General features: G+C 44.7%; 11 protein-coding genes across 17 annotated transcripts in view; 6 read left to right on the top strand and 5 right to left on the bottom strand.

Moving 5' to 3' along the window:
* The first annotated feature begins 594 nt into the window (after nucleotides 1-594).
* LOC307076828 (uncharacterized protein) lies at nucleotides 595-23,451 on the top strand. 3 transcript variants are annotated; one of them, XM_079738005.1, is made up of 38 exons: nucleotides 595-868; nucleotides 2,388-2,467; nucleotides 3,225-3,317; nucleotides 4,026-4,139; nucleotides 4,282-4,355; nucleotides 4,548-4,645; nucleotides 5,012-5,045; nucleotides 5,144-5,181; nucleotides 5,488-5,618; nucleotides 6,154-6,244; nucleotides 7,020-7,084; nucleotides 7,443-7,513; nucleotides 7,617-7,684; nucleotides 8,271-8,304; nucleotides 8,499-8,536; nucleotides 11,045-11,175; nucleotides 11,502-11,598; nucleotides 12,106-12,173; nucleotides 12,296-12,349; nucleotides 12,460-12,527; nucleotides 12,905-12,948; nucleotides 13,034-13,070; nucleotides 13,674-13,708; nucleotides 14,141-14,268; nucleotides 14,652-14,772; nucleotides 14,901-15,628; nucleotides 16,114-16,324; nucleotides 16,888-17,044; nucleotides 17,484-17,642; nucleotides 18,302-18,424; nucleotides 18,675-18,720; nucleotides 18,822-18,925; nucleotides 19,424-19,548; nucleotides 20,213-20,584; nucleotides 21,177-21,460; nucleotides 21,782-21,883; nucleotides 22,078-22,209; nucleotides 23,090-23,451. In XM_079738005.1, exons 1-38 carry the CDS (start codon nucleotides 771-773, stop codon nucleotides 23,179-23,181), a joined length of 4,545 nt encoding a protein of 1,514 aa, XP_079594131.1. In that variant the 5' UTR covers nucleotides 595-770; the 3' UTR covers nucleotides 23,182-23,451. The 3 variants fall into 3 exon arrangements, with proteins under 3 accessions (XP_079594131.1, XP_079594130.1, XP_079594129.1); XM_079738004.1 differs by having other exon boundaries at nucleotides 3,966-4,139; nucleotides 12,299-12,349; XM_079738003.1 differs by having other exon boundaries at nucleotides 3,966-4,139.
* A 140-nt stretch (nucleotides 23,452-23,591) lies between these two features.
* On the bottom strand, nucleotides 23,592-42,891 carry sms (spermine synthase). The gene is made up of 11 exons (XM_079738020.1): nucleotides 42,721-42,891; nucleotides 32,339-32,459; nucleotides 30,028-30,115; nucleotides 29,815-29,879; nucleotides 28,281-28,456; nucleotides 27,228-27,382; nucleotides 26,201-26,290; nucleotides 25,782-25,896; nucleotides 25,332-25,411; nucleotides 24,963-25,078; nucleotides 23,592-24,528 (listed from the first exon to the last, which is right to left on the bottom strand). The coding sequence occupies exons 1-11, from the start codon at nucleotides 42,764-42,766 to the stop codon at nucleotides 24,498-24,500; spliced, it is 1,083 nt and encodes a 360-aa protein (XP_079594146.1). The 5' UTR covers nucleotides 42,767-42,891; the 3' UTR covers nucleotides 23,592-24,497.
* Nucleotides 42,892-49,741: 6,850 nt separating this feature from the next.
* Nucleotides 49,742-56,115, bottom strand: il13ra2 (interleukin 13 receptor, alpha 2). Its single transcript, XM_079738942.1, has 8 exons — nucleotides 55,968-56,115; nucleotides 55,537-55,688; nucleotides 54,890-55,037; nucleotides 53,723-53,834; nucleotides 52,933-53,117; nucleotides 52,759-52,799; nucleotides 52,306-52,425; nucleotides 49,742-51,905 (listed from the first exon to the last, which is right to left on the bottom strand). Exons 1-8 carry the CDS (start codon nucleotides 56,050-56,052, stop codon nucleotides 51,732-51,734), a joined length of 1,017 nt encoding a protein of 338 aa, XP_079595068.1. The 5' UTR covers nucleotides 56,053-56,115; the 3' UTR covers nucleotides 49,742-51,731.
* A 5,776-nt stretch (nucleotides 56,116-61,891) lies between these two features.
* On the bottom strand, nucleotides 61,892-94,928 carry lrch2 (leucine-rich repeats and calponin homology (CH) domain containing 2; the record flags this gene model as incomplete). Of its 2 annotated transcripts, XM_079738492.1 has the most annotated exons (21): nucleotides 61,892-62,722; nucleotides 64,949-65,026; nucleotides 65,422-65,559; nucleotides 70,140-70,252; nucleotides 73,524-73,587; nucleotides 73,747-73,800; nucleotides 74,012-74,146; nucleotides 74,357-74,405; nucleotides 76,282-76,344; nucleotides 77,217-77,285; nucleotides 77,634-77,738; nucleotides 77,873-77,940; nucleotides 78,884-78,972; nucleotides 79,546-79,642; nucleotides 81,008-81,095; nucleotides 81,493-81,623; nucleotides 81,949-82,085; nucleotides 82,197-82,302; nucleotides 83,525-83,651; nucleotides 84,163-84,307; nucleotides 94,691-94,928. In XM_079738492.1, the coding sequence occupies 21 exons, from the start codon at nucleotides 94,926-94,928 to the stop codon at nucleotides 62,600-62,602; spliced, it is 2,217 nt and encodes a 738-aa protein (XP_079594618.1). In that variant the 3' UTR covers nucleotides 61,892-62,599. The 2 variants fall into 2 exon arrangements, with proteins under 2 accessions (XP_079594618.1, XP_079594619.1); XM_079738493.1 differs by lacking the exon at nucleotides 77,217-77,285.
* A 1,639-nt stretch (nucleotides 94,929-96,567) lies between these two features.
* LOC307076443 (U2 snRNP-associated SURP motif-containing protein) lies at nucleotides 96,568-109,459 on the top strand. 2 transcript variants are annotated; one of them, XM_079737448.1, is made up of 25 exons: nucleotides 96,568-96,661; nucleotides 97,843-97,972; nucleotides 98,172-98,263; nucleotides 98,409-98,520; nucleotides 99,029-99,138; nucleotides 99,246-99,313; nucleotides 99,662-99,768; nucleotides 99,996-100,060; nucleotides 100,215-100,380; nucleotides 100,924-101,123; nucleotides 101,945-101,988; nucleotides 102,210-102,314; nucleotides 102,412-102,478; nucleotides 103,060-103,274; nucleotides 103,550-103,712; nucleotides 104,895-104,974; nucleotides 105,080-105,167; nucleotides 105,730-105,858; nucleotides 106,411-106,606; nucleotides 106,888-106,968; nucleotides 107,082-107,148; nucleotides 107,486-107,633; nucleotides 108,045-108,155; nucleotides 108,531-108,706; nucleotides 109,074-109,459. In XM_079737448.1, exons 3-25 carry the CDS (start codon nucleotides 98,186-98,188, stop codon nucleotides 109,192-109,194), a joined length of 2,697 nt encoding a protein of 898 aa, XP_079593574.1. In that variant the 5' UTR covers nucleotides 96,568-96,661; nucleotides 97,843-97,972; nucleotides 98,172-98,185; the 3' UTR covers nucleotides 109,195-109,459. The 2 variants fall into 2 exon arrangements, with proteins under 2 accessions (XP_079593574.1, XP_079593575.1); XM_079737449.1 differs by having other exon boundaries at nucleotides 96,628-96,661; nucleotides 97,878-97,972.
* Nucleotides 109,460-110,389: 930 nt separating this feature from the next.
* wdr44 (WD repeat domain 44) lies at nucleotides 110,390-125,974 on the bottom strand. Its single transcript, XM_079737440.1, has 20 exons — nucleotides 125,550-125,974; nucleotides 124,817-124,850; nucleotides 124,326-124,397; nucleotides 122,855-123,461; nucleotides 122,102-122,241; nucleotides 121,354-121,449; nucleotides 120,865-121,001; nucleotides 120,438-120,521; nucleotides 119,986-120,092; nucleotides 119,437-119,588; nucleotides 117,437-117,575; nucleotides 117,099-117,163; nucleotides 116,539-116,655; nucleotides 114,515-114,637; nucleotides 113,745-113,936; nucleotides 113,435-113,536; nucleotides 112,879-112,994; nucleotides 112,638-112,765; nucleotides 112,032-112,166; nucleotides 110,390-111,477 (listed from the first exon to the last, which is right to left on the bottom strand). The coding sequence occupies exons 1-20, from the start codon at nucleotides 125,624-125,626 to the stop codon at nucleotides 111,389-111,391; spliced, it is 2,712 nt and encodes a 903-aa protein (XP_079593566.1). The 5' UTR covers nucleotides 125,627-125,974; the 3' UTR covers nucleotides 110,390-111,388.
* A 3,527-nt stretch (nucleotides 125,975-129,501) lies between these two features.
* On the top strand, nucleotides 129,502-158,780 carry klhl13 (kelch-like family member 13). Its single transcript, XM_079737439.1, has 8 exons — nucleotides 129,502-129,534; nucleotides 130,871-130,942; nucleotides 142,216-142,357; nucleotides 145,210-145,342; nucleotides 145,948-146,144; nucleotides 147,762-148,557; nucleotides 152,606-152,719; nucleotides 157,716-158,780. The coding sequence occupies exons 2-8, from the start codon at nucleotides 130,890-130,892 to the stop codon at nucleotides 158,201-158,203; spliced, it is 1,923 nt and encodes a 640-aa protein (XP_079593565.1). The 5' UTR covers nucleotides 129,502-129,534; nucleotides 130,871-130,889; the 3' UTR covers nucleotides 158,204-158,780.
* A 3,615-nt stretch (nucleotides 158,781-162,395) lies between these two features.
* On the bottom strand, nucleotides 162,396-164,635 carry LOC307076611 (LRRN4 C-terminal-like protein). The gene is made up of 2 exons (XM_079737665.1): nucleotides 164,508-164,635; nucleotides 162,396-163,667 (listed from the first exon to the last, which is right to left on the bottom strand). The coding sequence occupies exon 2, from the start codon at nucleotides 163,658-163,660 to the stop codon at nucleotides 162,893-162,895; it is 768 nt and encodes a 255-aa protein (XP_079593791.1). The 5' UTR covers nucleotides 163,661-163,667; nucleotides 164,508-164,635; the 3' UTR covers nucleotides 162,396-162,892.
* A 3,810-nt stretch (nucleotides 164,636-168,445) lies between these two features.
* LOC307077393 (uncharacterized protein) lies at nucleotides 168,446-173,000 on the top strand. The gene is made up of 2 exons (XM_079738807.1): nucleotides 168,446-169,614; nucleotides 169,817-173,000. Exons 1-2 carry the CDS (start codon nucleotides 168,915-168,917, stop codon nucleotides 170,764-170,766), a joined length of 1,650 nt encoding a protein of 549 aa, XP_079594933.1. The 5' UTR covers nucleotides 168,446-168,914; the 3' UTR covers nucleotides 170,767-173,000.
* Nucleotides 173,001-177,372: 4,372 nt separating this feature from the next.
* Nucleotides 177,373-222,588, top strand: ltbp3 (latent transforming growth factor beta binding protein 3). 2 transcript variants are annotated; one of them, XM_079738699.1, is made up of 29 exons: nucleotides 177,373-177,985; nucleotides 199,265-199,537; nucleotides 199,734-199,897; nucleotides 201,268-201,373; nucleotides 204,076-204,162; nucleotides 204,391-204,537; nucleotides 204,880-205,026; nucleotides 205,560-205,676; nucleotides 206,105-206,115; nucleotides 207,092-207,161; nucleotides 207,714-207,791; nucleotides 208,184-208,309; nucleotides 209,164-209,295; nucleotides 209,777-209,899; nucleotides 210,075-210,194; nucleotides 210,407-210,529; nucleotides 211,187-211,309; nucleotides 212,176-212,295; nucleotides 212,549-212,677; nucleotides 213,050-213,220; nucleotides 213,961-214,044; nucleotides 214,668-214,796; nucleotides 215,508-215,645; nucleotides 216,476-216,616; nucleotides 218,198-218,326; nucleotides 219,647-219,808; nucleotides 220,526-220,630; nucleotides 220,884-221,012; nucleotides 221,767-222,588. In XM_079738699.1, the coding sequence occupies exons 1-29, from the start codon at nucleotides 177,745-177,747 to the stop codon at nucleotides 221,916-221,918; spliced, it is 3,777 nt and encodes a 1,258-aa protein (XP_079594825.1). In that variant the 5' UTR covers nucleotides 177,373-177,744; the 3' UTR covers nucleotides 221,919-222,588. The 2 variants fall into 2 exon arrangements, with proteins under 2 accessions (XP_079594825.1, XP_079594826.1); XM_079738700.1 differs by lacking the exon at nucleotides 218,198-218,326.
* Nucleotides 222,589-250,556: 27,968 nt separating this feature from the next.
* The window catches only part of sptbn2 (spectrin, beta, non-erythrocytic 2), a 48,548-nt gene continuing 10,746 nt past the window's right edge, over nucleotides 250,557-288,358 (top strand). For both annotated transcript variants that reach the window (XM_079738135.1, XM_079738136.1), the window contains exons 1-24: nucleotides 250,557-251,395; nucleotides 267,110-267,261; nucleotides 268,276-268,449; nucleotides 269,249-269,340; nucleotides 269,945-270,025; nucleotides 271,806-271,921; nucleotides 272,396-272,508; nucleotides 272,994-273,181; nucleotides 273,620-273,737; nucleotides 274,143-274,301; nucleotides 275,201-275,503; nucleotides 275,934-276,087; nucleotides 277,474-277,868; nucleotides 278,290-278,553; nucleotides 279,077-279,288; nucleotides 280,533-280,670; nucleotides 281,277-281,496; nucleotides 282,810-283,346; nucleotides 284,529-284,731; nucleotides 285,195-285,285; nucleotides 285,548-285,694; nucleotides 286,617-286,880; nucleotides 287,309-287,533; nucleotides 288,147-288,236. In XM_079738135.1, coding sequence (XP_079594261.1) covers nucleotides 251,287-251,395; nucleotides 267,110-267,261; nucleotides 268,276-268,449; nucleotides 269,249-269,340; nucleotides 269,945-270,025; nucleotides 271,806-271,921; nucleotides 272,396-272,508; nucleotides 272,994-273,181; nucleotides 273,620-273,737; nucleotides 274,143-274,301; nucleotides 275,201-275,503; nucleotides 275,934-276,087; nucleotides 277,474-277,868; nucleotides 278,290-278,553; nucleotides 279,077-279,288; nucleotides 280,533-280,670; nucleotides 281,277-281,496; nucleotides 282,810-283,346; nucleotides 284,529-284,731; nucleotides 285,195-285,285; nucleotides 285,548-285,694; nucleotides 286,617-286,880; nucleotides 287,309-287,533; nucleotides 288,147-288,236 — 4,545 coding nt within the window. In that variant the 5' untranslated portion in view covers nucleotides 250,557-251,286. The remainder of the gene's footprint in view (nucleotides 251,396-267,109; nucleotides 267,262-268,275; nucleotides 268,450-269,248; nucleotides 269,341-269,944; nucleotides 270,026-271,805; nucleotides 271,922-272,395; nucleotides 272,509-272,993; nucleotides 273,182-273,619; nucleotides 273,738-274,142; nucleotides 274,302-275,200; nucleotides 275,504-275,933; nucleotides 276,088-277,473; nucleotides 277,869-278,289; nucleotides 278,554-279,076; nucleotides 279,289-280,532; nucleotides 280,671-281,276; nucleotides 281,497-282,809; nucleotides 283,347-284,528; nucleotides 284,732-285,194; nucleotides 285,286-285,547; nucleotides 285,695-286,616; nucleotides 286,881-287,308; nucleotides 287,534-288,146; nucleotides 288,237-288,358) is intronic.

Here is a 288,358-nt window from a genome sequence, read left to right as displayed (position 1 = left end):
TTTATGGCAACAGCCAATATTGAAGCTACAACTCTGGTAATTGGTTGTTGAGAAAGCAGTACATTGGCCGACTACGTCGAACCGCGCTGCCCAGGTGTAGCGCTCTGTGTATGCTGTCCTTTCACATGCTAGGCATGCTGCACCTTAGGAATGACACCTATATTTTACATAATTAGAACAGGTGCATTGCATTCTTCGCTATGTTGTTCTCTGTTCTTGTTGTTTACCACTCTTTCACTAGCTTCAGCCTGTGGCCACACCTTTGACCCTTCAACGACTGACTACTGTCCAGACTCACAGCTGTCCAGAAACACATGTGCAACAAAAAATGCTGTGATCATTTGAAAACAGGACCCATATCAACCTTGTCTTCTTTGGAGTTATGTACTGTGAATCGCTTCTGTCCACCGCCAGTGCAGTGTGAACAATGGCTAAGTAATGTTTGTTTGACATGAAAGAATGAGTGTGTGTGTTTTGTCACTGGCCTGTGAAAGAATGAGTTTGACGCGGTAGGGGCGTGCCACCGACGCTGAGAGAAGTCTGTCAACTTCTCTTACGTAAGACGATTCAGGTTTCTGTCCCACGCTGCCAAAATCAGTTTTGTGCTTCGAAGCTTGGCTGCTGGAATTACACAGGTGTCAAACAAACCTTGATATCTAACACACGAAAAAGGTGGATAGTTTTTGGATTGGTTCACACGTCGGTTGGCTTCGGGACAAACGCTGCCTTTGAGACAAAGTCTGGATTTGTGCGTTGCTGGTGTGAAACTTATGTCCTGTGGCCCAGGGGATGCTGAGCAGGATGTGAGGGTTTCAGACATGAGCTGCAGCCGCCGAACATCCTGTCCCCAGGCTTCCAGCTTCACGAGGTAACCCTCCCTTCTGTTCCCTTAACACACGTCCTTCCAGCTTCACCAGGTAAACCTCCCTTCTGTTCCCTTAGCACACGTCCTTCCAGCTTCACCAGGTAACCCTCCCTTCTGTTCCCTTAACACACGTCCTTCCAGCTTCACCAGGTAACCCTCCCTTCCCATCCCTTAACACACGTCCTTCCAGCTTCACCAGGTAACCCTCCCTTCTGTTCCCTTAACACACATCCTTCCAGCTTCACCAGGTAACCCTCCCTTCTGTTCCCTTAACACACATCCTTCCAGCTTCACCAGGTAACCCTCCCTTCTGTTCCCTTAACACACGTCTTTCCAGCTTCACCAGGTAACCCTTCCTTCTGTTCCCTTAACACACGTCCTTCCAGCTTCACCAGGTAACCCTCCCTTCTGTTCCCTTAACACACGTCCTTCCAGCTTCACCAGGTAACCCTCCCTTCTGGTCCCTTAACACACGTCCTTCCAGCTTCACAAGGTAACCCTCCCTTCCCATCCCTTAACACACGTCCTTCCAGCCCCCAGTTTACTAATATTAACACTGAAGTCATTGAATGCGATGTTTTGGGTCATGAGTGGAAAAGATTAAAAGCTTCTGAGTTCTGGACAGACAGAGGGACAGATTGAATTATTAAATTTGTCAGGCAAAAAGCAACAAATAACTAAAGAAAAATAGACTATGTTTACAGAACAGATTTTTCACATGAATTTATGTTTGTGTTGTATGTGTGTGTGTGTGGGGGGGGGGGACGACTCTGGCACAACACACCTGTTTATATTTTTCCAAAGCTGTATGATAAAGATACTGTATTCATGACTAACTCATTGCCGTGAGAACTCGAATTTCTCTGTAAGGTGTGTCGTGATTGTGGTCCATTAGGGTGTTTGCGCAAGGATTTATTTAGCACGACAAGCCATGAGAGAGCTGCCATTATGCTTGTATTACATTTGTATGTATAAGATATTGAACATTGTAAGCAAAGTTCATAATAAAAATAAATAAATTATATATTTATTTTTATATAGCGCTCTCGTAGACCAATGGCTTTATATTACAAGTCAAAAAAATAGTAAAATATCACTAACAGTCACATTAAAACATTGAATTGCAGTTGAAGGGGTGATATTATGCTTTTTCGACTTTTCTCTTCACTTTAGTCTGTTTGTTTTATGCCGTATTAGATGGGTTGGATGGGTGAGGCAAGGGAGGGGGTCGGGAGCAATAGACTGAAGAAGGGGAGAGGAGATCGGGGACAGAACCTCGTTAGGAGAGAGTGGTGAAAAGGAGTGAGTAAAAGATGAAGAGGTGGATATAAGACCGGTGGTGTCAGCAGGAGGGTTTGGGAAAGGAGGAGTGTATGCCACAGAGAGCAATTATTATTATTATGCAATTATTAACCCCAAAATTATCACCCCTTTAAGGTGAGGAGGGTAATACATGCAGACATGCAGTCATGATGTGGTCAAAAGGTCAAGAGGTTTGCTTTGTGTGTTTTGCCTATTACAGGAGGGGGATCATCAATGCAGAACCATGTGCCAGGTTCCTGTTGTGGGTCCAGATACTGTTATTGGTCCTGTTTATGGCAGGTAAGGTGATATCATAAGCCTCAGCTTGCGTATAATGTAATGTCAACCCTTTGAAAATACCCTACGAAACACAGATTCATTCTCTGGCTTTGTTGTATAAAGGGTAGGGATTAACATAATTGTTGGTTCCATGAACATCCCTATTTTACCTACAGCGATATATTGTTCCTCTTCCTTCTGACAAATGTACTTATTGTAAGTCGCTTTGGATAAAAGCGTCTGCATTTTTTAAATGCCCTAAATGTAAATCTCTATGTTGATTCACATTGCATGAACTTGAGATTTATGAGTTGTGATGTATGCCAATTATGGAGATGACACATGTCAGACATACAGTCTGCTTCATGTAGACCCACACCATGAACACAATGCTAAATATAGACAACCTGCTTGTCTAGTTTGAGTCATGTTAGCTTTCAAACAAAATGAAAATAATAAAAAGCTTTACAAAGGTCTATGAAAACAGTAGTTGTAGGTTTGTTATGATCCTTAGTCCTTAGAAACGGAATCCTATTTTCAAACTATCATCAGAACCTGAATTCAGTACTTTCTTGTATTTTCACTTTTTTTTTACTAGCAGGTTATGAACATTATCACTCTATCAGGCTAAATAAGGACAAAAGCAACTCTCCATTTGTTCATGGTTAATGCTATATGTTAAAAGTATGTGAACAATTACATAAAACATCATGCCTATATGTAATTATAGGAACAGCTATGATTAACGCTATATTCTTTAATTTGTATCCTTATTCAGGAAATGCATCAAGTCAAACAACTATCCCGGAAATAAATTCGCTAATTCTCCTATCATCAGTAGACGCCACTAACACCATCACTCCCAAACCAGGTACCTAAGCATTGCATCTAAATATGAAATCAGGAATCAAGTCCACACTTTTTACGAAGTTTTAGGATTAAAATAAACCAGTGCTGGCTGTTCGCTGCCAGTCGCCATGGTTTTTCACGCAGTGCTATAGAACCAACAGCGGTTGTACCCAATATCAAGTTTGTTAAAGAACTCTTGGCAACCCAGAGAGCATGATCATATCAACTTTTTTCCGCTTTGTTATTTAGACCATAATAATTCCAAACAATTGACGCGTATGCCATGTATGGAATACATGGCAAGATATTTAGCATCAAAGTTGAATCTAATGTAATAATCCAATAAGAATCATATCGTTGGCCTGGTATATTCACACATACAATGAACTTGTCAGTACACAATGCAAAAACAGAAATGAGACCCACGAGACCACTGTATTCATGTGTACACATTACCGACAAGAATACCCTAGAAACCATCCAGAACATCCTAGCAACCGTCCAAAACACCCCAAAAGCGACAAGTAACACCCTGGCAAGCTGCCAACTACAAGTTCTTCTGAAATTATTATTTTAATTTAGTTATACTAATATACTTTATACTTTAGTTTTTTCTCCTGTGAATCTTACTGTTTGAATCAATCATTTATACATTTACTTCTCTCTTCAGGAAGTCTTACAAGTTCTATGTCTGCCGCTCCAACTGAATCGCCTCCGTCTCTGCCCATAGACTCCACAACCACCAACACCACCACCACCTCACCCACCAACACCACCACCACCTCACCCACCACCACCACCACCTTACCCACCACCACCACCACCTCAAAAGTAAACGATACAGGTGTGTGTAAAAATATATGTATGGTAGATGCAAAATATTCTGTTTTGCATTCGTGTTTTCTTGTTTGTAACAGCAATGAAACTGAATGCTAAATGGATGTATTCAAGACTATTGTTGACATCATGATGGTTACTTCTCACAGGAATATATTACTGTATGGAAGTCTCCGTGGACATATCTGGTCAGACAAAAAGTGTATCAGAGATCAGATCCTGGGTATGTACTGCAACACCACTGTCCTACTATTAGAGTAATGTGTAATCGGCGTGTGTGAGTGGGTGAATGACATCATCAGTGAGTGAGTGACAGTGTAATGGGTTTCTCCAGGAGAGCCTGTTGAGTTAAAAAATCTCTTTTGAACCTTGCCATCAACCCAATATTCAATGCGTCATGCTTTTTTTGACCTAGCTTTTTCAGCTGTTTAAAGATCACTTGGGCAGCTGTGTGCCCTCAGACAGCACACCCAGCAGTCCTTCCAATGACCCCACGAGAACAGAAATGCCCAGGTGCACTGTTAACACACAACTTCAACAACAGCTACATCACAAATACAGCTACAATGCTATATAATGTGGGAATGGTAACATTAAAACACAATAGAGCTTGAATGAATGAATGAACAAACAAACCCAATAGTTGAAGCATGCGATGTTACAAAAACACGCATGCCTCGGAATTAATAAATTAATAAATAAATTAATTGATTAATGACTAATTATGAGATCAATTTAGTTTCAATGCTTCAACAACCAACAATTTTCTATTCATTAAACTAAAAATCGAAATAAGTTAAATAAGCTAACAGTTTAAATACCATGCACTCCAAGACAGGACTTTTTCACTATTTTCATATTGGATATTTATTATTGCAGTGAAATGGGCCAAAGTGGTGTTCACCTTCTCCAGGTAAGCAGCATCTTGTGAATCTGTCAATGTCTGTAATAGTACAAAAGGGGAGAGCACAGGCAAATAGGTTCATCAATACTAACATTGTGTACTCCCAGGGCCTCCAGGTGACATGCCCAAATACAACTGGAATAAGGTGAGGAAGAACAACATCATGCCACAACATTGTTATATGCTTGATCCTGATTGGTCAGCAGTGTTCCAAGGCGGTGCATTCTATTTTTATAGCAGGGAAAAAAGCAAAAACGCAAAAGCATGTGCGAAAAGTTCTGAGGAAGAATATTCTAATGCCAGCTAAATACGTTGAAATGAATCGATAACATTCAATATGAAAATAACTTTTAATCATTGCTGGTAACTGTGGTACAATTCGAATAAAACACTCCAGCTTGTCCCGCTATTGAAAAACAACGGGACATTTTATTCCTTACCCACCCCCCAGGAGGGCCACATGCTTCGTCATAGTGGGGCTGAGCCCAACGGCCCCTCCCTGCTGCCTGCTCCGGACTCTGTGCCAGGCAGGGAACACCTCCCAAAGCATCAGGGCCACCGCACACACGGTGGAGAGGATGAGTGAGTAGGGCGGGGCAGGATAGTGGAACGGCTCCCAGTCCAGAGCTACCGGGTCGCACCCCTGATGTCCCAAGCTTATCCTTAGGCGTCATTACCAGTTGAAACACTGTCTAGCTGCCTCACCCCTACCTGCTCTTTACCCTCTCTGTATTCACTGTCTAACCCCTACCTGCTCCTTAATGACCTGTCTCTGTATTCACTGTCCAACCCCTACCTGCTCCTTAATGACCTGTCTCTGTATTCACTGTCTAACCCCTACCTGTTCCTTAATGACCTGTCTCTGTATTCACTGTCTATCCCCTACCTGCTCCTTAATGACCTGTCTCTGTATTCACTGTCTAACCCCTACCTGCTCCTTAATGACCTGTCTCTGTATTCACTGTCTATCCCCTACCTGTTCCTTAATGACCTGTCTCTGTATTCACTGTCTAACCCCTACCTTCACCTTAATAGCCTGTCTCTGTGTTCACTGTCTAACCCCTACCTGCTCCTTAATGACCTGTCTCTGTGTTCACTGTCTAACCCCCACCTGCAGAGAGACTGCCACAACCCAATAGCACCTCAGATTGCAGTGACGTCCCCGCAGTTAACGGCTGCAATGCCGTTTTGCCTCCAAGCAAAACCTGGTGAGTTCTGGCATTCGATTTCACAAACAACCTACATTACTGAATTGCAGATAGCCACATACATTAATATGTGTAAATTGAAGGTATTATCATTATTATTTGCATTCATATAGTTGTGGATGCGATACAGGCCGGAGGGCCTGCGCAGGGCAAAACCTCTACCAGCCCCAACTGGTTTCCCATCAAAGAATGGAACAGGATCAGCCCTGCTTACCCCCAAGAGGAGCCGTAGGGCTGGCTGCCACCCAAACAGATTTAAATGACTTTGGGTGAAATTAGGTTGAATAGGATTAGACGAGATGAGATGAGATTATATTGTATTATATAATATTAGGTTAGATTAGATTAAATACAATTTGAATAGATTTGATTATGCAAGATTCAATTGTTCAGTTTATGTGAGATTACTTTGTATGCAGTTAATTTATACTTGGCGGTGAATGAAGGTGTAACAGCAGCACACCTCTTACCAGAACATGAAACATTGGCATTGAGAGACGGCAGTGGTTCAGGAGATAGAGGGTTTTTTTTGGCAACCCGAAGGTTGCTGGTAAGATTCCCGGCCAAGTGTCAAGGCGACCCTGTGCAAGACTCCTCACCATAACTGTTCACGACGACCTTGCCGTTGCATTGCATGGTCGGTCGGTGATTGAATGTGTGTATGAATGGGTGAATGTGAGGCAATCATTGGGAAGCACTTTAAATGGCCACAGGTCTTCAAAGTACTTTATAAATGAAGTAAATTTACCAGTTACATTATATTCATTCCACACAGTGCGGACCCTTCGGCTAAATTCATTCCTGCTTGGAATTTGTCAAGCAACTGCAGAAAACCAACAGGTAAAATATATATATTAAATATATTTGTTTGTTTTAACAGAAACTGAGAGAAGATATACTAGAAATGCTAGCTAAATTAAGATAAGCTAGATTGCATTTTATAAGCTTGCATAACCTATATTTTTAAGATAAAATTTGAACTATTAATATGCTGCATTTATTATAACCATTTTGAGCTGTCATTTTTAAACCAATAATAATGATGATCTTAAAACCAATGTTACTTCATAGTCCATTGCATTGTTAACCCAGGGCTGATAAGGGTGCAGCTCTTCCCAGCCTTGTACTGATCGATTACATATACAGTACCTCCCTTTGTCTAAGCTGGATCCTCTGTTATTGTTAAACCTATCTACAGTTGATTACCTGATGCAGATCAATGTCAGCGTTTCTGGAGAAAATAACAACGAACATGACGTCCGTTTATGGGTATGAAAATGAATCCTCTGACTCAACACAGATTGTTGACTGATAATAATATAAATGATATGTGTGGTTGATGTTGTACTGAACATCACATGACCTCTTACAGCTTCAGGAGCTCTTTGATGATCACTCAGATGGCTGTTTGACAACAGCAATGGCAACAGCAATGACAAAGTATGACACAACTACAATACACTCATTTACAATGACGCCATGACAAACTTAAACCAGCACTATTTACATTTTCACATTAACTGCCTCTAGTGGCTTGAGTTGTAGATACGGTTATAGCTATATAATATTTGGATGACAGTTCCCGTTTTTATGCTTCTGAAAGACTTCAAGACTCATGTCATGTTACATAAATACAAGGACACTAAGGTGGTGTGCATAAGTGGACCAGAATAAAAAGAAAGAAAAAATGATTGATTTTAATGATTGTATTCTTGAGACACGTTCCGGGTTAGAGATTAGATCGATCTTTTTTTTTTTATGGAGTCAATTGTTGCAGTGGGAAAGTTACATAATGCAGGTTTAACCCATAGACATAACTACAATACAACTCACAAAGTTGCCATGACAACCATAACAGATCAAACACATTTGCAAAGCCATTAGTAAGCCATTTGCAAACAGCCGTGCTTTGTTCAAAGTCTGTTACGCCCAAGCATGGGACATGATACCATGCTCTGCTCCGATCATATGAATGACATAATTTTGTTAATAATTATGTTATTTGATTGTGTTTTGTTTATTGCAGTTTCACAAAAGCTATCCCAATCAACATATTCAGGGTAGGTAACACTTTAATATTTGTGTACGTGTGTGTGTGTGTGTGTGCGTGTGTGTGTGAATGTGTGTGTGTGTCAGTTTGTGTTTCTGTCTGTGTTTGTGTGTCTATGTGTATTTGTCTTTAACTTGTTTGTGAGAGTGTGTTTTACAAACTCTCCAGATCATCTAAAATAAACATTACGCATTTTTCCAACAGAGTTTGGACATTTCCTGCGTTGAGAAAACAGGAATAAGGTCAGTGAAGTGAATCTAATATTCTCAGAGAGCCCACCCCTAATAACCTTCACCCCTTCACAACCCCCCTCCTAGCTCGTCCCGTTCCCAGGCGCTCTTATCTTACAACACAACACCTGGAACGGGATGCTCCAAATTAGTGTTTTTGGCAAGAGAGAGGGAGGGCAGGACTTTCAGTAACAGGGGTTACGTGGTGAAAGGCCAGAGAGAGGGCGGGACCTTCAGTAACAGGGGTTAGTAGGGGAGAGGCCAGAGAGAGGGCGGGACTTTCAGTAACAGGGGTTACGTGGTGAAAGGCCAGAGAGAGGGCGGGACCTTCAGTAACAGGGGTTAGTAGGGGAGAGGCCAGAGAGAGGGCGGGACCTTCAGTAACAGGGGTTAGTAGGGGAGAGGCCAGAGAGAGGGCGGGACCTTCAGTAACAGGGGTTAGTAGGGGAGAGGCCAGAGAGAGGGCGGGACTTTCAGTAACGGGTTAGTAGGGGAGAGGCCAGAGAGAGGGCGGGACCTTCAGTAACAGGGGTTAGTAGGGGAGAGGCCAGAGAGAGGGCGGGACCTTCAGTAACAGGGGTTAGTAGGGGAGAGGCCAGAGAGAGGGCGGGACCTTCAGTAACAGGGGTTAGTAGGGGAGAGGCCAGAGAGAGGGCGGGACCTTCAGTAACAGGGGTTAGTAGGGGAGAGGCCAGAGAGAGGGCGGGACCTTCAGTAACAGGGGTTAGTAGGGGAGAGGCCAGAGAGAGGGCGGGACCTTCAGTAACAGGGGTTAGTAGGGGAGAGGCCAGAGAGAGGGCGGGACCTTCAGTAACAGGGGTTAGTAGGGGAGAGGCCAGAGAGAGGGCGGGACCTTCAGTAACAGGGGTTAGTAGGGGAGAGGCCAGAGAGAGGGCGGGACCTTCAGTAACAGGGGTTAGTAGGGGAGAGGCCAGAGAGAGGGCGGGACCTTCAGTAACAGGGGTTAGTAGGGGAGAGGCCAGAGAGAGGGCGGGACCTTCAGTAACAGGGGTTAGTAGGGGAGAGGCCAGAGAGAGGGCGGGACCTTCAGTAACAGGGGTTAGTAGGGGAGAGGCCAGAGAGAGGGCGGGACCTTCAGTAACAGGGGTTAGTAGGGGAGAGGCCAGAGAGAGGGCGGGACTTTCAGTAACGGGTTAGTAGGGGAGAGGCCAGAGAGAGGGCGGGACCTTCAGTAACAGGGGTTAGTAGGGGAGAGGCCAGAGAGAGGGCGGGACCTTCAGTAACAGGGGTTAGTAGGGGAGAGGCCAGAGAGAGGGCGGGACCTTCAGTAACAGGGGTTAGTAGGGGAGAGGCCAGAGAGAGGGCGGGACCTTCAGTAACAGGGGTTAGTAGGGGAGAGGCCAGAGAGAGGGCGGGACTTTCAGTAACAGGGGTTAGTAGGGGAGAGGCCAGAGAGAGGGCGGGACTTTCAGTAACGGGTTAGTAGGGGAGAGGCCAGAGAGAGGTCGGGACTTTCAGTAACAGGGGTTAGTAGGGGAGAGGCCAGAGAGAGGGCGGGACTTTCAGTAACGGGTTAGTAGGGGAGAGGCCAGAGAGAGGGCGGGACCTTCAGTAACAGGGGTTAGTAGGGGTGAGGCCAGAGAGAGGGCGGGACTTTCAGTAACAGGGGTTAGTAGGGGAGAGGCCAGAGAGAGGGCGGGACTTTCAGTAACAGGGGTTAGTAGGGGAGAGGCCAGAGAGAGGGCGGGACTTTCAGTAACAGGGGTTAGTAGGGGAGAGGCCAGAGAGAGGGCGGGACTTTCAGTAACAGGGGTTAGTAGGGGAGAGGCCAGAGAGAGGGCGGGACTTTCGAGGGCTATCCATTTCCATGACATGTTTTGGATATTGCTTGTTAGTTCTCTTTCAAATTTCATATCTATTCTCCTGGTCGGGGGGGGGGGGGGGCCAAAGCTTCCATTTCCTTTTCCATTTTTTTGTATTATTGTCAACATTTTAAATAATCATTTCATCTAATTTATGCATGTATAGAAGATGTTATAGGGTAGATTCTATCATTTGTTTTACTTTACATTTTTCAGAAGTTCTTGATGTCGGGAAGCCTGAATGTTCAAATTGTTGGGGGTCAACTTGAGATGCTTGGTTTCAATTTGAGAGAAAAGTTATGTAAGGAGATTAAGGAAGCTGAAAATCAGTCATGTTTTTTGTTCAACTCAACCCATCTTGCGGTCTAGGTGTGTGACATTCGTGCGGGCAGGTTCTTTCACAGAAATTTCTTCGGGCAAAATCGCCACAATGAAGGAATTTTTGCCCGTATGTTTTCGTAACCGACGCTTTAATGAAGCCGGGAGAGACAGTTGTGATGATTCGAACCCCCAGACGGTATTTCTTTTCAAATGATAAGGAAGATGGGTGAACCTAGGTAAACAGTATGAGCATTATCAACACAGGTGGAGACACATAATTGACTAAGGAGGAAATACACCATAAACAACAGGTAGTGTGTGGGATGCAGGCAGGACGGGGCGGGATCGTGGTGACAATGCCCCGTTTTTTCCCCAGGAAGACGTCATGTGCCGTCCGGTTGGAATTTGGGCAAGCGGTCCAACCGTGCTGCCTCCTCCAGACTCTCTGCCAGGCAGGGAGCAACTCCAACAACATCAGCGCAGCCGCACACACAGTGGACAGGATAGGTGACTACCTTCTACGTAAAGGATCTATGAAGCTCCTTTGAAGCAGTGGATCTGAATTCACTGTACATCGATATGAATATAAGGGACTTGAGTACCCATATATCCTGTAACTCATCCTGAGTCACTGGTATGCTAAGCAAGATGCTATTCTAACAGGTGTTTGTGTGTGTGTGTGTGTGTGTGTGTGTGTATGTATGTGTGTGTGTGTGTGTGTGTGTGTGCGCGTGTCTGTGTGTGTGTGTGTGTGTGTGTGTGCGCGTGTCTGTGTGTGTGTGTGTGTGTGTGTGTGTGTGTGTGTGTGTGTGTGTGTGTGTGTGTGTGTGCAGGGATACTGAAGCCAGCCAATAGCAGCTCAGAGTGTAGCAGAGTCTCCAAGCCTTACCCAGAATCCTGCATGGCTGCTCCTCCTCACAACACAACATGGTGTGTAGAACTCTCTCCTCTCAGACACTGAGAGGAGAATAGAATGAACTAGAATATGATGCAATAGAATATCTAAATAAAATGAATAATATAATACTTTAACATAGAACAGACCAGGTAAGCTTAAAATAGTTTAACCTATAATATAGTAGAATAATTGTAAATAGAGTGCAATAGTTTAACATAGCATATGATAATAACATTGGTATAGAATAGAATAAATAGGTAGTATAACATAGAACCGAACAACAAAGGTGGTATAGAGTAGAATAGTTAGTATAGCCTACAATAAAAGAGAAAGGCATATTTAAGTGGATCTAGAATTGAATGAGACTTTGGAGAATATAATAGATAGTATAAGAATAGGAAAGACAATTAAGAATATTAACAAAAGTATAAAAGTTTGGATAGATCAGGTAGGAAAATAACTATTGAATTGAACTGAAAGGTATATGTAATATTATGAAGTAAAGCCGAGTTTTGGTTCTTTGCTCTCTTGTTGAACAGTAGAGATCCCTCTACTGTGTTCAGCCCTTTGACTGACCTCAACACCACCTGTCCAACAGAGGAACAAGGTGAACTACCATCACACCAACTGTTACCACAACCTGTTATAATAACTCCTCTTATTAGCAGTGTTCACTCATATTCTGTACAGTTCCATTAGTTCCATCAACATTTCCCTTTCTCCTTGAAGTAGTTATAGGAACAGCCTGGAACTGCTCTGGGTTCTGCAATGGAAGAGAAATTGGTAAATAATTGGTTATTTAACAGCAACACCATTACCGGTTATAGAGCTGGTGTTTTGTGATTTGTTTTAACATGTGTTTTAACATATGTTTCCTTTTTCATGGTTTATAGATGCATACTATGCTTTTAGGATTTCAATCACGGACGCAACACTAAATATGTCCTACATCTCTAATCTGGTGAGTGTTTGTTTGTGTATGTGTGTGTGTGTGTGCGTGCATGTTGGTGTGTATGTGTGTGTGCATGTGTGTGTGTGTGTCTTTGTATGTGTGTGTCCTTGTGAGCATGTGTCAGCGTGTGTGTGTGTCCTTGTGAGCATGTGTCTGGGTGTGATTTGCCAATGTGTGTGTCTTGAATCTGTGCACGTGTATGTGTGTGTGTGTGTGTGTGTGTGTGTGTGTGTGTGTGTGTGTGTGTGTGTGTGTGTGTGTGTGTGGGTGTGTGTGGGTGTGTGTGTGTGTTATTGCATATATGTCCATGTTTATCCTCTGTTATGTTTCTAATGTGGTAAATGAATGGTTTTATAATGTGCACCATATCTCTTCATGTTCTCAAGATCTCTCAGCTGGGGACTCGTTCCCTTTGCACCCACGACTCTGGGTAGGTTCCGTAATACTTCATGGCATGCCTACGGGATCATATGTTCATAAAACAACACATAATCACTAACAATGTTCTCTTACAGCTCATCATGCCTGCCCGACATCAGATCCTCATACAAGGTAAATATGATCCAAAAGGACTTTCATATTCATGATTCATATTTGCAGCTGTTAGCTGAAATCATCAGTTTTCCTAAAGAATGCTTTGTTGAAGGCAGAGTTCCCAACTGGTTTTTAAATGGTTCAGAGACGGATGCAGCATTCTAAAGCTACGCAGTTCTTAATGGATGCAGAGTTCTAAGCAGTTTAAGAGTACTAAAATTATTCAGAGTTCTAAAGGGATGAAGACTACTGAGCTGATTCATAGTAATAAAATGATTCAGAGTTCTGAGCAGTTTCAGAGTTCTAAACTGTTTCAGAGTTCCAAACAAACGCAGCGTTCTAAAGAATTCCCAGGTCTAAACCTTCAACTTCCAACATATAACCAAGGCTTTTCTTTTAACTAAATGTTCAAGAATAATCTGTCTAAAATAGTTTATTTATCTCAATGAGAAACTGGAAAGGGAAAAAATCCTGGTTGTTTTACAGGGGGCATTTTCCAATCTAATCATTTTAACCATGCTCAGCCCACTGCCGTCAGCATCATCAACCTAATCAGTTTTAATCCATACTTTTGCATCATTGTTCAAGCTTATTAATGACTCTGTGATACATTTTCCCCAGGATAATCAAGTTGACTGTGGACAAACAATTAAGAGGTGAGATATTGTATGATAACACCTTTGTTTACCAAATTACCCTTAATGGTTTCATCGGCATGTCATTGTTCATTCACTGCACATCGGACACTTCCTTGTGTTCTAGAATAGTGTTGAAGAAGGGATCCGTTGTTCTTACTGTTCTTCCTGTTTCCATTGGGTTTAGGCCTTTTGAGGTTTTTCATTGGCTGATTGAGGGTTTCAACTTTACAGTTGGGGCGGAGCGGGAGGGAGAATACAACTTAAAGTATTTTAAAATCAAAAAATTCCCTTCATCACAGTAACGGTCCATTATCTGCCAACATCCCAACCCCTCCGGCCCTAAACCCTCTCAACAAATGAAGACACTGAACTGGCGATAATGCTTTTTCATAACACAATGCACTAAAATGTATTTGTGAAAGCTTGCTGTTTGCTTATGTTTTATCCTAGGCTTGAGCAGTGCAATGTGATCATCAGTTTCTCCCAAAAGCTTCCTACTTGTGCCATCTCCTCAGCCTTAGAGATGGCATTCAGTTCCGAGGAGGGCATCAGTTACAATGGACAGCTGAGCAGACTAGGTGAACAGCAAATCCACAACCGTATAAATATATTATGGCGTCAACTGTCTTTATTCACCTATTGTCTTGGAACGCTAGTCTACACGATAACCATGAAAAAAATATGCCTTTGCTGCACATCTTGCATACATTTTCACATAATGCATTTATTTATTTGTAATCTGTTATTTGCTTTTTTTATTATGTATTTATTTGTTATTATTTCATTGTATTTATTCTTTAATTTAAGATTAAAAAAAGGTAAAAAGGCAATCGAAGCATTTCTTGACACATTGCTATGTCACCTACACATAATGCTGTATGTAAATATAACATGCTGTATAAAATGAATTGTATTGAGGTCATATTTGTTTGTTGTTTGTTCGTGTGGCTGTATGACCCAGCACTATTTGGAAACACAAGGTACCAGGACAATCCAATGAACTCCAGCTGTATCTTGGTTCAATTACCCCCGATGAGTCCCACCATTTTCTGCCAGTTCTACGTACCTGAATTCCTCAAACGGTTCGTATAATTTTTGGTTTAATTGTATTCTCTTAAGTAATTCATTCAAATGGATTCAATTTGGATGATTCTGTTGAAGGTGTTTCCTTGAATTAATCTGCTACCTTTTTCCCCCGCTCCTTTTCTAGTCAACAAGGATCTAATTTGTGTATGCTCCTGGAGGAGCCATGTACATCCAGCCCCAACGCCACCACCACCACCATCCCTCCCATGAACACAACCTTGACCTCTAACCCTGCAAACACGACCTCTACCCCCCTGAACATGACCTCTAACCCAATGAACACGACCTCTAACCCTGTGAACACGACCTCTAACCCCGTGAACACGACCTCTAACCCTGTGAACATGACCTCTAACCCAGTGAACACGACCTCTAACCCCCTGAACATGACCTCTAACTCTGTGAGCACGACTTCTAACCCCGTGAACACGACCTCTTACCCCCTGAACACAACCTCTAACCCTGTGAACATGACCTCTAACCCCCTGAACATGACCTCTAACTCTGTGAGCACGACTTCTAACCCCGTGAACATGACCTCTTACCCCCTGAACACAACCTCTAACCCTGTGAACACGACCTCTAGACCCATGAACATGACCTCTAACCCCCTGAACACAACACTCCCTACCCACCTGAATACGACCTCTAGCCAAGCTAGCACGACCATCCTGCCCATCAGCACAACCTCGACCTCTAGCCCATCTAACCCGACCTCTAGCCCCCTGAACATGACCCCTAACCCCGGCCCCAACATCACAGTGACAGCACAGCCGAATTCGACCCTGACCTCTACCACAATGCTGAGCAGTACACCAACCACCAATGGGACACTAACCACCGCTACAGCAGGTACAGGTTCCCCGACAGAGCTTCCCACAACAAGTTTGTCTACATGTTTTCGACTATGAGTATCATGGCAATTATTGTTATTAACCCATTATGCCAAAACAGCTTGTGTCTGTCTATTCTATTGAGGGCTTTTCTCCTGTCCTCAATAGACCAAACAGACACACACCCAACCCACAAACTTTATTTTCCAGGGAAACATAATGGCATTTAATTACAGGAACTACAGGCACATGTATATTCAATTTGTATTCAGGAAAATGTTAATGTTAACTTAGCTGAATTCAATTTAACTGAAATTTTAATATAAAAAACACATGAAAGCTGTCAAAGATAAGTGTAACCTGAAGCCCTCCTCCTTCACACTGTTGCAGACAACAAGCCTACAAAAATAATAGATTCATGAAATTTAATTTAATTAGGGCAAAATGTAAATGATAGCTGTCAGAGTTAGCAATCTTAAGTGATCCCCGAGCCCATCTCCTCAGCCATGAGCAACGAGGCCGCGGCCGGACTCCTGCTTGAGCAGACCGGAGACGTGTCCCGCCTAAACTCCAGCCAGGTGGAGCAGCTGGTGTCTGACCTGGAGGGCCTGGTGGCAGGGCCCCGGATCAGCGTGGCTCTGGGGAACATCTCTGTCCACATCGTGAGCAACCTGCTGGGCGCATCCGAGAGCACACTGGCCTCCTCCTCCAACCAGTACGCTGCTACACTAGCAGATGCCACGCTTACACATTTTTGTATTATTTATTTAAAAAATTGCCATGGGGAAGCAACAACTCACATTTGACAAAAAAGCACTACAAGGAGCCGACTCAAAGTTGTCACGTCTCTCCTGCTAGCACAGCCATGATTGGCTTAGGGCTTTATTCCATGCTTTACCATAGCAGCATTTTTCTTTACAGTGAAGTACCCGCCTTAATGTAGACCTGTGAAATCTACACAACTTATACATGTACCATCCTAGCTGGGAGTTGATTGATTTCCCTGACAAATGTGTGTACAATGACCACTCCACTGGGGAACATTCTAGAATAACCGTACATACATTACTTTACATTATTACATACAGTCATATAGCAGATGGAGAAATGTTTTATAGTTAGATCTTAGTGGTACATCTCAACTAAACATTTTCCATTAGATGGATGTTAAGGGATGACAATAGAACAGAAACAAAGCGTACAAATCAGTTTAAGAGATAACTGTAAAGTAAAATGAGCAATGATATGAATGGTAATGATAGGCGATGTTACTCTCAGGATCGTGAGGATTGTGGATGCAGTGGGGCTGAAGCTGGTGTTCAATACAGATGTGGAGGAGCTGCTGTCGGACTCCCTCGCTCTGTCCATCAAAGCCGTAGACGGAGCCAACTTCAGGGAGACAACCTTCTCAATCGCAGACCCACAAAACGTACTGGTAAGAAAAACATACAGGTATCAAGCATGTACAGTTATGGTTTGATACAGGCAGCAAGCATGTACAGGTATGGTTTAATACAGGTATCAAACAGAGTACAGGTGTGGTTTCATACTGATAGAATCAAAATGTTAGTTACCTGATAGGTTTGAACAGTGAACAGGTATACCATGTAATACAGGTTAACTATTAGTGTACAGCTATAATATTACTACAAATAACAGTGTACAGCAATAATATAACTACAGGTAATTAACAGTGTACAGGTATAATGTAATACAGGTAACTAACAGGTGTACAGGTGTGCTGTAAATACTAGATACGACTTTATTTAGTATAGTATGATGCTCCTAGTGTGCGTTCTTAAAGTATCTGTGTATGTTTGTCTGTGTTGTCCATATGTGTGTGGTTCTGTGCGTCTGCATTTTTCGCTCTGCAGGTGCGAGACGGCTCGCGGAGCCGAAGGAGTGTGAGGGCCGCGGTCCCCCAGGGGTCCATCCGACTGCCCCCAAGCCTGACCCAGGCCCTGACCTCAGAGCAGCAGAGCCAGGCCTCCAGGGTCCAGTTCAACTTCTACCAGAAAGGCACTGTGTTTCAGGTAGGATCTCACCCTGCTTCTGGGTTCAGTTAGCTCTGTTCCTCTTTCAGGTCAGTAACCTCTTTACCGGCTTCCTGTTTCAGACATGTCTCTTCCTGTTTCAGTAGTGTCCCTGTTTCAGACATGTCTCTTCCTGTTTCAGTAGTGTCCCTTTCTGTTTCAGTAGTGTCTCTTCCTGTTTCAGAAGTGTCCCTTCCTGTTTTAGAAGTGTCCCTTCCTGTTTCAGTAGTGTCCCTTCCTGTTTCAGTAGTGTCTCTTCCTGTTTCAGTAGTGTCCCTGTTTCAGACATGTCTCTTCCTGTTTCAGTAGTGTCTCTTCCTGTTTCAGTAGTGTCCCTTCCTGTTTCAGTAGTGTCCCTTCCTGTTTCAGAAGTGTCCCTTTCTGTTTCAGTAGTGTCTCTTCCTGTTTCAGAAGTGTCCCTTTCTGTTTCAATAGTGTCCCTTCCTGTTTCAGTAGTGTCCCTTCCTGTTTCAGTAGTGTCCCTTCCTGTTTCAGTAGTGTCCCTTCCTGTTTCAGTAGTGTCTCTTCCTGTTTCAGAAGTGTCTCTACCTGTTTCAGTAGTGTCCCTGTTTCAGACATGTCTCTTCCTGTTTCAGTAGTGTCCCTTTCTGTTTCAGTAGTGTCCCTTCCTTTTTCAGCAGTGTCCCTCTCTGTTTCAGGACCCTCACCTGGGGACCCGGAGGCTGATCAGTGGCATCCTGGGTGCCAGCGTGGCCAACCTGTCCATCCACGGTCTGGAAGAGAACGTCACGGTGAACCTCAGGAACACAGAGCCTGTTCCGGTGAGTCACATTCTCCAACATAGCTACTGGAGGTTGAGTTAGATTCTAGCGGGGTATACTGTGGCTGTGCGATTAAAAGGCACAAAAAACATTTCACAAAACTCAATGGATAAAGCACCGGATTATAAAAAAGCATGAATACACATATTTGTATGTAATACTTCAAATGTGTGGGAAGAAACTCGGATCACACACTTGATAAATGTTATGTATACCAACCTAATCTGTCGTTTGATATTCTTAACTCTAGGAGAACTACTCGGCAATCTGTGTTTACTGGGACTTTACCATGAACAGTGAGTTTCCATTCCTCTGTCCATCAGTACACACAGACACTCTCAGATAACTCCCATTGATGTAAAGGTTGAACCTGTCTGGTGTCATGTTCTGCTGCCAGATGGAACTGGAGGCTGGAACTCAGATGGATGTTTCCTTCAGAACAGCACAGACAGCGAGACCATCTGCAGCTGCAACCACCTTACCAGTTTTGCCATACTTCTGGTTAGTACCGCAAAGTCTCTTTCTAAGAGAGAGAAAGCAGAAGAGGTTTTTGAAACAAAATAACCAAAGAAATGTCTGTTCCATTCCTGCCCGCATTTCTCCGCCTTAAAGGGGTGATATTATGCCAACCGGTGTGAATGTGATTAGCCATTACAAGGGGTTGGAAAATCAGACTTTTCCTGGGCCTTAGTGATAAGCAGCATTTGCCACACTCCGCTGGGGATGCTGGTAGACTGTAATTGCTAAACAAACTCACCTGATGGCATGATATGACCCCTTTAATTATGAGGAATATTCATAGAGCAATGGGAAGGATCTAACTTTCCTTTCTGGTTACTGCACAAAGAATGCAGTGGGCCCTGGTCCGAAAGTACCTCTGCAAGGGGGTCACTTGGCCATTGAAATGCTATATTATGTCCCAGCATGAGGTGTGTGGTGAACCCCGGGTGCAGAAGACCCGGTGTGTTGATGTGTATGGGATTCTCTGTTGGTTTGTAGGATCTCGACAGGGAACCGATTATGGACCGCCTCCAGGCCAACATCCTGACCTTCATCACATACATTGGCTGTGGCCTGTCCGCAATCTTCCTCTCCCTTACCCTCCTCACCTACCTGGCATTCGAGTGAGTCACTCAACTCTACCACTCACCAGACCCACACCAAATGCAAATAAAAGCAGTTCAGTGCATGAGTATGTACATATGTATAGTGGATCATATAATAAATAAGCTATATGCAGTGAGAACAGTATTGCCAGTGGAACAGTGGTGATGTATAAGTTCAGACATATGCAGGAGAGGACTATGACCTATGAACATGACCAATTGCTGTAGGAAGTGATGATATGGTACAAGAATATATATAGTGCGGGGGGTATGTTGTAAAGGTATGTGTGTTGGTGGCGAGGGCGTTCAATCCTCCAATGTCTGCAGCCTCACCGGTAGGCACCCTTGAGCTCGAGGCATTTGAAATTGTCGTCTTTCCCCTGAAGATCTCTATTTTGAAACGCTCAGTAGGATTTGCAAACCGGGGTTAGGGGGCGCAGGGTAGCTTTTGGGGCGTGGCAGTGCAAAAACGTGCAAGATACGATGTTTGATCCCTAGTGTCTGTAATATAACCTGTTGTTTCCCAGAGTCCTTTTTAAAAAGGTTAAAAGAAAAGCTAGTTTCACAAAGTCCGGTTTCCTGCCAATCGTCCCTGAAGTCCTGTGTTTGGTAAATCTCATCTCGTCTCTCTTCATTCTCACCACTTCCTTCCCCGCCGCATGACTTCTCTGGCACACGACAGGAAGCTGCGTAAGGACATGCCATCCAAGATCCTGATCCAGCTGTGCCTGGCGCTGCTCCTGCTCAACCTGGTGTTCCTGGTGGACGCCTGGCTGTCGCTGTACCCCTCCGTCCCCGGCCTCTGCATCTCCACCGCCTGGTTCCTGCACTACTTCCTGCTGGCCTCCTTCACCTGGATGGGCCTGGAGGCGGTGCACATGTACCTGGCGCTGGTCAAGGTGTTCAACACCTACGTGTCGCGCTACATGCTCAAGTTCTCGCTGGTGGGCTGGGGCGTGCCCATGGTGGTGGTGGTCATCGTGATCGCTGTGGATTCGGAGAACTACGGTCTGGTGACTTACGCCAAGTTCAACGACGGCACGTCTGACGACTTGTGAGTGCTCGAAGCCCAACGTGTGTTATGATGACGGATGCAAGGATACCACCACTGAGGATTGTTTCGCCTGTGATGTCATCCTGTCGTTAACAGCAGGGCCGTAGCCAGGGTTTGACAAATAGTGAGTTCTGGGGCTGGGCTTTAGTTGCAAGGGTGCAGTTTTGATAGGGGTGGGTGGGGGAAATCCCACAAGGCGGACACAAAGTAACAAGTGTAAACTGAATCAGACATGCACTCATCTCGTAGAAGTTCTCAACGCAGATATTATTTTTTAGTTTTAGAATTTAGTTTCTGATTTTATTTTTAACTAAAGAATAGCTGGCTACGGGCATTATTAGCAGAAGGCGTTTTCAGTAGTCACACACACATCAGCATGGGACTATTATAAAGGTTTTTCCTATTTATTAGGGAATATCTAATTAGACCAATATGACGTCCGTTTTGGTCCATGTGTACAACTCCAATGATTATCAGTGGCGGATCCATCGTTGGATCCCTATTATTAACAACACTAGTATTCAATACACTAGCTTGCAGAGCTCTGGTCAACACCGAGGCGTACCGTCTGCTCCCCCTCCGCCCTCCACAGCTGCTGGCTGCGGAACGACATCGTGTTCTACGTGGCGGTGGTGGCCTACTTCTGCGTCATCTTCCTCTTCAACTCCATCATATTCGTGGTGGTCATGGTGCAGCTGGCCCGCATCCTGCGGCAGAACCCGCACAGCGAGCAGCATCTTAGCTCCCTGCAGGACGCGCGCCGCGTGGCGGGCGTCACCGTGCTCCTGGGCCTCACCTGGGGCTTCGCCTTCTTCTCCTGGGGGCCCGTCAACCTGGCCTTCATGTACCTCTTCACCATCTTCAACACACTCCAAGGTGGCTGACGCCATTGGTGCCACACGTAGGCTGGTCACTGTCAACAGGGTTTACTTCAGCCTTACCCTCCTTTGTTCAGGGGTTATGGGTTATGTAACCCTTTGTAGTTGCAGTCATTTATTTTCATTGGTGTTGGGGTTGATTTCGTTGTTCTTTAGACAACTCTTATTTGGACGTTATTTTCAAATAATCTTGAACAAAAAACTGATGAGTGAAAGCGTAGGCCCACATACAGTATACAGGGTTTGGATTAATAGATGGATTAAGATGACTAAATAAATTCACTTGATTATCAATGTCTGCATCCTCCGTCCTTCGCAGGCTTCTTCATCTTCCTGTTCCACTGTATGGTGAAGGAAAACGTGCGACGTCAGTGGAGGACCTCCCTCTGCTGCGGAAAACTAAGACTGGCCGAGAACTCGGGTGAGGCAATATTCATAAACTGCTACAGATTAAAGATTTCTTCTCACCGTCTACTGACATTACACATTTGGTCTGATAATTCAGCCGTTGGACCTCGGGCCCAATAGCCATAAACAACTGTTCAATAGGCGCTATCAGTAACCTGTATATTCGACTGCATTATTTATTCAAATTAATTAATTTCCTTTATTCAGATTGGAGTCGAACAGCCACGCAGAAGATGAAGAAGAAATCGTCTGTGAGCGGAGTGACATCTCTGAGCTCCTCGGAGTCCAACAATTCCTCCTTCCTGGCCAGAGACTCCCCCGAGCTAGCCAACGGCGTCGGTGAGCCCTGGCCCATCACCACTACCACCCACTCCACCAGCCATGGCCGGCCTGGACAGCCCATGCTGGGCTCCTGGCCCGGGGATCTTATAAACCACCATTTAGTCATTTATTATCATCCAGTCATAACTGTTATCCAAATCTTGCAGTGAATGCAGAAAAATGCCATAAAGAAGCAGGTCGGTGGGTAAAGGGCACCAAACAAAGTACCTTTATGCTGAGACCTATAACCCTCTTAGCAGTACCTGCCCTGCGATCCTAGGCCATTTTAGTATTTGGTCATTTAGCAGATGCTTTTATCCAACGCCACTCACTGTGGATTAAGAGACAGGTTATTAATGTAAGGTGAGGGTATTTTTTCTAAAGGATGCTTTACTGGTATAAGTGTAGGACATTGGGGATCAAACCCAGCACCTTTCTGCTGGATATTTTCCTTGTCCTTTAGAGAGCTTAGGGTAAGGAGAGGGCCATAAAATGTGGCTTGTGAAGCGCTTTGAGGCTGATTAAGAGTTCAATTAAGGAAATGTACTTGATTTTAACAGCAATGTCAATGGAATCCACTTACAACTCAAGTGTGCACATTTCTATATATATATATATATAGATATATGACATTTGGGCAAAGAGTAATCTTTTTTCAGCTGTGGGGGGGAACATCTCTTGGGGTGGCCTACTAGTGTTCGTGTGTAGACCTACTGCTACATTCAGCCATTTGAAGATCTAAATTGAAGCTCCAGGTCACATGGTTTTTAGCACAGTGCAACAGTAGCAACAGTGAAACAAAGCCATTTGGCCACTTAAAAGACAAGCCCATACATCTCTATTTAAAGAATAAAGGCCACTGTATTGTGAGGAACCTAAATTGTATTTTTGGTTGCAGAAAGTCGACTCACTGACCGGGAGATCACAGCAGACGAGGCATTCAATTCAGACCTGATCCTCAACGGGACGGACCACCCACACGACCTCTGAAGATGGCTGCTGTCCAGAGCCAGTCGTGATAACAGACTTTAGGACGTGACCTCCACCCTGTTTTTTGGTTACGGACGGTGGAGCTTGAAGCCTGTTGTATGGATGTAGAAAGAAACAGCATACCCTACATTTTAGATAAGGGGGGAATTTACACTGGAAAATATTTCACATGTCTCTGATTGCACGTCAAAGACCATCATCATTGAAACATTCGCGATCAAGGTGAACAATCTCAACTGGTATTTTTTCTTGGCTCGTGATTGTCGAAGAGCACATTGACATTTCTTTGCGTTAGTATTTGTGGTCATTCTAAAGACATATCTATATATTTTAAAAGATGCTATACATAATATTTAATCCATGGAGTACTGGTGTTGCGGTATGTGAATGTGATGACACTTCAGACACACTGGTACTGCAGGCATTTATTTTCATATTACTTTGGACAAAAGCAGTCAACACCCTTCTCTACTTCAGGTGCAGTCGGCCACTGTTCAACAAACTGTATAAAACCATATTTGTTGTTGAATAAATAAATATAACAATGGACCCCATGGTAAAAGCAAGCTAAATCCACCTCTTTCAAATTCAAAGAAAAAAAATTAAAAGATTTAAGCAGAAAACAAATGGAATCCAGCAGGAGGAACAAAAGGTGCCAAGTAACAAAAAAAACATTCAATAAAAACCAACACAAGCACAAAAGTATATTCTCCAACAACCATCCATTTCCCTTTAACAAAAATAACCAAACGCATCTGTCTCTTGGGCTGCGGTGGCGGCGGGACAGGGACATCCTGAGGACGAAGACTCGACTCAAGCCTCAGGTCACGAGGAACCTAACCCAACGGGGAACCCCCGCCCATACAGGCCACGCGCCGACGCCGGGCTGGGCGCGTGAGGCTGAAGGTGTCACAGTCTCACTGGGAGAACCCGAGGGACCGTCGCTGGGGCAGGTTGGGTCCGCTACTGGTACAGTGTACAGTGGGTCGTAGTAGTATTGGGAGGAACATAGTTTTGGTACCGTCACACCGATACCACTCTTATCGAGGTGCGCGTCGAGTTATGCTCATACGGCCGGAACACATGCAAATCAACGAAGGTAGAAGTGCAGGAAGCACACAAAGTAAATGAACCGTTAACATTAAATGGTAAAAACCAAACAATCACTGTTGTAGTTATTCTTGGGGTGGGACTAATATTTGAGGGGAGCTTGGTAAAACAGTGCCATCTCTCTCACTAGGGAGGAACTAAAGCAGCTTGGGGGCAGGGGGAGGGGGTTCTTCACATTCTGTTGGAGCTCCCGCTGAAGAAGTGACTCACTTCTTCCACACGGAGTAGAAAACCCAGCTGTTAGCCTTGTTAAGGAAAGAATACACAGAAAGGAGTGACAGCTTCAACATAACTACACACCCCACCGCCTTGGGGTTTATTATCAGGCTGAACATGTTTTTTCCCCCCCGACGTGTCTGCAAAGACGGCAACAGGAGAGGCTCATCGGCGAAGCACCTCACAACTTCTCGATGCCTTAATCCTCCGCGAAGATTTCTGCTTACCGATCAAAAGATTTCTGCTTACAAATCAACCATTTGTGCTTAAGAGTTGAATTTCTATGCATTTGTTTTTAACTACTCCATTGATTATCGGCCCATACTGTGGGACACATTGGCGGTGGCGACAGTAAGTTACAGTCTAGCGCATGTGTGTTTGTCCGCGTGTACAGCGTGTTTGTATATACAGCGAGTGATGAGCGTGTGCGTGTGTTCAGGGCGAGAGAAGGATACAGCTCCATGTAGGAGGGCACACACACCACCTCCTTGCTGAAGTCCACAGGACAGGACAGCTTCTGCAGCTGCTCTTCGTACAGATTCAACGCCTCCGTCAGGTTCGCACAGTTACCCTGGCAACCACACAGCGCCACGTCCTCATCAGCACCACCAAAGTAACCATGTCCCCATAGTCAAGTATCATCCCCATAATGTGATTAGAATGATTGTTGATTATCACCAGTCAAGTTTTATGGCTATAATAAGATTATACAGAACCCATTATGACAACACACACACACACACACACACACACACACACACACACACACACACACACACACACACACACACACACACACACACACACACACAAAGAGAGCTTACCTGTGTGAAATACTTTCCACTGGGGCGCAACACCTTGATGGACAGGTCTAAAATGAGACGCAGGAACTCCCACGTTGAATCTAGGATAAAGAGTAGCCCAAAGAAGCCCTTAACAAAACTTCAAATGTGATCAGACTAATTAAGTCAAATGTGGCCTCCCTTTGCCAAGGTCAGACTGTATAAAACGCCTGACATTACACTTTAAACTACTGTTTGTTTCGGTTATTAATATTATCAACATTTATTCTGACAAACAAACAGCTGTATCTTAGGAAATTTGCATAACAATCGTTGACTCACGTATTTGCCAGAGAAAGCCCTCTGGCATTTCTTCACAACATTCAACAAGCAGGCATATATTTGTTTCCTTGTGCTTTGAAGGGAGTTGTGGGTCTGGTTGAGCTGGAAAAAAGTAATGAAGAAAGATGCTGACACACACGCCACACACACCTTCTTCAGGCAATGTCGATATGGGGACCGCCGTGAGGTCATTGATGACATAGTCGAAGGTCCGCCCCTCCGCCACGTACTTCTTGAGCACAGGAACGCAGTCCTCCACCAGCACCTGGACGACACACACACACACACACACACACACACACACACACAGTGACATTTAAATAATATACACTGGAACAAAGCCATGGGTTAAACACACACACACGAGACGACACTTAAAGGAGACATATTATACCACCAGGAGTGTGATTAGCAGTTACAAGCAGTTTAGAAAATCTGCGTCTTATGTCACCTGTAAATCCAAACAGGCTAGCTGACTAACAAGTAACAGACATAGAACCAATGGGCTGAATTGCCAGTGAGGACGACCCAGAGTGCATGCAGCGCTACACGGTCATAGTTCAGCTCACCTGATAACAATCTCCGGTGAGGCTGTCCAAGATGTCTCCGCACGTCTTCCTCATGTGCTGTCGGCAGCCATCGATAACCGCCTCGTCAATGTGAAGGTGGTGTTAAGGTTCACTGGACCATGGAGGAATGTCAATAGCGACCACTAAGGGGGGAATGGCTCAACCACTAAGGCCTGAAGGGCTCGACAAAACCATTCTTGTTTTGTTTTGAATGTGTTAACACTAAATATTTGATTCTTGAGATAGTGGTCTCTGCCAAACAGCTCGTGAGCAGTACACTCTGCCCCGAGAGCAGCCGGCTATCTCTTCATGACCTCAAAGTGCCTTCTAATATACTCCTCGACGTCACGACCAAGGGACACCGGAGGCGAGGTGTGTCTGGATGTGTGGGGCTCCTTGGGGCAGGGTTAGATAAACAGTTGTGGTCAGTCTTAAAACCTTTAAGCCGTATTGTACTTGTACATTGCACTTATTCAAGGTACTTAATTTTGTAGCATCTACAGTAGCTGCTATCGCTGCTTTACACGGGGAATGGGTTAGCCTAGCGATTGTAATACTTGCACTTGGTTCTATGCACGTCTTTACTGTACCGACAGCGATATATTGTTTCACTTCTTATGACAAATGTACTTATTGTAACAAATGCACTTATTGTAAGTCGCTTTGGATAAAAGCTTCTGCTAAATGCCCTCAATGTAAATGTATTGTTTTGCTTGGAATCATTATTTTGTTTGCAATACAAAATGTTTCACTTTCGACAAAAATACGCAAATGGCACCCTCATAGGACGGGCCCAACGCCAACCAAATGGCACCAAGTGCAGACCATCAGACGGCCTGACCACAGGGGGGAAGCTGCCGCCATGGTCTTAGCTGCTGAGATTCTGGTTATGTTCTCATTCCACCTTCTCCGGGGATGGTAAAATGGATTACACAGCTCTTAAGTAAAAAAAAAAAAAAAAAGAACTGAACTTGTCCCCAGTGAGACTTCATCTCAAGATGTAACGCCCCACGGCACAGAAGGATATCTCCAACATGGTGATCATCTTTGGCTTCAGTTTGACCGTCTCGGCTAGGATCCCTCCATCTCCGCCGCCCAGGATCAGGACCTCCTTCCCCTCATAGCTCTCCCGCCCGCCCCCCATGATGGCCTGGGTGTAGGCCAGGTCGCTGTCGGCCATGTCTGGAACGGAAGAAAACACATGAGGTAAGGATTTGTGAATTTAGCACCTGTGCTCTGAGGACAGCAGACACAATTCTGTCTGACGACAGGGAGTAACTGCCGCCAGAGTCTCTGATTTGGTGATTCTGGTCAATTCTGAACAATTGTGTCTGCTGCAATCGATTAATATGTGCAAACACGCCGTCCTAATCTAGACACGTCGAACAGTGTACCCTGAAGGGCATTTCAAATGGAGCTAAAAGAGGATCACTCTCCATGTCAGAATTGAGCATCTTGGCCTTCAGCCTAGCACTGCGCTATACCCTTCCCCTTGGCACCGCTCCCACCGTTATCAATAAAGGCACATCGCCAGTTGGCATGCCAAAGACAATCCTAATTATAACATTATCATTATTTACCAGAATCCTTTAATAACCAAGTTTTATTGAAAAAAAAGATGTATGCTTTTGGTAAACAAGGACGATAATATTAATTCCAGAGAAAAAAAAAAGTGAATCAGGGGGAAGGCTGAAAACTAAGTGACAATACAAATATAACGTATTTGAGAAAGGAATGGAAAGAAAAACACCTTCACACCAAACAATCACCAGTTTTTTTATAACACCAAACTACGACACACACGCACACACCAAACAAACATCATCAAACCAACTTTCACACATGAAAGACACCAAATTCACCATAAAACCAAACCATCACCGTAACACCAAGCAAACTAACCAATCATCATAACACCCAATTAAAACCAAACACCAAACCAACACCTATCAACAGTACATCAAAATATCACATTTGACCAAAAAACCGCAATCACCTTCACACCAAACAAACAACATCCCATGAAGAAAACAAGTCACCAGACCAACACAGAACGGTCCCACGCTCTGACTGTACTTACTGACGTCCCCATTGAGGACCAACATGTTCCCAAACTGCTGCGAGTGTAGTATCTTGATGTTCTGATAGGCCGAGTCCTTGTCGTACAGCACATGGTCGATGTCGTACTCCACCAGCCGCCCATCCGCAGTGGGCCAGTAGCGGTCCACGGAGGCCCCGCGGCTGATAGCTGGGAGTCTGACCACACATAGGTAGGATTACCGTCTGTACAGAGCCCTCTATACTTCTTATCTGTCATTGTAGACATGTCATCTGGAAAACCTTAAATACCAATACACGGTCGCACATAACTCATCTATTGTCTACAGAACTGCCCAGAATACTGTGCTCAACCTGCTTGAGCACAGTACACCTGTTGTATTTAATGCTTCTTTTGCACTTCTGGTGGGATGTCAATTACATTTCATTTGCTCTGTACCTGTACTTTGCTAAATGACAATTAAGTTGAATCTCATCCTCTCTCGTCTCATGTACTATCCAGTCATTCAGCAGACACTTTAATCCAAAGCATTTTTATGAAAGGTCATCAACGCTAGAAATGTGGACTGCCAGTCAATTGTGAGTGAAAGTAAACAGTACAAAACCTGTGGGGAAAAGATCTTTCGAAGAGTCGTTTGGGATTCCCAAGGAGAACACCCTTGATTGGACTGAATTTGCAACGCTTAGACCGTTTTGATTGTCTTTGTGGTGCATTTCCTACAGGCATGTTGCTTACACCCATGGTGGTAGTCAACAGTTTAGCTTATTTTTTTATTGTCATTATATCATTGCTGGCACTGGCGCCGTGTGCTAGAATGGCGCAACCATTTTGCGTGACGCTACTTGCTTTCCCGTGCCCAGTTCCATTATATCTTTATATCTTTTAATTATATCTTTTCTGGATTGCTTCAACCGCACACAGACTGTGCAGAACATGTGCATTGACAGCAGCGTGTTGGAGCATGTCGGTAAACAGAGCTACAGGCCCAACTGCATGTTCCACCTCTAACCAAATCACCCTTGCCCATCTGCTTCGCAATGATAACACACACACACACACATTTGTTTTATTATAGGGAGGGAATCGTTTCAGGCAGTTTCCTCTCTATGGAGAAAGGAGATGTTTGCGTTTGCCAGGTACATTTTGAGTGTGGCATTTCCATACTTCAATACAGCGGTTGAAAAGCATTCAGTGCCAATCTGCGCCTGGGCATATCAGAGTTCAGCATGAACGCCGGCTGCCGGTATATTGGGCGTTTCCATAAGACGTGTTGTTCACAAGTCACTAAGACACTGGGCCCCCTTAGTTATTAATTCTGGTAACGCTTATAGCCCTTGAGGGGAACTGAGACAACCTCGGCTGACTCAACACGCAGCAATACCAGCTACTCCCTGAGATACCTGAAAGGGGTACTGGCATTCCTATCTCCAGCTGTGCCTCAAGGACGTTTCCCTGATTTGATACTCTCTTTACCCTTTATTATAATAAACTCTTTAATCAACACTTGAAAACGAAATACTTCAACATGTAACAAAATTTCTTTTACACCACCCACCTTTTGACTCTGGTAATAATGCCCCGTAGAAGGTTCTCTAACTTTGTTTCCAGTGCATTTAAAAGCTGTGGGACAAAAAAAAGAACCCCTTTAACATTTGAACACTTTGCACAATTACATTTTGTCTTGACAGGCAAGCAATAGGTCATCACGTCAAGTCAATTCAAATTATGATGAATACATAAAATGATCATCAAATATCTGAGCACCTACATTGTCTACTTGAGCGCTGTCGTCGCCTTCGTAACACTGGAGATCAACAGTGACCAGCCCGTGTGTGTGCACACGCAGAACGACAAATCTGGTGAGAAAGAAGATAATGACAAGTGAAACGATTTAGAGAGGCCATTTTGTTTGGTGTCTAGAACGTTGTGATCCAAACTGAAAAGTAGATGGCTCATTTTTTATTTTTTTTTTACATACAGTGGCGTCCAAAAGGGAAATGATATGGTAGAAACAAAAACGGCACTATGAAACCGCCTTTTCAGTTTGGTTTTATGCCACCATTATATGTCTCAATTATTGTACTATCTATCCCTGCAAGGAGGCATCCCTCTTATGTGTTTTACTTTAGAGGGGTTGGGGGGGGGGGGGGGGCTATGCAAATACAACTGTGGAATTTAAAACCTGAAATACAATATGCCCTTCAAAACGGCTCCTCCCAGGCTACAGGGTACAGGTTTGGCCAGGAGCCAACACGTACAGATTACAAAAGAGTGCCGAGAAGGCTTCATGGAATGTAGCCCAGTCGTCAGACCATCCAACAGCTTTGTGTTGAGAGGGAATCATGTTTGATCAAGGTCAGTTTGCACTGCCGACTACAGACAGTGACCAAACGACTAGCAAACATTAATTTTCAATGGAATCCCAGCAGCACAGATAGGGTGGAGTCTGGGCCAAGACCAACATCAGCGGACTTCAACTTGATGTCAACTTCCAATAAGGATTTTGGGTTAATGAAAAAAAAAAATCTGATTTCACGGACAGATAATACATAGGGTACAGAGATGTTGCTCCCTTACATCCATTGTGATCGCCTATGTTCTGAAACGCAAACCAGTAGCCTCTGGCTCAATATCAGCCCTAGGCAGTGGCGGCTGGTGAATTTTAAAGTGAGGGAGGAAGGACTGCGTGCTTGGTTGACATTGGCCTGCTAGCACTGTTAGTGGAGGGATAATTATGTGAATTGATACAAATCCACCAGTGCCAGCGTTATACTTTGAAAGCTCGTTGGCAGCATGTCTTGGACTACAAGGGCAGAAGGAAAGGATGCAAAGCCAATTAGTCAAATCAAGCCTACTCTTGATTTGTAAAACTAAATAAAAAACTCTGGGACTATCATTGGGCCTATTTTTGCCCTCAATGACTGAAGCTATTGGTTGTAATTTGGTTGTAATGTTTATTTTCAGCTACAATTGTTTTAAGAAAAATGAAGACACAAGACCGAAAGTGATGCCATTTAAAATGCATCATGCTCTGATTCATTCACTAACATCCTTTCCACAATATCAAACAGAGCGGTCAGAGTAACAAACAATTAAAAGAACAACAAGAACATTAATTGACAACTATTTACATGGGCTGTAAGCCTAACATTTTTTGAGGCAAATGTGGATGTTAATGGATGTTTCAGAATGTTGGTCATGGTGTTAAGCCAATTAAGATTGAGGGACTTCATTTATAGATCAAGTCAATCGTCCTCGTGGGCTCCGCAGCCCGGCCACGGGCAGCCCTGCCCGGCCACGGGCTCCGCGGCCAGCTCCACAGCCCTGCCCGGCCGCGGACTCCGCGGCCAGCTCCACAGCCCTGCCCGGCCGCGGCCGCGCTAGCAGCCCGGCCACGCGCTACGGAAATGCCAATATAAGCGAACAGAGCCGCACTGTACTGCAACGAACAGTAGCGCACCGCTCGGTGGAAACGAGGCATATGACTGAGCGGATTCGTTGGTTCTCGTAGTCTAGACTGGAGGGGATAACTCCTCCCTCCGGGCTGTTCCACAGCCAGGGCTCCTGCTTATTGGTTCATAGCGCAGTGAGGGCTCCTTCTTATTGGTTCATAGCGGAGCCAGGGCTCCAGCCTATTCGTGAATAGATGTAGGCAGGATCCAGATCCCTTAGCTAGTCACACCCACTCAGAGGAGGACTTTCCTCCTCTCTCCCATTGAACCCCATGTTATTCACCGGCCACCAACACTTTCGGGGAAATGAATGGGAGTTGTCAATAGGCGATAGGGGGTGCTAATGTCCCTTTACCCAGGGCAACAAACTATTTAAAGGGTATTAATTCATTACAGTAGTCTGGGCAAGCTACATTTTGTTGACAATAAAAAGCTACATTTTTTATTCTCAACAATTTTAAGGAGGATCTTCCTCCCTCTCCTCACTGGAGAAGCCTCCACTGGCCAGAGGTAACCCCCGGCCAAGGACTTGGCAGCCACCCTCTGATGTCGTCGTCTGAATGTAACTGCGGAAGTGTGTGTGCATGAGTTCACCAAAATGACTTTGATAGTCAAAATTCAACTGACCTTCCCTTTTTGCCTACGAAGGTAGCAAGGTGTCCGTGTCCCTCTGTGTCGTGGACAGTCTCTGTCATTTCCTGCTCCTGAAATATGGATTGTAGACCATGGACTGTCGAAGTACAGTCAGCTGGAGAGAAACCAAAGCACAGGGTCAAAAAGACGACAAGCAGCCGTTTATTATACTAAAATGACGTGCTTACCATTTGCAAAAGTAGATCAATGGAGGTATAGATTTATATAACTGGCTAAACCTAGTGTTTTAAAACTGCGATCCCAGCAGCAATTTTCAGTAATGTTGAAATTTATTTATTCCCACAAATGCTATACCTTCCTGGTACCATTATCCATAAAGAGCTTTCAAAGTTCGTAGATGATACAATTCTCAACTTTGTCTCCCAAAACCAATATTTGAGCATGTCGTTGAACACAGAACACAGATGTTCAATAAAGTCTAGTCAAACCGAAGCTTCACCTTGTTAGCATACATTATGCAGTAGGCCGGTAACCGCAAGGTTGCTAAATTAATCCCCGGCTCCTCCTAGCTGAGTGTCGAGGTGTCCCTGATCAAGGCACCTTACCCTAACTGCTTCTGACGAGCTGGCTGTCACCTTCGCCTTTGGTGTGTGAATGGGTGTATGAATGGGTGATTGCTATCAATCACAGTGATCTATACATTGTGTAAATAAACACAAGTTTTGAACTATTCATGATCCCAATGCGGATTTCAGGCATTCATATGTATCTAGACAAAAACAGCGAGTGGCGAAAGAAACAGGGTAACGTAACTTAATACAATGGTTTCATATGGTTACGTATTCTATCTTTGCAAATAGTTGGAAATAACATCAAAGACTGACTAAAGCCAATCTTTGATTAAGTGCTTTAGCGATCCACAACATTCATAAACCATGACTATATTCAGCTCAGGCTACGATTCCACAGAGGCATGTTCTGAAAGGTTGTCTGTCAAATCGTAAATATCCTGTGCCATTCACGTCAACTCCTAGCAAGAGACATCGAAAGCTTTTTCAAGTCCTATCCATCTATATCTACATATAACACACACACACACACACACACACACACACACACTACCCTCCATCATCCACTGATTCACCAACAGCTGGGTAAGGAATATTGAATCACCAGTTCTCCAGTTATCTGGAGCCTGGAATTTAGGACTTTTCCATGACAGTAATAGAATCACAGGTCCTTGATGGCAGATGCCCTTAAACTGTATCGAGTGTGTATTATTGACTGTAATAGCAGAAGTTTGATATGCTACTGTTCCGTCTGCACGAATAGTGGTTTGGATCTGGTCTATATTTTTCTGAGATGGTAAATAATGGTTATTCCTACACCTTTGAATGCAATCTCTTTGATCTCACAGGGACCAGCTCTACACTACAAGAGACGAGTGAAAAGGGCTGAACATAAACTACCATCCCGTTCCTTTCAAACCCCAGTGTTCCAAAATCAACGGTAAACTGAGCGAGCTGCGCTTTAATGTATTTTTTTTTAAGAAATGACTTGTGCCGTGTATTAAAAAACATTGATTCTTTATTTTAACAATTCCGACAATAATAAGAAAACGTACAAAACAATTACTGACAATTCCCTACTATAAAACTACTGTTTGATAACAACCCTGCCTTGGGGCTTACAGGAGGAATACCAGAATATACAAAAACTGGAAAAGCTGGAAAAAGGGGAAAGGGGAAAGGGGAAAATCATAGAGTCCCGTTGTTCATTCATTATTTTTTTTGTCTTGTAGGTCCTGTAACGTAATGTTGTGTCCCTCGAGTCGCGTCACGGCATTTGAATCAAATCAATCCAATCACTGCAGCGTGTCCACCAATGTTTTTGAATGGAATTGTAAGCAAACAGGTATTACAAGTAAAACAAGTGAAGTCTGGCAATTAACTTTGCTCGCGAGGATGGCTGAACTGGCGTATAGGGGGGAACACAACCTCAATGGCCAATGGTTTGATAACAACCCTGCCTTGGGGCTTACAGGAGGAATACCAGAATATACAAAACTGGAAAAGCTGGAAAAGGTGGTGTTCCGCAGACCATCTCTGCTTTTGTAGTACTTTGTTCTAAATAAAAGGCTTAAAGGGGACATATTGTGAAAACAACACTTTTCCTGGGATTTGGGGTGTTGTTTTGGGTCTCTGGTGTTCCCACACCAGGGCTCCAGAGTGTGACCAATTTGGTCGCACATGCGACCAAAATATTTAAGGGTGCGACTTATATTTTTTATAGGTCGCACTGGTGCACCTGACGCTGCCCGGGTGAAAAAATAAATTTCCTTCGCAATCCGTCATCTCTCTGTGTTATCCTGTAATCTAATTCACACTCATGGTTAGGGATGGGGATCGTAACCCGGTTCTATCAAGGACCCGGTTCCACTTTTTTCAAAACCCGAAAATCATAGAGTCCCGTCGTTCATTTTTTTTTTTGTCTTGTAGGTCCTGTAACGTAATGTTGTGTCCCTCGAGTCGCGTCCAGCATTTAAATCAAATCAATCCAATCACTGCAGCGTGTCCACCAATATTTTTGAATGGAATTGTAGGCAAACAGGTATTACAATTAAAACAAGTGAAGTCTGGCAGTTAACTTTGCTCGCGAGGATGGTTGAACGGGCGTATAGGGGGGAACACAACCTCAATGGCCAAGCACATTAGCATTGTGCATCAAATAAAGACCAAATGCTTTACCTTCGACTGTCTCCGAGTTGAAAAGACTGTCTCCTCCCTCTCCTGTCGCACCACAGACAGGCCAGTCTTAATCATCCACTCAAACTACGAGCGGTAATCGCACACACAGACATTGTCGCTAGTCCCGTCAGTTAAAAACAGTAATCCAATTGTGAAATCGGTGTTGTAATCAGCAGCATACAAGCTAGTTATCTTAAAAAGTAAATAAAGTTTCAGATGTGCTGCGTGATGATGTGTTGAGGTTGGCTCAGTAAAACGACTGTTATCATGATGCGTTCAAATGTAACAGAGAAACGGTAAATTGAGTTTTTGGTGAGAAATATGGTAATACTGTATTACTCATGTTTCTGTATTACTAATACAGTTGTATAGTGCTCTAATCATTTTATTTTATATAACTAAAACTACTGATGTCAATATTTATTAAGAATTACATATTTAATTTAAAATGCAATTATTTATTTCCTAAATATTTTCCTCATCACTAAAAACGCTTTGTATTTCCACCAATTAATAGAAAAGTATCGATAGTGGTATCGATAAAGAATTGGATCGTTAAGGAGTATCGAAAATGGTATCGATATCAATAAATATTAATGATCCCCATCCCTACTCATGGTAGGATCATATCGTGGTCCAAACCAACAAGAGAAAGAGCTCGGTCGGTTCTCTGCCTCTGATTGGTTCTGGTCCTGTTCACTGCTTGTGTTTTTTTTAAAAATTGCGAACGACCTGAGCACCAGAGTAACTGAAACGGATCAAGAAAATAAACGCGACAAAAGAGTGGGAAAATTAAGCAAGTTAAAAACATAGAATGTTTTTTCATTCAAAAAAACTAAGCCTACTGTTCCAACCTGCCCTACTACTGAGAGTAGTTATTCAGAGAGTCTGAATCACCTGCACAAGCCCTTTTATTTGGAAATGTTTTATTTTGCTTCATTTTTTAGTTTTAAATGTTCCATTTCAGCTCAGTGAAATATTTCAAACACTTTATTTTTATTTTTAGATATAATTGTGCTTCAAATAAAGACAAGCATTTCTCTACACCTCATGCTGCGTTCCAGGGACACTTTTTAGCCCCTAAGTTACGAGTTGGAACTGGGAGTGAGTCGGTCTGGTACGAGTTCACGGGTAGTGAGTTGCGGGTTTGTCTGCCGTTCCAGGGCATGTTAAAGGCGACGCAATAAAAAATTTGGTGCACCTAAATTTTGTGCTGGTGCACCTAAAAAAAACAGTTAGGCGCACCAGTGCCACCAACGCATAAAGTTAGTCTGGAGCCCTGTCCCACACGCATACAAACTTTGAAAAAAGTCTGTACATGATTTATGTGAGATATGCATTTTTGAAAGTACCCCGCCTAGTTACCAAACGAGCGAGTCCGTTTTGGTGCCCCCTACTACGTAGGAGGGCAGTTTAATATTATGGTGCGTTTTATTTTCCATCCGTCTCGGAGGTCCAAGGACGTTGCCTAGTGACACTCTTGATGAACACGCCTTTTCCGCGGACGGCAAACTTGCTTTCTCGGATGAGGTGCATTTTAGTATTCTCTGCGAACCGACTCGGACCTCGAATGTGACGTCAGGCCCACCCTTCAATCGTTTTATTATGTTTCGCTCGGTCGTTGGAGGAAAACATGGACGCCACCCGGAAAGCTGTTGTCGCGGTAGCATTGGCAGAGTACCAGGCGCTCCAAAATAGGCAATAGGCAGAGATACGGACGCAGTAAGGTATTGCAGTAATACGAGTGATTGAAATTGCCATTTAAACCACCAAAGCAGTCCAAGCACAATGAAAACAGTTCATACTTCAAGTCACACCGGGCGCAGCCATCTTGAATTCTGTCTCGGAATTTTGCTCGGCCTCCTCGGAGTTCATCCGAGCAAGCAAGTTCGCTGTCCGAGGAAAAGGGGCATGTTCATGCGTGTCGCTAGGCAACGTCCTTGGACCTCCGAGACGGATGGATAATAAAACGCACCATAGCAAGGATTCCGAGACAGAATTCAAGATGGCTGCGCCCAGTGTGACTTAAAGTATGAACTGTTTTCATTGTGTTTGGACCGCTTTGGTGGTTTAAATGGCAATTTCATTCACTCGTATTACTGCAATACCTTATTGCGTCCATATCTCTGCCTATGGCCTATAGCCTACTTATTTTGGAGTGTCCATGTTTTTCTCCAACGACAGAGCGAAACATAAAACGATTGAAGGGTGGGCGTGACGTCACATCCGAGGTCCGAGTCGGTTCGCAGAGAATACTAAAACGCACCATTACCTCCCACTTCTCCAACCCCCTCCAATCAAAGCATAGCTAAGATTTTGTGGACCAGCGGACAAGCAGCTCCGGCAGGGGGAACTCGGCGTCAGCCCGGCAGCTCAGCTCCGGGAGTACAATCCCTTTCTCTGCCGGACTGCCGCCGAGCTCCCCCCGCCGGAGCTTGGGCGGCAGTCCGGAGGAGAAGACAGAGGAGAAAGGAATTGTACTCCCCGAGCTTAGGTGCCGGACTGCCGTCGAGCTACCCTCGCCGGACTGCCGCCAGCTTTTCCGGCTACTCCATACTGAGAGTAGGGTCTGTCTGCGTCCTGCAAGACGGAGGCGTAACGTGTAGTAGGCGTAACTTGTAGTAGGAGGAGGCGTGTCTTGTACTTTTCTGAATCGCGGTCCACGGGAGCTCTTCCTCTTTTCGCGGTAAAAAAAGTCTTGTAAATCACGGGTCACACATTACGCGAGCTCTTCCTTGAAGTCGAACTCTGAAGTTAAGATCATGTCGGTTAGTAAAAAGAGGTGGATTACTAATCCCCCGTCTGTAGCCAGGAAGGCTTGCAGACACACCCTCAACATATTCCCAAATGTACCTTTTGCATATTTGAGCCTTTGTCTATCTAATAATTTGACTTTAAAGATGAAAGCTGCTTTCTAAGGTGCTAGCTATGTTTACATTACTTTACGACCTGCCACGTTTGAGATGCACACGTTTGAGATGCACACTGAACAGTCACAAAATACTATATACACTGTACAGGCTAGTAGATGTTGCTTGCTTCTTTCTGCCCTGAGTTTGCACAGTGCAACAGTGACGACGTAGCTGAGAAATCCATGTATTGAAGACCGACAAATGTACATAAAATGAAGGCTTGTAATGTGAACGCTATACTATGAAGGCTTTCTCATAAATATCCTCCTGTTAGTGACATTGCTCTTGTCTTGTTTCTATCAGTAATATTTATTTTAATTCATTGTTTTCTATCTCATGCAGGATCTTGAAAACATGCAGGAAGCGAGCAAGTGGCTAAAACAGATGAAGGAACAGAGCCTCTTCAAAAGGTGTAGTCCAGGTGCCGCGCTTCCTTGGCATGGAAGACAGCGAGGCTACAATCCCTAGAGAATTACATAGAAAATGGTGACTTTAATTGCTAAAGAAAAGCATGAAGTTATGGATCCTTTTCTATTTATGTTTGAGTATTATGAGGACATGCAATTGTTTTTTGGAAAACTTATAAAATAATACGACGATTTAACGATTTAAGTCCATTGTAGATTGTTTTAACCAAAATTTATTCAATAAAATTCTTTAAATTATTAATCTGTTGTCTTTTTGTTAATGGTATGAAGGGACAAAGTAGGCTTAACTTAAGCAGGTTCCCCACGTTAAACTGCTATATGCACTAGGCTACATTGTAAAATTGTAATAGGCTTCTTTTCTTAAATGCATATGATTCGGGAATGTCAGTTTTACGTAAGCCAGTAAGGCTATGATTAAGCTAATCATGAGCATATTTTTAAATGAGCGGGTCGGGTGCATTATTTTTATATAAGGCCTAATATTTGAGGTCCGAGTTACGGTCATTTATGTACCCGCGCACCACTGCTACATACAGATCACTTCCGCGATTTATAAAAGTACTAGACACGGCTCCTACTTCCATGATTTAGAAAAGTACAAAGCACGCCTCCTACTACAAGTTACGCCTACTACAAGTCACGCCTCCGTCTTGCAGGACGCAGACGGATACTATTGCATTCTGAAGGGACTGAAACAGAGGGGAATAGCGGTAGGGGAGATTTTTTTCTTAAAAGCTATTTCCAGCAAAAACATGTTTTCTGGAACTCAAATACTATGTTTACTTGTTGGGGAAAACACCATAATATGTCTCCTTTAAACTTTGGTCAGTGGTTCCTAGATCTCTTTCCTTGTTTAAGTTTAAGTGTTTCCACAACAACCCCTGCTATAGGAAGGAAGGAATCCAGGTCTTGGACGTAGACATTGACACATCCAATGAGGAGCAGTCAGTCTTCCTGCAACATACAGTATTCACATGTCAATTGAAGCAGTTACAAAAACGTTGAGATACAAAGAGGACATGATAAGCTGACAATATTTATGTGGCTACATTGAAAGAGCTGGCATATGTTTAACTTATTAATGTTTAGTGCATAAATCATTGAGCAATACATTTGTTCATTTAAACAGTCTTCCTCCTGTAAATACTAACTGTTGCATTCTTTTTAGGTCTCCCTATATATACTATGGTATGGTTATTAAAAGCTTTTGTGCTAATGCAATTACAACAAAGGTTTGGTTTAACCATGAATATGGCAATTACTTCCAATGCAGGATAGTTATACATAATTAGCAATTCATCCTGTTGCAACAGCTGTGTGTAATTCCAAACTTAGATTTCCACTCCAGTAATAACTGTTACAATACATACCCTATATACGGAAAACCGCGCTGGGCTGCCCTACAATTGAATTCTCCATATACCATTACGTACAGCTTTTTTTGGTAATCGACTCATCTAAACTAAGCAGGTTAAACGCTACTTTGACTAATGCTAGTCGCAGCTATTTCATTACTGAAAGGAATTTATGATTAAATGTAACGTGAATTAAACATTCATACATTACCTCGTTCATGAACATGATCGCTGCCGAGTGGCGTCAGATCGATTTTCAACCAAAATGGTTGGGAAGACAACTCCTCGCGCCGGTTTGCTCTGTTCGCCTATAGACACTAACACAGAGTCCCTCTGCTGCAGCGAATTTCAGCGATGCCAGCTTCTTCTAGAATAAATGGCTGAATCTGGCGAGGACGGGGCCATGTGTGTAACCTCTCACCCAGGCTTTACTCCTCATCTGAACAGTTGGGTATTGGACACATATTTCCGGACCCAGAAAGTGAACTGGAAACGCCAGACAAAGCCCGCCGGGAGAAACAGACGTCTGAGCATAGAGTAAGTGTTTGTTTTTTTACTAACACATTGGCTACAATAGTTTTGAGTCCCGGGGAACGTGACAATGTAGCTATCCGAAAGTATCCTTATTGGCAGAGCATAGGCTACGTTACGTTAGCTTGAAGTCTGTGTAAAGCTATATAGGCTACTCAAGGCATATTTTTTATTTTGCTTTGCTAATGTGGTTCTCTTTCTTTCTTAGACAGTATCGGCTACCTGTGCTGTCCAGGCCATCAGAGCTAATTACCCAGCACAAGATGTGCAGTACCGTGGCTACCAGGAGACAGTAGATGCTCAAGATGAGCTGTGACTATTTTGACTCTAGCAAACGCACCCTACACGTTTTATTTTTGTAAGTAGTTCACATTTTTTCGTGAATAAAACTTTAAATTCATGTTGGTTGTTGTGATTTGTTTACTAACCCAAGTGCTGTTACACTAAAGTAGGCCTACTGTATAAGATAAACACTTATTTCAACTAGGGAGAAAAGGTTGAGTACAAATACTTGATATGCTGAGCTACTGTAATTAGCAAAAAATTGTATGCTGTACAGTAATATAGAAATTATGCGTTTGAAAAAACGAGGGCAGAAGTAGTCAAACTAGTCAACGTATCACGGGGATATGTTTACACAAAGTTTGCTCGCGCTACCACTCGCGCTGGGACCATGGGTCCTTCCCCCTCAAAATGGAAACAGGCGGGCGGTGCAGCGAGCGCAATGCACTGTGGTAGTTTGAGGATTTCTTACTTTTGAGCCAGAGACACTTTCTGCCTTTTCTCAGGCTAGGATTAACCGATTTCAATTTTTTTTGCACATTTATAATACATAGAATTATTTACTTCATATAACCTTCATATCCCCACCGGTGAAGTATCCCTTTAAGAGAAAACTGATTCAATTCACACAAATCAATGAATCAGGAACTTACTTTCCAAACAACCATTGGAATCCTCGTTCAAACATGCGAATAAAGATACTTGATTTAACATTTATAAATATGGGGGCCTTATGGGATAGTTTATACTATAAACACCAGATGTATATTTTTGTTTTATTATATTATTTATTTTTTAAAAATCCCTCTTTCATGGTAGCATATTGCTCATTTAATCTCATCCAAATGGGAGAAACAGCATATAAAGTTTGTTTGGTTGTTTTAGTTGTGCTGAGACCATATAACAAAAGGTTAATGGATTTAACTTTTTATTTTTGCAGATTGGTTTTAAAACAGCATACCTTAATAGACACGTCTGCAACTATGTTATTGTTTAAATGCAAAATAATACACTTTTCATTCTAGCAGAGAACGCCTGCGAGCGAGGTTATATTCTAGGTCGGCCTGTGACCTAGAATGAGAGAGCACATCTGATTGGCTACAACGACATGGCTTCAACGACATCTGCCAAGTGCAGTGCAACACAGTATGAAATCCATAATTCTCCAACATAAAGCCGGGACCAAATTATTAGCGTTTAATTTTCAAATCCCCAATTATCATGGGTTGCAAAAGATTGGGAACTGTATTTGGCTCTTTTCTTTTCTTTTTTTAAACACAACCTAGTGGTTTACCGCACATCTGTGCGGTGCGCATAATGCCATGCTGCATGCAAAATAATGACCCAGTGCAACCCACATGCTTATTACACGTCCCAGCAATGCTGGGTCACCACCAACAATATGGTCCAGTAACCAATCAATCAACCAACCAATGATGCAGTCAATCGATCTTTACCCCTAAAAACACCACATTACATTACATTCCTTGTTAGGATGTACCCTTTTGTACCCAAACTTTAGGTTGAATAGACAGGTGTTCGTCTAGCACTAAGCAACAGCAGTAACGTTGCGAGTATTCCTGATAAAGTTTCTCCCTATATTGCGAGTCGTATCGAATTACCTTGAAAATACCAGGGGGAAATAAGTTTATACAGTGTGCAATTTATTTAAAAAGAATTTTAAAAAAAACACCAACAACTGCGTGCCAAACGTACTTTATGACACCTCCGCTGTTATTAATATAATTAGGAGAAGTAAAAATGTGCGTGATGATGCAGATGCGAACTCGTGTCGGCAGAAACGTGAATTTTAGCGGACAGCTAATAATGCTACATGCTAAGCACATTATTGACAGTCTGAAAGTAACCTAAAGACATCAGGGTTTGACTGTCATTATCGGCGCCGTTTCATATGAGCTGGATGTGTTTTCTGAAATAAACTATCGCGCTTACGATGAACCACAGTAGCGGGTTTGTCACAAAGTAAAGACGCCACATTGCAGGATTCGTTTCATCCCGAAGCCCGTGTTTCCATTACAATAATCTTTTAACATGCAACCTAGCACATTAATGCGGGCTAGCTAGCTAGCATAATGTGTTCTGCTGCAGTGCCCGTTACCGGCATGTCGCACAACAAATCCGGTACTCGTTGTTTCTTACCTGGGGCAGAGAGCTTGAAGTCAAGGGTATAATGTCGCAAAGCCATAATTGCCTACAACCATCAGCCATGCCTGGGTTAGCAGGCAGCCGGCGGTAAACGGGTAATCGCGGGGATTGAGAGCACAGAGCAAGGGTCCTATCAGTTGCGTGTGCGGTGTGCTGGAAGCTACATTCTGTAGGGCAGTAACCTCGTTCGCAGGCGTCCTCGTCTCTCGACAGAACGCCTAGGACGGGATACTCTAAATCAGCGTTATTGCCGAGAGAGAGGGCGGGACGTTCAGTTAAACTGTTTTTTAGCACAGAGAGGGCAAAGAGGGCGGGACTTTCCAAAGAGGGATATCCGCTTCCGTTACATGTTTCAGTTATTGCTTTGTCCAATTTTCGTGAGAATTCACATTTATTCTCATTGTCATTGTTGTTATTATTTTTTATCATGCTTTTACTGTTATCGCCCCGGAGTATGTTAAGAGGCGTACATGGCTCATAGGAAGTAAAACACCGGAAATTGCGTTGCGGCAGGCCGGTATAACACTGCAATACAGGCTCCACTCTCAGCCTAGTGCAGGTAGGTCTATGAGCTCTGTCCTGCCACCTCCGGACAGGAATATACTATTGGACGTAGGGGCTCTGCCATGTGGATGTGTCATGTAGTGGGAGTGTCCTGTAGTTTTGTGTATTATTAGCGGGTAAAATGCTTAAATGGAGCTGTTATGCTAGAGAGAGTTACGTTTAGTTGTTAGGTCAGAGATAGATAGATGTTTAGGTATAAGGTCAGAGATGGTTAAATTTAGGGTTTGGGTTCGGATTAGTTGAGGTATTTTTAGATAGGGTTTCGTTTAGGTATTTGTTTCGAGATTGTTCAATTTAGGATTTGGATTATGGTTGGTTTAGGTGTTTTAGATGTGGTTAAGTATTCTTGCAGTAATTCCGGCCAACAACACACGCCATCCCGTACTGGTTATTTTGGGGGGGTGTATCGCTTGGTGAAAGGGGTGTGTCATGTAATTATGTTGGTGTGTCCGCAGATACTCCCTTCTCGCCTAGGGGGTTATGCCGCCTTCAAAACAGCTCGGAGGTTCGTGAGATCTTACGTGTCTTTACGTACACGTTCTCTTCTGCCGAAATAAGAGCGTTCAGGAAACGCCCCTCAGAATTGCGTAGGCTATGACATAAAACCGGAAAAACAGATCGTTCGTGAGACTAGACTTCATAACAACTACAATTATGGATGCCCGCAGGCAGGGGCTTAGGAATGAGGGGTGGGAACATTGGGGTGGGACACATATCGGAAACCTGACAGATCCGGTATATTTTTAGGTGGGAAAAATGCGCCTGTCTCCGATATTGGACGGGACACGTCCCCCCGTCCCCCCCGGTTCCTACGCCCTTGCCCGCAGGGACCTCTTTGCGCTTCTTTGCTTAATCAGATTAATTGGGTATTAGAACTGCTTGCGATGGTTAAACATGAGCGAGAATTGATCAGGTGATGTTTATAATTGTAATCTATAACAATCATAATGCAAATGTTAGAATGGGTGTTAATGGTGTGTTCCTGAATCCTCGGACGCCAGCCTTCCGAGTCGGTAGTCGGAAAATCTCCCAGCTTCCTTGAGGCACTTCTCGGAGGCACGCCCCCTTTTTGTCTTCATCTCTGGGAATTCTGAGAGTAGTACGAGTGCAGTGATGACGCTCTAAACAAAAGAGTGAAGAGATTTATTTTCTTTGTTTTTGTACCACGTTGGTCATTTTAATGTTGATTTTAAATGCTCTTACACACTTGATCACATTGCTACTTTATTCTGGTCACCAATTTATGCATTGCACGGTCTTGCTGTGCGTGCAATACAAGGTAAAATTGTGTTGTTTGTTTTCGAGCTGGTTTGCTAAAGAGGCTAATGTAGCTAACAATAAACTACGACTAGCCAATTTCATGGCACAATCACAAAGTTTCACGGGAACGCTATAAATGCTCCGAGACCGGAAATGACGTCCGACATCCGACTCAGAAGGCTGGCATCCGAGGATTCAGGAACACACCATTTGTTCACCTCTTAGTGCTAGCTGCAAGTTCACTTTAGTCTATCAATGAAATGGGCAGCCATTGTTCTGACGTGAACTCGGAGGACTCAGGTAGCTCTATGGTGCCTTCAAAACAGTCTGAGTTTCCGGGAATTTCGGGAATGGGACCTTAAAGGGGACATATCATACCACCAGGTGTGAGTGTGATTAGCCATTACAAGCAGGTTTGAAAATGTGGAGCATTGTGACATCACAGGTTGCCGTGTCCATCTATCCGTCACACATCTAGATGGACACGCCCACCTGTGATGTCACAATGCTGCACATTTTGAAAACGGCTTGTAATGGCTAATCACACTCACACCTGTTGGTATGATATGTCCCCTTTAATGCCTCGTGCCCACTGCACCGTCCGTCAACGGACGTTGGAAGGCGTGGCTGACGGATGGGGGAGCTTTCCAGGGTCGTCAGAGCCCAAGTAGTGTCACAGTGCTTGGATTTGCATACGTCGCTGCCGAAAAAGTTGAACATTTTTCAACTTTTTGACGGAGCTGACGGATCCAACGGAACGGACGGATCCAAAATGCATTGCGTGTCCGTTCCCATTCAAAGTCAATGGGGATCCGTCAACGGACGGATGCAGTGGGCACGAGGCGTAAGATCGAAGGAAATAGCCTTGAACACTGTTAAGTCTGAGATTTCCCTCGGAACTTTGTGCGGAAGTAGAGCAACCCGAGCCTCAGAGTTGACGTCACAATAATGGCTGCCCAACATTGATGGACTAAAGTGAACTTGCTGCAAGCACTAAGAGGCGAACTTAACACCCATTCTAACATTTGCATTAGGATACATTATTGCTTAAATTATAAACATCAACTGATAAATTCTCCCTCATGTTCAACCATCGCAAGCAGTCCTAATAACTGATTCATCTGATTCAGCAAAGAATGCAAAGAGGTCCCTGCGGGCATCCATACATGTTGTTTTGAAGTCTAGTCTGAAGAACGATCTGTTTTTCCAGTTTTATGTCATATCCTACAAACGTTTCCTGAACACTCTTATTTCGGAAGAAGGGAAGGTTTACGTAAAGACGCGTGAAGACCTTCCGAACTTCCGAGCTGCTTTGAAGGTGGCAAATTGCTGCACGATCTCCGAGCGAAAACTCTGGCCGTTTTGAAGGCAGCAATAGTTACGCCAAAGAGTAGGAAGAGGACATGACCCCAGTCACTTCTTCCATAGATGCACCCACCCTACTGCGCATATAACATTTTAAAGCTTTTGCGATGTTCGCCGCTCATTCATCTTTTATTTGGAGCATATATATATAATCATGTTTGGACTAAAATTTTCAACTATTTAAGAATGCAAAGCTCCCTAAAAACGAGTTTAACTATAGTTCTCTGATAAGGAAAGAACATGTTTTTTCAGGGAAGAATAGAGCTCGTAAGTCCTCCCCTTCCGGAGACCCCCATGGACCTCTGGGCTAGGAAAATTAGAATGGATTTCAATGGAGAGAATGTAATACTTTTCTGGTCCCAGTCTTTATATGCCCTGGATTACACATACGTTGTTTGTGGATTTAAATTATAATTTTTCATGCAAAGAAAACAAAAAAAATTAGCGAAGAAGTTTGATAATGTTAGGTTTTGTGTGAGGCCGCTTTGTGAATTACAGCTCTTCGCTGCTCTTGACGCGAATGATATACGTCACCACCAACACTTCGAACTCCGGTACAGACATGGCGATCTCTCTGAACCACTTCACCGCTTTTTTCCAACATTTACATTTACATTTAGGGCATTTAGCAGACGCTTTTATCCAAAGCGACTTACAATAAGTGCATTTGTTACAATAAGTACATTTGTCATTAGAAGTGAAACAATATATCGCTGTCGGTACAGTAAAGATGTTCATAGAACCAAGTGCAAGTATTACAATCAGGAGGAGAATAAAAAAAAGTGCAAGTATTCCAAGGGGAGAATAAAAGCATCGAAAGAAGTGAAAACCATTATAAGTCGGGGCATGTTGAGAGTTTCAGTTATGCCAATTGGGAGATTGTCGGTCTTGTCCACGGCAGTCGCTGTGAGCGTGACGTCACATACGAGACGTGTAGTCTTTCTCATTTTGTTTTCTCTACAGCCTTTAACTGAACAATTGTACAATGAACGGTCAAACTCGTGACATGAAAAATTATCATTTAAATCAACAAACAGCATATGTGTAATCCGGGGCATATAAAGACTGGGACCAGAAGATAATTACTTTCTCTCCATTGAAACCCATTCAATTTTTTCGATCTCATAGGTCCCATGGGCTCTACCGGAAAGGGCGTGACTTTGCCACTCTATAGAGCTCGTACGTTTATTGTGCAATTGTTCAGTTAAAGGCTGTAGAGAAAACACAATAAGAAAGACTACACGTCTCGTATGTGAAGACCGACAATCTCCCCATCGGCATAACTGAAAATCTAAACATGCCCCGACTTACAATGGTTTTCACCTCTTTTGATGCTGTTATCCTCCCCTTGGAAAAAAGTGGTGAAGTGGAACAGAGAGATCGCCATGTCTGTACCAGAGTGGTGGTGACCTATATCATTCGCGTCCAGAGCAGCTAAGGGCTGTAGTTCACAAAGCGGCCTGACACAAAACCTAACATTATCAAACTTCCTCGAGGATCTTTTCTGTTTTCTTTGCATGAAAAATTATTATTTAAATCCACAAACAACATATGTGTATTCCAGGGCATATATATACTGGGACCAGAAAAAAATACTTTCTCTCCATTGAAATCCATTCATATTTTACGATCTCAGAGGTCCCATGGGGGTCTACCGGAAAGGGCGTACTTACGAACTCTGCAGCGTTGGTCGAAAAGGGGAATTTGTTCTCATGCAAATATCTTAATAAGGGTTGATTTGCATGCATGGTGACTTGAACCTATCACAGAAAATGTAGGCCTATAGGGGGGTTATTTGTTTATCAACACGGTGGATGCGCGTGCAGGAAGATGGCAAAAAGAATTTTTTTTTGACCGGTTGCCATTATCTCCGTGTGGTTAATTTGCAGTTGCGGTGTTAATTAGCGATTTTGTCAGCTTACTCTTACCTTAAACTGTAATCAGAAAATGCGGTTATATGCTATAGACCCTATAGTATCTGTGGTATAAAGGATGGGACGAATTTTGAATTATAAATATGTACAATTTATGTTGAAATTATAGACCGTTGCGTCCGACCGTCCATTGACAGAATGGCGCGGTGACTAGTCTTCACAACGAGAGCTGGTAGGTTGTGAAAAATGAATTAAACTGTAATCAGACAACGCGGTTATATGCTATAGACCCTAGAATATCTGTGGTATAAAGGCTGGGTCAATCCATAATGTTAGCTCTCTGGCTCATAGCTCAGCGAACTAGAATACCTCCCCGTTGCCAAGTCGTAGCTATACGGTCCGTCCTATTTATGTGCAAAACTTAATATTTGGATTGTAAAACGCATGAAAATATATCTTATTTTCTTTTCCTTGGCAAGTGACCATGGTATAAGCGGGATAATGCCCTTCGAGGTGTCAAAAACATGTTTGATCGATCGTAATTAAAGGGGACTCTCTTTGAGGGAGATGAACTCTAACAGACTTCCGTCAGGTTGGAAAGAAATTGGCAGATTCAGAGTTTGCTGTTCAATAGATCATCAGTGAAACATCGTTGCGACACAAATGACACCTCTAGCTAAATTTAGTAACCTAGAGAACCAGCTACAACCTTGTTTTCATCCAAACGAGCCGTCTTTAGAGAACAGTGAATTGCATTGGCTTCTATGAGCTGTCGGCTTTCAGCCACGAGTTTATGGACCATCTGCAAAGTGCAAAACAGAAAACGACCACAATTGTCAAATTTCAATAGAGTCGCCATTATTGACTCTAGAGCCCCAAAACTTCCTCCATATAGGCATGGCCTCTATATGGTCTTAGTTCAACCTTTAGTTTTGAAAAATATATCTCCTCTTATTTTTAAGGATTTTTTCTTTGCAATAATTTCAATAGCGTCGCCATTGTTGAATCTAGAGCTCCAAAACTTGTTCTATATAGGCAGGGCCTCTATATGTTCTTACTACAACCTTTAGTTTTGAAAAATATATCTCTTCTTATTTTTGAGGAATATTTATTTGGCATTTTTTATTATATAGAGGGCTAGGCATGGGAGACAGAGGTAGGATATGCAGCAAATGACCATGGTTAGGATTCAAACCCGGGTCACTTTGTTCAGGACTGTGCCTACATGGTACGTGCTTTAACCCAGTGCGCCACCGGGGCTCCCAGATCCTGTGCCTTTTAAGGGTCATCAGCAATTATTTAAAATGGAAGGAGCAGCATGCCAACCCAAAGATCTGATTGATTGGGGTCCAATTTGGGGCATGCTGCTTCTGTCGTATGACTTTATGATTTCAACTGGACTCATTGATGTCTGGACCAGAGGTCTTCCTGGGATGGTTGGATGAGAACAATATATTTGGTAAATCATAATGTAAACAAGATCTTTTTTAAAAAGTGGGCCTGATTACAAACAGCAGTGCTACTTACTGAATGTACCATACCAGCAATATTGGCACTCCCTAAATCACAGTTGTTACTGCAATTAAATACATCACACTTTACTCATTCTCTATTACACTATTAAATGTAAATGCGTACATTCGCCTAACATGTTTTGACATAGATTATCCCCCCCCCCCCCCCCCCAAGGAAAAGCATGTTAGAAAATATGTCACAAAAATTACTAAAACATGCATTTACACATACCTTCTATGTTCATATTCCTATAATACATTTACATGGAGTTGAACCTGCATAGTGTACATTATAAGGCCCACTAGTTTGACTCCTATCTTCCTTCATCACTCCATTGTGGGCTCTTTGTATTCAATGAACTATTCCCACCAGAATTTTTGGAAGACAACAGGCTGAAAGCAGTTAGGCGACACAACACTGCGTGATTGAAAGTTTATTGGCAAGTTCTTATTACAGTTGCTCTACAGCTCAGTCTGAGTAAATTGTTGAAAAAAATAGAAAATCCTTAAAAATAAGAGGAGATATATTTTTCAAAAGTAAAGGTTGTAGTAAGACCATATAGAGGCCGTGCCTATATGGAACAAGTTTTGGAGCTCTAGAGTCAACAATGGGAACGCTATTGAAATTGTTGCTGAATAAAAGTTCCTTTAAAATAAGAGGAGATATATTTTTCAAAAGCATAGGTTGTTAAAAGACCATATAGAGGCCTTGCCTATATGGAACAAGTTTTGGAGCTCTAGATTCAACAATGGCGACGCTATTGAATTTGTTGCAAACAAAAAATCCCTAAAAATAAGAGGAGATATATTTTTCCAAAGTAAAGGTTGTAGTAAGGCCATATAGAGGCCATGCGAATCTGCCAATTTCTTTCCAACTTGACGGAAGTCTCAAACTTCGTATACATTTAATAAGCATGCAATACGAATAAGAAAAAGCATAATTATTAAAGTATTTGAAATGTTTTATTATGTTGGTAAGCCAGAGATAGAATAAATGGGATAATCAGTCTTATTAAAAGGGTTTGTGCAACCAACCGCACAACAAGAAATGATTGCGGCTCTTGTCGCTCTCGTCTCTTTCTGCCAACAACATACGCGTAGAGCGGGGAGTGACGTAGAGTGACGTAGACTGATAATCCCTCTATAGCAGTGGTATTCACTATTTTTTTCAGGAGAGGCGCACTGACAGGACGACGTCAACAGGAGAGCCATTTTTACCGCAAAGTATCAAAAGCTATAAATCCAGTCATAAATAAGTATGCCTGCTTAATAATATGTCTTCCCTGAAGCAGTGTTTCCCACAGAACTTTGTGAAACTGTGGAGGGAACCCGGTCCTTAGCGGGGTCCGGGGGCATGCTCCCCCGGAAGAAAATTTGGTACCTTTTAACCTGGAATGCATCAATCTGGTGCACTTTGAGAGGAAAATTAAGACTTGTGTGACTGTGTGCTATTTTCTGGAATAATGTGGAGACACTGGGTCACATAACATGGAAGCTATTGAAGAATAAGTTAATAAGAATAAGTCCATCCAAAGAGCACATTCTCTCTTGTTATGCAGGAAAACCGCCAATCTGGCAACCCCGCTGTCAGCATAGAGCCGAGCAAGTTTAAAAATATTTTCTAGACAAGGCTATATTTCCACCTTTTAATGCCGCTGTTGATTTATTTTTTAAATAATTGTTTGTATTGTTTTTTTAAATATCTGTATTCACTGCATGATCATATCACTGTATATTTTTACCGCCATGCGAGCCGCAAATAGAGGCTTGGCGAGCCGCATGTGGCTTGCGAGCCGCGCAATGAGTAATGCTGCTCTATAGGCTACATAGATACAAATTACACGACACATAAATTAGGAATATTTGTATTCATAGGCCTGATTATATATTGATCGAAAATGTTTTAATCAATTGTACAAAAGTCTTCAATTTTTTTTTGTTTTATCTGTCTCAATTTTATCGTCAGCGGTATTGCCGGTACAGCGGTATCGTCAGCTGATTCCATTTCAAAGTCTCTCGCTCACTCCGTTTTGAATCAAGAATATTTGTTTGCAGGTTGAAATGCCCTGGAACAGAAAGCTTTCCCAAAACAACATTTAAATCTGTTTCTGTCCTAGGGCTACCGAAACCAGTAGGATAAATTGCCAAGATTAAAGATTAAATGTGTGCATTCGGCGCTCAATAGAGAGAGAGAGAGAGGCTTGTTGGCCTCTAACCATTAGATGGCGCCACAGCGCCGTTGTTTCAACGCAGGTGGTTAATTAAACGCTCACGCACACACACACACACACACACACACAAAAAAAAAAACATGCACACACAAGGATTTTCCTCCGCATGTGTGCATTTCAAAATGTCCAGCTATAAGAAAGTATTAAGTAAGTAAGTAATATATGAACAACGTATAAGATAGCCATTCCTGCATGAACTAATTATCTTCGGCAGGATTGTGTTTGTAACATTCCGAGTGACTCCAGTCACTCCAAACTCCATATTTGGCACAGCAGTCGGCAAGTTTCGAGCGAACTCTGTAGCAAGCCCTCTCTGTTTCACATGGGAGCGGCATCCTCACGCTTGTTTCCATGGTTACGATCCGATTCTCCTGCCAGGGACAAATGGAGTCAGTGTCATCCTCCTTCTGCGATCACATCTAACAGATTTTATGGCTCTCAACTTCCATAACAGTAACCTAAAACAGGGTTTAAACGTTTAGTAATACCTTTTTTATACTTTATTCATTTATTATTATTTATGAATAAAATACAAGCTATTACTGGGCTAGTGTACTGGCTCTAGGGTGTTTGTCTCACAGCCGAAAAGTTACTGGGTTTGACCCCCAGAGAGGTTAGCCTGCAGCCGAACCTGTGTGGTGATCCCAGAGAGCAAGATGCACCAACCCACCGCACATGCTTCTTACATGACATCTACCCACTCCTTCAGGGGTATCCATGACAACAGCGGAGTGGACCAGAGCTTGTGTTCGAGGGGAGAAGGTTGCCTACCCTCGGTTGGCTGCTGTTGGATCCATCTGGGCTATGCTCCACCTCCCATTGCAGACAGTGACCGGGTACCCTCCCAACTGGGTGTGTCCACTCAAGCTGCAACTGGGGCTCCACATCGGTCTGCAGAGCCACATATGTACACATACACACACATACACATACATGTATATTTGAACATATGATAGAAGTCAACAAGCAGGATTTGAGGGAGGCTACCTGCTCCTTAAAGGGTTAGCCGGTGAAAGGGGGTGAGTTGAAACAAATACTGCCTTTTTAAGTAGAACAACTTTTTAGAAACAGACACTTCTTGGGGATCTTTTGGGAACATGTTACTCATCAAACTGGTATTTTAACAATGTAGTCAGAAATTAGTTTGGGCTGTTTCTTGCATGGAAGAAGGGAAAAATATCACGAAGATTCAAGAATCTAGATGGATTTATCTATCACACGCACCACAACTTTGAGGCGCAGGTCTTCTGTGGCCGCAGGCTTCACTGCACATGAAAGGAAACATCCATGAGTCATATTAGGGTTAAGGAAATGTACTGGCTGCATAAACATGATGTGAGACGAATGTTTTATATGGTACAGCGAGTACCACAAGAATTGGGAGTATACCAAACCTACCATGGTTATGGATTTTGAGATATAGATACGCCGGTTTGGACGCCCTGGTGGGAGAAGAACTGTTGACGCAGATGCTGACAAGTGAAGAGACAGGGAGCTGTTCCCTAGTGAACCTGCATCCTCTGCGGGCGCCGTCATGGAGGATGTATTTGGGACATTCCCGGGTGGCCCCACAGTCAACGTACCTTGGGGATTGCAAATAGACAACAACCTTGATTATTACCGATAAGAAGTTAAGGAAATTATTTATGTATTAAGTTATTTTTCAAATATAGAAATAAATAGAATGGTGGAATTAACCTGTGAGAAGAGATAGGTATACTGCCAAGTTGTGTGAGGTGTAGTGTTGAATCACGTTAGTCGTAAAGCAAAGTGTACGTATAGTAGAGTATAGTAATGTAACGTAAAGTGTAGTAGATTACAGTTATGTATAGTAATGTACAGCAGAGTTTCTTAGCGTGCAGTATAGTTATGTATAGTAATGTACAGCAGAGTATCTTAGCGTACAGTATAGTTATGTATAGTAGAGTAGAGTATAGAGCAGTGATTCTCCCGTGGTGGGTTGCGGCTCATAAGTTGGTGGCGGCAGTCTTCTGAGTGAGTTACAAGTGGTATAAAGTATAGTACAGTATAGTTATGTTGTCGGAGAGTATATGCATATGTATATGTTATGTGTCAGAGTACTGTAGTAGTGGAGTAGAGTAAAGTAGAGAATAGTTATGTAGAATACAGCGAATAAGGATAAGTAGGATAAGTATGTGTATCTATCGATATGAGTATAAGGGCGTACCAGTAGTAGAGGCGGTGTAGTGAGGTGTGGTTGGCTTGTTCCCACATACACTCTGTGTACTCCATTCTATGGAACACACAGCCCAGCCGCTGCACAACAGGACTAACCCGAGCTGGAGCGGGAGACAAATAAACAATGAACATACAGCAGCCCAGTCACATACATCACCACTCATTATTACACGTAACCCTAGGTGGCAGGATGATGTGGTGGTTAGGGATTTAGAGTCCTAGCATAAAAGTTATTAATAACGTTTATTACACGGCTCTTCTCAATGCCGTGGAACGCTCCGTTCACTTGCATGGGCCCTTCACAACTTCTGGCGGTGAATAATATTTGATAATTCACCGTTGCTCAGAATAATTGACCGCCGTCTTTCGTATCACTCCGCAAGTAGTCCGGTAACTTATCAACCCAAGCGTACTCGGTTGCTAAGCGACGTCAACGTCTTTGACTGACTATTTCTCTGCAACACTACGAATGCTGGAAACAAATAAATTGTAAAAAGACACTGTGTGAAGTTATTTTTTTGTTTTGGCAAGTAGCCATGTAATAAGCGGGATAATGTATAGAACGTTGCCGGTCATTATCGAAAATATGCCGGTTCGCCCTATCGAGGCTTAAGTTCATTCATTTACATTATCCCTTACATATATGATGTATCTGAAATACCGCCACTTTGGATGATAGCATCTGCAAAACGAAATAACCACATAGCAACACTCCCATAAGATAAGGCTAGTGAAGGGTATTACAAGCCAATCTTTTGATGTTAAATAAGCTTCTACCTTTGACAATTCTTCTTCGAGGATACCCCCTTCCAGCGATAATTGGTGCAGAATGGGGCGGAAATGTAACAATACAAATTAACTATCTTATCAATTGTTATCTATGGGAACACCATATTTAATTGAAAACTGACGCATATACTGTTAACGGACCGGGATAAATGCTGACCTACTAATATGAACCATAATTCAGATGCACATGTTTGAATACTACCTTTCAACTCTATGAACAGCCTTTTTACATAAAGTTTCCTTAAAGCTGGGGTAGGCAACTTTAAGGAACCAGCAAAAGTTGTCTAGAATTTTAAACTATTTAATGGGAAAAAATGCCAACCCATCCCTTCAGGCCTCCCTCCGTGCTGGAAAAGGTCTACATTACCAGGTGATCTGACCACTTCTGCGTAACGCGTGCTCTTGACTTCCGTGTAGTTGGTGCACGGACCGTTCAACAAGGAGTGCACTCTGACTTTAACTTCTTTTGACAGGTCGACCTGGACACGATGACTGGTACTGGGGGTTCGGATAACCTTGCAAGGGACACAACAAAGACACAGTCAATAATGTCGATAATCGTTTACAGTAAAAGTAAAAAGTCATTAACGATTTTAAGACTTGAAATTACTTCATTGCTTTTAACTTAACCTTTCCAGAAAATAATGGTGAGGTAATAATGGGAGAGTAGGTCTACCTGGACTTTTTCAAAAACCACAGACTGATGAGTAATGATAATTAATTGATGACAGGCTGAGACTTCCATGTGTTCTTCTCCGTTTAAACCAAATTAATGTATGCACTTTAGGCCTGACGCATGCTTTCTAAAATTAACGAAGTCGATCAATTAATTCCAAACCGAATCCGCGAAATTACCACATTTGAAAAAATACTTACATACTTAGCCTACATTAAAAAGCTATTCAATCAGACATTTCAGTAGTTTAAATGAATTTATTTTCCATCTTGCTGATAACGATATGATTGTTGAACAATGGATTTGGGTGATGGGTTCGTAGAGAATAGCCCACTTACAGACCACCGGTTGAGGTAGGTGTTGTAGTAAGTGAGGTAGAAGCGGACTCTGCATGCAGGGCCCATGTGGGCTCCGTACGGAGCGCTCCAGTTGACGAGGAGGAGCCCCAGGTAACCCGGATCCGTTATCTGCAAGTCGTGGGGAGCTTCCACTGAGGATGGGGAAAGTCAAAACAACGTGGAACGAGGTTTCACACGTGTAAAAAAAGAAGCTACAAATAGAAATCGAAAAGTCGAAAATAAAGTCGAAAATAAAAATAATATTTTTATTTTCGACTTTTTTCCTTCCCCTATTCCACCCCACGTTACCTATACAATATTTAATATTTATATACAAAACAAAATATAATTAAAAGTTAAAGATTTAGACACACACATCAATATTCCCATCACATAGGCCTAAATAAACGACGAATATAAGGGTAACTTACAGGTGTGCGTGTTGTATACCAAACTGGAGTTGGACTGTAGTTGAAAGAAAAGCAGTAGCAGTGCCGACCACGTGTATCGCTCCATCACGTTGAGGTGGAAACAAACCAACTGAACACAATTCTAAATATTGTGCACAAATAAAACGGGAGAAAGATACTTCTGTAATGAGCGAGGGGTCGCTCCCTTCCTATTAAAGCAGCTTATAGAACACACCCATTGAGATCTCTCTCTCTGTCTCTGTCTCTCTCTCTCTCTCTCTCTCTCGCGCTCGCTCTCTCTCTCCCTCTCTCTCTCTCTCGCTCTCTCTCTCTCTCTCTCTCTCGCTCTCTCTCTCTCGCTCTCTCTCTCTCGCTCTCCCTCATGGATCCACTTTTGCATATTTTCAAATCTTATCAACCCTCCTGAGTAATACTTATTTTAAATAAAGGATGTTGGTAGCCTACTGTCTCTGTTAAAAAGCGATAGAGTTATCTTTTTAACTTTATAGTTGGTTGATGTACAATACAGTTAATAATTAAATAAACAACAATATCAGTGAATGTAAAAATAAAAGTGAATGAAGCAGAATACTGAACTGAAATTAAAATAGTAGATATGGATTGCAAAGACATTTCTTTTGTTGACCTTGTTTGTTTATTTTTTTAAGAAACCTTTCAAATTTATACAGATAGTATGTACAGAGGTGGACAGGTTTTTGTATTTTTTCCATGCATTTCAATTTGTCATTTAATGAAAAAATGCATACACATTCACTTTTTTCGGTTCTGTTGTCTTTTTTATTTACAAAAATAGGCACAGCCAGTGAAGCAGTATGGCAAAAGCACGGACAATTTTAAGTGGAAGTGACCGCCCTGTTTAAGCTTGAAATCGGGTCACTGAGAATTTCTAGAATATAGGCGGCACTAAAGCTTAAAATATCCGACATGCTTTACCCTGTCGGACACAGCCAACCACATTATCCGCACCCCACCGTACCGCAACATACGAATTCGCAGTGCACTTCTTTACTCCTCTCACACAATATACGACAACATCAACATGTTTCTTTTCGGATAAGTTTTATCCAGCGCTTCCTGGTCCTTTTATCGGACGGGAAGCTAAAGAGCTAGCGCTCTTGTGACGAACCACTTGCGTATCACGTTCACGTCACCCCAAGTGGCTAGGGGCTAGAATCTGGGTGTGTAGTCTTTTTAATTACATATGTTTGCATTGTCTTACGTGTAAGTTCCTTCGTGTAGTTTGTGGCACAAATCAAAGGGGATCATGAAAGACAATCCTTTGCCGTTGACTAACGTTACGTACATATTTTTTCCAAAATGAGGTCCCATGTTTGTCCACCGTAAAGATAGCGACACCAGGCTCTCTCTCTATGGTTCTCCCAGTGGTCAAATCTTTTGTTTTGTTGTACCATTCCATGTTTTGTTGATCCATACCGCCAACCTAAAGTGTCGTACCATTCCATGCAAGAAACAGTTCAAACTAATTTCTGACTACATTGTAAAAATACCAATTTGATGATTAACATGTTCCCAAAAGATTGCCAAAAGGTTGTAGCCTACCGAATAAAACATGACCTTTTATTTTTAAATAAACATTCGATTTGAAAGATTAAAAATACCCGTGTTCGACTCAACGTTAATTTCCCTTTGGATGGATATCTCTGAATAACAGCAGGCTTCCTACGACTGGTAAGGCTACAATCTGCAGTTTGATAATTTATCTTTGTCTCTCTTGTGCAGCATTTTTAGAACACATTATTTGCATTATCGTTATTATTGATGGAACAGATAAATGTTCAAGCTCACACAAGCTTTGACCAATTATCAATTCATGTTATCTTTTTTTGGCCCAGTAAATAACTAAGCCTATTATTTGAATAAATGGATGCTAGGCTGATAGTGAAACAAAATAACAGTAAATTAACAGTCATAGTCACAATTTTACATGTTTTTGATGCAGTGTAATGGTTTCACAAAGCTGAAGTTTGATAATAATCTCTTGACTCAGCAAAATATTGAGGTTTTTCTGCTGAGTCAAGAGAACAGAATGCGATTTCCCGGATTTTCAGTTAAAGATGGGGCAGGCAACTTTGGAGCAAACAGCCAGAGAACATTTTGTCCGTCAAATCCCACACCTCCCTACAGGCCACCCTCGAAAGCCACACCTGGATTTGTGTGTGGCTAGCTCAATAGCTTTAGCAATAGGTCTGCCTCCTTGTGGAGGACCCTGGTCCTGCGTAATGAGTGCACGGGCAGAGTGTGTTCAGGTAGGCAGGTAGCTATGTTAGTAGGTAGGTAGACAGGTAGGCTATTCAGTCATTTCATTCTAGCCAAATTGAATGATTAGATGTGCTCAGTACAGGCCTGCAACCGCCACAGATACTGGCTTATGTTCTGTTTTTTTGAGAGCATCGGATTTATTGATTGCTGTTGGGATGCAAAGAAAGTGTCAACATTTATAACAAAAAATGCTTCTAAAATAAATTGACCACACAAGCTTTAAGGTGATTGCATTTCAAAGTGGTAACAGGATAGTGCAATTGCTATTCAGTGTCCCGCTCCCAGTCAAAAGGGTCTGGGTTCGATCCCCAAATCCATTGCATCCTTAGGAAAGAGGCTCTGTAACCGCTATACCTGCTGATGAAACGCATCCAAATTTACTTTTTCACTTTGGGTCAAAAAGCTCTAAGAGTAAGCAAATAGAGTGCAAGATCGAGCAGGTCAGTCGGAGTAAAGTTACTACACACACATCCGTCATAAATAAAAAGAATACAATGCATAAAACAGGAATACATTAATTCCCCTGACACAGTGTTCTGTAAAATAACCAAATACAATCTGCCAGGTAAAGCCGAGCAGTGCTGACACACAAGTTGGCCTGGGGAGCTGTTTCCCGAGTGTCAACCCACAGAATAGAAAAAACAGTGATTCAACTGGGGGTAGCCTATCGGGAAGGCTACATGGGCAGGTTCGACGGGGCTGGCTTTGTTATACCCATTAAACTACAATGCAAAGATCGTACGATTAGCATAATTTTGGCAACATTTCGGTACAATATGAAGCGATGAAAGTGAGCATTTAAAATCGGTACTGCAGTCTAAATTTAAATATTGAATAGGGCCTTCCCTGCCCGCCCCCTCCTACCAAGGCTTGAAACATGAGACGGATGCCAGGTTGAGGTGGCATGGCAAGCAACGACGAGTCTGGCACTTTGTGGATCAGTTCATGTACACGTTTGCAATGTATGTATTGTTTGCAAATAATAAGCCATCTGATTTAGCATCCATCTTGAAATCCTAGTTCTCTAAGTTGTCTTCATCTTTCAAATGCTATTCTGTTTTAGCAGGACTTTATTCATGGAGTGGTCATAGAAGCCAAGGCTTTTAGGTTGGGTAGAATAAAGAAAAACCTGTTTATCCATCTGTTAATTAATTATTAGATAATTAGATAATTAAACTGTCATAATACATAGGCCAAAATAAAATGAAACATTATGGAAAATTCTGAGGAGAACGTGGCCTTGTTGTCGGAGACAACAAGGCCACGACATGTTGATTTTGGAGAGCAGACATCAACCTCAGCCTCTTCCTTCACTGTTTTCCATTCTTGCGCTTAGGTCACTACAATATAATATTCAATTTTAGGGAATCATTTCTGATTTGCATTGTTCTGACAGGAATGCTAGGGAACAAAACAACTAACAAACAAGGTATGGGGAAAGCCCAGTGCTGTCTGGACCTGCATCTCCATTACCACAGGGCTTGAAGGTGTGCCATAACTGATGAGGCGCTTGTTTTGAGTTGATGCCACAACACTAACTTATTGTATTCAGTTTTATATCATAGCCTGATTTCAATTGTGATTGATTTGTTATGAGACATTGACATTTAATTGGGGATTTAGGCCATTTATCATTGAATTGAATAGAATGTATATTAGGTTTGTTTCAGAGCGAAGCATCTCACACAATTCAATCGGCGATGAGAAATTTAGTTTGATGGATAGGTGGATATGGTCAAACAGAAATCACTGCTGTGTGCTAGTATCTTTATCATGAACCCCTTAAATTAGGCAGATACATTACATCTGTAGGCATCCTTGAACAAGATGCCCTAACCCCCCTGAATATGCATCCTGTTGCTAATTCATTTTGGAAGGAAATTGGAAGGCAAGAGTCGTGGGAAACATAATATGGAGTAAGATAAGGATTGGCAAATTCGAGCTACTCCTTTTTTGGGCAAACACACAAAATACCCAACTTATTATGGCTCCCTTTGCAACACAGGGTTATTAAATAAATAAACCTCAATGTAAAAACAATTACATGAAACGTCATTATGTGCATCAATTAGGCCGTCACAGTAATAGCAATGAAGAAATAACAACATATCAAGCAGTCCTGAACCTTGAGCCATACTCAGCTTATATGGCGACGCGTCTCAGACACAAGAACGCACTTTATTTTAGTTTAGTTTATTGTATTTAGTGTTTATTGTATTTTGCTTTATTCCTAAAATTTGAGAGACTACTTCTCTTTGGGAAAGGCTCGCAGAGCAGCTTAAAGGGGTAGTTCGTAATTTTGGACATTTGGCCTGATTCCCAAGTTAACCTTGGTGTTCTTTATCATCGGAGACAGTTTTCAACACATTTCATTCAGTCCTTCTAGTTGCAGAGTTCGCTCGTGCTAGGCTAGCGCACGGCAATACTAGCCTGCTAATAAAACAGTCTTACCCACTCCACAGTGCACCCGAGGTAAATCAATTATAACGCCAGACTATAGATGTAAATGTCTGTGTCGATAGAATAACGTTAGAAATAAAACTACCCTTGCATCGCATGAATCATCGCATTTTGAGGGACTAACTTCTCAGCAGCAGCGGAATTTAACCTAGGTATCAGTCCGTCGCTGCCGTAGCCTACTACCAGGAATATAACAGTGCTGAGACACAGCAAGTTCCTCAAAATGCAATGCAATGCAAGGTTGGTTTTATTTCTAACATTATTCTATCAACACAGACATTTACATCGACCGTCTGGCGTTATAGTTGATTTACCTCCGGTGTACTGTGGAGTTGGTAAGACTGTTTTATTAGCAGGCTAGTATTGCCCGTTGCTGTGCTCTAGCCTAGCACGAGCAAACTCTGCAACTAGAAGGACTGAATGAAATGTGTTGAAAACTGTCTCCAATGATAAAGAACACCAAGGCTAACAAACTACCCCTTTAATGTCACCACAACCGTAGGCAGGTCTTGTGCGCTTTGGCCCGACTTCGGAGAGGGTTCATATTGGGCCTGACTCAACGCTTTTTAAACTGGGAGGCCTAATGGAAATGAAAATCAACACATCATTGCTTGAATCACTGTTGCCAAAAGGGCCAATGGAAAAGGACTATCTGTGGCTCCTAAGGTGTTCAACTCGTTGCCAGCTTGGGCCAGGATTATTGAGGTTTGCGTTCTTCATTTTGATATTGTGAGATGGGCATGTTTTGCTTGCCAGGAAAACATTCAAATAACATTATTCAGATGAGGAGATTTTATCATAAACTATTATTATTATTATTTTTTTTACATATTTGAAAAAGACATGTGAAACTGAGTAAAAGTGACTTACAGGTGTGTAACAGGTAAGTGCTCTGTGATAACCTGAGCTAAACATGTCAATACCCTAAATAGCACTGTGCCCTGCACTGTTGAGAGTTTGGGAAATTACCTGAAGCTCAAGAGATGCTTGAAAGACAATCAAATAAAAAGAAACTCAACAACATTTTGAAACGCAAAAAAGCGGAATATATAGTTGTATTATCGTGTGACACAGTAGTTATTTTTTGTGGTTTATTTACTTTAACCCTGAATTTATTACTTATTGTAGGCATGATTTACAGACTACCAAGAAATAAGATAAGAGTTGACAAACTGAAGCTACTCCAGGTTTGTGTGTCTCCAGTAAACACACCCCATTTATTCTGTCTCCCTTGGCAACACAGGGTAAATAAATAAATACACAAAAATAAGAAGAAAAAGAAACATACAGTGAGCCTCATAATGTGCAATAAATTAAATGACGATAAAAAATAACAACAATTTCTTCTAATTCAAAGCTCTGATTGCACATCTGTACAACACTCTACTGCTGACGTCTCAGATAACAGCGAGTAGATATAACGCGCACACACACCCACTTATTATGGACTCATTGTCCACAGTTTAGGCCTTTGCGTCAACCTATGCAAGTGTCTATCCCACTTTAGCAAATTCACACACACACACACACACACACACACACACACACACACACACACACACACAGACACTATTGACAGGGAAATAAAAAATAAAAACAGGAGTTGGCTGCTGCCAGCTGTCTCACACGAGAAGACTGGAGGGTGTACTCTCCCCCTCCTGTCCTCCAACTCAGTCAGCTGGTAAGTCCCCCCAATCCCTCCCCCACCCGGCGTCCTCTCCATGACGACCACGTCCTCACCTCCTAAAGGAAGGTTCCCTGGACCCTCTGGCATCGCTCCACTGTCACCCCACCTCTCCCCTCCAGGGATGAGGGCTGGGGCTGGAGGCAGGGGGTCTGGGTGTGTGGCTAGAGCCGGACCACAGCCCTCTCCCCCTACCTGGTGTGGTGGGTCAATCATCACCCTCCAGCTGGGGGGTCTTTGAGGCGGGGAGGTCCAGGAGAGCCTGCACTGTCATACCCACCTTCACCAGGCCACGCTCCTCCAGGATGTGGTGGGGGAGGCACAGCTGGTCCTGGGGAACACACACACACACACACACACACACACAAGATGGAGCCGTTATAGTATGCTGCCTACTGCGGATGCCCGCTGCGCTACACAGAAAGCCCCCATTTTGCAACTCCAGTTACATGCTGAATTTGGGATAGGATAATAATGTTCGGTCAAATGGAAACATGGTGTGCATATTACAAACATCTCTTATTTGAATATAGATATTTTACTTTAAAAAGATCTAATTATTCCGTGTGCCCCGTGTAATTGATATATTTCTTACATTCCTGCATTCTTGGATTTATACAGATGAAGGGAATCGTTGAGTGGAAAATCATTGTTGGTTAGTATCTCTTAAACAACAATCAATCAAAGATGTACAAATAAATTGGCATGTTTGTAGTGCTTAATATGAGCAACCACATCCTCAAATACACTGACCCTCTAACCCCTCAGTGAGTCTTAAAGAGGCCCCCAGCCTCACACTACTGACCCTCTAACCCCTCAGTGAGTCTTAAAGAGGCCCCCAGCCTCACACTACTGACCCTCTAACCCCTCAGTGAGTCTTAAAGAGGCCCCCAGCCTCACACTACTGACCCTCTAACCCCTCAGTGAGTCTTAAAGAGGCCCACAGCCTCACACTACTGACCCTCTAACCCCTCAGTGAGTCTTAAAGAGGCCCCCAGCCTCACACTACTGACCCTCTAACCCCTCAGTGAGTCTTAAAGAGGCCCTCAGCCTCACACTACTGACCCTCTAACCCCTCAGTGAGTCTTAAAGAGGCCCTCAGCCTCACACTACTGACCCTCTAACCCCTCAGTGAGTCTTAAAGAGGCCCTCAGCCTCACACTACTGACCCTCTAACCCCTCAGTGAGTCTTAAAGAGGCCCCCAGCCTCACACTACTGACCCTCTAACCCCTCAGTGAGTCTTAAAGAGGCCCCCAGCCTCACACTACTGACCCTCTAACCCCTCAGTGAGTCTTAAAGAGGCCCCCAGCCTCACACTACTGACCCTCTAACCCCTCAGTGAGTCTTAAAGAGGCCCCCAGCCTCACACTACTGACCCTCTAACCCCTCAGTGAGTCTTAAAGAGGCCCCCAGCCTCACACTACTGACCCTCTAACCCCTCAGTGAGTCTTAAAGAGGCCCCCAGCCTCACACTACTGACCCTCTAACCCCTCAGTGAGTCTTAAAGAGGCCCCCAGCCTCACACTACTGACCCTCTAACCCCTCAGTGAGTCTTAAAGAGGCCCCCAGCCTCACACTACTGACCCTCTAACCCCTCAGTGAGTCTTAAAGAGGCCCTCAGCCTCACACTACTGACCCTCTAACCCCTCAGTGAGTCTTAAAGAGGCCCCCAGCCTCACACTACTGACCCTCTAACCCCTCAGTGAGTCTTAAAGAGGCCCCCAGCCTCACACTACTGACCCTCTAACCCCTCAGTGAGTCTTAAAGAGGCCCCCAGCCTCACACTACTGACCCTCTAACTCCTCAGTGAGTCTTAAAGAGGCCCCCAGCCTCACACTACTGACCCTCTAACCCCTCAGTGAGTCTTAAAGAGGCCCCCAGCCTCACACTACTGACCCTCTAACCCCTCAGTGAGTCTTAAAGAGGCCCCCAGCCTCACACTACTGACCCTCTAACCCCTCAGTGAGTCTTAAAGAGGCCCTCAGCCTCACACTACTGACCCTCTAACCCTGGGCCCTCAGAACTCAGGGTTAGGAAGTCTCCTAAACCACACAGGGAGGAAACCTTCCTAAGTTACCAAAAGGAGGGATCAGGTTTGGGCGAAACAGATGTGTTCAAAACAAAAGAAAAAAAAAGTATATTGAGCCAGAGGGTGCGACGCTCTATTTCTTCTTTTGAGTGTTGTCAACAAACATAAACATCAAACATCGCTGTCCCGCGAGTCCTCTTCCATCTGTGGTTTATTTATTAGTCTCTCAGGTCTGAATAATTACTGACATTTTTGACCTCAGGAAGAACAGCACTCGTCTGTGTACGAGAGATCAATAAACAATTAAATTCAATTATCTTATTACAAAGAACTGCACAATGCTCCACTGAACTCACGCATCTCTTCCCAGGTAATCAACCTGACCACATGGTTTCAACTTCCCTAATTTCGTCATCTCCTTGTTTGCTGATTTGCATGATTTTTGCATGATGAGTTCATGTTAAAGAGAATAACCGTGACAGACACCGGTGGACGTTTGGAAGGTGCTGAGAGCCTCCTGTTCTTACTTGTGTGACGCCAAGCTTCTTACACGCGTCCAGGAAGTTCTCCACGTTCCGGCGGCACTTGGCCATGCTGAGCTTGGGCTGAACAGCGAACACAGTGTCAGCACTCAGTACACATGGGAGACATTAACAACATTGCAGGCAACCGGGAAAGATCTGTTGTTCACATTCAAAATCAACATTTTGTTGGATAAAAATGACATTAGCAAACTATTAGCATTCTTTTGTCTTTGATTCTTGACACATTATTTATTCTTATATCCCAAAAAAAAAAACTTCTGACTTATAGAATCATTTTAAATAATCAAATCTGGACACAGAGAGCCCCTTAAATCACATTCTAGAGAAGCATTCTTAAACGTCTTCATATGATCACCTATACACATGTATACGTCATGCATTCTTGGCATTCAGCCATCCTAAGATAATGCTTGATTGATCCCGTGTGCGGGTGTATCGTGGTACTGTTGTCTCACCACGGCGGGGGAGGGCATGTGGATGCTGGGGACGGAGCGTGGGCTGATGTGATTGGCCAGGTGGCTGAGCACCACGCCGTCCATGAGAGCCGCGCCCACATCATCCGGGAGGAAGACCTTCAGTCTGGACTCGATGTTCTGCAAACACACGTCCACAGCCTCGTGGTCACCTTCCATAGCCACCCATTGAATTTTGGATGGTTTCTATGGTTGGATGGTTTCTTTTATTTCTATGGACTCGAGGAACTCTGGGACTAAACCAGAGTGACCGCCTGCTCTGTTCTTCAATTGAGATCGCAGTGAATGAGATGTCATATCCCTCCCACATGCACACACACTCACTATGGAAAGCACCTTGAGTGTCTTGAAAAGCACTATATGAATTTAATTAATACGGGGTCCTACGAAAACGGTAGGAACCATGTTGTATTGGTTAGTATTCTTATATGAGATCCTATGAAATCCATTAATTTGTATTATTCTTAATTTTTTCTTGATAGATCTCTCTAAAGCAGGGGTCCCCAACCTTTTCAGCACCAAGGACCGGTTTGATTCTCCAAAAAATTTCACGGACCGGCGGGGCGGGGCCTGGGGGGGGGGGTTGGATTATGTTGCGCAGGAGTTGCCAATTTGTTGATATTTTCATATAGTGTTGTGCATGCATTCATTTAAAATAACTAGTTCCAGTTATTTATGAACAGTGAAGGTAACAAACTCTTAAAAAAGAACGTGAACCTAAACAAGTGAAAAATGAACAACTATGAACATAAATATATTGAACTAAACTTGAAGTAACATCTATCAAGTGTAAACATGCACAACACAAAATGTCAGTAATGGAACTTAACACGCGTTTGTGAGGCCACAGAATAGGCTACAATTCATTTTAATCAGTGGGAGCCCTGTGCTTGTTTCCCTGCAACAAGAAGGTTCCATCTGGGGGTGATGGAAGACAGTGACACCCTTAGCGTGTTTGAAATGTCCAATCGACTGCGCAATTTTGTTTTAGTGGCAGTCATTGCCGAAAACCCGGCCTCGCATAGGTACGTGGTGGGAAATGGAAGCAACGTTTTCAGCGTTTTTACGGATATCTCGGGATACTCCGCTTTGGTTTTGATCCAAAAACCCGCCAGAGAGGTTTGCTCAAACACATTTTTAAGATCACCATCATTAGCTATTTCGATCAATTGATCTTCCTCCTGCACTGAGAAGTGATTCGGGACATTGACAAATGGGTTGCGGATCCACTCATTTGTTCGCCGTGGATCTTTGGAGGATGGGAAGTAACGTTCGAATTCATTTGAAAGCGCAACAAGGTGATCGCGCACCAGCTGCGAGAGAATGGGCCCTGCCTCAGTCTCTCCCAAAATCCCCACTAATGTTTGAAACATATCGAATACTCCCCTGTCCACTCGTCGTCCCCACAAATCAAGCTTGGCTTTAAATGCAGCAACTTTATCTGCCAGTTTAAAGACAGTCGTCATTCTCCCCTGGAGTGTCAGGTTGAGCTCATTAAGCAATCCGAATATGTCACACAGGTAAGCCAGTTTGGACACCCAGTGCTCATCACTAAAATGTGCTGCCAATGGTGACTTTTTTTCTGTAAGAAACCTCTGCAGCGGCTCTCACAACTCAAACACTCCAATGACCTGCCCCTTGACAGCCATCTGACATTTGCGTGCAAGAGAAGGCGTTTGTGCTCTGCGTCCATTTCTTCACAGAGCTGTTCAAATAAACAAGAGTTGAGTGCGTGTGCTTTTATGTGGTTGATTATTTTAACTACATCATTTAATACCCCATTTAACTCGGGCGACATTTTTCGGCTAGCCAGCATTTCCCTGTGAATAACACAGTGTGTGGGCTCACAGTCAGGTGCAACCTCTCTAACCCTTGCAGTGAAACCGGACAGCCGTCCAGTCATGGCTGCAGCCCCATCAGTGCAAACGCCAATACAGAAAGACCAGACTAATTTTCCTGACACATAACCATCCAAAGCCCGGAATAATTCTGCAGCTGTGGTGTTCGTTGGAAGTGACAGCACACACAACAAATCCTCCTGCACATCGTCCTCAAAACTGTACCGTACAAAAACAAGCAGAATTGCCCTGTTTTCCACATCAGTGGACTCATCGACCTGGATCGCATACCACGGTGAACCATTCACCCTCTCCAACAACTGTGCTTCAATATCCTCCGCTATATCATCAATTCGCCTATGGACGGTGCTGGCTGAAAGAGGTACCGAGCCTATCTTTTTTGCTGCAGCCTCCCCAAGGAGTTCATTGCACATGTCTTTTGCAGCAGGCAGAATTAGCTCTTCCCCAATAGTAAAGGGCTTCTTACACTTAGCAATGCGACTAGCCACTAAGTATGAGGCTTTTAGCGCAGTCACGTTCACAGATGTGGTTGTTTTAAGCACTATTTTTTGTGATTCTTGCTCACGTTTTTTACGCTCGAAGAAGTCAAGGGGTTTGTCTTTAAGTGTAGGATGCTTGGATTCTAAATGTCGAATAAGCTTTGACGGTTTCATAGCTTCATTCGACAACGTATCGCCACCTACCACACATAACGGACTTGGTGCATGTGACTCACCGGTCTCTATAAACCCATATTTTAGGTACGACTCGTCATACTTTCGATTGAAAGACCCTTTCTTTTTCTTTGCGGTTTCTTGCTCATTATCGTCAGTGGGTCTTTTTCCCCCGCTACCCCTTCCAAAGAAACTTTTTAAACACGTCTGTTTTGAGTTGCTCATTTTCGCAGTTTAGCTAACTTAGTGTGACACTACTAGTGTTGACTCGTTCGCGAACGAATCAGTTCGAATGAACGAATCGTTAAGACGAACGAACTGAACTGGTTCCCCCTCTCGCCTCGTTCGTGTCGTTCGCCTCGTTCATTCTCAGAGTCGACTCCTCCCAGACCCACTAGTCGCTGACTCGCTGACAGTTCGTTCACTCACTGTGTGAGTGGTGAGGAGGGACTGACTGAGAGACGTCACGACTCACGAGAGCCAGCCAATCGTATGTTGTTCTAGGACTGAGTCTAGGACGCTCTCGTTGAATTTTAGTCAATGAGAGACAGAAATCAACAGGTTAAATGGGGAAAAAACAAATGGGCTCAGTGAGCGAGCTATCTATTATTCACATTGGCCATCTGTTGCATGGACGTATTTAAAGGATGCATTGTACATATTTATAATTCGAAATTCGTCCCAGCCTTTATACCACATTTTTCACAACCTACCAGCTCTCGTTGTGAAGACTACTCACCGCGCAATTCGTTTCAATGGAAATCGCGACAGTATACTTTCAACATAAAGTGTACATATTTATCATTTGAAATTTGTCCCAGTCTTTATACCAGAAACTCTAGAGTCTATAGTGTAGCGACCCTGGGACATTTAAAGAGTTTGTGTGTTATGTGTTGCATTGTATTTCGTTGTCCGTTATGCCAGTTGTTCTCTGTGCATGCATTGCATGTTCTTCTTGTCAATCAGTGTGGGGGGTGAATCATCAGGTCAGCTGGGGCAGGGCCTTGGGAGAACAGGAGGGTGGGGGCTTGCACGTTGAAGGGACCGGGTTGGGGGGTTGCCCGGGTAACCGGTTGTTGTTAGTGTGGCTTTTTGCCTTTGGTTACGGGTTTTCAGTGACCTGGTTTGTCACCGGCGAGGTCATTACAATAGCGTATAACTGCGTTGTCTGATGACAGTTTAATGCATTTTTCACATTTAACCAGCTCTCGTTTTGACGGCAGTGTTAATTTTGGCAGCTAGATTTAGTCTTTGGCTGCACAGGGTTCTGTTTATGGGAGCCTAAAACACCCGGGACACCCACCATCATTGCTAAATCAAGTCTATTATTTTGCTGATATGTCAAACATCCAATAATCAACTACACCCCCCATCCCGCTGCGTTTGGTTAAAGTTGTAATGTTGACGTATGAGAATAAGAACGAGGGAGGCGCTGAGTCTGAGCCGTTCATTCCATGATTCTACCGGAAACTCGACTGAACCGGAAACTCGACTGAACGAACGAACGAACTAACGAACGAGGGGCTGAGTCTGACTGACTCAGAGAACCGTGTATGATTCGATTCACCGCTACCGGAAACTCGACTGAACGAACGAACGACGAACGATTCGCGAACGACTCCCCTTGGCGAACTGAATCACGCGAACTGGTTCGCGGAAACGAATCAATAAATCCATCTCTAGACACTACTGTTGAACTGAACACGTAAAGTTAGCTGCGCAGCTTAGGCTGCGCAGCCACTGAAGCCAATACGTGTTGGGGGCGGGACAGACAGACAGTTATGCCAAAGAAAAGAAGTTAAAACCTTGCCAAAAATGCAAACACGTTATATGCAATCAACTGCATATAGACTTATGGCATGTAAAAGAGTGACAGTATTGCGAAGTAAATTGAGTGTATTAAGTATGCATGCATTTTGCATGAATTTTTTTTTTATTTATTATTATTATTTTTTTACTCATGTCGTAGCCTACGAACCTACGGCCCGGTTAGGAATGTCCCGCGGCCCGGTATAGGGCCACGGCCCGGTGGTTGGGGACCGCTGCTCTAAAGCACACGGTCAAACTTTTTACACAAAAGGAGAAATACAAGGAGTAACTGAAGAAAGAACAGAACAACCCAAACACATAACTAGTTGTGTTTGTTTGTGCGTGCGTGCGTGTGTGTGTGTGCGGTGGTCACACTGACCTGACGGAGGAGGCCAATCTGCTCCAGCTCCTCCCTCAGGTGCTCCATCTTCCTCCTCATGGTGAAGCTGGGGTCGTTGGAGGTCACCTCCTGCCGGGAGCTGCGTGTGAATGCTGGAAAACAACGGTCGCTGTTGGTCGCCATGTCAGCATGACAACCATCCAAACATCTTGGCCAAGATGGAAATGCGAGCAATGGCGTGGAGAGCTTCACAGCTTGTGGTACATCTCAACCTCAAGACGACAAAACGTCCTACCGATTCACATGACATGTACGGCCCTTATGTCCAGTTGTACAGTCCCCTCCAAAAGTATTGGAACGGCAAGGCCAGCTTCTTTGTTTTTGTTGTTCACTAAAGACATTTCGGTTTAAGATCAAAAGATGTGTATGAGACATGAGTCCAGAATTTCAGCTTTTATTTGCTGGTATTTACATTTAGATGTATTAAACAACTAAGGATATATCACTGTTTGTATTAGACCACAGGGTTTTAAGGTGAGCAAAAGTAAAGGAACAAAAAATCTTAAGGTAAATAACATCAATATTTGGTGGGATAACCCTTGCTTGCAATAACTGCCTCAAGCCTGCGACCCATGGACATCACCAAACGGTCTCATTCTTCTTGTTGGCCGTGTGCTTTGGCTCATTGTCCTGTTGCATGATAAACCTCCTCCCGATGAGGTTGGATGCATTTCTACGTAAATTGGCAGACAAAATGTTTCTGTATACTTAAGAATTCATTCTGCTGCTACCATCATCAGTTACATTGTCAAGAAATATTAATGAGCCTGTTCCAGAAGCAGCCATGCACGCCCAAGCAATGACAATACCTCCTCCATGCTTCACAGAAGAGCTTGTATGCTTCGGCTCAAGTCTTAATTAAGCCGAAGCATTAATTGAGCCGAAGCAGTCTAATCTTGGTCTCATCAGTCCATAAGATTGTGTTCCAGAAGTGTTTTGGCTCATCTCTGTACTTCTTTGCAAATTCCAATCTGGCCTTCTGATTCTTGCTGCTGATGAGTGGTTTGCCTCTTGTGGTATGGCCTCTATATTGATTCTCTTGGAGTCTTCTTCTAATAGTGGATTGTGATACCTTTACCCCAGCACTCTAGAGGTCGTTTGTGATGTCACTTACTGATGTTTTTGGTGTTTTCTTCACAGCCCTCACAATTTTTCTGTTATCAACCACTGTTGTTTTCCTTGGCCGACCTGCTCAGGTCACCAGTAGTTTCTTTCTTTTTCAGGACATTCCAAATTGTTCTGGTTGCGATGCCTAATGCTTGTCCAATGGCTCTGATTGATTTTCCTTCTTTTCTCAGCTTCAAAATGGATTCCTTTTCTTCCATAGACAGCTCTCTGGTCTTCATGTTGGTTTACCGTCTTTAACAAGAAATTGACGCTTTACAGGTTTAAAAAAGGCTAAAAACTTACAGTAGTCATGCAGAGCTATTTAATCTTTGATGAATCAACCTCAAAGGCAACACCTGGGCAACAAGAAACACCTGTCAGTCACATGTTCCTTTACTTTTGCCCACCCAAAAATGCTGTGGTCTTATACAAACAGTGATATATCCTAAGTTGTTTAATACATCTAAATGTAAATACCAGCAAATAAAAGCAGAAATTCTGAACTCTTGTCTCATACTCATCTTTTGATCTTAAACCCAAATGTCTATACTGAACAAAGAAAAAAAAAGAAATTGGCCTTGCCGTTCCAATACTTTAGGAGGTGACTGTACTTAGAATGTGAACGCATGCTATAAATACAAACACCCATTATATAAACTGCCATAAATAGCCCTTCTTAGAAATGAGAACATTATCCTAAACAGACTGAAGCCAACCCTGACAGTTCAATGTCAACAACATGTGCAGAGAGTGGCTGTTGATCTTTCAATACACTCTAGACAAGAGCGCAATTCCAGGGAAACTTCAACAGAAACGCATGTGTCATTTGGCAAGTAGAATAAACTGGTAGAACAATGACATCCTTCTCCATCCCTTATTCCACAGAACTCGGAAGAAGGAGGGGCTTGAACACAGAAAACACTAACATGAACTCATGTGCAGGCTGATGTTGACTGCAGTGTGCTCAGTGCGCTTGCCAGGACACTGCTGGCCTTGGCAAGGAAACTTTCTCGTGCGCACGACATATTTTCTCGTGCGCACAAGATACTTTCTCGTGCTCACCAGATACTTTCTCGTGCGCACCAGATACTTTCTCGTGAGCATGAGAAAGTATCGAACGCATATCAGTGGCAGTGTGTGTGTGTTTGTGTGTGTGTGCCAGTGACACTGCCAGTGATATGCGTACGATACTTTCTCATGCTCACGTGATACTTTCTCGTGCGCACGACATATTTTCTCGTGCGCATGAGATACTTTCTCGTGCTCACGAGATACTTTCTCGTGCGCACCAGATGCTTTCTCGTGCGCACCAGATGCTTTCTCGTGCACACCAGATGCTTTCTCGTGCTCACAAGAAACGTTAAAAAAAAGATTCTTTAACCCCATGTCCCTTTATGGGTTCCATGGTCTTCCGTACCCGATAACTCAGACAAATAAAGTCGTATATGGTATTGCAGCGTCTTATATAACGTTCTTGTGGAATCTCTGAAATTCATGGAACAATCTAGTGACTGAACACTGCTACATGAGTGATTGCGTCGGTTTGTGACGCACACAACAGACACATTCATCTACTTGGTATGAAAAAAGTTATTTTCGATTTTATTGCAAAAGTTGCTCTGTACGACAACACCAGATTTTTTGAAGTTGGTTTTCAATGTGACCACGTTTATTTATTTTTTCATAAACAACCAAGATGGCTGCTTCTGATGTGTCACACTGCTTCGTTTTGTTGCTGTGATCGCTTGTAGTCCTATCCATTATCTCCCCTTGGAAATCTAAAACAAACTGAGCTTCCAGACCAATGCTTGTCTACCCTAATGTTTTCTATGATGTAGCCAGCCCAAAATGAGCCAGCCCCTTAATGAATATGGAATCGGTCCAAGCTATGATTCATGCTTAGCGAGGACACATCACAGCCTCAAATAGACACACAACTTATGATCAACTGTCTAGACATGTATATTCATTCGCAAACTAGACCCATTGCCATAACAAAAACAATTCATAAATCTTTGAAAATGCCATTTCTTTCAGACCCTCTCAAGCCAGGGTCAGGCCCCCGAAGACGGACACTGTCGCCCAAAGACGGGAACTGTCCCCAGGGCACTGTCCCCAGAATATGGACACTGACCCCCAGAGACGGGTAATGTCCCAAGAAGACAGGGATGTCTGGTACCCCTTCCTTTACCCCATCCTGTCCCACAGCGGCCCTAGCCTGCGCCACCGGCTGAAGACATGGTCACAGTGTTTTACCTGAACGAGGCTTCAGCCCAAACACTGTGAGCGCCGTGCTGAAATCTGCGTGTCTCAAGCCATCCTGTAACAACACGGACAGACAGACACACAGACAGACAGTCAGACAGACAGACAGACAGACAGAGAGAGTAAGGGACAGAGAGAGAGAGAGAGAGAGATTCCATGCTTGCGTGCCACGTAAGCGTGTCTGTGTGTTTGTCTAGGAGGGAACACCGCTTACCTCACAGTCGTCGCTGCCGCCAGAAGATGACTTGCGTGTGCTCTGACAAACATACTGGGGAAACATAAATTGGTGTCACGCACACACAGAAACAAACATGCACAAACCTCTGTACTTCTACTGTGGCACGCCTATACTTCCCGGGAATGATTAAGATGTGAGCATGATTATGTTCCCGACAATGCCTTTTTGTTCGCATTTCAGTCCCTTTAATCCTAATCCTGTTTCTCATCTATCCATCCCTCCATCTCGTTGCCACGGTTACCTTAAGGTAGTCCTTCCTCAGGTATTTGTTCCTCCTTCGCTCCTCATTCTGGTTGAGCAGCGGGGGAATCTCTGACCATTTTGCGTCACAGGGCTCAGACTTCAGGCCCCCGTCGAAGGAGGAGGAGGAGGAGGGCTGCGGGGGAGGAAATAGGAGGATCCTAAGCCTCTACACACGGATACGTTTGAGGACCTTTGCTTTGTCACTCGTCTCTAAAGACATGTATTAATGGATGTTTTTCTTGATGCAGCAGTGGAACTTGAATGGCCGGGGTGTGGTCAGGATGCCTTAGGGGACATTGGGAAGGGAGGCAGAAGGAGGGAGGCTGGTCTCCCAGCTAGGTACCTGTCCGCTGGGCTCTGACGCTCCGCTGGTGCCCTCGTCCAGGGAAGCACTGCCGGGGGGGGGGGGGGGGGGGAAAGGAGAGACTGTTATCACTGTGTACACAACTCACAACATGTTTACAACGCTGCTCTCAGTCCATATGCACAAGCTACTGACGTGGTCACGGTGGTATCAGGTACATTAGTCATCAGTTGCCGGTAACAGATACATTTACATTTACATTTAGGGCATTTAGCAGACGCTTTTATCCAAAGCGACTTACAATAAGTGCATTTGTTTCAATAAGTACATTTGTCATAAGAAGTGAAACAATATATCGCTGTCGGTACAGTAAAGATGTTCATAGAACCAAGTGCAAGTATTACAATCGCTAGGCTAACCCATTCCCCATGTAAAGCAAAGATAGCAGCTACTGTAGATGCTACACAATTAAGTACCTTGAATAAGTGCAATGTACAAGTGCCAGGACGTAGAACATTCAATGGTGGCTGTGCATTGGTTTCTATGCAGAGTCGAGGTAAACTCTGAACAGGTGAGTTTTGAGTCTTTTGCGGAAGCTGGTGAGCGACTCTGCGATCCTGACATCGGTAGGGAGCTCGTTCCACCACTGAGGTCCCAAAACAGAGAAAAGTTGTGACTTCGCTGATCGACCTTTGCTTGCTCTTAGCGATGGCGGTACCAGACGTCCAGCTGAGGTAGTTGAGCGGAGGGATCGAGCTGGGGTGTGTTGCTTTACTAATGCTTGGAGGTAGGCAGGGGCAGTTCCATCGACTGCCTTGTATGCCAGTACCATCATCTTGAATCTGATGCGAGCTATTACAGGGAGCCAGTGGAGGTCTCGGAAGAGGGGGGTTACATGTGAGAACTTTGGTAGGTTGAACACGAGGCGCGCTGCCGCATTCTGGATGCGCTGCAAGGGTTTAATCGCAGAGGCAGGGGGTCTAGCCAGGAGCGAGTTGCAGTAGTCGAGGCGGGAGATGACCAGCGATTGGACTAGAAGCTGAGTTGCTTCCCTTGTGAGGAAGGGCCGGATCCTGCGGATGTTGTAAAGTGAAAATCTGCAGGATCGGGCCACTGCAGTGATGTTTGCGGTGCAGCATAACTGATTGTTCAACACTACACCAAGGTTTTTGGCAGTTGGAGAAGGAGATACAGTGATGTTCTCAACAGTGACCAGTAAGTCCATGTGTGGGCAATCTTTCCCTGGTATTACATTAGTCATCAGGCACTGTTGTATTCTGTTTTTCAGACGACCCTTTACTCTACATCGTAATGCAATTTTATTCCAACCCATCAATTATCTGCCGGCAGTATGTCTCTGCTGGCGGATAATAGGCAGCCCTGTTAACCCCACATAGCCAACATTTCTCTGCATGGCTGACAAGGAGCTCCTGAGAGAGAGAGCTACTGGCCCTGGACTATTGGCTCCGGGGCCACGGAGAATTAGAAATTAATCCTAAATAATAAATAAATAACAGACATAAATATAAATTGGTTTATTCCATACAATTTGTATATGTTCCATTAAGATTTGTACAGTCTCTTTGCATCGTACCTAATAAAATTTAGCAGCAAAATTAGCAATGACTGTCATTGACGCAATAAGTTGCCTGAATAAAAACAAGTTTGCATTGGGCGCCGCTCTTAAGATGCCCAAAATGCATGCGTCTGTATGACGGTATTTCAGAGACTATCAAATGAGAGTCTATTAAAAGAGCACTTCTTCTTCTTTCTTTTTTGTTGTCAAGCCAAGCAAACACATGCAAGACGACTCTGGCAACTTGTTTTTTGACATTAGAAATAATGGCGAGTGGCAGCCTGTTAAAACTCAGTGATGCATCCAGCACTCTCCATGACTGCCAAGGGTGGCATGTTGTGATCTCACTAACGGTGCTAAACCTGTGGCTGGTGGGGGCTGTTCATACCTGCGCATGGCCTGGGGCGGAGGCCTTGGCTTACTGCTGCAGCTCCCAGAGTGACTTAAGAACCTGCAGAAGAGACAGATCACCCGTCATTGAAAACACAGTCAGCATCGACAACACTTTGTCACGGATAGTATCATACAGAGCACTGTGGATAAAGTTTCCATGCAACGTCAACAATATCACGATTATGTTGATGATATACATAGTGCAACGCCATATATAGAAGAACCTAACCTATATCCTGCCTTATTGATGTTAAAAAATGTGTGGTAAAAATATAAGGGCAATGCTGTCCACCTTAAAAAGAGTCCTCATTTAAAAACACACCTCGATGTGCCTAGACTAATTTGTGTTTTTGTCCTGACACGCCTGCGAGATAACATAGACGCTTATCCAGTGGAATGCTGGAGCTTGGACGCTTTGAGATGAAAGAAAGCCAGCGAGGACACAGCCTAAGACTACTGGCTGATGTTGTTTCCTGCCAGAGAGTCGTCACTCCAATGTGGGAGGCAGCCAGAGTGCGTGTGGGATGGCCACAATATGTTGTCTATTTTTGGCTTAGTTTACTGCAAAGAACATTTGTAGCCTGGGGTCCCCCCCACACACACACAAGCACACACAAAAACACATACACACACAACACACAGACACACACACACAAAAAGACACACACACACACACACAACACACAAAGACTCACACACACACACAACACACAAAGACACACACACACAAGCACACACAAAAAGACACACACAACACACAAAGACACACACACAAGCACACACAAAAAGACACACACACGCACATACACACACACAAACACACAAAGACACACACACACACACACACACACACAACTCAAACGCTCAGCCTCCCCGCTGCTATGGCAACGCATTTGTAACCATGGGAGACGCAGCGGCTGCTGGCTCTACCTGTGCGCCCGGCCCGTTACCCTCCGCCGGTGGATCAGGCTCTCCGCCCGACAGATGAGAGAGCGACGCCTAGCGGGGACCGCCCGCCCACGCAGCGGGTGCACCACCCATCGGGGAAGGGTGGAGAGAACGTGGCGGACAAGGAGAGGAGGAGAGAGCGAGAGCAAAGGCAGACAGAGCCAGAGACATTGGTTAGTGTAAAAGCAAAGGAGTGCAGGGTTGTGCTGAACATGTAGGAGACATTGGGGGGGGGAGGGGGTCCTGTGTTCCTGTTCAATACAGGAAAACAAATACTAATACTCTACTCTTGGTTCCTCCTCAGAGGAGATTGGGTGATCGCGGCAGACAAAGAAGTAAAAGTCAGAGAGAGAGAGAGAGAGAGAGAGAGAGAGATAGAGAGCTCCAACACACACACACCTGTTCTGCTGCTCCTGCTGGAGCAGCTGGACGGCGATCTTCCTCAGGTCCAGCACCTCCTTGAGCTCATCCTCGTCTTCCTCCGCCAACGGCTCCTTATCTGAGCTGAGGAAGGTCAAGGGTCACAGACATCTCCGTTACTAAACTGCTACTAAGGTGCTCACTATCAGGGCCTCAGAAATAAAGCTACATGCTATTGTTTGGAGGTCAAAGGTCGGTGGACGGTGGACGATACTGACCCCGACTCCTCCTTCAAGCTGTCCTTGTCTTTGCTCTGCTGGGACATGTTGAGGACCTTCTCCAGTTCCTGTTTCAACCAGAAAGAACTCTTCTGATTGGATCCATGTGATCATGTGATCTTCTTCTTCAACCCGGTGTCACAAAGTGTGTGGCGGACATACGCCCAGGGCCTCACACCCACCTCGACATGATACCTCTCTTAAAGGGACCCTATTTTACCAACATCACAGGTAGGAGTGTCCCCCCAGATGTACGCTAGACAGCCTACCAGTGTACTGTACAAACTGGTCAACTCATTGTGTGTGTGTGTGTGTGAGGCTGGTGGCTGGTCCGAACAGCCTCACCTGGCCCTAGTCCAGCTAATGACTACGGGGCTGAAAACCTGCGGTGCATTGGGCAATCAAGGCACACGGGATGAAACAGCCCACTATTGCCAGACCAAGCTCAATCGTAGATTGCACGTTGGTCTGGGGAAGCTGCCGTCATTTTCTTCAGCACAAGAGGCGTCATCAACGGGCCTAGTTCAAATGACTCTGTACGCAATTGGCTGCTTGCCGTCACTTCCCTGCCGTCATTGTGTTAAACTAGCCAATAGCGCGCCAAGGGGAAAAGCCAGCTTGGTGATTGGCTCCCGCAAAAACGGAACGTATTGCTCTTCTACAGACCCTTCCGCAGGGCGAACTCAACTCACCGGCAGAAAGGGCGCGGCTACCCAGTCTACCAGCCCACACCACACACACTGAAAGGGAGAGCTCTGACATGTCAGTGATTGAGCCCTTCTCACACACATGCGTGTGGAAGTCGACTGCCACACTGATATAGCTATCCCGCACCTGGTTAGACATTCCCACTCTTGATGTCTCTAGTGGGTACCATATAGAGGCACTTTGACCGTTACATCCTTTGGTGGGCGTCAATGTCGATCAGTGTGACGTGGGTCCAACCACGACCCCCCCCCCAAACCCCCCACCCTCTCGGACCGCCCACCCCCTCCCCCTCGGACCGCCCACCTTGATGCAGGACATGTGCTGGCCCTCCCCCTCGGACAGCGCCGACTCCTCCTCCTGGTTGGGCTCTACGAAGTCATAGAGGTCCTGATCTGACAGAGGAACGACATGTTCACCACAGGAAGACGCCAGGACATCACAGGGGAAACACCCAGAGGCAACAGCGCTTCAAACCTTCTGTTAAACGTCTACTCCCGAGTCAATAAGCCTGATGTGGAAATATACTCATGTGTCGCGAGATGAGGTACTTTGTGACTCGAAATGGTACACGCATAAACGTTGGCGTTATCAAATGACAAAAATCACATGACCCAAAATGATACGACAAACATGACGCACATTTCTCGGCTTTTAGGACATTCACCCAAAATTATCAAGGATGTGGTGGTGGTGCTGGTGTTGTTGGAGGTGGGAGTGATGGTGATCTTGATTGGGTTGTAGGGGTGATGGTGGTGGGAGTGATGGTGATCTTGATGGGGTTGTAGGGGTGATGGTGGTGGTAGTGATGGTGGTGGTTGTGATGGGGTTATAGGGGTGATGGTGGTGGTAGTGATGGTGATCTTGATGGGGTTATAGGGGTGATGGTGATCTTGATGGGGTTATAGGGGTGATGGTGGTGGTAGTGATGGTGGTGGTAGTGATGGTGGTGGTTGTTTTCGGGTAACCTTTGCAGGAGTCCATCTTGGAAAGCAGCAGGAGGGCGTCGGCCCGGGCCGTCTCCGAGACCTGAGAATGGAGACTCATCGTGTCGTCATCCGAGGGCTGGAGGAGGAAGAGGAGGAGGAGGATGAGGAGAGATGGGAGGATGAGTGGTGAGCAGAGCAGAGGCAGTAAACTCAGTTATCCCTGATAGTTGTCCTGAATGTCCATGTCGATTCGCTTCATAATTCAGGCTGAATTAAAACTCTGTATGGTTGCAAGTCAAATGTTTCTTGGCTGGTTCAGACTACACGATTTCAGCCCGATTTTGCCCCGATTCGTTAGTTTGCGAGTCATACACGATTTTGAAAAGTCGGCGACGAGACAAGGTCTTGTAATGTGACATGGTTTCGATCTGCGATTTTTTTCGTCAGCGACGTTCGAAAACGCCAATTCGAAAGTTTGGCATGCCAGAAATTTGGGGGAATCGCATGACGTATCCAGGCGGGTCGCGGTTGAAATAAATAAATATATAATAAGTAGGTTAACATATTGACTAGACAAACGGCAAACTGACAAATTTGACACATTTTTCCATAATCTCCCTGCCTCTGAAATCTCCGCCCAGCGCTTATCCGCTGGTTTGTCATAAGCATTCCAATGTGCGATCATCCCTGCTGCGTATGCCCACACAAATTGTTGATATCATATGCTGGATGCTTTATTCTTTCTATGTGGCTTTTAGTTAATGATCGGGCTATAATAAGACCACGTTGACTATGTTCGCTGAAAACAGGGGACATTTCATAGTGGTTGGACATTTTAGCGAGCCGACAGGCTTTTGTCGGGACGCGGAACACGCAACTTAAAATCGGGATGACATTACAGCTCATCCTTGAATCGCTACTAACTACTGCAATACGCAGAGGACCGCCATCATAATGCCTATTATAGGAACTCGGGATCAATTGTTATTTACACTTTGTTGATGCAGCGTGTATTGTGAACGATACAAAGGAAACTCGCCTTTGTACTTTTGTCTTGAGCCATATTTCTGCTTGTGAGTGAAAATGATTAGTCAGCTGATCAACTGAGGAGTCACGTAACCATGACAACAACTGTTTATCAAAATCATTTCAGTGTGGAACGTGGATGCAAAACATTCCGAAAACAATATGAAAACGATAGTCTGGACGGAGATCGTTTTCATTACGAATGTGCGTTCTAGAGCATCGTACCCTCGAATCTTGTAGTGTGGCCAGTCTTCCGACGTGACAAGGCCCGATTTCTTGGCTCTTTGATCGCATAGTGTGACATGTCAAATCGTGGAGGAATATCTGAGAATCGTGTAGTCTGAACCAAACAAGGAGCTGACCAGGGTGAGGCGTCTTGTTTAAAGAGGCAGATCACAAAAGTTGGCCAGCAGGCTTCATGGTTTTACGATGGCTATAGTATGAGGTGATTTGTGTTGGTGTGTTGGTGTGTCACCTCCGTCGTAGAAAGCCTCTTCTCCCCGTTGTCACTCCCGATGCCAGAGTCAGGCCCGTGGTTCTTATTGGGGTAGAAATCCTCCATGCTGGAAATTTAACCAAATTGAATACTAAAGGTAAACTAGGCTCATTAAAGCTGAAAACGATGGTGGATGGAAAGGAAGCTAGTTAATGTAAAATAAGCAATGTACAGTAAACTTGCCTATTCTAGATTATTTTAAACATATAACGGCTTATTTTAAACATATAACGGCTATTCCATTTTTATCCTTTCCTCTTTAATTTGCACTTGCAGTCACTATTTGCTGCCGTTTATCTAGTTGATGTAAAGTTAGCTAGTTTAAGCTTGTATATTCTGTAAATGTATTTATATGCAGTCAGTATTATGTAGAAGCATTGAGCGTACAGTAAGCTAGTTAATACCGTGTTACCTAGTCTATATTTTCAGTTGACGAGCGTACACTGAGCTAGTGTGAATGTTACCTGTCTGTCAGCGCCTGAGGAAGGCAGCGTTTCCCTAGAGACGGCAGTTCAAGGGAATCAGGCTTCTTGTCTGTCCGACATGCCTGGATGTTCAGGTATTTGAAGATGTGTACTTTGCCCTTCAGGCAGATCTGAAAAACACAAAAGCACGCACAGTGAACAGGTGTCAACTTCTAATATCAACGATATTCAACAATGCCATCATTCTCCACTAGATGGTGCAACTGCTCCAAAGTTTTAAACTGTGAAAGGCATTATGACCAGTGATGATATTGAAAGACTATTATTTGTTATAATGCAAACACACACACAAGCACAGTCATGTCATGCACACACGCACACACACACACACACACACACACACAGTGCATGTACACATTACACACATATGAACGAACACACACACACACACACACACACACACACACGCAAACAAATTAAATCATGGACAAACACCTGTGCAGGGGGGGACTGCATGGGGTTGTTGTCGAGGACGATGTGCTGTAGCTGTCGGAGCTTCCTATAGGCTGTCGGGATCTCTGTGATCTTGTTACAGGAGAAGTCTAGTCGGATCAGCGGCAAGTCGGACAACTCTGATACAGAGACACAGAGCACAACATGTTATAATGCAACCAAAGGCAGTCAATTCATGTGTGTGTGTGTGTGTGTGTGTGTGTGTGTGTGTGTATGTAGTGTGTGCTTACCCTCTGGCAGCATGTGTAGACAGTTCTTCCTGATGTTGAGCTCCCGTAGCGCGTGGAGCTGGCCGACCTGGGTGGGCAGCACCTGGATCTCATTACAGCTGATGTCCTGGGGGGCAGAGGGAGAGGGCTCATAAGGATGCTCTCAACACCAGCAATAATGTCGTCATTTGCAGCGTCGGCACATGATGCAGCCACATACACACCTCTGACCCATATGCACACATCCCTGACCAGCAGGGCCGGTGCTGACCGTTTCGGTGCCCTAGGCGACTCGACATTAAATTGTGCCCTGGACAGGGCGCAATTTAGCGCGGGGGGGGGGGGGGGGGGGGGGGAGTGCGCATTAACAATTAATCCTGCGCCCCCTCCCTTCTCCGTTCCGTTTGGGAACATGTTTGGTTTCATTTCGCTTGTTTCGTATATTTTTATTAATTAATTAAGGGCGCCACTAGAGGGCGCCCCCAACCCATTTCCCGCCCTAGGCGACCTAGGCGATCGCCTAGGGCGGGCGCCGGCCCTACACACCCCCCATCCCCCTCCCCCTGGCTCCTCTCCTTCCCTCCCTCGCGACACACACATACACATCCTGATGCCCTCATCACACACACAAGATCCTTGCACACGCACACGCACACGCACACACACACACACACACACACACACACACACACCTCTAGGGCTGTCTAGTTCTGCTCAGTTGGTTGAGTGGTTGGTCAAAATGACCTTGTTCCACTAAGTTCTCATTGGTCAGAACATCGCTGGTGTTACCCTCATAAGGAAATCTTCCTAATCTATTATTTTCGGGGTGGGAGGGACATATACAGTGCTATGTATTTTATTTATGAGCAATATATTGCGCTAAATTGCGTTGGAAATAACACTAATAATGAACAAAAATAATATATTCAATTGTGTGTAGTTTCTGTAATAATAATCCTATGGATTAATGAATATCTACCCTACAAACTCATTTATGGCACGACCATTGTTGTGAACAGTTTTACTGATGCTTTATTTATCTTTATTTTTTATACCTGATGGAAGTTTGTTTTCTTTCCCTACGAGACTTTTGTACACAAAAAAAAGATTGAAAAAAAAATCTTTTTTTCTCATACATTGGTAGTCAAGGCGGGGCCCTATTGTTGTATTGTTGAGGCCTTAACCATACAGTGCTGGGGGAAACACTGTATGGTGTCTGCGACGCTCCATCAACCTACATGTACCTACATAACACACACAGCTCTGACCCCCCCCCCCACACACTAACACACACACACACACACACACACACACACACACAAACTCCTGGCTACACCGGCGGCCCTCACCAGCTCCATCAGGCCCTTGGCGTTGCCGATGTGGTCGGGCAGGCAGGCCAGCTTGTTGTTGCTCACCAGCAGCACCTTGAGGGGCAGGCCGAACAGGTACTGGGGCAGCACCGACAGCAGGTTCCGACTGGCAGGGGAGACACACGAGAGGGTGACCCTGGGACCAGCGGAGAGCAGGGCCCGGCCGAGGGCTGCTGGGAGCGGCCGAGCCGGCTCAGTGGGAGAATGCTTGTAACGCTAGCGACCGTCAAAACATGCCCGTCCCCTAATACTGAAATGTATTCTCGAATTGGATTTATTTCGAACAAACATGTTTATATATTCACTGGTGCTATCACATTTTTTACCCTCGTTAAATGCTGTTCAGTCTTTCTGTCACTATATGCACTGTTGGAACACCCAAATATTATAGTGGATTAATTGTGATATGCGTTTTCTGATCTGAATGAATGCCAGAACGTGTGTGTTCGAACCATGCATGGAGTGTGAGTGAGCGAGTGAATGAGTGAGTGAGTGTGTGTTTGGGCACACACTCACTTGTGTGTATGTGTGTGTGTGTGTGTGTGTGTGTGTGTGTGTGTGTGTGTGTGTGTACCCTGCGTGTGTGTGTGTGTGTGCGTGTGTGTGTGGTAGCTCACCTGATGTCCAGGTAGGTGAGCATCTGCAGGTTGATGATGGCTTCGGGGACACACTTGATGCAGTTGTGGTAGAGGTGCAGCGACTCCAGCGGCGCAAACAGACACACTTCCGCCGGGACCTCCGTCAGACGGTTCTTGGAGAGGTCTGCAAGAAGGACCGCCAGCAACCAAAAGGATTAACATTTATGGGCAAGTGCACTGGTACACACAGTATGGCCAATACATAGACACTCTTCATTGGAAAGGAACCAAAATCTAAGTAAATACGTAAATAAAATGTTGCATAAATAGACATGAAAGTACCAGAACAGCCCTACAATATCCTGACAACCACCGGGTAGAAAGTTGCTCTTTGCCTCTGCATAGAGCACACATTACACAAATGCCTCAATACTATTATACTACTATAATACTTTATTACTAAGGCTACCATTTTAATTATTTGAACAGGAGACTCTTTTATCGTAAGCATGAATAAATTCAGACTGGTGTCATTAAGTGAAGGTAGAGGGGGGACGGCATCTTGCTCACTGCAGGTAGCCACAGGGCAATGGGGATCGGACCCAGTGCCTCTCAGCTGGGAATCATACACCCTTACCACTACACTACACTGCCCAACTTACACTAATAAATATTGAATCAGTACATACTATATAAGGCTACACTATATAACACTAACCGCTACACTATTCAACCCTTGGCTAGTAGCTATTTTATATCAGTACATACTATATAATGCTTCACAATATACGCCCCCCCCCCCCTTCCCCACCAAGGTGCTTTAGGTTGTGAAGAGGGAGGGTTGGGTAGTATGTCAATTATTTCTGAGTGCATCATGTGCATTGAGAATCAAGTCATGTGGCACTAGACTCGTGGCCACGAAGGACAGGCTGCAAGACCCCAGGGACGAACCCACACACGACATGAAGGGAAATGATGAATGAACGCTGAAGACGAACAGCACGCACGGATACATACTGTAGTCGTGAACCACAAACACATGAGTCAAGTATGTGATGAACCGGGGACACTTTGACGATCTGAAAGCAGAACAAACACCTCCACCCCGCGGTCTAATGGCACGCGTAGGTGATGATGATGTGTAAGTGCTCCAGTGCTTCCGTCCCCATGGCCTCTAATAGCCAAGGAGCTTAGAGCGCTGTCGTCCACGTTCATCAGCACTGCTTCCATTCATATTTAACCGGCTTCTGAAGGATCTGCTGAATCCTGGATTGCAACAAAGCTTTTAGGATTCCCTTTATTTTAAACATAAAAAATGGAATCGTAGTTTAGTTATTGTTTATTAAGCTATTCTTTTTAATCTCTTTCTACTCAGCGCTTAGTTGTTTAGTTTGTTTCAGTTTTGCCTTTTGGACAAAAGAAGTGGTTTGATTTTTGATTTCTGAACTCCAAGTCAGTACAAAAAATTGATTTTGATTTGTCTACCAAGCTAGACACTGTCGTAAACGTTCAGCCAAGACACGAAAGACTGTGTGGCATGTCTGAGTTGGGCATCTGAAGTGCTCTACGACGTATACCCATTACAATATTTATCCAACAGTACAAGGCAGGTCTGATAGGACCAGGAGTCTAAACAAGGAGTTCTGCAGCGGGCCCAGAAGGTCCTGTCCCATCGATCCGTCTGAGGAGCTCATCGACTGAAGGGGCGCAGTGCCTCTGTGGCTGCTCAGCCCCATCCCAGGGCTAACATTACACGCCTTCGCCAACGCATGACCTCAGCGCTTTCCCTCGTCTATTGATCCAACAGAGGAGCCGTGGCGTAATAATGACGGCTCTAGGCTTGAGGATTAGATGGAGGAGCGTGCATCCAGTGTCTCTTGTTGGGACACGTAATGTAAACCACAGCAGATAGACACCAGGGAAGAATGGTTCTATTGTCCGCGAGGAAGCCATGGCGTGAGACTGAGATACCTCCCGCCCACACCGGAGTCATGCATCAGGCGAGCTGATTCAAGATTTGCTGATTCTACATTCAGAGAGTCAAAGAGCTCTGAGGTAAGCTCTGCTATTTTACAAAGCGCCTGCTGCTGCGTCCGATGAAATATTCAGAAGAGAGCTGATTCAGTAGTGAGGAGTAAAGGACGTGCAGCGAGACAGAGGGAGAGATCCTGAGAGAGATAGTGAACAGTGCAGATGAATTGCTCAGGCCCACTGACAAGTGGCCTAGATCTGTGTGCATCCGAGGGAGCGAGTTGACTCCATTAACACAACACGCAGCGACACATAGAAACACAATGGAAAGAACTTTGATGGGATTCAAATGCAAGGTTCTCCTACAGTAAGTCACACCTCTCAGGATAATATGACTTCACTGAAAATAAATACACATATTCAAATGGATCAATAAAAAACCCTGTATTATTAATGATATTAAAAAAAATTGAGGGATTATAAAATAGAAGATTTGGGAATTGGTAGCTGTCATTGGTGATTGTTATTTAAAGCACCCCAAGTGTTAAATAATGCAATAAACTGAATATATGTAATTAATGACTTAAGCACTATTAAGCTTAGTGCTTAATGTTATCAAACCTTGAACTAAATGTCAATAAAATAACTCAATGGAATCAATGAGTGGATTAAACTATGGCTGGTCAACATAAACAAGTTAAGCTTGATTTAGAAAACAGACAGAAATAGGCTATAAAAAGTGTGAGTAAACATTGATTTGAAGCGCCGACTGCTATCGAGATAAATTATCAGTACACATAACGGATAGTTATTCGAGTACTGTAGTTTATCCCTCTGGATAAGAGGACAATGTGTTGAGAAACATAAACCACCATGTCCTACAACAATGAAGGTGAGCAGGATGACTGACAAAGATTCTCTTCAACCCATTGGTTAAACTGGTTTATTTGCAGGCTAAGGCAGTCCCAAATGGACCTTGATGTGATTGAAATTAATGTCTCTTTGTCAAATAACGGAAATCACTGCTATGTGTAAAGTCCATACGTTTAAAGATTATTTTATTTTACTGAGGTGGGAGAAAAATCCCAATCAACAATCGCAGTCATTGTAAAAAGACCTTTATTTGTAAACTATGTATATATTTACAGAGTAACCAACATATTTATACAATTTCTACATCGATCAAGGGACCTCTTCATCTGACGTGCTGACATAGACCAGACATAGGCTGACATCATTAGTGATTACCTACTGGCACCTTACACAATACAGGCCACGCAGTCTGGAAAGTGATGGGTCAGGGGGGGATATTCACCTTGTTAGCACCAATTTATTGGTGTTATGATACAATATGTACAATAGCTTGTATGTATATAAAAAGGAAATGCATCAAATGAATAACCCGTGAGATTGACCCATATAGCGTCTGTCATCTATGTCGTTTATAGGCCAGGGATTAGAAAAAAATATACACAGAGGATACACAGACAGACATCTGACAAAACATGCACTCAAGTCCATCTATATATACACTCATCGCTCTCACACATACACACGCACGCACGCACGCACACACACACACACACACACACACACACACACACACACACACACACACGCACGCACGCACGCACGCACGCACGCACGCACGCACGCACGCACGCACGCACGCACACACACACACACACACACACACAATGTTTTTATGTTCTCTAAATCAGGTCCCTTAAGGAGTGAACCCTCGCCGGTGACAGTTAATCCACTTGTAGAGAAATCATATTAGAGGCTGTCAGCCCCTACTTTACAGCCCATTATGTGGAGGACACACACACACACACACACACAGGGGCATGCACGTGCAAACACAGACATACACACACGCACTCACACACACACACATACTCACAAAGTGGCGTGCACGTGCAAACACACACATACACATACACACAGACACACACAAACACAAATATGCGCATACAGGAACACAAATAGGCCCACACACACATGCACGCACACACTGGAACACACACACACACACACAATCGATCTTTGTACCATGCACACACACACACATACACACACACACACACACACACACACACACGCACACACACTTTCTTTCTCATGCCCACACACACAAACATACAGACAAACACACGCACAGCATATTCTCGCCTCCTGCCAACAAGAAGGATAATCGTCCTCCCCCAACCCACTCCTCGACCCCTCCTCTGCCCAGGAAGCTGCACTCCTCCTGGGAAGATATCGCCCGTATGAGGGCTCATAGCCACGAGGAAGGGCAGCAGGACAGACCGGTTCTCTCTAGCAGGGTCTGCCTAGATACAGAAGGTTTTTTTCAGTCACCAGACAACCCATAGGGCCGTATATGATAACGCCAAACTCAAACCCTGTTTGTTAACATGAATAACATCGTGTTTAAAGTTTAAAAGGTGAAAATAGATAGCGTAAAGTTGGGTTCATTTTATTATATATAGAATCGACAAATCGTATTGCTTCACTCTAAAACCCTTACATATTGAAGTGACCCACTTTTTTTTTTCAACTACTGCTACTGCCAACGGTAGTAGTCTGCGTGCCTACGATTGGCCAGGGCCCCAGAGCTGTGACGCTGTGGAGCTGTGTGTCGTCTCCCGGCAGGAGGCCTTGATATGTGTTACTATGTCGGCTACCGTTTAACATATCACAAGCCCGCCCACCAGGTGCTGAGTCAATATTACTTATCTGTAATGGCAACAATAAAAAGGCTTTAAAAGAATGTTGCGTGTGTACATTTCTGATATGGTGATAACCAACGATATTAGTGTCTGTGTATGGAGCTTGGTTTACAGAGCATTAAGTTTCCAACGTGTTCTGTATAGTTGAACACTCATAGCACAAGGAAGTATTCACTTCCTCAAACTTGACATGCATCACTCGAGAAAAATCCCATGAATATCCTCTGAAATAGGAGGCAGTTGAACAGTTGACTCAGTCGAGAGACAGAGAGAGAGAGAGAGAGAGAGAGAGAGAGAGAGAGAGAGAGAGAGAGAGAGAGAGAGAGAGACTAGCTGTGCCACTGCTTTTACTCGCCCCATCTCCAAACTTTCCTCTAAAACATGGATCAACGATCAGCAGTAGCAGCAGACCACACAAGACATGCTCTATAAGATGGGATCAGACCAAGATCACCATCAGAATAACAAAGGAGAAGTGGACTACATTGTGATTTCCTTAGAGTGTGTGTGTGCGTGTGTGTGTTTGTGTGCGTGTGTGTGTGTGTGTGTGTGTGTGTGTGTGTGTGTGTGTGTGTGTAAACCACTTTCAAAGAGAAACACAAACACACACACACACACACACACACACACAAAGGCTTTCACAATATACTAGAGTAAACACACAAGGTCACAGGTTGAAGACATTTTCCATTAAGAGGCTGATCCAGGCCGTTCCCCCTGGGCTTGGCTCCGGATGGGGGCCTCAGCTGGGTCCGGGGAGGCCCCTGGCAAACCTCAACTACAACCCCGACCAGGGGCCCCGTCACCGGAGACCCTGCTGGGGCTGAGGAGGAATCATCTGGTCCTGGGGGGGGGCTCTGGGGGCCGCTGGGGAGGGGATTTGGCTGGACTTCATGGAGTCGGTCCATCTCTGTCTCCCTCTCTATCCCCCCATATGAAACACCATCTGTGACCCGCCCCCCCAAAACCAACACCACCCCAGTGGGTGTTTTCCTGCTGCTCACTCCTATAGGACACATTCACCCAGAAGGAACCTGCCAGCCAATCACAAAGCAATCACGCAGCTGCCTTCATTAATCACCACGGCAACGTCCCCGCGGTCAGATTCATGATACTTAAAAGAGATCCCCCGTCTAATTAAGAAACACTGAAAAGCCAATAAGGCGCGTCAGCAAAGCTTCACAAATATGAGTTTTGGAATGAGCTTCTCCTTGTTTACGACCACCACTGGTTTATTACTGCTTGCTGAATGTGGTGAAAAACATGGTCTCTTTATTATTAATTCCGTAGAGGAAGTCATCCGTCTGTAAGGTTGGGCAGAGGTTTGGAGTCACCTCGTTAATTACAATATTACTGGAAAACGGACTGGGTTTTAAATGACTACTGTCTTCTATGTTCAAACCTCAGTATTTCTTTGATGCATGCGATGGATACACACACATATTAGTCTGTCCATGGCACAAGTATTGGTGAACTAATGTGGCTAATGGCTAGCGAGGATGCTAAATGCAGCTCTAAGGGGATGCTAAATGCAGTCGGTTTCCTGACATCTGACAAAAATAGACGCAGTCTGTAAACTTCCCTTTGAATGAGCACTCTGTTCATTCTATTCGGGTTATATTCAAGCGAAAATACAAAAACAATAATTATATGATTAATAATAAAAAATAATTGTCTAATAATAACTGGGATTCTCCATTTGTGCAATGTAAAGACAAACTTTTCACTGCTTTCACTTTTTTAATCAACGCAACAGTAAGAAACATCCTGATGGTTCAGTGGATACTACTTGATAATAGGTTCGCTATAATCCGCATCAGTGACTAAATGTACAGACATTGCTTATTGGCCTTCTAAAGCGTAGCTTTTAACGCCCACACTTTTTCCGCTGACAGCAGGTATCATTTCCTGTCTGGACGCGTTGAAGCCCAGCAGAGGTATGAATGTGAGATTCTGTTTGTTTATACTCGGAAAGTACACAAACACACAAACTCACACCCACACAAACAGATATTGTGGATTATTCTGTTGTTGGAGGTTGATTTGCATCATTAGATCTGTTTTATTTTTAAATTGTCTGTGTGTGTGTGTGTGTGTGTGTGTGTGTGTGTGTGTGTGTGTGTGTGTGTGTGTGTGTGTGTGTGTGTGTGTGTGTGTGTGTGTGTGTGTGTGTGTGTGTGTGTGTGTTATGGCAACAGTATTTTGTTTATAAGACAGAAAACCTTCCGAAAACAACATGGTCTTTTTTCTTTTGGTGTTTACTTCAGCAGACAACTTTTACCCAAAGTGAGTTACTTAAAGTTTAGATACATGCACATAAGCGGGTTATGAGTAAGTCGTTTCAACCTTTTTGGCTGTGAGTCAAACATTCTATTCCTAACCAACACTCTCCAGCCCCTGACTGTCCATTATATTTAAACTCAATTCACCCCCGTTTCCGCATTAAGACCACTATAAAACAAACCTCTGACTAAAGACCAATGACAGAATTATAACCTCCAGAGGATCATCTGGTAGCCAGGGATGCTTTGGATGGATGGAGAGGGATAGGGGGTCTTTGGGGACAGGACCCATATATGCAAAACTATGGTTTCTATGGAGACGCCACTATAGGGGAAGTCTGGGGGATAAGTATGGTAGCCCCTCTCCTAATGGAGGTCACGGCAGATGCATTCTGGGACATGGTGGAGAACATAAGGCCAGGTTGATATTGTGGTCATTGAGCGGCTCTCCAAGGTCAGGTCGTCAGGCCGCGGCCACAGCACTTGTTCCCACGGGAACACAGTGATTGAAGACAAACAGGGAGCAGGGCACCGTGCACATGTAGGTGCACACGTGCACATATTTGGCACACATGTACATGCACACGTGCACATGTACGTGCACACATGTTCCTGCACACATGTACCTGCACACGTGCACATGTACGTGCACACATGCTCCTGTACACGTGCACATGTACGTTAACACATGTACCTTCACGCGTGCACATGTTTGGCACACATGTACCTTCACACGTGCACATGTCCGTGTACACATGCACGTGTGCACATGCACGTGCACACATGCACATGCACACAAGCAGGCCCTTGCTTTGGGAAGCTTGTTTCCCTGGTTTTGAACTGCCAAAGTTTCAACGTATACAAGCACGTGCTTGCAAATGCACAAAGCACACGCACTCACACATCCGTGCGCAAGTCTTGAGCCATTACATTTTTATTATTCATACAATACTTGACATTCAGACTTTGGTTGTGGAGGGTAACTGCCCTCTGGTTATCTATTTAACTAGATACGGGCTGAGGTCTCATTTTCTCACTGAAGTTAGAGCATGCAGTTGATCTATATGTCGATGCATTAGTGAATTTTTTTTCATTTTGGAGTTCTTATCAAAAATAATTTGTACCAATATTCAACGATTTCTGAAGAATACAATTGCTATTACTTTTAAAAGTAATCAGAGTTGGGACTATAGTCGGGACTATAATTTTTTTATTGTTTGCCTGATTTCAAAACACTTTCCACCAGGTACTTTTTCAACTACTACTCAAGTGTCGTGAGAAAGACCAATATATACGGCACGCAGCACATATTCAACAGAAAACCTAAACGGAGGGGAAGGCTTGTTGTGGCCACATCGTCCAGGCTGGTCAAAAGGGCTGAGCCATGGAGCTGCAAGAAAGAGCACACTTCCTGTTTCCGCTGGCTTTTAAAACCTCAGTTGCGTAAACTAGCAAGTGGGCCAGGCCTGATATCTTTTCAAAGCAATGTTTAATTGTAATTCTCAACAGCCATTTAGTTGATATTATACAGTGTGTATTTGTGTGTGCTTGTGTGTGTGTGTGTGTGTGTGTGTGTCTGTGTGTGTGTGTGTGTGTTTGTGTGTGTGTCTGTGAGATTGATAGGGTCCCCAGCCCCATGGGAATACAATAGGGTTGCTAACGCCAAACAATCCAATAATTATCAACAAGACTAGCAGTTGGTTCATTACTTTCATATCTATCTGCATATCATCAGATTGTTGTACATTATACTGCGTTGCAATGGAAACATCCTTTGTGTCTGTAATGAATTAAAGATTTGGTTTATGAAACAAAGTTTTGTAATATGATTAACTGTTCTAAGATATTTTAATAAAAGGGCAATTAAAAATTCAATGAAAAAAGGTATGCATGTGCGGTCGGATATACACAAAAGGGTCTTATCAAATATATCCATTTGGCAAATACTTTGATGTACAGAGTCACACAATACTGTGAATGCACATTCCTAGCATGGGTCGCCCCACTGGGAATGGATGTCTAACCCTTGCAGTGTTAATGCCTTGCTCTACCAGTTGAGCTAGACAGGAATCTGACCACTTAGAACCAGACAAGAACCGGTGTCGGATATCTTCTCGATGAGAGGACGACGTAAGCTAAGAATTGAGTCATAGAATTCCCTGACCACTACAATAACCAATACCCAAAACATAAAAATCTTTATTTCTGCCTTTCGGAAGACAAAGATATAGCATCAAGAAATAAAACATCATATTTCAATTGTACCATATAATACAGTCAATAAGAATTAGTATCCATAATGTTGATGTGTTGCAGCAGGTTAACCTGGTTTAGGGCTAGGGAAGTATAACCCAGTTTTACATTTCTGAATAAAACAGATACCTCTGATTAAGGAAAAGCAGAACATTACCAAACTGACTTGACATTGCAATACATTGCACTTGTTTTCTATTGACAACATCTGTCAATTCAGTGGAGGTTTAACCTTCATGTGGTTTTCCTGTCAAGGCAAAAACTGGCTAATTATGGTCCACAATATATATATATATATATATATCTGACCGTGTATTAACATCCTAAACAAACTTCACCAGAAACGTTATAATAGAAAGCCAAGGGCAATAAAGGCACTTCAGAAGATCCGTTTAGAGTACCAAGTGCAGGACCCATTAATGTGTCTTGATATAAAGCCTGATGTTGGCTACCCCATCAGTGCCTGCTTGCGAAAACGGGCCTGCAGAATACCTCAGAGGAGTGGAATCATTGTTGAGCATTGCAGACTCTGTAATCGTGCAACACCCCGCTGGGAACACGTAATGCAAGCGCGATATAAGTCCTCCATATCAATCAATTAATTTCGTCTTTCCCGTCCACCCGCTCATACCCAGGGCATGCCATGCGGACAAGCGCACGATAGAGCTGAAACTCGCACCAACACCCCAGCATCTTTTGTCTCTCCCTTTGCCAACGATAAAATAATCCGTCCACCGAATGCTTAATGAAACCTACTCCTCGATGTGTATCTCGTGGCTCAACTCTTTCACGCATTGATATTCTGCTCCAGCTACCCTCTTCCAAATCATGACAGGCTGACGGGCGGCCGCTCCTCTGCAGCGCGCCTTTCTTGGGGTGCGCCTACCGTCTTCATTCATGCTCAAAGCTACAAGTCCCAAGGTGGCAATCAGAAGCTATCGGGTGTCCACTAAAACCACCACACAACAGAACATGTGCACCAAACCAGTGCTGCAGCGATTAAATGCACACGCAGGCTATGAATATTAATACCTATCAGAAGAATGCAAGCAGAATGTTAACGGGCGGTACAAGACCATTTGTGTGATCAGGTCCTGAAAAAGGAAATTTCCCAAAAGTATTGGCGATTGTTAGCTATTAAGACCCACAATGCCGTGAATTGCACAATTAAAGACGTGCATTGACTGGGAATGCCCGATCCAGCTGTACATTCGTATTCAAAATACCTCCCACCACAACACGTGTTTAGATGGTTCTCGTAGTGTTAACAGCAGAACCGGTTCTGCTCCGTCCGAACAACCCGAAGCCGTAGTACAACGTGCTCACCTGCTTGTGTCGTATCCGTAAGATCATAGCTCACTCCTGGGTACTCTCTCAGCTTCCTGCCGCTGAGATTCAATATCCCGGAGCACACGGCATCGTCCAGAGCCCGGTCCAGGCTCCGGGCGGTGTGGTGCTGGTGCTGGTGCTGGCTGACTCCCATGTTGTTCCATTGAGCTCCGTTAGAGATGTGTTGGCTTTGTGGAGCCGTTCCGGCGCTCACACCTCCCTGACTAGACGCCATTTTTTGTAAGAGAAATGTACGCTTACAATAATAAGAGATCCCCGCCCATGCGCATTTAGGGCAGGATCCCACGGCGCTAGGGGGGGCGAGGGGGGGGGGGGGGGGGGGGGGGGGGGGGGGGGGGACTGGGAGAGCGTGGCTGGGGATGGGCTAGGTCTGATTTGGCTACGGTGGCCATTTTAGACTCAATTCTCAAACACCTGCAACATTTCTCATGCCTAGAGTACAATTGTTTGATTAACTGATTGATTGGTTGGTCTACTGCCTGGGCTAGCTGCAAAGCCAATAGGCCAGGATATCACCATTTAGGCAAGGCATGATGCCCTTGACTTACTACAGACTTAGGTCACTGACTAACAGAGACATAAAGGCATTGGCCTAGGTCTAATTCACAGACTTTAGTTACATGGTTTGTCTACTAAGGTGCAGGTTAGCACCTTAAGGTCCTTAGTTTATATATGTGCTATAGGTCTTTATAAGATACAGACAAGTCCACTGAGGTGCGTTTGGCATCTCATAGTGGAGGAAGAAAGGGTTGACAACTTCAATATCAACTGAAATCCAAGTAATTGTATTTACCTTAGAACAAAAACAGCTTACACACATTTTACTGATTCATGTATTGCACCAGAATCAAAAGGGATTGATGCTCATCAATTTCTCATCTTGATCTACCTTAAGTCATCAGCCAAAATGTCATCAGGGTATGGCATGGAACCCCAGGGCCAGTAAGATGTGGGAAGATCGTCTACCAACATGACATTGTCCCAGCAAATAACATGTTGTTGTGTTCCTTCAGAGCTCCACACTTTCTGCTCCTCAGACAGTGAGGTCAAATATTTTTGTGTAGTTCTACGTTTCAAGGATACATACCAAACTATCAGACTGTATGGCGGCATGGCGTTGGCTGGCTCGCCATGGCTTCTTTAATAAAAATGAATAGGATGGATGTTATTTGAGATATTTTTAATAAAGAATGAATGATGACAGACTCAGGATAAGATAAAGACATTATGTGTATTCTGATCCTCGGTTTGGGAGCAGACAATAAACTTGGACAGACACAAAGTTTACATGACAAGACAGCTCAACAAATGAAAGCTGAGATAATTGTTAAGTTGTTGACACATTTAAATGACTACTTATTTTATATTTAATATACAGCAAAAGGAAAAAGATTTGCATATGACAAAGTAACAAAATACATCCACCATACAACTGCATTTGTCTCACTATTCTCACACTATTTGTGAATAAGACGTAGCCTATTTCAGACACGTAGATTGGTCTTGTATTTGAATAAAGATGCAGATAAAACTGAAGTAATATTTTACACGGAAGTACAATATGAGTGTAAATAGTAGATTCAACCTTTTTGCTTACTAATGATGGCCTAACCTTGATCCAATGGCTGGAAAAAAAACACGTTACAAAATGGACTTTTTCAAAGATCCATGTAGAAAGTAGCCTTGAAGATGAAAGGGACATTAACACTTATGTAACACCCTATCCTACTGGTAATTATGCATCGTGTTTTGTAAAGATTGATCAACCTTTGTGTCAATTTAAATATGTATGATTTAACATGAATATTAATGAGCCAACGGATGACGTATGGTGTTCATTATAGTCCCGGGCCCCGCCCCCTCTGCTTCAGCAGGCTAGCTTGTTATGGTGGAGATCCATTTTCGGCGTACTGGCGAAAATGGAAATGCAACAACATGACAAACACTGTAAGTTTATGTCGGGACAGCTTCAACGAGTTGACTATCACAGGATTGATTTTTAATAGGAAAATAGGATGATATATCGTTAAAATGCCTGCTGTTTAGTAGCACAACAGGCAGGACAGCCAGGTTAGCAGATGCTAACATTAGGAGTCACCCCCCTTTGAACCCTGTTGGGATTTTACGTTATTTATTTACAATTTTATTAAAGCATTGCATCTATAACTTAGCATTAGCTTTATATCTGTCTATCAATTGCTTTAATACGGGACACACAGGGATGTTGGCTAACTATTATGAGGTGCAGGCCTTTAACCATCGTTTGTCTCGCTAGCTGTGGTAGTCTTTGAATGTCCCTCTGATTGAAGAGATCGTTGTCAAGATATATCGGTTACAATGGCTTGCACATCGGAGCTAAATGCATGTTCCATCTGCTTGACAACACTGGTTTATCCATCGTTCTGTGATCACGGATAGCTTTGTTGGATCAGTCTCATTTGGGTACGAGTGTGTTCGTGCTTGTGTATTACAGGGTGCCCTTTTTTGCAATGTTCAAGGTTTATAAAAAACCTTTTTCTGTCTAGAAGTCTACACCCGCGTTGCTCCCTGGCAACGTTTCTGCATATTTTGTCCATGTAAACACACGCGCGCGCGCGCGCACACACACACACACAGTTAATTTACAAAGATTGCTGCAGCGAGGGCCAGTGGGAGTGGATTTATCTCTGTGTGAATGAAGTAGCTCCTATTCATGCTTCCACTGAGTTATAATCCGATGCCTGCGCGAATTTGCATGCAGGTGTCTTGGCTCTCTTATGGACTCCAATGGGGTACCAGCAGAGGCGAGTGCTACTTAGGCCTAGTGATGCCAATCACTATTTGAATCAATACATTATTCTAAGTTATAAGTTGTCCTGTTGATCACGACTAGATATAGGCCATGATAAGGTGTTCATATCTATGTGATACAACAAAAGATGGAAACCTCCATCTGAAAAGCTCGTGTAGATGCATCTTTATTAACCATTTTAGTGCCAGGTAAGCTTCTTTCTGTTTTGAAGCATGCCCACATGTTTGTTAGAAGTCATAACAAATCCAAACACTCAAATAATGATCATGTCAGGAATAAGGCAGTGTTTTTACAAATACATAAAATATCCCTCATTATAAACTAAATTGATTTGCAGACTTCTCACATTGTGCTGTGAATATCTGGGTGGAGGGATGTTATAACTGAAGACCTTAATGCTTGTGGTGGTGCCTGCGATGGATTCTAGCTACAACTAGCAAGTCCAGCTTATTCATCAGCCTTAAGAGGTGAGTGGTTGATATTCAATATGATCTGGTGGTTTTAGATAACATGGAAACTGAGATAATTCCAAAATGTCTAGGCTATCACAACCAACTAGATTTTTTATGTTCAAGATCGGAACATCCCAGTTAACGAGAATGTTATTTATTTGGATCAATGTGATTGGCCGACATTTTCAGCGATTGACAGTTTGGCTGTTCTTAGTTTGCAGTGTAAACATGGCGGAAAGAAAGGGGAAACCTGCCAGTGCGGTAAAATCACTGACGAAGAGGGAACAGGAGGAGTTGAAGAAGAAGGTGAGAGTGCTTCTGTCATACGGACAGCCTTTAATGTGCTCTGGATGCAAAGCGTCTGCTAGCCGACTGGAATGGTTAAGTCATCATCCACAGTGAGCTTAATGGGATATGTGTATGTTGATCGGATGTGGATGCTATATTCCAGGAGCAAGAGAAGGCAGCGGAGGTGTTTGAGGAGTTCCTAGCGTCGTTCGAGGGCAGCACCAAGAGCGGGGTGAAGACGTTTGTGCGAGGAGGCATCGTGAATGTAACTAAAGGTGAGGACCCCGCGATGTCGTGGATTATGGATATCCCATCGCTAGCACGTGGGCCTTGGGATTAACACTGCCGGGGTTAGGGCATTGATCCCCACTGGGGATGCATGTGAATGTGTTAATGCGTGAATGTGACGCTCTACGCGTTGAGCTTCAAAGGGGAATGTTTGCATCTACCTGTGTTATTGTAAGACACTTTGGATAAAAACATACATTTATATCATTGACAGGACAGGTGGAAAAGGCTATCAGTATTGCATTTTTTGCTAGGTCATTTAAACTGTTCAATGCTATTGTTCACAACACCGTTGCCTTCAAATAATTGTACCACTGCACATTACACTCAAGCAAAAACTATATTTATATACACAAATTGATATGGTTACTTTTTTTCCAATCAATCCCAAATATTAAACATTTGTTTGTAAATACATTGCCTGGTACTGTTATTTTGAAAGTCATGGTGACTGTTATTTTTAAAGTCATTTTTTACTTCATGTTGTCTTTGAAGAAGAGGAAGCAGCAGACGTTTCCAGAAACAAGCTCTATCGACCAGCCGCCAAGTTCAACTCCACACCCCCCCCTGTATCGCTAGCACATTCTCCTGATGCCAAAAAGCCTGTGAGTTATCTCTCCTTCCTGTTGGATTTGGCTCCTTCCTGCCAAAAATAGGTTAGTCCAGCCCGGGATCACGTTTCACTCTAAATGGCTGCCTATTTGATTGGCAGATATTCAAGAAGAAGGTAGAAGGAAAGAAAAGGAGCAACCTCGAACTATTTAAAGAAGAGCTCAAACTGTGAGTCTGCTAAGAATAATTGTTCTGTCTTACACTTTTAATGTTTCAGTATGTGTCTTGGGGCATATAACTTTCAAGACAAAGAAGAAGTTTTTTCTACTTGGTGACTTTGAGTGTAGTCGTTTCTAGAGGACCAAGGCTTTACACTACATAGTCATGCATAGACACTAACGTCATAACGTCGTGGTAACTGAAAACCTGCAATGCCCATGGTAATTGATTACCTGTCATCGCCATGCTAACTGATAAGCTGTCGTTGCAGTAGTAACTGATGACCTGTCGTCACCTTGGTAACTGATGACCTGTCGTCACCTTGGTAACTGATGACCTGTCTTCGGTGGTCAACAGCATACAGGAAGAGCGGGAGGAGCGGCACAAGAGGAAGAAAAATGACCCCGGAGGAGGAGGAGGCGGATCCTATGGAGACCTGGACACACCGTTGTCAAGGCGATCAAGTAATAATTATCATCATGTTACATTAAAACTTATTCCTTCAATAGCTGAAATATTAAGCCCAACATTAGGTATGAGTATGACAGCTGCACAAATTCTAAAAAGGCTTGAAAATGCTACATCAAGTAAACACTAGCTCTCTATCAATGAATTACATCTGTTTGTCCTTAGAGTAAATCAGCCTTTCCTTCACTGCTTGACTGCTGTATTGCTTTCCTAAAACCTACAGGTTTCTATGACGACACTGTGTTGCCCATCACCACTAACCTCTACATCAGCTGCATCAGTCCAAAGGTAACTCCCACAGCAGTGCCGTCCTATGCTTTTGACATATCCTCTATCCAGAGCCCTATCAGGGTCGCTGGCTTCCATGTCATCCTCAGGTTAGGACCAGGGCACGAAAACGGACCCTTGTCGATAACGTTTTATTGATTGATTCGATTGACAGATGAATGAGGAGATGCTGTGCAAGGAGTTTGGGAAGTACGGGCCCCTGGCCAGCGTGAAGATCATGTGGCCCCGGACGGACGAGGAGCGCTGCAGGACCACCAACAGGGCCTTCGTGGCCTACATGACCCGCCGGGACGCCGAGAGAGCCCTGGCCTCTCTGGACGGTACGGTGGGCCTCTCTGTTAAGAGCCTGGCTCACCAGCTGGTCAGGGGAGCACTGCATCGACCCCATTATGCAATTTAGCTCACGGGCCAAGACAACTTAGAACTTGCTGTGTAATGCAGGATTTTAACAACGAAAAGGCTGCATTAATCAACCATTAATTACCATTAGTTAATGCAGTGATAAGCATTAATATGTAACGTTTGCGTAGGGGTCAGGGTTAACCCTAATACTATCAATTAGAACCTTGATATCAGCACGATTACCGTAGTTAACGCTATAACCATTAGTTAACAAGAACACCATTAGTAAATGATGACGGGACCAATAGTCCTTTAATGGTTGTTGCTGCACTAACGGATTTTAATGAATACTTCATCATGTACCCTTGGTGTTCATTGTTTCCCACCACCCCAACAGCTCCATTTGTGTCTCAAGTTTTCCAGGGCAAAGCAGCTCAGCCCCAAAGCGGAGCTTTAAAACGGTCAGTGCCCGGACAAGTAGACGACGATCCTGTGAATGATTTGGTATTGCCTGCCTCCAGGTAAAACAGTGATGGGCTTTGAGATGAAGCTGGGCTGGGGCAAGCCGGCCCGGATCCCTCCCCAGCCGCTTTACACGCCCACGGGGATGAGGTCGGCCCCGCCGCCGCCCTCCGGGCTGCCCTTCAACGCCCAGCCACGCGACCGCCTCCGCAACGACTTCACCAAGCCGCTGGGCCGCTCCAAGTCTGAGTTCGACAAGGTCTTCATCCCTACGTCTGTCTGTTTAGCTGTCTGTCTCCATGTCTGTCTCTCTGCTATCTGTTTGTCTTTCCGTCTGTTTGTTGGACAAGGTCTCTTTCTCTATGTCTGTCTGTTTAGCTGTCTGTCTCCATGTCTGTCTCTCTGCTATCTGTTTGTCTTTCCGTCTGTCTGTTGGACAAGGTCTCTTTCTCTATGTCTGTCTGTTTAGCTGTCTGTCTCCATGTCTGTCTCTCTGTTATCTGTTTGTCTTTCCGTCTCTCTGTTGGACAAGGTCTCTTTCTCTATGTCTGTCTGTTTAGCTGTCTGTCTCCATGTCTGTCTCTGTTATCTGTTTGTCTTTCCGTCTGTCTGTTGGACAAGGTCTTCATCTCTATTTCTGTCTGTTTAGCTGTCTGTCTCCATGTCTGTCTCTCTGTTATCTGTTTATCTTTCCGTCTGCCTGTTGGAGAAGGTCTCTTTCTCTATGTCTGTCCGTCTGTCTATCTCGCCGTGTCTGTTTTCCACAAGGTCTGCGTCTTTGTCTGTTTATCCCTCAATCTCTGTTCATCGCTCTCTCATTTTTTGTCCTTCCTGCTATCTTGTTCTCTATCTCTCCATCTTGCTTCCCCTCTCTCTACTCATTTGTAGGCAGGCTCTATGTCTCTGTACGTCTGCGTGTCTTTCTCTATGTGCAAATAAATAAACAAATAAATGACAGGATTTGGATGGCGTGATGTAATGATAACCCTTGTCTTGGTTGTTCCCTGTGTTCTGTGTATCCTGCAGTGTACTGCTGTTCTCACTCTGCTTCTCTTTACCGTATGATTTGACCACCAACAGACTCTGTCCGAAGCTGTTGTCAAGGTGGTCATCCCCACCGAAAGGTATGGATGTACAGACACCACCATTACTACCTCAATCACCACAAACCACATCACCAATACTACTATCAGCACTAGCGCCACCACCCTATACACAACGTCCTCCATCAGCACTCCAAACTTCCCCACCCTAACTTCCCCCCTCCCAACACAGCAACAAGTGTGTTCTTAATCTGACGAGACGCCTGGTCCGACCTCTGACCCCACTAACCTCCCCCCTACAGGATCCTGCTGGTGCTCATCCACAGGATGGTCGAGTTTGTTGTGAGGGAGGGGCCCATGTTTGAAGCCATCATCATGAGCAAGGAGAAAAACAACCCAGACTTCAGGTGAGGACGTCCCCTCCTCTCCACTTCAACTGACTTTGTGAAGGGGAAACGCACCTTCCTACCGTAATAGCTTCCTTGTTCCTCTGGCTGGTGACAGGTTCCTGTTTGACAACAAAAGCCAGGACCATGTGTACTACCGCTGGAGACTCTTCTGCATCCTCCAGGTGGAGCGCCCTCCTGTCACGCACACTCACTTTGGAATCTGGCACATATTGAACTTTTGGACCCATAATCCATTTCCAGAGTATCCTGAGATTTTGCTAAATCGTGGATGTTTTAAGATGTGCCTGACTGTTATTGCAAAGCATCAGTAACATTATATGAAATATTATTATTTTTGACGAAATAGTAAAAGCTAGGTTTTTCCCATGCATAAGCATCGACTAAATAGTAATGTTTTTGATGGATAGTTAACCACTCAACAATCTAGCGGGTTACTAGTTACACATTAGTTGGTTGGTTGCTTGGTTCGTTCTTTGGTGGAAATAGGTTGGTGAGTCCGTTGGTTTGTTGGGCTACTAACTAGTATTCCCTCGGTTATGGTGGGTGAACTAACTAGTATTCCCTCGGTTAAGGTGGGTAAACTAACTAGTATTCCCTCGGTTATGGTGGGTGAACTAACTAGTATTCCCTCGGTTATGGTGGGTGAACTAACTAGTATTCCCTCGGTTATGGTGGGTGAACTAACTAGTATTCCCTCGGTTATGGTGGGTGAACTAACTAGCTGTTCCCCGCGCTGCGGCAGGGGGAGTCGCTGAGCGAGTGGCGGACCAGAGAGTTCCGAATGTTCCAGGGCGGGTCGATATGGCGTCCGCCGGCCCTGAGCGCATACAGCAGCCGGGACGCGGCCCGGGACACGGCCCGGGACACGGCCCGGGACACGGCCCGGGCCGGCTACGCCGCCGGGGCCGCCCAGGAGGAGGAGGAGGAGGAGGGCAAGAAGGGGCAGCTGAAAGCCGAGTGGGTTTGCGGTTTGTTTTGTTTTCACGGGGAGGGGCCGAGGTTAATCCCTGTTTAAGCACGTGACCTTTGACCCCGTGAAGACGAAAGGTTTCCCAGGAGGGAAAGGGTTTTCACTTCCAGCCAGTGCATTGTCCTTCAGAATTCCTACAAATGCAAAAGAATTGAATGATTGCTGATAGAGAGTTTCAATGTCACCAAAAAGTCGAGGGGCAGGTTGTCAAAAAGCCAACCGCACCAAAACCAACCAAGGCTTCCTCGTCCTCCTGCCGCAGACACCGGCGCCGCCTGGAGGCGCTGCTGCGGGAGCTGGGCCCGCGGCGGGCGGAGGTGGCGGAGGCCATGGCCTTCTGTGTGGAGCGCGCCGAGGCGGCCGAGGAGGTGGTGCTGCTCATCAGCGAGTCGCTGTCCATGCTGCACACACCGCTGCAGAAGAAGGTACGCACGCACGCACGCACGCATAACACACACACACACACACACTCGTTTTAATGTTGTGGTTGCACGCTTGGGGAACTACTTTTGTATTTAGAAGCATTGAGGGGATTGAAATAATGGTGACAGGGGTTAAAAACATTAACATACAGCATGGACTGTATGCTAGGATAGTTAGCTTTGTTACATTAATATTTAAAAGATGCACAAACAACAGCATTTTGTGTATCATTAAATCATCAGGCTGAATCAGACCAAATGCAGTACAATGCTCTTAACCACAGTAGACCACGGTAGTTTATGGCAACAAAAAGGTTAATTGCAAGCTAAGCCAACCATGTTTAAAAATGGGAAGCCCGACTGTGACAATCATAAACTAATGTTATAAATAAACATTTGGATATATCCAGGCTTGGTCACTTCCTTCCTTTTTCCCTGGCAAAACCGACCTGTTCCAAATATAATAGAAATCACCCTACAGGCTGTGTACTAAAGAGTTGAGGAAGGTCTCATTTCTTTAAAGGGACAAATAAAAACAGTTATTACACGGCTCTTCTCAATGCCGTGGAACGCTCCGTTCACTTGCATGGGCCCTTCACAACTTCCGGCGCTGAATTTGTTTGATAATTCACCGTTGCTAAGTATAATTGCCCACTGTCAAGGAAAGTGGATATTTTGCCATCTACCGTATCACTCCGCAAGTAGTCCGGTAACTTATCAACCCCAGCGTACTCGGTTGCTTAGCGACGTCAACATCTTTTTCTGACAATTTCAACACTACGAATGCTGGTAACAAATAAACTTTAAAAAGGCACACCATGTGAAGTAATTTTTTCGTTTTGGCAAGTAGCCGTGTAATAAGCGGGATAATGTATAGAACGTCACTGGTCATTTTGAGGTCATTTAGTTGATGTGAAGTGTGTTATAAATCAAATTTCTTCTTCTTATTATTATTATTATCGAAAATAAGCCCCTTCAGGGAGAAGCAAGACACGTCCGCTTCGCGTCGGTGTCCTGTTCGCCTTATTTTCCCGATAACGACTGGCTTTCTATACATTATCTCTTACTTAATCTATTGGCAATTTAAAACAATGTATTTATGTACAGATTGTTTGATCCCAAGTGAAATCATTCATATTAGAATAAAGTTTGTCTGATCTTTTATTCTGTCTTTCTGCCCCAAAGATCTCAAGGCTATACCTTGTGTCGGACATCTTGTACAACTCGTGTGCCAAAGTGGCCGGTGCATCTTACTTCCGTAAATAGTAAGGAAGCCTTCCCTTCGCACCAGCCACTGAGCAGGATATTTACGGTACGATCATGTTCCTTTTGTCATCGTTATTGTTCTAAGAGTGTCTGTGTGTCTGCAGCTTTGAATCAAAGCTGCTCCAGATATTCGGAGACCTTAACGCTGCATACAAGAACATCCAAGGCCGACTGCAAGCCGAACAGTTCAAGGTAAGGTGCTGAACATAGGCAGGGTTAGGGGTTTGATTCCCACTGGGCCAACCCATGCTCAGATATGTAGACACTTGAGGGTATAGTGAGACAGTGTAAATGAGTGTTCCCCTGATGGCATATATTGATGGTGCAGGGCATTGCAGTCTCGGGTGTTTGACTCATAGCCAAAAGGTTCTGGGTTTGAATCCCAAAGTCAACAGTCATTACAGTTATATTTTAATGTAACTTTAAGTTGCTTCAGTTAAAAACAAAAAGTGGAATAGAAGTGTTATCTTCAGGCAGGATCTACACACTAATGCATCGCTATCGCCATCCAGGGGGTAGAGCTGGTTGACTGGTAACTGGAAGGTTGCTAGTTCAATCCCCTGCTCCTCCTAGGGGATCCGAGTGTTAAGGTGACCCCCGAGCAAGACCCCTAACCCTGACCGCTCCTGACGAGCTGGCTGTCGCCCTGCGTGGTTGACTCTGCCGTCGGTGTGCCAATGTTTGTCACTGGTTGTAAGTCGCTTCGGATAAAAGCGTCAGTGAAATCCCCAAAATGTAAATGCTGTCCCCTCAGCAAAAGGTGATGGGGTGTTTCCGAGCGTGGGAGGACTGGGCGATCTACCCTGAGTCCTACCTCCTCCACCTCCAGAACGTCTTCCTGGGCTTCACCAAGGCAGCGGAGGAGACGGCCGACAAGGCAGAGGTAAGCCCTGATGATCTATATGAGGGGTGACCGCCAATCTTCCATAGAAAGATATAAGGCTGCCCTCGTGTTTAGTACTGGACTCGTTCTGCAGGGAGCAATGTGTGTGAACTCTTTTTCTTCTTAAGAACACAAACTGTCTTCAGCAGCCATATCATAAAACTTGGTGGCATGGCTGGTGAACATTACTTTCAGTCCGTGCTCTGTGGTACATTGTCACTGTTCTGAATGCTGCCTCATTTGTTCTATACACTGAAATGCAATCATTCACATCCGTCTTTAAAGTTAGTAATCCGTTAAACACTTCTACATACTCTTTATCGATGGGGGCTTTGCCCTGGTAGGATGTGAGTCCCGTGCGTAATCAGACAAATAGGAGCTCTCCGTCGCCACATAGACCAGCAACGCTTTGATTTCATGGATATTATTATAGTACATTAGGCTATAGTAGCCTATAACTTCTGTCAAGTTGAAATCAGATTTTGGCATGTTATATTGTGAAAAGTTTATAACTTTTCAGGCCCACTCACATGGCCTGTCTGTGGTCCCCAGGGCTCTCCTCCAGACCTGGACGGGGCCCCTCTGGAGGGCCCGTTGTTGGACGGCGAGGTGCTGGACGAGCTGGACGGGGCCCCCCTGGTCTGGGACCCCCTGGACGGGGTCCCCGTGGACGACATCGACGGGGTCCCGCTTGGGGTCGTCCCCACCACCGCCGCCGCCGCCATGGACGACATCGACGGGATGCCGCGTAGGTACCCATTTCCAGGGATTAACACAATAAGAGCGTTCGTGGGACGAGTATGAACAGTTTAATCAACCGGACCGTTTCATTGATTTGTTATTCAGTGCTAATCGATAATAATTCAATTATAACAACCAGTTCCTCAATGACCTTAATGTTTTCAAGTCACTCCATGCTGCTTTTGGATACGTTTGTCTGCTGATTCAGAGTCAACAAATCTGCAGTGCTAAATGATGTAATAACAAAGCATCGAAGCCTGTTCTAACAAGTGACTTTTTATTCCATAGTGGACGATGGCAGTGGTCCTTTCCCTGGGGTTGCCAGGTCCAAATGGGAGCAGAGGAGTCTCTCAGAGGAGTTCCAGCCAGGTAGTGTGGACCACCTCCTCAGACACATCAGCGCCAACTGACCCCCACACAACCCTGGTCATGTCCGGTGTTGCCGTCTTTAACCAGATTAGATGTTGTGCTTTTCCTTTCAGTCAAGACAGAGTCTAAATGGGATGCAGTGGTGGGGCCCGCCGGGGACGAAGAGGACCTCTCTGTGAGGTGAGGCTCTAGTGAACCGCTCCCCTTCAGTGGCTGCCGAGAGACATCCATTATATCTCGAACATGACTTGAGCTAGAACTAGAGGGTGCAGTCTCTGAGGTTAGCCCGCTAATATTCAAAAAATCGGATTCAATAGTTAAAGCAGGTAATCGAGCTAACTGATGGCTCAGCAGACCCCCTGACACTTACATACGTGCTAGTCCGTGCTAGCATGGGTTAGCTTGCTAATGGGCTAGCATGCTAGCACATACTGTATGAGGAGACGGCGACAGGAAACAGTGCATGCTTCCCTGGCAGTCCCACCACCAACAGCTCTCTCTTTCTCCCGCGCTGCAGGTCAGGCCGCCTGGAGAAAGGCGGCCACTCGGAGAGCGACTCCAGCGACGGCTCGAGCCCGTCGAAATACGACAGCGCCGACTTCGAGAACTCCCTGAGAACCTTCCAGATGTCTGAGGGGAAGAGGAAAAGGCTGAGGGAAATCGAGGCAAGAAGTCGATTTAGCATTTTGTAGAGAGTAATGAATAGATAAGATGTTAAGCCGTTAATCTGACCTAAGCTGGTAGCTCAGTGTTCTCCAACCTGCGGGTCAGGAACCCACTTTGGGTTGTCTGTAATTCATATTGGGCGTGGGAGGTCACGCACTTGAAAGCTATAACGATTACATTATTGCATGTTTTTGATTGAAAAACGGACAAGACAAATATAAAAAAATGTTTTATTTATTTTTATTAAATGCTGCAAATACAATCAGAATCACAAAGATATAGTTGAAAGGTGAACTTAATCCAAAAAAGGAATTCATCCCACTGGAGGAAAGCTAAACGTAGCGAAGTGCATTAAGAGGGTCAGACGCGTGTGTCCATGGCCCTGACCCCGGCGGTGTGCTCCGGTGCAGGTGAAGGTGATGAGGGTGCAGGACGAGCTGGAGTCGGGCCAGCGCTCCCGGAGGTCTGGGATGAGCCTCCAGCAGCAGGTGGGACACTACAGGAGGAAGCTGCTGCAGAAGGTGAGACGCTGACATCACATCCTGTCAACGTCACAGGATCTTGCGTTCTAATTAGCATGTTTCACTTTTTTTGTGGTTTAGGAGACGCTTTTATCAAAGGTGTTAGGGTTAGTTTTTTTTATATAATTGAAATTTATGAACTATTGCTTTATTTCCGAATAATGACCTACTCACTGCAACACTAGCCTGCATAAAACATGACAGTTAACTAAAAAAATCAATAATGAGACAAAATATAGCAAACAAGGGTAGCAGCGGTCCACAATACAAAAATAAAAAAATACACTGAATGCCATGCTGGACCAGTCAGAAACAAGTGTTCAACCAATCCTTGTTACAAGGAACCCTATTGTAATCCTGCGGCTTTTGTTTCAGGAGTTTGACAACGAGGAGGAGCAGAGTGAGTCCTCGTCCTCCTCCAAGTCCAACCGGCCGCGGGAGGAGAGGAGAGACAAGGAGAAGAGCAAGAGGAACGACCACCGCGGAGGGAGGGGGAGGAGCTCAGACTCAGACGACGCAGCACAGACACACAGAAGTGTCTCTCCTTCCAGGCAAGCCTTTGAAATGATGTATATAGTCATTCTGTTACCTTGAGGTCTGTCTCATTTGCTATACTGTGGCACTGCTGATTTCATGCCTAAAGGGCACCTATCGTACCACCTTGTCTGATGGGGATTAGCAGTTGCAATTGGACTTTTGAGGACTCAGAAATCCAAACTTGTGGTACCGGTGTATCAGAGTGTGTAGGTCACAGTTAAAGAAAAGCCCCACGCTCAGCAGCTCACAACGCAGCGACGGCATTGGTGGTTACGTTTCTGTCCGAGAACCAATCAATAGAGGAGCTTCGATTTAGGATTGCAGGAGTTTTCTTCAACTTCTACCTTGATTATTCATTTCAAATGCGCCTGATGTCCACAGAGGGAGGTCTCCGCGGCGAGCCAAGCTGTCCAGATCTCCATCAGCAGACCGGAGGGCGAGGAGCTCCAAGTCCCGATCGCCCCACCGCTCTCACAAAAAGAGCAAGAAGAGCAAACGCTAATGTCTATCCCCGCCCCCCCCCCTCCTCGACCTTTGACCTGGTCCTTCCTCTATGGGCCGGTGTGACTGCCTGCCCCCCCCTCCTCCCCCACTTTCACCTTCTGCCCTTCAAGTTCTCAACGGAAGAGCACACTTTTGTAAGGAGGAGATCGAACACTGCGATGACGAGTTATAAATATTGTTTATTTGTTTTTGTTTTTTTTAAAGTGGATTCCGGAATGTCTCTGCCCGTCTGTGAGGTTTAAGAAAATAAAAATCACCATTGGCAATGAGTTTGCATGCTGCGTCCTGATTGGTTTACAAGTGGATGGTATTCATCGTCATGGACATGTATACATAGAAGCTCTTACGCCAACTTCGCCGCCATATTGGAGAGGTCAAGACTGGCCTGTTAACAAATTAAAGCATTTGTTGGAGATGCAGTGTTTCTGGATAGAAAGCACTGTGGTTTAGTCGTTTCTAGATTCGTTAAAATCCTTTGTTTGTACTCCACATAGATCATACACCTTTGAATAGAAATAACTCATTGGAATCAGTTAATAAATATCAACGTCATAGTGCTTTTAGAAAGAAACACTGCAGCTTCCCCAATATGGCGGCCAATATATATAATATTGACGGGTCGAAGCAATTGGCAAAAGCTGCTATTTCTCAATTTCCCAAGACGTATCGATTACTGGCAGGATCATTATCCTGAACCTAACCAAAACTGGATCAGTTCAATCTCTAACCAGCGTGCCTTTAGGCCCACCAACAATGTTTGATCGTCATTTAGCTCACATTCTACCCAGTGAGTTAGTGAATTCAGATGTCATCGAGGAGCAGGTAGGAGTTAGCGCCTCTTGCTCATGGATGGAAAGGTTAGTGGCCGAGTATGCATGCAATAATGAACATCCCAGTCAACCGCAGCACAATTTGTTACTGTGAGCAGTGTTACACGGGTTAACAGTCCCCGGTAAATAAGAACAGGACCAGAAAAACGACTTGAATAAATATGGACTTCTTGATGTATTTGACAGCAATAATGAAAATGTGACAGAATAAGGACATTCCTCCGGTAAATCCAGGACATGTAGTTGGCTGATAGTCCAACATCATCTCCATTTCACCATTACTCTGCTGTGGGGGAATATGAGAAATCAAAGCGCAGAAATAAGTGTTTTACAATAAAATCTTTATTTAATTTTTGATAGAGGAAAGGAGAGCAGGTCCTGATTTTCTATTTAAAAAAGCGGACAGTATGTGCAAATGTAAATAAATTACCATATAGTGAAATGTGCTTTAATTCAAAGAAAGGCATCAAAACACTTGAGATACCGAGCCCTAGTCATTAGTAACCGCAAAATACAAGTTTACCTTCTCTTCTCCCGCCAGTTAAACTGGCTCGGGGACCCAATAAACCAACCGACCAAAATCTTAAAACATTTGTTTTGCAGGCACAATACGATTCTTGTAAATAATAACAATAATACAGTTAAAGTGACCAACCGTTCCAGATAAGACAACTTAACACAATATCTCTTCCACAAAGACATTATCTTCCACAAAGACATTATAAGGACAAGATCTGTCCTTTAAATACTTAAGTGCCGGCCTGGGGCTGTGTGTGCGGTGGGGCAGGGGCGAGGGGTTCCTGGTGTCTACCGGTCAGAGTGCCCCCTGGTCTGCTGTACCCAGTTAGCCTCGCGGCGGGCTTAAAGCAATGCAACTAGAAGAAACACACTGAAAACCTATGGCTGTATGCACTTCCGTTCGTCACCAACTCGGGTACAGTGCACACTTTCGACGTTGAACATAGTTCACAGTTGTTTGGTACTGAAAAGAGAGAGTAGAGAGAGAGAGAGAGAGACAGAGGAGAGAAATAAAATATATATATAGAAACGTGAAAAGAGGGAATCACTCGTATCTTCTATGGTTTAGAGTCCACATCTCTCCACCTGGGCCAGACCTCTCCATCGGTGGGAGTCTGGGGGCTTTTTCTTCCAAGGGGCCGGTCTGGGCCAGTTGCCCACGTCAGAGCGTTGGCTGGGGGGGGGGGGGGGGGGCGCTAGGTGTGGGCCCCCTGCGGGCCGGTCTGCTCTTCATCTGTGGGACTGGACACCAGGAGCCGCCGTGGTGGTGGTGGTGGTGGTGGTGGTGGTGGTGGTGGTGGAGGGTGGGGGGTGGGCGTGAGGAGGACCGCCGAGCCCCGGAGCTCAGTACTTCTTCACGTTGACGAAGACCTTGATGGCGCCCGTGAAGTCGGCCGAGACCAGGACCTCGGTGTGGTCCGTCTTCAGAGCCCCTGGGGTGGAGGCACCCAGGGAGACACGGTTAGAGGGGGGGGGCTCTGTCTGTCTGAGGGAATAGTCTCAGTGTGTGTGTGTGTGTGTGTGTGTGTGTGTGTGTGTGTACTTGAGGCAATAGTTTCACTGTGTGTGTGTACACCTGAGGGAATAGTGTGTGTGTTTGTGTCTCTGTCTGAGGGAATAGTCTAAGAGAGTGTTAGTGTGTGTGTGTGTGTACTTCAGGGAATAGTCTCAGTGTGTGTGTACGTGCGTGTGTTTGTACGCAGGTGTGTGTGTGTGTGGCTGAGGGAATAGTCTCAGAGAGTGTGTGTGTGTGTACCTGAGGGAATAGTCTGAGAGAGTGTGTGTGTACCTGAGGGAATAGTCTCAGAGTGTGTGTGTGTACCTGAGGGAATAGTCTCAGAGTGTGTGTGTGTACCTGAGGGAATAGTCTCAGAGTGGGTGTGTGTACCTGAGGGAATAGTCTCAGAGTGTGTGTGTGTACCTGAGGGAATAGTCTCAGAGAGTGTGTGTGTACCTGAGGGAATAGTCTCAGAGTGTGTGTGTGTACCTGAGGGAATAGTCTCAGAGTGTGTGTCGTCCAGGTCCTGGCTCTCTGCCTCAGGCGTCTCCGTGGGGGTCTCCGGGGGGACGATGAGGGCGGGGTGGGGAGCGAACACGGCCGAGGTCACCACGGCGTTGTGCGCTGTGGGAACACGGTTCAGTCGGTTCAGTGAGGGGTGGGAGTCAAACCACAACTATGGAACTTGGTTCCTTTGAACCAGAGGCGTTTAGAAATAGAAAGTGAACCAAGAGGTTCCAGAATGATTGCAGTTTGCAACTCCACTGGCGATTCCAGGCTGGTTTTAGAATAGTTCCAGCTCCAGAATCAGCAAGCAAGACAGGAGATACTGTACCTATCGAGAAGTCAAGTTTCCGGGTCAGCACAATAAGAAGACTGAGTAAATCATCATCATAAGTCATCATAAGATCATAAGAACTCCAAGTTAAAGACCAAAGAACTTCAAGGACTCCCATTTGCACAATGCATAAGGTGGGCATTGCCAACAGGGGTAAACCAACTGTGCAATCAATACAATACTATATTCACACCAACAATGTGTCATCAATACATTTGTGATTGGAAGGTTGGCCATATTGCAATGCTACAGCCTACCTTTAATCCCTTCCCAGAAGTCATTGCGGTCGCGCCGTACGGGGGTGAACCTGCTCAGGTCGTGGTACGTGCTCCAGATATAAACGTACTTGTCCTCTGAGCCGCTGACAATGAAGGAGTAGTCGTGGCTGGAACACAACAACATGTCATTGAGCATTAAATGATGTTTCATATATATATATATATATATATATATATATATATATATATATATTATATAACTCGGGGTGAGAAGGCCAACCTGAAGCTGGCCTTGATCTGGCTGCTGCTGTTGACGTAGCCCTTGTACTTCATGGACAAGGATAGGTCCCGCAGGTCGTACAGGCGGATGCGCGAGTCGTTGGACGTCACCAGGATCTAGATGAACCAATCAGAGACAGAGAGCAGACGTGACTCGGTCAGTCGTACATCGGAGATACATGGAATATATACATTCAGTCACCAATAGCCATGGGGACGCCTTTCAGAGCAATCAAAGCAGAGGTGGAATTATTGATTTACAGTGTTCATTCATCTTGTCATTTAACATTAATGAGAATTTAAGATGTCAAATAATGTCAGATGTATTTATGAGTCCACATTTGAAATATTTGTTAACATTTGAAAAAAATAACAATAAATTTGATCAATAAATATAAACAATAAATCAATATGCAATTCTGCAAATAATGCGTGTCCTTTACACATGATATGTTTAAAATTACAATTCAATATACATTCACAAGTAATCCAGACTACACTCCACTTCCTATGGAGGGACTCCTAGCGTCGGCGTTTCCTGTGTGAACAGGGCTCACCTTGTTCTCTCCGGGCAGAGGCTCGATGCCGGTGATCTTGCGGCCCACCCTGTTCCTTCCCCTGGTGGAGCGGACGTGGATCTGGGTGTGGTACTTCAGACGCTAGTGAGTACAACAACAACAGCGCTCAGGGTCAACACGTTTTAAAACAGCACCGACCGGTGGTGGCCGACAAAGGTCTGTGTGCTCCATGAAACTCTGTTGAGTAGTAATGTCAGTAATATTATGTCCATAATAATATTGTGTAATATTATTATGATAATGGATGGATAAGTCAAGGGCTATGTACGTCTTAGGACAGAAGCGCTACCTCGGTGTCGTAGAAGATGCAGCGTCCGTCGTACGTTCCGATCACAGCGTACTTCCCGTTCTGGCAGAAGTTGGCGGCGGTGATGAGTCGCGTCTGCCCGTCCACCTCGTTCCACAGCGCCACCTTCTTGTCTGGAATGTTCCACAGCCTCAGCTTCCCGTCCAGCGAGCCGCTCAGGAAGTACCGGTCGTCCTGGGGAGAAACAGGAAGTCAGTCTCCCTCGCACTTCCTGTAGGGCTTGAAAAGGGTAAAGTGCCGGTTGGCGCCCACCAGAGAGACATGTGTGGGGAAAGTACGCAGCTTAATTGAAACTTTGTCTTTATGGACAGGAGGAAGATGGACCAGAGAGCGGCTTGAGAGCAAGGGAAGGGAGGGACATGTTGGAATCATTCCAGGGATGCTACAAGGGGTTTTACCGCTTTTTTCTACAGGGTGAGCCACCATGCTGCCAGAAAAATCGGTAACATCATTTTTTATGCATTGAATTACAGATGGACCTGTGTTTGCGATGCGACATGCAAACCAATAAACTAGGATTGCAATAACAGCGTCCAGCCAGGAGACCGAAGAGGTGCCAAAGCCTCCCCCCCAAGAGGGCCGGGGGGCGCCAGCCGGATAATTGCGCTATAAGGTTTTATGTCCAAGCGACCACAAACTATAGAGGACAAAGTGTGTCACGGAGAGAACTGATGAATATTTCATCGCTCTAAAGGGCTCCGCGCTCGGGAACATTGCGGTTGGGTCGAGTGGGGGGGGGGGTGACCACTCACTCTGGGGTGGAAGGCGATGGCCGTGACGAAGTCGATGTGCTGGAAGCAGCACAGACACTCTCTCCTGGAGATGTGCCACAAGCGGACTGTCTTGTCCATCGACGACGAGAGCAGGAAGAAGTTCTGCAGACACAGGGGAAAGAAACAGTGTTTGACATCATGGTGGATGTTTCTGTCGTCATTTAGCAGACGGCGTTATCCAAAGTGTCTCATTAAGATGCATGCCATTATCAGCAGGTATGTGTTGGGCCTCTTGCTATGAATACTCATAGAGCTACTTCACCTGTTTTCGATGAACTGTTCACTATTCACACCAATAACATTGTATCGTCCCTGTTTGATTGCATAATTCATCTTTATGCTGAGGGTAATATTTTTTACTATATTTCTTATTGTTTACCAAAAGCCAAACAGCCTTTCTGTTAATGCGCTGAAAGATGCTCATAATAATAACCTTAAATTGAAACTTAATTAAAATTAAACAAAATGTATGCTGTTCTCAAGATGGAGATCACAGTAACTCGCAAGATATTTCTACTGTGAAAGTTCAAGGTGACACAAGTTCCTTGAATTTGGTGACCTCTAGTGGAACGGAGGGGGTCAGATAGTGAACATAAGTGTGTTTCAATTAATGTACCATTGCATGAAGATAAGAAATATGGTGTCTTGGTACCCTTAAAATGAGCCCATAATATCTCTATATGGAGTGTGCATGTCCTATTTTTTCTACAGTAGCCCAGAGTGGACAAACGGCTCTAGAGGGAATGCCTTGAAAATAAAATGCGTCTTACGATGGAGGGGGCATGGTATCCCCATTGCGACGACCAATTTATGATCTTTTTTTCGTACCGTCGTTGTGTAGGACCAATACAATTCTGGTATAAAAATCTAAACTGTTGCAATAACTGTCATGTTAGAAAAAAAAAAAAAAATATATATATATATATATATATATATATATATATTGTACAATTAATTTACAACAGTGCAAGTAATCATTGGCTTGTAGCGCCTACTGCTATCGAGATGATTGATCTATATATTTTTATAACAGATAGCGATAATAAAAAAAAGGCCATTACCTACTGGCACCTTAAACATTACAGGCAATTACAGGATACTGTAGTCAGACGAGGGGGGGGGGGGGTGGATACAGTTGGTGGTTTAAAATATTGTTTAAAGTTCACATTGAAAACCTTATCACTAAAGTGGGACAAAAAAATGTATGTGTTTTAACAGAAAGAGAACCAGCCTTTCAGCCGTAGGAAGCAGTTTTCCTATCAGTTTTGGATTATGACGATGACATTTATAGACGCGCTGCTGCCTTTACACTCAAGCCCTGAGATTCTGTCGACCACTCCGCCCTTAGGCTCATCACTCCCGTTATTTAAAATACTCATCACTGTATCCTACATGGAAAGGTCAGTTGGAGGGACGCATTAATAATTGCTTTTTGTATATTTATGAAGCTGATGACGGAAAAAAGCCATCTTATATAACATCCATGTTGCATTGGACCTTTGGTGCACATTAAACTGGCTTGTGATGGCTGGCTTGTGATGGAAGGAAGGCTTTAGTGTTTATCGCAGGAGACTCACTCGAATGCTGTGTCACCTAACGATCAATACACTTTACCCTTTGGGACGATTTAGGAACGTATTTAATGACCGTCCTGTATCTGCCTGTAATTGTTTGAACCGTGTGTTACAATGTCTCTGTTTTGTTGTACTGTGTAATCTGGGCGTCATTTTAAGTGAGGCTCCCCTCAATGATACCCATGAGAATTTAAAATAAAAGGTGCAAGGAAGGAATTAATACATTTATGAGTGATCGTTCTAAAATTTGACCTGCATAGTTGAGTGTGCAAGAACTGAAAATATGTATTTATTACCACAATATGGGTTATTGTATACATTCTTTTAAATACATAAAAATGCGTTCTATATTTGGCATTGCCATAATGTACATTTGTGTTTATTTAAATATTTTTCTGAGTGCTGATAAGTGAACGTAGAAGGGCTTACTTTGGACCAGGAGAGGTCCAGCAGGTCAGCGGTGTGGCCCTTGTACTTGCAGAAGGGGATCTGGCGGAATGGGGCGTTACGGTCCTCCGAGTCGGGGTCTTCAGGACCCCCGTTGGCCTGGGGGAGGGAGGGAGATTTGTTGTTACCTATTGTAGTTATTTTTTTGTTTCATGCAATATATTTTTTGAAATGGAAAAGTAATGTTTACCCATGCCAATGAAGCCATTTTTATGTAATTGTGACGGAAAGAAAGAGAGAGAAAAACTGGGAATAAGAGAGAAGAGAGACACAGACAGACAGACAGAAAGACAGACAGACAGACAGAGACGGAGAGAAATACACAGACCGAGACGGAGAGAGAGAGAGCTTGTCTCCTTAAATATCACCTAAGTTCTCTCGATCCAACCTTTATGATCGACTTTCGGGAAACCAACAGTGCCTTGCTGATTAAATTAACGTGCTAAAACGAGACTTGAAGGCTGCTGTGCGTCAGCATCAATTCCAGTGTGCGCAGGAGACTTCCCAGACCAGTTCCTTAAAGGGCGTGTCTGGCGACTCACCCCAGGGTCCGTGTCCGATTTAGACGAGCACATGCTTTCCTGAGAAGGGGATGGCGACACGCGGCCTTTGGGAGACAAAATTATAGAATTGAATATATACACACACATATATAATACATGCATACAAACAATCCATCCATACGCACAAAATTCTTTCTATTTCCTACAGTTTCACTCTGTCCAGTTGTTGTCTTTAAACTTGGGTCATGCCAGACTACCCACATTCTTATTGGAATACTTATCGATTGTTCGCTTGTGTCACTTGCTAATAAATACCCAAATGTAACCTCCTCCTCTCCTCCTTCGTCTTACTGCGATGCGCTATAGAGCTCACGTACCTTCAGTGTTGTACTTGATCCTCATGTTGTTGAAGTAGTCAAAGGCGTTTTTCAAAACCCAGATGCGCACCACGTTGTCCTGGCCCGCGGTGGCCAGCAGCCGGCCGCAGTGGGAGAACTTCATGGTCCAGACCGCCCCCTGATGCCACAGCACACAGGAATCACTATACAGGTCTTTCTGTTAAAATCCATATTTTTTTTGAATGAAATGAGATTGATTTATTTTAATAAATATATAACATATTTAATACTAATTATCTGTAAAAAGTGCTTTTTTTTGCATTTATGGACAGTGATGAGAGACAGGGAAGTTTAAGAAGAGAGTGAATTACGTGTAGCAAAGGAACAAAGGTGGGAATTAGGGATGCACCGAATTTTCAGCCACCGAAAACTTTTATCACCCAAATACTTTTATCACTGAAACAACACGGCTGAAACAGAAATTTGTGATGACGCAAACAAAAGGCGCGGCAAGCACACGCTTGTCTGGATAAGCGCCAATATGTCTGCGGTGTGGACGTTTTTCAATGTTTCTGAGAAAGACCCACGTATAGCGATTTGCAAAAATTGTAATGCCGAAATTTCAAGAGGGGGTACATCTACAAAGAGTTTCTCCACGTCGGGTTTAATTTATCACTTGAAATCAAAACATCCTGATTGCCAGTCTCAATATGAGAAGAATGCGGCACAGAAAAAAAAAGAAAAAAAAATCTGAGCACGCCCACTCCGTCTGTGGCGGACATTTTTGATCTTTCAGCATGCCAGTCAGTTATATGCCTGTAAATTATTATTTGTTTGATGTGCACATGAGTGGGGTCAAGTTAAACATTTTATTTTATTTTATATTGTGCATTGTTGTAATGTCAGTGCTAAATAAATATTTTCATACTTTTGTAATTGATTTATTCTGCAATGGTACTAATAATTGGCATAATAATTTCTTTCAGTGTTTCGGTTTTCGGCCTTGGGTTCCTCGTTCCTCGGTTTTCGGTTTTAGCCAAGAAGTTTTCATTTCGGTGCATCCCTAGTGGGAATCAAACCTTGGTCTCTACACCAAACTGGTGGCCGAAACTATGTGAATTGGATCGAATCGATTCGGGATATCAGATGATACCCTTTCCTACGCGGTGGTCAGATAGATGGATGCAAACAAATACTAAATACTTATTTTAAAATGCATGATGGCTAGATCAGCCTACCGTGCCGTACACTTGGTGGGCTGGTAGGCTGATCCACCAACAGTCTTAACTCTAAAGCTACAAATGCACTACAACCATGCTTACTCTGCTATAGCCAGTTAGGGCCGCTACAGTCCACTATGCTATAGCTAGCTTATTTAATTTTCGCACCCTCATAGTCCCCGACTCCCCGCAAATCCTCAAGCGTAGAACGTAGAGCAAGCAAAAGGCACTACGCTTAGCAAGGACTGCCAAACAGAAAAACAACACTTCATCATTCCAACAACAATCTGCTAAATGGGTTGAAATTAGCTTTCTTACTGCAATTTGCTTTAAATTTAAATTTGCTTTAAAGCCCACCTGCAGTGAACTGATATGCATATGGGAAAACAGGAGATTGGCAACATAAACAATATTCATTTCATCAGAATCAGTGTTACTGTCGAGTAAGCGTACAAGGAATTGTAGTGTGGTGTATTAGCTCAGAAATGCTTCTGTATTTCCGAAACAAAAAATGGTAAAAGGGTTTGAAAGGTATCGTAAAGGCTCTGTGTATATATCTGACTGCCTAAGGATCTGTACCTATGGCCGTACTATCATTAACTTGTGTTGGTGCACTAAGCATCAGTCCACTGGGATATAACCGACACATGTGGGTCGCTGGTGCTTCCAACGCACAAATTGGGTCACACACACACACACACACACACACACACACACACACACACACACACACACACACACACACACACACACACACACACACACACACACACACACACACACACACACACACACACACACACGCGCGCGCGCGCCTACCGTGTGCTCCCCACTGAGGTCCTGGACGACCTTTATCTGATCGAAGTCGAAGGGTCCCTTGAAACTGTGCGCCGCCTTGAATTTGGCGGGCCGCGTGTAGGGCATGCCCTCGTCGTCGCTGGAGGAAGGGTCGTCCGGGTCCGTGTGGAATACTGTCACAATAAAAGCGTGTGAGGATTTTGTGGCGTTAGGGTTGAGCGTCAGACATATTGTACTGACAGATTGTGAAATGAATGTTAGAGGATGAAATAACTTCCCCACATCAGTTCAGTTTATTATTTGATAATATATCCACATTAAGGACACAAGAGAAACAGCAAATACTTTTTAGAATCCTCTTTAAATGTGGGCTGGTCTACGTATTTACCATTGGTTTGCAAACATTGCTTTAGATCTTTTTTAAGACAATGTCAAACCGTATTCTGAGTTCATCTTAATACTTGGGAGTCTAGGAGTCCAAGGAAAAGAACATTGAGCCCAAGGTCCACGTTTTGTCCTTGAGGCGGGGATGGCCTGCTTTAGATTCCCCCTCCTCTCCCACTGGCCTACCTTCGTCGCGGACGCTCTTCACTTTGTTCACCGCCTTCTCTCCGTACTCCTCCGCCAGATGCTTGGCTCTCTTCACAGACTTGCCCAGGAACTTCTTCAGCTGCGTCCTGGATGAGGGAAAAGGTCAGTTAGTCCATCAGATGAATAAAAGACGGCGTCCGTTTATTCAGATTCAAAGAAGTAAATTCCAGAACGCATCATTAATCCCAGAGTATTATATTAACTGTGACGGTCACAATTGGTCTGCTCAAGAGGAAAAGATGTGAACAAAAATAGATAGGTCAATAAAAAAATATAGACAACGAAATACATTAAGGCGATCGAATTAAGCATTTTGAAACACAGCAAATTACACGCATATAGAAAATTATGTAAATTATATACAGATAACTTAACAAGGTTTGAATGGGGACGAGGCAGGGGAGCAGAAGGAATAAGTGGGTGAATCTTACGTCTTCTGTTTGAGTTTCCCCCCGTCCGTGTCCGACATGGCGGCGGAAGCCTTGTCGTCGTCATCCGACTGCGCTGCGTCGTTACTGACAACGACAACAACAAGAAACCCAACAAACATCAATCCACATGACAAACATGATGAGCCACAGCTACACTCATTAAGAAACGGGTAAAGAGTTTAGGGGGATTGGTAGGAGCCACGGGCTCTAATTAGGCAAAGGCTTACGGGTTAAGAGCCCTAATTAAAGTGAAATTCCGGTGAAAATTGAACCCAGGGTCTTTGTTTTGGCATGTATACCCATCTAATAAGCCCTCCAGATACTTTTTTCATTGAAAATCAAGTACACTTTGCCCGGCGCAATTCTCGCCGGAATTACACTTTAAGTAAAGGGTTAGCGATTTGAGGGTGGGGTGCCGGCTCCTTACGTTATGTACTCCTTGGTCCTCCTCATGATGTGGAGGGTGAGGGGGTTGATGGCCGCTGGGAGCTTCTCCTCCGCCTGGATCAGAGGGATCTCCTCCCCCGTGTCCAGGTTCTTGATCATCACGCTGGCCAGGATCTCCTGTCACAGATCAGGGTCACATGGTCCAACACCAAGGAGTCAACTCAGGGCAGACCAGGAAGTATATTTTAGATATCCATGAAATTATACATTTTTGTAACTAATTTCTTTCTCTAATAAGTAAGGGAAGTAATCCAATGCGAGTTTCAAAACTGTGTTGAAGTTGATAACAGCATCTAGATATAACTGTTTTCCTCCTTCTTAGCCCTGCTGACAAAAGCTAGCCCACATCCCTTTTACTGACAACATATGATAGCAAACACAAATTACTTTTTACTTTATTATTGAACAGAGAACTAAAATTATCTGTTGAGAATGCAAAATAAAGTGAGAGTTAAGGAGCTCATCCTACGTCATCGGTCAGCTCTCGGCCAGAGTTGGAGCGTGGCCGCTGGGTGCCGGGGGTGTGTTCACCGCTGGGTGTTGAGGCCTGCTCCCCCTCGTTCTCCTGTTGAAAATGACACAACCACAAGGTTACATTCAAAACCCATAGCGGCACTGACACAGGACAACCTAAAAACCACTGTGTTACATTAATCACAGAGATACTGTGAAACTACGATAACTTAAACCACAACCACCTTGTTACATTAATCACAGAGATACTGTGAAACTACGATAACTTAAACCACAACCACCTTGTAACATTAATCACAGAGACCCTTACAAACTACGATAACGTAAACCACAACCACAATGTTACATTTATCACAGAGATACTTCTGATACACTAGCCTAGCTAGCTAATTTCTATAATTTCACAGTACCCAACAAACAAACGTCAAACAATTAAACATTTGACAGAAACCTCTATAACAAACGGATGTCTAATGTTTAATTTATTAAACATGAGACAGTAACATCGTCAACAAACGGGCGCGCCAACAACAATAAAACTGTGGGTTTTGTTGCCAACAACAACAAAACCTGGTGCTATTTCCAAATGGAAATAGCACCAGGGGTAGACGTTTAGAGAGCATGCGCTCAGCCTAGGGCTCAGAAAGCTCCAATTCAATAATTAAAAGGGTTAGGGTTAGGCTTACCCTGGCAGGGATCTGGAAGCTAAAGGTTAACGAGGGGGGTTGTGTCTCCAGTCTTACCCTGGCCGTCACCACCTTCTCCCCGCTGGTGGCGCTGGCGAGGTCCAAGGAGTGCTGCAGCTCCCGGGTGATGCCCCGCACCGTGCTGCTGGGAGACAGCAGGCCAGACGACTCCAGAGAGTCCACGGGGGGGGGGAGCCCTGCTGACACACACAGCGGACCGTCAGATACAGTGCTCAGGTTAACATGCGCAACCACATCAAAACACGCAGGGTAGACAACCAGACCATTATCCACAGGGCTTAGGTTAACATTGGCAACCAGACCATAATACACAGGGCTGATAATATAATAAATGACAATATATAAATACACGGTGAGGGTTAGTGTAGGAAACTACGTCATAACACACAGAGGCGGAGTTAACATGTAAAGATACCGTAAAACAAACATGGCTCAGGGCTAACAAGGGTAACAGTACCAAGAAACAATGCTTACGGTGGGGTTCAACAAAACACAAGGCAATCTTCATTATAACAACAATCAGAAAGATACATTTAAAACAATACTGAGTATATGACGTACAATTTTCGCCAGCACGGTGAGTCAACACGGTGAGAATAATTACATTAAATTATAATTATGTTTTCATGGATCAGGTCCCTTAACTTTGGTAAGCAGCCTAAAACCAGCCCAGCATTGACAGAAGCCCTTTAAACATATTATGGTGGGCAATTGGTAGAACTTGAGGTTGAACGTGATCAAGCATTTTGGTTAGGGTCGAGTACTGGGAGCACTCCAGATGTGGTTTACCTTCCAGTCCGCTGAGCCGGGCCTCCTGGCTGCGCTTGCCGAGCGTTAGGGTCTGCCAGGACGGGGGCGGGGGTCTGGGGGGCGGGAAGGAGCCGGGAGGAGGGGGTCTCGAGGGAGGGGGCTTCTTGGTGCTCGCCACAATGTCTGGCTCCGCGGCCAACTGCCGCGGCGGTTTGGAGGGAACTGAGGCGTCCGAATACGCCTGGTCAGAGAGAGGCACCTGATCCAAAATGTCTGCCGGTCGGTGCACCGGCTCGGCCCCTCCCACAGAGGCGGGGAGCGGGGGGAGAGGTGTGCGGCGCTCCAGGGTGCGCGTGACGTCCGGGCCCTGGCTGTGCTCCTGGGGGAGGAGGGGAATGTCTGGGAGGTCGGCGGGCAGGAGGGGGGAAGGGAAGCCAAACGCCACCCCGACCCCGTCAGACACCTGCGCTTCGTCCGCGAGTCCCCTGGGCTCGGGGTCTGCCACCGGCCCGACCAGCTCCACCGGTAAGACCCCCTCATCTGGGACCCCCGGCGGCGGCCTCACATCCACGTGCAGCCGCTCCAACAGCTGGTCCACCTCCCCTGCACTCCCTTTCTGGCTCTCCTCTATGATGCTGTCGATTATCTGGTGGGCGGTGGCAGATACACACGCATTATAATACATGTATGACTGAAACCCCGAGGACACACAGCGACTAACCTAGACTTTTAACACAATAGAGAATTGCCCCCAACTATTTACTGCGGTTCATTTATTTATTTTAGGAACAGGATAGTATATCGGTTAGGGCGTGTGACCCCCTACCGAAGGGTTCTGAGTTCCAACCCTACCAGCTTATTAGGGACATTGTGCGTCTTGAAAGATATACTTTGGATCAAAACATTGGCTCAATGAAATGGCATACAAATATGTTAGATATGTTACAAAAGAAGCAAGTGTTGGAGGAAAGCTTGGTTGTTAAATCAACGTCTCTAAGAAACATGAGCTGCTTCTCGAAATTTCGCAAGCTTTGGATGATGGCCAGAAGCCAAACCAGCTATATTCGTGTTCAGCATTAGCAACACAAGGCTGGAATGTCTCTTTTATGAGCCCTATCAAAGCCACAATTCACCTACATCACATAATTGGCTTAATATCCACTTAACCACCACAATTACATTGGACAAGAGACCCCCCTTGCCAAAGCTTTAGTTCCAAACTAAACATGATATATTGTTAGTTCCCTGGGTAAGTGGATATGATTTACCAAATATAGAAGATTTGTGAAACATTGCTTCAATAACGGACTAAAAGCATGACATTACACTATAACCCTATCTCAAAGACTCAATTCTATTTATTTATTTTTATCTATTTTTAATATTAAAACCATACAATTCCGCACATGAACGATAAAATTTTGTTAAAAACAGAATTAATAACAACAACAATTGTGGTAAAACACGTCATCCATAACGGAGAGCTTGTATTTTGAGAGAGTTCTTCTACCTGAAGGGAATCATCTTGGGGTTCTGACGGCGATGGACTGCAAGTCTCTTCCTGGGTGGGGACCACAGACTCCTGCAAGAGTGGTTCAGAACCGAACTGTTGTCCTTGACCTCGATACGAGTGTGTCATACTAGAAATAACGGCTCCGTTTGGATTCAACATGACGGAGGGTTGAAGATGAAAACGTAGCCCCCCAATAGATACATTCGATTTCCTGTAGAATAATCGCTTATTCAAGTTATTTTAATTGTTAGCTTGTTTCTGTCACCAAGAAACGTAATAAATGTTGTCTGTCTATACATGAAATCAGTAGAGTTATAAGAACTATTCTGATCTTATCTGATAACCTACAGCACAGAGTCTAGAAAGCTTGTCAAGGCAGCAATGGTTTGTTACAATCAAGCTAAGGGGAACAATTTCTGATGCTAGTGTATCACGCACAGTGCCAGTGGAAACCATTTAATCTAGACTATGTTTATTGTCAAACATACCTGAGGCAAAGGGCCGAAAAACTTGGCAGGTGACCTGAAAAAAGCAAGCAACATGTCAACACAATTTCGTATGACAGTGTAATGTGTTAGGTGTAATCTAAATATCTAATGATGTATATAAAAGAAACAACATAGGCTTGTGAAGTGGGGCCTAGTTTGTTTTTATGCAAGAACCAGACAAACGGCAAATGGATTTTAAGTAAACAACTGGGACATGTCGAAGTAGACAAACACTGCAATGGAGATAACTCGAACAGAAGGCCTAAACTTGAGTCATAATGCACTGGATTCTGAATTCACAGTATTGAAATCTGTACACTGCATTTGGTGTAAACTTGATTCCATCCTTCGATCCAAGCAGACCAAAGTGCAGGGTAGCCGTTCTTGCCAGGGTGTTACATGTCCCCTGATCACAGGGAGAACATGTGACTGAGGTGTAAGGTTGGACTTTCACTACAACAAAAACATCTGACCTGTCCACCCGACTCCTGTCTACCGGGTAAACACGTCCCCGCTCTCAGCGGAACAAGGAGAGTCAGTGCAGACGAGTGCTTACAACTCAAGTGTAGGCGTTACATTACAACCTGTTTCATCAAGTCTTTTCAACCTGTATTTCGTGGTAATAATCAGCCCTGGTCACACGCGTGACTGTTTGGTTAGGAGCTGGGGTAGTCCATCGTCCTCTCAAACAGCCCTAATAAAGCTAGCCACACATTAAAAGAGGTTTGCTTACACTTTGGGAGATGGGGAGAAATGGACGTCCTCCGGGGCATCGTAGAACTCCTCTGTGTCACTTGTGTCTGACGCCATGCTAAGTGTAATTAGCTTTGGCCGTGAGCTAACTGGCTAACTTTCTATTGCAAAAAAGTAAATTCATGCGATCGGTTCTTCGATAGAAGCACGCCAAATGCGAAACAGGGACGACCAAAAAGCCCTATTCACGGAGGCTAGGCGTCTCGGATCCACCTCTTCTTCCCCATAAACGTCAACACATAACGCTATGGATATGTTGTCACTTTAGCCAACACCTAGTGCTTTAGGAGTCGATCATCAATCCGACCCGGTTTCTTCAATGAATTAGACCTGCCAAACCGGGGAATATATATAAAGACATGGGGATAGCTATCTACGAGCTAATTTAGCTACCACCTAACTGACGATACACCTAAAAGCAATCCAATAACATAAATGGTGTCCGTTACGATGGGCGTCCAAAGGGCGGGGTAAACCTCTTCTTCTGGCCTGTACATGTTTAATATTTGTTGCATTACTGCCGTCCTCTGGCTCATTGAAGAAGTTTTAGATTTTTCGAAAACGATGGGAATTATAAAGATTTATAATTTATAATAATACAGTTTACTTCTTCATTATTCCCTTGTCAGATATAGCCTCTTTATTGAAATTGTAAAATACAAATTGTGGAAATATTTGTTGAAACTGAAAGTGACTCCCAGTATTGTATGTGTCTAAACAAGACTAAATAGGAAACATTGGATTTTGGATATATTCAGTGAGTTTTGTCCCAGCCATAAACAATAACAACAATCTATATTTGTGGATGTGTTAATTTAGTATGAAGGTCTTTATGCATAGCTATAACCTTCTACTGAACCATTTGACCTGCTTCGGGAACCACCAAATGCTGAATATACATTGTCAGATGAGAGCGTTCCCCATGAGGACAGGACACATTAATCAGAAAGTTTAGCAAAAAACTACAGCTGTGGAGAACGATAACGACAGCAGCATGAAACATCAAAACATATGAATGTGAGCAGTCAGTTAACCAAAAAGCTGACGACTTGATTGATAGATTGATAAACACTTAAGGCACGCAGCTAAAGATAGCTGACGATGCCCGGCTGATCTTCGCTGCAATGTTGTGACTAAACAAACACAATCCTCTGTTTCACTTCAGTCAAGCTGGCGGTCAGGTGGTTTCGTAGTTCACAACAGCTTGTTTGTTCCTCATAATACACTTACCAAATGATTAGTCTTGCACTAATATCCCTGGATAGTCACCATAGGACGCTCTGTTTCCTGTTCCAATTGTAATAACAGAGCTAAAAAAAAAACTCTTTGCTACCTTCTAGAATAATGTGCAAATAATTGTTTTATCTGTTTCTAATTTGAGCTGCAACCAGGCATCTCCTTTAAGCCATAGGACAGCAACATCTACATTCTTAGAGTATCTCTCTAAATTCTAAAATGGTTTACATAATTGACTTGAAAAGGATATTATTAAGCTTTCAATAATATTTTCATTGACAAATATATACTGTCCAGGAACTAATGGTTAATGGACTTCTACAACTGACTTGATGTGGGCGTTACTACGCCTGGTCTGTATCTATAAATAGTAAGAGTACAGGAAATGTGGGTTCAGATCATAGGTTCAGATCCTACTCTCAGTAGTATGTGAGATCAGTTTAGATAATCACACACAATTTAGATATAGATTCAGGTTGAAAGTGGCTTGATTCACATATCTGTAGGTTGAGAATTTAATAATTATCTCTCATAATTTGAGAATGCATAAGTCACATTATGTAAAAAATAAAACCTATTGAATACATAATCATTTATTATTATATGACCTTAGTCTATAGATGGAAGCAAATCACAGCTTTTACTTCCCATTCATCAAATGCATTTCAATTATTTTGTCTGATCACATACATCACCACCTACCATTTATTAGAGCAATGACAGCCTTGATAGCCAGACTTCTTTCATGTGTTTGATGATTTTGGCCCACTCTCTAAGAGCGTCCCCCTTGATGGAACAATCTCATATAGGTTAAATTATCCATAGAAGACTTGGACATTTGAGTTCTGTGTTGGCTGCTAGAAAAAACATAATGCTTCCCTAGGAGTTTGAGGCCTCTAGAACTTTATGCCATCAATAGGTGCTTCCGGCAACCCATTATATACAATAACGTTATACTTTTAATATTGGATGTATGCTGGCCTCCTGGAAGTAGTTTCACAAATCATACTTCTACATATTTATATTTAATACATATAACGTACTGTAGCGCCGGTCAGGGAGAGACGGAAGAATGAGACGGGAGACAGGTTTCAACCGCTAGTACCACTCTCGCGCCCCTTACACCACACGACTGCGACAGTTGGTTCTTTATTTTAACAACGAACATAACAGAAACACGGGACACCTGACCAACACACACAACACTCTCACTAATGGTCCCGATCACACAACAATGGAACAACACACAATTAATAAAGACCCCAAACCCGTTAACCCGACCAGCGACCAGGGGCGGAACGCGACCAGGGGCGGAACTTCGAGTCCCAGGTCTTTGGAGAGGTCTGCCGGCGGCTGGGGGTGCACAAGACGAGGACGACGCCGCTCCATCCCCAGAGTGACGGGTTGGTGGAGCGGTTTAACCGCACCCTGGCCACCCAGTTCGCCATCCTCACCAGCCAGCACCAGCGGGACTGGGACCGTCACCTGCCCCTGGTCCTTTGGTCCTATCGGACGGCGGTGCAGGAATCCAGTCACTGCACTCCGGCTGCCCTCATGTTCGGGCGGGAGCTCCGGACACCGGTGGACTTGGTGTTCGGGTCCCCGCCTGAGCCTGAGCTCGCCGGGGGTGCGGCTATGGACTATCTCCGCAGGCTGAGGGATCGCCTGCTGGTGGTCCACGACTACACCCGCCAGGATCTCGAAGTCGTACTCCTTCAGGCGCGTGGGGACCAAGCCCCGGCGACGCCCACCCGCACAGGCCCCGCCCACACCCCCATCTCGAAGAAGCCCGTCAGAGCCCCCCCCATCGCGCCGCCGAAGAAGGCAGGTCCGGCCGGGGACCAAGGCCCTCAGTGAGATAAGGAAGTACCAGAAAAGCACCTCACTGCTGATACCGAAAATCCCACTTCTGACACCAATGTAGCACCGGTCAGGGAGAGACGGAAGAATGAGACGGGAGACAGGTTTCAACCGCTAGTACCACTCTCGCGCCCCTTACACCGCACGACTGCGACAGTTGGTTCTTTATTTTAACAACGAACATAACAGAAACACGGGACACCTGACCAACACACACAACACTCTCACTAATGGTCCCGATCACACAACAATGGAACAACACACAATTAATAAAGACCCCAAACCCGTTAACCCCACTTAACCCCAACAACAGAACAAATCAACAAAACCCCTTTTGTCAACTGACAACCCCAACCCCAACTCCCAGAATCCCCCGCGGCTCCGGAACATGGCGCCCACACCCGTGGTCGCCACAGTACATTACTTGTCACTTTTTTATTTTTTCAGAATATGTATCAACATCCTTAACAGTTCAATGTTTTCTTTTCTAAATATTGAATAAAGCTTTCGGTGAAAGAAGCAAGAGCATAGACTTTCTGTGCTAGTTTTTACGATTTAATTTGAGTAACCCTGAAATGTATTCATAAACATTATGCATTCCTCAAACGTAGCCTGCTTTACACGGCATGGGCGTAGTACTACTTAAGAGCACTCGATACTTTTTTATTTGTAACACTTTATTTAGTAACGGAAGTTTTCAACCAATGAGAGGAGATTGCCATACTGCTAAACCATTTAAAAGTGCGGATGCTGCAGCAATTCCAATAAGCTCTCATTCTATTGGACACTGCGAGCAGGTCCTTCCTCGCGTCTAAGTGGATTTGGGGTTTGCGAGGAAAACAAGGACGCTGGTCATCTTGTGGTCGAAGGTACGATTTTCATTGTTTAAAAGTTGCCACATTTTATTTACGATGCGTTCAAACAGTCATCCAGACACATTTCAACTTGGTTAGCATACTGTTACCAGCTAGTCCGAATCATTCAGGTCAGATTGATAGCAAACCGACAACCCAGAATAGTAACTATCATGTTAACTATTTGTTCACGATAACATACTATTTTTAATGAAATGCAAAGACGATTTCTTTCGGGAAATGGGTAACAAACCCAATGGGAAGAGGTGTCCGTATGGAACGGGCTGTTGACAGTGTCCACTAGTGCTCACAGAGTTAATTTAAGTTGGCTAATGTCAGAAGAGAGCCATTCGCTAGCTATACCCAGTGGACCAGATGTCACCGGTGGCCCTACAGGGTGATCAACACGGCCAAATATGCACCATGTCATGCCCTAACAGCGCTACATCTTATTACACTCGTATGGTTTCGCTCACTAGCGGCATCATGTCACCGGCTGACTGGTTTGTTGTTAGCCGAGTTAGCTAGCAAATAAGCTAGTGGACTATTAGTCATGTTGATATTTTTACCCTTCTACTTTTTACTTGCACAATTAGTTCAAACGACGTGTTTGTTGAATTTGGAGGCGAATGCAGCAGCTGATTGTGTGGAGGCATGTGGGTGGTGTATTAGTTGTTTCATGACATAACTTATGCAGTGAATGGCGTGCATAATGGCAAACAACTCAAACTTTTGTGGTTGGCCACTGTGGATTCATGTGAGTTGCCTACAGGGATATGTCTTTTTAGGGGGGGTTTCAAAGTAGAATGAATTCATCCTTTAATAATAGGACTAAAACGTCTTGTTAGGACAAAGGCAGGGGGTGAAAATAAACATTTGTACTTTGTCCAATGCAACAGGTTACTCTTGGAAGACCTAATTTGATTCCTATACTTAATATAGATGAGGGATTTGATGTTACTGTAACGTAGTAATTTATTATTTTAAATATCTAAATTGCCTGTAGCTACTTTAGATGGCCAAAGGTAAGGAATTATTTCGCCAAAACGACCTGTTCCATTTATTTAGAAATTCTTTCACATTCATGCAATATTGATTGTTGACAAATCACATGCAGTATCTTCTCATAAGATGATAAATAGTTGCTGAGCCTCATTGCTTTGAGATATATTTAAGAATATAAACAAACCAATAATGACAGACACAATAAAGGCAGTTAGATCTTTATTTGTATGGAACAGCATACAAATAATTATTTGAAGTTTTGGTATTGGTATTCAGTTCTATTTGTTTTTGTGTGAAATGCTATGTCGGTCAGAAGTGGAAGTTTGTTCTGTGCCTTTTGTTTCAGGCGTGGTCTTGGAGAGGGTATGGAGAACCCTGGACAAAGAGGGGAGACGATGCCTATTGCAATGCATGACAGGTACCGTCTGTTTACATTACTCTGGCCCATGTACTTATTTCATTGATGTAATTTAAACAGTTTTTTGCTTTGTTTGATGACTATACTGATGGTAATAAACCAGATATAATGCATACAATAATAAATGGAAGCATAATCCTTAAATACCTTTGGGTTGGTGTTAGCCTAATGCTCTTCTGAATGACGGCGGAACTATTGGTACACTTTTGTTTAAATCCGTTATATTGCTCTGGACACGTGATGCAACTAAATCGTCTTTACTTTGTGTATGAACAAAGTAATGGTAGCAAACGGTAGCTTTTGAACAACCTTTAGTAACTGAAATAAATGTGTTTACCTCACATAATTTACATGACGTAATTTAGCTGAAACTTTATCCAAAGCATCAAGTAAGCATGGCAGAGCTGTGGTCTGCTACTTGAGACACCACTTCAGTTTCTAGAAGCTTGAAGGCATTTGTTTATTTGCTGCACTGTTGGAGGACCCACCACATTATCTCAAATGGCGTTTAGGCCTGGGATTTGACTGGCTCCATCCAAAAAATCCACGGTTCATTTAAATGTATTGAGTTGTAGATTTTGCGGGTGTGCTCGGCATCTCTGTCCGGCCCCTTGACCCATTTTCTGACGAGATTTGACTCCGAAACAGATGGCTTTAGAGTGGCCTCTAGAATATGCTGGTACACACTAACCCTCATCAGCTAGATCATTTTCCCTGACTAGAAGGTTTTGAAAGTACACAACACATGGCGTTGGTTCCTATCCCGCTCTCCAGTTTTTATCAGTATTCCTGTCCATGATTGGACGTTTGTTTGTGCAACGTCCAATCATGTCCCAGCGAAACATTGAGTCTTGAAGTTGGTTTACACATTTGTTAACGTGCATTTCCATGAATTAAGCTTCTTGAAATAAGAGGACAAGATGACTTGTACTTGAGAGTAGGGTAACGGTGCAATAACAAGCGAAGCAGTAATAGGGAAGGTATTTGCCGATACCAAACAAATATAGGCCATCAGCAATGTTTATTTCTGTTATAGTTGTGTTGTGAACTGCTGTTGAGAACAGTGTAATGGTCTAAACATCCCTATAAGTAGATGTGTTTTGAGTTTCCAAGGCTTGGCAGCGCTTGTTACTGGATGAAGTAGGAGCTGTCTTGAATGTTTTCCGTTATTATTGGAGATCGCCTTGAAGCCCTTCACAGGGTGATGAACGGCGGCACAAATTGCTTCCCTGTGATCCGCGAATAAAATCTATTGCAGATGTCTTTACTATTCCTAGTTGTGCTTTCAACACAAACCTGAATGCTGCTTTTGTAGAGGGCAGCATGTGGAGAGCAGCATTAAAAAAACGAAACCACAGTAATCATCTTTAATGCAGCCATGTGTGCCAGACCATAAGCATCTGGCTGATATTACATTCTCAATTAATATGTAGGTAATAAAGGTGGGCCATATTTGCACGCATGGGGTTTGCGTTTGTATATTTAATTAGGTCCACTACTAATGATGTTTCAGAATAATATTACAATGAAGACCCTGGTTAGGCTCCTAGTAGGAACGATTTCATTCATTATGTGAATGTTGATTGCATACAGTATTTCACACGCCTCATGTTCTTTTCTTATTTTATAACCTGAGGCTGAAATTACTAGATACTTATGTCTTGTGCAAACAAGGCATTTTATTATTTTGCAAAATTGTAATTTGTATTTGCTATTATTTCAATTATAGTCATGAATACAGACAACAAAACATGGCAACTGGCCTTATTTAAAAAATTGAAATGGGAATGTGATGGAAAGAATTCTCAGCTGTTTGAAATTTAGATTTGAAAGTAAGAATTCAGTATTCAATGGTAAACTGACAAAATGAAGCCTTTACTGTTAAACGGGTCGGACTTCCCAAAAAATAATGCTAAATTAGCAATGTTTAGGTGTTACTGTTGCTGTTTTTTTTTTATTGAACAGCAAAGGTCACGCATAAAGTAGGTTATTAAGAAAAAGGTTTTCAAGGCTTGAAAGGCTAGCGTTTTTTCTTGTGTGAGTATTTAAAATTATGTGCTTTCTTTAAACAAACCATAATTTTAGATGTATACCTTTTTTATATTGATACATGAATCATTGTAAGCAGTCAGACGGTATTGGTATGCATGCATTTAATGAAAGTCTTTGATTGGTGGGGATAGAGCTTGGGGGATTTTGGCTCCCGGTGTTTGAAATGTGCACGGATTGAGCACCAGAGGAGACCTTGTCCTGCCGAGAAGGTGTTGCTCTGACTGTGAGGAGGTTATGCAGTTCATGCCAAGGCTGTGGGTGTTAATTCACTGGGCACTGGAAGAAAGGGAAAGTATAGGATCGTTCCTCTGTTATATCAAGTCAAGGATGATTTGATGGGTTCTTATTGGATTAGCTGGAATTCTCAACTCAATACTTTCCCCAAATCGGTTTAATTGTTTTTTTATGTTATATTAATCAAATAAATATTATTATTATTATTATTAATCTAACTTGCAACAATCTTAATTTTTTTGTTATTGATATATAAGCATGGAAGAGATGGCTAAGCTATTGCTTTTCATGCAAAGCATTGAATTCTAGCTTCTGCACAGATTGGCATAACAAAGGCTGTCAGCAAAATTTTATGGTTCATTCTAACCCCAGTGTTGTAGGTCCCGTTTCTCCAACAAGATGGCGCCCTTTCTGAGCTTCCACTGGTCTCACCGAGAAGCTGATGGAAAGGGAGGGGTTTCTCACCTCCTCCCTCTCTCTCCTCCCCTCCCTCCTACCAACTGAAATGCAGCAGAGGAAATAGCCACTGTGGTGGATCCAACCCATTGGACTCCCAGCGCTGCTGCTAGTGCTGCTGCTAATGTCACTAGCCTAGTCTTTAGCCTGCGCTCCCTTCTACCAGGGTCTTTCTTCCTCTCCCCTCTTCCTCCTCCTCTCTCTCTCTCTCTGTCCCTTTTTTTTAATGGTGTTGGCCGTGTGGGATGGAATCGCGCGTCGTTGTCAGCAGGTTTTCCGTGGATGTGCTCTGTGGTGCGCGTGCGACCGTAGCACCGTTGTGGTGACAGCAGCAACATGCCACTGAAATGGAAAAGCGGGTCGCCGGTCAGCTGGAAATTCCCTGTGCCCGTGCTTAAGACGTCCAGGTCGTCGCCTCTGTCGCCTGCCTACATGTGAGTTGAGAGGGAGGGAGAGATGCTGGGCGGTGGGGGTGGCCGATCAGGTGGAGGTCCACCGCCTTGGTAAAGTTAACCAGGTTTCATGTTTGTTTTTTTTTTCACAATAATTTCAATGCGTTTTTTAAATTGAATTGGGTTTGGTTTGAATGGGTCTCCTTTGGGTGTGAGAGGAGGGGGGGGGGGGGCTCTGTGCGGCTGCAGCCTTGATCTAGCAGGAAAGGATTGTGTTCACTGTGCTGAGTCTGCGCTCTGCTTGGGTTGTACTCCTCCTCCCTGTGGCTGGGACATCTATTGTATTGGTGGCCAGTGGAAGGCTGCTCTCCGTGCACGCAGCGAGGCAAATCCCGCAGATTGGTTCAGTGCACCGTGAGCTTTTGCGTCTGTGCCATTGCACTCTGCCTTGGGGCAATGTTTGTTTGGTCCTCTTTTAGTGGCTTTGGGAGGAGCCTGTCTTTGTGAGGGTGCATGATGTGTCCTGATTTAGGAGCTATTGTCATCTGCTGGTGCTCAGGGGAGAGGGGGGGAGGGTAGACATCCTCTTCTTCTCTGTTTTCTGTCAGTTCCATGCTTAAACGCAATGGTTGACTAGTGCAGGGTGAACTAGCCTAGCATGAACAAGCGTAGCGTGAATAAGCGTAGCGTGAACAGGCAATGGATGGGTTTGAGTGTGTTCAGTAGGCTCTCCTGTCTTCTCAGGATGAAGGTATTCAGGGCTCTCCTTGATGCTTGCTAGCATTGAGATATTAATTACAGGGAGGAAGAATGTTAAGCACTTTGCCCCCCAACAGCTGTTCAGTGCCTTGTAAATAAAAATATTATTATTATTCATAAGGTTTTCTTTAATTATTTATTAAGACTCACACTGTGCTCTTATGCCTGACCTTTTAAGAGCTCACATTAGAATATTTCCTGAAATTCTAAATGATAACCATAGTTTCATAAATATTTATGTCATATTTTTGTGTCCCTTGAATAATAAGCACAAACCTTGCTATGAGTAGTAGAGCAGATCCTTTTTTAACACATAAGACTTTAATCCTCTTGGTCATGCTTGGGTTTTTAAGTATGTCTATTTGATTTGCTCTGAGATCCATAATCTATAATAACAATGACATGTAGTTGTGTAGTACCAGTACCAAATTCTCCTTCACAACAATAAAATATTAAATCTCCATTCAAATGATGCAATTCACCATTATATATCATATTCTAGAGATGCCTTCTTGGCATCACATTGTAAAAATTGTTCATGTGTTTTTAATGTCTATTAGAAACCACAGCTCTATTTAAAGACCCACTCCAGCACTGCCACAGTGTGTGTGGCTAATGTGTAGGGCCTCCGCCCTCCTCTGCCTGGGTCTGTCTCTGCCCTACAACCCGGAGCTATTTTGATACATGTATATTGTATGTTGTGTTTTTAGACACGCAGATATTGGGCCCCCAATTATAGGTTACTGTGGTCAGGGAAAATTGAGTCTGTCCTTGCGCCGTTGAGCACATAACCTCTGTCCCTTTCCAGTTCACTGGAGACGCCTTCCCTCCTCACATGTACATCTGGTAAATTCTGTGTGAGAGTGTCTGTATTGTGTAGCTTGGTGAAATGTGTGTGTTATGTGAACTGGTGTGTCTTTAATTGAGAACTGGATAGTAACAGTGTCCTTGCATATGTGTGGCTGCCTGCAGCGAGCCCACTCTCGTCTATATATAAACAGAGTAGCTGCCCTTGGTGCAGATTTCATGTTAGTAAAGAATGGCGATGGTTCAGTGCCTCTAACTGCCATGGCTTGATTCCAAGCTAGGTAAAACACGTTGTCGGGTTCATCCTTGGTTTTTTGTTTGAAACACTGGACGGGGCGGGTCATTTAACAAAATAAATGCATCAATCAGTATTGGGTATAATCAGCTCTGATTAAATAGTTTCCTTCTAGTTTTTCTTTCAACATGGATTTGAAGTGCTTGCGTCTGTCTGCTTGCATCATTGAGATAGCGCTGTCTGTCTGTTCTTTTTTTAGGAAGAAGATGCTTTGGTTTACCACATGGGCTTCCAGAATTAGAGGTGGTGTAGGTTGTTGCTATATGGATGCGGGAGAATCTCTAGGCAGTTCAGCACGAGCTTCAAATATACTAGTAGATCATGTTCTTTTTTTGTCTAGTTTGCACTACTAGGCAATGGCATAGAATAAACTATGAATTGCCAGTGTTGCTGTTTGTGACTCGATTTCATCTTGGATAATGGATACGTAGAAAAAAAAGCACACTTAAATGGAAATGAAAAAAAAAAAAAAGTCTGGCTTCTGTTGATTAATGGTTGCATCGTCATAACTGCTGTAACAGGGAATTACCATAATGATGATGATCTCTTTTTTTTTTAGCTTCTCTTGCATTGTACTACTTGAGTATTTAGTAAAATGTTGTATAATATAACGTGCAACTATAACAAAGAACAGTCACTGTCCAAAATTGGACTATCCATTATTGGATGGTTGAATGTACTGCCTTTGTTCGTACACTGGTTGTGAGGAGTATTCAAGCTTCAGAGAGTAGGAGACCTCTTGTGATGGTGCACCAAGCATGCATTGAGCCAGTTGTTTGTTTGTTTTTTTTACACCTCTGTTGGGCTAATTACCAATTCCAGATGGTTGGCTCAAAATAAGTGGGGAGTTTTACTCACTAAACATAGACGTTCCATTTCACTTATTGAAGTCACTTATAATCATTCACCAACCGAGAAATTCTGACCAGGTTGCCATTCGTGGGGTGGCTATCTTGGTCCACAGTGTGTCAGGACAGTTGTGTCTGTTTGTGTGTGTGTGGGAAGTTCTACCCATGTTAACTTAGGTGTCGCTCAGTTGCAGTTGGGTGATGCTGGCATACTACGCATTTTAAGGTACTTTCATTTTAGGGTGCTTGGAATGAATCAGGGTTTAGTATGTTGGCGTATTTGGCATCTGAAGGTACTTGGTGTGGTAAATTACTGTTAATAAAATGTTAACTTAGCATCAAGTACTTGATATGTTAGGGAATATGGCTTATTGGTCAGCATGGTATGTTACAGTGCTTGGTATGATAAAGTAATGTTGTTGTACTTGATATGTGGGTGTGTATGGCTAATTGGTGGGCATGCTATGTTACAGTGCTTGGTATGGTAAAGTAATGTTGGTGTACTTGATGTGGGTGTGCATAGCTTATTGGTTAAGTTGGTTTATATATATATATATATATATATATATATATATATATATATATATATATATATAGTAAAGAACTGTTTGCATAATGTTGGTGTACTTGATATATCTTTGGCTTATTGGTGTGCTTGGTATGATAAGGTGCTTTCTTCTCAAGAACCAGCCCAACATCAGATATTTCCCTGGGCAAATGAAGGTTAGACAACTGGACTGATGGTGCTCTTTGGTCCAGATAACAATGACGCACTAGCAAGGTATCCACAGAACAAACCTGTACAGAGACTTATGCATTAACCAATAGTACCTCAATGCCCAAGGCAACTTAATGATGAATGGCCAGCCATTAATTGTAGTCGCTCAAAGAGTCCTGAGAAACAGGAATGGGAAGGGAAGGCGGGGTGATTTGTCGTATCTGTCCAGTAGCCCCACCTCCACATCTCTGTACGTATACATGTATGTATCCTTTAGCCAACACTTGGCAAGCTTGACAGCGTTTATCTGGTGAAACAGCTGTTTCCAAGTTGGATGTATGTGCACTGTATACTATAATGAGAGCAAGACTTCAATACATTCGCCAGTAAATCATGTGGAGAAATCTCTTGAGTCGGGCTTAAATCAACTGGCATGGTTAATGTGCCAACATGACAGTTGCTTTAATTGGAGCATGGCTTTAACAAGCCAATTTATTTGGAGTGCATGTTAATGAAAGAAAATAGAAGTAGCCAACGGCGGTACAACCTAGAAACCAGAACCTGCCTTTGGCTTGGATGGTTCCGAGCTCAGTTTAACCATTGGCTAACTGCTTTACCCAGTAACACGTACCTGAGAGGGTGGCCTGAAAATAGGACAACCGACCGGCTTAATTATGCATGTACCATTTCCCGATGAAGGCTTTTCTTTATAGATTGGACGGCTGCCATTTCCCCTTGTTGAAGTTTATGTGCTTTGAATCTCTGGTTCTGCCATTGGCCGCCTTTGCTGACTGATGTGCCTATTCCAACCAATCCGATACGGCCATAGGTTAGTCTGTGAGGGAGGACCTGGCAACTCAGGGTTTAGTGGTGGAGGACACGGCAGTGTTTTTAATTTAACCAATAACGAAGACTGCTCCTTTTTATTGTGGCGGCTGCACTTTTCTTTGGCAGAAATTCTGCAGAATAAATGTTTATTTTAGTTGAATGAGCCTGCCTTTTGAGAAGTGCTGGCTACATTGCATCTGTGCGGGGTGGATATGATAGCAGCAGGACAACTTACTGTTCTCCCCCTGATTCTGTCTGGAGACACACGCATGCTCAAAGTATAAAGTCAGTTTGGGCTTTGCTTTCCAAGTTCATTGTAATTTTAAATGCAACCAAAGTAAGGGGTAATGGCTAAAAACACGGAATGTTTTTCGACGATCATTATTATAAGTTATATTCATCTCTCAAATGAAACCTGCCTATCACTTTAGTTGTAGGAAGGATCAAATTTACTGTCTAATATCTGATCTGAGAATATTGTTTAGCTAGGCTGAATTTACACACATCCCAACAGACAAGCATCAATACAAAAATAATAACAATACCAAACCCATGTTGATTCATAGCAATGGACATAGTCTCAGTCGGAAATACATGCACATGTTGTACGTTTCATAAGAGTTTAGCTCTGCCCTTGTTGTTCTTGACTCTCTGGATGCAGGCTAGCCTTAGAGCGGTGCAAGAGCGCAGGCTGTGACTCTAGTCTTTCTGATAGATGATTAGGATGCACTTGACTTATTTCCCTCCTTCATCCCTCCTTTCCTTTACTACTGACCTTTACCCTGCCTATGTGGGCTGTTTTTGTGAAGTCAATGAATGGTGTGTGAAGTGGATATTGGATAGCTAAACTAAAATACAAATTTGGACAAGATACAATACCATGTCCTCGAGGTGTGAGCTGTTCGTCTAATGACTTGTGTTGAGAGGAGACACTGCCCAGAGGAAAACAAACCGGTGCAATCATTTAAGTGGGTTTGTCTGCTAACTGCAGGTAGCGGTGCGTTGAGGGACGGGTTGTAACAGTTTGACTAGTTTAGCTGAGCACCCTGCAGCGATTCAAGCCCAATGGAACGCTTGTTATTCAACACAAATCTGCAATTTATTCTGTGCAAACACGCCACTATCAATCAGCAGGGTCTAAAATTTTTCATTTTGGTTCAAGAGTAACTTCATACTGGTCCATACACTGCATTGTTTCAATGTTTCTATCTGCCAACCTCTAATTTCAATGTTATGAACAGATGCCCATTAAAGAAACAACATTGAACCCAATTACTGACCTAACCATGAATCATGAAACTGTAAAAATAGTTTTCAGTGACCTCAACAGTAACCACTTAGTCTTATTTATTCACTGGCTTTTATATTTGTTATTACCATCCATCTTTTAAAATGGTGCTTTAATGAGTAATTGATGTAAAATTAATAAAATGTGCTTTACAGATACTGAAGTCTAGAACGGTCTGGATTTTATGCCACACTTTTACCAGCGTTTTACCACACGTTTCCCAAAAGCGACAGAAAGATACGACAGCGGGATACATCCTACTTTTTACTTACTCTACTACAGTACAATACCTTACATGAGCTATAGCTAGCTTGAAATAGCTGTAGCATTAGCAAGCGTTTAGCTTTGTAGCTCTGTTCGTGGCTCCGTGGTTCTATAGGAGCAGATCTTTGCACTTTTTTGAGTCTCACTGTGGTCTGCTGTCTTGTCTGTTTTCGTTTGCCAGCCACCAACACTCCTTTGTGGTGTGGACCTCACGCTCGCTCTTCGCAGCCTCTGCCACTTACCACCTGACGGGGTAAATGTCTGTTAGCACTGTAGTTGATTTTTGTCGTGCTCAGTGTCGCTGTGATCCTCCTCAGCATATCCTAGTTTAGAGTGTACTTCCTCCAGAAATGCTGTTCCCAGAAGCTGTCTGTCGCCATTTACCTGGTAGATGTAGCTTAAGCCTCCCCCCCACCCGTTGTCTTGTGTATGTTAAATATAATTAAATGCTGCTTTACGTGTCATGGTTTGTATGTGTATGTGCTACAATTGAAGCATGTATATCTAGCAGTTCACAGTTTGAATAGTTTGCCTTGCGTGTTGTGGTGATGGACTCTGTCCCGAAATTACTGTCAAGTTGGTTATCGTATTGTCCTTTTTAAGTGTTGACTTGATTTTTCTCGGCATGTTAATAGGAATTGCATTAACGATTTTATGACAATGTTATTGTATGTATCGATACAAATTTATGAAGAAAACAATGTGCACAGACTACAATTATCAGCACTCAGACATGACCTTAGCACAGGCTTACATCATTCAAGTATTGCATAATTACTATTCTGTGTTTCATTTATTTTATATTAGTCAAAAAAGGTCAGTGGCCCACTTGAACCAATTATCTCACTGTGAAACGCTTTCAACAGTCATGTTTTTCCCTGTCCATCAACCTCTATTTCAGGATCCAAGTGTCCGTTTAACCAATTTTAATAATTCCCTATGTGCCCATTTTGCAGACACTTTCATCCACAGCGACATAATGACTGCTCCAGCAACTTAATGCACTCTGAGTGCTCTAGGTTTATTAGTAGTGGGAACACGACAGTAAACCTTGACGTATCTGACAACCCTACAGCTGTCACAAGCACCCTTCACCCTCAAGTTACGTTGCTGTTGTTAATGAGCACAACAGACTGTTGACAGTTTTGTCTGTTTACTGTGATTTTGTGCTCTTCTGTTTTCAGAGGGCATGTTATACACAAGCCGTTAAAGGTTTGGGCCTCTTGGCTTGGCATAACTATATGTTAGGCTGCGGATATTGGGGCTCAAACGGAGGACCTCTCAATATTGACGTCAGAGAGGAGAGCTGTTATATGACTCAAAGCAACCCAAATGGAAGTCATGGTGGTCAGGTGCATCAGGGAGAAACCACTAATGCCACACAATCGTGCACACCTCTGCTGAATGGAACTTTATGTACAGTCCTTCACAACTTCAGCATTTCCAGAGACAATTTGTCACTATTAAAAGTTAACTTGATTTTGAATATGAAAGCCTTTTGCATAGTTCGCAGTAACACTATTATTATGTATTTACTTGCTAACTTAAAAATGGTATTGTACCCAAGCAAAACTTTTTGTTCCATGTAATAATGCACCCCATTTGATCTACTACATTGGAAAAGCATGTCTCGATCTATGGAATGATATCCTTGTGTTTTTACATATTTGGCACCACACTTCTGCTAGATAGTGTAGTTCTGTCTACTTTCCATCAGCCATAAAGTGCAGGGTTGCAGGGAGGGATTAAATTAGCATTGTTAATGTACGGTTCCTTAAGGTGGCACTCACACTGCTACTCTGTCCACTAAGCGGTTTGTGCTAGGCAGGTTCCTTCAGCAGAAGGCCAGTGTTCCTCCTGCACTACCCCAGTCCCCTCGCGCCTTTGTTGGGTTCTGCAGGAAGATATGTTTTTATATATCACTCCTTTCCCACTGGTCCTGATCCTTAATTTTGCTCTTCTTAACAATCTCTATCGTTGTCCCTACATACCTTATTTTTAAGGGGCATCGTTAAAAATGTGCTATTTACTCTTTAGTCATTTGGCCGATTCTTTCATTCACAAAAGCATCAGATACAGGTCTAGGATTAGGCTTCTTTCTCAGGGATGCCTACAGGTAGACTGCGGACATTTGGGATTTCGGTTGAGAGTCTACACCCTTACCCCTAGACTATCCTACCATACTAACTAATGCTCTTGCCGTTGCCTGACTATATTTCAATGTATTCCACCACTCTACTTCCCAAAACACTTAAATCAAATGCGTGAAACAGAGTGAAATGTGCCAGTTTTCTAACCAAGCTCCCTCCATGTTCCGCGTTTCTCCGGGCAGATCCCTGGTCGAGGACGACGACGCTCACATGAAGGTTGCGCTGGGCTACGGAGACGTGGGCGTCCCCTCCCACCTCCAGGCCTCCAAGACAGGGAACACTCGCTTCTTCACCAGCAACACACACAGCGCCGTGGTTCTGCAGGTACACAGCCCGAGTCAGGTTCAGAATCACAGAAATGGGACGAGCCCAATGTACGGTAGAAATGGACTAGGGACTAAAAAGATGAATTTTGAACCAGAACATGCATTTTCTGCACAAAATGTGATGATTGCTGTAGTAAAAAATGAGGTTGATAATGTTTTTAATAGAGGCACATAGTTTAAGTCTATTAGTTAAGCTTAAATGGTTACCGTTTTTCTTGTATCATTGGCGCTAAAATGATTAATCGATTGGAATTATGATTGTTATATATTGGGGCGTTTGTGTGAGGACCTCCATTTATTCTGATTAAAGCCAAGTGCTTCCTACATATCTGGTGTATTTCCGGTAGAATCTAAAGGCTAACAATAGGCGAGTTTCAGATGAGGCATGCAGCTTCGTTTGCCATGCGTCAGAATGCATTCTGGGATGAAAAACTGCAGAAATACCTGTGATGACTTCCGATGCGACTACCGCAAGGCTTTCAAAACTTGCGGTAGTTTCAGGAAAACAACTTCCGCCTGCTTTTCTGGGCATTTGCTCTCGAATAAGTGCAGACATAAGACACTCCCCTCAACATATCAAAACATTGCCCTGGTTGGTTGGAATTACCACATGGAATTTCCCACATGAGAAATGACATCTTCTTTCAAAGAGGCTTGCCCTCTCCCAAACTATGCTTGTTCAAACAACGAGATGGGCACCTGTGTCCGACTTGACGTTGTGGGAACTTGACGTATTTCTGACTAGTTCCGGCGGATGTTCTCAAGTCTCGTGCATGCATGCGCGCAAATGCAGATGATCTGAAACTCGCCTATTGCTTAAGACCGCAAACAACAGTCATCGTGACTTCATATTCTGTATATATGGTATCAAGCTATCTTAAAAACAATCTTTTTTACGTCATGCTATCTACACAAACGATTTGTCATATGAAAGCTGTGACTCCACGGATTACAACGGTATAAGCCTCATCATTTTGTGAGCTTATCTCGAATAACGTCAAAAGCACTTTTCCAAGACTCACTCACTCGCTCTCTCTTCAAACTTTATCAGTAGAGCTCAGCTATTCTATATTTGATCTCAAATGTGTTCAAACTTTATCACTTTAGCTAACTCATCACTTTATTTGCTTCCAACAATTTAAATTGTTTTAGAAGCTGTGCATGTTAACATTGTTTACTCCATTTAGACTTTTGAACTAAAGTGAAGTCTTTTCACTTGATTTAAGCCATTCCACATTTCCTTACATCTTAAACTATGTGGCTTTATAAAAGCATATTTCAACCTCACTTTGCATGACCGCACTCGCGGCATTTTCTGCTGGAAATGCATCTTCTAGTTGAAATTTTGCTTATCAGTATATTATAGAGTTTATATAATTAACTTAATTTTCTGTCATAAACATTGATCTTTCTGCGCTTAAAATATAAATAATTTTTTAATATATATTTTAAATATAGCAAAGCAGGAAGACTGCTGTGTAGGAGGACAGGAAAGCCAAAGTGAGGCACATAGTTGCTCGATGAAAAAAGCACTGGTACAGGCAAAGGCAAAAAAGCATTGTTATTGCATAGCAATGCTTCATACAGTAGGTGTGAACACCACCGACTGACTTTTATGTGTCACTCAAACAGAGTTTGTTTAGAAAAATTTAGCATGATTCATATTAGGGCTGGGCGATATGGGCCAAAATGAATATCTCGATATTTTTTTACTATATCTCGATACACGATATATATCTCGATATATTTTGAATCTCCTCTAGAGCACATCATAAATGCTCGAATCAACCATGTCTGGCATAATGTTACTACATGTTATAATAATTCGAGTATTCCTGAAACATAAGTCTGCATGTAGATTACATGAAACAACATATTGTTTAAACTCATTAGTGCTTTCTATTGGAAGAATTTAGAACTTGCACATAAGAAAAGGAAAATCACAGCAAGTTAGATTTACCAACACAGCATTTATTAAAACCGTTAATTATTTTCGAGCAAAAACAGAGCTCAAAGCCGTTTTTTGTTCCACATCTTCCTTTCGGTAGCCAAACCACTGCCAGACGACGGATCCTGTACTATTCTTTTTTTGAAACCAAATCCTCCGTTTCCATCATCTTTTCTCTCTCTCTCGCTGTTCTCACTCAACGGTAGGAGATGAGTGACCGGTCGCTGTACTCACTCACCGGTCGCGTGTGTGACGTCACACACGCGACCGTCACACACGCGCGTAGAATCCTAGAATCTCGCGGGGGGAGTGAGTGTGTTTAATGCATATGAGTCTGTGAGGCAGAGAGCCACAGGAAAGAGCGAGAGAAGGGAACACAACGACTATGCCGGCGGCGGCAAAAAGAAACATTACGTGCCAATTTGTATTCGATGTTCGCGACAGGGGCATTTTATACATCGCCTGGAGAACATCTCGCGATACATCGCATATATTCGATATATCGCCCAGCCCTAATTCATATAAAGGTGCATGCATTGCAAATGTTTCCTGGCATTTTTCTTTTTTTTTTATTGTTTTGGTAATCACCAGTTTGCACCCCTGACAATAATTAAGCTTCACAAATAACTATTTATATACAATGGGATGTCAATGTCTTATTATTTGCAATACAATTTATAGAATTAGGTCTGAAAGCCAACCATTGCATTAGCGCGTACATTACAACATCACAACACAGCCATTCCTGAGCCGTTTGTGTATGTTACTTTCTCTTTGCATCAACTTCCAACCAGAGCGCTCCCCGTAGCAGTGGGGCCTATGGGAGTGTAGTGTTCATTCCATCACTGCTCGTAGTCCTGTGCTCAGGCCAGTCTGTGACCCGTCTGCCTTCTGTCTCCCAGGGGTTTGACCAGCTGAGGATAGAGGGGCTACTGTGTGATGTGACGCTGGTCGCCGGCGATGGAGATGAAGCATTTCCTGTCCACCGGGCCATGATGGCCTCCTCCTCAGACTACTTCAAAGCCATGTTCACAGGTAGGTCCCTCGTGTGTCAGTTAGGCCCTGCACACACGCCCAATCTGCAGCAAGGGTGTGTGCCAATTACCATGGTACACGTATTACTATGGATGGCGATCCATAGTGAGGTCGCCGTCCTACTCAGGTGATATGCTGCGCGTCATTGTACGCATTGTTTCCTTTCTGTTGTCTGTATCCTAGGCTTAGCCTACACATTAGAATTGGGTTTGTGTTTCATTACAGCCAATCGTTAAAGAACAGCAATCATCGGACGTCGCCTCAATTCATAATGCTCTAAAGAAAACGATTGAGAGATTTTACTACACAATAATTGTGTTATTCTATTTTATTTGTTAAAGATAACCAAGTTACTCCCCTGGCCCCTGCATTATGTTCTGTTCCATATTTGATTTTGAATAACTGCGCTAGTGGGTGTAGATTAATGCTAATTGTTAATTATCAGCAGACACTTCTCCGTTGCAATGGAGCAGGACTTAACTCACACGCTTCATTATGTCACAAATCCCTCTCTGAACCAAGAGCCCCGTTCTCCTCTGTCCTCCTCCTGCTGGAGCAGCCAGCGATGTGGCCTGACGTCCCCTTTGTTGTCTTGTGTCCTACAGGTGGAATGAAGGAGCAGGATCTCATGTGCATCAAGCTCCACGGGGTAAACCGAATAGGCCTGAAGAAGATCATTGACTTCATTTACACGGCGAAGCTATCGCTCAACATGGAGAACCTGCAGGACACACTGGAGGCAGCTAGCTTCCTGCAGATCCTCCCTGTGCTTGACTTCTGCAAAGTGTTCCTCATCTCCGGGGTAAGGGATTTATTATGTTATTACACGGCTTTGTTGAATCCTCTATTCTGATTGGTCAATTGCGGCCTTCTGGGCCTGTTATTATGTTATTTCTGAATAGCGGACCCCTGCTATGAATAATCGACTGTTGCTATGGAGGACACACTTCTGATCATAGACTCTGGAGGTCCTGAAATTAAATTCAATAAATAAATCTAGACTATGGTCGTATATTTTCTGTGCGATTGATTGATTGAAATAGTTAGTAGCCTTGTGATAAGTGGCTGTGTAATAAGCCATATAAAAACCCTTGTCTGGGTTTATTTTGCAATGCTCACTGTAAGTGATCCATTAGATATTATTATTATTATTATTATTATTATTATTATTATTATTATTATTATTATTATTATTATAATAATTTATATATGCCATTTGCTGGCTGTTTTTTATCAAAAGTGTCAATACTGTGAGTGCATTCATTCTTAGCATGGGTGGTCCCAGTTGGAATCAAACCATCATCCCTGGCAGTGTCAAGGCCTTGCTCTCTCAGTGGAGCTAGATCTGGACGGCATACAGGAGTATTCCTTTTAATAGTCCTTAATGATCTTTCTAAAGTAAATAATAGATGGTGCATGACCGGCAAAGCCCCATCCCTGCACTGCTTAGTGTACTTTAGGGTTATCGCTAGAAGCTCAATGGCTGTGGTGGGACCAATGGCAAGAGAGCATATATCACATCCTAATCTGAGAGTCAAACTCCCTATAATAATAATAATAATAATAATAATAATAATAATAATAATAATAATAATAATAATAATAATAATAATAATAATAATAATAATAATAATAATCCAACCATAACTAGAATAGTCTTTGTATGTTTGTCCTTCAATTTCACAGCAACCGTTCATCCGATCGACTTCACACTCTGCGGGGGTATTTCTGAGGACCCAAGGGAGTGTTGAGTGTGAAGTTGTTTGGATGAGCCGCTCTCGAGAAAAGCTGCAAACAGCAATACCAGAGACTAGGCAATGGGCCCATTCCAAACAGCCATGTTTTGAACAGGCACTGCTTTAGTGGGAATAAACAGAGGAGGAGGACATTTCTACTTACTCCGTTTGCTCAGTGGGATTGGTACCACCATAGCTCGCCCGTTGGTGTTTTGGCTCGTCAAACTCGAAGGCGAAAGCAGTCACTCATCTTATACTTTGACAATAGCAGTCAGTCAACTAACCCTTTGACCAATTGGGGAGGTCTGCATCCCTCTTAAAGAAGGCAGAGAGGGACTGTTCGCCTCGGAGGCATGCACACAAGACCACATTAGAACTTCTAATAAGACATTTTAGCTGTGTAATGGCGCATTAAGGCTTTGACCTTTCCCTTGTTTCCCGGGAAACAATCTGTAAATGTAAGAGAACTGCAGTGGTTCAGTCTGTCCTTTGCCAAGCACACCACACAAAGAACCAACCTTTTCAGGTAAGCCTGCACTCGGATGTTGTCCACAGCTGATAAAACTAAGTGGGTCTACACGGCACGCGTCGCGTACGTCAGCAGTTGGCAGACATTAACATTTTACGAGATCCACTTCTCCCATGATGCAACTTGCCATTTACCCCCCCCCCCTCCCTCACAGGTCTCGCTGGACAACTGCGTGGAGGTGGGGCGCATCGCCAACGCCTACAACCTCACGGAGGTGGACAAGTACGTCAACAACTTTATCCTCAAGAACTTCCCCTCGCTACTGGGCACGGGGGAGTTCGTCAAGCTGCCCTTCGAGCGGCTGGCCTTCGTGCTGTCGAGCAACAGCTTAAAACACTGCAGCGAGCTGGACCTGTTCAAGGCAGCGTGCCGCTGGCTGCGCTACGAGGACGGCCGCATGGACCACGCCGCCAAGCTCATGAAGAATATCCGCTTCCCCCTCATGAACCCCCAGGAGCTCATCAACCACGTGCAGACGGTGGACTTCATGCGCACGGACAACACTTGCGTCAACCTGCTGCTGGAGGCCAGCAACTACCAGATGATGCCCTACATGCAGCCCGTCATGCAGTCGGAGCGCACGGCCATCCGCTCGGACAGCGGCCACCTGGTGACGCTGGGCGGCGTGCTGCGGCAGCAGCTGGTGGTCAGCAAGGAGCTGCGGCTGTTCGACGAGAAGGCGCACGAGTGGAAGGCGCTGGCGCCCATGGACGCGCCGCGCTACCAGCACGGCATCGCCGTCATCGGCAACTTCCTGTACGTGGTGGGCGGCCAGAGCAACTACGACACCAAGGGCAAGACGGCGGTGGACACGGTGTTCCGCTACGACCCGCGCTACAACAAGTGGATGCAGGTGGCGTGCCTCAACGAGAAGCGTACCTTCTTCCACCTGAGCGCGCTCAAGGGACACCTGTACGCCGTGGGCGGGCGCAACGCGGCCGGGGAGCTCGGTGAGGATCACTTTTGTTTGATTTGTTTGGTTTTTAATGGCCAATGTTCTTGGTTCAGAGGGGTAGCTGGGCTGGGGGAACTGAATGCGGAACTATAACTAACACTATACTGTATACTGTTTGCTTGGAAAGGAGCTTAGGGCAATTTGGCATTAGACGCGTCTTGCTATTGGAACGAATCCAGTTTGGTGGTGATGCCAGTGGCTTGCGTTAGGCGGAGATGTGTGCGCGCGTGTGTGTGCGCGCGCGCGTGCGTGCGTTCAGTTACGCGGCAAAAGGTTGCCGAGACAGCGGGAGGTGGAGGTCACCAAGGGGATGGTCGCCGGAGGTTTAGCGTTTGAAGATCAGTGGTTTTTAAGAACAAGTCTGAAGCATAGTAAGTGCTGATTAGTCAGCATTATGTTATCAGGTAATTAAGTGGATCTCATCTATTGCCGTTTGTAACAAAGCACAATACAAGGCTAGCTCACCATTCACTCTGAACGGCCACTACGAATATCCTAACATATATTTTGCATTTCGCGTTAAAACTTAACGCATCAGGATGGGAATTAAGTGTATCATGATTTGAATGGCGTTTATCAAGATCAATAATTAGTCTATCCGGATACTAACCATGTCCTGACACAAGCTTAGAATATCCTAATAAAAACCGAATGGCCAAACCAAACCATAAACAGTGGTCCATTTTAGAGTTCTTTGACACAAGTCAACAAAAAAGAGTCAATACAGGGCGAGGCGTTGTCATGCGACGAAGCATTACGCGGGGGGCAGTGATCAGTCTGGAAGCAAACAACCCCCACTGTGGACCACAGAATGGTACCACCCAGTACTTAACCGTACACTCGGAGCACTGCTGTGGCCAGAACCCGGGCCAATGACGTCAGCAGTCACTAGTCCCCAGCAGGGTTCAAATTAAACCAATGAGCACGGGGCTCACTTGACTGGCTGTCTGAGGGGGTTGAGGCTCGTTAGAACTGCATGTCTCCGGTTTTTAATAGCATGTCATTTCACCGGCCCTGCTTTCCCCTGTGGGTCTGCCATGCAGCGCCTGTGAGCTTTATGTGTTTACCTTGGGCTGGGCACGGAGGATGTGGTTTCAGCTCTCATACGTCTGTGCTGCCCAGCAGTCCTTTCTCTTCCCTCCTTTATAGAAAGTTGTTGAAGTGGATGAGTTATTTACAAAGGGAAGGTCTCTGTGGTGCTATTTGTCTCGCCGTCTGGCAAATACATATGGCAGGCAACATTTATAATTTCAAAGGCAAGAGAGATGCTCATGTCTTTACAGCAGTTAATGAAAAGGAAATAATATCCCTTGTGTGTTGCATGGGGAGTCTTGACACACTTCAATATATGATGAGACTCAATTATTCATAGGGGTACCAATGTTATCAGCCTTTTCACATCATTTGGAAGGCCCAATGAAGCTGGCCGCCTCTCATTGGTTACATTGTAATGGAACTGTGAAAGCACTGTAGGTGTCCTCCACCGTGGAACTGATTATATAAGGGAGACTGTTCCATGTTATTTACTAAATATCCCACTGTGGCCTCTCCTGTAATCAAATCACAGACCTGGTATCCAGAATGCCCAAACTTGACGCTTCTGAACACTTTGGCTGGAATTCTAATGAAAGATCTTAAATACATCTTATTGAAGTGGAATTGACTGCAAAAGGGCTTCAGGAAAAGCCAGCAAACCCATTTTAAACACGTTTAAAGTTAGTTAAATATTCAGCAGTATAGTGTGTTGGAAATGAGTGTAATATCCATACCGGGATCCTTGTGCCTGACTTATGGACATGGCCGTGATTTCAATTATATTAACAGATCAGGCATTAACATTTGGTAATTTAGCACTAATTTAAAATAAATCCCAAGCAACATGGTACCCGTATCGTGTCCAGGGTACTCTTGGATCACAACGCGGGTCAGAGCATGACCTGGCCCATAGGATCACTAATGTGATAACAAGATCCGACCTGTGAGCATCTACACCTGCCCGGGCGAAATCAGGATCACACAATTCTCATTGGAAGGACTTTTACAGTAGCTGAGGCCTTTTCAGAAGCTCCTATAAATAGGAAGCTGTCACCCAGTCTTCTCAGAGGCAAGGCTAGAGTCAAGAGTTAAATAATTAATTTTGCTCGATGAAGTCAAGTTTATTTATATAGCCGCTTTGTTACAGTCTCGAAGGGCCTCACAGCCGACATTCACATAAAATAGAGTCTTCTCTTTTATCTCCGTACAATGTACCCGGTGTATTGGTCGTATTGTGTACTTAACTAAAAAAACACACACTGCTGGTACGCTCGCAATGGGTTCCGTCTCTGTTCACAGAGACGGAACAGAGTACCCACTGTTTGGTTTCAAATCTAATCTAGATCCTTATGGCTCTCTTCTTTATTGTACTGTTTGGTTTTTATTCTAATCAGTGCTTATGGCTCCCTCTATTCATTTTATTGTAGTGTTTGCTTTGGAATCGAATTGCTCCCCTTTTTTTTTCTGCACTTTTGTTTTGGAATATAGTGAGTCGTTATCTCTCCCTATCTATATTTTAATATTCAAATCCGCTGTTTGATTTTGAATCGACCAAGTCTTGAGGGCTCTCTCTATTCAATTATACTGTTCTATTTTATTCCAACACACGGGGATGCCGCCTCTCTCTGCTTTATTAGCCAACCGCGTCTTCCTCCTACAGATGAACATTAAGTGCAGGTCAGCTGAGGAAGAGGACAATCACTATTTGCTCGTTTCACCTGTAGCCATGGTAACATGACCTTACGGGCTCCGGCGGCGAGGGGCGACTGCTCATTGGCACAAATGGATTTTCCTAGAAATAGAGGAAGTTCTCACAAACCGTTCAGCCGTTTGTTTGTGTCGTTTCAAAATAGTCCTGGCACACAACAGAAAACAACGTTTTCAGATGTGTCACTTAAAGCGTATTACCTAACTGTATTAGCCTAAACGGCTCTAGGAAATATCCTAATTAGTTCTAGCTTTCTAGTGCTTCAGATCCCTTTTATACCATTTATTCAGGAAATTGAGTAGTATGAAACCCATTTTAAGTATGGGTTCTAGGCTTGGATTAAAAAATATATGCTAATAGATATCTACTCTAATCCCTTTCTCTTTTTTTTTTATATCCAATTCATGTACTTCTTAGACTGTGCATACATAGTAAGTTAACTCTGTGTGCCAAGGTGACTTTGAAAATGGCGGTTGTGGTTGCTTTTCATGTTGGGATCTGTGCAACAAGTCTCAGCCAACACAGTTCTGTCTACAGTCTGCATTATCTGACTATCAATTGTGTTAATTTTGACTAAATCTCTGACCTTCTTGTAGTTTGAAGGAACAGCAATCTTCAGTGTCAAAAACTGAAATACTTTGCAAGTGTCTGTAGCGGTTTCACATCTGTGTACATGTATGCGTCGTGGCCTCTTGTTTTCCCAACCCTCAAGGGTCCTAGATCACAGGACAGTGTAGGTTCTGGACTTCAATGCGAAGCATTCTGTTGTTATAAACCAAATGTCTGCAGTCTACCTCTATGCTGCCTTAAGAATGATGCTCCTAAATATCATGTAAAAAAATTCTCTCTCTCTCTCTCTCTCTCTCTCTCTCTCTCTCTCTCTCTCTCTCTCTCTCTCTCTCTCTCTCTCTCTCTCTCTCTCTCTCTCTCTCTCTCTCTCTCTCTCTCTCTCTCTCTCTCTCTCTCTCTCTCTCTCTCTCTCTGAAAATAATTATCTTTAGATAAAAGCATCTACTAAATAGGATGTAATGCCTCAGAACACAGTGGGTTCCTGTCAACGACTCCTCCATCCGGCAGTCCTCCCCTTATCAGCCCCTTTGCAACGCCACCACCGAGGCGGGTGGCGTGGGCCGCATTTAAATCCTCGTTTCAACTCTGGCGCCGAAACCCTCGGAGGACTCATTTGTTCCAGTTTGTCCTCTTTAGTCTTCTTCTTGACCTACTTCCTGCTAACGCCGCCGCGTGTGTGTTTCCTCTCTCCCGTTCTGCCTTCTCATCGGCGCGTCTCCCCCCCCCTCAGCCACGGTGGAGTGCTACAACCCCCGGACCAACGAGTGGACCTACGTGGCCAAGATGAACGAGCCCCACTACGGCCACGCGGGCACCGTCTACGGGGGCTACATGTACATTTCAGGTGAGGGGTCTTTGGAGCTTCGCTGGTTCATGTTGAAGTGTCTGATTTTGTGGTTAACCTTTTAATTTATGGGGATGATGGGTTCTTGGCTGAAACCTTAGTTTGGATTCAGTTTGTTGTTGGTCGAAATACCTTTTGTGAGTAAATGTTTGAATGAGTCTTTGCTTACAGAATAGGAAACGATGACGTTGGAGTGGAATTTGTAGCGCAACTCAAACCGAGGGGATGTCATTTCATAAAATATTCAAAAAGAAAATCCTGCAGGGAGGTGACATAGATTTCTGGAAATATGGTATTTTTGTGTTCATTTTCTCGTAAGCGTCTTGGGTTGAACTTGGGTTGAAAGCCCTTCCCTTCATTAGCCAACACTACACCCACTGAGTCAGGGTGCTAGTAGTTGCTAGCAGAGGATGACGCAGTTGGGCCAGGCTCGTAGCCCCTTGTGCAGCAGGAAGCCTCGTCGTACACAGTGCACTGGCAAAGACCAGTTATTCATTTATTCATTCATAAGCAACCTTCTGACCATGAGCGTATTTATAGGCTGCATGTTTTACGTCACAAACCAAAGCTTCCTTCGCTCCTTCAGTAGCTCTTTCCTATATTGAGCAGAATGAGAAGGAATATAATTTTATTTCAATGTAAAAAAAAAAAGGTTTGATTGTTTTAACCGAATATGTTCCAAAAGAATAACTTAATTTATTTTAATTTAATAAATTAAGTTAATTTATTGAAGCATTTAGCTATTAACTAAAATAGAAATTGTGAGACGTTTCAAGAACTAGATTTTTGTCTTTCTGGTACTGAAGGGAGCAAGAGAAGGATCCAACCAAATTTGGTCAATCCCCTTCTCTTCTGGGTCATCCCAAGAAATGGTAAATCCTAATTTGACATTAAAATTGCCGGCTCTGTATAATGCCCCAGCTTAGTCAAAACAAGGAGGAAAAGTAGATATTGAGCATGTCGGAGGCTTGGTTTCCACTAATCCCCCCCCATGTCTCCGTATGAGTCACCATCACCACACTGCCTGTTCACCTCACAGGATCCTCAACAAATCCTCTATTGTGGAGATGAGCCTCCCCCATCTCTGGCCACTGACTAATCCAACGTGATATATATATATTTGGGAGGGTGACAGAGAGAGTTGGGGGGACAGATAGATAGATAGAGAGGGGGGGTTTTATGGCCCCTTGGACAAGCGGAGAACACATGCCGGAGCTAAACTGACAGGACGAGATGGGTTCGGGGGATCCACTGGTGTTCTGACTACATCCTGCTGCTGCTTCACTCTTCCCCCTGCTGTCTTGCAGTTTGGTTTCATCTTTAAAATTGTTGTTGTTCTCTGGTTAATTCACTATCCTGCGGTTACCTTATTCATCAAAATTCTGAATCGTTTTGCTACTCTGGTTGATGTATTATTATTTGGTTGAAAGTATGGTCTCAGCTTATCGTTAATCTTGTGCAGATGACAGGGATGATCCAAAAATAAACTTTTAAATGTATTATTTGGAGCAGCTGAGTTGTTTCAGTAAGTTGTCTGCCTAGCGCAGTCAAGGGTCCATTATATTAAAGCACATAGTGTGTGTATATATATATATTGAAATGTTACTGCTTATGTGACGTGCATTGGGTATATAATAGCCTGGTTGTTTTTCGTCTTGTTGTGCATTAAGCAGACCGCAAGCTAAAAACACCATCGCTACAATGAATCACAGGAGCAAACAAATGTGTCTGGGGGATTTTTGCGTGGTCTGGTGTAGAGCGGTTGGTGGAAGTCACTGATGATACAGAGAAGCCAATGTCTTCTTTCTTCTGTCGTGTCCGTGAAAGAATTAAGCCACTAAGCCATTCAGTCTAAAATGAACATCTATTACAGGGAATGAGAGTTAATGAATGGAGATCTCACTGGTTTTGGTGTTCCTGTAGGAAATCAAACGGCAGGATTGCTTCGGATGGTTCGTTACATCACAGAGGGTCTTGGCATGTGTGTGAGTGTGGGTGTGTTTCCTGAGTTCCCATTTCTTCCCTGGTCCTGCTTAGTCCTGTTATGTGTACAGCAGATTGTGAGCCTAAAAACCCCAGGGCCCACCAATTCCAGTGTGCATTACTGTAGCAGCTGCACCAACAGTCAGAGGATGTGTGTGATCTGAACTGAGTAATCTTCTGTGACAGCCCCGTAAGACATTAGAAAGCGCTCTTCTACGCAGTTTCACCAATTGGGGGGCGCCTACCCTAGTGGAGTACATGAGCAGGTTCCAGGGGGCATTATTCATATATTAAATCATCCTTTTTCTATTGGTCCAACAAAGCAAAATCTGTTAGGAATTGTTAAATATGATCCATGTTGATGATTGCTGATTTAAAAAGTTAAGAGCAGCAGTATGCCCAGCTTTTCCATTTTAAGCGGCTCTAGGCCAACCAAATATTTCTAAAGAAACTAAATTATATTTGGGTTGAGCTAGGTTGAGCTCTGACGCCCATCCCATAGGAATGAATGGCAACGGCAACACGTTTTACCGCCTAAGATCACATACACAGGGCTTTATGCTCTGGTTCAAGCGTCCAGTGCCGCAGGGCGCAGTCCTGTACCTACTGAAAGGTCAGCGCAGACCGGGCACTAGTGGCTAGCAGCGGGCTCTATGCAAGGTGACCCGGAGCCAGGGGTGCAGATCCATGTTGGCCTGTCACACTGGGTCAGCGCTGGATGTTTTAGCTCAGGTTTTTTTTTTTTCCTCCAGCGGCACCACAGAGCTGTCGGATGGGATCCTGTCAGCTCGGTGGAGCTGCCACTGCGAGTCACTCGGTAGCTCTGTCACGTCTTGTGGGCTGGGATGGCTGAGGTCACTTCCCCCCCCCCCCTCCCGACTGCCCTTCCTCCAAACTCTGCTCTCCCCTACTCGCCTCTCCCCACCTCTCCTAGCTTCTCCTCTCTCAGTTGGCTGCTCTCTGCTAACAAGTTTGGGAACATTTCACTCCACTCCGAATGCAGTATTTTTTCTTTTCCTGGCCGTTCAGTATACTAATCTTCAGTATACATCGTCACGACAAAGGGCAACCGGCCACAAGGTGTGTGTGGATGTGTGAGGCTTTGTCTGGGCAGCAGTTGATTTTGATGAAGGTTGTGTGGCACATTTCATTCAAAACATTGCTCGTTATAGCGCTCATACACAGCGACGGACATAAAAAAAGGATTCCTTGAACTCAACGTTCTAGGAAAGTTTATCTTTTGTTTTGAGTCCGGGCTGAAACATAATGTAACATTCTAAAATGGAACACTGCAACATAGAATAAAATCCATCATAGAGTGCAACATTCTAAAATAGAACGGGGTCACCTCATAATTCCATTTTGATCTTATTGTCATTATGATTTCCTGACCGTGTTGGATGTGGACAGTGTCTGTTCTCCTCCCTGCCCGGTGATCCAGGGTCGGTCTTTTGTCCTTGCGGATGGAGCCCACGTCTGCCCAACCTTTTCCGCAGGGTATGTGTGTGGGGTATTTTTGGAATGTGCTGAGCCACTTCTACTCCTTCCCGGGTCCCGGTGCGCCTGGGTCCGCCTGCCCCATTAGGCTCCTGTTCAGGGCCGAGCTGGGATTTCAAGTCGGCAGCTCATCAATTCTTGCTGTGAATCAGCGTCGCCGCACAATGTCTCTGTGTGATTGTCCATTGGAACTCGTGGGGGCAGCAACCCAGCCAATGTCTTGTTCTGTCCCTTGAAAGCATGAAGCCATGTAGACCTCTAGATACACTGCCCCAAATAAGTCTGATATATAGTGTCCGTCATTCAGGTCAGATATATACTGTACATCATTCAGTCAAAACGGGAAAGTTACCATACGGTCTGAGGTCTTATTTTGGTCTCTAATTTGTTTTTGGGTAGGATCCAAACAACGGGTTAGTCTGACGGCTTGGTTAAATGCTGGAGCAGCAGGTCCCACGCCCTTTGATTGGGTAACCTGCTGCCACACACAGAGCTCTCTGTGGTCTGATCCATCAGTCATGGAGGTTAATCATCACAGATCTGTTATTAGTCATGGCATCTGACAGACCAGCTGGGGGACGGATAGAATCACAGGCTGGAGCAGAAAGGGAAAGTGTATTTGCTTCCAGTCTGACTACAAGGAGATTGGGGCGGGGGAGATTGGGGTTGGCTGGCTGTGGCCCAGATGCATTCTGGGATTGTGTTGGTCTTTATTTTAAGCCTTCCCTGTAGACATGTCCTGTTTTGTGTGTGTGTGTGTGTGTGTGTGTGTGTGTGTGTGTCCGGTCCACACGCTCCGTTAGACCCTGGCTGTCTGCAGTGATATCAGTCTGAGCAGCGAGCCAGGGCTTCTTATAATAGTGGAAGCAGAAAGTGGAGCGTTAATCTTCATCGTGTGTTTGAATGTTTTTTAAAGACCTGTGTGAGGTGGGGGTGGCGTTGCCAAGCGGAGGTGCAACGTTAACAAGGAGCCAAGTCTTTTAAAGACTCATCAACCTGGGCTCCTGTTGGCAGGGCCTCTCGGCGGTGCTCAGTCATGTTGGGCGGGCTCTAACGTTCCACCAATGAGGGGCTACCATCACATCTTGAATGACTCGGTTGATTGGTCAACGAGTATGTCGGTCTCTGCTTTGATGGTTTCAAGTCCATTCAACCTTTCCTTTTATCTCTAGGATAATAAACGTGGAGGAGAAAATCGAATTAAAATCGTGTTGCAGATACTATCGCAATGAAAAAACATTTTAGAATCAAACAAATATATTTAAATAAATAAACGTCATATTGTGCAACGAAGAGTGGGTAATGGGTAAGGGATGGAGAGAAGGGTAGAGAGAGGTGGAGTTGAAGGGGAAAGGAGTTGAGAGGTGGAGGGAGAGAGAGAGAGGGGTGGAAAGGTGGAGGTAAAGACATGTAGGGAGGGAGGGAGATAGATTGGCAGATGATCCATCCTGGTTCCAGAGAGATCGGGCGTGTCTAACCTGTGTCGCTCTCTTCCTTCCTGCGGTGGCGGCTGCAGGCGGCATCACCCACGACACCTTCCAGAAGGAGCTGATGTGCTTCGACCCGGACGCCGACAAGTGGACGCAGAAGGCGCCGATGACCACGGTACGCGGCCTGCACTGCATGTGCACCGTGGCGGACCGCCTCTACGTCATCGGCGGCAACCACTTCCGGGGCACCAGCGACTACGACGACGTGCTGAGCTGCGAGTACTACTCGCCGGCACTGGACCTGTGGACGCCCATCTCACCCATGCTCCGCGGCCAGAGCGACGTGGGCGTGGCCGTGTTCGAGAGCAAGATCTACGTGGTGGGCGGCTACTCCTGGAACAACCGCTGCATGGTGGAGATAGTGCAGAAGTACGACCCCGAGAAGGACGAGTGGCACAAGGTCTTCGACCTGCCCGAGTCGCTGGGCGGCATCCGCGCCTGCACGCTCACCGTGTTCCCGCCGGAGGACCTCACGGGGTCGCCGTCGCGCGAGTCGCCGCTCTCGGCGCCATGACGCCACGACCCCGGGCCCCTCCCGCCCCTCTACTGAGCCCCCTCCCCTCCCCCCGTAACGAACACACAGATGCACACATAGAACTACGTCGACACGCAGACGAACAGTGTTTGCACTTCCTATCTGGACTACATCAGTAGTGCAGCGACCTGAGCCCCGCCCCTTGGAGGCCACGCCCCCGCCCCTTGAAGGCCACGCCCCCACCCCCCTCGTTCCCTTTGGTCACGAACGCTGCGATCTCACTACACTTTGGCAGGAAATACCTAAACTTGAAAAGTGAATTTGCAAATCAACTTTTCTACCTGATGTCTACTACGTTTTATGTCGCCGTTTTTTGCGTTTTTGCCACATCACCGCCCCCATGGCGGGCCGAACGGCACACAGTCTTTCTCCTAGTCTATGCCAGGTAAGGTGCAGTCGAACCCAGGGCGGTCGAGACCCAGACACAGATGGTTTATAACTCAGGGGGTATGGCCATGGCCCCATATCTCTCTCTTTCTCGCTCGCTAGCTCTTTCTCTTTTCTCTTTTTCTCTCACGTCTCTCTGGGTCTCTATCCCACAGTTTCAGTTCTTCTTTCCTGCTATTGATATGAAATAACAAAATGTTGTTTTCTAAATTTAATAAACAAGATTTTAAAATAATCCAGATGTCTTTGTTGCTGTGGTAACCGGTGGTTTTCTAGCACTGAGCTGTTTGATTTTTGTACGATACATTTAAAATGAGTCCACTCGTCCCAGCTGACCAGGTGCTGCTGTCCAACTTTTAGGTGACCAATTGGGATGTCACAAATTGACACGTTTTAAAATGGTTTGTAATGACTTGTCACTCTAGCACCCGGTGGTAAAATAGGGGGGTCTTAAACCCGGTTATGATTTATATAGAGAGAAGTTATTAAATACCTCCTCGCATTGTTTGAGAAACTAACAGACACAAGGATTTAAAGTCTGGTTTCAATATTTTTACCTCAAGGAATAACACAACATTATCTCCCATCTGCCCACCTGTTAACCTGCGGTACTAAAAAAATATATATATATATTTGCAGCATATGGTGTCCAAGGTGTTTTCCTCTAAATCCTGAAGGGTGGCCTGGTGTAATTGTGTGGTCATCTGTGTAAAGCTTGTTCCTGATGTACAGTATAATTAGAGAGCTGGGATATCGCGTCACCCAGCGACGCCGTGCTTTATGATATCCTCATTAAAAGCGATTAGTCAAGCGCTGGCTGGCAGTAACTGGTGTCACGTGAGCGCTCCTGAGGGGAGGAGTCCTGCCCGTCCTGCCCTTGCGCTTATGATGATGATTATAGCGGACATTTTGAACTCCACAAGTGTCCCCACATGGACATTTCTATAGCGTTGTGAAATATCTGTGTGTTTAATTCACTTTTAGCCCAGTTCTTCTGATAAACGTTTTCTAAATCCTATTTATTAAATGGGTCGGCAAGAGATTACCGGAACAGCTAAATATCAGTTATTTAGGAACTATGACTGGTGAAGTCCTATTAATAAACAGGATTACCATCAAGTAACGTTACCGGAGGAAATGTTGTAATATACATGTTGAACTATTGTCACATATAGTTTGTTGCACCAGAAAAAATATATTTCTTGGCTGAAACTCATGCATTGTATAAAAAAATATGTTTCTCATGCAAATGCACCCCATTCTGAACAAGTTGGGGAGTTGGCAGACCAATATATTAAGATAGAAGTAAATCACATTAATCACATTAGCATGTCAGCTGTGACTACAGATGCCTTCTTTGTCGGCAAGTGTCACAGACAGGACAGGCCTACCTGGTCTAAGTATAAAGCAATATTCAGAATGATTTATCAATTATTCCAGTACAGTGGTTAACGAACAATAGATGTCCATGCTACGACTTGTGGAGTTCATTCGACTGGCTATAGAGACAGAACCAGGCGAGCAGAGTTTCTTTGCCACAGTATGACAGCCAGACACGGCACATGGTCTCATTGTTTCCCGATGTTTTGAGTTAAGTAGATATTTAAATAATTAATTGATGCAGAAGCATACCCGTTCCCCGGGACGTGTTGTCTTTTATTTTTAATGAGCAAAGTGCACCAAATATACTAATGTGAGACGATGGGCAGTAAGGGAAGGGGGGCTAGATTACCTGCTCCACGGCCCCCCATGGGGGCCCCCACCAGCCCTTTGTTTGAGGCTTAGTTTAGCACGTGTGCACGCCACTGTCAGCGCGCTCATTTGATTCATTAAGTGGCGAGAGGTGGGCCGCGCGAGGGTTTACCGCCTGGCGTTTGACAGCAGCGCAGCGCACATGCGCAGCGGGGCGCGCGGTGGCTGGCTCCCAGCGTGCGCCGCCTGATCCCAAAGTGACGATGCTGACCCAGATACCGCTGGGTGCTGCCGTGTCTGTTTATGCACCACACCAAAAAAAATCAGCCTAAGCTCACACAGAGCACGTTAGCAACGAGAGGCTTTATAATGAGCTAACCGAATTTAGTAACTCATTACTCTATACTCTCGCATCCATTCTAATGTGAAGAATATTGAGGACAGAACAGGTGCAGTGACCACCGATAATTGGCCCGATCAAAAGTACATTTACTGTTTATAAATTGGTATTTGTAGGCCTATCATTTCTTTGTGTGTTCTGGAGAAACACATTTTTGTTTATTGACACTTTCGCATTTGGTGGATGGACGAATAGGCATTTGGCTTGCATGACATCTGGCTTTTGTGAAACACAGGTTGCTATTTATTTGTTGGTGTAGGCTCCTTTGATTATTATGTATAATGTTCTATGTCGGATAGGCCTATATATTAGGGCCTTGGTCTTTTATGAGGGCCTATAATGTTGTGTTTATGATGTAGGCATATATTACAGGTTGTTGTTTTGGACATTACTCCTGCACTGACGTCGTCAAATTTAAGAGGGCAATCAATAACAATGCATGCCCTCCTCCGACTTCATCTCTGGGTGGGCTGCAGGGAAAACCGTCTCCGGTGAACTTGACATCGGGCAAGGTAGGCCTACTCGGAAGGGGAAATGAGGTCGATGTATATGAATAATGATGATGAGGATGATGATGATGATTATATATGAATGATGCCTTGCATGCCACGTTACCAAAGTGAAAACGGTAGCAGCACAGTGACATAAATCTCAACTTATTAAAGCTATTTATTTAAATGTTTAGCACAAACATGCCAATCATGCACACAAATAACATCCAGTAAATTATTTATTAAAAAGGATGTAGACCATAATTCATTATAATGCCTACTTCAAGTAAATATTAGGTTATAGTTGTTGGCCGAGTAGCTCATTTGCAGCATGGCTTTTCTTTTTATTTTGCAATAGGGACATCTAGTGGAGGAATTAAAAACGACTCCACCGTCCAATGTGAATGGGCCGTGTGTTAACTGATTGAGGAGCAGATGATGGGCTCTCTTTCGTCTGCCCTTTCACAAAAAATGAATAAAGCATTTACAAGGGCCGGCTTGTCCTTCATTATGAATGGTGACGCTCAATAATATAGAGTTGTATCTGACTTTCATTATGATAGACACGCGCCAATCTCCGATAATATGTGTTTTTATTTACTCATCTGCGTCGAAGAATCAGATGTCCTGAGAACGAATGGTTAAGAGGCGGATACAGTTCCTAACCAAAGCCACCACACAACACGCCCAACCATTCCTGTTGAAATTCACAACAGACAACTTGATGGTCCACATATGGCTGGTGTGTCCCCAGCCTGCTCTCATTAATTCTTTCTTTCTTTATTGCTTCTTCTTTTCATGTTCCCTGGCGAAAAGTGCGTAACAATTGATTACTCACTATATAGCAAGCCTGCATAGAGCCGTTCCTTACCAAACAGTGGATGAGAGAAGAGAGGTTTATTAGAGACAGAAGAGACAGCGATAGAAGAGAAACAGAATAGAGGAGGCAGGAGAGAGAGAAAACAGACTAAATAGATTTAGGAAAGAGATAAGGAAGGCATAAGAGGGTCAGGAGAGAGACCTTTTCGAGGCAGGAGAGACAGGATAAAGGCAGAAGAGAGAGAATAGAAACTGGTAAGAGAGACAGGAGAGAGAGAAAAGAGACATAATAGAGGCAAGAAAGAATGAGGAGAGACAGAATCGAGACAGAATGACAAAGCATTTGATTTATTTCATAGGCAGAATAGCCAACTTTTCAGTCATCACGCAATTACAAAAAGAGAGGAAAGCGCCAAGCTAAATTCCTATGTATACACAAAACAATGGAAATGTTAAATAATCTGTTATGTTTAGAAAACAATATGAAAAATACCTTTTTATATACACTTAAGTGCTTCTTATTAAATATAAATGTAAAAAAAGGAAGATTATTAAATTATTTAAATAAGAGGCAAACACCTTAATGGTTGTAAAACTGCAAATTGGTAGAATGATAATACAATTATTTCATTTTGGATGTTCTGATGATCTTAAATGTTAAATCGTTGCGAAAACTCCCTCGCACCTGCGTTTTGTGAAGTTCTTGTCCGAATGGTTCAGCTGTGTGCCTCAAATGCCCCTCCACACTGTGACACAATCCATTGCTGTCACTTCAGTTGACATGGCAAAACCGACAAAGTCCACTCACCCTTTTGATTTGGACATAACTTTGTTTGAATCATAACCACACGGAAAAGCAGGAACCAGCATGTCCTCCCCTCAAAGAACATCCAGGTTCACTCTGTTGCTTTCTGGTAAACCTTGGTGTGAGTCATCCCTGCCCTGTGTTGAGGGCCGGGCCCCTGACTTCCGTCTCTGGGTGTATTTCCACAGCAGGACCGCCAGCGCCGCCAGCAGCACCAGCCCCAGAGCTCCGCCGATGAGCCCTGCCGTCAGAGAAGCGTTGTCCTCCTCCGCCTGGTACGTCATACAGGACTCTGGGCCCTCGCCCGCCGCGTTTTCCGCAAGGACGCAAACTTTGTCTCCGTTGTTCAGTCCCTTCAGTTTGCTGCTCCGAAGTTGGCTGCCGACCCTGACGTACTCCTTCTCCGCCCCCTTGATGGTGTAGGCGGTGACCAGGGAGTACGGCGCACACCAGCGGACCACCACCCCCTCGGAGCCCCCCGGGGTCAACGACGTCACGGTAGGGGCCTCTGGGACCACGTCCTCCAAGGTGATGCCCGGACATAGGCAGCCTTCGCGGGCCGCCAGCACCGAACACGGCTCCTTCTGGTCGAGGCAAACGTCATAGTCACAGGGCTGCTGGGCGCTTTCCTTCTTGGGACCGGGCTGGGGGGGCGGCTTGGCCTGTGGTGGGGGGTCATCTAAGACATTGTAGTAGTCGTCCGATTGCAGGGCCTCAGACAGCATGGTGTTTGTCCACGACTCCTGGGTTGGTATGGCGACACAAGGCCAGCTGCCAAGGAGGGCGAGGAAAGCGAGGAGAAGGAACCACACGGGACGCACCGAGTCCCTTACGGTTATCATCTTGGCTCTGGAAATCAAAAGCATCAGCGTTGTATTTTAATGCTTGTGGAAGCTTAGGGAGTCTGTTTGTCATTTCACATGGGATGTCGGTCCTCGGGGTCTCTTAATGTTTTCATATTGAGAAGCTGAGGGTTGTGTTGCCCTCATCAGCCAACTTTTATGGAATAAGGCTGACATTTCCCATATAACTGTTCAGATGGAAAAAGCTGACTCTTATACAGAGGGCCTCAGACCAAACCGAGTGCGGGTGTGGGAAATGTATCCGGTAGAAAATGTATAGACAGCCCGGTCAAAGCGCCTTAAAAACCCAAAACCTCAAAAACACATTACAAAGTACTCGGCATTTAGTCAGAATTGGCCTCACACAAAAGAAGAGCGTCATGTAAGTCCTTGTAAGCCTCCCTCCAGTAAACTGTTTAAAAGACCTTTACACAGCCCCGGGTTTAATTCAAACAAGCCAGTCGGACTCGCCTCCATCTGCCGTGGTAAAGCTGCATTCCTTGCGGGTGTTGCACAAGAGGCCCACATTGTACACCCAGAACACTCCAAGATTCTCCCCCAGATCCCCTTACAGGAAAGTGCTTTAGTGCTTTCCACATGTCTTACTCGCCCTGCATACAAACACTCCCAGAACCTCAAACACTCTGAGAACCCCAAGGAAACCCAGCTGAATGGAAAACAACTCAGAGACACACGGACAGACCAAATGTAGCGATTCAGGGAACATAGCGAAGAGGGTCACACTTAATGTACCTTTTCGTCAAGTTTTACTTTTGATTCGGTTTTTGAATAGTTATTGATCTCCAGGTTCGCTGAACCTTCGTGTTGGATATGAAGAGAGACTTACCTCTGGATGCTGTAGTGTGTAATCTCCCTGGGAATCTTAGCTCATTATCTTGTGGTCCTGGGTATTACAATTCCACTTGCTCCGTCTATCTTTCTCTTAGTCTCTCTTTCGGTTTTTAAGTGTTTTCTGTATCCTCAGAAATCTTAAGTCCCTATGCACCTCCCCCTATCCCTCTCTCTCCATCTCTCGCTCTCCCTCGCTCTCTCTCTCTCTCCCTAACTCTGTTGCTCTCTCTCACTCATTGTCCCTCACATCCAACTCCACCTCCCATTCAGTCCTATAGTTTTTCACTGTGAATTTGTTTGTGGGTTTGTGTGTGTGTGAGTGTGATAGAGGTGGGGGAGGGTGTGTGTGTGTGTGTGTGTGTGTGTGTGTGTGTGTGTGTGTGTGTGTGTGTGCATTCCATAGTGCATGTATGCTCATCACCATCCGCCCATGACACCAGCACATTCCTCAAGCATGTGGACCGCAACGTAGTCCCTGCTAATAAGAGTATTTGCGTAGGTGTGTGTATGTGTGTGTGTGTGTGTGTGTGTGTGTTTGTGTGTGTGTGTATTCCATAGTGCATGTATGCTCATCACCATCCGCCCATGACACCAGCACATTCCTCAAGCATGTGGACCGCAACGCAGTCCCTGCTAATAAGAGTGTTTGCGTAGGTGTGTGTGTGTGTGTGTGTGTGTGTGTGTGTGTGTGTGTGTGTGTGTGTGTGTGTGTGTGTGTGTGTGTGTGTGTGTGTGTGTGTGTGTGTGTGTGTGTTTGTGTGTGAGTGTGAGTGAGCGTGTGTCTAAGTCTACTCTAAGGTGTTGATTCATAATAAAAGTATCTCATTCAGAATGATATTGACTCCTGGCTGGCTGCTGGGCTAGATACATAATCCACAGCACACAGAACAGACGGTTTCAGGAAGGTTCAGGAAAGGGTAGAACCTCAGAGGAAAAGAACACAACTTGATTAAACTTGTCTTCGAAGTCATCTCCACAGGTGTGGAGATGACTTGGAGATGGTGTGTGTGTGTGTGTGGTGTGTGTGTGTGTGTGTGTGTGTGTGTGTGTGTGTGTGTGTGTGTGTGTGTGTGTGTGTGAAAAGACAGTATGCCTACACCTCCTTGAGTCATCTGTCTCTTATTCATGCTAATATGTTTTAGATACTGATGATTTTGAAGTTTCCATGAATCAAAATACGTTAGACATCATGTTGTAAAGCAGGAATACCTTCCTCAGCCAAGACAGTTGCTCATTAAGTATCATCCAATGATTAGCTCTATATTAGCCATATATAAGGCAGATGGCTAATTATAGCATGATATGGTATATATCATGATATGGTTACATTTGAATAGTATAATTAAAATGGATATCAAATATGATAACGTCAAAAACAAAAAAAAAATCAACTTTTAAATATGTGAATCAAATTAACAAACCAAAAATGATATCCCTGAAAATAAAGAGTATACCAACTTATTAAAAAATATTAAGGACTATTGACGATCATTTTCAATAGAAGTGGAACATCATTACAAAGAATTTGGAAAAGAAAACACTGATGTTAGTTCTGAATTTATGCTCAATTGTTTTACTGTTGTATACGTAGTTAATTAATCTACCGTATTGCTTCTTTGTATTTCTTCACAAGTCTTGCATAGTTGAAACTTAACAGTCTATAGAACATATATAAAAGTCCCAAGGTTGGTTCAATTTCCCAGAAACCAGCCACAGTCAAGAGATATGCATTTGAAACCCTTTAAATGATTACATCAGCAATGATTTAACCACAAATGATTCAGCCTTTCAGCTTGTGCACGTAGGTCTATTTATTTGTAACATTTTCAACATTCAAATGCCATCACCGGAACTTACGGGATTGATTCATGCAGATGACGTACCAGTGTGACCACTGATAACGTCCGCTTGAGGGCTACTGGACTTTGGAACCCGATAGTGTGCCTCAGGTATTCTGACCTAGCTTCTTGTTTGTCCATAGTCAAGACTCAAACATTTGATTACTTATCAATGCTTTCGTATATATGTTTACATTTATTTGTAGCAGATGTTTTTTTATCCAAACAAGATTTAACCTCTTAAGCTCCAGCCTATTTTTTAGGTCTCTGCTCGAGAGTGATCGAGAGTCCCCAAATATGGGGACCCTATAGTTGAAGAGGTTAAAGTGATAACAAATTAATTAACGATCCATTTTTATCAAGGTAGAGTGAGGTAGGATTTACTAGCTCAAGGATTCCTACAGATTAGGCTTCGGACATTGGGGATCGAAACCGGAACTTCACAGCTGGGAGTCAAACACCCAAGTCACCAGTCCACCCTGCTCCAAAGCAAACTTGAAACACACACACACACACACACACACACACACACACACACACACACACACACACACACACACACACACACACGCCGTTAAACAGATATGCACAGACACACACACACACACACACACACACACACACAAATCTGTCACACACACACACACACACATACACACACACACACACACACACATACACACACCATCTCCAAGTCATCTTCGAAGACTTCGAAGATGAACACACACACCTGTAACTATGTCTATCTATAAAAACATGCTATTTTTTATACTTTATTCTTATGTACGGACTTAGCAGTTTCAACTTCTTCCCCTCATCAACCAAACATTGATTATCCATAGCATGTAAAATCCTTGATACAATTTATTATATAAGCTAGCTTTCTTATATAAGGATATCTGAGCGTATAATTTTCTGTTATCTGTAAAAAAAAAAAAATACAATGATTTTACAACAGGCCCCTTTAGTGTCCTCTGGTGGCCCCTATATGGTACCGACCTACACTTTGAAAATCACCGTCCAGTAAACAGGAAGCGTCTGGAACGCAGTTATTGAGTCAATAACTGTAATGTGTCATTTAAGTGTAGCGCTTAGTAAGAATTACCTTTGTGAGTGGAAGGAGCGCAAGGCAGCATTGACTCAGCATGCAGGTCTTCAACTCCAGACACACTCCCATGATACCCGAGTCTTCAGTCTGGAGAAGATAAAACACATCGGTCCCGATTTTATCACAGCAGGGAAAGATAAGATCTGGGAAATATTTTGCGATAATGTGGACATCAATCTCGGTGAATAGGTTAATTGTATACACTATATATATATATATATATATATATATATATATATATATATATACAGGGTGCGATTTGCCGGTGGGGATGGTGGGGATTATCCCCCCCTCTGGTTTACACGTCCTACCCTCTGCTGAATTATTTTTATCCTCGGTGGGGATAAAAATTATCCCCCCCCACTCAAAGTATTTTCACCATTACTTCGTAATAATTAACAACCAAAATACACAGGGTCCGTCTTCATTTTGAAACATTTTAAAATGTTTCTCAAAATTATCCCCCCCTCTGGTTTTTTCACAAATCGCACCCTATATATATATATATATATATATATATATATATATATATATATTCATGTGATTTGATTAGGGCACCACTTTCATCAGTTATAAAGTTAATAGCCTAATTTCCTAAATATAATGATTTATTCCAGTAGGTCGTAAGGCATAAATTCAGAATAGGCCTATTTAAAGAGCATTGCAAGCACAACACAAATAATATTATTCCAAGTTTGTTCAAAAAGGTTGCATTGAGAAGATATTGACATAGCTTAAAATGGAGAAAAAACCTACATTCACAACCAATGAATAAACTAATGAATAAACTTTAAAAAATAAAAAAGGTAAACACGCCCCTTTTTAAATCATCGTCATTCTTGTGCGACAGAAACCGACCTGTCAGCAGTGTTGCCAGATTGGCCAGATTTCCCGCCTAATCTGGCAACCTTGGCTGAGGCGCTTTGCATCCAGCTAGCGTTGCAATCTGGCAACACTGCCTGTCAGCCAATCAAGAGATACGAACAGCCCAGATCCGCGAGAAGCACAAGAGTATCGATCACCCGCGGTAGGACGAGCGATATGCTTTCAAACACTTAACACGTTTCTACATATTATTACACATTACTGGGACCTTAATGATCACAGTGAAAGTGTGTATAAGTGAACTTAGTGTTAAAATTAGCCTCAGTTTTGGTGCGTGTTACCTAGTTGTTTACCAGAAGGCTAGTGTTTGCTAGCCAGGCCTAGCCAGGGCCCTGCGACGATTAACTCCCTGCATCGTAAAGTTGACCGACGTCGTTTTAAAATTGGATGTGACAACCCATGAATTAAATGCGGATAAAAATACGTGTTTTTCTCCCTCCCTGCACCCCCGCTGAAGCATTTCCACGGCCATAACGAGATCGTTTTAGAGTTGTAGTACGCTAGGAAACTATACGGCGTAAGCGCAAAAACCTGCTAACGTTAGCCTGCAAATAATAACCGAAATATCACCATGACTTCCAGAAGAGGAGGTTATGCCGGTGGAATGGAGTCATCTGCGTCTAGTAGTAGTGTGGTTAACAGTGGAAACCGAAAACAAAGCATCATCAACGTCCCCAATCGGACCGGTTCGGAGTCTTGCTACGATCGGAAAGTGGACAAGACTGGGTACGGTTCGCAGGGCAACATGACTGTCACATCCCTGAAATCCCGCCTGGCCCCCACTATTCAAAATGCTATGTCTGCCGCAGTGGACACTGTTCTTGGTGAGGTGGTCCTCGTTTTAAACGAGACACAACAAGAGTTGTACAACAAGGAGCAGGAAAACGAGAGACTAAAGGTTCGCCTAGAAGTGTCCGAGCGAGAACTGAAGACACTGCAGGAATGTTTGTGCAGTGCTCAGAAACTGATTGATCAACTTCAGATATCTTACCCGGGCTCTCAAACTCAGTCTGTTTTCGCACCGTCGCTGTCTTCCTTGACGTCTATGAATACGGGAATGGACCGAGATCACCAGAACTCTCGGAACGTGAACGGTTCCGGCGTGGACTTGGGTCTAGGTGGCTCCGTGGACGACTCACTCCACGGTTTCGAACCACGAGATGACTATAAGATGTGCCAGCTGTCAATCCAACCCGATGGATCGGTGACAAACCACTCGCTGGACGCCTACACCAACACGGCCCACATGATCAACGATTCAAATAGACAAGGTAAATGATATAATTCATTAATGAATTATACTATGACTCATGGCCTTTGTCTACATGCATCCACATACGATTAAAAATGATATATTTCTTAAGAAATACAGGCTTTGTATTGTATCAGATGTTATTATTGAGGAGCTTCTTTAGTTCTATTTACCAGCATGCCTGTTTAAGGCTCTGAAGTTGACCTGGTTTACACCCCCAGATGAACGGCAGTCCCAGCGAGGCAGCGGCTCCGGGTTTGAGATCAAAGAGGAGCAAGGTTTGACCCCAGGCAACGGCCAGTCTTCCAGGAAGGACCAGGGGTTGACCGGGGACGACGGAGAGGCATCTGGCCACAACGTTGGTGACCTTGGCTATGGCCAGGGAGAGGACGGGGGCTCCCAGCGGTCCTTCACCTACCCTCTTCGTCACCCGCGGCCTGTGAGACCCCGCACGGCCCCCCAGAATCAGGGCGCGCTGGACGTACAGAAGGCCGCCGTAAGGACTGTCCCCGGCAGGGTGGACGGTCTGTCCCCGGCCCGGGCGGAGGACACCGCCGGCCCCTCTGCGCCCGACCTGACGGTGGAGGTCTCTGCCGACCGCCCCCACCACTGCCTGGAGTGCGGCAAGACGTTCCGCCTGATCTCCAGCCTGAAGAAGCACATCCGCATCCACACGGGCGAGAAGCCGTACCCGTGTGGCGTGTGCGGCCGGCGCTTCCGCGAGTCGGGCGCGCTCAAGACCCACCTGCGCATCCACACGGGCGAAAAGCCCTACTCGTGCTCCGAGTGCGGCAACAGCTTCCGCCACCTGGACGGCCTGCGCAAGCACCGGCGCACGCACACGGGCGAGAAGCCGTACGTGTGCGCCATCTGTGGCAAGCGCCTGAGCCGCCTGCAGCACCTGAAGCACCACCAGCTGATCCACACCGGCGAGCGGCCGTGCTGCTGCCCCTTCTGCAACCGCACCTTCAAGGAGCCGGCCGCGCTGCGCAAGCACGTGCGCACCCACCGCGAGGAGGCGGGGCACCTGGCCATGGGCCCCGCCGAGGAGGCGGACCCCGACGCAATGGACGACATCAACAGCCTGCACCCCGCTGCCCCCTCCCCCCAGATGAGGTTTGGCGAGTGGGGCGGGGAGGAGGACGAGACCTCAGTGGTGGACTGTGTTTAGAGCCATGCTTCTCCCCCCCCCCCCCCCCCCCCCCCAAAAAAACGTATGCTCGATCTGGTGACAAAACTAAAATATTGTTCAAATTGTCTTCCTATTATTTTTACAAACCTGCCCATCATGGAAGAGTTTTGATTCTCTCCAGTCCCACATTCTGGCGCATCTAACCCCCAGCATTGGAGTGTTCTTTTATCAGGGTCGTCCGTTTGCGTTTGCCTTTTTCATTTTGTATTGTAGATGTGAACGTAGTTCAGAATATCCGCTTTGTGTTTTGTTCGAGAGCCAACAGTTTTAAGTAGCTGTTCTCATGGCCACGTTGTGTGTGTGTGTGTGGGAGCATTGAGAGCAGCTGCTGTTGGGTCAACATTTTAGTGGCAGAGCAGAGATATGCCATCCATGGTAGTAGCAGGTGCATAGACATGACCCGCAGCCTAGTGAGGGGAGCTGCACTGGGGGCAGCTGGTTGGACGTCTCTCCCTGGTTGGCCTGGGAGCCAAGGTGTGTTGGGGAGGTTTGACATACAGGATGGATGGATTGACGGATGTAATATGACCTTTTCAACTCTTAAGTTTCCACAAGCCTTGATAAAGAAGTGGCCCGAATATAGCCTGTTGGCGTGTTTGCGGGAAGCACAGCCTTTCTTCAGTGTTGATGCATCATGCCCTCATCTGTTAGTCTCATCCTTTATATTTTAAAGGTCTGCGCATTCAAAGGCTTCTGCTACAGAATGTGATGGAGACTGTTCATTGGTGTGGATAAGATGTGTGGCATCAACAGGCTGCATTCAGAGAAATAAAAACGACTTGTTGCCATTCATTGACACTAGTTCTTTTGACTGATGGATGGTGGTCCTTTTTGGTCAGCTCGGATTCGGTGTTGAGATGGACCTTGTGAAATTACGCTGAATTCACTGCCCCTGCTTGACTAGCAGCTTTATTCTGTCTGCCTCAAAATGTCAATCTGTCAAAGTGTCTGACACAACTGGTCTTAAATTCCATCTGTCAAAAATGTTGACGTTGATGGAAAGGTTTGTCGGTTATTTTGAGTCAAAATGACCGACCATCCTAGAAATTATTTGTGAAACTTTAGGTTGTGCCACAAGTTTGTAATCTGCTGCACTGTGGTGAGGTGAAGGACAAGTCCATTCTTCATCACAGGCCAACGCTACAAAACTCTGTTTTACCATTTTTCTGTATTTAATAACCATGTATTAACGAATGGCATTCCTTTCTTTTTTTTACATCCAGTATTCATATTCAAGACATTGAATGGCTCAATGTTTCTAAGATTTTAACCCTCCAAAGTTGCGGCCATTAGCCGGGCAGCATTGGTGCATGCACGTCTAATCATTCCCATGGCACCAACTCTAGGTGAGCTGACTCTGTACATAAGAATGTGACTTACAACACCCTGTCCCCCTCAGCCCAAGTATTGCCCATTGGTCTACGACCGTGTACTGTAAATATGTAATCTCCTGTATCTTCTTTCCAATGGCAAAGCTTTCGGGCATCAGAACAAGCAGCAAAGGAACATTATTCTCTGCCTCTCTGAGATATAGATCTACCATTATACACGCTACTTTAATGAGCTTAATGTAATTGTTTAAACAAGAACAATATGTACATACATTTACTAGTGTGTGCCCTTTTTTATATGGGTTCAACTATGAAACATGTCTCTATACTAGGAACTTTGCCACGGTTGTCCTTACCCCCTCTTAACTAACTTAACTTCTTTTTGGTTCAAGCACATTCTGGGGAGCTTTGCATGAATTTACTTTAAAGTGATCTATTTCAGTCCTGAATCTGGTGTTTACTGAATGAATTTTTCATGCCTCTGTGCTCCAAATATTTTCCCATATAAGTCAACCCTTTTGCCTAAATGTTGTATATTAAAGGGCATTTGTTTATACATTTCTGTGCCCTTTTTTTCTTCTTAATATGCATTTTATAAGTCAATGATATACTGTACTTTTGTTTAACATCTACAAGGGAAATACCTACTATATATATATATAACTGTCTAAAGGCTTAATGTATGATTATTTGTGAGCAAGGCTTTCCAAATCCAAAAGCTTTCAGTCTTGTTTCATTGGTTTATAACCTGGCTACGGCCTGTATGTCCACCCAGACTTTCTCAGTCATCTGTAAATTGGTAGTTTATGTGGGCATACCCATGAAAGAGCTCTGTAATCACACATCGGCCTCTTTAAATCCACATTAACCATTAATGACTGTTTGCCCTAACTACTATTTGTCCTTGTTAGTGCTGTTGATCTTGAAGGGATAAACTGGCCAGTTCAATGCCTTTTACTTAAGGTTTGTATGTGTTGGTTCTGGTAACCTTTCTTGGCTATCAGCAGCTAGATAATAACTGACACAAATGAAGATTGTGTTAATATTAAAGGTATATGTTTGTAAATTGTGGTAAAGTTAGAAATCTGCACAATTTGTGTCATACAAATAATATAAGACAAGACTACAGGGTGTTTACTTCAAAATAAGAACTGTTTAAAATGTTCAATTTGAATACTTAATTTAAGAACAAATTATGGTTTTGATCCATTACTCTTGAGTTTTGGACAATTGAATTGGGTGTGTGAGTTTTATAGAATTGAGCAATTATTTAATATCAGATTACCTTTCCTTTTAAATGAATGTTTTCACGCTGTAAAGGTTTGTATGTCCTCTGGGTTACGGGACATTTGATTGATGATTTGGGAGGACAATGCCTTATACTTTTGGCAACTGGGACTGCTTTGCGTAGTTCTGATGTTTATACATTTGTAACTTTAAAATTAAAAAAAACAGCGCCAAATCTATATTAAAGCTCTTATGGTAGAAGTAAAACTGACGTGTCAAAATAAAGCAAAAAAAAAGCAAAAGCCGACATATACCATGAATGCAAACTAACATAATATAGGCGCTCATACTACTGCAACATCTTCCATCTTTATTAGGTATAATTAAACTGAAAGACTTAGATCAAGTCTCAAGGATCAATGTGAACGTTTGTATTCAGTATTAAGTTAAATATTGCATGAAGCCGGACCAATGGCATTGCAATGCCTGCCTCCGGTATAAACCATGTCAATGAGACACAACGATAACGTAAGGTTGGTTTATAGTGTCAATCGACTATGAGTGCTGAAATGAATGTGCAAACTTAGTTAATTAATGATAACCAAAGTAGGATGAGAAAATGGAGGGTTTACTTTGAAGCATAGTTTCAACACATTAGGCCTGTAATAATATGAATGAGGGTTATTATCAGCTGTTGTACAGTATTTGATCAAGTTACATACCAAGTGTTAGCAGAGGATGGTTTTGCTCCATCGACCTCTGGGTTAAACCAGCACGCATCCACTGCTCCACTCTGCTCTGGAGCTCACAAGATATATATGCTGAATAACAATAATAGTACAGTAATTTGTGAAACTGCACAAAGCCACTGGATGTAGACATAGGACTATGACAACTAATTTGCCTTGTATGTTGATATTGGTACACTATCCACGTGGTTATTTAATTACAAAATGGATATGCACAGATACCTGGTAACACCTATATATGTTTATAAGGAGATGCAGAATTTTATGTAAATATCAAACTATCTGAGTATAGAGTCAGTTATGTGGCCTGCCAAGTCTAATGTTTTTTAATATTATCTTACAATCTTATATTGTAGAAGGCAAAAGAAGATGATATAGCAGAGGATGGTTTCGATCCATCGACCTCTGGGTTATGGGCCCAGCACGCTTCCGCTGCGCCACTCTGCTCCGGGACTTGAGGGAGACATATTTTGCTGAATCACATATTTTGCATAGTCAGTTCTGAGAGATGACGAATAGGGTATAGTTACATCTGTAATAACACCTAATTGGCCTCTGGGAAGGTCTTCTTTTAACGGTTTAAGGAAACGACGTGACAATTTTCTTTCCGAGATTAACTTTTCGGCTAAACAAAACAACAGGCTACCAGAGGAATACAAAGGTTTTACTTTAGCATCCAAACAAAGTTTCAGAACCTCGTTTTCTGTATTGTCGTTCCCCCAACAACGGACTGACTTCCTCTCAGACGACGGTGGCGGTGTTGAGCCGCAGAGAAGCCCTCGGTCTCCATTCCGTGCATGACTTTATACAAGGGGCCGTATACAATTAGAAAGACAATACTGAGGTTATCTTCCGTCTAGCAGAGTGGCGCAGCGGAAGCGTGCTGGGCCCATAACCCAGAGGTCGATGGATCGAAACCATCCTCTGCTAAAAATTGGAATTTTGCCATATACAGTATAAGCCAATACTTACATAAAATAATACTTGGCAGGCATACATAGTTAGCTATATATAGTTATACCTCTCCATTTCTTTATAAATATGTAGGTGTTCCTAGGTACCTGTGAATATTTATTTGATGTATGTGTTTATACATGCATTTCTATATAGGAGGAAAGTAGTACAAACACCGTTGTCTAATTATATCCGACGAGTAGAGTGGCGCAGCGGAAGCGTGCTGGGCCCATAACACAGAGGTTGATGGATCGAAACCATCCTCTGCTACCAACTGGAATTTTGCCATATACAGTATAAGACAATACTTACATAATATAATACTTGGCAGGCATACATAACTCACTCTATAGTTAGCTATATATAGTTATACCTCTCCATTTCTTTATAAATATGTAGGTGTTCCTAGGTACCTGTGAATATTTATTTGATGTATGTGTTTATACATGCATTTCTATATAGGAGGAAAGTAGTAGATACACCGTTGTCAATATATTTTCTACGAGCAGAGTGGCGCAGCGGAAGTGTGCTGGGCCCATAACCCAGAGGTCGATGGATCGAAACCATCCTCTGCTACAAATTGGAATTTTGCCATATACAGTATAAGACAATACTTACATAATATAATACTTGGCAGGCATACATAACTCACTCTATAGTTAGCTATATATAGTTATACCTCTCCATTTCTTTATAAATATGTAGGTGTTCCTAGGTACCTGTGAATATTTATTTGATATATGTGTTTATACATGCATTTCTATATAGGAGGAAACTAGTACAAACACCGTTGTCAAGGTATCTTCGACGAGCAGAGTGGCGCAGCGGAAGCGTGCTGGGCCCATAACCCAGAGGTCGATGGATCGAAACCATTCTCTGCTATAACTTCGTATTTTGCGATCTACAATATAACATTGTAAAACAATACTTAAACAATATAAGACTTGGCAGGCTCAAATTTCTAACACTATAGTCAGTTATAGATCCAGTTCTTTATCTCTTTATAACATATGTAAGTCTCCCCAGGTATCTGTGAATATTCATTTTGTAATAAAATAACAAAGTGGATAGTGAACCAATATTAACTAACAATACACAAATGTTTTCATAGTCCTATGTCTTCATCCAGTGGCTTTGTGCAGTTTTACAAATTATCCTTCAATGTTGGGCCTCAGGTTTTTATTAACGATTATCTATCCTAAAGTAGAAAATGCAGGAAATGGCCAATTTCCCTTTAACATATAGAATGTGTGTTTGTGTGTTTAAGTGTGTGTCTGTGTATGTGCTTATGTGTGTGTTGGTGGGTTAAAGTGTGTGTGTGTGTGTGTGTGTGTGTGTGTGTGTGTGTGTGTGTGTGTGTGCATGTGGTGGCAGATGGAAATGTTGTATGTGAACTCCATGCAGTCACCTCCTTAGTGACCTCAAGTAAACATTCTCCCTTTTTTTAAGAGGAAGTGACTCAACCACACTCAATCTTATCCCTTTCTCCCCACACCTTTCTCCCTCCCCCCCCCCCCCCCCCCCCTCTCTCTCTCTGTAAAAGAAGGGGAAGAGCTTTCTTGGCGTGTCAAGTAAAACCATGTTATTGCCAAAGCAGTCCAACAATTAGACAAATGAAGAACAACAAGGTACTATAAAGGGTGAAAATAGATAACCTCTTTTTCTCTCTGTTATTCTTTCTCATTGGGAAAACTCTGCCAAACACTAACCGTTGCATGGAGGATAGTATGGATGATATGATATATGCTTCCATAGGATATGTGTTGGTGATCAAAGTCCATTGGTAATCTACTTTTTATGAGGAGTTTGAGGTCCTTCTCTCATCACAACAGGTCACAATCGTGCTGCAGTGATCGTACATTACTGTTTGTTTTTGTTTGTTAGCATGTGGAGTGTGTAATCCATTGGGAAGTGTTCCTTATGTCTTGGTATCTCTCTCTCTCTCTCTATCTCTCTCTCTCTCTCTCTCTCTCTCTCTCTCTCTCTCTCTCTCTCTCTCTCTCTCTCTCTCTCTCTCTCTCTCTCTCCTATTATTTCCAAAGTAGCACATCTTGTTTTTCTCTCCCCAAAACATAGTCAGGTCACTTTGACAAGATTTGCCATTTATTTCAGATGCTGCAGTCCTGTCCTATTAACACCCACACGCTACCCCGGGCCGTTATCGTTTTCTAGACAGGGGGTTTGGGGTGAAAAAACAGCGGTTAGCTCCTGTACTGCCTGGCCTGCTGCCAGCTTTCTCCAGCGAGGATTGGCTCACCAAGAGTCCTCTCTCCTCCCTTCTTTCTTTAACCTCTCATACGCACACTCAAAGCTACCCCATGGAACAGAGGGCCAGCACGCAGGCTACCAGAAGAAGATCACTCACTTGAAATAACTTTTCAACCCCCTTGGTAACCGGGTAACCCAAAACTAACCAACCAAGATGTCGAACTTTTCGATGAGACCAAAGGGATTAACTAAGTACGCAAGAACAGCTATTTATTTTTCCTAAAAGGGATAAGAGTTTTTTTTCTTCCAGAAATTTTCGCTTTATGGGACGTATGTCACGGACCGCCGTCCCAGGAAAAACGGAATAAATCGAATCAAACACAGGCAAGCATAGCATAACGCTTCGCTGGGTCTCAACGTGCAGCTCGGTTTAACCCAGCGGACGGGCCGACTTCTCTGCGTGGACGGTGGCGGTGAAAGATGCCAGAATGCCCAATCTGATCCCCCGTCTGCTGCTCGTCTGGCTGATCGTCCACAAGCTGGTGTGGTGCACCGAGCGCTCCTCCACACGGGAGCGCTTCAAGGTGGTCATCGCACCGCTCATTTGCAAACGGATCTGTTACGCTAACGGCCACTGCCAGGATACCTGCGAGCAAGGCAGCAACACCACACTCATAGGAGAGAATGGACGGGCGGGAGACACGCTCACGGGGCCAGGGTTCACTGTCGGTGAGTCATTGAGTCATACTTAACAATAGTTTCATGAACAATTTAGGCCAAGGATTGAGGCTAATAGGATATTCAATATTGGTGAACCTGTCCTAGACCATGTGTTTCTAGTAGAGTATAGCCTTTAACTTCATCAGCGGGTCAATTGCCTTCTCTTCAATATAAACCATATGGAAGAGAAAGGCCTGTTTTGAATGGCTTGCTGATGATGCTTTTGGTGGCAATGGCTTCGTCTCACCCCCCCCCCCCCCCCACACACACACACACACACACACACACACTCCCCCCCCCCCCTCCCCTTATTAGCAGTATTAGACCCAGAAGTATGTGGAATAAATAGCAATCTCATGCTGAGATCAGTGATTTAAATAGCTGTACCCTTGGATATTACTGTAGCGCCTCCACAGAGTCTGCTTGGCCAGAGATTAGGCCGTGGTTCAGAACAACTCGCAAGACATTGACACCTTCTCACTCCCACAGTTTCTACGAAAACAATTGAATAATTAAACTTAACATACACTGCTGGAGGTATTGAAGCCCTTGTGTCTGGACTGGAGGCACATTGATATTATTCCGATTACATATTAGCATGGAGTTTATGAATCACGGATAGGGAATGTGGGTACGTAGGAAAACATTGGTGTTAATCTCCATGTTGGAATCACAACGGACATGCATTATGCTTAGTACTGATCACATAACTACAATACATATTTTCAATGATTTTAGAGCTCAGCACTATAGTGTTACATAACTATTTGATAGGTCATATTATTGAGTTACAGGCGTTATTGATGACTTCAGCTACAGCAGGCACAAACGTTAGTTAGCCACGGCACTTATTTTTGATCGTCCAATCAGATGCTTTTTGCTGTGCTGTGTGGTTTAAGTAGGCCTGGACAACACAAATGAAGAAGCCCACATCCAGTAACTGTAGTATCAAATCTGTTGGTGTATATTAGTGGAAGGAAGGTAGCTAGGAGCTACATACAGTTGACACCTGGAGCTGTCGATAGCCACCTGGCTCCTTCTCTGCTCTCTCCTTCTTCAGTGTACATTGTTTAACTCCTGTGCAAACATCTTCCAAAGACCAACTTCTAGTGAATTCTCAGAATACCTCACGTTTCTTCCCATTAATTCTGCAGATCAAACCCCTTTTTAGTTTTTTCATTTTTGTCAATCAACCTCTGAGATATCTAGGTGCGATGCAGGCAGTCTCAGAAAGGCCTTGAGTGGCTCAACTCTAAAAAGTGGGCACCAGGTTCGAGAGAGAGAGTGCGAGCGAGAGAAAGAGTCGTAGCAGGAGCGAGATGGGGTCTTTTTCCGTCTGCTTTGGAATGTTGCGTGGACTGGTGGAATTTTCTCACCCGTCTGTTAAAATGGCCGTGACCATTACCTTATTTGGGGATTGAGAGAAGACGACAGGAACGGTCAGAGGGAACTACTTGTCTGGTCATCGGGTCTATATTTATCTAATATGCAATCAAAAGGTTCACGACTGAGATGTTTAATTAGGTCTGTTGCGTCACAGCACCCATATGTGCAACAACTGGCACGGCGGGGCTATATTCAGACAGTTGGTAACCCACAGTCCGGTAGCTGTAGTTGTTAATGTCGCAGCATGCGGTTAGAAGCATCAGCCGTAGTAGCCGTGAGTCGTCTAAGCGAAAGAAAGAAAAGGTTCTCATTGTTAACGTTTTTGGATTAGTTTATAACCCAGTAATTCCCTAATCCTCCGGAATGGAAAGGGATTTTTAGAATAGCAGTGGGTGGAATTCCAGGCCACCTGGGCCAGGTGTATGCCAATTGTCCTTGTGACCTTGAACACAACACAACGCGCCTACCAGGCAAGAATCTGGATCGTTGTGGATCATACAATACATCACCATACATCATAGTTTCCCAAAGGAGAGGTTACCGATTGGTTACTTTCACCACAGGATCTGTTATGCTTCATTAAACAACTGTCCCGGGGGGAGACGATTAAAAGTTTTATGTATGTAACTCCATTAATACTGGGTTGTGTTGGTGTATTGCACTATTGCACTACATTGGAGATCCACTCTGCTTCCCTCAGATCAGCCAGGGAAGCCACAGAGATGCCAATTTCAATTTATTCATAACAGGATCCTTTGAGAAATTCCAAGTGAGTTTGTTCTCTGTGAGGCAGAACAGGTATGTTTAACTCAAGACTGGGTGGATTCTGTTTGGATGTGAGAGTCAAACATCATAATCAAACAGAACATTATGAAACGGAGCATTGTTCTCCAGCTACCAGATATCACAGTCTGCAACGGATTGTCAGATTGTACTACAGGATGTACTACGTAATACATAATGCACTTTAGATGGATACAACTTACATGTTGTACTGCAGTGCAGAATGCATGAAGACTACATTGTAGTTTATATAGAACACACTGTACTACAGCCTACTATTTTTACGTGTAAACAAAATATACAATACACTTCAAACTGTAATACTTACAGACTGATACTATACAGACTTCACTACACACTAAAGAGAGCAAAGAGCGTAAACGGAATGACTGCAGATACAACACTAAATACTGTAGCACAGACTGTAAACAAAATGGACTGTACTACAAACTGTAAACAGACTGCAGACATGTCAATACTACATACGGTGCGTCAAGCTGCCTTAGACAGTACTATATACTGTACCTCAGACTACAGTTTGGACTACCCACTGACCAGAGATCAAGCATGAATAACAGCAGGGCTTGAGGAATTGGCGCATGTTCTAGACCTGAATCAATACCACATTTGGCCTTCTCTTTCTCTCTCTTCCTTTCATTTCCCTCTCCTTTCCCATGGTTGAAGATAGATCAGAGACAGATTCAGGGGGAGAGAAACCAAAAGGTGAAAGCATGCATCACAGATTGGGCTGTATATTTCCTATTGTTGAGGAGACATAATCATTTACACGTGGAATAAGTATTCATTACAGTTCAAGAGTTGTGCAACTAGAAGCGATTAACCAAATGCTTTCTCTGGAGAATGGTATTCCCCTAGCTTTTCCCACAGAATTTAGCGTTTATGCCCGTTCAGGCAAGAGCACTCATCTCAGCTTTGGTGACATTAGCATCTCCTCCTTCTAAATACACATGCTAGTGGTCCTCTCACCTCGGCTGCTGAGCAACATCACAGCTCCACCTCTTACCATGTCTCCCTGGAGGACCCAGCTGGAACATGTGGGCTGGTCTCTCGATTTTTCTGTTTTGGAATCCCAACCCAAAGGTCCTGGGTTCAATCCCCACCAAACCAGGACTAGCTGTTAGGCCTCCTGAGCAAATTCCACAACCTCTAACATCTATTGTTCAATGATCACCTGTGTCTGTTTGAGGAAAGGTTATTGTTGACCAAATGTCCCCATTTATTAGAAGTAAGCCATTTAGGAGACTTGGAGACTTACCTTGAATCGGATCAAGGTCATTATAGAGTGCTGGCTGGTAGGGGTTGGGGCATCTTGCTGAAGTAGTCCTGGGGCCCTATTTTCACGGTCTGAAACGCAAGTAAGAAGCGCCAAGTGCAAGTAGCTTTGTGGGCGGTTTTATGGCGATGTCGCTATTTTACCTGCGCAAAAATGACTCTTTTGCCCGGCGCAAATCTTAAAAGGGTTGGTCTGAAGTAGCCTAATTACCCGTAGGTGTGGTTTGGGCGTAACATGCAATAAACCAATGAGAGTGCCATCTCCCATCCTCTTTAAGAGCCATGAGCGCATTTGATTCTGACGAGTTGATGTTTTGACAGCGTGTCTGCAGTCTCCGATGAGACAAATGCACATGAATTTCAAACTTCAAATGGCTCAGTTTATGGCAAAATAATATGGCCTAATTCACACATGGAATAAGGTTTTCTTACACAACGTCCTCGAGTCCTCAAATAAAATTTGGCAAAGAAAACTGAACACACATATGATGTGCGGTAACTGTGGTTCTATTTAATGATATACGCAATACATTATAAACATCATTTCTTATCAGTATTGTATGCATTATCATTAACTTGTGTTCCTAATATGCATGTGTCCCCCGTTAATATACATTGCCATCGACTGTATTATGCGTTACGTGTTTAGTTTGCGTGTGTTTAAACAGATGGACGCACACACGCGCGCCCGCATTCATTAATTCTTTTACACATACACACACGCGCGTCCGCATTCATTCGTTCTTTGTAACACTCATTTGCGGTTAAACAATGTTTTCTCACTATCAAATACTCATCAATCCTAATAGTTATGGGCATGTACACAATGTCTGTGTCGAGAAAAGATGTGTTTGCTGTACTGTGTTTGCAGATGCATTGATTTAAAAGTACAACTTATTACCGCTGTATCAGCCGTTCTTTCCCAAATAATTTACCAAGAATGTGTGGCTAGGTAGATGAGAGAAGCAAAGTGTATGCGCGAGGTGCACAAGCAACATTATGCATGCGCCCTTAAAATAGCATCTGAACAACGCGCCACTGACTTTAAACCAGGTATTTCCTGGTTTGTGGCGCAAGTGGTTTCTGAAACTGCAAAATAGCACCAGGGAACGTTTGCGCCAGAACACGCCCCCTCCTTTCGCCGAACCGCCCCTTGGGGCGCAAGATCATTCCCTGATTTACCGACGCTTGGCGCAGGAGGGAAAAGAACGCTCTGCGCCAGTTGCAACCTAGCAACGACACATGCGCCAGTGAGAATGTCAATTGCGCTGGATGCAAGATAGGGCCCCTGGAGTTAGGCTCCGGACACTGGAGGATCGAACACACAACCGTTTGGCTGGAAATTGTTGATCGCCATAGCCACACCACTATCCTTAACCTCACATATGCCCTTTCAGCAGGGGCGTAGGAATGAGTTTAACATTGGGGGGGGACACATATCGGAAACCTGACAGATCCGGTATAATTTTTAGGTGGGACAAATGCGCCTGTCTTTGATATTGGAGGGGACACGTCCCCTCCGTCCCCCCCGGTTCCTACGCCCTTGCCTTTCAGGACTGTACCATAGTCGGAAAATGCACTAAATTTAGGACTGAAGGTTAAGAAACGAATTGCCCATGCTCCCAAACATGGAAAAGCAAGAGGGCTTGGATATACCAGGTTTTCCTGCCCCAGCTGAGTGATGTGGCCACCCTTTGACCTGAGTAATTTGGTTTTGGTTTCCCCTCGGTAAGGATCACTCAGAGAGGAGCAGGGTTTGTTTTCCTACATTTAGGAAGAGGGTTTGCCTTAACTTTCCATGCCCCCTCCTCTCTCTCCGCCCCTAACTCTCTCTCCCCAACACACACATACTCACTTCTTTCCAACACAATCTCTCTATCACCCTACTCACTTCCTTCTCTGTGATATATGCAAGGGCGTAGGAACCGGGGGGGACGGAGGGGACGTGTCCCCTCCAATATTGGAGACAGGCGCATTTGTCCCACCTAAAAATTATACCGGGGGGAGAAAGATATTTTATTTTATTTTGAAAGCGCAACACAGCGTCTTGTCACCGCTTCTTATTCTAAAAAACTGGATGATTGAGCGTGCAATTAAAAAATTGATTTGATATTTATCAGTTCATTACTGCCATTCAAAATGTGTTTTCCTTTACATTTACAAATGTATATTTTTAGTAGAATAAAATATATTTGTGAATTATTTCAGTGTAGTTTATTTATGACATATTTCTGTTCAAACCATTAACGGATCTGTCAGATTTCCGATATGTGTCCCCCCCAATGTTAAACTCATTCCTACGCCTCTGGATATATGGTTTCATTTAGAGTACTCTCAATTAAGTTTCAATCGGACAAATAATTTATCATTTCACAACCTGCGTCGCTAAATTAATTCCGGCTATATTGATTGAGACACTTTTGAAAAGCCAGCACATCTAGATACAGATGGATGTAGTCCCGGAATTCACTTCTTTTGGTTTGGTCAACTAAACACAGCCCAACGCAAAGCACCAATTACAGGTCTTCCTGAGGTGACAATGAGGGAATACTATGTGTACGTGTGTGTGTGTGTGTGTGTGTGTGTGTGTGTGTGTGTGTGTGTGTGTGTGTGTGTGTGTGTGTGTGTGTGTGTGTGTGTTGCTGGCGGTTGAACGTTTTTGCAATCTATTTCAACCTTACACAAACAGTCCTCTCTCCTATCTTTAACCCAAAAACCATGGAGAAACTGAGTTATTTAAAGTTTTCACCGTGGAATGCAAGTGCTTACCGATTTGCAACGATGACGCGCAGGTCTGCAGCCTACTCACTGGTTAGGAGTCTGTTTGTGGAGGCCTAGGGTTTGAGGCCTGGCGGTCTATGGCTTAAAGGGGACATATTATGAAAACAACACTTTTCCTGTGATTTGGGGTGTTGTTTTGGGTCTCTGGTGCTCCCACACGCACACAAACTTTGAAAAAAGTCTGTACATGACTTTTTGAGTGAGATATTCATTTCTGAAAGTACCCCGCCTACAGTTACCAAACGAGCGAGTCACTTTCGGCGCCCCCTCCTACGTAGGAAGGGGTCACAGTTGAATATTACCTCCCACTTCCCCACTCCCCTCCAATCAGAGCATAGCTAAGAGTTTGTGGACCAGCGGACAAGCAGCTCCAGTGGGGGGAACTCGGCGGCAGCTCAGCTCCGGGAGTACAATCCCTTTCTCTGCCGGACTGCCGCCGAAGCTTCAGCGGCAGTCCGCCAGCTCGGCTCCCGGAGTACAATCCCTTTCTCCTCCATGTCGCGGTTCATGGACTTCAGAGAGTCAAGGCCGAGATATCCCCGACTACGAGTCTTTACTTGTTGTGGAAGTACCAGACGTATAAAGACTCAGTCTTTATGATTCATAATATCATCCGAGGTGCACATAGCTTTTGGCCATAATATTAGATATAATATTATATAAATACCCATATATAATATTATTATTATTATATTATATTATATTATATTATATTATATTATATTATATTATATTATATTATATTATATAGTTAATGAGCTCCAGGAGTCCGCAAACGGCAACAATCCCTTCTCCTCCATGCTGTGGTTCAGTCTGACAGCTCATTGGTCAATGGGCAGCAGCTCATTTGCATTAAAGCTACAGACACCAGAAACAGCGCATTCTGAAGGGACTGAAACAGAGGGGAATAGCGGTAGGGGAGATTTCTTTTCCTAAAAGCTATTTCCAGCAAACAGCTTCAAAAACATGTTTTCTGGAACTCAAATACTATGTTTACTTGTTGGGGAAACACCATAATATGTCTCCTTTAAGGCATGGAGGTCTATGGTATGAGGCATGAAGGTCTTTGGTTTGAGGCCTGGCGGACTATGGTTTGAGGCATGGAGGTCTATGGTTTGATACCTGGAGGTCTATGGTTTGAGGCCTAGAGGGCTATGGTTTGGGCCTGGAGGTCTGTGGTTATAGGCCTGGAGCTCTATGTTTATAGGCCTGGAGGTCTATGGTTTGAGGCCTGGAGGTCTATGGTTTGGGCCTGGAGGTCTAATGTTTGATTGTTTCTCTAGGGAATTCTCTACACTTAACACCATTATGGTTGAATGTACTTGAGTTTTTTGTATTTTTATGAAGTACCTTCAAATCTGTGATCAGGACCAAAGACTAGTTTATTGAGAATACATATTTTCTTTAATGTAAGTCCTCTTTTCACTGCGAACCATAAGGAACCAACTGCATTTCAAGCCATCCTGGAACACCATCATGGAGCAGGGGTCCTTTCCTTCTTACCGCTCTCCCTTCCCAAGGTTTTCTTATTTTCCCACTCATTCTAAACCCTGTCCCGGCTCATGGACTGGGGGTCACAGGGTTCTGTTGAGGCTCCATCCGACAACGGGCCAGGGATGGTGTTTATGGCCTGTATCCATAAACACAACTGGGTTGGAACAGAACCTCTGCTATGGGTGAGTTCAGGTTGAGTTTATTGGGCATGGGGATTCTAGCTTAAAGCTACACCTGCTCTCTGTAGTATAATCCTTCTTAACAAATTACCTTTATTAGCTATTAGTGACTTGTCTTCATGATGTCTATCTATGATGCGTGATAATTGTTACTAGTATATGCGAAACGTGAACCTCCTAAGATGGATCAGTTTGATTGGTTCGCTATCTCGGGATATTGGGCAATATCCCATGATTGAGATCTCAAACTCGGGATATTGTGGGGAGCACACGTGACGGCGTCTCGTCACGCTAATAAAAACAATAAAATCCCGGCAAAAGTGTTATCTTGTTTTTGGAGTGTTCACGTGTAGTATATACTAAAACAATTAACAGGCTCCTTGAATAGTGGGCTCTGTGAATAGTGGGGAATTGCCCCATCAAACTTCAAACTCAGGGGCTATTCCCCACTATTCACTTCGCCTTTGGCGAATAATTGTTAATTATTAGCACTCCCGATGGTTTATTATTGCAGGTCCGCTTTCTTATTTATTGACATTATCTCCTGTATTCTAATCCATGGCCGAGGAAGTTCTGGGGTTTGTGTGTGTGTGTGAATTTTACTGCTATAAGTCAATGTATCTTTAAAGCCAAAGACTAATTTCCATGAGTTAATAATAAAGAGCTATAATTAACAAAAGCTCGACATGACCAGAGCTAGAATCTTGGACTTCCTAAGATTGGGGGGGGGGGGTTGGAATAAGAAAGACTGGGAGGTATTGTCACATAACTCTTGGATAGCACAACTGTCAGCGCTCTCTTAACCCTAGGGGCCTCCGTTTGGTTCCTATAAACACCACTTGAACTTACCCAGAAGAGTCAAGGTTTGTCTTCTGGGCAAGTTCAAGTTGTGTGTATGGTTCAATGGGTGGTGGGGCGGGGCCAGGCCATACCCTGGTGAGGTGTCCGTCACAATCCTGCAAAATCACTGTCAGCTATCTCTATACCTGGTCTCCCTAGAGGTCTTCTCCTCCTTCCCTAAACCTCTCAGCTTCAGCAGACGGTCATTAGATGACATCATGCACATCTCTGCCAAGATTCTGACTTTCTCTCTCATGCTGATTCGCTCTCTCTCTCAACCTCTCTGTCTCACTCTCTTTCGCTCTCTTTTGCTCTGTCTTTCATTCTGTATCTCTATCTCTCTTTGGCTCTCTCTGTCCCTGTCTCGGTCTCTCTCTCTGTCTGTCTCTCTCGCTCGCTCCAAAAACAACCATGCCATTGCCAAAAGGGGGGGGTGGAGGTGGAATAACCCACGGCTATGAAAACCGCAATGCATTTTTCATTGACATGTCAAATAAAAAAGCTCACACGCAACAAGCACTTAACATTGGATCCCTTGGATTCAGTGACGGGTTTGTCGGTTATTTGAGTTATTGTTTCTATTTTTACACACTATCCATGCATTTTTGTATTTTGCTTTTATTTGATTTAAGTCAAAGAGCAGATGTTTTCATACAGAGCCATATGAGTTAACTTCAGGTAATTGAGGTACCAGTAGGGGATAGGAGGAGCTCAAAGCACAGGCATGAACAGAGAGATGCAAATACAAATATAAAAAAAAAAAGACACCAAGGTTGAGAGGCAGGTAGACACAGACAGAAAGGCAGAGATAAAGCAGTTTATATCATTTATTCATTTTAATTGGCTCAATTTATATTTTTTGCATGGAAATAGGAAAAGAAAACGACAACATTTCCAACCCAGTAACCTTCCAAAACAACAACCAGCCAAAGACATACTTTTTTGGTTTCCCGTAACACTTTCAATAACAAACCGACCTGAGCGTGAGGAATGCACCCGGTCAATGATGATATACAGGCTCACTCTCAGGGTTGGAAAATTCACATGATCACTATTTGATTTTCAGCAATGGCTGTGAAAACATTCAGTAAAGGATTACAGATGTTTGGCCTAATGGAGTTCTCGAAGGGAAAATGTGCATACATTGGGGATCAAACCCAGTACCTTTTGGTTGGGATTCAAAAACTAAAACGACTACACTATTCTGGCCTTGAACACATCCAATAACTTTTTTAGTATAGCAAATGCTTTCATCCAAATAAACAACACAGACAGAGTTCATTAAGAGGAGCAGGTAGGGGTCATTCATCTGGCTCAAGGCTCAGACATTCGGGATTTAATCACCCTCACCACGGCTCTCCGTGCGCACGTCCCGTACAGCACAAACACCGAGACGTCAGTGCTTGACGCTCCTGTAATCATGGGTGTTCTGGGAGCATTGTTAACTCTGGCTGGCGAAGCCATCGTTGTTTGGGCACCATTACTGCGGTCAATCGACTCAAACCCCTAAACTACTCCACCGTGTGTTGCTGAGGGGGAAGCCAGGCAGCACGAGGCCGTTTGGGGAGCATATTTCGGGAAAAGGGACCTGCAAGTTTGTAATACTTTTATTATTTTTTCTTTTTTACTTTTTCTTTGAGGGCCACCACTTGTTATGTCATTCAGTCCCAAACGCCTGGCAGCTCTGAAGGCCTCTGACCCACTTCATGGGCCCCGTATTCTCCCATGTGGTCCGCTCCCAGCCCACAGGCCTTAGCGGAACGTGGGCGTATTTGGGCCCGCGGTTTGCTTGCTGCGTTGGACCGTAAAATGGAAGCGCGTCACAAAATAATAGCACTTTCCACCCGCTGCCACTCCGCGCGTCACAGACGCCATTCTCTCCTCCGTCACCGAGGCGGGTCCCGCCCCTCCCTGCTCTCTGATTGGGGCCCTGAAGGGGGCCTGGCAGTCAGGGAGATGCAGGCAGTCAGGGAGACGACTTTATGATGGCGTTCGCTGGAGGTAGAACCCTTGTCTCACTGGAAGGACTAATTACTTATTGTTACATTATTTGTACATTCAGAGCTGCTTAAATCAACAAGGATACCAGGAACTGGGCCGCCTCGCCGTCAAACAAAATCCAAAAGGTCTTATGTCAACTGGATTTGGAAGATCTTTTCTTTTTTTTTGCCCTCCAGTATTTAGTGAAAGCAAACTTCCCAAACACTTCTCTCTCCACCCAGTGTGCTGTGAGGCGTTTGAACTTGAGCCCTAAGAGCTATAATTTGTTGTTTTTTGTTCAGGGGAATGTTTGAGCTGGGCGGGTGCAGCTGTGGCTGAGCGTGGAGTGGTGCGCTGCTGGGGGAGACGTGATAGACAGACAGGCTGTCAGACAGACCGACACACAGATAGAAATGCTACACAGATAGGACAGTATAGGACAGTAGGCTGACAGTCAGAGAGACAGAAAGACAGAGAGACAGATGCAGGCAGGTGGTCACGGCTCAGGCTACCAACAACCACTGTATTTCTCCTCTCCTTCATTCAGATAAATGGTATTTTTCCCCCCTGGAATAGGTTTTGTTTGTTTTCAGTGAGTTTCCGTCTCTGCTACAGTGTGTTTATGGACATATCATGGCTCAGTGCGCCCGCCAGGGAAACTGTGCTTCCTGCTGCTTTTACATTCTTGCTGTATCGTTGTCTTGTTCTCACTCTCCCCCCTTTTGTACTCACTTGACATCTGATATTTCAAAGCAACCTCTCTCTTGCACTCTACCCGTCTCTGTCTCCCTAACTCTCACTCACTCTCTGCCTCCCCTGTCTAGACTCTCTCGCTCTCTCTCTCTGCATACTGTCTCAGTGAACATTTATATGTTGTAATGTGTCCTCTTAACATTGTTGAGATGCCTTTCAACTTGGCCAGCACGGCAACAACTGCTCCTGCTCCGCGTCTCAGCCTACCGCAGGAGAGCTCGCCTTGGAGCGTTCCACCACGACCCACGCTCTCACCGCACATTTGACGCACAGATCAAATTTGATTTGAATTGAAACATGACGTTACCAGGCAGGAACTCTTTCCGTTTTTAGACGTTTGAAACTCTCTCCCTCTCCGTCTCCCACCCACGTCTCCCTGAGGTCCCGTCGGTCGGACCTCCTGATCCCAACCAGAACCCATCACTGCTGAATCATGACCAGGAGGGCTTCAGTGGATTGGTTAGAAATAGACAATGACACACGGTCTGATTGGCAGACAGACATGCAGGCACAAACAGAAAGACAAATAAGTAGACAGACAGACAGAGATAAGCATGCAGACAGACAGGTGCACAGACAGCAAGGGAGACAGGAAGGTACATGCAGACAGAAAGGCAGACAGACATGCAGTTACTGGCAGTTATGAATTCATTTGAATTAGCTTAGATTCAATAGACATTTTTTAGTATGGAAATTAAAGAAATACAAATAAACCTCAAGAACCACAACCAGCCAACGACGAGTCAACTTTGTTGGCTTCACATACCACCAGGCGAACCCAACCTGCCTAACACTTTTCATGACACACCGGCCCGAGTGTGAGGAATGCACCTGGTCAATAAAGATATACAGGCCCACTCTCATAGTTGTAAAATTCATATTATCACTATTTGATTTTCAGCCATGACTGTAAAAACTTTTGGGATTGGGCTAATGGAGTTGTGAAAGGGAAGATCAACCCTGAAAGTTAAAAAGCACTCATTTCAGGGAGGATTTTCCCAAGAGTTTTTGGCTACAATGAGCTCAACACTGCTTCTGTCCCCTTATCTCACCGCCGTCTGACTATAGTATCGTCATAGACATTGACAAACACACACACACACCAACACATGTATGGACCTGCACACACACGTACAAGCGCACGCCCACACACACACACACATAAGCACCATCTACTCATAGTTGCTAGCTAACACAACTATGTAAAATAATTACGGTTACAATTGTTTACTTGGCTTCTTATTTACACTCAAAGGAAGGATTTATTTTCAATGGGAAGATTGCAAAAACATGTAAGAACTGAAATAAATTTAAAAAATACAGTAAATTTCAAGATACAGTGTACAGTATAAATGACTCCTCGTGGGTGCATGTGTGGCCGGGATGGACTGGTGTCTGAAAATGTGACGGCCGCAGTGATGGGATGTCTAGCATGACACAGCAATTAAGAGCCTGTATAATTACGGGATTGTTTTTAGAAAAGCGCATGGTTTCAGAGAGAGAGCGTACGGTGGAGTGTCTGCTGTGACCTCTGGGTTCCCCAGCGTCTGCAAGCCAGATGGCGGTGGCGGTGGTGTCGTCGGAAGCTGTAGTTCACTTCCTCCGATGTGCCGGGGAAGCCCCTCTCAAACTGTGTTAGCTGTCACCATGACAACCGTATATCAACCGTCGCTATGACAACCGAGTATTAGCCAATCGCATCCCAATTCCCAGCTTGGCAACGGCGTAGTCTCCGAGACGGTGCATTAAGCAGTAACTGCTTAGTCTTTGAAACCACCCAGAATGTCTTATCAGTGCGTTTACATGTAGAGCGGAAACCATCATTCTAACCCCGTTCCAAACTGCCATGTAAGCCTGAGCCGGGTTTTGGAAACCTGGTCTCAAATTGGAAAGTATGGAAAGCATTCATCTTTTTGAAAACCTGTCTCTTCAGTAGAGACAATGAACCTTAAAAAAACAGCTTTCCACTAGCTTGGTATTTTTTCCTTTCTCACCCTCACTTTGTAACAAAGGAATTCCCAAACGCTGTAATCGTCACTTTACTGTCACTTTTATCAAATGGCCGCATATCGTGAGTTTCTGGAATAGACATCGGGGTTGGTTTTATTTTCTCTCCCTCTCTCTCTCTCCCTTTGTCCGAGGGTCTGATCTCACTCTGACTGTTTTCCTGCCAAACAGACACTTTCCTGGGCTCCAACCTCTCCTACGCGCTCTACCTCTCCCTCCTTGCTCTAGCCTCCATAATCCCCGTTTGGAAAGTAGTGGTTACCGCCCCTGTCTCTCTCTTGCGGTTCCACCCTTTATTTTTGCGTCTGCAATCCTAATTTTACACCGCCAACCCCCACCACCACCTACCACCCACTCCCTTACCCTGGCTGCTCCGTCCCTCCCCAAACGTTCCAAGTGGTACGCCCCGGACTGCGGTGGAGACGCGCGAGGCTGGAGTATTTGCTGGGTTGAGTCTCTCCTGTTTCCTAGCCCCTGGCCTCCACCATCACCACCACCACAACCCTGGCAGCCACCAACATGCTGCTACCTGCTTACCAGGGTAAGACCACGTGTATATAAAGCTCACGGAGGTGAACCTATGCCAAGGCTCAGCTCACAGTGGATACCAGTGAGATGGATATCCCCTCGCCGTGGATATGTGCGTTTCTGATGTCCTTTAATGCTGGAAGGTGTTCATTCTCTCGCCACTTGTGTTTTAGGCATTGTAGAGACACTAAGCTGTAGACCAATGGGAATCTGATGGAATCCTGGTTGTTACAGAATCTTCTCTCTGGAATCTTTTCTCTGGATGATTCCCTATATTCCCTATTATCTAGACAAAATCTTGAATACTCCACTCTCGTAGATTTGAAACTTTGGGACCTATCTCCTTCCTCAAATTTTCACCTAGAGACTCCATTCACATTTTAAAATATTCAGAATAGCTTGGAATCGCGCGCTTTTCAGATTTTTTTGATATTTTATACTTTTTAAGATATTCTACTTTTAAAATATCTTTTTTTAACATGGGAGTCTGGTACTTCAAACTGTTTAAGACATAACTAAATCAATTTTCAACCGTTTATCTTCGTTCAAACCATTTAACAAATCTACACACTTGTATCTTCAATAATATCCAAACGGAATCATTTAAACTTTCTTCAGAATCACAGTTTTAGTTTCAAACCGTCATATTCTACAGATGGTCCCATTGAAACCGTCTGCCCATTCTGACACTTAAATTACTGAAGACATCGTAACTCGGTCAAATTTCAACCGTTTACCATCATTCAAACTATTAAACAAAACTACACACTTGTATCTTCAATAATATCGAAACGGAATTTCGATATCATTTAAACTTCAGAATCACAGTTTTAGTTTCATACCGGCTTCGTTTTCAGTTGGTCTAATTGATTTACGTGACGCTGGAGCGTGAGAACGTTCACCAGTGTTGCCAGATTGTTTTTTTTCTTCTCGCCGGCTACTTTTGGAGGACGTTCAGGCAGCGTTGCCAGATTGGGCGGTTTTTCCCTACTCTATTGAGCTACTTATAATCACGCACCGGCTCGCTATTCTCTTAAAGAGACACATACACACACACACGCACGCACGCACGTACACACATTTCTTTATGTCTTAATCTGTGGCTTTATTCAAAAATATTTTCAACCTCACTTTGCACTACAGCACTCACCGCATTTTCTTCAGGAAATGCATTTTCTAGTTATTATAATTATTATTGTATTACGATTTAATCCAACAAATTCATATACAACTACACTGTTGATGTGTGTCTCTGGTGATTGGTGAATCTAATTGAATTGTTACAGCAAACATATTCAAGCATATAATAATGAGTAACAGTAAAATAGCAGAGCAGCATTTGGTCAGTTTAACATTCAGGGCAGTAACTAAGTCAGTAAATTTCAAAATAATAATACATTCTTCAATACTTTCCTCAAACAACTTTTATTTCTAAACCCTGTTTTGCCATGTTTGTTATTCAGTGTATGTCTTTATTGGGATACTTTTGTCGTGTGTGTGTGTGTGTGTGTGTGTGTGTGTGTGTGTGTGTGTGTGTGTGTGTGTGTGTGTGTGTGTGTGTGTGTGTGTGTGTGTGTGTGTGTGTGTGTGTGTGTGTGTGTGTGTGTGTGTGTGTGTGTGAAGATGTACCCGCTGTGATAAAAGTGATCTGGTCCCTCATTACGCTGTGGGCCAGACTGCCTGGCAGTTCACCCTGATCACTTCCATGTGTGCACGCTTGGCTCAGCCGTGAGCAGAGAGGCCTACCTCTCCTCTTTCGTCTCCTCAACTCTCCTGGCCCCTCCGCTCTCCACTCCTGGCCTCTCCTGGCCTCTATACTCTCTTCTCCTCTCTCATCTCTCCACTCAACTCCCCACCTCTATCCTCTCTTCTCCTCTCTCCTCTCCTCTCCTCTCTCAGCTCCACTCCTCACCTCTCCTCTCCTCAATCCTGGCCTGTCCTGTCCTCTCCCATCCTCTCCTCTCCTCTCCACCCCTGGCCTTTCCTCTCCTCTCCTCTCCTCTCCACTCATCTCCTCTCCTCTCCCCTCCACTCCTCCCCTCTCCTCTCCTCTCTCCATTCCCGGCCTCTCCTCTCTTCACTCCTCATCTTTCTTCTCCTCTCTCTTCTCTTTTATTATCCTCCCCCAACCTGTCCTCCACTCTTCTCATGTCTTCTCTTCTCCCCTGATCTTTCATATTTTCTCCTCAACTCTGCTGTTCTCTCCTCTCCTTTCTTCTCCGCTCCTTTCCGCAAAACTCCTCCATCTCCTCATTCTTGGTTGGCTGGGGCCCAAGTATCCATTGCTGCCGATAAATCAGTTGGAAACACGCTAGTGACCACAAGTTTCTTCCAAATTGATGGTAAAACCCTGTCAAAATGACCCCAGCCGACCTCTTCTCTCGAACTAAGCCGGTTAATTGGCCTGTTCGGCCCATTAATCCATCAACCCGACAGGCTTTCACAAGGATACGATCCAAAGTGAATTTTTTGGAGAAAAGCCATTGGTGGTTCTGCTAGTATGACTTTATGAATGAAGCTCTGGAAAGCATTGAGGTCTGCTGAGATATATTGCGCATCAGTACTGTACATTAGTGTTGCACGGTTGTGCGTGAGAGACATACGGACGTACGTCTACCACTTTTGTAAATGCCATATATACAGTACATTCGGATTTGCATGATAGGAATAGATCTATTCCGATTACAAATCTAATCGGATCAGAAGTTTCAGTAGCCGCGTTTACATGGACACTTCTGATCCATTATATACAATAACTCTATATTTCACTCCTCCCGTCTTTTTTCTCCACAAGCCGAGGACTGTCGGCAAGCGCTTCCGAACCTGTTACCATCTCGTTGCCTCTCAGGCCCTGTCCACACTAATCCGGGTAAATATACAAACGCATAAATATTTATCCATTTAGCCCTTCCATCCACACTAAAATGGCGAATTCCGACACTGAAAATGATGCTTTTCAAAAACGATCGCTGAGTTGGATAAATGTGAATACGCTGGGTTCGTATTGTAGTGTGGTCAAGGTAGACGGAGGCTTTCAGAGACAATGACGTTTGGTTGCCATGACACTACAATGACACTGCCACAAGCTTGCGCTTGAGACCGAGACGCTCATCCCCCAAAATTCCAGGAGCGTGAGGAGATGCATCCACCGGAGGGTCCCTGACCACTAGTACCCCACATCTTGGCAACGACCGGTCACAGAGCGTGACTTCAAGCTCCAAATAGCCAAGGTAGGGGATAGGCAAACCATTGGCTGCTCGAAGCTGCAGCCAATGGCAGGAGCGAAGCTTCGCTAAGCCTCAAAGTGCTGACGGAAGAAGCTCTCCGTGACAGTGGAAACCATAGACCCAGTATCCACTAAGCCAGGAACCGTTACTCCCCCCATAACTACGTCCACATGTGGACAAGCAGCAACTAACTCTGCATCATCACAGTCCCCTAAAATAACTGGTGAGCCAGTGGTTGCCCCCCCCGAACTTTGGCTCCGCAGTTCGGCGGCTACTAGTTTCCCGAATGCTGATCTGGCTCGCGTTGCGTGCCCGGCCGAAGGAAAGCAGAAGCTGAAGTTCGAGGACAGGGAGGGCCACACACCCCTTCACACTCCCTCGCAAAATGGTCAGGTTGCTGACACCGCCTGCAGATAATAGGACCACGGTAAGGGGGATGATTACGCTGCTGACTGGGCTTCAGCTGAGCAATGGTTTCAGTGAGTCTGTTCAGCTGTTCCTCTTGGAGCTTCAACATCTCTCTCGTCTCACACAGCTCAGAGGCCTGGGTTGGACTAGCCACCGGAGGGGTACTCTGAACACTGTACTGTAAGCCCATCACTGAAGGACACACACAGCTCCTGGCAAACCCTCCCGCTCCCACCTAATGGCTCCTGCCCTTATTTCAAGCAGAGAGATGACAGGCTGCCCGCGTTCAAGTTGTTTTAATTGTCGGCGGAGGGAACCATCGATAACTTCTTCGACAAACTGATCGCGCAACAGGACATCTACATCTCGCTCGGAGCACATTGTTTCACCAAGGCCATCAAACTCATCAGCGCATGGGAGAACTCTTGGAGTGACTCCCCTTCTTGTTGTCATCTCGAAAAAAAACGTTTCCTGTATGGCTACGTAGGAATCTGAAGAACCATACAGCTCCCGCAGAACAGCAATAATTTTAGCTGGATCACTTCTTTCCACGGTAGAGCGATATTTTATCTCTTTGAGCGCCTCTCCCTATAAATGGTCAAAAAGGAAGAACGCCTGATCGGAAGTGGACAGGTGGCGAGCCCTCATGCATGCCTGAACTTGTTCAATGCAATCTTCTAGCCCTAGGCCCGACCTACCCCTAACCACTGGACACTTCCTATCTCGGGGTACCAAGATCAACCTCTCCGTTAAAGGAGCGCTAGTAGTGGAAGGGGCTGGAAGAGGGTTGGCGGGACCCTGTGCCACTAAGTCCCTCAATTCTTGCAGCTCTCCCTCCATTACCTTACTGTTACCAATAAACTACAGACGCTAATGTTACCGCTAGAACAGGAAAACCCACTGCTGCTTCGCCTCAAAACTCAGTACACTCACCACATGCAGCTATTTGGCCAATCAAAAAAAAAGATAATCAAAAAAAAAGAAAAATCTAAAAGGGAAAATAGAAAAAGCCAGAGATGCTATATCAACAAATTAACAGTTTAATTAGCTCATGGCAATAAGAACTAATAAACAAATTCAAAAGAAAAAGGAACTCAACAAATTAACAGTTTAATTAGCTCATGGCAATAAGAACTAATAAACAAATTCAAAAGAAAAAGGAACTCAATAAGAGTGTGTGGGTGGGGGGTGAACCCCCCACCCACACACTCTCATACGCTCAACCTCACACCAGCACACACTGCCGATCCGACCGGGCGAATGCCAGTAACGCCGGTTCTTGAGAGAGAAACCGGTACCCGGCAACCAAGGGGCTAAGCAGTTACTGGCGGGAGGCAGTCAAACAAGCAGAGCGGTAGCAGCAGAGAGGCATGCAGCAGCACAGGGAGGCAGAAGCATCAAGCCAGCAATTGTCTGTTATAGTGCGGCCAAACCGCGGAGAGCCCTGAATAAAGCAGCTGCCGCACACAAAGGGGTCGGTGAAGCAGCAGTGTTCCTGTACCTATATTAAGCGTGGTTTCCGCTGGTCCCGACCAGCGGCGTCTACCCGAGGGGAAGAGCGAGGAGGGTCCGCTCGGAGCAGTGGCAAACGGAGCCTCCGCAATTTTACGGGTGATGCATTCTGGGTCTGCTAAGAAAAGAACAAAATAGCTATTTAGCACCTGGGCTAACAGGCTACGGCCAGAGCAGTACCTGCGGTGTGCATACCTGTGCAGCGTGATCATCCCTACCAAATGAAGCAGGACAGCAACCACCTCAACCCAAAGGGTCCACCGCCACGGGAGCAGAGAAGGAAGTGCGCGGCCAGGAAGTGGGCGGGCCTTCGAGCCAGGAAGTGAGAGTCCGAGGGAGGAGCCTCCTTTTATCCCTTCGTCTCGGGCACCGATTGGCCAACGAGCCGGATAGGGTGCAAGGCAGCAGGCTCACCTGCCTTCTAGGGCAGTGACATATCATACTGCTACATATGTTACAGGCCGAAAGACTAAATTAATATGTAACTTACCTGCTCCTTTTAAGTATAACATTGCTTGGGGAGTCCAATTCCGCTACTGAAATGGGTGGAAAGTGCTTACAACTCTGGTAATTAGCGATCTTTCTCTTCTCTACATGTAGTTGTGTTGCGCGAATGCTGCTGAGGGAGGTAGCCTATTTGATTGATTTGCTGAATTGTCCAATCATGTGGTGACAACAAAAAAGAAAAGCGATACCATTGGCCTTGGGCGCACACTGGTGTGACCCGAGGGCTAATTTTCTTCCGCCAATGAAAAGCTGTCTCTGCTTGATAGAGAGCAAAAGGTTAGCGAGCTTACATTGACTCCAACGTGGTCGGCGCCCCTTACTTGGAGGAGGGCTTTATTTCGAATGACCAATAACTAGCCTAGCCCAAATCATTGACGTCCAGACACATTTAAATGGTTGCTGGCATTGACAAGTATATCACACAATTAAACGAGGATAAACGCTTTGTATTTTTGTTGATTTATTTCGTATCGATAATAGTTGATTAATAGTTGGCAGATATATTCAAGTGAATATTTCACGGAGGGGCTGCGCCCTAGCTCCTCTATTGACCCACCGCCACTGACAACAACTGTTCAAAATCAAAATCATTTCAGTGTGGAACGTGGAGGCAAACCATTCCAAAAAGGATATGAAAACGAAAGTGTGGACGGAGATCGTTTTCATTGCGAATGTGCGTTTTTATATTTACCTGGGTAAGTGTGGACATGGCCTTACTCACTCGCTCAGTGAACTGCCTGCTGCTGCTGTGGCTGAGCGCGAGCTGAGGGGCACGCCCACTGACTAGCCTCTGCGTGCAAGGAGTATGACTGAGAGTTGATGTTGCTTGTGTGAAAGTCCTTCTGTTCAAAGTATTTTTTTCTTGCCGATTTTCTCCTTTTTTTAAATAAAAATATTATTTTTTTATAAAAGTATCGATACTCAAAGAATAAGCGTATCGTATAGTTTTTTGCATGAAGGTATCGTGATACCTTTCTAGCATCAGTATACCGTGCAACACTACTGTACATGCAACAGATGTGTTGGTTACATGTGGAAGATATTATCTAATATATTTCTCCATTATATATGTTAAAATATACTCTCCCACCATTTGTCCATTTAAACGGTGGACCCAATGAGCTTCTAGAATCCTCTCTTGGATTTCGTAATCTTGCAAAAAATAAAGAAATCTTCCTTCTAGAATGATTTCTCCATTGTAATCTCTAGAATTGTCTCCCTCAAACCCCTTTCCTGGTTATTCTCCGGAATGTTCTGTTTACAAGCTTCCTTTGAGGATATCATCTCTAGAATCATCACTTTGGATCCTCCTCCTGAAACATTATCTCTGTCATCTAACTTCAAGAATATTCTCTTGAAACGTGTCCACAAAATGGCTCATGGATGGAATCTTCTCCAGGATCCTTCTCTAGAATATTTAGAAAATCGATGTCCTCGCTTGATTGCCCATTCTGGAATCCTCGTTCTAGAATCCTCCTACTAGAATCGATCCACCACTTTCCATACATAATCCTCTCTAGAAACGTCTGTCAATTATTCTCTTCTAGAATCCCCCTCTTCTAGAATCTCCCCATTTCAACCCCGTCCCCCTCCCTGTCTTCCCCCTCCAGTGGTGTGCCCTCTGACCTGTCTGAATGGGGGCGTGTGCGGCTCCAGGACTCACTGCCAGTGTCCGGCCGGCTTCACGGGTCGGCTCTGCCAGTACACCAGCCAGCAGAGCCAGCAGGCCCAGGCGGCGTGGGGCAACAAGCAGCCCGTCTACCCCGTGTCGGTGAAGACGGACGGGCAGAAGCAGGGTGACCAGTCGGGCCTGGGGCGCGGCCAGCTGACCCACTCCGTCTTCACCCTCCCTCTGGCCCAGGGGGGGGCGCACTCCTCAGAAGGTACCTGCAGTTCATTGAGTCACTCTGTAGAGACTCCAGTCCAGTCAAATCAATTTCTCTCTCTCTCTCTCTCTCTCACTCTCTCGCTCTCGCTCTCTCTGACTTATTCGATGACTAGTTTGAGGTTATTGTCATTACAAGATCCCTCCCTTGGTGAAGCCTGGCGGTTTGGTTTGGTTGACATTGTGTTTTTCAGTGCAGATCAATGTGCGTGTTCACCACAACACCGACACCTCCGTGGTCATCCATCCTCTGGACCAATCAGACATCACGATCCCCAGCAATACCGTGACGCGGATGATGACGCCGAGACACAAGCCGAAGGGGCGGTGCTTCCAGGAGACCACGCCCAAACAAGCCGTGAGAACCAATCAGATGCATTAGTGATAAACAGGCCTTGAATTTGCATTTCTGTTACTTTTTCCCATGACTCGTCGCTGTCTGCAACTTTGCATGACTCTTCTTATTTCAAAGGATTTCCCCAGTTTGATCGTACCCTAGGTTTATCGTTTATTAAGATTGTGCCTGTGTTAGGCTGTGTTAGGCTAACAATTGCACGCTGTCAAAGTAATTCAGCAATTCCCTAATTTCACAATGTCTGACTCATACGCTGAAGAGTTTTATGAAAGAGGACCATTTGGTCGACACCAATCCACCAAACTTGTAGGAATCCGAGTACTATGCAGAAGAAACTGAAATCAGAAGGGTGGAGAGGGATAGATTGAGGAAGCATGCAGACGCAACAGAAATGTAATCCGGTACAGTCAATAAAATAAAATAAATATTCTGCACTCAGAATTTTGAATTATCATGGACGGATTTATGACATAGACAATGTCAACAATTGTTGACAATTGTTGACAATTGTTGACAACCTTTTGGGGTCTTCCTTTAACCTTAACCGCCTTAACCCTTAGTATGGAAGTACACAAAATCTCTAATATCTAACAACTACATTCAACTACTTCAAACGTTATACTTCAGTTCTAACAAGTCAGTCCATTTCTCCACTACACTAGCTATATCGACAATTATTTTCCATCCGTAGGGTTTCCATCAGTGTTTTTCAAAGTGCTGTTCATCCAAACTAATTTGGCTTTCATCCCTGGGCTGGGCTGCGACATGAGACCGGCCTTCTCAAATGCATACACTTGGGGGCGAGGAAATGATTACTGTTTTTACTGGACGAACATGATGCTTTAGTGTGGACTGAGGAAGAGGAAAAAGGAAGGTTTTCTCTCAAAGACCAACGCTAGTGTGGACGTTAATTATTGTGGACACGCCTCGATTCCTACATGTTTCCACTGGTATTATATCATGGGAAATAGGGTCCAGAAATATAAAATGTAGTTACTTTGAACTGTCAGTGGATCAGATCAGATGTGTGTATGTGCGAGCTCCTTGTGTGACCTGGGTCTCTGCCCGTCTCTCTGTGTCTCCCCCTGGCCCTCCCCCTGGCTCTCCCCCTCTCCCCCTGGCCCTCCCCCTGGCCCTCCCCCTGGCTCTCCCCCTCTCCCCCTGGCCCTCCCCCTGGCCCTCCCCCTGGCTCTCCCCCTGGCTCTCCCCCTCTCCCCCTCTCCCCCTGGCTCTCCCCCTCTCCCCCTGGCTCTCCCCCTGGCTCTCCCCCTCTCCCCCTGGCCCTCCCCCTGGCCCTCCCCCTGGCTCTCCCCCTGGCCCTCCCCCTGGCCCTCCCCCTGGCCCTCCCCCTGGCCCTCCCCCTGGGTGTGCAGTGTAACAGCACCCCCCTGCCGGTGCTCACCAACCAGGAGGACTGCTGCGGCAGCGTGGGCAACTCCTGGGGGCAAAACAAGTGCTACCAGTGCCCCAAACTACCAAGTGAGTCCCCCTCGCTATATATATAGATGTGTGTGTGTATGTCACAACTCTACACTCAACTCTACTCGACTTTTTCACTCACTTCATCTGTTTTCCTCTTATGTCTCTCTTTTCTTCCCTCACTTTCTCTAGCTTTCTCCCTTCCTCTCCAATTCACTCACCCTCTCTGTCTGTTTAGCAAAATGTCCTCCCTCTTTCTCTCTCTCTCTCTCTCTCTCTCTCTCTCTTTCTCTCTCCTTTTCCTCCCCCTCTGTCTCTCTCTCTCTCACTGTCTCTATTTCTCCCTGTCTCTCTATCTCCCCCTCTGTTTCACTTTCTATATTCCCCTCTCTCTTTTTCCCTCTCTCCCTTTGTCTCTCTCCTTGGCACTCTTTCTATCTCCCCCTCTGTCTGTTTCTCTTTCTATCTCCCCCTCTGTCTCTTTCTCTTTCGTACTCCTCTCTTCCAGTTCCCCCTGTTCTCTCCCCCTGTCTCGCTGCCCCCTCTCCCTGTTTAATGGAGAGGGGGAAACACAGTGTGTAGTGTTCTCTATCCTCTCTGCTCTCAGGTGTTTGTCTTGGTGTCTGTTGTAGGAAATAAATACGTTTTTCTGGAGCTACAAAGAAGTCAGGGGCTGGCACCAACCTCCCAACTCCAAGCCTGAGAGTTTATGACCTTGCACGCTGGCACATAAACACGCCAGTGTGTGTGTGGGGGGGCGCATCTGTATGTGTGTGTGTGTGTGTGTGTGTGTGTGTGTGTATGTGTGTGTTGTTGTGTAAATGTGTATGAGAGCGAGGAAGAGAGAGAGGGAGAGAGAGAGAGAGAGAGAGGATGGGCGACAGTTCAGACACTGAGGGAGATGGGGCAGGGGGAGAGAGAGCGAGGGAGACAAGGAAAGGGAGAGAGAGAGAGAGTACGATAAAAGACATACAGAAAGTTAGTGCGATAGACTTTCATTTTCCTGGAAAGAAAGAACGAGATAGACAGCTAGAGGGGGAGGGAAGGAGGGAGAGAGAGAGAGAGAGCTGAGAGAATGCGAGAGGGACGGCAGATGAGGTTAGAGATGCCAAGAGAGAGAGAGAGAGCGAGCACGAGACACAAAGGGAGAGAGAGAGGGAGAGAGAGAGTATGGAAAATACCATTTCAGCTCCTATGGCCCGGCTCAGTCATCACAGTGCGGAAGATTGAATTTCAAGAAAATATAATCTGCACGCTTTTTTCCACTCCGCCTTCCTCCCGGAGCTGAGTGACTCAGACCCGGCCTGATACGTCTGCTTCTACTCTGCACAGCCCCGCTCACCCCGGCCTTTCTGATGGGTTTTACTGCACCTACAAAATATCTATTTTAATTCTTATTGTGTTTAAAAAAAGACAGAGTGGAAACCCAAAAACTCCCTAAAATATATTATGATTCACCGACGGTAGACCTCATGAACGGACACAATGTTTGGTCGCATTTGTGAATATCATCATGATTGCGGATAAAATAACAATAAATATGACCTTTACTCTCAATCTTCTTTATTAATTACGTGCTGTCACAGCGCTTTGTAGAGTACAGAAAAGTAAAAGAGTAAAATATGTGTGTTTTCTAAAACTACGTTCACACTGCCATGCTGGTGGGTGATATACTTAACAGCCCAGGGAGTTTCTAGCGGCTACTGGCCACTACCCCGCCAGCCCCAGACTACCTCCCCCTCCCATCCAGTCCCCCCCCCCCCCCCGTTTCGGTTCTCCTGCGGAGACCCTTCTTTTTTTTCCCTTGCTCGATTTCAACATTCTCTGTTAGCTCATAGCAGGGTCTGTTCCAAGCTCTGGGATAAAGAGTGCAGGCTTCTCTGCAGAGCTTTGACGAATGTGTAACCACAATACCACGACACGCAATGTGTCGTACAACAGTGTAAAACTCTGCACAGCTATTTCATTCCTGTTACATTGTGTGACTGTGCCCTGGCCCAGGCATCGTTGCATAATGTATTGTTGTACTGTGTTGTAAAATGTTGGCTTGAGTTATTCCTTTGACATTGTTGTTTGATGAGGCCTTCATAGAAATTGTGAACACCATCGTGTGTTAGTTAACTCAATAACAACCATGGGTCTTCCTATTCTTTGTTTACTGTTTACAGATAAGACGTAAACAGTAATGTCATCTGTTTGGTTTTTCTATCAAAATGTATAAATGAAGAGAAGAGAATGTAGAAGAGATAGTTAATGTATGGAGAGAAACATTTAAAGATAGAATATCTATTCTCCGACTCGGTGCAGCATAATGGCAGCCTTAGTGACTAAGCTCATGTGAACACACCAGCAGATGTTTTGTTTATTACGATGAAAGACTGTGAAAACAATTATTTGTGATATCCAAGAGATCTCTAGACTATAGACTAGTACTAGCTGCCAACTCTCGAGATGGAAAGCAAATAAGGCTGACGTCATGGCCTAATAAGGCTGCTTTGGTTATAAGCTGATCGATTCTGCCAAACTGTAAGAGCTGAAGAGTAAATAAAGAACAGCTGGCCAAGCGTGCAGAGCAAGTGGAGAACAAGAGGTCAGCGCAGTCCAATCTGTTCTCAACACATAGTGTTGTCACAGTGAAGGACGCAGAGTCTGTCGGTGATTTAATAGAACCCCTCTTAGACTGACCGTGACGTTGTCTCTCCGCCTCCCTCTTCACTCTGCCCCTCTTCCTGTTCACCTCATCCTGTGTTCCTCCACCTCAGACGCGTCGGTGAAGCAGACCATCGTGGAGGACTACGGCTCCACCTGCCCTCAGGGATACAAACGGTTCAACAGCACCCACTGCCAAGGTAGGAGAACCTCAGCGCCGTGGAACACTGGGGACCCTTAAAAACCTCAGAACTCTGAACACTGGGGAGACTCGGAAACACTCTTAGGACCCCTTGAACCGACAGCTGTGGGTTCGAAACCCCCTCGCGTATGCAGTCCACCTGCACTTCAGCTCTGCGTTCCTGCTCGTAACCGGTGATGCCTGCGCCGGGTTTAAATGCTGTGTCCTCTGTGTGTGTCCCCTGAAGACATCAACGAGTGCACCATGCAGGGCGTGTGTCAGAACGGCCAGTGTAGGAACACACTGGGCAGCTTCCGGTGCTCCTGCAAACCCGGCCTGGTGCTCGACCGCAACCGCTGCGTGGGGGAGCAGCCCGGCTGGAACCAGTCCCCTGGTACCCTAATGTCTCTCTCTCTCCCTCTCTCTCTCTTTCTCTATTTTTCTCTCTTTCTCTCTTTCTTTCTCTCTTTCTCTCGAGCTTTATTTCTGTCTCTCTCTCTCTCTCTCTCTCTCTCTCTCTCTCTCTCGCTCTCTGGTCTGCTAAAATATAATTTAAATATATTTGAAATATATTTTAATATTGCATCAAAAGAAAGGATGAGAAGTATGATATGAAATAACATAAATAAGATGAAGATCCCAGTCTGCTTGTCCCTCCGGCTACCCACATCCCTCGGCCCACCTCTCCCTCTGTCTGTCCCCCCGTCTCCCTGTCTGTCCGTCCCTCCGGCCCCAGCTGAGTTTGCTCAGTGCTACTCCATAGCTCCGGCGGACGGCCGCTGCGGGGGCCGGGTCCTCGGGTACCTCACCCAGGAGCTGTGCTGTTGCACCGTGGGTAAATCCTGGGGGAAGAACTGCGAGCGCTGCCCCGAGGAGGACACTGGTGAGCGGACCGCCGGCCAAAGGGTTCTGGGTTTGATTATAATAAGCGCACAATAAGCGCAGCCTTGCCTGTAGGGCATGGGGCACCGGGAGGCCTGACTCCTAGCCGTCCCCTATGGGTCTTATACATGGCCACATCACTTCACAATGACTGCCGCCATTTTGGCAACTGAGGAGCGATGAATGTTAGTTGTTATGTAGGTAGTAGTGGCTTCTTTTTGTTCATTGTTTAGTAATTCATCGTGAAAATCATTTCCCATGCAAGGCATGACAGAACAATGTTTTCATTAGCCTTGGTTACGGATTACATATATTGGTTTCAGGATTTGATATTGCGACAAAAAATCCAGTTTTCATCCTGATGGAAAGGCCCTATGGAGACATTCAATCATGAATGGTGACATTCATTCATTTATCTACATCTCACTGTGTGTGTGTGTGATTGTGATTAATTGCATTAGTGCAGGGGGATTGGGGTCTGTACATGTGATTTGTAGTTTCTTCATCTTCTTATTGTTGCTGTGTCTGCCTCAGCTGCCTTCCAGAAGATCTGCCCCGGGGGAAAAGGCTACTTCTTCCAGAAAGTGAGGAATACCTTTGCCATCCCTCCCTTGGTGTTCCCCGGTCCGGAGAAAGGATACAACAAGCCAGGCAAGCTAGCCACCTAGCATATCATCTAGCATAACTCAACAGGAAGCTAGTTGATGTATCTCCATACCTGACAGCGACTGCACAAGTGGACTAAATTGGATGAGACATCTGATATTTATTTGCTAAGCAAACCCAAAAGCACAGTTCAAAGAAAATCTGGAGTCCTTTTGCATTCAAATTCAGGCCATATTAATGTGTCATTTCACTTTCATATTTCATATTTCATTATGAGTGGTTAGATCTGATGCATGGCTGATCTCTTGTAATTTGACTGAGATTGTCAAATAGACTGAGATCCAAGCCCCTAAAGAATGAATTTCGGATTAAAGCCTGTAGTGCATGTATATCCTGCCGGTGATTCACAGAGCACATCATTATTTCACATGCTTTTTTTTTTAACGACGTTCTCTATTTTGTTTTTCTTGCAGAAACCAAGCCGGTAAGACGACTTTGGGTGAGCTGTGTATCGATCTTAGGGGCTAATAATGATGTAGAGCAGGGGTCTTCAACGTTTTTCAGGCCAAGGACCCCCATTGTATTAAAATTGTGTTTGATATTAAACTGGTCCTATAGTGCCATGTATAAATGTACCTTTTTATTTTGCATTCAATACTAAGATATTCAAATAATACATAGGTTCATATATTCATGTTTTCATTATAAACATGTGCAAGGTACAGCGAGTAGGGTGGCCATGCCACTGCCATTCATAAACATAACATAACGTAATAAACTGATACCTGCCAAGATCAACAATGTCAATTGCATGTAATCATGCATAAAAGCAATTCAAATGGACATTTTTAAAACTAAAAATTAGTGATGTTTGTTAGTGTCTTTCTTATCACTCCGCGAGTAGTCCGGTAACTTAACAACCCCAGCGTGGTTGCTAAGCGACGTCAACGTCTTTGGCAGACTATTTCTCTGCTGATTGCTTATTTTCCCGATAATGACCGGCGTTCTGTACGTTATCCCTCACATAACAGCACTCTCTCTCTCCCAACAGTCTTTGCTGAGCACTCTCATCCAAATATGTATTGTTTGCGGAGGACGGGGTAGATATAAAGACCGGACAAAAAACTGACGTCGCTGTGCTGTCCTTCTTCTTAATTGAAGGAGCAGGCAGAGAAAAGCTCTCTCCTGCTGGGCTTTCATTAAAATAAAATACATAAAAATGTCGCAACCAGTCCAGATGTGTCAGGTGTGCGCGAGACCGTAAATGCCATATATATAGTACATTCGGTTGGCATGTACTATATGTTGGCGGTTGGAATGTAAAAAAATGTCTAATCAATCAAAACTTTTGCGACCCCCCTGCAGTAGCTCTGCGGACCCCGTAGGGGTCGCGGACCCCCTGTTGAAGACCTCTGATGTAGAGTATCTGTTGTTCTGATTGGTTGAGCTCTCTTCAACAGGTGTTGCCCCCTGAGACCACCACAGCTGGGCACCATGTAACAGCCAGTACACACAGTCCCCGCGTGCCTGGTAAACACGCACATGCACACTATTGTTTATTAATGTTCATGGGAACTAGGGACCAGTGTATGAAGAAATCAAGTGTGTGCTTTTTTATGAACTAACATTTGTAGCTCATGGCATAGCCATCCGTTATGAGTCACTAAGTGGAATGGGCTGTGAGAATATCTGTCTTTGAGGTGCTGCACCTGCCTCTGTAGGAGACAATGTCCATTTTAGACCATTTCTAACCAATCAGGTCGTCTCTTCTTTGTTTGGTTCTGTGGAATCAATTTTGCCGGTCAATCACAGGTGACTGGAATGCAACAATTCTCAATTAAAGAGAAATGTAGGGAGGGAGGAAAGGAGGGAGGGAGGGAGGGAGGGAGGGCAGGAAGGTTATTTAGTTTCAAAATCTTGCAAGCTTATGCTTTTGAGCTCTCTCTCTTTAAAACTCTCCAATCTTACCTACAGCTGCTTTACAGGAGCATACCAGTCTATTCTGTTTAAAAATGAAACATCTTCTAAGAAATGTATTCTTTAGTTAGTGTAATCATGACATACATTTTTCTTCTCTTTCAGTTGCCAAACCCACTCCTACACCGATTATTAGGGTCAACCCACCATACATCCCCTTGGAAACTCAGACCAAAGTATCAGGCAAGTACTTCTACTGCTACTCATATGGATTAGCCGAGATCACCAGTATATGTTGACTTGTTTACTATTCATAGATGACAAAATGTTTCAAGGTGAGATGTGGGTATTAAATACACCTATTTTAGGTGAAAAGCTGTTTGTGTATCATATATATTGTCAAGGATAGTAAGGTTCTCAACTAATCACAACAAGAAATATGATATAAATGTATTATTTGCGGAAAAAAATCATAATTGAAATGATAATGATGACAATGATAATTGTAATAATAATCAACCTTTTTCTATCTTCATCGTTTCTCTCCTCCTCGTCTTTGTCATCATCATTATCATCACCGCCATCCTCATTATGATGATGATGATCATCATGGTCGACATCCTTCTCCTCACCAGAGACGGACGTGTGTAAGACGAGCAGGTACATCTGTGGCCACGGGGAGTGCGAGAGCACGGCCAGTGGACACACCTGCCACTGTAACCACGGTTACCGGCTGCACGCCCACAGGAACATCTGCATAGGTAAGAGAGCCCCGTGAGGCCACGGGATGAGGTCAGGGGATGAGGTCACGGGATGAGGCCACGGGATGAGGTCACGGGATGAGGTCACGGGATGAGGTCACGGGATGAGGTCACGGGATGAGGTCACGGGATGAGGTCAGGGGATGAGGTCAGGATGAGATCAGGATGAGATCACAGAGACATCCGAGAGTCAGGTTGTGTTGTAGATAGTACTTAATAGCACTCATATAAAGCGCTTTCCTGAATACTGAAAGTATTCCTTCAAAGTGACTATCACATCATTTAAGTCACAGGACAAATATGAAACAAATGTCTGTGGTTCGTACAATACCATTAAAGCTACAGTAGTTAGCTTTAAAAAAAAGCAAGATATTGAAACGTATGTCTGTTCAATCCCCCTGACGTATAATAACGAATGGAATTATAATGGGTGCAGGACATGTTTTGGCCTGCCTTTTTTTGGTCTCCCTCTCTGCTCCCTCTCTCCCTCTGTTTCTACGCCATTGAGAAGTGTTGCATTTTACCTCCCCTGTGATTGACAGGCCAGATGGATTCTGCTTTGACAGTAAACTCAAACAGATATTCCTAGAGTGCATTTCACTCACTACTAGCTGACGGATAGCTATGGCATTTCTAGCAAATTACGCTCAAATAATAGCTCTTAAATCGAGCCCGCAGCCCCACCAAAAAGCAATACAATCTGAGCGTCAGGGAAGCAGTTTGGAGATGAAGGCCAACTAGTAACTACAGATCTATTTGACTATTGGACATCGTTGTACTGGTAAACTGTGCACCAGTACAACGTTGATGTTGTGAGGAGTGCCCCTGACTGGCCTGCTCCTTGTGTGTGTCAGACGAGGATGAGTGTGCGTCAGAGCCGTGCGGGGCTGGCAGGGGCACCTGCGTCAACACAGACGGGGCCTACCAGTGCCACTGTCACCATGGCTACAAGCCCATGGTGAACCATGGGAGGCTAAAGTGTGTAGGTGAGTTACACGTTGTTCATGCGTTAGCTGGTGAATGGAGTTCATGTTACTCAAATTGATGTGGCGGAAATGTGATGTCATCTATCTGATTGTGATGTGACGCTGTAATCCAATCTGAATCGAACAGTTGTTTTGAATCTAATTCGATCGAAATCAATGCGTTTTGATGTTACCTGAATATAATTGTTTCAGGATCTAATATGAATCAAATCTGCATCTAATGCAATATATTTGGTATCTGAATCTAATCTGAATCTAATTATAATCTAATTGAACCAGAAATGTACCTGAATCTGCCCTTTAACAAATATAATTTTAACATGACTCTCATACAAACTAATTTTTATCAAATTAGAATCATATCTGAATATCATATCATATAACGTAATCTGAATCCAATGGTTATCAAATGTGATCTAATCTGAACTGAATCTGAATCTAATGTGAATATGATCAGATCCACTTCGTCTGTGACCCCCAGATGTGAACGAGTGCTCTAAGCAGGACGTGTGTGGGCCGGGCGGGCGCTGCGTCAACCTCCCTGGCTCCTATAAATGTGAATGTCACAAAGGCTTCAAGGCCCACCGGACGCAGACATGTGAAGGTGAGGCCCATGAGGACCGCCGTCTCCCTCCCTCCCCGAGTGAAACCTGGTGGGCCGCAGGGTCCGGTGGGCGGTCAGGGTGGTAGACTTCACGCGCTGAGGTTCTGGGTTCGATTCCCGAGGACCATGGTCCGGTTCCCCTCGGGGGTTCTGATGCCGTGTGTGTCGGTTCCAGACGTGAACGAGTGTGCGGACCCCAACGCGTGTCCCGGGGAGCGGTGTGAGAACAGGCCGGGGTCCTACGAGTGTGTGCGCTGTCGGCCGGGCCACGAGGCGCGGGGGGGCACCTGCTACGGTGAGGACGGACCCCCTTACTGCCCCCGCATTTCACTGCCTTTCTTGTATGTGTGTGACCCATAAAACTCTTGAATCTTGAATCTTGAACCGTTTCTTCTTTCACCTTGTTCTTTGTTTTGTCATTTTCTCCATCTCTTCTTGAACTGCACCACTTTCATACCGCTCTAATCAAACCTCCGTACCGAATGTGCTGCGTCGTGTCTCCGCCAGACATTGACGAGTGCCAGAAGGCCGGCGTGTGTCTCAACGGCCGCTGTGAGAACTTCCCCGGGACCTTCCGCTGCTTGTGTGATGAGGGCTTCCTGCCCTCCGCCGACAGCAAGTTCTGCCGAGGTCAGACACAGTGCCGTCGGTCAGACACAGTGCCGTCGGTCAGACACAGTGCCGTCGGTCAGGCACAGTGCCGTCGGTCAGACACAGTGCCATCGGTCATAGACGGCTCATAGATGGGTCATAAGCTCCAGACGCCACACTCTGGTGACGGGACATTATAAGTCACCGTCCACTAAACTCTCTCCGCTGAGACAGCATAGTTTACCGCATAACGACACATTCTTTAATTGTGACCTGATGACTAGCGATCAAGCTGGCTGCCGTCATGACGTTAGGCGAGGCCAAACTCTTCCAGTGTGACGTCATAGTTAGGGGAGGCCAAACTCTTCCAGTGTGACGTCATAGCTAGGGGAGGCCAAACTCCACCACTGTGACGTCATAGTTAGGGGAGGCCAAACTCTTCCAGTGTGACGTCATAGCTAGGGGAGGCCAAACTCCACCACTGTGACGTCATAGTTAGGGGAGCCCAAACTCTTCCACTGTGACATCGTAAAGAGGGTATTAAAACTAATAGTATCACGATATTTGAATGCATTATTTCATGATCGTCCAGATATTGATGAGTTTGAGGATGTCCTGTTGTGTGCATATTATTATGAGTGGCAGTCGTATATATTTAGTGTGTATTAATTAATATATATTGAATGTTTTGTTCAGATATTGATGAGTGTGAGGACGACCGGCTGTGTGCTAACGGGCACTGTGTGAACACGGAGGGGTCCTTCCACTGTCGCTGTTATGAGGGCTACCAGCGCACACAGGAAGGGAGTCACTGCGAAGGTGAGCATAGTCTTCGTCATCATTGTAACCCCTGCATCATGTGGAGTTTTAACCTTGAAATTGTCTCTGTAGGAGGATGAACCTCTCCGGCACTCTCTGTCTCACTGTTTGTCTCTCTTTTCCTCTCACACTCACTCACTCTCTCTTTCTATCTCACTTACCCCCTCTCTGTTTCTCTTTTGATTCATGAAACCCGTAATTGTTCTTGTAGACAACCCCAAACAGCTAGCCTGGTGCTGTGTGTTTTGTGATTTATAATCGTATTTTTAATTTAAACATAATCCAATTTGACAATGTTCACTCATCATCTAATCAAAAAGGTCTAAGAAAATAATAACTTGTTGTTAATCGATAGCATCCGTTGGTCCGTTGATCCACAACAGTGAAAAAGAGTTTAAACTCTCCTTAAAACTGGATTTCATAACCATTTATGATTCAAATAAAACAAACATCAGTCAGACGGAGGAAATCATTTTGTCCACTGTGATGTGTTGACGCGTTCCGGCCACCCTGCAGACCGAGGAGAGGTTAAGAGCCCTGCCTGTGTTGACCTCTGGCAGGCCACAGCGAGGCTACTGCCACCTCCCTGTTAAGTCACTCACGGTGTGTTGAGATGTAGAGAGCACACAGCGGACCCGACCAATCAGAGCGCAGCACAGTAATGACAGGCCTAGGCCGATGGGAGGATGATGTCGCCTCCATGGGTTAGTTGTTTTGTTGTCTGTTGTTCTAGGTCTGCGTAATATGCTATCAGAGAGAGGATCTGGGCAGCTCTTTTCAAAGTTTGAACTGGTTTCCAGTCCTTCCGTGGTGCATTATTCCTACCCTTCCTCATTTTACAAATCCATTTCTTATCTTCCCTGCAGATGTGAACGAGTGTGAGAGGGCGTCTATCTGCCACCGGGGGCGCTGCATCAACAGCATGGGCTCGTTCCGCTGCGAGTGCCAGAAGGGCTACAGGCTGGACGGAGGCCGACGGTGTCTGGGTGAGTCCCCGCAATTCACCCATGTCCCCACAAACACACACCAATAGAAACACATGCTGGACGGAGGCAGATGGTGTGTGTGTGAGTCCCCACAAGGCACCCATGTCCCCACATACACACATCAATAGAAACACAATTTCAGTCATATATGCTGCGCCGATTTTCATGGATTCTCAATGGAAGCGCTAAGTTACATATTATGTTAAGCGAGTGGTTCCAGAGGAGTTTCGTAACTATGCCGTATCCTCCCCAGACATCGATGAGTGCTTGGAGGACCGAAGTCTGTGCAAGCCCTTCGGGTTGTGTAAGAACCGGCCGGGGTCGTACGTGTGCGAGTGCAACTACGGCTTCATCCTGTCTGAGGACAAGCACAGCTGCGAGAGTAAGCCTGGCTGTATGACGCAGTGTTTACTTTATTGTAACTACGATAGAGACATGTCGTGTTTTTCATCGGATGTGTTGTTGTGTTCCCCTAGATCCTCAAAACAAACTAATTCTAACATTCCCTGTAATAGAATCTGAACTAGAATCTGAATTTCTCTGAACCTAGTGCCAACCACATTCAATAGCAATGTTCCCTGCTCCGAAACCTAGACTTATCAATAAAGGACACCCTTTGTTCATGGTGTGATGATGAGCTGTTGGGTGGGGTCATGGTGTTTGATGGAGTTCATTGCATCTTTTTGGTGGGTTCATGGCTTGTCACTGGTGCGTTAACGGTCGCGATCATGGTGTTGTGTGTGTCTCCCCCTAGTGGTGGCGGTGGAGCAGGAGGATAAGAAGGAGTGCTACCTGAACCTGGACGACACGGTGTTCTGCGACAGCGTCCTCGCCACCAACGTCTCCAAGCAGGAGTGCTGCTGCTCCATCGGGGTGGGCTGGGGAGATCACTGTGAGATCTACCCCTGCCCCGTCTACCACTCCTGTAACTACACACACACACACACACACACACACACACACACACCACACACCACACACCAAACACCACACCACACACACACACAACCACACACACACACACACACACCACACCACACACACACACACACACACACACACACCACACACCACACACCACACCACACACACACACACACACACACACACACACACACACACACACACACACACACACACACCACACACCACCACACCACACCACACACACACACACACACACACACACACACACACACACACACACACCACACACAACCACACCACACCACACACCACACACACACACACACACACACACACACACCACACACCACACACCACACACCACACACACACACACACACACACACACACACACACACACCACACACCACACACCACACCACACACACCACACACACCACACCACACCACACCACACCACACCACACCACACTACACACACACACACACACACACACACACACACACACACCACACACTCCAATCAAATATAATCAAATCTATTATCCTTTATTTCACAATGACTATTTACTACCAATTACTACAACTATTGCTACCGTAGTTTTATAACTAAATAAACAGCTACTTTATATCCAAACTATACAATTGTAGTACTTTTTACCAAATCTATCATAATGATATAACCCAAACCTGATTGTTTGATGTGGTTGTGTGTCTGTCGTTGTCGTTCCCTCCCAGCTGAGTTCAGCTCCCTGTGTCCCGTCGGCCGAGGCTTCTACCACGAGGAGGGAACCACCGAATACGGCCTCTCCCTGCACCGGGGTAAATATCAGCCAGTATTTCTCTCTTGGTTCAATCTCGGTTCTCAACACTAGCTTCCCCCCCCCCCCAGCCCAGCCAGCTAGCGTTTAGATCCAAGATGGATGCTAGGTAAATACCATCCAATAATCCAGCATCCATGGCCGCTCTGTGGTAGCGCCTGCTTGCCCTAACCCTGCCCTTCCTGTTTGTTGACGATAAGCACTTCTTGTTTATGCCCAACGTGTCTTCTAACCAAAACAAGCAATTTCAAAGGTGGTTTGAGCTCAATATGAGTGTACTTCATTGTAGTGGAATCACAGAATTGGGTACAGTTATGCTCTTAGCTGTGTACTATCGCCTTATTGGACACGATAGTGCACATTATTTCTTTGCGCATTAACCACCAACCTTTCCCAATGTTGATAAGGTTAATGCATATTTTTGGGGATTTTTATATTGATACATTTGTATATATGTCAAATATGCAAACATAATATGCAGACCTATTTTGTATTTGTAATTTGCCTTGCTCACCCCTCGGTGATCCCCACTTGTCTTTACATTGGGGTCCTCCTGCGGCGGCCCGCTCTGGCTGGCGGGGAGTCCCCAGCCGGTGTATAAGGGGTCCTGTGTGCTATCCACAGACATCGACGAGTGCGTGCTGTTCTCCAACGAGATCTGTAAGGAGGGCCGCTGCGTCAACACCCAGCCCGGGTACGAGTGCTACTGCCAGCAGGGCTTCTACTACGACAGCAACCTGCTGGAGTGCATCGGTAACTATGGTGACAGCGGAGCCAGCAGCGCGACTCATCCGTCACAAACGTGGCATGTGTAGCAATATAGAAATATGCCCAAGCACATACACACTCACGCACACGCACAAGCACACACAGTCGTACACATACTTTTGTTATTTGAGTTGAAAAGATTGACAGAGTGCCTTGAAAAGCGCTTTAATGCTGCATTTGACTTAACTCTTGGCGTGTGATGATGACACTTTTATCCAGAGGGAGAGATCTTAATTATTTAAGAGATGCGTGTCTTAGTGAGCGGTTAGGGGTTAGACCTCTGCGGACGGCAGGGAGTCACATGACCACTGACCACTAGATTATCCTGCCCCTCCATTGGATGTGTGACTTTGCCCTCCACTTTGACCACGGCACTTAAGCAGAATTTAAGTCACTGTGATGAGGTTTGTGAGGTGCGCCGACTGTTCAACCGAGATCAAAGCGCTTACAGCCGCCTTTGGCCGCAACGAGGCCGTAGCAAATTCTGAATGTCATCGAGACTTCTGAGTTACACGACGCGCTTCAGATCGCAGTTTGAAGCGTGCACGGGTTGGGGGGGGGGGGGGGGGGGGCGGCGATGGCCTGATGTTTGGGTCACGCTGCCTCCCGCAGGTCACACACGGAGACTAGAAACCAGACGGTAGTATCTTTGTTCCCTGCTGGTCGCTCTGATGTGTGTGTGTGTGTGTCCCGCAGATGTGAACGAGTGTGACGATGCATCGCAATGTAATCACGGCCAGTGTGTGAACACCAGGGGGGCGTTCTACTGCAGCTGCCAAAGCCCCTGGAGCCCCGACGCCACCAAGAAGAAGTGTGTGATCGCCACCGTGTCAGGTGAGCCACTCCGTCCCCAACACAAACACAAGCTACGAAAGAGGGTGTGTGTAAGTGGGATGTTAAGCAAGGGTGTGCGTGTGTGGGTGTGTGTGTGTGTGTGTGTTTCGTAGGGCTCCTGTGGCTGTGGGTGTGTGATTAAGTGTGGGTCTGTGTGGGACACCTGCGACAGGTTTGATTATTAATTGTGTGTATGTTTGTTTGTAGTACACGATTTGCGCGTTATGCAGTTAACATCAGCTTTTCAATTTCTTGTTTTATTTATTTATTTAACGCCATCCTAATTATTTTGTTCAAGTTCAGTATTGCACATCCTTTGATGACTTCGTAGCCTGTCCGACCAAATCCTACGGGACTTTTATCCGATTATCTTGTTGTTATTTGTTGTCCTTGATGTTAATTACATTAATTGCACATTTTATTCCCATATATCTAAGGATAGGATATTGTACAAAGCAATTGTATTAAGAGCAGCACACACCATGCAGCATTGCAAAGCTTGGGCCATCTCAATTTATAATATAACAGCCTAATATTACCCCATTAAGCAAACATTTGACTCATTTCATGACGTCCTCTTCTTTGTGTCGCTCCTGATGTGGGATGTGTGTGTCGTGCAAGTCCTGTCCTTATTCTCATGTGTGTGTTATTCTTTGAAATGTTTATACATGGAGCTGAATATTTCCCCTGTTCGGAGAAATAAAATGCAATTTTAATTAAATTAAATACAATTCAATTCAATTTTATTTGTATAACACTACATTACAGTCTCAAAGGGCTGAACAGGCCATATATTTATGACACCCCCCTGACCCTATTCATCCCCTCAGGTGTGGACGAGTGCCAGGACCCGTCTAACTGTAAGAACGGCCACTGTGTGGACACCCCGGGGTCCTACTATTGCATCTGCTCCCCCCCCTGGACCCTGGCCACTGACCGCAACAGCTGCGTCACCCCTGAGGAGCAGGCCGGTGAGTGGAGCCACAACCCCAGGAAGTGATGTCAGTGAGGGACAGGAAGTGGAACTATCAGAGGGGAGGAGGGAGGGAATTGTTGATGAGTACTCATGTGTACTCAATCCGTGCTTTGTTGCATAAAATACATACAATGAAATAAAACATTATTAGCATAAGCTATTAAGGCTAATAGCTATTAATGCTGAAATAATGCTCAAATAACTAGTACGTAATACTAATACCAACAGTAGAACTGTGGAGTCTTACTATAATGTACAAAATCTTTATCTATGCATTGTGGGTAATCTTTAAATGTGTGTGTTCTGGTTTCGTCTCCATATCTGAGATACAGACACACAACTACAAACCAGCTCCTTTACTTACAAAATAAATCTCTTCCACTCGTCTGCTGGGGGCGTTTTAAACACAGAGTAAAAAAATAAAATTAGACAGGTTAATAGCAGGCTGTCAGTCCTTACAGTGAGTCTTGGTTATATTGTTCAGGGTCAGAGTTAGCTCTTTTCAGAAATTAGAGGTCTGTAGCTATAATTTCAGCCAGACTGTCTGAAAGGTATTTATAAGAAATATTTCACACCTTTTTCTTTTTAACCACAAAGGGGAGATTTTTAGTTTGGATGATAATAATTGTAACTACCTTTCAACAGGTATTTCTGGAATTGTCATGATCAACCCAAACCGCAAAACTTTTGTTTTGCACTTGACGATGTGGATTTCAAACAAATGTTTGACAAATGTAGAAGTCACAAACAGATAAATTGAATATATAAAGGTCACTTTTCTCTTAGTAGTCGGCATTCTAGTGAATATCATGTAATATGCTAGCCAAAAGTGCTGTGCTGGTGGAGGGTACACATTTGTAGGGATGTTACTCAGGAGACTGTGTTTGAATTCTTTGAAACGTCTTCAAGTGACTTTCCCTTCCACGGCATCTTAACCTCCACCTAAAAGCTTATGTTGATCTTGAGAAGCACCACATTTCCTGGTACAATACAGTTTCATCCTCCTTCGGGACATTTTTTGCAACCTTGGCACAAACCATCCGCTACTGCCGCCTTAACCCAGCTAGCTAGCGTCCATCTTGGGTAATGCTACAGAGTGTGAACAACCAACACTTCTTCATATGCAGCAGCAGCAACTAAACTACCCCACCCAGGGTCAACCAGCATGTGCCTGCCACACCACCCGGTATATCCACACATCTCGCTAGGTCACAGATCCTCACCCCCCCAGCTGATGTTCCCTAAGGGCCCCGCACACTGAACAAGTTATACTTCAATCACAAGGTCCCCGCAGTTTCTCCATCGTTGCAAAACTCTTTCTAAACTCAGCTGACCATCTGCCGACTCGGAATGGTCTAGTTGGCCGATGGCGGTATGAGAAAATTTCCATCCGATCCGCAGAGTCTACAACTCTGTGGATCGTTGTTGTAAGTTGTAAACAGTTTAGGAAACGTCAACCGTGATCGTGCTGTGCGGCTAGCCTCACGACGCTACAACATCCGTAGAAGACAATCACGACGGCCCAGCGTGTGGAGCAGCCCGTAACTTAACCCCTTGTATGCGGTGCCCTTTGCAGATGTGAATGAGTGCCAGGACCCTTCGTACTGTAGGAATGGGAGGTGTGTCAACACGCCCGGCTCCTTTCACTGTATTTGCAACCAGCCCCTCACCTTCAGCGCTGCGCTCAAACAGTGCGTCTATGACGGTGGGTAAATAATAAATAATCAGAATAAATCAACTGTACGGGACTCCGCTCAGGACCCATCACAATGAGTCTTGGCTTATCTCACCATCTGCCACTCATGGTACACACTTTACAACCACTTTGTCCCAAATTTGATGATGAATTTGGCCAGTGCTGGTTTTACATACAGACACCTGCCCCGGCTGCTTGCTCTATAGAGATTGATGCATGATGCTTGGTTACTGTTTTAAATGCATAACTTTTTTGCCGATTCCATTGCATGCTTGCCTCCCTCATATAGTCTCTGCTAGAAAAAGTTTGTATTGCTTTACAGCAGGGTGTCTAGAGCTCTGACCATCTATCATAAAGTTGTATTGGATGGTATTTAAGTTTGATATCAAATTAATATACAGAATTAAGCATGAAGAACTTATACTAACAATGTGGGAAAGTGTGGCAAGAAACGCATGTAGCACGTTTGATCAGTTAGCATGGTAATAGCAAGTTAGCTAGGTGTCATCATTTGTTGTTCATTTGTGTTGGTAACAAGGTTCTACGTTTTACATTTCTGTAAGTATCCTCTGTCAACTCTATGCTGCATATTCTTATTAGGTTCATGAATTCTATCGATTATTGTGCTCACATAATGAATAGCTTTGATTGAATGTTATGTGAGAATGTGCTATGTATTTGTTTATTCAAACCTCAATGGCATGTCAAGATGATGTCGTTGTAAATGTTTTAGTTTTTCATCTCAACATGATCTTTACTTTAAGTTCAATTTAAGATAAAATTAGCCTACCAGCTTTGCACAAGAAAAGATGGCGGAAATGGGAGAATGCACTTTTTCTGAAGCACAAACTCTTAAGTATACTGGTATAAATATATTTGTATAATTACATGTATTTACAGTATCATTTAAAGGACTCTATTTTACCCGCAGGTGTGAGTTTGATTTGTCATAACAAGCCATTTACAAGGTGCCCTGCCCAGTGAAATAGTGACATCAAAAGTGGGAGTGTCCCCCCAGATGTGGGCTGGATAGATCAGTACACCTAGCCTTCCCTGGGGACTGTACCAGCTTATCTATCTATCATACTGGTGTAAACTCCAACATTCATATACTCTATGTAATTTTATTTTATTTACACACTTGATTAAAATTGTTGCTCATTGTAGCTGAAATATCCAAAGGTTTTTTTTTAACACAATGTTGCAAACCATTAAGGGTTAAGTTGGTCAAAAAAATAAATAAACTATAACCCCCCCCTTCCCTCCTTTCCTTAGTAACACCACATGACCCCTTCTTCTTCTTCATCTTCTTCTTCCTGTGTGACCCAGACCGCACGGCGGCCCACAAGGATGTCTGTTTCCGGCAGCTGGACGAGGACCTGATCTGCAGCATGCCCCACAACGACCTGGTGGTCACCTACTCCGCCTGCTGCTGCCACTACGGCCGCGGCTGGGGGCCCGAGTGCCGCACCTGCCCCCCGAGGAACTCAGGTTAGCTGGGCGGGACCCTCTTGGCGCAGTGCAGGGGTAGTATGCAGCAGTGTTCGGTCTTTGAGCAGATATTTTAATCCAGTACAGTACAGACACTGGGGTTTGTTTGAATCCAGAACCTCTTAGCTGGTGGGTCAAACACCCTAACCACCACAGTAATGAGAGCCGCTCTCGCTCCTCTCCTCCCTCCTCTCCCACTTCATCATCTTTCTCCTCCCTCCATTTTCCCTTCTCTCCTCTCTGCCCTGCTCCCTTCTATCCTCTCCTTTCTCCTCTCTACTTTTCCCTCTCCTTCCTCCTATCCAACTCAACTCCTCCCCTCACTCCCCTCCACTCCACGCCTCTTTTCTCCTCCCCGCTCTCCTCTCCTCTCTCCTCCCCTCTCTCCTCCCCTCTCCTCCCCTCTCTCCTCTCTCCTCCCCGCTCTCCTCCCCTCTCTCCTCCCCGTTCTCCTCCCCTCTCTCCTCCCCTCTCTCCTCTCTCCTCCTCTCTCTCCTCTCTTCTCTCATCGTCTCTCTCCTCCCCTCTCTCCTCCCCTTTCTCCTCCCTTCTCTCATCGTCTCTCCTCTCCTCTCCTCTCTCCTCCCCTCTCTCCTCCCTTCTCTCATCGTCTCTCTCCTCTCCTCTCTCCTCCCCGCTCTCCTCTCCTATCTCCTCCTCTCTCTCCTCTCTGCTCTCATCGTCTCTCTCCTCTCCTCTCTCCTCCTCTCAATCCAGTTATTTTCACCCGCCTCTGTGAGATGCACCTGGAGACAGAGTCAGACGGCGAGTTGGACTTCCTGCCTGCCTTTGCTTACAACCCGGGTAGCTTCTACAACCCAGGTGAGGTCTCACCAAGCATTATGAAGCCATGTGACTAATGTGTTGCTCATCTAAGGGGCCTGAAGGTTGATCGCAAAAACACCATTCTTGTCAAGGAATTCTTACATTCATGCATTCTTCTCTTCATTCGCTGAGGATCTTAGTGACTAGTTCATCTCCATACAATTTATTATGAGAGGTCCCATTTTGCAGATTTATTTCATTAAAATGTATGAAGGATTGAATATGAATGACGCCCCCCCCCCCCCCCCAGGTGACAGCTCGGAGGAGGACTCAGACGAGTGCAGCTGTGCGAACGGCCGATGTGTGCGCTCCTACCTGGGCACCATGTGTGAATGCAACCCCGGCTTTAGACTGGACTCCTCTCGCACGCGCTGCATAGGTACACATGCACAACACACACACACACACACACCATTTTATTGTTGTCTCTGTTACCGTGGTTACTGTCTTCCTGTGGAAACTAAACACGTACTTGCAACTGCAGCTCCTAAGCAACACAACCGGGGCTCTGTGGGCTGCGTTGGTGCGTGGCGTGTGCGCACAGGATTCTGACAAACCTCACAGGAGCGTCTCGAGGCCTAGGTCACAACATGCTAGTTTCACGTGGTGACTTCAACAAATTAATTCACTTGACCTTTATTTCAGCATATCTAAGGCAGTGAATCTTGGTTATTTGACTTCATTGTGAATTTGGAGGATTATTAAACCGTTGGAGTAGAGTTTAGCTATTGCAGCTTGCTATAAGACACAAACTGCAAACTGTACACAGTCCACAGTGTACATGGTTCACTTGTGTCAAAAAGAATAGACCATACATATACATATGTACAATATGTACAGCTTATACTGCTTTGACCTAAACATAGATATCTAAATCATGTACTGTAAATACATTTAATACTATGTTTGAATGATGAACATGCACCCATACACACAAAGTATTAAATGTATATACTATATATACATTTAATACTATGTGTAAATGATGAACATGCACCCCAAAACACATAGTATTAAATGTATAGGCTATGCATACATTTGATGCTATGTTTGAATGATGAACACGCACCTATACACACACACGCCTGCAGATCACTCTGTTGATACATACTCTCCTTCTCGTGTGTTTCCAGACATCAACGAGTGTGCAGAGCCAGGGGTCCGCTCCAGCCCCTGTAAGAACGCCCGCTGCGTCAACACCAAAGGCTCCTTCTCCTGCATCTGTAAGCCCGGGTTCGGGCCCACGCGCCGACCCAACATGTGTATGCGCACCAAATTTCAGTAACAGCCGTCCGCGCATCGCTTCAGTCCTTTTATATACCGTGCATGCCAGCGTGCACGCCCATACTGCACTCCTGTTCCGTGGATGAGATGCGTCACTGTGCTCGGTTTGCACACAGTGGTGTCATGAAGCGCCCCTGTCTCACCACCAGCCGTCGATGAGCCGTGGCGACATGTGACATCAGAGCCGGGGGCAGGCTGGTCGATTGAGATCCGTACGTTGCGTTTGGGTGAGGTCCCCCCTTTTGAGGTCACTAAAGGGTGGACTTTGAATTCAACAGTTGTGGCTCATCAACGTCATGGCTGGCGGTAACATAGGGGCCTTTTAAAAATGTGTCTGGTCGATTTTTGTTTTGTGGAAATGTACAAATTCTATCTTTGGCTGCTCTTTCTTTACTCCCTATTTGCACATTGAGACAGAATAATTCAGCACAGACAACGCCTTAGGTTTGTTTAATTAAATGCATCCTGTAATTATTGTTTTGTCCAATATCTTTTTTTACATGTGCATATTTTTTGTATGTAATTGCGTCCATGTTGTCCCTTTTCAGTCTCAATATTTGAAAAGACTTTGAAAGTAAATGTTATTCCTACGACAGCCAAGTAAATAGTTCATTGTATAGGGGTAACTGCTGTTTGTTTTTAACTTTTTAAATAAACATGTTTTGACAATGGGTTAATTCATGATTTAAATTTATTACACTGGTGATGTTTGATTGATTGTACAGTCATTTTCCCTGCGTAGCTAGTAAGTCCTGCTACTAAGAGCTGTTTTTATGGTTTTTATGAAAAGTGAGTTAGCTGATCATAAATCAGCTTACTCACTTTCAATTTGCTTGATTTCTTTAGCTAAATGTAAATCAGTTATAAAATAGCGGGTACCGAACCAAGATACTTGATACACTTATTGTCCCATAAAACCTTACATTAAATCTCCTAATATTATAGTCTATGTTGACGTACCTGATGTTTCTACACGTAACCAGGAACAAATTAAACAATGGTGAGCTTCGAAACCCCTGCGGCATGGTCCATGGAAAAGTGGCAAAATAAAATGATTTAAAAAAATACGATGCTCGGTATCGGCCACAAGAGGAGGCTGTTCGTCTGGTGTATTAAAAACCGGCCCATGTACATTTATATTTCCACTAGCAGTGGACCACTGCGTTTTCATAAAAAAAAAGTTAATGTTACGAAACATGTAAAGCGTGTGTTTCAAGTTAATTGTCGGTACAAACTCAAATCAATTCAAACAGTGTCCTCTACTTCGTAATTCTTAAACTGAACCATGTTTTAATGAAGGAATAAAGCAGCGTGGCTGTAAACCAAAGCCCTTGTATTCGTATTACTGAATAATATTGTCATTCTTTGTTATTATTATCAATTAACAATTGAGGGAGACCTGGATGAATTTAAAATACGACATTGACTTCAAAGGAGAAGGAAAGAACTCTAAATGCATGTCTCAAAGTTGCTCTTGAAATGCTGATGATTGACAAAGCAATTGGCTAAGTGAAGTATGACAAGACAATGTCTGAGGACGTCTCAACCTCACAGAACGGCGTCCATCTTAGGAGCACAGCGAGTGACGTTGCTTTGGCACCATTGTTCTTCTCTGTCCTGGTTCCATTCTGTCGAATAATTATATCATTTTAAAATAGCCCAGCGAGGTGACCTCCAACGGAACATCTAGTTTAGGAAGAAAGAAGGCTGCAGAAGGGGTAAAGGAGAGATAGAGAATGTGCAAGAACTGCCACGGAAATAGACTGGCTGTCCTCCGGAGAGGGGTTGAAATGTGGTGGAGAAATATAAATATCTTTTAGTAGGTCGGGTTGACCGGAGGCACAAGAGCCCTGGCACTGAGCTCACACAGTTTGGAAAGTTTCTGGGGTCTTTGATAAATATAGCTTGGGTAGATGAGGGGACTAGGTAGGCCTAGGTAGTAGGCCCAATATAGCAGGGAATATTATACTTATGTTTGCAGCCGAGGCCTACATTCATTTTGTTTGGAGTAGTAGTCTACATTCATAAACTGTGCCTGCTGCTACAGGGTCTTCGTCTGTCTACGTCTATAACGGTTATCAATTATATGGCCTATTTCTCTCCTTCCTTCTTTTTTTTTGCATAATTTTTATTCAACACACATAATACAGAAAACATTCAACTTGGAGAATTACACTTGTTTGACTTAGATGGCCTCCATGTCTGTACTAAACATCGTTGTGAAATACTTCTTCACTGTGATAATACATATTTAAACATTAGCACCCCACATCAAATACATCTCATACATCCCTCACCACCAATGACTAACAATACAATAACTGTTGTATCAACCAAACATACTTTGTGGCTCATACCTGAGGACCTTCCCAAAGTGCAATAGGAATAAAAAAAGAACGGACAAGAATGCTCTGTTCTCAACAGTACTCTTGCTGTAATTTTGACCATGATAAATATATTTTTTCCATTGCTTTAGGCTGAGGGTTTGCAGTTTCAACCAGGAAACTCTTCATCTTTTTTTGCTATTAATAGAAGAATTCTCAATAAAGAAATCATATCTCTCTCTGTCATATTATCAGGAAGTATAGCCAGTTAAGTGCAGGATCTAAAGTAAAGCTAATACCCTCACCTTAATCTACTTTTGAACATTCTTCCAGATAACCAGGAGCTTTGGGTCCCCAACCAATACATATCTATGGAAGTATATCTGTCTCTTAAAAAATAGTAAATTGCCATAGTCCTACGTCATTGCAAAAGCAGCCAGATAATCCATTCCATCAAACTGAAAGACCCTGTAAAATGTCCAAACTAACCTTTTAAGAGTTAGCATTAGACATTAGTGTTGTCCTGATGAAGCATGAGAAGTTAATGAATTCTCTTCAAATACCTTAATTTCATTTGCATTCTACTGACTTTGGTATAGGATGCATCATACACAGCAAATTGATTGTACAATATTAAAACATACTTCATTTTTTTAAGAAAAAATAAGAACTGACTCAATGGACGTGACAGGATTTTAAAAGGGTCCTCCTTAACTGGCTTAGATCACATGATGTACAACTTCAAGGATGGGATTAGTTCACAAACATACACACACACACACACACACACACACACACACACACACACACACACACACACACACACACACACACACACTTGGTGGAGAACCTTTCCTGCTGGCAGGACAAGGACCTCAGCGAGCAGTGGCGGTTTTAGGCACGGGCAAACCAGGCAGCCGCCCGGGCCACCATATTTGTGGGGGGTGCCAAATCACATGGGGGGCGCCACAAGCAGTAAAAAATAAAAACGCGCCGCAAATTGGTTTTCAATGAAGTACGAATCCCCCCCCGCTTGGAGGAAGTCTTGCCCGGGGCGTAACTGGACGTAGAACCGCCACTGTCAGCGAGACAGGAGTTGATGGCAGACTTTGGGAGGAGCAGAGGAACAGCGCCCCCCCCAGGACGAGGGGGCCCCTGAGGAGAGGTTGTGCAGCTTTCAGTACTTTGGTGTCCCCATCGCACATAAATAAAACTTGAACTTGATCCTGAACTTGAACCTTATATCATGGAGTCAAACCCCCCCGTCCCACTAACAATGTTCCCTTTCCGCCTGACCAAGTCTCCTGACGATATCATCTGTCACCCTTGGGATAACCCCTGACCCCCAAAGATGTCCCCTGTCCTGATGTCCCTGGCCTCCTGATTGTGTCCCCTCCCCTCTATAGTGATCAGACAAGGGGTGGAGGTGGTGGTTTGTGGGGGGGGGGGGGGGGGGGGTTGGGGAGCTGGGGCGGTTTAATCCAAACTGCTGTTATCTGCAAAAAGCTTCCTTTCACCGGCGCGGAGCTGGCGGCCGCTAGCTGCCTCATACCCTCTACTCAGCTTTCTCTTTGTCTGCCAGGCTTGGGATGAGCTCCATGGGGGGGGGGGGGGGGACTAGTGTGGACGGGACGCAAACCCAGCAAACAGATATTGTCTCTGTGTGTGTGTGTGTGTGTGTGTGGGGGGGGGGGATCATGTGTGTTTCTGGTTGGATATTTAGTCTGTTTTTGCCTTAGTGTAATGTATGAGTGTGTCTCTTTGTGTCTTGGTGTTTTTGGTTTCTTCTTGTGTATTTGGTTGTGTGTTCAATGTGTTTGTCTCTGTCGGTTCAATTTTGTCTCTACGTTTTTGGTTCTGGTGAGTGGGCTGTGTCTGTTGTCGTCTGTTTTAGTCTGTGTGTGTGTGTGGTTGTGTACGTGTGAGTGTGTGTGTGTGTGTTCATGGATGTGTGGATGTCTATGTCAATTAATTTGTGAGTATGTCAATGCAATGTGACTGTGTGTGTGTGTGTGTGTGTGTGTGTGTGTGTGTGTGTATCTATGGATGTGTGCTACTCTGTGAGAGTGAGGGATTCTGTGTGTCTGGATCTGTGTCTGTGAGTGTGCCTGTGATGTAAATGGAGACAGACACACACGTAAACACACACCAATACACACACCATAAACAAACACATGTTTTTTTCCAGGCTAACCGTAAACAGACTCCTGCTGCTTCATGTTTTAACAGTTGAATTAAAAATGGCATACAGTATCTGTCCGAGCTCACGAGCGCCAATTCAATTAAAGTCTAGCACAGAACTGCCATCAATGACCGTTCATGTCCGTATTATGAGACCCAAAGAAACAAAAACAGAGTGCTATCTTCAAATCTTTGGTGGTCGATAAAAAAAGGTTCACAATAACTTGGCACCAAACATTTAGGTGTACTGTTCCTCACTCATCCCTCTATTTCTAAATATAGTCCCAATGTATTTCCCATTAGAGATTCATAAAATACCATCTTATCTTATCATATAGGTGGCCCATATAGTTGGCCATTAAAATTTGCAAGATATAAACAGCATGGGAACACTGTTTGGGGGTTTCTGATGACTCATCATCAGTTCTGAACAGGAATGGTATTTTATGAAAACGGTTAGGCCTAGCATTGAGAAAACGACTCCTTTATTCCTTTCTCACCTTCAATCATTTTCTTCTAGCCTTTAGGGTGTTTTTTAATACATTGTCAAGCTTTCAATCCATGTTCAAAATATGTAGAAAATTAGAGAATGTCCAGGCTATGCTGAAACGTGGAAAGAATGTGAGAAAGAGACCATTTGTCTGAAGAACATCAGATGAAAAGATCTGTGTTTTATGCCCAGCATTAGATAAGATAACCGCTTTCAAAACAATTTACAAATAACCTACTAATCAGCAATTTAGTGGGTGACAACAATAACCAATTCAATATTATTATTTATTTCTATATTTTCAGCAGATATTCACCACATTAACCAGGGTATGTATTATGAAAGATGAAAAATGTTGGTCTACATCCAATAATCCGTTCTACTAAAGAATATTACACAGCTGCACGAAACGTTACAGTCAAAAGACAATACCTATACCGGCCTATCCTTCTATGGTGCGCTCTCCTCACATCGTATGTTGATGAAGCACACCCAAAAGAGCTGATCGAAAAACAATGTGGTTAATGAACACTGTCTGTTCTGAATAAAAAAAAAACACAGGGGTGTATTAGTGGAGGTCTGTTTGGCTGTCTGCATGAGTCACACCAATTTTAGCACCAGGGACAGCACCAGCGGTAGGGAACAGGCCAGGGCATCCTCTCCTTATAGGAGCATGTGTCTCCGGGGTGCTCGTCCACCACCACTCTACTACACGTATGATGCAGTCTCCTCGACATATTCAACGTGATCGACTCGACGTATGACCAGCAGTCAGCCACCTCCTATCCCACATCATAACTACACTCATTCTTCCTCCTCCCACTTGAACGGGAGTAAAGGTACGGCCGTCGGATGCTCGGGGGGCACAGGGAGGCGTCGGATATCCCGTGTGATCATTAATTTTGATGGGTTTTCATGATTCGCTAGTACGGCTACCGTTCCCGAGCACCACCGCGTCTAGTGTGTGGGCATCCCTGAAAAAAAACACTCGTTTTGTAACATGCGGTGCTGCACTGCCAGCAGTTCCTCATGTTTTCAAGGATACGGATTTAACAGAAATATACTACTATTAGTGTCACCTGGGATTTTTGTTTACCCGTCAAAAGCCCAAGTAGCGTAGCCGAGTCCCGCTGTGCATCAGTTGTAAAGAAAACATTTTTTTTCCACTGTAACGTTATTTTAAACTGACGCGACGCTGATTTTTTTTTCCCTCGACCGCTTCGTAGCCCCAAGTGAAGAAATAACGGGTAAGAGTGATTTATGTTTATTTTAATCCACCACCAGTTACCCACCACACCGCTAACCACAAGCTAATGACCAACCTCTCCTCTCCCACGTCCAGGTGACTGGTGCTGTTAGCCCGCTAATGCTAGCCTTTTTAAATGTATTTATTTCATTTAGCATCCAAGCTAGATATCGCCTCTTCAGGTCTTGCGTTTGGGAAACGGTTGAAAGAGATAGTGAGGTTAAAGATGTCATTTATTTAACCACTGAATCAAAGAACCGGTTCATGTTGTGTGTATGTGGCTGCAATGGGATGGAGACCTGGGGTTGCATTGGCTGTCTGCTGCCTTTTGTCTGAGTCGGGAGTCACACCGCAGCCACATTTACATCTGCGTGTCTTTGTCCCTTCCGGTAATCCGGCTCTTTCGTTGCTCTTTTAAATCACTTTATAATAAATGCACACTGATGCACTGTGCATCAGACGAGTCGTCATTGGGTTTCGTGTTAAGATGAATCCTTTCCGTCTGCCTCGCATCTCTAGCGATGCAACATCAGTAGGCTGTCTTGAACACTGGTCTCTGTGTGTAGTAATGTTGTGATGTATAACTGCGATTAACTGCGTGACGTGACTCATACTCCCTTGCATGTACATCGACACGTAGAAGTAGCCTACACAGTGGGAGAAGTAAAGAATAGTCGTGTGTTGACAAAACTCAAACCCCGTTGGGATCCAACCGTATATTTGTTTGTTGACCAGTACAGTACTGTCTGATATCTGATTATCCATGTTCCAGTTGTTATTCCTTCATTTTCCGACCCCCAAGCCTTTAGACATTGTATTAGAAGGTAGTCTACATGCTATGATTACATTATAAATAGATTAATCAAATCATATTTTCTTGGTCTGCTGTGAATACATTACGAAGACTGAAGGAATGGAGTAATCGTCTCTGACTAGGAGATGCTAAATATATGGTTCACAGATTCAGCAAGCGCCTACAGCACCTTAATGTAAATATTTTTTATGAATGAGGAGAAACCAATTCTGTACACACTGTGGTGTTCTCCACTTTGAAAGACTATGATTTTGACATATATTTCAGTTTCAATTCTGTACCAATTGAGCACCTTTCCACATGAACAATCCTAACTATATGGTTTACCAGATGTATTTGTCCATCCAACTACTTTGACGAGGCCTAATACAAATAGGAGATGTTTCCTGCGGTGTCTCTGCCCTCTCTCGACTTGAATTCCCCCCATTCGTTGTCTTTCTAAAAATATTTTTCATTCAACAGTGGGAAGTCAGGGAACAGAATGAATTTGAAATATTCATTGTAAACAATGAATATTGTTTTCAATATTACAATAGGCTTTTGAAACTAATCAGACTTGAGATAAGAACAGTATTCAACACTGGTCCACATAGGTAAGACCAGCAATTCAAAGAATGTTCTGGTTTCCGCAAGGTAAAAACATCGACATTCAGAGGAAAGAAAACGTCTTTGTTGACCGCTTGTATTTCTAGTGAATTCACTTCGGAAAGTCAATGTTGGATTTTGGACTTTGAACTTTGGATAAAGCGTCTGCTAAATGACAAAATAGTGAATTTATTTTGGTTTTGAACTGAGCTGAGTTTAATCATACAATCCTCCAATGACAAATTATTTCAATACCCCCATATATAATATTCCTTATATATTATATATAAGTAAATACACTATAAAGGTTAAAAAATGGAGGTGATCTAAAACATCAACAACAGCAACATACCTATTGTGTTATTTTTGCCCTTGTTTCACAGGGGTTTAAAATTGAACGACGTAGGGATAAAACGTGACTATCAACAAAGCGGACGAGGTCCTTGTGTCAATGCAGGTTCCCCTAACATACTGCTGATGCCCGAAATCTCCCCACCGAAACAGCTTGTTGCAATTCCTCCCATTCACATCAGTCATTGAGCTGCACTCAACCATAGCATGATTCTAAAGCCCTGTTCAGCCACTGATGCTATCACATGTCCAGATCCTCCACATTCCTCCCTCAGGTCCACAACTACAAGGTACAGTGCTTTATTCCCTGACCTTTTTTATTCAATTTCCACCCCCCCACCCTTTCAAACTAACTTTGTTTCAAAAGGTTGTGCACCTTTTATATAAACCCACTCTAATGTCAAACCAACTGAACTAGGGACCAAATTGATCACCAGCCAATCATTGGATAGTTTGTCTATCTGGCAGGAAAAAAAAATTGGATTCCATAATGGCTTGGCAAGTAGATTTTAACAATCCAGAAGGCAAAAAGTCTGAATTCAAAAAGCAACCGACCTAACAATAGCCAAGCTTTCTTAGAGCTGAAAGCTTTCATATTACTACCAAAGAATGGACGTGTATTTAGTTTAAACAAACATCTCTAATATCTATAATAGAGTGCGCCATTTCCCAGGGGGCCGTTTAGTTTTATGATGCGGGACACATGTCCTCGCCTTCTTCTGCCAATCGGAGGGGAGTCACGGGATCAAAGTAATTTCGTATCAGGGTAACAGCCATTTTACAGCCCCTACGAGTTCACATAATTACTTAGTTCAGCCATGTCTATTTAAGTTCAAACTGCATCTGTATATAATCAACACATGCTTATTAGTCCATCTGCATGAAGATTAGCAATTTCTACATAATGATCCCAGTTGTTATGACGATATCCCTATGCTATAATTAAAGGCTGCGAAATTTACTGCATAGAGTTGTGAAGAAAAATGCAAATATTGCCAGCAACACTGATGTGTTCAAGTAATTCTATGAACGTCCTAGCACGCCTCTTCTCTTTATTCTGACACATCCTCTTTTCCATAAAGAAAAAAACTGTGGCTATATTTGGGAGTACTTGGAGTACTGTCCGTTTTCTGAAAGTGCTTTTCGGAGCACTGATTGACCATGTAAGATCTTCCTCCCATGTGAAGTGTCTCATGCTCTGCTATTTTGTAATAAAAGAGAGTGGTACTTCATATCACGATCTGCAGCACCTTTTCCAATTCTGCTGCAAATGTTTGAAAAAGTGGGACCATTGACCCTTGTCTAGGATTTAGGTTCAATATTGGTGAGTCCGCTCCACTACAATAGACAAGCATGAATTGCATATGTTTGTTATCGGTTCAGGCCTATATTTAGTTTGGTTAGCCATTCAAAGTGGCCTAACATGAGCTAATCTGGTATCTACAGGAACCACAATGACACAATGGCGCAATGATCATTAGTTTCTCAGTCTAATCTAATCACCTTTTAATCGAATTTGACCAATTAATACAAAACATATTGCCTACAGGCAGGGAAGAGGGTATTTTGAAAGGCTAATAATGTCTGTTGCAAATTAGGATTACTCCGTCATTTACCATATTGTACAATAATTACTCCCTTACCATACCAGCAGAACAACTTCAGGATGATTTGGATATTGGTCCAACAATGAAATAAATAAATGGACCATTGCATCTGTTGGGAGACAGGCCTTGTTGACAGCGCTTCCGGAAGAATTGACTCGAATGATTTAAAAGATGACTTGAGGCCAGCAGACAATAGATTAGCGAGATTTGAATGAAAACCCCTATTTGTTCTTTTTTTTCTAAATCGTCTCAAATTGGATTTCTTGGGTCCCCAGGGGAGGAAAGCTCCAGCTGGTCTTGAGCCTGGCTGCTGTCCCAGAGGGGCCGGTCCTGAATATTCCTGGTTTAAAACACAGACCTTAAGATCCGGACTCACTTAGCAACAGCAGCAAGCAGCAACCAGCCGGGTGTCTATTCTACTGCTGTCTTCTCCTACCATAGCCAAGTATTGCCAATGGGAATCTAAAAATGGCTCATCTGAGCAGGCTAATGCTACATGGGTCCAACGTTTGCTACAGCATTGGGAGGGATTCAGTATATTATGCAGATATTTTTACTTTAGCATCCGATAGTTAAAAAAATAATAGACCTATATACAGTGAGCTGTATTTTGAGGTCCCTATATCCAGTAGTTTGGCGTGTGTGTCTAGGTGCTGTATTTGGTTGGAAAATAAAAGTATTTTCTGAATCAAATTGGATTCACGTTTCAGATAAAGATTTTGAAGCAAAAGGTGACATAGGGTTAGGCTAACCCTATCATGATACAGTACCCAAACTGAATGCTCTAGATATTATGAACAGTAACTGATCAATGTTGGATCAGTTATTGCTGAGTGACCTCAACAGGCTGCTTAGTGTTGATTATGTATAATGTGGACAGTTAAGTATAGTATACTTAACAATTATTCGCCGAAGATAAACAACATAAGCGGTTTATTTGTTATTATTAGCATGACGAGATGACCGTCACGCACGAAAACAATATCCCGAGTTTGAGATCTCAATCATGAGATATTACCCAATATCCCGAGATAGCGAACCAATCAAATTGCGCCATCTTAGGAGGTTCATGTGTAGCATATACAGATACTGTATATACCTTCATGGGGGATATTAGCTTGGAAGTTAAGTTCTCTGTAGTCTTTATCTTGGAAGTGTTATGCTCCGTCCTTGGTGTAATTAGAGTGTGCTGCCCTGCTTTCCTTCAGATCCTGCTGCGATGAGAGAGATATGGACTGATCCATAATTAATGTTCTATTTGGTGGACCTTAGGATTTGCCTTGTGGGAAGCTGTGCCTGCCTGCTAGCTTATTTCACACACACACACACACACACACACACACACACACACACACACACACACACACACACACACACACACACACACACACACACACACACACACGTGTGTGGGCTTGCAGTATAAGCGCTTGACGAATGTGAGGCTACAGGTCCACAATGGAGTGCCACTGGTCTATTGAGCCAGGGATCAGAGGGCCCGGGCGGAGGCCCCCCAGTTCCATGTCCCCTCCACCGCTCGTTTTCAGAGACAGGAAGGGCCGGAGCTGCCGGTCCCCCCCACTCTCTGCTGACTCCTCTATTGTGCAGGGGTCCGCATCGCCGGGGAGGGCTTTGTGAACCGCGGCTGGGGGTCTGAGCTGTCACTGTCACATGCTCCTACCCCCAGCACCACCACTACTGCTACCCAAAGCAGCTCCAACACTACTGCCACCCCCAGCACCAACAATACTGCTTGCATTAGCACCACCACTACCGCCTGCCTTAGCAAAAGGAAAAAAAAAACTTCTACCCAACCGCATAACCACCACTACTAAAACCCACCCTCAGCACCACCATTAAAACCACCAACACTGGCACCCACCTCTACTACCACCAACCCAATACCACCCCAACCCCCACCACCCACTCTCTCTTCGTCCTCCTCGTTTCCCTGGCTCATCAGAGTAGCTGGCGGGCTGGAGCAGAGCTGGAGGGAGGGAGGGCTCCCCCCCCTGCTGAGAGGGCAGTGGTTTAGCTGGCAGTGTACTTTACAGGAAGGCTCTTAAACCAAAGCACTGTGAAATGGAACCACTGTCTAACATTACGAGCCAATGTCCTCAGGCAGATTGTTCTTTACTACTGTATAGGTTAAGGCATGATTTTAGATTTAATCCATTCTATAAATGATATGCCAACTGCTCGTTGTTAACAGAGCCGCACTTGGTTTGTCTTTGCAAACAGCTAACATTAAACAGAAATCAGTCGATATTGCGATAGCTGGAATTCACGTGTTTGGTTTGTTCCCTGTATAAATGACTATAATGATGCAATTAATTGTAAACAATTTGTATCAGTACAAATCGTCGGTATGGTTACACGACGGTGGATGTTGGTTTAACAATGCAACCACAACAGATGGTTTGAGGCATACGAGTTGAGTACCAAATCAATCACTGGACAAAACCATCGATCAATAACACAGCCGTCATGTTAGGACGTCAATGTCTCTTCCCTTTCCAAACGCATGAATGAACTATAAATGTGTTCCTGTGTATAAGCCCTTCATATATGTAAAAATGCTTACATGATTACTGCTGCTGCCAAACTATTGGCACGCGCCACACTACCTCACAGCCAGCACAGGCTGTACGTGAACGTGCTAAGAACCACATATCTCGTAGGAACCAAGTATAGAAACATAGTGTCTGATGATTTTCAGCAGAATTGCCCGTGTCGGATGTTGTTTGGTGTATTTACAAGGAAGTATTTAACGCCACAACAGACTCCTCTATTATCTGGCAATGCACAAACACAGGGAACATTTATCTAGGCGAAAGATGTAGGCATATGTCACTTGATCAAATGAAGGGGGAAGAAGGCGTGAGGGGGAGGAGTCAAACATTGGCTAGCCAGCTGGTGTATGTATAGCTCCAATCATGGGCACATGTGCCGCTTTGTTTTGGTGCCAATTATGCATTTTTTTTTACATCACCACCCTGGAACATGTATGAATGGCCACCCCTGAACATGTATTTTTGAGACTTGAATATGAAGCGACACTCTCGAGTGTGTGATGATGAATATGTATTCCTGCTGGATGCTGGATACCTAAGCCATATCTGAGCATCACCAAATTGAGTCTCTGTTCTCTCTCCTGAACAAATATAATCAGGCATTCACCACACCACACAAGCTCTGTTGTGTGTTTGCCTTTCCACACTTTATTATAGACATAGTATTTCAGGTAGGAAAATGTAAACATTTGTAATGGATTTGTAATGGCTTTTTATTAATATAAGTAGATGTTCTCTTGTAAACCCCATATCAAATCATATTTGAATCAATACAGCTATGTAAATAAATATGTGGGTAATGTACGTGAAAATCTATTTCTATGGATTTTGAGTGGGTAGGACGTGTGTCTGGGATTACATCCCCTTCTGTCGATAGGTGGTCAGATATGTGTGGATTGTGTGTGTGTCCGCGTGTATGTATGTTTCCACGTGTTTGTGTTTGTTTGTGTGTCTACGTGCACTGTTGGGCACATGTCGTGTGCCCTATTTGCCGTGTGTGTGTGTGTGTGTGTGTTCCCTGCAGGCAAATGGGTGTGCACGGCTCAATTTCTCTCTTCCTCTCCCTCTCTGATTTAACTAGTGCGATATAAAAAACCCACACCAGATGGGCAGTATGGGTGGGGGCGTGTGTGTCTGAAGGGCTGGTAGAGGTGTGTATGTGTGTGTGTGTGTATGTATAGGGTCTGAAGGGGGCTGGTAGAGCGGCGGTACTGCCTGGGGTGCAGTTGTGTCTGGCCTGCTTTCTGAGCTGCAGTCCCATGTGAGTGATGGCCTAATGTCTGTCTGGAATGGGATTTGGCTTTCAGGCATCCAGTCACCCCCTGTCACCCCCTCAGCCCCTCACCCCCTCAGCCCCTCAGCCCCAGTGGCCCACTTTCTCCTCCGTGGGCCTTTCTCTTCCCTTTTTCTATGACCCCACGTTCATTCCTTGTCTTCTCCTCCCGCTATGATTGAAGGCAGCACCTGGGGCCGTGTAGCGCGGCCGAGGGGTGAGCGTTCTCTTCCGCCAGGGCTTTTGTCATCCGCCCCAAAGACCGGGACTGAGACCCATCACCTTCAAACCCCGGTCGTACAGGTCCATGACTGTACGGCTGCTTCTTGGGGTGCAGTCCGAATCCCCTAACGCCCCACTTTGGTGGCTGGGGTTGTTGCTGCAGGGGCTTCTGGGTATTTTTCATAGTGGGGGATCTGGAAGTACACACACACACACACACACACACACACACACACACACACACACACACACACACACACACACACACACAGGATTTGGATAGTATAACGTTAATGTTATTCGCTGTCACAATTGGGGAGCTCAGTATGACCCCAGAATGGAGTAAAGCCCGTATTCCCCTCGTCTGATGAGTACTTTGCAATCCCCTTTTAGAGTGCTTATCAGATATACATTAAGGCCCAATCTAAATTTTCATTTTTATCCCTACCTTCGTTTTTGAGTGGCCCTCACTTGTGCGTGGCTTCGACTCGCCCCTCGAAACAGAGGGCCAAAGGGAATTCATCCCCTAGGAAATGGAAATACCCTTCAAGACCCAGTTAAGTCATTAGTAGTAGTCGACAACGTTTACGTAAATAGAGGTGACAAGTTTGTTGCTGCTTGGTTTGAGTTTCTCCGGCTTCAACTGTGGTGATTTTCCTTGCTTGGGTTTCAAACACATTTTTGTGGTCAGTGAATCTGTGAAATGTGGAAGAAAATAATGAGAAATCTCCCACAATGCCTTGGGTGGAAATAGAAAATCGAGAAAGATCATAGGCATGTTGAAGGCAAAATACGCGACAGGACCGGAAACCACAAATGTAAGTATTTTCTTTGTTAATAAACACCAAACAATTATGATAACCTTTGCATTATCCTAATGTCGTAACAAGCCTAACAACACAATCACTAGTATGCATGGCTCTAGCTAGCGAACTTGCTAGCTAGTGAACTTTACAACATTGATGATGGTGTTTTTTCATTTGATGGCATTTTGATTGATGGCTTGGAACTTGTAAGTTGTTGTCTTTGTAATCTGAACAATGTTACCAGGATATCCATATGTTCCATCATTCCAGGGACTCCACATTTGTTCTTGTTTTAAAAATGCTACGTAGCCTGGAATTTGACGACAATGGTGGATCAATGTGATGTTTTTTGACAAAGCAGTGTCTTATTTCGTTCATTTTGGTAGAAAGATATTGTTATAACAGTTATTATGTATTGTAGATAGATACCATGCGGCCACATCACCCAGTACTGCCATATAATTCCTTCTCATTTGTTATCTTTTCCTTCAGGAGATCGTTAAGGCCGCTGCCAACACAGAGCCTGTCCCTCTATCTCAGGCACCATCCCCTACACCTCAGCCCTAAGCCCCCAACCCCTAGGAAGAAAGAAAGATGAACTGTCCACTGATGGTTCAAAACAGACTGTTTTTGGGCCCCTTTTGAAGGAAATGTTGATAAAATGGGATTGTTACTGCCAGTTTATAATGCCATTATATCTCTGGTTCTTTTTTGTATGATATAATTGTTTTACATTGATTGCACACTACCTCAAGTTCAATGTTTATTCTGGTTTTATACATTATCTTTTGGTACAATGTTTGATGCAAAATAAAGTGCAATTTTTCAGTTTCTAACTGATTGTGTGTGCATGAATAACAAATTCTTATCTAATCATACTACGTTTTCAAGTAGGTAATAGTTACATTCCTGAGACATTCAAACTAAATGGAAAAATTCCAGGGACAGATATTGTAGTCACAAAGATTTTACTCTGAAATTAAAGTGAAATAAAAAAACAACTTGTACACATCCCAGAGACAAGCAACAATCAGCCTCTGCAGACCATGCATGGGTCTTCTGCTGAGGTGGAAGTCCTGCTCCAGCTCCAGCCCTACGTTAAACCAAACACGCAGGATCAGCACCTTTACATTTAGCTTGCAGGAAGACGGACCACTGGTCAGGAAAAGGAAATAAGTTTAAAGATAATTTAGTCTGAATTGGAAGGCCTTTTACTGCTTGAAACTAGTTCCATACAATACATGTGTGTAGTATTCTATTCTATTCTATCAGACCTGCACACTGATCAAAACACAAATCAAAGTAAACAGTTGTTTATTTGACATTACGTGTATCACAAAGGGTTTGATCCAAAAACATTAACCTTAGTTATACTAGCTAGCATGTTGTGTAACAGGCTAACATTTTTGCTGTATATTCTACATACCTCAAACTGATCCACCAGCAATCCCATGCGTCGAATACAGCCTTGATTACATCTTATTTTTTAACCACATTTCTCAGATTCGCTGACAACCGCAAAATGTTGTTTAAACCCACGCAAGAAAAATCACCACAGCTGACGCCGGTATTGTGAAACTCAAAACAACCGGCAAAACTTTGTTGCGTCTATTTATGTAAACGCCGTAGACGACTACTAATTACGTAACAGGGTATTGAAGGGTTGTCCATTTGGTAGGGGAGGAATTCGTTTTTGAGTGGCCCTCCTAGCGATTGCCACTCAAAAACGAGGGCTAGGGGTAAAAGAGAGAATTGAGACTGGGCCAAAGCCTTGGATCAGATGATACACAGGGACAGGGTTTATGCATCCTCTCGTCTATACAGTACCGTAGCATGATAGCTGTTAGGGCAAGCAGCTGGGGACAGCGTTTGTGTCTATATCTGTACAGGAGTGTTCACTGTGTGTATGTTTTCCAGGGGAACCACACTGATTGTCTGGGGAAAGGGTATGACGCAAGGCACCTGTTTTGAGGACGGTGTGCACAGTACACTATTCATATGAATGTGTCAACACTTTTCTTTTTTATTAAGCCGTCATTTTCAACCTCTGAAAACTGAGCTTTTGGAAAAGGATATATGATTGCAGGACATATGATACCTCTATATCGCTGAATTATATTGCTGTGATTATACCCCCATATTGCTGAAAATCATAAATATCATCCACAATCCATTCTCTGCATCCTTGGAGTTTAAGGACAACACCGTCATCCTTCTTCTTAGTAAATTGCAGTTGCACTGCTCCAATAACTAATAGCCCAGTGTGGACGCCAGAGCAATGGCGTCAATGATGGTGATATCGAGGAACGGTGAGAAGAAGCTCCATCTCTCTCCACGTGATGTGGGCACAAGATAAAGTGTGGGCAATAAGTGTGTGTGGGTGTGTCTGGTGTGTATGATTGTACGTATGTGCCTGTTGGAACTACCGGTACACAAACCATGATGGATGTGTAGGCGGACATGGCTGGTGTTACACAGTGCACGCGTGTGTTTCAGTGCGTGTGTTTCAGTGATTTGTGTGTAGGAGGCTCATGAATGTGGTTTATAGCAAGCCTCCCGCTTTGTTTAGAACAATCAACCAAATTGCGGTACTGAAGCATTTAAGATATCATTTTCTCTGAATTGTTGTTGAGCATGAGGCATGTTTCCGTAGAGAACAAGTCATTAAGGAGACGGTATGGGTGTTATTATACCTTGCTACGGATAGGCTGCAGATGTTAAGGATAGAACTCGGCACCTTTCGGCTGGGAATCGAACACCCACTACACTTTACACTTTAGTAGCATAGAAGTGTTGGTGGGATGGGGATGGCTGTTTGGGTGGGTGTGGTGTGTAGGTGGGGGTGAGGGATGGGGGGGGGTCTGTTGGTAGGGGTGATAGTTGGGGGGATGCCTTCTGGCTCCCTGCCCTAATCCAAGGATAATGTCTTTGTATTTAGTTGCTATTCCCAGCCAAGTCTTAATCTGCTCTTAATTGGATTTCCTTAGCCTTTGCTTCCTTTTTTTATCAGACTGGTCAATAATTCAGTATATTGCCACTTGTGTGTTTTGTATTGTTATTTAATTGTCATAAAATCAAAGGTATTGATTCTTGAGATTTTTTGGAATGTCAACAAATGATGGTGAGAAGATATATGATCGATAATCAAAATGAGCTTTTAACATCATCAGAGAACAGCAGAAACATCATATCTATGCAACCATATAAGGCTGATTTAAAGGCCTAATTTAAAGGCTCTACAATGTAAACTGTGCTCGTGTTTATTGCCCGTATTGGCGTTTACTCTTATTAGCCTAATGAAGGTGCCTCGTGGACAGGCTGTTGGTGTAAAGCCAAGCCCTTGGACCGAAGGCTGGGTCAGTCACCAGTAGATGTGGATGTAGCTGTATTCAAGTCGGAGGAAGAGGTTTGCTGATTGTATGAGGATGGTTGTCGTCGGTCTTACATTTCACCACAGCTCAGAAGCCAATTCACCCACAACCCTGCTGGTATGGCAGGGTTTTTCGATTGCATTTACATTTTGATTTATGATTGTTACACACCACATTCCTGTCCATCAGATTCAGATATAGAACTTTATTCACAAAAGCACAAATGTACAAGGAAACGGCCCAGGTGTCCGCGTACGTTGACAGCACTATTATTATATTAATATTCATATAATTCCTGTTATTTGTACTCATATTAGTATTCATACTCTTTATTTCCATCAATGTAGTAAAATGTAAGTGAATAATTTGAATAAAAGCATCCAAATGAATGCCGAGTCATTCAGACAAGGTCATTAAGACAAGAGGAGTCCTAAATGAGTAGAGTGCATCTTTTTCTCATCTGCATACCGCTCAACGGTTTTGTAGTGGAGTCTCATTGTGTGTATAATCATATTGTGTAGGTGATGATCTCATCTGACTCTGACTGTCATTTATTCTAGTTACATATTATTAAATTGAGCTCCCTTGGCTGAAGCATTAGAACAAACAATGATAATGTCCCGTCCTTCCCTACCAGACCTGAACTACCAGTTCAGGTCCTGTCATTATCTAGGCTATCTATTTCCGTAGCAGCTCTCCCTGACTCTCTGTATGTGGGCCACAGTTTCTGAGCAAATTCAAGAAAACCCTGAATTTGGCCACATTATATAAAAGTGATTGGTGCAAGTCGAAGCTGTAACATAAATCAAAAGCATTAATCAAAACAAATGGGCCATCTCCTTTTGGGACGATGAGAAACCAAGTGAGTGAAACCACAACTGGTGAGATATAGGCCTCTACCATTTACCACATTTACCATTTACGTGTTCATTTTAGATATGGAGTATTATCCACACTGCAGTGCCAGAAGTCCTGGGGCCACAGCTGCACTAAGAGTGACTGGTGGTGGGCGTTTGTGTGCGGAGGTGCTGCTGGATCTCTGCAGTCTCCTGCAGAGATCCAGGATCATTCAGCACCACGCTGGGAGACGCACTGCAAGCCCCTCTCCCAAGCCACCTCCTCCATCTGCCCGGGCCTTACCTTAATCACTAACCACACCCCAATCGACCATTCCTCTCTCTCTGTCTCTCTCTGTCTCTGTGTCTATCCCTCCCCTCTGTAATACTGCACATGGCTCTGTCCCTGTGGTCCCCTCTCTCCCTCCCATTACCCCCCCGTCCCCGTCTCGCTCTTTCCTTATTGCCCCCACCCACTGAGTCAGACTACCACAGTGATGTATCCCCAAACAGACAAGCAGACCCCCCGCTACTAAACCCACTGTCCCATTAATCTGCTCAATGCTCTTAAAGTAAACATAACCACTTCATTAATGCCCCTGTCCCTCTTGATCTGTCTGTGTGCGTGTGTGCGTGTGTGCGTGTTTGCGCTCACGTGTGTTTGTTCAACCTGCGTTCCTCCCGTGGATGGACTCTCAGTGGAGCTGTGTTGTCAACCCAGAGACCAGGATCTCCTGAGGTCGCTCTGTGTTCATAGTATGAGTGATAGTCTGTTATTTTCAACCCCCCAGGCCTTCATAGAGAACATTGGAGGAAGGGTTGAGTCGTACAGAGTTATGGACCATCCTTTTACTCTTCATGAATCATTTAGGCCTACAGAACGCAGTCTTTCATATCTTCTCCCCAGGGCACTAAAATGGCTTTTCCGAGCAGGATATCATCAGCTTTTGAATCAAAACAATGCCAAATGTGCTTACTGATATCTGCCAACGTCTATATTTATTTACTGTAGGCCCCATCCACACTTGTGTGTTGAGTTTTAAATAAAGTACTCTTTCGAGACTTGAAAATGCTGCTGACCTTGTTTTAGTTTGAAAACTGTGATTTAATGAGATTGCGTTTTAATCTGGACTGAAACTGAGACTTCTGAGAACGATTATGCAGACAGTGTATGTAAACAGTCAAGCGATATGCGTTGCCAGACATGCAGTATGGGCGGGGATTATTTCTGTAAAGGTCTTAGAACGCTTCGGACGGGGTCATTCTGCTTGTTTCAAACATCGTTTTAAAACAAAACACATTAGTGTTGCTTTAGCCTTATGGTGGTATTGATGTATATGTTAACAAGTCTCATGTCATTGTGAAAGATGTGTTATCCTAGGAGCTCTTAAAGTATATTGCAAGTAATAGAAGCTTATGTAAGTCTCAATTGGGCTCAAACGTCCTCTTGTCCAGCTGTGGGACTATCTTGATGACATCTCTTGATGACAGCGAGGTCAGCTGACCGCCACCTGATCATAACAATTGTCGATTTCAGTTGAAGGGAATTAAAATATATAGAAATGTAGAAACTACACACATAGATAATACAGTATGTAAGTTACCGTAATACATTTAAGTTGTACAGTAGGTTTCCAGGGGCACATTTTAAAATAAAATAGGGGATGGGGGACCAATCGGCTGTCTGTGACGTAATGGTGTGTTTGTGTTCGGACCCAGGGTAGGGGATGGCCAATGTCCATGATGAGCGCCAGGTGGTCCGAGATGGTGGGATCAGTGGAGCAGGCCAGGACCAGAATGGTAGTCTCTGGCCAGGTTCGACCCCCAGCCCAAAGGTACTTGGTTCAATGACACATGTCTGCACACCGCAGCCTTATAAGCCCCATAGATCAAGATGCCCTGCCCCAACCTGCTCCTGAAGAACATGAATCCCAATTAATTACAAATAAACTTATAGTACATATTCAATAGTGTAGTGAAGAAACATAACAATTGAACAAGAGCCCGGGAAATGAATGTAATGTAGGCAGGACGAGAGGAGTTATATGTATGCGTGCTGGAAGTTCAATGTTTGTTCTTGCAGTATATACTTACTTTCCTTGGTCATCTAACCAATCAGACAGTTTCATATTGCCGAGCTGTAATATCAGGAACTGTGTATTCAGTGTTTGCATTCCATCTTTGTGTGAGTCTGTGCTTTGTCATTGTGTGGCTCTGTTGCCCTTTTCACCTGGAAGTCCATTGGTATAATATGTGCAATACCTTTGTTATTGAGTCCTTCTGTTTACCTGGTGATGTGGCCTAGTTAGTTTGTCAACAGTGTGAACCAATTCGTGTCGATAGTCTGTAGCCACGATTGTATTAGAAGAACGTCCTTTCACACACATCAGAAAATAACTAACTCGGTGTGTGTGTATGTGTGTGCGCGCGCATGTGACAAAACCATTTGTTGTGAAGGTGTCCTTCAGATGACGTCAGTCATGCACAGTGTGCTTGTGTCATCGCTGTGCTCGTGGGTAGAATATTACCATTTTAAACGTGTGTGCAGTGAATCTAATCGACATGAAATACACCCGGGTTATATCTGTGCCTCCAAGCATCAAATGAGATTACACAACCTTTACCAGATGTCCATTAAATTACTATTGGCCGGCTGAGAAACAAACAGCCTTCTGGTAAACCTTATCTGCAATTGTGATAAAGGACTGTACAAATAACGTTGACCTGATCCAAATTTGACACAGCCTGTCAATTATATTCCCCAGAGCTCTATTTGCATTGGTCGTTGGCTCACTTGATTATATCAAACAAGAGACGACTGAGGGCAGGAGGTCGCTGGAGCGGCTAGCGCTGGCTGAAGCACGATTGAGATGCTCATGTATGGAAGGTGCCATCTCAATGAAGACTGACTCTGACTTCACTCGGAGGGAGACGGTTATACGATCGGTGAGGCAGATTGTATGAAGGCGTGATAGGCCCACGCTCGTTCCATTAACCCTCTGAAGGGCTGTCAGCCCTGTGCTATATTTAGACGGGAAGGAGAGCGTAGTGTAAGATATGGTGTTTGACTGCCGAGCGAAAGTTACCGCGTTCGTTCCCCAATGTCCCCCAAACATGCAGGCATCCTTGAGCGAGATACCCTAGCTGATTCGTAATGACCTGCTTTTGGATTCACTGTGAATCTCCTTGGATAAATAGTGTGAAATATACTTTTACACAGCTACACTCTTCTCAATGTTCACTGCTGCTTGGAAGCAGGATAGTGTAGGGTTGGGGGTTTGACTCCCAGCAAAATGTCCTGGGCCTGAACTCCACTGTCTTTAGCATAAGTTGTACCCTTGACATTGAGCAAGGCACCCTAACCTCCCCCTTAATGACCTATATCTAGAAATTCACAGTCAAGTTAAAAGCGTCTGCTAAGCTATCTAATGTCCTTCCAATGTTTTCTGCTGCCTAACCTCAAACCCTACTGTGTGTGTGCGTGTGTGTGTGTATTGTGTGTGTGTGTGTGTGTGTGTGTGTGTGTGTGTGTGTGTGTGTGTGTGTGTGTGTGTGTGTGTGTGTGTGTGTGTGTGTGTGTGTGTGTGTGTGTGTGTGTGTGTTTCAGGCTCTGGATGGTTCTTCCCCCAGCGCCGGCACCATGAGCACCATCTCTCCCACCGACTTCGACAGCCTGGAGATCCAGCAGCAGTACAACGACATCAACAACCGCTGGGACCTGGCCGCCGAGACCGACTGGGACAATGAGAACAGCTCGGCACGCCTCTTCGAGCGCTCGCGCATCAAGGCCCTGGCAGGTACGCCCCCCGCACTCCCCACACTGTTGTGTCGTTGTCCGTTAGCGTTGCATAGCCCTAGACTTTATGTAGGATGTCATGGGCGGGGGGGGGGGATTGGTAAGAATTGCAACAAACTTTCTGGGAAAGAGTTCCTGACTCGCAGTAAGTATGTCGTAATGATGCATATGTATGTCACAAAAATAAATTCTAAACCAAAAGACAATGTGAAAATAGATATTCACATTGCCTATGTGTTGATCCTTAGGTGGGAAGGTCTCACTACCTTGCTGCTATGGCAATTTTGATGCTGTAGCCATTAGTGGGCAGTGAATTATAAGATCTATACCTAACCATGATAACATACATTTTAGCTTGGAAGTAGAATATTGAGGAAATATTAACAGGGGACATTCTCTCTTACTACTTGTCTGCTGATATCTCAAGGGTGACCAAAGTGGCACTTGAATGATCCTCTGAGTGGACAACATAAGTGTCCTTCTGTGCCCACTACAAAGACTCTTCCTGTGGTTATTCCCATGACGGGTTGAAATGTTTATGTCCAGCCATAGCCGCAGGTGTATAATTGGAAAACGGTTCAATTATGGTATTAGGGGAATCATAGCATCATGGGATTAATTACGATAAAACCTGTGTAGTTCTCCCTTTCTCTCATTCACAGGCCATCTTTTGATGTGGTCTAATCTCACAGTTTGTGCTCTAAACCCAAATCGATATATTATTAGAATCCCCTCCTGCTGAAGAACCAAATTAATCCTTACACTCTGATCGAGTCCGGATCATTTTCCATGAACTCTGCTGTCAAATAAGCTTGACACATCGTAACTTAATGATTTCTTGTATTGATTAAATGTCTGGCCTTCGAATCCATAGCTGACCAACGGTATTAGCCACGACCATGTCCTAATGTAGTTCGAGTAATAAAGGGGTCACGGAGATACTGGCCTGGTTCCAACTGTGTTCAATGGGTAGGTTCAAGTACATTGCTATAAGCACTGTATGTGAAGCATGGGCAGCTAACCGGTTCAGGAGGTTAACAAAGGGGAAAAGCTGTTGTTAGAAAATAAGCAGACTTTGTTGGATTGGAGGGTAAATAGGCTCAGGAGTATAAGGATTTGAAGTATGCAAAAGTGATTTAAAGTAATTGATGTAATCTTTTAAGAATGGGGAATTGTTTTGTATAAGTATGATTCCGTGCTTTTTGTGTGTGTGAGTGACGTGTAATATATATTTACTTGTAGCATTGGTTTAATGTTCTGAATATATTTTGGTTTGGGAGACTTGAATATACTGAGAGGTTAATGTCCTTTCAATGTTAATAAGCAGTGATGGATCCATTGTGGTTCGCCTAGAAAGGATAATTTATTAACAGATGCAAGGTGACATTGCTTAACAAAATGATTGTTGGACATATTGTACCCTGAGCTTAAGGGAAGATTTCCTGTTAAATCAAATGTATGTATGTCAAATATTAACTACTAAACTAAACATTGCAATCATGGAATCTTTAGGGAGCGACATTGAGCTGTTTTCAATGCATGTGAACCTTAGAGAATGTGTTACATTAACCAGGGTAACCAGACCGGGCGCCATGCTGTTGTTGAAACATAGGTCAACCTTAGGACATTTGCTCTGATAAACCATAATATTTCTTCATCAAGCTTTTGAAATGTGAGTTCATTTCATTTGAGTTTACTTAAACTGTCTGGCCAATACTTGGGACAAATAGCTGAGATAAACTCCTGTTCAGTTGGTTAAATACTAATCAATGATTCATTTTTAATAACATTTCAGGAATGTTATCTGAACTGGTGAGGCAGTGAAGGTTGTCATTGTAATTTTACTAAAACACACACCTTGATTCTGCAGGTTGCAAATGTTTGGTAAGAATATCTGCTTGGACCTGTACTTGCCAAGAACATAAACTCTAAAATTAATTTGAAATAAGGTTGAGGACACATTGGTGTAGGCTGTTTCTGAATGAAGATGGATATCCTTACAAACAGGGTTCCAGGAACCTTTCTCTTAATCACTTTCTCATGACTTAATACTTTTAGGTGCACCCAGCTTTCCAGGAATCTTCCTGGTTCAGACAAGTTGCAATATCACAGGTGGCCCAGCAGGGGGAAGCAACAGGCTCTTACTCGTGCACTCACTCACACATAAACTCTTTCTCTTTCTCTCTCTCCCTCTCTCTCTATCTCTCTCTCTCTCTCTCTCGCTCTCTCTCTCTCTCTCTCTCTCTATTATCCTTTGACTGAATATATAGTCCTCACTTTAAAATTCCAACCAGGCTTATTTTGTTATGACTTATTCATTGGCTTGTGGGTCTTTCCTAGGAGGGCAGAGATGCATGTGATTAAATTAATGTGTGTTACATATAGGGAAAACATGAAACGGTCTATATGAATAATCACTTTTTCAGTTATAATAGTATATATATATATAATAATATATATATAATAACAATGTGTGTGTGTGCGTGCACGCTAATGCATGTATTTATGCAGCGTGTGATCTATACAACTAACCAGGACAACTAATGTGTCCCTAACCCTAACCCTGTGTCCCATTTGTACATGTGTGTATCTGGCTTTTGTGTCTTATGTGTATGTTTTATAATTGTCTGGCTAGTCTGTGTGTGACTCCTGTGTGTGTATCTTGTGTCTGTGTGTGTGTGTGTGTGTATCTTGTGTCTGTGTGTGTGTGTGTGTGTGTGTGTGTGTTTGCAAGTCTCGTGTGTGTGTGTGTGTGTGTGTGTGTGTGTGGGATCCCCTGTGTGTGAGTGTGTGAATGACAGTGATACCATCTTGGCCTAACAAGCCACGGCTTGATTGTGGAACATTCTTGAGCGTGCCGCAGCAGCGCTACGTCCCCAGGGGCCCGTCCTCCCTCTTCCCCAACACTGGTTTACAACCCTGGTGTCAGGACCTCTCGCATTTCCAAACACTGCTACTCCCTTCCCTGCCGTCCTGTGACTTATGCTACGCAACGCTAAATGGTTCCCAGCTTCAGGCCCCTGTTTGTATCCTGAGTCTAAATGGATTTAGCTAAGAGCCATAGTGATACAGCTTGATACACTCGGTGCAGCCACTTAAATGCTGGAAACCCCACTTCCGAAGCCCCAGAAGAATCTGTGAACAATACTGTAGTTCACTGTGCAATTGTAGTTCCGTTCAAATGGACTGTAGTGCGGTTTAGTTGTAGTTCTGTTAAATGGTTCTTTGCTGTTCTGTTTAGTTGTGGTGTGTTTCTTTGCAGTTCTGTTCAGATTTATTTATCTGATGCTTTACTTCTGTAGATGACGCAAAGTGGTCATTGAAACTATTCTGTTAATTCCTCCGTAAAATCTGGATTTCACATCCAGACTAGATAAGAGCCAAAATGAACTTTAACATAAGAGGCCATGAATGAGCTTGTCCATGTAACTGTATATTAATAGCGACCGGCTGAATAAATCAATGAGGACACAGTCTGCTCTGACCTTGTGAAACGCAAAGTCAGGGTTCTTTGAAGTCCCCAGTATAGATGCTGCCCGCTGTGCGCTGTGCCGGCTACTGTGCACGTTTAATCATTTACGCTTGACCACCCAGACCCAAATCACTTCAGGCTTATTTATACAGTCCTCTGTCACAATCACACAAGCCTTTACTGGCCCATATTGGACAACACCTAACCCTACATAGTTCTTTCCTGTGGTTGCTGGTCTCTGACTCTTGAGACTTTAAATATAACCAAGCACAAACTTCACAGGAACACATTGGAGAGAAGCAAGAAGAAATTAAAATGGTCTACCGGTGCTATTAATATTTGACTATTGAGTCATTGAACCAACGTCTTTATCCAAAACGATTTACATTGACCTTTGAGGACATGAGCATCCTGCTCATGGATGCCTACAGATATACTGTGGACGATACTTTAATATTTATATTAATATTATAATGAAACCCAATGGAGAATCTTTTTTGAAGATTGACAAGGAACACATAAAAAGATTTAATCTTCTGCTGTCGGGCATGAATAGTAACTCGCAAACCGTAAGCCCTCGATATAATATCAGGGACCAACTCCATTAAAACCCATCGCAGAAAAGATTAAGTAGCTTGAGAAGAAACACATGGCCATGAAGAGTTCGTATAGGGAGTTAATACACTTCATATCGCATCCCTACAGAGAAATTAAACAGCCACATGGCGGGGAAGCAACCCCCCAGATAGCATGTATGTGTGCAACGTGTGTGCACTCTCCAGCCTGCAGCCCTCCCTGGGGTTCCCGCTAGAGGTGAAGTGGGATGTTTGACGTGATTTACTGCCACATTCTCAGTCATGGATATCTCCTCTCTCTCAGCGCCTTCTTCTTCTGTTTCGCCACATCTCCACATCTCCCAGCTCCTAAATTCTAGATCATTGGCTACCACTCGTTTGGGCTGTAAAGGAATTTGTCATATATGCCAACATTGGTTTTCAAGGTACTGAGGCAGGTCTTTTTGGATTGCCTCTGTAGGTTCAGAAATAAGCTGTAAGGTTTGAGCAAACACGGCATCACAGTATGAATGGTTTTAGATGTTGAGTGACAACGTGGTCTCCTTGATGCACTGCTTTACACCACAGATGCTAACCTTGCCTAGCCTTAATCATACCAGAACCAACCTCAACTTCCCCCAACCTTTGCCTAGATTGAACCATCTCTAATCAAATACAGAAATTCCTCATACCTTCCAATGGCTAAACCTAGCCATCTGTAGCACACATATAAATCAAGGACTGTACCAAACCTCAGTCCACACTCTTAAGTTAACCCCACCACGTGGAACAGAAGGTCAAAGGTCAACACACGCCATTCTTCTTAGATTACTGACTGTTGATGACCAGAGCCAAATCAGCAAGCGGTCTATCTTCTCTGACCCCCCAGCCCCCAACCCCCGTCTCTCTCTCACTATAAAACGCTGCACTGAGACGGCCTCGGGCAGTAGCTCTTCTAATGAGGTCCATCCAGATGCTCTCAGCTCCTCGGGACTAGATCAAACACCCAGCAGGACTGGTTCCCTGGACCCTTGGGCCCCTGGGCTGACGTCCCCTGGTGCAGGCCTAGATTACCTCCTGAGTAGCGTTTGACTTTACCGGCCAGTTGCACATTTTACCACAGATACTGTTACCTCGCCTTCTAGTGACATTCTTTCTCTTTCAGTTGTTTTTTTTTCCATTTGGCACGTTTTGCTTTCGGCAAGCAGAAACGGTGAAAGGAGCAGACGATTTGAATTGAAAGCTGTTACTGTTTTTCGCAACGGAAGTTCAAGCACCCTCTCTTTTTTTTCTTTTTCCTTTCTTTGACTTGAGCATTTACCTGTTGAGCAGAGCCATCTTGAGCTTAGTAATTTAGGTCAAATGGTAATGCATGTTGAATTACCTGTTGTCTTACCAGGAAGACTAACAAACAATGGAGTAGGAGTTCAGTTCCTGTGGTTAAGCTTATGGCCTGTAATCCCAATGGTCTTGATGTGAGGACATTTCATTTTTACTCTTTACCATTTACTGCCAAATTATGCATTGCAGAAGTCTGATCGTTTTCACACACACACACAGACACACACACACACACACACACACACACACACACACACACACACACACACACACACACACACACACACACACACGTGTATGTGTGGGCAGGAAAGAGCTTGTTACTGCTGCCTACTCTTTCTCAACAACTTCCTTCCTGTCTTAACGCCTTCTGAAAAGTGCAAAGAGGAGGGTTCAGATGAGAGCTTGTGTTTGTTTGAAAAACATAGAGCGGGAGGGAAGAGGGGGGGGGGGGGGAGAGAGAGAGAGAGATTTAGTTAGACAGAGAGAGACGGAAGGGGGGAGAAAGACAAGGGTAGAGAGCGAGAGAGAAGGAGGCATAGCGTGGTCCCTCTGGTGATATACCTTCTGGACAAGCCCCGCCCCCTTCCCCCACAGTTCCCTAGGATCTAAGCCTCGTAGCCATAATCCCCTCCTCCTGCCCCTACCGCCCCGGCGACCTATCAGGAGGAGGGTTTAGTCCACCTCTACACCTACCACACCTCCTCCTCCCCCCTGCCTGTCGTCTCCCTCTCCCCGCCCCTGCCGGCGGCGCTCCTCCCTGTCCAGCACACCTTATTCAAATGACACCAGCTTCAGAGGGCAACAGGCTTTGTTTACACAGCCACCCGACCGCGGCTGGTTCCTGTGCTCAATGTGTGAGCAGCCTGCGTGCGTGCTCAAGAGTTTTTGGGAGGGAAACTCTGCGCGGCTCGTGCTACTCCGTCGCCTGAAGTTGAGGAGGAAGTAGCGCACCGAGAAACTTTTCTTCTGCTTTCTTTTTTTTTGTTGTACTTTTTTTTACTCCAAAGGAGGCCTGGAGTGAATAGTGTGGTGTGTTGCACAGAGGAAAGGGGCCGAAACAGAGGAACATTTTGTACTGTAGTTCGAGGTGGGGGGGGGAGGTTTTGTAAAAAGAAAAAAAAAAACTCCTTGAAAGAATTCCTCACGCTTTTCCGTGGAAAAAGGTGCAGGAGAGCGCTGAAGAAAGAGGACTGGAGAGGAGCGTTTCCCTGCATGCTGCTTTGTGCCTTATTTGCTTAGCCACACGTTGAAGGAATACTGAAGGGAAGACCACAAGACCTTTTTTTTCCTCTTCTATTTCGGACCTAACCAACCTTTCAAACCGAGATACTTTTTCTCTTTTAGAGAAACTCTTGTGGGGGCCGTAGTATTTCACTGCTCTGCATTTCTTTCTGTTTTTACTGGAAAGCCTGCCTCTCCACTGTGCTATGCAGGAGAGCCTCTGCTCAGGTTGGCTGTGAAAGAGAGGGAATATATCTGGCTTCCCATAGAGAGAGAGAGAGCTGAGCGCTAAGCGGAGTGGACATGGAGTGGGAACATCAGAGAGACCGGGAGCCATGTTTGTCTCCGGCGGCGTTCGTTAATCAGGTGCAATACTCCAACATCCTGGAGGGGAGGTTCAAACAGCTGCAAGGTAAGAGGAACACCCCTAGGGACGGCCTGGGCTAGGTTAGGGCTACCTGAGGTCCACTCCCAGAAGAACTGCACTTGAAAAACATTGAACATACCCTGTGAATGAACCACGGTAACATGGTTCTAGTGTTTTAAAGAAATGGGGTTTCTGGCTTAGGCGAGAGACTTTGTCACGTTGCCATATGGTGATTTCTAAATGTTCATGACTTTGAGGGGGATTAGGAAACCTTCTTTGCTCACACTACTCAAAATCATTGGAGGAATGAAATCATGTCATGCCGAACAAAAACGGGTTTCGCCCCCCGTCTTGTCTCTCACACCTCCTTCACTTGGTGGTCTTGTAACGGGCCGAGGCCATTGTGTTTTTTGCGTGCTTGGCTGCCCAATGGCCCAAGGGTATCTGGGCAGTGAAAAGAACATCCACCAGCACACACACGGAGTGGGCGTCAGCTCAGAGCGCTAAGGCAGCCAGGCTACTGATCAGCAGGCCACCTGTCCTCTCTTATCCTATTACAGCCCAGCCCTTGGTCTGGAGGTAAAGCCTCCACCGCAATTGGGATCACAATGTTTGTCGCATGGTTGGTTGTTGGTGAATGTAAGACTCCAACTCAGTCACTTCATGTTCGGGGAACTTTAGGCGGGTAGCGGCCTTCAATATTTGTGATCCGCTTTCCCCATAATTGTGGTTGGCAGTGGGTGTTTTGTCCTTTTGTATATTAAATTTTGAATAATACCAAACAATGCATAGTTATTGGGGTTAATGAGTTGATTAATTCCGTTTTCTGAAATGGCTGTAGTTCTACACGTATGCACTAGAGGGCTGTTGGTTTGGCCACCCTTATGTGGCGTCTACCAGGTCAGGCTCTCTGCTCCACGGAGCTACAGCAGACCCCCTCGGTCAGAGGCAGGCTGGGGGTGGACAGTCCAACCAAGGCTGGAGGAACATGGAGTGGGCTTGTCTTCTAAGTGGAGCCTGCAAAGATCACACACTCCTCCTCGCCTGCTGACTACTGCCTGGAGAGGGGGAAGAGATGTGGGAGGTTTGATTGCGACAGCAGGAACCGCACACACACTCCACTGCCCACACATGGAATTCTTCTTGCATTGGAGGGGTGTCTCACTTCTTGGGTGGGGAGACCCCTGTCACGTGGAGACGGTGATGGTGCCTGTTGGATGGATTTGTGCTGAGGTACAGTCTGGGTGTTGTCCGCCAGACTGTCTCTCTGTCTCTCTGTCTGTGTGTCTCTCTGTCTCTGTCTCACTCTGTCCCTGTCTCTCTCTCTCTCTCTTTCTGTCTCTTTATGATCTAGTGGCAGTTGAAAATAAACAACCTACCCATCCTTTATTTACCCCTGCGCCTCCTCATAGAGGCCAGCAGGTGCGGCCCCAACGAGGGTGTAAGAACCTCCTGCGTATGTGCTGCTGATGTCAGTGGGACTGCTGAGTTGTATTCTACCGGGAGCTGTGCAGACGTCTCCACCACCGGGCTGAGGGAGTGGTTCTGTCTTACAAAGTGTTTTTCCTCTTGTGAAGTCAGCAGAACGGGACGGTCCGAGGCCGAGGTAATTGCAGACGCTTGCCCGGGGTCCTGCCCCCAGACTGCGTTCCGTTCTCAAAGTCGCGGCCGCCGTCGGGGGTGGGGATGGGGGCGGTGACGGCGGTGTTGGGGGAGGAAGTGTGACATCAGGGAGAGGCTGCCCAGGAGGAGTTTGCGTTTCACGTGGAACTTTATGCACACAGTGCATCTCGTACGTCAGAAGTGCAATGCAGTGCTTTGCCTGGATGAAAAACACGCAGGATAAATATATATATATATACTTTTGAACAATAAACTAAAGTAGCGCTACAGAGAGCGACCCATGTAATGGGAAATACAAGAAAGTTTTGAGATTGCCCCCAAAAGTTATTTTGATTAACAATAGATGCAGATCTAGGCTCCATCATTTAGGAACCGCAGTGAAAAAGGGCCCCTTCACCACACCTCTTTCTTTGGTGGTGTAGGGGCTTCTGGGTCCAACGGGAGAAGAAGAAGGATTAGCGGTGTGGGAGTGCGTGCAGCACAGTCACATCTTTTGTGCCAAACTGTCTGCTTAAGTATTTTTCACCTGGGGATTGTTGCAGTTCGCAGACACACACACGCACATGCGCATATTTTGGCCACTCTCTCTTGTAAATCCAGTCTGACTTGACTTCAGGCTCATTCCTCCTGTCGCTCCTCCTCTATCTCATCTGCTGATAGCTCTAATCATTCCTGCAAACCCGACTGTTTCCACAGGACTCACACATATTTTAATCTTCTCTCCCGCTGTCCTTCCATTTAAATATCTTCCTTTAAGTCTCCAATATTTTTAACCTTCCTTTTAAAAACCCAAAATGTCAAGCAAGCACCTATAAATGGGAGGCGGCTTACTGGGACTCAATGAAGTGAAACGTCTTATCAAAAAGTAATTAGTATTTTAAAGCAAATGGTCAAATGGTGATTTTAAGGACTCATTACGTGTACCAATGTCTAAATGTGAGGGGGATATAGACAGTGTTTGGGGTGGCGGGTAGACAGGTATGGCTATGATAGGGTTTGGGCTGTTTTTCACAATCTAATGTCGTCATTTCATTTTGTCATTCTGCCCTTGGTGTTTTTTTTTGTTACCTCACTCACAGGGCCTTCTTCACGTTCCTGCGCGGAACAACTTCAAAGCGAATTATTCATTTAGATCTGTTTCTCAGGAACAGGGCAAAAAAAACCTGTCGTTACATGAAGTTGCTCTGCACGCACTCACCAACAAACACAGGACCTCTGCCCCAACATACCGTTCATGTGGACAGGGGGGTGTGTCTCTCTGTCTCTCGTGCTCTCCCTTTCCTTCTCGCTCGCTCCAGATTGAATCAGCATGAGAAGCTTAGCTGCAATTGCAATTGACAGCAGTAGATGTGGACCTAGGAGGGCTCAACATAAACTGTAGCCTTTATTTCTCAGGGCTGCACCTGTGTGTTTGGTTATTAAAAAAAAGTAAAGTATGAAGTAGGGGTGACCTCACATTTTGGACGTTTTTTTAATATTTAATAATTTTTGTCGTAAAAAATGTTTGTGTGGAACAGCAGGACATTACATTGGGAGGATGGGGGGTGCTGAATGAAGCATACCACAGCATTACTTGGCTTCTAGAAGGAAGGTGATTGAGTCAGTCACCTGGTTGTAAATGGCTGTGATACGTTTTGCTTCCAATAAATGTCCTTATTGTATGTTTGCAATGGCCCTGTGTGTATGGAAGCCGGCAAACGGGGCGTTTAGACTATGTGGCTGCAGAGTTCACTGAGTGCCATCAACCTCTTCTTCAACAAACAGCCATTTTTTGCTATTGTACTGTAACCCAACTGTCAAAAAGCGCTAAGCAAATATGCAAGTCGTGGGTGGGGTCCATTTATAGACTAATGGCACCTGTTGGCTTTAACTCAAACACATTTCAGGATTCACGCAGGGTTGTGAATTTGCAGAGCTTCAAGATTATCAGGGCGCTAAACTGCCACAATAGAAGCTAATTCACATGAACCTCTGACCCCAGATTTAAGCTCATTAGCTGTCATTTACTTTAGCTGGTGAAGTCAGATCTTGGCAGGCAGTGCTGCATCTACAGTATACACAGGTAGCATGGCTTGATACCCTAGTCTGATAATAATTTAATAATAATATCACAATGGCTGACGATTGGAACCAGTGGGGGGGGGGTGTTACATTTTTTGAATTCTTTACATTCTCTGTTTCTACATTTAGCAGTCAAGTTTGGGTAACACGGCTGAAAGAGGTATTTTCTCAACACAGTGGGCTGGACAGTTCGATAGCTTAGTGTTTCTAAGTTAACAGTTGAATACGTCTTATTACCTATACTAAAATGGCGGCGCTGCAAACCATGTGACATCATGGATAGAGTTTCCTAGGATGAATAAGGCGATGAATCGGTTGATGTAACTCAATATTTTCCTGAGCCCATTGTTGAATGCTTTGGTGGCCTCCAGCAGCGTTGGTCGCATTACTCTGCTGAACACACACGCACACACACATGCACACGCACCCATGCAGACGTGCAAACGCACATATACACACATGCACACACACTGGTTGAGGACATGTCTGTCTTTGCACAGTTATCCTGATGTTTACTTGAGAAAGAAGCAGGGGCCTAGGGTGAGAGGGTGAGGGAGGGGGGAGGGGGGTGATTAGGGCCTAGGTGACATTTCACACCAGCCGCTGCCTTTATCTTTACTACAGGGTCCATGGAGCTGGCCTTAACCCTGCACACACACACACACACACACACACACACACACACACACACACACACACACGCACACGCACACGCACACGCACACACACACACTCTTCTAGTATTATCTAGTGAGAGTTGCAGTCTCTCCAACCTTGACCCAGGAGGCGGGGTCAGCAGCATTCCAATGGGTCCAAGACCACCGGGATTGGACCAAACTCTCCCCTCACCCAACTAGCTTCTTTACTCATGTTCATTCCTTTTCTGATAACCAATAAACTGGATCATCTGGTGGTAAGTGTTGAGCTCCCAGTTGAACGGTACTGGCTGGAACCCCCAAATGTCTGCGGGCCACCAGTAGGCCTCCTTGAGAAAGATGCCCTAACCTTGGACCTGCTCCCTAATGACCTGCATCTTAAACCAGTGGGATGATGCAGATGAAAGCGGCTTCTAAATGACAGTAGACAGTCCATGTTGTGACACAGCCCTCATATCAATCAACATATGAGGTGAAACAAAAGAAAACGCCTCAATGTAGTTTGATGTCACCGGTTAAAATATCCTTAGACTCCGTGGTACGATCCAGAATCTACTTAACTTTTGACCTCATGCGTGGGTATGAAGCGCTGCTTTGCTCTGTTCTTTCGGTGCCCACAAACGGCAGCCAGGCGGTGTAAGGCAGGCCATGCTGCAGGTGGTGGGGGTGGTTGAAGGGTGGGGGGGGGGGGGGGGGGGGGGGGGGGGGGGGGGTTATTTCAGAGCCAAAGTTGTTTTCGTTCTTCTTAGTATTCAGGAAGTGGGTGTGGTGTGGAGAGGATCTGTCCACAGCATACATATACCCACATTTGTTTCTTATTGTTGCTTGGTAATCTTTGAAGGATGTTCCTGAATGTCAATAGCGGAGCATGGACATGTCCTTGATGCAATACTCCTGGACCCAATGTTCCTGTCAGATAGATCAGATGTTAAAACAAAGTATGCCTGACAGATGTCCATAAACAGAATCAGAGTGTATTGAATTTATTTAGGAATGATAGATGCAAATGTCGAAGTGCTTTATATAATAGTCAAAGACACTTAGTCATGACAAGCAAGAGTAAAGTATAGAAAATCATCCATGGTTAAAACTAAATATAAATATATAAACTATACATTAATACACTTGAATTTAAAAGCATACTGTGTGTGAATATTAATGTCTCCTAACTTGGTCTTGCTCTTACTGTAGTAACTGATGACTATGATGTGACCCGGCACAATGTAACCGGCCCTGATTCATGGTTATGGAGAAAGACTGGGAGTGATGGGCCTATCTTTACTGGGAAAAAAGGGTGTTGGTGCATTCCTAAAGTATTGTGGATTGTATAGGTTGGGCCCATATGAGAGACAGAGATTCAGCACACTTGCAAACCCAAGTGTTGCAGCTATAGATGCAAACATATTGCCAGAATCAAATTCAGCTGGGGTGTTATATTTTAGACTTTAAATTTGATTGCCTAAAGAATGCTCAGAGAGAATGCCTTTCTTGTTCTGCGGTCTGGTTTATGTTTCAGGGGTTCAGGGTCGATGATACAGAGATGTAAAGTCACTTTGACATCAGTTTGACTCCTAGATTTGAGATACTGCAGCTATTTTTTGCTGGAATGAAGCTTTATTTATAAGTGATTAAGTATGGGGTCAGAACAGTTTACAAATGATGTTAAACTTGAAGTTGTAAATTCAAGTTTAACAGTTTGTATATAAATGTAACAACATCCAAATACATTTTGAGGAAAATTGCAAATATTTTTTAAATTAATATATTTATGGATTTACATTACATTTATTCATACCGATATCCATTTGTGTGAGCATTGAAATGTATTTGTGAGAAGAGAGCAATTTATATATAAATCACAAAATGCATTTGTGAATCCTTCTCTGTGCATTCATTATTAATGAGACTGTTCTGACCCCGTAATTAAGCAGCTACTGGGGAAAGATAAAAAAAACATACATAGTGTCTACTTGAAAAAAGCCTTGCTGGTTAAAGCTATACGTGGAGGTCGACTTTTAAATCGTATTTAAGATTAAAAAGAAAAGCTCTATTAGCAAACGTCATGTGAAATGTGTCCAATATTATAGACTATAAATGAATTCATACCATCATATTACTCGTACAATGGTTACATTTAGAGGAAGTAAAAGCACCACAGGCTTGGAACCAACATGACACGGTTCAACCGTTCTAACCACTAGAACTCATTTACATTTAGTTTTCAATGCAACTTTCAATGTCACAAGTCAACAAATAATATGTTTGTGTATGTGTACGAAAGTAGGAATAGTGATGAAGGTAGGCCTTGTACATCACGACAACACAAAGACTGCAGCTATTTCGGAAGCGTAGGAGCATTAGACTTTTAGTCATCATGTTGGTTGTAGTGTTTTATGGGTCATTGTTTAGTCAATTGTGAAATAATTTGGCATTTTGGGGAGACATTGCTGTGTTTGAAACTCCAACAGCGTTTCTCATGCGAGCGTAGCAAAGCAAAGTTTTCAATAGCCTGCGTTAAGCTATCATTGTGTCGATGTAGGATTTATTGTCCTACAACTCTCTGGAGTCCCTTCAATATGGCGGCGTATCCCCCATTTAAAAACCCCAAGATGCATTCTAATGTACAAGCCCTAATAAGCTTATATATCGCTTAAGCACGAGTCATTGTAAAACATGAGTGTCCCCCGCTGGCCACAGTTTCCTTAAAGATGGTTTGCTACTGTGTGTTTGCATTGCTCACTATTCCACCAAAGGGCCACGCGGCTCCAAGCGAAGTGTTCCCGCCAACAACTACGCTAACAACTACGCTAACAAGCTTTGTCGCCAGCCGAGGTGCCAACACAGCAGACGCTTTTTGACTTTGTGACAAATGCCTCACAATCTTAAATAACAGAGCGACGGGTCATGGTGTCTGGTTGTCCCTGTAATAACTAGCCTTGCCCTTGGTCTGTAATCATTCGCAGACTGCATGCCAGCTGGAGAGAGAGAGACAGGACAGGAACCAGCCCGACCACTGTAGGTAGAGGTTTGGTTTTACGTTTTTCACAAGTCGACTCTAGCGATAGGACCATTGTCAAGGCGTGCCGATGTCATAAGAGCCGACAAAATACCGCTCATCTTATCTCGCTCAAGCGTTCCGTAGGTAGAAATATTTGAAGAAGATAAGATAAGAGGGCTTTACCGATTAAGATGTCCCGTTAAAAATGCCTTTTTTACATAGGCGTGCACAACCAGTGTGAGGTGTGTAGCCAGACGTGTTTGTTTTGCGATCACAGTTATTAGTTCTTCCCAACCAAAGTCAGTCGTCGCGTTGTCATTCCCCAGCTCTCTGTACCTTCTGCGTGACATTCCTGGTGACTAATGGTGTGTACACGGCCACAAGTCAACGGCATTACCTCACCTCACAATCTCCCAACTGAAGACTGCGATGTGCTCCTCTAATTAATGACACGTGAGACCGCACGTCTCAAAGGAGAGAGAAAGAGAGAGAGGGAGAGGGAGAGACGCTCCCGGCGAGAACAAGCCCCCCTTGGCGGCTCCCTCTGGCAAAATACCAGACCGGAATAATCTTGTTTATGTGTACCCGGCATGTAAGAAAATAAACGAGCTGAGTGATGTCTGTAGTTGACTGATTCTCCACGCTCGAGGATGAGCTGACCGCAGGCCCCGGCATGCGTCTGACTGCCTCTGATGAGGAGAAGGAGGAACACAAGAAGAAGGGGGACTGGGTGTCGGGGCTTTACTGGGGTCAGGGCTACTGGGACTGAGGCGAGGGGAAGGCCGGCCGGCGCTGGCCTGAGCCGGAGCACATGAAAGGCGTGGGATTCCTCAGCAGCAGCTCCCTAATGACTCCCAGACCGCCACCAGGGTCTTCAGGAGACCACATGTTGGTCCCACCGGTTCACTTTTTAGTTGCTTTTACCCGAAGAGACTCACAGAGACAGGCCCTTAAGGAGAGGGAATACAGGTAAGACAGTAAATACAGAGACGGATCATTAAGGAGAAGGAAGGGGTTAGACAGTGAGTACAGAGACAGGCCATTAAGTAGCAGGTACACGGGTTAGACAGTGAATACAGAGACGGGTCATTAAGGTGAAGCTAGGGGTAAGACAGTCAATACAGAGACAGGTCATTAAAGTGAAGGTAGGGGTTAGACAGTCAATACAGAGACAGGTCATTAAGGAGCAGGTAGGGGTTAGACAGTGGATACAGAGACAGGTCATTAAGGAGCAGGTAGGGGTTAGACAGTGAATACAGAGACGGGTCATTAAGGAGCAGGTAGGGGTTAGACAGTGGATACAGAGACAGGTCATTAAGGAGCAGGTAGGGGTTAGACAGTGAATACAGAGATGGGTCATTAAGGAGCAGGTAGGGGTTAGACAGTGAATACAGAGATGGGTCATTAAGGAGCAGGTAGGGGTTAGACAGTGAATCAAGAGACAGGTCATTAAGGAGCAGGTAGGGGTTAGACAGTGAATACAGAGATGGGTCATTAAGGAGCAGGTAGGGGTTAGACAGTGAATACAGAGATGGGTCATTAAGGAGCAGGTAGGGGTTAGACAGTGAATACAGAGATGGGTCATTAAGGAGCAGGTAGGGGTTAGACAGTGAATACAGAGAGAACCATCCAAACCACTAGTCTTTCCCCCTTCTCGTCCACTTCTGGATTAGTGGCCTCCTGAAGAGGGCTTCTGCCAGTGAGCACCGCTCAGCACGGCATCGCTATTAAGGACCAGAGCGAGCGCCTCCGCATCATCGGTTCTGAGCCTATCCCAGTGGAAACCCGACAATGCAAGTGAGCCAATAGTGCCTACGGATGCACTGTTTGTGTTGCATTCCATCAAAACACTAGAGCAGAGTGGCAGGTCTGACAGGGCTGACACCTTTATTACCTCCAGCGATAGGGTTAGGAAGCATTTATAAAGTGTTTTGTTTTCATAGCGGCGGTAGTGTTTAACTGCCTTGCGCTGTAGCGCATAACCTCACCACACGCACACGCACAAGCACACGTGTATCTATCATGCTAGGAGACAACCAGCTGGAACAGTTAGGCGGTTAAGGTGCCTTGCTAAATGTCACCTCAACAACCCTGTCATTAGTAGACAAGCGACCTTTTTATATAAAAGGTCAATTTCATATATTTTGTGGGATCTTGTACTGATGTTGTGGTTTATTAGTGCTTTTGTTTGTTTGTTTCTGTCTCTGTCTATCTCTCTGTCTCTGTCTGTCTTTCTTTTCTCTCTCTCTCTCTGTGTCTCTCTCTCTCACGCTCTATCTCTGTCTCTCTCTCCCTCTGTGTACTTGTCTGTGTCTTGCCTTGGTTGATGATGAGGTTATGTCCTTGCGATAGACAAATCCATCCAAGGGGCAGGTACAACAAACAGTGTGAGTCACGCAGTGTATTCTGTGTACACAGTTCAGCAGTTTAGCAAGAATTAACTGTCACCCTGATCAACTGATATGCAGTGACACCAAATGTTTCCACACAACATGTTTCCACCATGCTCGACAAATATTTGCTTCACTTAAATGTTGCATCTTGCATCTGAGTAGAAATACATTTGCATGTTATTTTCATACCAACTGAAAAACTGTTGATGATTGCTGACGCTCCCTATGCTAATTGCCCATGTACCTCCACAAAATTCAGGGAGTGGTAGTAGTGCTCTAAAGCTGTAATTTGTGCGCTTCCATAAAGGTCATTAGCACAAACTATTTGCGGTAGAATTAGCAGAAAACATGGGTTTGGTCCCTTCCACTAACTCAGCATTCACATGACAACATGCCATGTTTGCTGGAAAAGAAAAACTGAAGCGGCTTCATTGAAGTCCTCAGATGCTGCTGCTGAGGACGGCTTTGGTGTTTGTTTGGCATAATGAGCAAACACCGCAAAGGCCAGGAGTCTTGTTTGTCTTGTGTAACACTGTGCTGTTGTGGTGCTTTATGTGTGTGTCTTGCTGCACATCTCTTGCTGGGTTCCAATTTATTGTGCACCATTTTGTTGATTTCTTCGAAAGGTTGGGTGTACAATTGTGGTCCCTATAATAGTCCACCTCTTAATACCCATAATAAATAGTGACCTCTCCGTTTTTGAACGGCTCTGCTTCCCATTCATTTTCTCCATTGGCTTTTCAGAAAATCGTTATAGAAAGAGTTTTAAGCCTGGAACCAAGCCAATTTTCCTCCCAAGTTAGTCGTGACCATACATTTTTTTAATCAGGGCAAAAGAGACAATGTACATTATTTTGTCAAAATGTGAAGGACTATTCATCCCATAAACCATTGCAAACCTTTTCCGACGACTTCCAAACCAATAGTTTAGCCCGCTTCTTGCATCTTACAACCGTTGTCTTTATTATAGTGTTTATATTGTTAAAAAAAGATTTGTCATATATTGTGTGTGTGTGTTTGTGTTTATATGTGTGTGTGTGTATTTATGTATAGTGTTTTCATAAAGCGTATAGGCTATAGTGTTGTCATCGACATGGTACGTTCCTTCGTCCTGGCTGCAATTACCTCTTGCACGTCTATCAATGCCGGTTCTACCGGTTCCCACAGAGTGTGGTTGGTAAGACACTTTGGATGATATAAGGTAATAACGTTACTCGTTTTTAATACATCAACACAATGTATTCCTAGCCTTTATACTACCCAAATTACTAAATAGTACTGCTTGTGCTATATCATATATTTTTATTTTGATCATATATTATCAACATATTTTTCAGCTCATTTTCTCTACAGCTCTTACAACAACTCTCTAACTTTCCATAAGTCTAAGGGAAATCATGGTTGCTCTGTGGTAAGCAATCCAGTTTAGTGGCAGCAGTTATCGAAGACTTGACTTTCGCGGGTAAGGTAAATGTTTCCAATGGTAACAGAAAGCTCTACAAATCAAAGACGCTGTCTTACACTTTAGGATTATGGGTAGTGTACTGCTTGACATCCCGGATAAAACATGTTTTTCTAAAAACTTTTCTTTAACTTGTGGCTTCTACAGGGGCGTATACCATAGTTTCACAATCTATTGGCTCGTGGTCAGTGTGCCTTGGATGGTTACAACATCATGGCTTATAATCAAAACCTCTATGCAGAATATGACTGGGAATATCACTTCCCGACCCACACTGCTGCGCTCCATAGTGTACCATTCCAATGGAACCCAGGCTGACTGTTACTGAGACTCTCTCCAGAAGCACGGCCTCCATGCTGGGCGCTGTCACGACACGACCCGGCACTCCGGGTGGAATGCAGCCCGTTCACCCCTCTCTATCTCTCTCTCTCTGTCTCTCGCTATCTCTGTCATTGTCTCTGTCTCTTTCTCTTTGTTGTTCTTGCTCTTGCTCTTGCCCTCCCTCTTGCTCTATCGCTCGCTCTCTCTCTCTCCTGCTGCTCTTCACCTGGCCCACTGAAACACACCCACCCCTCCCTCTCAATGGTAAACTCGCATTCACCATGGAAACCGATGTCTGTGTCCTTGTTGTTATATATTAATGCGCGTTCATAGATTTAATGGGTGTTTTTGAGGTTTGTTTGTACCTAAACCCCCTGCTTTAAGGAGACATGCCAAAACACAGGGAACCAAAGTGTCTTTTTCCTTCTATTTGAGTCACATGATCCAGTGATGTCATGATCCTCCCACTATGCCCGTGCTAATTCCCAGATCCTTTCTCCTGACCTGAACCACCACAAACCTAAACCATAGCTTACCTAATAGCTTCATTATTGTTGAACTTTTCCTAAACTAACCTTCAACTCAACCTCATCAAAAACCATCGTAAAAGTCCTCAATCCAACCCTGCAGGGTCTTTTCAGAGTGTCTAGTGAGACGAGCTGAGTCGTCAAGGAAGTATCTCCTTCTGAGTTCATCTTTTAAAAAGGCAACGCAAGCCAGGTGGAGGCCAGGCCCTGAGGACACAAGGGTCCGTCGGGTCTCTGTGTTCAGACCGCAGCCCAAGCCAGCCTGTCATACGATATGAATACAAAAGCCATGCGTCTTCTTCTTCCGGCCGTTGTTTTGTGTTAACGGTGACATCCAGTCCCTCCTGTCTCTTTGTTTCGTCTGGCGCTCTGAGAAATGCTTGGCTGTGGTTTTAGAGCCAAGGTCAGGGGACTAGACGGCGTCTCCTGGAGAACTGGGGCCCAGGTGTTCGAGCGGTGAGCGTCGTGTCACGTTGTGTTATGTTGTGTTACCTGTTCTGTTGTGGTCAGCAGGCCCATTTATCTTCTCTCTTTACCTCTCATGCTCTCTGCCTCTGTCCCTCTCTGTCTCTTTCTATTTATTCTGTTTCCCTCTCTCTCTCTCTCTCTCTCTCTCTCTCTCTCTCTCTCTCTCTCTCTGTCTTTGTCTCTTTGTGTCTTTCTTTGCCACTGTCTCCTTTATCTGCTCAAGCCCTTAAGCAGAAAAAGACAGAGAGAGCTGTGGAAAGTGTTAGTAGCTATCTGCGAGAGCAGAGTTATGCCTCATTGTTACAGAGAGGCATAAAACATCCAGTTTCGTTTTATTGGTATCTGGAATATTTTTATGAGAAGTAGTCCTGTGTGTGACTCAGCGGACCATTCCTCTGTGATCTACGGTCAGTAGCCAGTGTTCCTGTGATAATATCTGTGTCCCGCTCTGAGTTCAGCCCATCTCGGAGCCACGGCAGGGTCGACTGGAAAACAATCCGGTGGAGACGAATGAATGAATGGAAAATTGCAAGTTTTCGTCGCTCATTTGAAAACATTGCATTGAATGTGTGATTGAAACCTGCTCATTGGTGGTAGCTCCAGTGTGACAACCACATTGGTCTCTGCCCTTTGACCGACTACCCAGTGTGTCTTTAGTAGTACTGCGCATATAAGCACATAAAAAGGCCCGTACAATGAATTAACAAAGATCACGCATGCTTGTGGTAGGCGGTAAAAGCAGTTGGGGGTTAAGAGAGAGGACACTGACCACTAGAAAACAGGAAGTGAAAGAGGCAGAAGGCATAATCGTGTTTTCAATCACTCCACCCCTGAAGAACAATGTGAGTGACACTCCAAATTTTCTTCTGCTTTTACCAACCCCGGGGGTGTAGCTGATCATTTCCCAACGTGCTCACTTTCCGTTCAATTGAAACAAGTTTTTTTTTTCGCATTACCATAACGACAATCCTTACCATGTTGCTGTGCGACTTCATTTGGATATTGTTACACCAGTTTGGGTGGTGAGATGTTTTTTATTAATCCCAGATGGTCAATTATATAATCTTAAAAATATGATATAGTAGGATCCAGACATATTGGAGTCGAATCAAAGTGTCTCCTTAAACATATAGAAAATATGCAAAACCATTCTACACATTTAATGCATCGAAGACATTGAAAAAAAGTCAGTTCTAAGACGTTTGGGAAAGCCCCGCAGGAAGCACCTGGGCGGCTCGTTTTCTAGAAACGAAAAACGGTGCAAACATCAGTCATTTAGTATATAGTCAGCTTCTATCCATACACAGAGGGGGACTTCATCTGTTTGTGAGCACGGACAACGCTGTTCCCTTATGAAGTTATATGCAGTATTACTGAGCAACAGGGGCTGTGTGGAAAGGGGGAGGTGCGAGAGTGAAAATCAATAAACCAGCAGAAAGGAAGTGGGAAGGGGGGAGGCACCGGGCTGGGGTCTCCATGGAGACGCATCCTGTCAAGGTGAATCGACCACCTGTGCTGTTTGCACCTTTCCCGTGTGCAGGAAGAAGCTCTGCTGCGTCACCACACTGCTAAAGGCCTGAGATGCCCTCGGGGAGTTCATTTAGTCATCCTGAAATAGAGCAACTGGCTGTCACGCCCCTTACTGTTCAGCCCTATGGGATGCTGCTTGCATTTGAGATGTTTTGATGTGTTTTACTTACCTTTATTTTATGTTCTATATCATTTCCTTTTTCTGTAACATGAGCTGAATTATTTTAAACACCATTTTAAATGAAAATGTTGGTCCTTTCTAGTTTCTATACATTTTCTATATATCTTGAGCAGGGCAATTGAAATCGGAAAAAATATTCGCACAGGATTGAAAACAATGATCTGGATCTGGGTTGGAGAACAATAGCTCAGCATAGCATGCAGGACGCATACTAAACCAAGCCCTTGTTTATTCCCAGAGTGAATAGTCTGCAGCCATACCGACTTCATTCAACTATTGCACGTGCTTCTTTCTGGTGCTGTTTCTGTTCACTGATAATTGCTGCAGTTCCTTTAGCGTTTGGGGGTGAAGCAGGTTTGCGTCTCATTAGCAGTCACCGTGGAGTATTTCCCACTGCGTGTCCTTTGCTTTCAATAGCTAATTAGCAGCGCGGCGCTTGTGTGCTGTGCTGTCTGCTGCAGGGCTTCTCTTCCCTTCGATCTGTTTGTGGCTCGTTGATGTTATCTCACATCCACCTCACCAGTGAAGTGTACTGAGCGGGAGGTAGACGGATACAGAGAGAGATAAAGAGAAAGAGAGGTAGACCTATAGATACAGAGAGAGAGGTAGACCTAAAGATACAGAGAGAGAGAGAAAGATAAATGAGGTCACCTAGCTAGGTTGACGTAGCAGGATTAGCGTCTTACTCCCCTGCTCCATATGTTGGGCTGCTGCTGCTAAAACTTCCTTTATTGGAATCGTTTCTCTAGGCCCTGTTTCCCATAAAATGTATCTTATAAAGTGGCAGCAACAAGGTCAAGTGAAAACCACTGCCCAAACACAAGTGTTGTTCTGTTTGATTTGCTAAACTCATTGAAGTGTAATTCTGTTTAGCAGTCAGAAACTCAGTGCTTAGACCCAAGCGTGTGGGCGACCTTAACTCACGGCTTGAACATAGGTGTGGTTCTGTTTGTCTAAGCTAAACTCTGTGCTTCAACTTAAGTGGAATCCTTTTATGTTGAACTCAAAACACTCCCTTAACCACAAAGGTCATTCTGTTTAGCCAGAATAAACGCACTCACTTCAAGTTGAGTCTGATTCTGTTTACTCTGAGCTTGATGCTAAAACTCAAAGTCTGGTTCTGTTTGGACACCACCTTCCATTTTCCCTGGGCTCTTGGTGCAGAACGTTAATTAAACATCCTTCAGGACCCATGTCCCTGCTCGAAGGAGAGCGGATCTGGGGCTCCAGTGGTGTAGCGCCTCCACCCACAGCCCGTCCGCTCTGTGTGCCTAGTGGACCGCTCACGACCCTGGTCAACCGCGAACAAACAAACGGCGCGGAACCAACGCAATTACAGCTGCGCAGCTGTTGCCATCTGATGTTAACACCATCTACCACCAGAAAAGTACAAAGCCACCCCCTATCATGTTGTTATCGATTTTTAATTCAGATAAGCGACAATGCTCAGCGCTGGGGTTTTAGTGTGGAGTGACTGAATAGAGATATACCATCTCCTTCACACCCTCCTCCGCTTCCTGCTTGTGTGTTTCCTTGCAGATGAGCGAGAGGCCGTGCAGAAGAAAACCTTCACCAAGTGGGTGAACTCTCACCTGGGCCGCGTCACCTGCCGCATCGGGGACCTGTACACGGACCTGCGCGACGGACGCATGCTCATCCGCCTGCTGGAGGTCCTCTCTGGGGAACAGCTGGTCAGTTTCCACGCCCGCAGCCCGCAGCTGCAACAAACTAACCAGTTCTGCTACCTAGCGTGACCTGGCCACCTCCCCACACACACACGATGGCACATGACACACACACACACACATGCAGTCACAAACTCACTCACACAGGCATGCACTCACATGCAGACACACGCACCCACTCTCAAACACGCACCCTCTCACTCAGGGAGCTCTTTCTCACTCATTCTCCAATTCACTCACTCATTTCCGTACTCGCACACTCTGAATCTCAAACACACATTTGCTCTCAGTCACTCATTCAAACACTCAGTCACCCACCCACTCTCATTAACTCTCTCCCATGACGCATGACTCAAATCTCGGAGCATGGTGTCCCCCTGATGTTGCCTCAGCTGTCGTCCGCCTCAACTCTTACCCTTCCCCTTTATTCGGATTTCATTAGTTCACCGAGGTCAAACCAAGTTCCTACCTTCTGCTTCCTCTGAATATTGAATACTATACCCAATTTCCACTGCGTAACCTGTAGGCTTCCTTGAGCAAGAGGCCTCAGGTCCTCATAAGATATCTGGACTCACTTTAGGTTGCATCTGCTAAATCAGGCTTCCTCAACCTCTCCTCCTTCTTCCATCTCTTCCTTGTTTTATCCTCCTCCTCATTTTCATAACTCATCCGCTTCTCCTCTTCTCCTTCCCCGCTTCCTCCTCCTCCTCCTCCTCCTCCTCCCCTCTTCCTCTTCCTCCACCACCTCACCCTCATCCTTCTCCTCCTCCTTCTCCTCCTCAACCTCATCCTCCTCCACACTCCCATCCCTCTCCTCCTCCTTCTCCTCCTCCTTCTCCTCCTCCACACTCCCATCCCTCTCCTCCTCCTTCTCCTCCTCCACCTCCTTCTCCACACTCCCATCCCTCTCCTCCTCCTTCTCCTCCTCACCCTCATCCTTCTCCACACTCCCATCCGTCTCCTCCTCCGCCTCCTCCTCCTCCTCCTCCTCCTCCTCACCCTCCTCCTTCTCCTCCCCAGCCCAAGCCGACCAAGGGCCGTATGCGTATCCACTGCCTGGAGAACGTGGACAAGGCGCTGCAGTTCCTCAAGGAGCAGAAGGTCCACCTGGAGAACATGGGCTCCCACGACATTGTCGACGGCAACCACCGCCTCACCCTGGGCCTCATCTGGACCATCATCCTCCGCTTCCAGGTAGCGCCCGTCAACGCACACACCCAAACACACAATAACACACACTCGCACACACACACACACACACACACACACACACACACACACACACACACACACACACACACACACACACACACACACACACACACACACCTGCCCCTTGTTTAGAACCACCTGGTGCTTGGTGAGCGTGAGCCAAACCACTCCCTCTATTGAATGAACCAACCCGGTCTTCACATGCAGCCCACTCTTTCCCCAGGCGAGAACAGAAGTCTGCTGAGTTGGCTTTTTTGGGGGGTTGAGATTCTTGGATAACGGGTTCAGTACTATTTACACTTTCCACAGCAACCTGTCGAGGTGCTTTGACCTCATTGAGGTATGAGTAAAACAAAATAAATGTGTAATAAGATAAATTCACAGATTATATACAGTTGGGGAAAGGGCAGGATAGTCTATCTAGTTGTTGTGGTGATTTAGTCCCAGCAGAAGGTTTCTGGGTCAAACCCCACTGTCATCTGTCAATACTGAAGGTACCCTCGGACAAGATGCCGACACCCCTACCTGCACAGTTATGACCCGTACCTTATGGATTTACCATAAGTTGCTTTAGATACGAGTGTCTGCAAGTTCATGTAAATACGCCCGTAATTGTACTTACAACCAAATATCTATACAAGACCATCCTTAATGCAAAGTTTAAATTGCCCATAGCACTGCGGCATCAGTAGGGTGAGCATGTCCCAGCCGGTGTTATCATGTCGGGAGCCGTTTCTGTACGTCGTGAGGAGTGTGTTCACGTCCTGATGTCCGTCCACAGATCCAGGACATCAGCGTGGCGACAGAGGACAACAAGGAGAAGAAGTCTGCTAAAGACGCTCTGCTGCTGTGGTGCCAGATGAAGACGGCAGGGTGAGGAACCAGGGCGGCATAGGGTGGTGGTTGTGGTGTTTGACTCCCAGCCAAAAAGGTCCTGGGTTCAATCCCTCCAAGGCCACGCTAAGAGAGCAAGATGCTTAACCCTGTGCTTAACCCTTATTGTATGTTGTGCGTCCTGACACTTAAAAATAGTACTTATCCGAGCTATCTTTGTTTTGTACAGGGAATAGGTTAACCTAGCAATGTTTAGTGCTGGGCACTTGGTTCATGAACATCCTTGCTGTTCCGACAACGATATATTGTTTCTCCTCTTCTGACAAATGTACGCTTTGGTTAAAAGCGTCTGCTAAATGTCCTAAATGTAAATGTAAATGTAACCCCTACCTGCCCCTTAAGGACATGAAGCTAAGTTCCCTGCTCAGTATCTTTGGATCCTTTAGATAAGTATATTTAGATACAAGGTCTCCTTATTGCCACAGCACAACCTCTAGCTGCTCTTTGATAAGAGTCCCTTCGGATAAAAGCATCTGCTAGTTGACTAAATAGAACATTTAGAGTCATCACAGAATGAAAATGTTATTGTGTAATAGGAGACTGGAGTTTATTATTGATTCCTCTTTGTTCCCGTCCTTCGCAGATACCCGAATGTCAACGTCCACAACTTCACCACGAGCTGGAGGGATGGCCTGGCATTCAGTGCCATCGTGCACAAACACAGGTCAATGACTGTTGCACATTCCAGACCGTTGCCGTCACCTACTGAAACCTCCCACCCGTAGACTGAGCCTGTGTACTGATGGATATTGGGATAAGACAGATAAGAGGGTCACCAAAATCCATGTTTATAAATGTAGAGTTTTTTTATGAAGTTATAGATAAACGAAAAATTAGGTTTTTAAAATGGGAGGACGTTTTCCTTTGATAGAGAGATGTCGGATTCTGAACTTTATCTCCAAAGTATATATCGACCAGGAATTATGTTGACGCATGTGTCAGCATATACATTCAGCAACAATTCAAATCAAAATAATAATAAAAGGCCAAAAGGATGCTTAAATGCAATTATATTCATATCTTGGCTTTAATATTTTTCACGAGGATCGCCATTCTTAAAGACATCACACACCTCGAAGCAGCTTGTATTCCCAATCTTCTATTAAGCTCTCCATCTGTTCCTATATTTTCTCCTCCTTCTTTCACTTGAACCGCCTGCAGTTTGGCTTCAACAAGAAAGAGTAAAATTGGATGTATGTTGACCTAGATCACAGAAAGAGCACCCTACTTAGTATAATTCATAATGCAGATCCATGCTGGGAAACTCACTGGCTCCCCCTGCTGTGTATAGTCATGCTGTCATTCCTAGATGCTCATTGCCTCATTTCCTCTGAGTCAAATAAGGGATAACCTTCTTGGTCAGGGAGGAAACTGAGCTTTTGTATGGAGTAACTGATCTGCAGGTTGCATATAAATTTGGCCATCTCCATTTACATGTTCAGAACGTATTCAAAGCAGAGGGGAGGAGATTGTGGCAGTCGTGTCAGGTTAGAGCTAGCGGGCTGCCTGTTGAAGCATGATGCTTTTTGTAATTTTTCTTCTTCTACCTCTGAAGAAAGTTGATATCGTCCACTTTTGGTAAGGTGTAAAATTAATAACAAATCTGTACCATCATTAGAGTGAGGCAAATTCATAGGGAGGCCACCCAGCTGCTTTGCCATTTCTAGCCCAAACTGACTGACTGTCCCCATCCACCAGTAAGCATCCTAGAGCGAGTTGCCTCACCCCCTACCTGCTCCTGAATGTATGTGCATGTAATGCATCCACACATCCAGTGTCAGTCCCTTCCAATATAAATATACATTTTGCATTGAAAAAAACATTAAAAAAATGATAAGGACATAGGGAAAGCTATTAACTGGTGGCACTCTGCCTTGTTGAGTACAACCCTGCGACGCACCATTACCCTATCAACTTCAGCTCATCCAACGCTCACATGGCTCCCTGGTTGAGAGGGTTCCACCAAAGCCAAAGTCTGACATCAGCACCACTAACCGTACCATCACAGAGACACTCAGAGACCGGACACAGCAGCATCCACCGTCTGGTGGTTAGAGCTGTACCACCAGCCCACTTCTGACTACTGCCATTACCCTCATCCATAATTAACAAGATGTTGTAGAAGCCAAATGCAACGTGGTGCATTGCAAGTCTTTGTTTTCTTCCCCCGAGACTCTGCATCTCTGCATTAACATGAAAGTGCAAAAATAATGTAATAATAGATCAAATAAAATATATAAATACATTGAACATGAATAAATAAATCAAATAAATATATAAATAAATAAAAGATCTGACATGTTAAAATGCTTATAACTTAGAACTTATAAGGAAAGAATAAAGACTATTAATTACTGAGTGATTGACTCACAGTTGTTCCTTCCCTCCTTTCCTGTCTGATTAAGGCTTAAACCTTCTCTTCCCTTTTCGTCTCCTCTCCTCAGATCTGACCTGATTGAGTTCGACACCCTGAAGAGGTCGAATGCCCACCACAACCTCCAGAACGCTTTTAATGTGGCGGAGAAGGAGCTGGGCCTCACCAAGCTGCTGGACCCAGAAGGTGATTAGGTCTAGTCCCTTGGGGTTGCTCTTAGTCCCAGACTGTGTGTTTGTGTGTGTGCGTCCGCCTGTGTGTTTGTCTAGAGCAGATTGATAACAGCTTAGACTGTGTTGCTGCATTTGTCACCACATGCTGACTTCACAGGGAGGATGTCCATATATGGTCAATAGTGACCATACATGGACAACCTGGAAATGCCGATTTGGAAATGAAAGCAATGTTTACATTAAAGCCCTTGAATTTGAATGTTTGTGTTGTTTGTGAATTGGAAACTCTGGCTGTTTCCTTTGTTTCCCCCCAAATGTTTGAAGATTTTCATAATTGCATGGTGCTAAAGACAAGAGCAGTGGTATCATATAGTGTCTGTTCATATCAGCTGACTAATGTTCAGCTACCGATTAGAGATGCAAATTAGACGGACTGACTTTCTCTTTCTATTTCCATTTTTCTTCCTCTCTCCCTCTCTCCCCCCAGATGTGAATGTGGACCAGCCAGATGAGAAGTCCATCATAACGTATGTGGCTACCTACTATCACTACTTCTCCAAGATGAAGGCTCTGGCCGTGGAGGGAAAGAGGATCGGCAAGGTCAGGCATCTCCCAATCGACCATGTTGCCTTCCTGTTCCTGTTATCTATTCATCATCACGCATTCAATTGAATTCAGAGAACTTTATCGTCCCATGAGGAAATTAATTTGTTGACAAACTATCTGTGACAGGCAGTCAAACAATAACGGCCCACAGATGAGTTTGTAAAATCAGGGAGGCTGGATGGCCTGCTGTCGTCAGGGTGTTTGATTCCCGGCCAAAAGGTTCTGGGGTCAAACCCCAAAGTCCACAGTCTACCTGCTCATTAAGATATGTTCTGTATTCATCTCTGCTGGGGGGAAATGAGGATGTTACAGAAAAAATACCGGACAGAATTAAAAAGAGTTAAAGCATTAAAATAAGAATATGCTAAAACCAACACAACAATATAAAGTCTCAGCTAAAATACGAACAAAATGAACTACTTGCTTTCCACCTGCTGTCTCACCTTCATCTGTGGTTCTCCCTCTCCCCCGCCCCGCAGGTGCTGGACTACGCCATCGAGGCAGACCAGCTGATCGACAAGTACGAGAGCCTGGCGTCGGAGCTGCTGCAGTGGATCCAGCAGACCATCCACACGCTCAACGACCGGCAGCTGGCCAACTCCCTCAACGGGGTGCAGAACCAGCTGCAGGCCTTCAACTCCTACCGCACCGTGGAGAAACCGCCCAAGTGAGTCTCAGTGGAAGGGTATTGGTTCAATCCCCGATGTCCACAGTCTACCCGTAGGCCTCCTGGGGCAGGATTCCCCTAACCCCGCTCCCTTCTTGATTGTATCTATAAGAACACTTGAAATGAACGGAGATGGTAAATAGTGAGTAGTTCTGTTCAACGTATACAGGGATGGTTTCCGGTTAATAAACTCTGCATGTTGAGGTTTATTTGTGTATGGTGGGTCTATTTTAAATCCTATCTTATGATATACATTACTTATATATATCTTCTCATCACATTCATGATCACGATACCATAATAATGGTACCATAATAATACCAGTACCAGAACAAGCCTGCCCTCTTCTGAACAAGGGTTATTAATCAATGATGCGCCTGGTGTGTTGGTGCTCTGGAGTGGCTGTTAAATGAGGGTACGTCTGCTTGTTGCCCGCAGGTTCACAGAGAAGGGAAACCTGGAGGTTCTGCTCTTCACCATCCAGAGCAAGATGAGGGCCAACAACCAGAAGGTGTACATGCCTCGCGAGGGGAAGCTCATCTCTGACATCAACAAGGTACGGGACAGCCAATGGGGAACCTGTTTGAGCACAATGCAGCTCATAGAAACAACTCATTCTCTGTTATACATCGCCTTGTATGCACTGTGATTTACTAAACTTGGAAGTCGCACTCATACCATTCAAATAGATACTGCTGCTACTGTGGTATTAGGAAAATGTGCCATATTCACTCGTCTTTTAATACATATATAGTTTGATTCATCCATAGTATTAATACTCATAAATAGTAGTGATATGTATATAATATTGTCAATATAAAGTATTGATAATTGAAAACATGTATATGAATCAGTACAATTCATTAACATGAATCCAATTATAATATGAATTGATAATCCGGCAGCACCCTAGTCTCAGGATAATGATGTCAACCTGTCTGGTGTTGTGATTGGTCGACAGGCGTGGGAGCGTCTGGAGAAGGCGGAGCATGAGCGTGAGCTGGCACTGAGGAACGAGCTGATTCGCCAGGAGAAGCTGGAGATGCTGGCGGCTCGTTTCGACCGCAAGGCCGCCATGAGAGAGACCTGGCTCAGCGAGAACCAGAGGCTGGTGTCCCAGGTACACACACACACACAAACCTTATAGACACACATGAACACACACACATATACACATAAACAGGCACACACACAAGAGGCTAGTGTCCCCGGTAGACACACACATACACCTCATACACACATATCAACACAAATACACACGTGCATAAACCCCCACGCACACACCAGAGGCTGATGTCCCTGGTAGACACACACATACAACTTATACATATACAGACATATGAACACCCATACATATGTACATACACAGCAGAGGCTTGTATCTCAGGTAGTCACACACATACACACATACATATACACTTAGGGTGGCACATAAATTCTTTGTTAATTAGACGTCGTCATTAGAAAAGCTTAAAAATTATAAAATTATTTTTTTTGTGGGGGCGGGGATTGACCCAGACTTCTTTGGGCAATTTGGTTTTGCTTTCAACTAATGTTCTTAATTATTGTTTGACAACACCTTTGTGGAATGGTAGTGGCGCTGTGCAATCATTTTCTTTTCGAAGTGGAGCACATTTTAGACCATCATTCTCGAAGGGCACAGAATGTCTGGAAATAAACTTCTAAAGTTTGGCAGCATTTCAAATCCATAAAAGACGATAAAAAAAAAAGCCTAACACAAACTGTGTCAACAGCAGCTGTCATGCCATAACCCATGCGCTGGTGAAAATCAAATATACACATATACGAACTCAAACCCATATACCAAAGATATACACACACAAACGTATGTACATACATACACACGCATGCCTGAGGTGTGTGTGGAGAGGTAGGTAGACACACATCCACTCACAAACCAAGAAACCCAATGACCAAAGCCAGAGGAGAATCTATCGACTCAGCCCCCTCTTGTCTTTTCCAAACTAAACCTCCCGTCTCTCTCTCCCTCGTCGCCAGGACAACTTTGGCACGGACCTGGGCGCGGTGGAGGCGGCCACGCGGAAGCACGAGGCCATCGAGACGGACATCGGGGCGTACGGGGAGCGCGTGGCGGCGGTGGAGGCGGTGGCCAGGGAGCTGGAGGCGGAGAGCTACCACGACGTGCGGCGCGTGGCGGCCCGGCGCGACAACGTGCTGCGGCTCTGGGAGTACCTGAAGGAGCTGCTGGCGGCGCGCCGCGAGCGCCTCCACGCCCACCGGGACCTGCAGCGCCTCCTGCAGGAGATGCGCTACATCATGGACTGGATGGGAGACATGAAGGTAGGCCCGTGGGGCGGCGAGCGTCATGCTGTCTCTCTCTCTCTCTCTCTCTCTCTCTCTGTCACTCACACACACTCTCGCGCACATGCGTGTGCTTGGCACGCCCCTGTCCTCATCTTGCTCTTACACTTTTTCTCTCTCTCTCTCTCTCTCTCTCTCTCTCTCAATCTCTCTTAATCCCCCTCTCCCTGTTTACCTCTTGCCCCCCAACCTTTCTATCTTGTCCTCTCTCTCTCCCTCTTGCTCTCTCTTCACTCTCTCTGATGAAGATGAAATGTAGGAAAGCGTCTATAGTATTGCATACATTTATTGATAATTGTGATTGTCAAAAAATGCCGTTAACACAGCAATACTCTCAACCCAACCTGAATGTTTTCAACCCTTCTCTTTAACCCGTGCTCCATGGTCTGGCCGTGTGTGCTCCCCTCAGGGCCGGCTGCAGTCCCAGGACAGCGGGAAGCATCTGCATGACGTGCTGGACCTGCTCCAGACCCACACCCTGGTGGAGGCCGACATCTCCGCCCAGGCCGAGAGGATCAAGGGCGTGCAGGCGGCCGCCCAGCGCTTCACCTCCCAGGACCAGCGTGAGTCCCCTAACCTCTCACCCTCTCACCTCACCATCCACCACCACCAGCGTGAGTCCCCTAACCTCTCACCCTCTCACCCTCTCACCTAATCCCTACCACCAGTGTGAGTCCCCTAACCTCTCACCCTCTCACCCTCTCACCTCACCATCCACCACCACCAGCGTGAGTCCCCTAACCTCTCACCCTCTCACCCTCTCACCTCACCATCCACCAACACCAGCGTGAGTCCCCTAACCTCTCACCCTCTCACCCTCTCACCTCACCATCCACCAACACCAGCGTGAGTCCCCTAACCTCTCACCCTCTCACCCTCTCACCTAATCCCTACCACCAGTGTAAGTCCCCTAACCTCTCACCCTCTCACCCTCTCACCTCACCATCCACCATCACCAGTGTGAGTCCCCTAACCTCTCACCCTCTCACCCTTTCACCTCACCATCCACCACCACCAGTGTGTGGCCCCTAACCTCTCACCCTCTCACCCTCTAACCTTATCCCTACCACCAGTGTGAGGCCCCTAACCTCTAACCCTCTCACCTCACCATCCACCACCACCAGTGTGAGGCCCCTAACCTCTCACCCTCTAACCTTATCCCTACCACCAGCGTGAGTCCCCTAACCTCTCACCCTCTCACCCTCTAACCTTATCCCTACCACCAGTGTGAGGCCCTAACCTCTCACCCTCTCACCCTCTAACCTTATCCCTACCACCAGTGTGAGGCCCCTAACCTCTAACCCTCTCACCTCACCATCCACCACCACCAGTGTGAGGCCCCTAACCTCTCACCCTCTAACCTTATCCCTACCACCAGCGTGAGTCCCCTAACCTCTCACCCTCTCACCCTCTAACCTTATCCCTACCACCAGTGTGAGGCCCCTAACCTCTAACCCTCTATCCTTCCCCTCCCATGGCCAGCTTGAGTCCCCTAACGTCTAACCCTCTAACCCTGAAACCTTCTCCTACAGCCATTTTGAGTCCCTAACCTCTAACCATCTAACCTCCTCCTCCTACCGTCAGCATGATTCCCCTAACATCTAACCCTCTTCGATGGCTTCAAAGACCAGAAGTCCATTCATTTCCAATGTAGTACAGCGTTGTCTTCAACTCAAAGTGGGCATTTAATTATGTTAGTTGAGGGCTCGCATTGTTAGCTAAAGGTTAATCTATCTGCAACTATAATGTGGTGATTGTGTGCACTTTTATTTGTGTGCCGCAGCACCCAGTAGCGTATTGAGTAAGAAAGAGTGCAGCATCCATTCTTTGTTTCTCCTGTACCGCCATACAACAAACGGTGAAACTGGTATAAAAGCAGCTTAACCATTCTGCTTATGTAAGCGGTTTCCTCCTCCACTACCTGACTCTAATCCCCCCCCCCCCGGCAGCCTACAAGCCGTGTGAGCCGGCGCTGGTGGTGGAGCGGGTGGCCCTGCTGGGCCGGGCCTACGGGGAGCTGGGCCAGCTGGCCGTGGAGCGCCGCGACCGCCTGGAGGACTCGCGGCGCCTCTGGCAGTTCCTGTGGGAGCTGGGCGAGGAGGGCGCCTGGATCCGGGAGCAGGAGCAGATCCTGGCGGCGGCGGACTGCGGCCGGGACCTGACGTCGGCGCTGCACCTGCTCAGCAAGCACGAGGCGTTCCGGGACGAGATGGCGGCGCGCTACGGGCCCCTGGGGACCAGCATCGCGGCCGGGGAGGCGCTGGTGCAGGAGGGCCACGTGGGGGCCCCGGAGGTCAGGGAGAGGATCAGGGACATCAGGGAGCAGTGGGCGCACCTGGAGGAGGTAGGAATCGTCCTGAAGCAGGACACTTCCAGGACAACCTTAAGAGAGCCTACGACGTGTTACAAGAGTCCCTATTTTAGGAGACATAAAAATACTTTCCATGTATTTTGTGGGTTTGATCTCTTGTTTGGTTCGCTCTTTTGAGTCAGGGACCGGAGAAGTAATAATAATAATCTATTTTGGGTTTACTGTTTGATAGGAGTGTACCAAAAATGTGGACTGTTGGACCAGTATTTGGTCGTTATCAATCTGCTTAAACGCTTGATTTAGTCTACCGATCACAAGCCAGAAGGGTTTTAGGTCTAAGATAAGAATTCCAGTCGCTTTATATGTTTTATGTTTTTTTGATTAGTTCCACTAAGAGTAGAGTTTTATAGGCAGCTACGCCCGTGTGACTCCCCCCCCCCCCCCCCCCCCCCAGACCTCCCTGCTGAGGGAGCAGAGCCTGAAGGAGGCGGTGGCGCTGCAGCAGTTCCAGACGGACGCCAGCGACATGGAGGCCTGGCTGGGGGACACCCTGCGGCAGGTGTCCAGCCAGGAGGTGGGCCACGACGAGTTCTCCACCCAGACGCTGGCCCGCAAGCAGCGCGAGGTGGAGGAGGAGATCCAGAGCCACCGGCCCGTCATCGACTCCCTCCAGGAGCAGGTGCTGGCGCTGCCCGAGGCCTACGCCCACGACCCCCAGGTACGAGGACTCCTGTTGGGGTTCACATTGGGCTTCAGAGTCATTGCATTCAAATGTAATGGAGCCCGAAACATTGAACTTGTTTCCATCAATCGTTTTATTTTACCATAATGCTGAAAGAAATATCTAAATGTCACGGCAAATGTCAAATTAAATAAATCGAACAAAGGTCAGTTAAGTCTGGTAAGACGCATGCAATGTTATTCTGAGTTGTTATCTGACTTCACAGCTCATTTGAGCATATGTCCCCCCTTTAAACATGGCATTTCAAAACTTGTCAAGGAACCCAAAAAGAGAGAATCTGGCATCTGGCCATTGAAAGAATTTGCACTGCCAAATCTGCAGCCCATTCTATCACCAATGACCGTAACTCAATTGACATTTCCAAAGTCTTAAAGTGCCAAAGCTAATAAACTCAGGATGTCCTTTTTAGAGCGCCTAAAATAACAAAGTTTAGACCCCTGATCCCTTGACTCCTCAGCTCATGTGTGACCCCACCTCTCCCGCCCTGTTCCCCCTCCAGGTCGACGGCCGCGTGCCCAGCATCGAGCAGCGCTTCGCGGAGCTGGAGTCGCTGTCGGCGGCCCGGCGGCAGGCCCTGGAGGGGGCGCTGTCGCTCTACCGCATGTTCAGCGAGTCGGGCGCCTGCCTGCAGTGGGTGGAGGAGAAGGAGCAGTGGCTCCACAGCATGGCCATCCCCACCAAGCTGGAGGACCTGGAGGTGGTGCAGCAGAGGTGAGCCGGGGGGAGGGGGTTGGGGAGGGGGGGGAGAGAGTGAGGGCAGAGGGGGGGAGGAAGTGTGGAGGCTTCTCCATTGAGGAGAGGGAGGAAGATCCTCCTCCTGTTGAGAATAATAAAGGTAGATTGCCCAGACTACTGTAATGAATTAATGCCCTTAAATATGACTACTTTAATGCCTTTGAATATATAATGTTTGTTTCCCTGGGTAAAGGGCAAGTGTACAATGGAAACATTGGAAACAGAGGACATTGTTCATGTTTAATTACAAAGCATTCCATTCATTGAGTTACAGTGCTAAGTTAGCGACCAAAGAAAAAGGTAGACCACTTCGCTAAATTAAGATCACCAAAAGTAATGGTAACGCCAGTGTTGTGGGTGCTACATGGTTTGCGAGGTACTCATGGCTTACTGGTAGCATTACTAGCAATCAAGTGTATTGCTGGCCCTGTTTGCTAATGAATAATGGCAAATGTCCAACGTGGGCTGTTCATGGTTTCACTGATGTGAAAAATCTTGATAGGGCAACCAAACGCCACGACAAGTGTCAAGTTCACGTTGGTGCTGCTATGCGACATTCCTTGCTAGGCACCATGCCTATAGGTTGTTTGAAATAATGTTCTCGTTCTTTTACTAGTTTGTTACTCTGACCGTTCTGTTTGATATTGTGGAAAGGGTGAATGATTCAGAGCTTTTTTTAAAACAATTGTAACTGGAAATAAACATAGCTAAATTACAACCAATAACTTCAGTCATTGAGGGCAAAAATATGCCCAGATTTTTTTATTTACTTTTACAAATCAAGAGTAGGCCTGATTTGACTAATGGGCCTTGCATCCTTTCCTTCTGCCCTTGTAGTCCATTTCAAAGAAATGCTGCCCACCAGCTTTCAAATTACAGTGATGCCACTGGTGGCTTTGTATCAATTTTATTCACATAACTATTCCTCCCTACTGTTTTGTAGTTCACCAAAACACCCTGAAACAACTTGAGTCTCACATTCTTATGCTTCTATACACCAACATTGCAAGCAGGCCAATGGCAACCAAGCGCACAGTCCTTCCTCCCTCACTTTAAAAACCACCAGCCGCCACTGATATATATATATATATATATATATTGAATCTGATGAAAAACAACTTTAATAAATGTAGTATAAATAGACCTAGAGGTATTTCCCTGTGTATGAACAAGGGCGACCGCCTTCAGTCCTACATCTAACGCTGTGTTTCTGGCTGCAGGTTTGAGACGCTGGAGCCAGAGATGAACAACCTGGGTTTGCGGGTGACCGACGTGAACCAGGTGAACCAGCAGCTGCTGGGCTCTGAGAACCGGGACAAGGAGCAGATCAACAGGACCCAAGAACAGCTCAACGACAGGTCCGAACTCCCTGGGAGTGACCCCGTGTTATTCAGTGCTTTCGATAGCTGAAAACACCACGCCTCTGCCACCATTAGATCTCTTTGGGTAGTCTCATTTAGAACATGACTGTGGAGTGCAGCATCCATGCAGCATAAAATGCAGGCCAGAAATTGATCCGCGGAAACTCTCCTGCGGATCAATTTCTGGCCTTTCATGCTCACACAACGTTGTCTGTTTTTCATCCATCAAAAACCGTGACATTTTAATAGACGCTCTCCCGAGTGGCTGAATACGAGAAAGCAGGTCTAGTAAATCATCGTCAACGGAGGGTTTGGAAAAAGTCGACGTTTGATTGGGACATTATCCAGACATACGCAGTCTTGGCACGCCCGTAGGGGAAGGCATGAAGTGAAACTATGTTACGTATACATCGTTTTAAAAACATTGCTGAAAAAATGCTAGTCTAGGCGGAAAACTTTTAACTGAAACGCTCGGGGGGGGAACGTGCTCTTTTCGCTTTGAAACCTAAAAAACGCTAGTATGGACAGAAAACCTAGCCGGCGTAGTGAGGACATGGGCAGAAGTGACTCGCCCTTGAACCCGTGTCCCTCTCTCTCCTCCAGGTGGAAGGAGTTCCAGCAGCTGGCCGACCAGAAGAAGCTGGCCCTGGAGTCGGCCCTCAACATCCAGAACTACCACCTGGAGTGCAACGAGATCCAGAGCTGGATGAAGGAGAAGACTAAGGTGATCGAGTCGACCCAGAGCCTGGGCAACGACCTGGCCGGGGTGATGGCCCTGCAGCGCAAGCTCACCGGCATGGAGAGAGACCTGGAGGCCATTCAGGTAGGGGAGAGAGACCTCTAGGTGTATATACTACATATAGAGAGAGAGACCTGGAGGCCATTCAGGTAGGGGAGAGAGACCTCTAGGTGTATATACTACATATAGAGAGAGACCTGGAGGCCATTCAGGTACGGGGAGAGAGACCTCTAGGTGTATATACTACATATAGAGAGAGAGACCTGGAGGCCATTCAGGTACGGGGAGAGAGACCTCTAGGTGTATATACTACATATAGAGAGAGACCTGGAGGCCATTCAGGTAGGGGAGAGAGACCTCTAGGTGTATATACTACATATAGAGAGAGAGACCTGGAGGCCATTCAGGTAGGGGAGAGAGACCTCTAGGTGTATATACTACATATAGAGAGAGACCTGGAGGCCATTCAGGTACGGGGAGAGAGACCTCTAAGTGTATATACTACATATAGAGAGAGACCTGGAGGCCATTCAGGTACGGGGAGAGAGACCTCTAGGTGTATATTCTACATATAGAGAGAGACCTGGAGGCCATTCAGGTAGGGGGAGAGAGACCTCTAGGTGTTTATACTACATATAGAGAGAGACCTGGAGGCCATTCAGGTACGGGGAGAGAAACCTTTAGGTGTATATACTACATATAGAGAGTGACCTGGAGGCAATTCAGGTAGGGGGAGAGAGACCTACATAGAGAGAGAGAGAGAGAGAGAGAGAGAGAGAGAGACATTTAGCTCTCACCGCATTTTCCGGAGGAAATGCATTTTCTAGTTATATTTACAAATCTCAAAAAAAAAGAAGCAGAAGCAATTTGTTGCGGTCGGTGTTGATTCTGTGGCGCTGCGCCACACATTGGTCTATGTATGGGAAACACTGGGTGTATACACTACATATATAGAGAGAGAGAGACCTCGAGGCCATTCAGATACGAAAAGGACCTTTAGGTGTATATACTACATACATAGAGAGAGAGACCTTTAGGTGTATATACTACATACATAGAGAGAGAGACCTTTAGGTGTATGTACTACATATATATATAGAGAGAGAGACCTTTAGGTGTATATACTACATATATATAGAGAGAGAGACCTTTAGGTGTATATACTACATACATAGAGAGAGAGAGACCTTTAGGTGTATATACTACATACATAGAGAGAGAGATAGCGATAGAGGCTCTACAGGTATGGAGAGAGATAGCTTAAGGTGTGGGTAGATGGATATGGAGGTAGAGGCTCTGGAGATGGATAGCTTTAGGCATTTGGGAACCACCTTATTTATGTGCATAAACAATGAGCATGTCATTCCTAACCCATGCGTTCCTCCACCTCCTCCCAGGGCAAGCTGAACGACCTGCGGACGGAGGCGGAGAAGCTGGCGGAGGAGCACCCGGACCAGGCGGAGGAGATCCAGGCGCGCCTGGCGGGCATCCAGGAGGTGTGGGAGGAGCTCAACGCCACCATGAAGCTGCGCGAGGAGTCCCTGGGCGAGGCCAGCAAGCTGCAGGGCTTCCTGCGCGACCTGGACGACTTCCAGTCCTGGCTGTCGCGCACGCAGACGGCGGTGGCCTCGGAGGACATCCCCACCTCGCTGGTCGAGTCGGAGAGCCTGCTGGCGCAGCACGAGAGCATCAAGAACGAGGTGGACAACTACAAGGAGGACTACGAGAAGATGCGCGACGTGGGCGAGGAGGTGACCCGCGGACAGACGGACGCCCAGTACATGTTCCTGGCCCAGAGGCTGCAGGCGCTGGACACAGGCTGGCACGAGCTGAGGCGCATGTGGGAGAACCGCCAGAGCCTCCTGGCCCAGGCCTTCGACTTCCAGACCTTCCTGAGGGACGCCAAGCAGGCCGAGGCCTTCCTCAACAGCCAGGTAGGAACCCGGTACATGCGACCCCGGAGGAGCCCGGGGGAACAGGAATGCTCCTATGGGAACCCAAGGTTTTACGGTTTACAGAGTGTAGCTTGTGATCCATGGGGAGAACATTGAGGCGCTGAACTGAATAGCTTGCCGGAGTGCTTGGAGAACGCAGAATTTGAAAACTGAAAGCTGTACTGTGACGAGGTGTCACTCTCCAGGGTAATCCTCACTCCCCATGCCTTAAGGATGGTATGAAATGGTGATAACCGCCAATCCTAACGGCTGACGTTATTAAGATTCACCGTGAGAGAGTGTTCGTCTGTCGATCATGGGGTCGCCGGTTTTGATCTCCCCTCTGTGTAGCGGTGTGTCCTCAGAATCATTTTCAATTGACAGTTTCAGAGTAGTGGAGAAGGTTTCGCAAAGAAACCCCGGCCTGGTTGTCAACCGGATCTTTTGAACTTCAACATTTGCTATGAACAGCCTCCCTGTTGACTGTCAGACACTGAATAAGGAAAACCAATTAGCTTCCTCGCTCCCCTGCGACCATGCTGTGCCTCCCCCTCCACAATATCTTACAATCATATCCCTCTCGCTAATTACCCCTGGCATCTCCCTAACTCCACATCCCGCTCAGCACGCCGATATTAGTCAGGAAACCAGAGCAAGTCGAAGCAAGTAGGTCACAGACCTAGATCTGTTAGCCCTGTCAGAATCAGCCCACTCACAGTAGGAGAGCGAGCTGGAACCCCGCCGCCTGCTACTGGTAGAACCTGCTGTCATTGAGTTACTATGTTGGCATGTGAGGATGATGACACCAGGATACTCAGAAGATCCTGCTGTAGTCATAGGACGTTTTTTACCCCACTAATACCCACTGCAGCAAGATGATGGAACAGTGAGACTTTTTTTTTAACCTGCAGTTGCTAATTCAGGAAGCCATTTATATCGCTATCGTAATACCAATATAGAATTATTATTTATTTGACCAGATTTCAAATTGGATAAGAATGATTGATATTACTGTCTTATAATTCATATGAATATTATCTGTGTGTAGGATTATGTATAACTAACGAATTCTCTAAGTATCACTATCCTCTCCCTTGTGTAGGGGTGTGTATCAATAATGCATATAATAGATAATAATTAACAACACCATTTCTGTGCGTGTGTGTGTGTGTGTGTGTGCAGGAGTACGTGCTGTCCCACACGGAGATGCCGAGCAGCCTGCAGGGGGCGGAGGACGCCATCAAGAAGCACGAGGACTTCCTGACCACCATGGAGGCCAGCGAGGAGAAGATCAGCGGTGTGGTGGAGTCGGGCCACCGCCTCATCACCGACGGCAACGGCAACGCCGACAAGATCCAGGAGAAGGCCGACTCCATCCAGGAGAGGTGGGAGGCCGATCACACTCGGATCACCTCATTGATCCCGGGGGGTGGGGGGATGCTGTGTCTGGTTCAATGGCTCAACTTAAGATCATAGAAGAAATATTATATTCAAGGAAACCATACTATATGTTGAAGATAAATTATATGATAAATATGAGAAATAAAATGTGCATACGAAAATGAATACAAACACATGAATACAAACATTCTATTGTTATGTTTGATGTATATAATTAATGTAACCATAAGGGTAAGGGATGTTTCCAGACTAGGGTTAGTGGTGTTAGTATAGGTGCTGTATCTGTCCCAGAATGACCTTATCTTATACATGTTCTGACCTACAACACACTGGATTAGCTGCTGTGTTCCCCAGAGGAGGCGCTGGACCTGAGGTGTTGGTTGGAAGTCGATTTTTCCTCGAGGTGATGATGGAACAGTTGTTTGAACAGCGTTTCTTCTCCCCCAGACAACAAAAGAACAAGCAGGCGGCCAACGAGCTGCTGGCTAAGCTGAAGGACAACCGAGAACTTCAGCACTTCCTGCAAGACGGACAAGAGGTAAAGCATCGATAGCATTCAGTCAAAATACGAGGTCATAATGGGCTGCTTATAGCACGTTTTAAAAGACACAAGAGCAAGATGCTCGAACCGCCAATTAACGACATGTTTTTACCAAGTGGATTTAGATGTAGGGGTCTTAACTTTCACACAGTACAGAAAGGACACATAATAAACTGGTCACATCAGCGGTCTCGATATGAGATTTTGTTATGAGATATGAACCATGATAAATGACATGCATGGTGTGTGCCGGCCGCAGCTGAAGCTGTGGATCAACGAGAAGATGCTGACGGCCCAGGACATGTCGTACGACGAGGCCCGCAACCTGCACAGCAAGTGGCAGAAGCACCAGGCCTTCATGGCCGAGCTGGCCTCCAACAAGGACTGGCTGGACAAGATCGACAAGGTGGGAGCCCTGACGTGATGTTAGGGTGTGACATGATATGAGCTTATATGATATGCTGTACTGTAGAATACATGACATGAGATGAGGTTTACTTCAATAATTCCAGAGGGGAAGTTAGGGAACTGATATGACTTGATTTGATGAGCCAAGACTATTTGACTATTGATACTTGCCTCAAGTACATTCAGGTTATCAAAAGTCAAGCCTCAAAGCCTACTTTTGAACACCTTTCTATGGTTGACTTTATATGCTTCCTTATGTGTAGGCGAGACTAAAAACGGTAATATTAAAAGCATCATTATTGTTACAGTTTTCTTTTTATTACCATAGTATCTATTTTCAATTAGCAAATGTTGCAGGGGACCAACGATCTTCTACTGTCCATTGTGTAATATAACAGGAAGTGACAATCTGGATGGGCGGGTCATCTAACCTCCTCTCTTCCTCCATCTCTCTCTCTCTTCTCCCTCTCCCCCTCCCCCCTCTCCCCCTCTCCTCCCTCTTTCCCTCTCTCCCTCTCCCCCTCTCCTCTCCCTCTCCCCCTCTCCCTCTCCTCCCTCTCTCCCTCTCCCCCTCTCCTCTCCCTCTCCCCCTCTCCTCTCCCCCTCTCCTCTCCCTCTCCCCCTCTCTTCCCTCTCTCCCTCTCCTTCTCTCCCTCTCCTCTCCCTCTCTCCCTCTCCCCCTCTCCTCTCCCTCTCCCCCTCTCCCTTCTCCCTCTCCTCTCCCTCTCCCCCTCTCCTCTCCCTCTCCCCCTCTCCCTTCTCCCTCTTTTCTCCCTCTCCCCCTCTCCTCCCTCTCTCCCTCTCCTCTCCTCTCCCCCTCTCCTCTCCCTCTCCCCCTCTCCTCTCCCTCTCCTCTCCCCCTCTCCTCTCCCCCTCCCCCTCTCCCCCTCTCCTCCCCCCTCCCTCTCCCCCTCCACCAGGAGGGCCAGGCGCTGGTGGAGGAGAAGCCGGAGCTGCAGCCGGTGGTGCAGCAGACCCTGGAGGACCTGCAGGGCCAGTGGGAGGAGCTGGAGGCCACCACAAAGACCAAGGCCCAGTGCCTGTTTGACGCCAACCGCGCCGAGCTCTTCACCCAGAGCTGCTCGGCGCTGGACGGCTGGCTGAAGAACCTGGAGGGCAAGCTGCAGAGCGACGACTACGGCAAGGACCTGACCAGCGTCAACATCCTGCTGAAGAAGCACCAGGTGAGGGTCGGGGGCGTTCAGGTGTCAGGCAGACGCGTGGTGGCTGGATGGTAGATTTGATGAAGAGGACAATGCACGTCTATAAAAGAGGGGCTTTGACTCCCGGTCTAAAGGCACTGGGTTGGATGCCTAACCCCACCTTCTCCTGACTAAACTCCATGCTTTTTAGGAAGAGTCTTGTCACTCCTTTTCGCTGGTGTCATGAATGGGTGAGGGATTTTCCTCCAAGACAAAATAGGATTTAAAACCGGCCCATTGCTACGATTCCAGCAAAGCCAATTCCCCATCAGTAAGGAGGGGGAGGCCTTCCCCTCCGTCTCCACTCGGCTGCGCTACGGCCGCGACAGTGGGGCGGTTTCTCTGTCATCCAGCGGTGACGTTGAGACGGTTGTGTGATGTCTGACGCCCCCCCCCCCCCCTCCCCGCAGATGCTGGAGCACCAGATGGACGTGCGGGAGAAGGAGGTGCAGGCGCTGCAGTCCCAGGCCCAGGCCCTGACCCAGGAGGACGCCGGGCTGGCCGAGGTGGACGGCCAGCAGAGGCAGCTCACCGACAGCTACTCCCAGCTGCAGGCGCCCCTGCAGGCCCGGAGGCAGCAGCTGCTGGCCTCCAAGGAGGCCCACCAGTTCAACCGGGACCTGGAGGACGAGATCGTAAGCGTGAACCTAGACACTGTTTGGGGGGGGGTTCTTGGTTGGGAAGTCTTATTTCTGAACACCTCGGCGGGAATTGCTTTTGATGTATCGACGACGTCAGAAGAAAAACACTTCTTTATATAGTTTTATGCGTTATGAATCCCTGAAAATGAATTATTCAGGAGTTTATAATGAATAAATCAATATAATCAACATCTTATCCTCAAGGACTTCCACATTGGGCTTACTGCCACCACTACTAGAATAAGACCACTAGAAGATCCCCACTTGAAAACACCCGTTGAGTTTAAATGAATAGATAACGCACACACTTGAGGATTTGTTGCCATATGATTGGGTTTGATTGAGGCCTCTAGAAGAGGGTACTTGTACTACTTGGTGACATAATCGGTGCTATGACTCGTAATCAGAGGCCCAATGCAACAGTCCTCAGCCCCCGTTATGTCACACGCACTGAGCCTTCCAAAGAAGCCTGGCATCAGCGAGGGCTGGCATTAAACAGAGGGGTGAAGGGTCACTTAAGATTAGTGGAACTGAGAACATTTCCCTCTGAAGCCTTGTCCTGAGATGGTTGAGTGTGTGACCTGAGATTGATCCCGTGGTTCTCCAGCTGTGGATGAAGGAGAGGATGCCCCTGGCCACCTCTACGGACCACGGGAAAGACCTGCCCACCGTGCAGCTGCTGATCAAGAAGAACCAGGTACCACAACTCATTCATATCATCATCTGAGGCATTGTTCTCAAAAGGTTATGTTCAGTAAATACAGTTGCATCTTAGCGAATTTGTATATTGTGGCAAAGTTAATTAATTTCAATAATTCA

This window comes from Pollachius pollachius (assembly GCF_949987615.1).
Source record: "Pollachius pollachius genome assembly, chromosome: 6".
NCBI classification, from domain to species: domain Eukaryota; kingdom Metazoa; phylum Chordata; class Actinopteri; order Gadiformes; family Gadidae; genus Pollachius; species Pollachius pollachius.
This window is presented reverse-complemented; position numbering and strand designations above follow the sequence as displayed.

What these genes read in the sequence shown, in the direction of transcription:
- LOC307076828 (XM_079738003.1), top strand. Translation starts at nt 771, where the DNA reads ATGTCCTGTGGCCCAGGGGATGCTGAGCAGGATGTGAGGGTTTCAGAC. An exon ending in GTTGAGAAAACAGGAATAAG is followed by an intron (nt 8,537 to 11,044) that starts GTCAGTGAAGTG and finishes TTTTTTCCCCAG; the next exon opens with GAAGACGTCATGTGCCGTCC. An exon ending in CATCTTCAACACACTCCAAG is followed by an intron (nt 21,461 to 21,781) that starts GTGGCTGACGCC and finishes CGTCCTTCGCAG; the next exon opens with GCTTCTTCATCTTCCTGTTC.
- sms (XM_079738020.1), bottom strand. Translation starts at nt 42,766, where the DNA reads ATGGCTTTGCGACATTATACCCTTGACTTCAAGCTCTCTGCCCCAG. An exon ending in CTTCAAGCTCTCTGCCCCAG is followed by an intron (nt 32,460 to 42,720) that starts GTAAGAAACAAC and finishes GTTTCTCTCCAG; the next exon opens with CTGACTGTACTTCGACAGTC. An exon ending in ACAGCGCTCAAGTAGACAAT is followed by an intron (nt 29,880 to 30,027) that starts GTAGGTGCTCAG and finishes TTTGTCCCACAG; the next exon opens with CTTTTAAATGCACTGGAAAC.
- il13ra2 (XM_079738942.1), bottom strand. Translation starts at nt 56,052, where the DNA reads ATGGAGCGATACACGTGGTCGGCACTGCTACTGCTTTTCTTTCAACTA. An exon ending in GGTATACAACACGCACACCT is followed by an intron (nt 55,689 to 55,967) that starts GTAAGTTACCCT and finishes CCCCATCCTCAG; the next exon opens with TGGAAGCTCCCCACGACTTG. An exon ending in ACCTGCGCCTCAAAGTTGTG is followed by an intron (nt 52,426 to 52,758) that starts GTGCGTGTGATA and finishes GTGGCTCTGCAG; the next exon opens with ACCGATGTGGAGCCCCAGTT.
- LOC307076443 (XM_079737448.1), top strand. Translation starts at nt 98,186, where the DNA reads ATGGCGGAAAGAAAGGGGAAACCTGCCAGTGCGGTAAAATCACTGACG. An exon ending in AAAAACAACCCAGACTTCAG is followed by an intron (nt 102,315 to 102,411) that starts GTGAGGACGTCC and finishes GGCTGGTGACAG; the next exon opens with GTTCCTGTTTGACAACAAAA. An exon ending in CTCAGAGGAGTTCCAGCCAG is followed by an intron (nt 106,969 to 107,081) that starts GTAGTGTGGACC and finishes TTTTCCTTTCAG; the next exon opens with TCAAGACAGAGTCTAAATGG.
- wdr44 (XM_079737440.1), bottom strand. Translation starts at nt 125,626, where the DNA reads ATGGCGTCAGACACAAGTGACACAGAGGAGTTCTACGATGCCCCGGAG. An exon ending in AATCGGACACGGACCCTGGG is followed by an intron (nt 116,656 to 117,098) that starts GTGAGTCGCCAG and finishes TCCCTCCCCCAG; the next exon opens with GCCAACGGGGGTCCTGAAGA. An exon ending in CTTCTGGGAAGGGATTAAAG is followed by an intron (nt 112,167 to 112,637) that starts GTAGGCTGTAGC and finishes GTGTTCCCACAG; the next exon opens with CGCACAACGCCGTGGTGACC.
- klhl13 (XM_079737439.1), top strand. Translation starts at nt 130,890, where the DNA reads ATGGAGAACCCTGGACAAAGAGGGGAGACGATGCCTATTGCAATGCAT. An exon ending in CTTCAAAGCCATGTTCACAG is followed by an intron (nt 145,343 to 145,947) that starts GTAGGTCCCTCG and finishes TGTGTCCTACAG; the next exon opens with GTGGAATGAAGGAGCAGGAT. An exon ending in AAGTGTTCCTCATCTCCGGG is followed by an intron (nt 146,145 to 147,761) that starts GTAAGGGATTTA and finishes CCTCCCTCACAG; the next exon opens with GTCTCGCTGGACAACTGCGT.
- LOC307076611 (XM_079737665.1), bottom strand. Translation starts at nt 163,660, where the DNA reads ATGATAACCGTAAGGGACTCGGTGCGTCCCGTGTGGTTCCTTCTCCTC.
- LOC307077393 (XM_079738807.1), top strand. Translation starts at nt 168,915, where the DNA reads ATGACTTCCAGAAGAGGAGGTTATGCCGGTGGAATGGAGTCATCTGCG. An exon ending in CAACGATTCAAATAGACAAG is followed by an intron (nt 169,615 to 169,816) that starts GTAAATGATATA and finishes TTACACCCCCAG; the next exon opens with ATGAACGGCAGTCCCAGCGA.
- ltbp3 (XM_079738699.1), top strand. Translation starts at nt 177,745, where the DNA reads ATGCCCAATCTGATCCCCCGTCTGCTGCTCGTCTGGCTGATCGTCCAC. An exon ending in AGACCACGCCCAAACAAGCC is followed by an intron (nt 199,898 to 201,267) that starts GTGAGAACCAAT and finishes CTGGGTGTGCAG; the next exon opens with TGTAACAGCACCCCCCTGCC. An exon ending in GCGGGGGGGCACCTGCTACG is followed by an intron (nt 210,195 to 210,406) that starts GTGAGGACGGAC and finishes TGTCTCCGCCAG; the next exon opens with ACATTGACGAGTGCCAGAAG.